Source organism: Dermacentor silvarum, chromosome 11 (genome assembly GCF_013339745.2).
Source record: "Dermacentor silvarum isolate Dsil-2018 chromosome 11, BIME_Dsil_1.4, whole genome shotgun sequence".
NCBI classification, from domain to species: Eukaryota; Metazoa; Arthropoda; class Arachnida; order Ixodida; family Ixodidae; genus Dermacentor; species Dermacentor silvarum.
The window spans coordinates 104,366,193-104,631,366 of record NC_051164.1 but is presented as its reverse complement, the minus strand read 5'-3'; the positions used below and the strand labels follow the sequence as shown (position 1 = coordinate 104,631,366).

The following is a 265,174-nucleotide window of genomic DNA, read 5'->3' as shown; positions in this document are numbered from 1 at the left end:
TTGTGCATCGCGAGCGTACGTGTGTGTGTGTGCCGCTGTAGTCATGACTACAGCAGCAAGACGACAAGGACGTTGTAGACGATTGTATGACGGAAATAGCATGATTTCTATACCGGCCGTTCCACGCCAGCCTACGACATGGCAGTTGTTGTGTTATACATAGGCAGTGGACGAGCTTAGGCGAGAGCAACACGGATTGTGACGCCTACCGCGGTTACGTGCTACACAATCGTACTCGAACCTGGATATTGCATGTATTACATGTTAGAACGACGATGGAATTTGTGCTTCTGCGAGAAATGTTAAACGTTTATTGACTTATTCGGCAATCATGAAGAATGTACAATTCGCAGAGTTACTACGTAGCGTAACACGGCGCCTCAAAGCGCGAGCTGTCGCAAAGAAAGAAGACGACCAAAATGCTTCGCATTAGAAAGGTAATATATGCATTTCTAGACGATTTATTGAAACTCTTTTTTTGATGTGACAGTTTGGTATGTGACAAACTCTGAGGAAAGTAAGAGGAGGTTAGAGACTCTTGGCAAGAACGCTATCTTTTCTGAGAGAGGCGCAAACAGACCGCGAGTAGGCGCCAGAAATGCCGCATCATGTGCGTCACAATCGTCTAGTTCGCTTACTATACCCTTCCAGGCAGTGACCCCTTTATCAATTCTGTTATGCAGAGAATATGAGTTCGTGCCAAATCTCAAACCCGTTAACCGTTGCTTTGGCGGCGCCAGAAATAGCGGAGTTTATCTCTCCACACAAACACCCCTCAATGAATGAATTCCTAAAAAGTCGAGTGAAACGCAATTTCGCTTGGGCAGACTTTGATCAAAAACACTAAGTTTACGCGAAAGCGATCTAATCAAGTTAGTCAGAGACCCGGTTACTGCGGAGCTGTCTTAATCACCAATCTTGAAACATATACCTGTAGGAGACGCACAAGCTGTTCATATGAAAATACATTTTGTGGTACAAGTAACACAAAAATGCAACCTTCACGCTTCTGCGGTAAAACTGCTGTGTGTAGGGAGTTTTAGTATTGCAACTGACAGAGGGGAGACGTAGAGAGCTCGATGCTGCATTAGTGGTACATAGAAGTAGGAATTTTCCCGGGAACAAAATGTTGAAGATAGCCTATTGTGATGCCCACGTCTACCCTCCGTCGTTTTTCGCCAGCGCTAAAATATTATAGAAATAATATTTCACGTTCATCCAGAATACCAAGTTGCGAGCTGGCTCGCCCATCTCGCTTCGATACTACATTAGTCACATCTGTGCTATCAGGACAAGGCACCTACAAAGGCCGGCTAGGCAGGCAGCGGGACAGTTTGCCAAATGACCCCCAATCGTTCACGTGGGTAGCGGAGTGCTAAAAAAGTACAGCGAAAAAAAAAATCACTGCTCAAGCCAACCGTACAGATGGTTAACCAGCGAAGCTGAAACGTGTGGCCCCGGTGTTTATGACAGGGTTAATGCGGACGGTTCATTAGAGTATTTCTGAGTTATTGGTTACGTCTTTGTATTTCTTAATGAGTTTACACACTTGTTTGGCTGTGACGGAGAGAACGACATCACTGACGGTATGCCCGCAGTCAGCCGTTGTCGCTTGCATTCGATGTCTCGAGTTTGCTCGGCGGCGTGGTTAACAGCATTCGCCCGCCATTGCCGCTTGCGGTTCTTCGAAATTAAATTGCTTCAAAATTAAATCTGTCTGCTACGTAAGATAATGAATGCTTCATACCCCCTTCAGCATTGGCTCACGTCCCCGTAAACGCGGCCTGCCCATTACGACGACAGAAGAGGAGTGAAATTCTACGCTGGAATGATGAATGGCAACGCAGCCAGCTGTGGAAGACGACGACGACCCACGCCAGAGCAGTGGCACGAGCGCGTGCCGAGCACGAGCACGAGTGCGAGCGCAACCCGAGGGGTGCCAACGAGCCAGCTGCGGAAGAAGGCGACGACGCTTGAGCCAATGCTGATGATAGTTTTTTGTACACAGGCGACGGACAGACGCTTTTTCGTTTCGCCAAGCCATATAAAGCTTCGCTTAAAAAAAAAAAACAAGCAAACAAAGAAACCAAACGAACAATTATAAATAAATAAATAAATAAATAAATAAATAAATAAATAAATGAATAATAAATAAATAAATAAATAAATAAATAAATAAATAAATAAATAAATAAATAAATAAATAAATAAATAAATAAACATACCTGTCCATCTGACAAAAGATGCAACAAAGACAGATAAAGTGTATAAGCAAGTACTCTCAGGTTTGTCGGGAGTACTAGAGGTGTATTTACTGGCTCATCGCCTCGCTGGAACGCAGCTGTGGTCGTTGCTGGCGGTTCTTAATGCCGGCCCCAACTGCAGGCTGTGTTGCAGCAACACACCGTAAATTTTTACCGCCGTGCTTGTAAAAAGTTGGCGCAGTTTCACCTTAAAGGCGAAGCATCAATTGCGATAGCAAATTTGTAGAGAGCTATACGGAGTAATGATAGTAGCTTAATCAGCTGTGTAAACTTGGACATGCAGCAGCACCGGCAACACGCAGAACTGTTGTCGACGCCGTCGGCGTTTTGCCCGCGTTCGCATGAAACGCGTGCGGCGTCGGTGACTGTTGCCGGAGCCTCTGATATAAATAGGCACTTGGTGCCGCAGCAAAACGTCGCCTCCATCCCCTCCCCCCCTCCCCCACGGCCTTTCGCGCGTCGGAAGAAGGCGCGTTTGCTCTACATATATGGTGATTGTAAAGGAGGAAAGAGACGCCTACTTCTGCAGCCCTTAAGGGAGCACAGCGCAGAACGCGCGTTTGTTCTCCGCCGTGCGTTCACTCCCCGTGAAAGCGCGCGTCCCTCGCGCCCTTTCACTCGCACATACAGCGTTCGGCGCGCGGCGGCGATTTCATCTCCATTGACGTCATACGGAACCTCACGGCGACGGCGACGCCGACGGCAGAAATCTGCTTTTGAGTGTCCATATATCGCAATAAAACTTCTAGCTGACCTCCACAACGCGAGGTCGGTTATAACGCAACGTGACAAAAAAAAAAAATTATGCGTGGCTCTGCTAGCGTAAACACCAGAGACCAGCGGAGCTGGGCATAGCCTGGTAATCTAGTGGCAAACCACACACTTAGTCTAACTTTCGCTGGGCTTCCCCCATCTCCTCTGGTCTCTGGCGTTTGCGCTAGCAAAGCCATGCATAATTTTTTTTTTTTGCATGCCAGTGCAGATTGAGAATGCTAAGATTAGCAATCTCTCGCTTTAGTCTTTCGAAAGCGACGAGTGTCCAGTTCTCTGATCAAAACCTGCCGAGCCGCCGTCAGAGGCATCGGCTGCAGTCACGGACACCGGGCGCGTTCGGCGCGTTCGGCGCGAACGCGGGGAAACGCGGTCGGCGTAAATCAATCAAATCAAATCTATCTATCCCGAAGAAGAATAGGCGCGGCGTCAACGGCGTCGTGTTGCTACTCGGGAATGGCGTCAACGACTGCGCGCACATCCGGAATTCAGAGCAAGGGCTGCTGAAGCTAAGCGACGGAGGATGGGTGGAGATCCAGAGTTTACAGAGAGAAGCTGCGTCTCGGCAACGCTACGAAGAAGCTGACTGTGAAGATAGACAAATCGATGTTAAAGCAAAGGTAAAGCTAAGAAAAAGCAAAAGTTAAAGCTAACTAAAGGTTAAGTAAAAGCATAAGTTAAAGCTAAGTAAAAATTCAAGTTAATTCTTAGTATTAGCAAAGTTAAAGCTACGTAATAGCTAGTATAAGCCACCAGCTCCACTGTTTCATCAGTCTTCGCGACGTTTAATCTGTAAAGCTGGCTAATTTTGTTTTTTTTTTTTTTGTTTAGCTGCGCCACATTTTTATAATGGGCTCTGGCCGATAGCACAATTCTAACCCCTGATCCAACTTACTCGATGAGGCGGCCATCACTTCTACGAGAAATCAAAATGCTTAATAGAAAGCTAACGTAATCATGGTAATTAACTGTTTAAATAATTACTTTACGGCACATATTTCAACCTACGAATTATAGCCGGTGAGTTCATAAGGCGCATCCACTTGGAACCAGCTCAGAGGACCGCACCAGTTTCGAAATATTAGTTTTCAAATTTTTCGGGCGAAATGCCTTGGCGTCCCAGTTCCCTTTTATAAGAAAACGCTGTTGCATGCGCATTGAAGCACGGAGCGGTCTTGGCGCGTATAAGGGCCCTCCTTACTCCAGTGCGATTAGCGCTTCACAGAAGCATGTCAGCTGGTGTTCATGACGATTACCACGCGGAGACATGTTAGAGCAAAGTGAGGGACGCGCTGCGAAGCACCGCAATAAATTTCGGTTAGGGCTAGTTGGTACATAGTTGGTACATAGTCGTTGCCTCCCTAGGAAGGGAGGCGACGTTTAGCTACGGCACGCAGTGCTTATTTATATCAGAGGCTCCGGCAACAGTCACCAACGCCGCACGCATTTTGAGCGAACGCGGGCAAAACGCCGATGGCGTCGACAACAGTTCTGCGTGTTGCCGATGCTGCTGCATGTCCAAGTTTATACAGCTGATAAAGCTAATATCATCACTCCGTATAGCTCTCTACAAGTTTGCTATCGCAATTGATGCTTCGCCTTTCAGGTGAAACTGCGACAACTTTTTTCTTCATAAAACGTAATGAAACTTAAGAAATCGGTATTTTAATTTGTAATTATCGACTATGGAGGGCTCGTATGATTGATATTGCAATAAAATGTGCCAAGTGTCTCAACGTGTTGACTTGCACGCGGGAAATGCTTCAGCATGTTCTATTCCGCCTGTTGGTGTAAGCGCCCGTGGTCCTCTGTTCGGATCCTGGCGACGAAACATTATTTATGTTTATTTAATACATATACCGTCTAGATATACAAATATTATACTCGTAACAACAGAACGACCAGTGGTCCCAGTAACACATAGATACCAACAATTTTAGGCTACATACACTATCTTCGACATAGGCCATGGGTCTCTAAAGGCTAGAGACATTCCCGGACGGCTAAAAGTGGTGGAAAACTTTGCCGTAAAAAATGAACCTGTTTATGCATCGATGAGGGTACCCAACGTTTAGCCTGATTGCCGTGACCGTTTTACAGGCATCATACCTTAAACACCTAAGCACTTCCATGCTTCCCTGGTTATCACTCCCACTCCGACCTCAGCATTTAAGCAACTTGACACCTATAACAATGAAAGGTGAAGAAATACTGCGTCATCACCGTCCTTTCATAACATTTATATATCTAACATAGGTGGTCTCACCTCCGGAGAGAATATTTTCGTCAATGTCTCCAACTTATGCCAGGAGTTGGTAATGAACCACGGATATCGTTACCGAGTAAGCCGACAGCCAAGATGGCGGATAATGGCGGCCGTGCAGCCGCCATGCGTGTCCAGAAGCTCTATTCTGCACACGCATGGCGGCTGCACGGCCGCCATCATGCTAGGGTGGCTAGAAGGGGAGGTGTGAATACCGGCGGCGCAAGCGTGACTCCCCAGCGCACCGATGCCGCATGGCGGCGCTGCTGACCGAGGCGCGGGAAGGCGCGCAGCCGAAATGAGCGCATCGCCAGCCTCGGGTATCGCGCGCTTTCTGCGAGCGTCATGGAATACGTCTTTATAATGAAATCAACGTTTTATCAGCACACATCATTACTCCTGCGAGATTTTACGGGCCCAGTCCGCATTGCGTCGATAGATTCAAACGCGTTTTTTTTTTTTTTTTTTTTTTTTTTTTTTTTTTTTTTTTTTTCCCTCCGGATCAGGATCATAGGGGCTGGGGGCTCTGGAATAATTTCGACCACTTCGGGTTCTTTAACGCGCACTGACACCTTATGGCACACGGGTGCCTTGCACTTCGACTCCCTCAAAATGCGACCGTCGTCCTCGAGGTCAGCAGTAATCACCCTATGCGTGCCGTACATACGACCTGTAAACTGCAGTCATTACCCGATTACTTCTCGACGTACAAACCACTTTATGCCAGCGCTTGCTGACCTGTAGCATGTCCTTTCGACGCTCAAATAAGCAATTTCCTATGATTGCAGACAGCAACAGATCTGGTCATAAAATCGTATATTTAAGTGAGGAAAAAAACTATGGGAAAATTTGATCTACGACACGCAAGATTTCAGTGCTTTTAGTTTATTCTCAATGCCCTGCTGAATGACACCTTTAAGCAAAAAATGAATCCTTGTTACACAATAAAAACGTACAACTGACGCTGTCAGGGCAGCAGAATGCTCTAGGCAACCAATTTTTAGCACATCACGACTGCAAAGCACACCACCATGATCGACTGCATAAACTCTGCTACAGCTTTGGCATGCAAACGAGTGAGCTTGTTTTCAAGGGCATCGACCAGCTTGTAGAATGGTTCTGATGGATATAAAAGGCCCCCAAGGTCCCTTCTGTTTGTTCTTTAGATTCCACAACGGTTTCGTTGTGAAGCTGCCCAGCCAAGTAGATGCTACAGCTGGCAAGTCCTTCTCCAATGAAGAACACTACCATTTTGATTAACACAACAGCCGCGGCATTTCGTTCATTGTAAACTCTGCAGTCTGGTAACGAGCAATGTTTTGTTTAAACTTTTGCAGTGACCACAGTTTCAAAGGTCGCTTAAACTCGAAAATTAACAATTCTTCTGCGACTGGATTGGGCATTCCGTCCCGCTGTATATTTGCAGCCTCCCCGTCTGCCGGTGGGCACGTATTCCCCCGTCTTGTCAATAGACAAGCGCCGCTTCTCTTGTAAGATAATAATAATAATAATAATAATAATAATAATAATAATAATAATAATAATAATAATAATAATAATAATAATAATACTTTATTCGTACTCAGGGAGTCGAATATGTAGTCCAGGCATACAGGGTCACAGAAGGCGGAACTTGCGACACCGAAGTGGTTTGCGTGCCGAACCTGGGACCCGTGGAGCTCGTGAGACATCTCTTCTTTTTCTTTCTTTCGTCAGAGTCCTACTAATGTACTTTGGCAAGTTCGGAAGTACTGTGGGCATGGCATCTTCTGAGAGGGCAAGAATGCGACGTGGTATCAAGACTGCAGTTCCATTAATAAAGTCGCGAACGATAAACCTAAGGAAAAAAAAAAAAAAACAGACGGTGGTGATCAGATTGAGCTAGCGTGAAAGTCCTCGTGAATAATACTAGGATGGCAATTGGCAATGCCACGACGATGCTGTGCAACACGCTGTGTATCGCGAGAAACACCCCAAAACTGGCGACGAGACCAAAACTGTCGGCGAAGGCACGGAGGCGAGGCCGGCAGGCCGGCGCGGCTATGCTTCCCGCGCCGCGAGCGGTAGCGCCATATTTCCCCTGGTGGCATCGGTGCGCAAGGGGGTCACGCGCGCCTCAAGGAAAGCGCCGCCGGTATTCACACCTCCCCTTCCAGCCACCCTAATTATGCGCCATCTTGGCTGTCTCATTGACTGTCCAAAGGTCACGTGTTTTGAAATTTGTGCCGGGAAACGGAAGTTTTGCAAAATGCAATTTTGCGTTTTCGTCAGAATGACGAAGCGTGACGTGGAGCTGCCAGTTTTATCGACTAAAACTTTTTTGTGGTCCTTGGCACCTATATGGCGACTTTAGCGCTTTAAAAAGAAAGTGGATGGTAGCGTGCAGAAGCTCGTACAATGCATCTGCAATTTCGCGAATATGTGGTGGCGTTCCAAGATAGCCGGCATGTCAGCTTGTTCATTGGCTGAAGGAATATCCCATGAGGAGCGTCACAGGAAGGGCCGTTTCGTAAACGTCAATTTGACGTTGCGTGACGTTGCGCTGGGCCGCCATTGCAGAGATTTTCCGCCATAATTTGTGGTGCGACGAGCCGCGCGAATTATGGTAATGAGCGGCCACATGCAATGGCAGTCGAGAAGCATGCGTATCGCCGCATTTTCCCTGTCATTTGGGACCATGAAAATCTTTTGTTCACAACGCGTACTCGTAGCATTTGCATCGCTCTCGGGTGGTGTTGGCATTTGTGTTTTGAACCATCATTTTTATTAAACACACGTTTATTTGAAATAATATTGGTTGAAAGTAGCAAACTGTCTGCGACTTTTTGTACTTTTCACTACTGCATTTGTATCGTAATCAATATTAATGACTGTTCGCGTCATCAAAAGCTATGACAACGGTGACTTATGACAACGGTGAAGGAAGCAGTGGGAGCGGCACTTGCACCGTGCGGATAAAGTTTTGGATGCGACATGTGCGGTCTGCGAGCTACACTTCGAGCAACGATATATTATCAGAGATAATATGAAGAATGTATGAAGAATGTACCAACTAGCCCAACAACAAGTTTTATTATCAGAGACTATGTGCACTTAGTGGACGGCAAGGAAGTACGCATCCCACGCGGAAGGCCATTGTTATCGGAAGACGCCGTCCCCACAATTCTGCCGAACTTGCCTGCGTACCTATCCAAAACGACCCCAAAACCAAGAAGCAAGAGGAAACGACTTGATAGTGATGCTACGGCCAGGAAAAAAAGCAGGGATGACCTCGTGCTTGACACACCTGAGCCGTCATCGGTGAGTGTCGACGTTCCCAGCACTGAAGCAGCAACACCGACGGCAGCAGGACCAGCGGAAACGGATCACCGTTTCGCATTCCTATTTCTTCTGAAGACTCCGTCTAAGTACTGGAGCACGCACTATTTCCCAGAACTTGATGGGGTGCTGTACTGCACGTCGGTTTTGTGCGATGGTGCTGTAACATCCGAAAAAGTTGTGATGTTTGTTTTCGACCAGCAGACAGATGCCCATTGCAAAGTCTATCTGAGGGGAAGACTGGCTCAGGAGCATCGCGTAATGTCCCAGGCAGAAGCAGAGAACCTTCTGGAGAAAGTAGACGCTTTCAATCTCTGTGTTGGAGCCCTGAATGCCCAAGAGTACAATTCAGGCTTTTTGACAGCGGGAATCAGAGAGAATCTGACGTTAAGACAGGGGACATACTTCAACAACAATTGTCATGGCAAAGTGACAACCAAAGGTAGGCACCATGCTCAGCATATCTTTTTCTCGACATGTATTCTAATGACATTGTCAGAATGAATACGGGAAATATTAGAAATTAGATATATGGCTAAGAGCGCTAGAAGAGATGTTTATAATGAAGTGCGCCATGTGTTAATACTTCTGCAGGGCTTTATAGAGCGTCAGTGACTGTTAGTTTCTTTATTTTAGTGATTTGTAAGTTCATTCTTTACATTTATTTTTTCTGCCCTGACTTGATCAAAGCATTCCTTTTTGTGTGCAGGAGGGCAATGCATCGGATGCAAGTATCTACGCAAGGTCCTCTTGAACAGGCAGTCGAGGGTTCAGCGTGCACCTGCCAAAAAGTTGCAAAGTGTTTCGCACAAATTAAGGTGTTTGGCACAACGAAACAAGCGCCTTGTCTCCCGAATTTCATCATTACACGCCGACATCCAGAAAATGCAGACATTTAATGCTACTCTCTCAGAAGAAGTGATTAATGAGCGTGTTTCCAAACTTCCACAGAAACAGCAAGAATGTGTCAAGCAATGTCTTGCCGCCGCGCAGGTGAAGGAGAAAGGCATCCGCTACACCAAGATGTGGATTTTAGAGTGTATAATGATGAAAATGAAAAGCTCTCGCTTGTATGATCATATACGAGATAACAAAATACTTGCCCTTCCTAGCAAAACCACCCTGAAGCGCTACATGTCTGTCTACCGATCTGCTTTTGGGTTCAGTAAGAAAGTTCTTGAAGAACTTAAGCTCAAGACACAAACAATGGATCACTTTAAGAAGCATGGTGGGCTACTCGTGGATGAACTGAAGCTCTCCGAGCACTTGTGCGTGAAAAGTACTGGGCACATCGAAGGGTTTGTTGACCTGGGTGACTACACAACCAAGGCAGACAAAGGAGTACAGTCCGACCATGGGATGGTGATCCTCTTTGTTCCATTTGTTGGCAAATGGAGCCAAGTGATAGGTACATTTGCCACCAGAGGAAATATGAAAGGGGACTTGCTGGCCCGTGTTCTAATTGAAGCTACAATCCTTGCTGAGAGCAGTGGCCTGTTCGTAGATTTCTTGACATGTGATGGTGCAACGTGGAATAGGAGCATGTGGAAGGTATTGGGAATTAGTGGCAAAGCAGGCCATGTCAAGTGCAAAGTGGAACATCCTGTTGATGGCAGCCGCTCGCTCCACTTCGTGTCAGACTTTCCCCACCTGATAAAGTGTGTGAGAAATGGAGTTGTGAAGTGTCCCTTCAACACTCCAGACGGACACGTGAGTTTTTTTTTTATTCAGTAGCCATAAAACTGCTGTTTCAAGTATGTGAGTGTTCTTTAACATTACGAAACAATTTCTAATGCAGGTAACAATGTGGCATGTCAAAGAGGCCTTCAAGAAAGACTGCAGCAGTGTCACGCTAAAGGTGATGCCAGGCATTACAAGATCACACTTGCAGCCTGGTCCTTTTGAGAAAATGAGAGTTGGCTTGGCATTTCAGCTATTTGGTGACAGTGTCCTCCAGGGTCTTCGGATTTACAAAAATGACATTGAGGCAACTACAGGGAGCATCAGTGGAACGCAAGAATTTTTCAGGTAGCGACATTAATAACTAATGTGACCTGCTCATCAAAGAGTCAAATGCATGCTTAAATAATGTAGTGTAGCCAAAAGATGCTCATTTCTTCATAAACATGCATAAATGATGTATGAATTGTCGATAAAACTAGAAATGCTTTGAAAAATTATTGCAGCACTTCGGGTATCCCGAATTTTGAAGCAATCTCCCAATTTTTTTTTTACAGGAAGATGAACCGCCTCATATCAGTCATGACATCCAGGCATCCAGCTGAAGCTTTGCGGCCAAATTCTCCTTCAGCTAGAGTGCTGTCAGACTTTCTCGAGTACCTTGGGGCTTGGGAACAGCATGCAGGTGGTGCTGGAGGATTCCTCAGTGAATCGACAGCTGGGGGTCTTCGGGTTACCCTAACGAGCACACTTGAGCTCCTTTCGTACCTTAGCACAATAGGTTACAGGTATTTAATGACATCAAGGTTGAGCCAAGACCCTCTAGAAAATATATTTGGTATCGTCAGACAATCTTCTGGGTGCAACGACCACCCGACCCCGGTCCAGTTCCTTGTAACCATGAACTGCCTGTCTTTCTACAGCCTTATAAAAACTGTAAGGTATGGCAATTCTGACTCATGTGCAGTGAGCGCTTTGTTAGATGCCACAGCAAGTGATAGCACAAGCGCACCAAGCAACAGCCTGTGGGAAAGGGTCGATGCATTCATTGAGTCTGGAAACCTGCAAGCCGCAGAGAGGGCTCTGACCGTTTCCCATGACCACAGCCAGCACATAGAGAAGAGTGACTCTAGGTTAACATATTATGTCGCTGGCTACGTCGCACGAAAATGTGTGTTGAAGACAAAGTGTGAAGCTTGTAAACAGACTTTGACAGTTCCAGCCAGTGAGGAGGACTCTGAAATCGCTGAGCTCACGCGGCTCAGGGATAAGGGGGGGCTGTTGTATCCACGTGGGGCGCTGTTTAACTTTGTGGAAACTCTAGAAAACTTGTTTACGGAATCCTTCAGCAAGAGTAAGTTGCACTGTGAAAGCATTCTGGATGTGCTGAGTTTGGCAAAGGAGAAATGCACTAGCACGATCGGATGCAGTGAACATGCCACTGAGCTGACCTTGAAAGTAGTCAGCTTCTATATAACTACCCGCCTGCATTTCTTCGTGAAAGGGGTTAATGCGGAGAAGCGAAACAAGAGGCAAACAATGAAGCTTCGTAAGATGAGCAAGTGCACCTAAGCAAGTAATAGTAAATATACAAGTAATAGCACGCTTTTCGAGGGAAAATATCAGATCAAGTAAACTGAATATGAACCACGAAAAAAAAAATAGTCCAATCACGAACTACGGCTTGTTAAAATTGGCAACATTAATACTAGACATTTTAAACAAATACCCAGGTAATATACCGACTGCAAAATACAATCTCCCAACCCAATTTAAAAAGCAAGCAAAAGAAATATTTCCTGAGTTCTAGGTTTTTATGCTAATTCATGCATTGATGTGTTGTTAAATGCTGTGTAATGCATATTGTACAATCATTTTAAACAGATTCCCCCACATGGGTACATCGGTTTGTCGCTTTTCATTTCTCTGTTCTTTTTCCCTCTCAAAGCAAAAAAAGTTTTTCTTAATTGTTGTTGTATTATACCATACATAAGTGTTTGCAGTTATGTGAATTGTGAATGACAGATCACACTGCTGCAGCTGCTGTCTGATGGTAGCCAGATGGTTGCTTGGACTCCTGCTTAGCTTCTTCATGCAGATATGCACAATTTTTGCAATGTGCACCTGACCACAGTTTTATATTTCTGTAAATAATATGTCTGTACATGCTCTAAATTATGCCTGTTTGTGTCGGCTTAAAATACGCTGAGCTGACAACATCGTCGGAGCGCGTGCAATCCCCATGCCATTTCCAGTGGGCTGGAAACTCATGGCTTAGCAGGACGTGTGTTTGGGCAAGTTGGCTCATAATTTATGTGAAACAAACTAGCGCTGAGAAACTGGTAAATTAAGAAGGGGCACCTGTCCGCGTGCTTCTTGTTTATGTCCGCGTTTCTTAGTGCTCCTTTGTTGGCCTTAGTGGAGAGTTTAGTTATTAGCAAAGCGTGCTTGTATCCTACGGCGATCTTCTGGTCGGAACGTGCAGAAACGTTGAACGTAGGGAGCCTACATGCCTAGTTGAACGGTAAAAGCAACGCCGCCTGCCCGGTCGCCGCCGGGACTCGGAGCGAAGCTTCAGGAGGAACGTATTGCCGCGCCACCTCTCGGCCGCAACATGGCGCGCTTCAGACCACGCCCCCCAGTGAGCCCACTAGAAAACCTTCTAGAACACTGTAGCCGCGCAAAGCTCAAGACACAGCTAACCTGGCCGATTGATATCGAGCGGCTAGCCTCCAACGCGTTCGGCGTCGGCAAGCAGCAGCATTCTTGGCACTGTGCCAACCTTGGTTAGCCTGCCTGCGTTTGTGGCATGCCAGGAACGCTGTCGCTCGTAGGTGCCCACGCGTCCAGCGGTAGTCACGCGAAATGTCGCGAAATGGAAGGTACCTCCGAAAATGATCGCTCGAGAATAGCTTCCTGCATGCGTAGTTAAGTTAAACCTAGTTAAGACCTAGCAGCAAAAAAGTTCATACCTAGCAGTAGCATACAGTAAGCTTCGCTGTGCAAGCTTTGCGCGACCGGGTGCAAACTTCTGTGATTTTTAAAGACGATAGTCTTTCTTGGGGAACTTAAACGCTGAAAATTTGGTCTGTCTGTCTGTCTGTCTGTTTGTCTGTCTGTCACCCGATTCAGCCACCCGGCCAAAGTTGGACCACTTGCTTACCGCCCACACTACTTAAACTGGTACGGCTGTTCATACTTGTGAACGTTATCGATCACAAAGTAAATATTACGCATATCTGAGGCGCACCATCACTAGGTAAGTATTAGGAGGTGTGTTCCTTTAATAGAAAATACATAGATACGTAACTCTAAAGACCCTAGTTTCTTGAGCTGCGCTGAAAATGCCATGCTATGCAAGCCGACGAACGACGTTCCCTGACTGCGCGCCGACGAGCGCCCTCTGCCATGGAGGAAGGAAACCCTCTGCACAAGCTCATGTTTCCCGATGTATTGCCAGATGGCGTCCATGTCTCACGCAGCGCCTCCTCAATTTTATCAATGCCAGCCAGATGCGGCCGATTCAACATAAAGGAAGCGCTGTCTGAGGCAGGGCAAAACATAAATGGCCGCTTGATGAAATAATGCGGTAAAATGAAATCTGTTCAAACAAACCTTCATGCCAGGACGGAAATGGTACGAGAACAGCATCACGGGTGGCCGCGGATCAGACCAGCACTCATGTAGTACGGCCGGCAGAAGACTATCGTCTTTCGACGACATTTGCAGCGAAGCACGCAGATACGCGGCAAATTTTTTTATCGAGTTGCTGTGCCAATTGTGAGATGACCAACGGTAAGCAAAGTAAGACTGGATTGTCCGCAATCCAGAAATACTTATGCATTCAGCCACGAGACGCGTCCCTACACTAGTCAATTTGGAAGAGCAGCCGGATTTGGCTATGGTCGTACCGAACTAACCATGAGATGGAACGTTGATGCTGTTTGCGTTGAATGGTTTGCAGCAGGGTACCTTAGACACCCAAACACTTCCACGCTTCCCTGGTTATCGTTGCCTCTCCGACCTCCCCATTTACTGAGTTTGTAATCCCTTAACGATCACAAATGACAAAGTATTACACCCGCGCCTTGCGCCCATAAGCTTTATATATCTAACGCAGGCAGTGGTTAACATGATATACTTATAGTCACCAAATTGTGCTTGGAGTTTTTAATGAACAACGGAAATCGTTACCGAGTAAGAAACATGGGTACGGAATCGTTCCCGCTGAGCAGCTGTGCGCACACCACATCGTGATACGTACAACGACACGAGTGGAACAGACATTTCAATCTACAAACGCTGATAGTTTTCCTTGCGTTTCATTGAGGTGCGACGAATGCAATGGCGACGGCCATTGCTCCTCTAGCGAGAGCGTTTTGAGACGCTTGTTAGCTGCCAAGGCGTTGTTTCTGCTGCGCAGCGGAAGTTTCCTCGCATGCTAAGTCGACAATGTCGGCCCTTCACCATATGATCACTCCCGCAGGGTCTTCTTAAACAACACATAACTGCTGAGCTCCGCCAGACATAATCGCCCTACAGGAAACCGGCTGCTCACCCACTCTTGCGGGCTACTCAGTCTATGAGGGGCTCGGGCAAAGTACGGTCGCGACGCTGGTTGCCAAAGCGGTCACCGCAATCAGACACGACATCGACGCAACGGACATTGACCACGTCTTTATTGAAATAATTACCACAAAAAGGAGCCAAGAAAGCATCTTTCTCCTCAACATTTACAGCCCGCCCAGCCAGAGGAAAGCAAGCTTCGGCTACCTGCTACGCAAGGCAGAACAAGCAGCAAACAAAAAGGGTCTCGCCATCCTGGGGAATTTTAATGCCTGGCACAAAAGCTGGGGCTACGTTAAGGAAACTCAAAAAGGCAGGGATCTAGCCAGAGAAGCGGATCGCAGAAGGCTCAGTCTCATCACAGAGCACACCCAACCCACGCGGGTGGGGAACAGTACCAACCGAGATACGCGACCTTCGACAATGTAAGCCATAGAGCTGTGCTGGAGGGGCTCAGCAACATTGGTTGCGGGCAGAGAATACACAACTACGTAAAAGCTTTCCTCACTAACAGAACCGCCACCATTAGTATAGGAGGCATCAGGACTGGCACCTTCAACGTGCCCCCGAAGGGAACACCGCAAGGTTCTGTGATATGCCCCATGTTTTTTAACATTTTATTGCGATAGCAATTATATGGACACTTCAACCGGATTTCTGCCGTCGGCTTCGCCGTCGCCGTGAGGTTCCCTACAGATAAAATCTTCGCCGCGCGCCGTATGCCCGAGCGGAAGGGTGCGGGGACGCGCGCTATCACGGAGAGCGAACGCACTCAATCTCCCACGCGCAAGCAAGGCAGCGGGAAGCCAGCGCCGGAGGGACCGGGGGGGGGGGGGGGGGGAGGCGCACTGCTACTCTGCCAACAACCGCGCTCGTCGCTCGCTCGCACCGTCGCTTATCTCCACACGGCTCTGACCTTTATGCGCCGCGCATTCGCCGCTCAGTTTCCGTTGAAGCGATAGACCGCACGTACCTTCGCCCGTTGCTGCGGCGTATGCGCTTGCTGCCAGCGTTTTGACAGTCGTTGTCTGCAGTCATTCAGTGTGATCTATTCATGTTTGTTTGTGCGCGCTCACACCACGCTTGTTCAATCAGTTAGTAATAGTCGGGCCACATTTTCCAACGCACGCTACACATGCAATGCTGCCCGGGTCGGCAGTGCAGCGCTACAGGTGTGTCCCTTCGCACGCGCTGCCCACGGGAAGCGCTTCTCATCAACACCACCGTTTCACACGCACCTTCTCGTGGTCATCGAGTCTCTCTTCATGTCGGTCTACTTACGCCGCAGCACACCTGCTTACTTAATCAGCTCATTTCATATTGCTACAATTCATATTGCTACTAAAGCCGCTCACCTTACTTCGTATGACATTGCTGTGTTGCTATCGCATTCATTGCTTCGCCCTTAGGGCGGGACTGTGACATTTTTTTTCTCTCTCTTAATAAATGTTTTTCCTCCTCCTGCTCCTCCTAGAGGCAATCCTTAGGAAAGCTTATAAATGCGCTCTCGGACTGCCGGTCAACACCTCGACTTAGAAATTCGTTAAATTGGGCATAAACAACACAGTGCCAGAACACATCGAAGCTCACCTTCTCGCGCAGAAAATGAGACTCATGCAGACCCCAACGGGCAGGAACACGCTGAAGATACCGGGCATAAGGGATGCTTGCAGAGAAATTAACAGCACGGAAAGCATACCTAAAGATATTCGAGAGATCATTGAGATCAGGCCGATACCGACAAACAGGCATCCTAAAATACACAAGGCCAGAAGAAAGGCACGATCGGAAGCACACGAAATATATTTCGCGGGGAGAAAAGACGTGTTATACGTCGACATTACCACATACAAAGAACACGCCGGGGCAATAGTCAGCGTTGTTGATCACCAGCTTAGGGAAATCAATTGCGCTTCGATCAAAGGCGACCACACCCTCGAGGCTGAGGAAGCGGCAATCGCACTCGCCATCACCCACCAGGGCGAAGAGGCCACTACAGAAATACCCACGGACTCGCAAGAAGCGTGCAGAAGGTACAGCAGTGGACGCATATCCACTGTGGCCACCCGCATACTCGACGAGAAAAGTCACCTTCTCGAGATGCTTCATAACGTGGACACCAGGCCATGAGACTGTGACAGGGAACCAGCGTGCCAATGCCAACGGCCGAGCATACGCCAACCGGGGGGGCACACTACGACGGGGAACCCGACACAGTCACCAGACGCTATGGAGCAATTTTAGAAAACCAAAGAGCCCTAAGGAGGATCTACCCCCCTCCCCACAAGGACCTTAGTAGAGAGCAGTCGGTTACCTGGAGACAAGTGCAGACTAATACATACCCCAATCTAAATTTACTCAGAAAAATCTATCCGGCAACATACGACAATAAATGCCTGCTATGCGGGGAACACGCGACGCTTTACCACGTTACATGGGCTTGCCAAAATCCAAAGGTAGCGCCAGTACACAAAACACCAACACCGGAGCAGTGGGAGGCTGCGCTATACTGCTGGAAGCCTGAAGAACAGCTCCACTTGATCGACAGAGCTCGCAAGATGGCAAAGGCCACAGGGGCCCTGGACTGAGGGCTCCACCTACGCCGGGAAACCTCCTTTGTGAAAATAAAGTTTTTCATTTTCCCGTATTCCAGAACATGCTTCGTCAGAACACTTGATCTCGACAAAAGAAATTTGATGGCAGCATCGGCCTTTGACATCAATGGTTAATGCGCTTCATTGACACTTTGCGTCAATTCTTGAGCAGCGTAGCATCTTCTGCCGTCGAGGTGCGGCGCTGTGCTAAGCTCGGGGGTAGGGAGCCTACATGCAACGCCGTTTTGCATGAAGGCTCCCTACTCGGGGGTAGAGTTACTGTATATGCTACCAAAGGCATATGCTACCTTTGGTAGCATATACAGTAACTTTACTCGATGGAGTGGATGAGGAACTTTGAGTCGAGAAAGGTTTGAGAATGTGGGAGTTAGAACACCGCCTGAAGAGTTCCAGCGCAACGCTACTCACCTTTGCAACGAGAGCTCAATGACATGGCTATATTGCTATCTGGGCTGCTGTGATTACGCTTGAGCATTATGAAATAGAATTGCTGAAACTGCAGCACGTGCTTTGTACTCCCGTGTAACCGTCGGGACAGGAAGCATCATAAAATTAAAAATAAAGTTACGGGGTTTTTACGTGTCAAATACCAGGATATGATTACCAGGGATGTCGTAGTGGGGGACTCGGGAATAATTCTGGTCAGTTTGGGCGGTTTAAACTTCACCTAAATTTAACTGCGCGACTATTTTATTTCAACACGGAAGTGTTCTCTGCCATCCTCCAGTGAAACAATGTACTCATGCAAATTCTGAGGCATTCCAGTTGCAAGTGCGACGCCCGGCAAATAATTGCGTGTTGCCTTCTGTGTATTTCTACACCGCCACGGGAATCAGTATAATAAAAGGCACACACTGTAGACGATGTGTGTTATCACTGTTGTCACACACCTAGTGAAAAGGTTAAAAGAACATTAAATATGTAAAGTAAAACGACAAAACTGGCCGGAATAACTTTGAGGGTTATGTTTGCTGCTGTGCATAAAGGCAATTGCCATTAGATTTGGCTCCATGGTGACATGCAGTGTAGTATTCCTTCATTGGTTGCTGCGATGTTATAAAAGACTGCATGTGTATATTTATGAAGTTGTATTTTTTGACATGCAACAAAGCTGCCACGGATTCTGAAGTCGACGTCTCACTTTCATGTTATGACCAGTCACTCCTAAAGAGGGAGCAGCCAGTATTTCTTTTTATTTTTTTAATTTTTTTTTTTCAAATCAAAATGCAGCTGCCGAGCTTGAACCCCTGTCCTCGAGATCATCAGAGGAGGTGTTCCCTCCTCCCAAATTCTTATATGATGAATAGATTCCATGATGTTGAAGCACGAGACCAAAACCAGGCCCGAAGGCCAATATTTCAACCTGATCTGAAGGCGCTCACGCCACCACGCGAGTCTTCCAGTGAGAATTCCCCTAGCACCTGCGTCGCTATACGTCAGACCTCATCAATTCACAAGTAACTGTAGCCGGTTTATGCTATCGCACGCCCACAGTGAAGCTGCAATTTTGTTTTTGCTGAATTACTTATGCGATTCACATATCATATAGATACTGCGGTGTTATATTGCACGGAACTCCTATGTCTTTGTTTTACTTTCTGAGAAAGGCGGGAAAAGGATGCAGAGGAACCACGCGAGCAGATAGGCGTTCTGCGATAAGTTCGAAACGGGCATGGTGGGCATTTGATTATCTCGACAGACAGTGTTGCGTACGAGGTTCCACGCAAGCGCTGAGAACCCTCGACTGCTTAGGTTTCTCTCCCGTCTAACATTTCACATAGCAACACGCTCTACGATATGAACGGCTTGTAATTGACACTGCTACAAACCTCTGAGTATGACAAAAATTCTTAGCGCTACAGTGTGCAGAAACATAGAGTGATTTTGCAGCTCTCATCCAACACACTGTTGACTTACCCTACACCTTATCCTATAAGGTTTCCGAATAGTACTTTGTCCTCCTTTTTTTGACAGTGCCTCGTACTTCATAAATGCTTTTCGTTCTATTCCGTTAAATCGACAGTTTGAAATTTTTTTTACGTTTAATCTTACTTTTTTTCAAGTATTGTATACCGCGTGTTCCTGGAGAATGGTGTCAGAAAAAAAATATATGTGCGATTTGAAATAAACTTAGTTTCCACATTCTACACTTCTATCACTTCTAGTCCTACATTTTTTTTAACAGTGCGCAAAGATTACCTAGAATAGCGACGCGTTTTGCTAAAGATTTTGCGCACTTATTAGAGTGAATAATAAAACGCTGCTAGCAGAATGCTTAATAATAATCGTATAGATAATTATCGTTCACATGCTAATATACGCTGTAAGTCTGAAGTTCAGCGGGTGAAAATCATAATTTTGTGTCGAATAGCCTACTTTTATTATTATGAGCCAGTACCCGCCGAAACTCGCAGTATTACTTTTGGAATTCAAATGCAGAAATGTAAACCGAGCGAGTTCTTAGGAATATATTACCTTTTTTTAATCGTCTGTGGCATACAGCCCAATTCTTGTTCTTGAGCTGGGTTATATACCAAAGGGATAGAGAGAGAGAACAAATTAAGAGGTGGAAGACAGAGAGGTTAAACAGGTTAAGAGTCTGGAGGTGGACGTTACCTCCACAAGAAATCTAAATGCATATTGAACTAGTTAAAAAACGTTCACTAATGAAGTTTTTAACTAAAGATCACTTTACAGCATGTGGTGCAATTGACAAATTGTAGCTGCCAAACTGGCTAGGCGTATCCACTGGGAAATAATAATCTGGATGACACCAGTTTCGAGCTATTCATTCGAAAAATGTGCTACGAAATGCATTCCAGTTATTTTTGTGGTTCATTATATTAGGCGGTATTTTGTTACAGTGGAACAAAAATGCATTTTTACCATAAGTTTGAAGGAACATATCTTGAAACCGGTGCTATCCTAAGTATTCGTTCCAAGTGCACGTGCCTTGCAAACACAATTTTAAATTGCGATATGTGTTGCAAGGTAATTAGTTACAAGCCTAATAAATGTTTGTTAATGAATAAAATATTCATTCTGATTTATTGTGCAAGTAATGTCTGCCTCTGCAAGCAATAAAGTTGAAAGATTAGAATTGTGCTATCTGTCACAGGCATTACAAATTGTGTATTGCTAAATTAAACACCTCCTATTATCCTAATTTCCTCCAGCTACTATGCTCTGAATCACTGGCTTTAGAACGCATTTTCGAATGTGCACTACAGCTGAGCAAGGAAGAGCCGAATGGACACGCGAAATCCCTTGAAAGAAGAGATTTGACTGGACAAGCTTTACATAAACGTGAACGCCACTACACAAGCAAGGAAAACAGCTCGAACTTTCGCATAATTCCTCGCTTCATTTTAGCGCATTAGTCTATTTACTAGAAGTAAGAAAATTCCATCCGTCGTCATGACCACCTTGCTCCCTCGCCAGGTTTGGAGAGAAAATTATAAATACTATAAGGCGCTTCCAAGGTCATGTCTCGATAATTTTTAGGGAGGATTATTTGTTCATAGAATGTGATCGCTCATCTAAAATGATCTATAACCGGTTTGACGCCAGTCTGTCATTTCGCCTAATGCGACATCCAGCAATTCTACTTTTCTTATCCAGAATAATAATAAGCATTAGCTTGTGATAATACATTAGCTCATTAATACTTCATAAACATATCCTGAAACATAATCGTTGTTAGAATTCGTGACACAGAGCCGACATTTGGCGTCATATGAAATACAAGGCGTTTAATATAATCAGCAGGAAATATGCAGCTATCGTGGCCACTAACTTTCCATGAAAGAGAGGTTGGTTTCGATTCCCAACCCACAAGCATTATTTTGCATTTACATAAAAAACAATGTCTTATCTGCACTTATCGAATCGTCCAACGTTGTTTTCTGCTTTGAAATGCTTCTACTTTCTAACTCCATTGACCAACCTGCACCGACTTCGTTCGCCTGCCGTCTAAAACAGTGAAGCATGTTGAATTATCGTGTTCGCGAGCTGTTTGAGATGGTGACTACATCGTGACACCCTTTACAGGCATTTTGCTCCTTCACGGCGTCACTGGTCTATATACAGTGCTGACCTTAACGTAAAATAGAACTTGTATTACGCCTGTCTACATTGGTATCAACAAGCAAGTGCTACCACTGGGGATTTCCGTAGCCTACCTATACGTGTTGCAAGACCACAAGGTAAGCTTTCGCAATGGTTACTGACTGCCCTCAGTATGTTACTCCGAAGTCTGAAATTGTGACAGCCACGAAATTCGGAGTGTAATCGCCTCTGACATTCCGCCTCAGCAGACTAAATCCTTCCGGCCCCTTCTTGTGTCCTATCGAGACATTTTTTATTCTGATAATCAACTTTGAGACTGATTACTCGTGTTATCCATATAGAGAGGTTGATTGTACTTCGCAGATTTCTCAATTACCTGATTGATGACATTGATATGATCCATCGTCGAATATTCCTTCCTGAAGCCAGCCTGTTCTCTTGGTTGACTGAAGTCAAGTGTTGCCCTGATTCTATTGGAAATTAGCTTGGTGAATATTTTATATAAGACTGAAAGCAAGCTAATAGCAAGCAATAGCCGGGCAAGGCAACAAGAATTCAGGATCGCCAGTCAGCCTCTAGAGTCTACAAAGGAGTGCGTTTATCTAGGCCAATTACTCACAGGGAACCCGGATCAAGAGAAGGACATTTACAGAAGAATAAAATTGTGTTGGAGTGGATGCGGCGGCCATTACCAAATTATGACGGGGCGCTAACCACTGTCGTTAAAAAGAAAAGTGTACAATCATTGCATTCTACCGGTGCTAACATATGGGCAGAAACTTGGAGGTTAACAAAGAAGCTCGAGAACAAGTTAAGGACCGCACAAAGAGCGATGGAACGAAAAATGCTAGGCCTAAAGTTAAGAGACAGGAAGAGAGCGATGTGGATCAGAGAGCAAGCGGAGAAAGCCGATATTCTAGTTGACATTAGGAGGAAAAAATGGAGCTGGGCAGGCCATGTAATGCATCGGATGGGTAACCGGTGGACCAATAGGGTTACAGAGTGGATACCAAGAGAAGGAAAGTGCAGTCGAGGACGGCAGAAAACTAGGTGGGGTGATGAAGTTAGGAAATTTGCAGGCGCAAGTTGGAATGAACTAGCGCAAGACAGGGGTAATTGGAGATCGCAGGGAGAGGCCTTCGTCCTGCAGTGGACATAAATATAGGCTGATGATGATGATGACTAGTGTTATGTGTGTGTGAATACACCATGGCGAAGTCGACCCTGTTCACTGACGGACCTATCGGCCACGCGTCTGAGCGACACGTGGTCGGCGTAATTCAACAAGCTGCTTGCGATGGCAATTGTCATGCCATTCTCCAGTCCATGGGCGTCGCTTATCGTGTTAGTTAAAAAAAGATGAATTGTGGCGCTTTTAAGTCGACTACCGCCGCCTCATTAGATTACGAGGACCCCTACCCTTTACTACGATTATACGATGCCCTTAATAGCCTGTATGATGCTGCCTACTTCTCTCCTCTCGACCTTCACTCTGAATTGACAGATTACTTTGGACACCATCGACCAAGATAAAACAGAACAGCCCCTGTCAATCCTGATAAGTTCAAGGTCATGCCTTTCCCTCTCTGTAATAATGCCCCAGCCACCTTCTAGAGAACAATACCTTCTCGAGTTCACGTGATCCAAATTCCTGTGTTGGACGATGGGACTGTTTTTATGAACGTTCTAAACGCACCTTGAACTATCGGCGATTACTGACGTGTTCCGCCGGGCTGGGTTGCAGCTGAATTCATCAAAGTGCCATTTTGGTCATCGCCGCAATACCGTCCTTTGGCAATATGTATCACCAAGAGAAAATCTCTGGAGACCGCAAGTGACATGGGAAGAAGACGAACTTTTTCAATGAAGCTGTTAGCCTGTCGTTGGTCGGCATTTTTCGTGTCCGCGCGCGGGAACAAAAATGTGGGCCGATCCCGGAGGTAGTAAAATCGCGGTCCGATCCGCGGCGGAGGTGAACCAGGCCTCAAGCACTCAGCAAAGTGAAGCAAAAAGTGCGCGTATTCTTTGGAATCACGCATACAACATACAGAACGGCGTTCATTTCAATAAAGAACAAGCACAAAACAAGCATCTGAATCACATAATTGATGATAATGCGCTTCTGATAACAATGCGAAGCACGCAGCACTCTCCGCATTCGTTTCCCGGCAAATATTGCTATTACGCAAGCTGCCGCGGCGACGGCAGCTTGCGACTTGGGGAGCGACGTTACTAGCCTTTCGTATATAAAAGAACCAGTCCAGAAGCTGGTTTCATTTTTGTTGCAGCACCGCTATCATAGTTAGGACTTTCGAAGAGCAGCGTGAATTCGAGCAGCGGCAAAGGGAAAAACAAACGGCAATACGACCAGCGGCAGCGTGCTACCAAGAAAGCGAGAGAGGAAAGGCAGGGGGGCTAACCAGACGCACGTCTGGTTTGCTACCCTGCACTAAGGGAACGCGGTATAGCAATGAAAAGAGAGAGAGGAAAGAAAGAAAGCACAGATGCGCGCACATTTGAAGGTTGACACCAAAATTACCATTACTCCCATGAATATATACCATTACTCTAAATTGTCATTACTACCATTACTCTAAAGCAATAAAGCATTGCAAACCCCCCTGAGCAGTTGTAGTGGTGGTTTTCAACAGCTTCGCTGGACATACGCTTTTGCCAGGCAGGGATCGCGTGTCAATGTTTTTTGTGCTCATTCCGCAGCTCAGGCATTAAGCCTGAAATTCAGTGAAGGAAAAGACGTGTGCGTGTTCGAGAAATATAGTCTATGTCCAATTTGACAAATCCGCGGCCTACGAAAAGAAATCTCAACAGCTTATTGCTGGCACGGTTTGTCAACATCTCTAAAACCGAAATGGTGTGTCTGTCTCATCGCCATGATGTCGCCCAGATTTTTTAATCGCATCTGCAGACTGTGGTGTGAAAAGTCCACAATGTGCTTTAACAGGCTGACTGCGCCAAGATTAAATTAGTGCGCAGTGCCTTATTACTAATGCGGCTTCGTTCGGCCTTCATCTTAGCGCCAATGCCGCATCTGAATAATACTCATTATGCGCTAAAATCATGTAGTATTGCGGGTGCCGACAACAGCAGGCAATGAAATTTCAAAACGTTGGTGCTATGTCAGATGTCAGATCTCGCAGTGTTTTTTTTTTTTTTTTCAGCTCGCATATATTTAATTTGCCTTGGTTTTTATTTGTCGATACTCGTCAGGGTCGAATCATTTTGCGTTTGTTATTCCTCGTATGTAGTAGGTCCTGCTTACAGTTTGCTTTTTTTGCCTTCGGACCTCTTCCTGCATGATTACGTTTCTATGTATTTCCATACGTTTTACCAATAACAACGAATTGAATCGAGGCACCCCGAACCCATCACTTTGACGTTGTGCGTCGCCAGCTGTCGTGACAAGACGAATTTGCGTCACGTTCGCTTTCTTGCTGTTTGCAAAATGTATCAGTTGTTGGCGCAAGTCCTGCCCAGTGTTCAAGTGCGTTCACGTCCGCTATCCGCGTGCCCTTTGTGCGGGGCTGCGATGCGGCGCACGCAGCCGGCACCAGTGAAAGTCGCCGGCCGTCTCGAGGAGGGTGTATATTTTGCTCGCTTAGCGTCTTTCTCTCCCACTCGTCGTCTTTAACTCGGTCTATCAGCAGTACCAGCTGCAAAACAGCACGGGAGCCTGGGAAGGAGAGTGCGCACTGGCATGTCCACACTCGCGGAAACCCCCACGGATACCGGCTATCTCCGCGACGGGCCAGTGTAAGCTTACAGAATGTGGCGTGTCGGCGGTCTGGGTGACCGTTTTTCACGCTTCCCTGAGTGGCCTTGGCTCCACGGCGCGTCGGCTGGACATAACGCGAGAGTGTCTCGGGCGCCGTAATCTCGAAGACGCGGGCCGCGGAACGTACTAGGAGCCCTGCGGATTGGGCAGAAAACGAGGCAAAAACGACGTTGTGAGAGGAGGCCGAAGGGCTGGCGGGTTCCAGTGGCCTGCTCCAGAGGTGACACCTCGCTTCAAGGGCGCACGAAACGGCCCAGTCCACTTCTTGAAGTGCAGGCGATCCGTTCATGCTGGCCTACGCTCTTTTGTTTATTATCAGCATTCGAGATGTTGGTACTCATAGGTGGCGCCGGCTAACCGTGGCTTATTATTTCACAGGTGTGCCGCAAACGATGAAACAGTTTCGGACAATGATAGACAAAAGAATATTGGGACAGCAGTTCGAAAGGTAACACACGCACAACATAACTACATGATAAAATCCGGCAGAACCCATTTCACAATGAATGTCGGCGTCAATGCGATTAGCATTGAATGCATGTAGCACCACACCATAATGCCAATGACGAAACGTGCACGCAGTCGGCCTTCTCTCTCGCGCTTCTTACTGTGCATGCAGCGCCATCCGGCGGCGGCGCCATAAAGTACGCGCGTGGCGTGGGCTCGACTCCGCCGAGCATCAGAGAAATTTAAAGCACCTTTTTTTTGTCATTGTACAGAGGCACGTACCTAGTGGCACATACCTGGTTTCACAGGTTAACTTCAAAGAGGTTCTTTGAAGAGCGGCACTCAGCAACTTTCACTTACACAGCGAGCCATATTCGGCTTGAGCAGAGCAGTGGAAACGAGCGGTATATAGAGAGAAATACACAGTATGTAGTCCTCTTTCTTAAGCTGCTCAAGTCAAAGATGAATCTGCGGAACCTTGCAAGGGCAGCCAGGTGGTTAATGTGGCTGTACTAATTATGGTCTCTGGTACAAGGGATGTGACCGGGACGATCGCTCTGTTAACGTTGCACTCCAACGTTTTAATGTGACTCAACTGGTCGGGCGTTATAATACTAGAAAGACGAAATAACGCATCCAGCGAAAATGTTTTGTGATATTTATTCAAAACCGGATATTTATCAGCAGTCTTGTTTAAAAGTTCATTGTAGTCAGCACACTAAGCAAAAAGAATGCGGAAACCGCTAAAACATGAAGTGTAGTTAAAGGGAGTGAAGAAAAGGACAGGAAAATGAGTAACAATTAGCTAAGAACCCGCTTCGTGTGCCGAACTTTACTTGGCCAAATGATGACGCTTGTAGATTCCGAAAAAAAAAGAAAACATGCTAAACAGCCACATTCTATTTTCAAAACGTTATTAACCTGTCTTTAAACAAACCCTGCTGTCTTGTTTTTTTTTTGCTCTTCCATATTTATAAATATCATATCAATGCCCTAGCACTGTTCCAATACTAGAATACTTATTCAATCAATCAATCAATCAATCAATCAATGTTTTTATTTCAGTTCTTTTACACTGTAAACTGAGGTTGGGGAGATAAAAATCAGTCTTAAGATGAAGCTTTCGCTCGGGGCTCCTTACTAAATACGTAGGAAAAGAGATCTTTTTCTCGGTAACAGCACCGATTTTCAAAGGGTTTGTTTCATTTAAAGAGAAAGTCAGAACGTAGTGATTTTTGGAAGCCGAGTCTTTATTTAGGCCGTCAATTCGTTTATAAGAATTGTTGAAAATCTCAAATTTTCAGGAAACGCGGCAATCAAATTTACAAATCTGTAACCGAGTAATGAAAACTTATATCAAGGTTATGTAAATTTTATATGATAGTACACCCTAAGCGGACAAAATTGATAGATTGTCCATGACTTTTAAATTTAGTACTAATATGTGAGTAGAACTATTTCAAATCCTTGTGATCATAGTAAAAAATTCATTAATATATAAATTAATACGCCAAACTTGACCGCTTTCGATGTTCTAACAGATGCAGCTTATAGAACTGCGATATCTGTTCTTGATGCGTAGTTACGGACTTGTAAAATTCGTGCCTTTCTGTCTCTCTTTTTTTTTAAGACAACAATTTTTGAAAATTTTTGTAGAAACGATTTAGGGCCTAATGAAAATTCCACTTCCAACAGTCACTAGAATTCAATTTTGTCTCTCAAGAGCAACAAATTTCATTAAAACCAGCCTAGGGGTTATTTAAGAAACGCAGTTCTGCATTTTACATGTATTTGAATAGGCGGCATCGGAGTAGGGCACTTGCAAAAGCTTCCGCTTAAGGATTGCTTGAGAAGCCTCAGCGATCCTAACAAAAAGACAAGGAAAAACCATTCTTGACGTTATCTAAACGACGTATCAAAACACATTCAAAAAACTTCGTAGCATGATGCATAGGTTTCAGATTAGTATTTGTATCATAAAACAGCTTGCATACCATAAACACAATAAACAAGTGAGATTAGTATAACAGACACCAGATAGCTTAACATATCGGCATAACAGTAGGACACAGCTTACATGTTTCTACATGAATAGCAGGACTACAACCAGTTCACGGTTTTGAGTGCATTTAGGTGGCAAGATATACCGCGAGAAGCTATAACACAATTTAATGCTAGGTTATATTAATGTTGGTATAGAAGTGAGTAGATGTCAACGTACATATAATATGGACATATTTAATAATATATACAATAATATATACACTAGTGAAACAAAAGAAAATTAACATTGTAGTCGCTTACACTTCTCTGCAAATAATCCACGCAGGGAAGAAAAAGACATTGATGTCAATTTTTGATACAGGACAGTATTGAGAAATTTAGGTAAAATATATTTAGGCCCCTGGGAATCATCATTTGTTATGCAATGAGGCAATATAGTATAAACGTTTCTTTGTCGCATTTGATATCGCGTTCGGTGTAATGACAGTTTCCCTAGTTTAAAAAAAATATGGGTAATTCCGTGCTATTTTGTTTCTATAAAAGCACGTGAATTTTTATTGAAACATTTTGTGTGAAGTTATATTTATGTACTGTAAGCGTATGGGACGAGTTGGGGCACTACTGCAACAGCACGAAACCGTTTCTTTTAGTGCGGGAGTAGATTTTAGGAGGTAGATGCTGTGCTTGCTTCCTAGAATAATGAGCAGTAATTTAAAATAGACTAAAAAAATGGCATAATAAACATTCAAGTTAGATTTGGTAGGAGAATAGATCTCGCGATTTGTCATGCCGACGATTCTGGAGAAGGTAGCGTTTACAGAGTTCACTTACATGATCGCCTCGAGGCATTGTAGCAATAAAGGTTATCCTAAGGGACGTAAATGTTCTAACACATTTTATATTAGTTCGAGCCAGAAACTGAGGCATGGATTAAGTACACGTTTTCCTTTCGGGTGAAAAATCGTTGCTTTGGTCATTTCTTCGTTTATTTTTTTACGAATTTGTTGACAAGCATGCTCCTAATAAAATCATTACATTGCTATATGTATCAGTCGTTTCTTTATTATTATTTGGAGATAATAACAGAGTAGTGTTACCAGCGTAAATGATGGAGTTAATATGATTGTGTATGCTTACGATATAGTTGACCTATACAGGATGTCCCGGTGAACTTAAGCCAAGCTACGACCGACGGTGTGCGGTTGACAGGGATCTAACGACCGAACACCACGTCTTAACATCGGGTCTTGCACCGCGTTCTTTGCAATTTTTTTTTCGGTCAACAGCTAGGTTTACTAGGACATCCTGTATATTGAGAAGGAGAGGCCCCAGGGCACTGCCTTTTGGCACCTCATTTGTAATTTGCATCGACACAGAGCAACAGTGGTTAACTAAACTGTACCGAGATATATGGAATGAAGATGATTTTACGAGATAACGGGCAGGCCCGCGATTGCCGTAATGTTCAAGTTTAGCAAAAATGTTGCTGTGGTTGAGCGGTGTCAAAGGCCTTACTGAAGTCTACCAGTACGCCTAGAGTGAAAAGCTGTGGTTTAACATTTTGCGTTATGCATTCCTTTTAAAAAAGCAAGGCGTGTTCGGTGGGTGTATTTTTAGTCAAGCCGTAGAGGGAGTAAGTTATAACTGAATGTTTCAGAAGAAATTTAGAACGACGACTATGAATTGAATTGCTCGCTCCAGATCTTAAAAAAAAAGGGGGGGGGGGAGCGTAATGACAGGCCTTTAACTTCCCAGACGTTTCTATCCCCTTTCTTATAAATGAACATGGCCCTTGTCTGCTGCATATGAGTAAAATACTTTGCTGTGGTCAGTGCCACGTTACAGATATAGACAAGACACGGAGCAATTAATGGCAGTACGTATTTTACGGACCGGCATTGGATGTTTAGCGGATCAAAGCATGATGTATATACTGTAGCATAAAGCATGATGTATATTCTATAGTGTGTAGTATGATGTATAATACTGGTTGTGTAAAACTTTGTTACCTCTAAGGCTATCGTCAAACAGAAATTTAACGTCTATAAATCCAAGATAATCGCTATTTCATAAAATGAGAATATACATTTCAGCAAACAGGGCCTTCACACAGAGCAGTAAGGAATATGAATGGTATGGCAATTCCCAGGGCAGTTTCGGTCTAATATGCATAACAATATATTTAAATGCACAGCAACTAAGATTACTAAACTGCAAGGTAATAAACTGGTTACGACTCTGTATCTCTGTCATAGGGAGAGACTGATTTGTAAAGGATTACCACGGTTGCTTCAGTGCACGGGATTAGCAAACCCTGGGTTTTAACTCGTTTTTAGGCGAACGTACGACAGAATCCTAAGCATGAGTGGAAGGTCTCTATTTTATCTCAGTATCTCGACGATGTCAATAGCAAACACAAAACATCATAACCGCTTTAGAACACAATAATGTCAAACGCCTTGCGCATAGTGTCAAGATAAAAAAAAATGGTGTCGAAAGAGGAGATATGACCTTCCATTCAGTCAAAAGGTATCACATGAAATCACATGAAGTCACACGGAATTACTTATAAAATATCTTCTACGCTTTTCCGAAGTTGACAAAATTGCACGTATTTTCCTTTGATAATATGTATATCTCCTAATTGAGATACTTTGTTTTTCATTTGTGTAATATGCTACAAAATAATAGAAAGTTTCTCCGAGGGAATAAAATACAAGTGCGGAAAGAGAGCTATGTGACGTATATAACCATCGAATATTTTTTGTAAAATCGGCAATATCTAAAAGTTGCTAAAAGTTATTATTGTAACTTTGATAACGACGCTGTATTTGTTGAAGTGATTCATTTTTTTTCAACATTTTCACGTATGCGTGTTTCCCATACTCTTACCGTATTCCTGAGGTTGTTGAGTGTGTTTGTGTGCGATGTGAGAAACAATTGTTTTGGTGTGTGTATCTGAATTTTGAAAGTGTTACCAGTATAGCCGTATCTTTATTCTTTCTTTGACACTTCGTTTGAGCTCATCTGGGATTCAAAAGAACAGCAGCAGCTGGCGCTCTCGAACAAGCACCAGCATCTTCTTGCATAGAGCTAATAAAAAAAAAGTGACAGTTCGGTACGAAGCGCGAAGCATTGACAAGCATACTAAGGTCTAGTGTTGCACTTCGATCCTTTCGTTTGAAGCCTCTACTCTGGGATTCAGCGAAACGGATGTTTGCTCCACACTCCTGGAATTACTTATTGAGTCAACCCTTATGTCCTGTTGACTTTTCTTTCTGTTCCGTTTTTGTGCGCTTTTGAATGAATAATAATTGATTTGTGCTACTCTTACTGCTTTCATTTAGCATGTAATTTAACCTTCGAAGATCACATACTCTACAGTAGCCCTGCAGGTTTACTTGTCATTTACAGCTCTGAATAGACGTGGTTATAGCTTTGGGGGGTGGGGGAGGGGGCAGCCACTGCTCTAGCTCAACTGGTAGAGTATCCCATGCGTAATGCGGGAGATGTGGGCTCGGCTTCCACCGGTGGCAAGTAACGCTGCGGTATTTCTTTTTATTCTTTTGATAGTTTAAGTAAAAACGGTCAAATTCACTTGCCCTTCCCTTCGCTTCGATATCTGTTGTGATGCGATTGTCCTTAAAAAAAGTTGAGTCCGTAAGTTCTCAATATTATCACTAACGGCGAAGTAACTTGTTACCAGACAATTGGAATTGTTTTTAGGATTTTCAAATCAAATGCTCAAAATTTGGACAAAACGATAGCTGCAAGACAAACGTTAAACAGTTGCACAACTTCTCGGTTGTGTACCTGTCTGTGTGTTTTCGTGGAAAGGGTTCACGTAGAAAGCTTTGTGAAATTTCCAGTGCGACATTCCAGTTTTTATTTTTGTTTGCTAGAGCTCCTGACAGTGGCTGATTTTCATTTGAAACAAATTTACCGCCAATATAAATTTAGCTTTTTCTTCTAGGTGGCTTTTGCAGGAAATTCAACATTTCAATCGACTTTAAAGAGATATTGTAAATGCCATGTGCATTAGTCTTCATGATGTGAGACAACGTCTTATAGGAAAGGTCGAACACGACCGAAAGGGCGAGCTCGTTTGCAGAAAGAAAAATGCAGGCAGACCAATCAATTTCACCAGCGTGCGCCGTGGAAAAATACTTGGAAGTACTTCTATAGTACATATCCTCGAAATGTACTAATAGTGTTAAGATTCATGAACCTTTGTTCCGCAATAACTTCGAATATAATAGATAAATACGCGTTTCGGTTACAACAAAAGGTGTACAAAAAGCAACAGGCTGTAAATTGGGAGCAAGTCACTAAGGGAACAATCCTTGCCACTGATGATAGATCGTGCTCTAAATGATAACTGAATGCGTGTGCGTGGTTACTGTTCAATCATCACAGGCTTGCATGCCACATGAATATGATTGCATTATGCCTGCAATGTATAGCAAAAGCATGACCAGCGCATGGCCGCTAAAAGAAGTATAGAGGACTTTAGCCTTCAATGTGGAAAGCGATACGCGAAGACGAGGACGTCAATTGCAGCGCCGATGCCCAATCTTGAGAGTGACGATTTGCGAAACCCTTGTTTTGGAAGATGCACCCTGTTACCAGGTCCGCATGCAGATCTGTCCCGAACAAGCAACATTTTAGCGACAGCAGAGCGCTATCGTTAGAGCTTCCTCGGGCGCGCCAAAACAGCCGTCAGGAGAAGCATCAGCAGCCGTTGCAAAATCGAGTGAACTGTCCATCACCGAGACATCACTCCTGTCTTCAAGGGCAGCTTCCTAGTTGCCCTCTCGCTCGCGATATCAGCGCACATAAGCGCGCCTGCTGTGGACACTCAAGAAGACCTGCGGGTTTACACAATCGTGTAACCGGAACCACGACCAACGTCCGAGTGCGAGGCAGTGCTCGAAAGAAAAGTTCCGCTCGGCCATCTACATAGGGCTTTCTAGGAATCGGCACCCCCAAAAAGGCATCTCCTCTTTCTCCCGCCTCGACGTCACGTGACCCGGCTGGGACCCCTATCGTCTGAATCGCAGTGAAACGCAATGCTCGCTTGCTTGCACCCGCCGAGCCTCCTCTCCCCATTGCACGGTAGCGCCACTGTACCGGACGAGGCGCGGTACTTAAAGGCGGCCCCGAGGGTTCCCGGACTAGAGCTCCGCTTGGAATGGAAGCGAGTTCTTGAAGGACCACCATGAGGGTTCTGTGGCTATCGTTGCTCGTCGCGGCCGCCTCCGGTAAGTGGACATCTGCTTCCCTTGCACGTAACTCTCGAGTGTGTCTACACGAGACTATCTGAGGTTAAAGCGTACAGTGCAAAGAGGGTACCCGAGTGACACATGCGTGTACGACTTTGAACGCTTCGAGTATTCTGGCACGGGGCATGTTTCAGTCATGTGCGCGCTGTCTAGTCATTCCTGCCGAAAAAACCGATGTTAAAGTGTAATTAAGTTATCTGGGTAACATTAATGGTGGCTTGAAAAAAAAAAAAGGGGGGGGGGGGGGTGTTCGCTTGCGTAGGAGGCACCTTTGTAATAGGGAAAGTAGGACGTAGGGAGCTACTCCTCAGGACACCATTGTAAGTTGCACTGCCTTGAAGTAGTAAGTAGGATGAAATAGAGTGATACGGTTGAATAGCAAGATAATCTTAGTAGTTAATGTATTTATATAGACACTCCAGTGTCTCTCTGTTATTCAAAAGTGGTCACTGAGGACGCGTGAATGTAAAGAACCACTAGGAAACTCCTTGTGACTTTTAAATTCATCGATGCATAAGACCACGCACTGGATATGATCCATGGCAAATTGGCAAGTTGACAAATCTTAAGTAACACATGGCACCTTGTGCGCGGAGCAATCTGTTATAACCTTGGAATTATAGTGAGAATTTAACATATAGTATCATAGCATTTACAGATCAGGTGATACAAAGCGGGCATGGTCATATCTATAGATACACATCAATGAATTAGGCAGTCCATGATAGAAAACTACAACTACCGAGGAAGGAAATTTTTAATTTGTTTCGTCGCATGCATCGCATGCACTTCTCCAAGTACAGCGTAGCGTGCACTTACAGAGAAACCTACTGTGCAACGTCACACAACGAATATATGGAGGGGAACAGGTACCCAGACAACGACATAAATATCAGTTCGGAGCTTCGTCTTCAAGCAAGCATTCAATAGTTTTTTTTTTGTTTTTTTTTTTGTTTAAGTAGCGTGCACCCTACATTCGGGCCTAATCTAGACGCCAAGTTCTTAGAATTTGGCTCCAGCTAAGCTACCACTTCCAATTCATAGCTTTCAGAAATGCATTGTACGTGTCGTCTCAGGTACAAAACCTTAGCAACGATGGAGTTAGGCGGCGACTCAATGATGGTAGCATTGTTCGATAAAACTAATGCCGAACCTCAGCGGTAGGACGCTGTCGTATTTATCCTTTAGTATACAGACGCAGACGAATCCAAATTGTTCCAAGGCACTTAGCGAGCACGGCTTTTGTTTCTTTCTCAATCTATTGTCAATATATGCACTGCTAAGTGAAGGCATAATCCCAGTGGAAAACACCAAGTCTGATTCTCTCGTACGTCGAGCCTCTAGTAATCATATGAATTCTGTACTTCGCCATGGCCTATACGTTCAAATATTTTAAACCGACATCGTACTCGGTACCCTGAACTCTGCAAAGAAATGGCTGCTGTCCGGGAAAAAAAAACTGATCGTTTGGTTGTTTCTTCACTTCAAATCAACTTCTCCTTCAGTCGAACAAAAAATGATTGACGCATATCGTTTTGTTTTTTGCCAGGCTTCGAGGTCGGAAAGGAGTATGTATACAAGTACAAAGGAACACTGCACGTGGCCAATCCCGAGCAGCCGCTGCAGTCATCAGGAATCGCCTTCCGAACCAAGCTTGTTCTGCAACCGAAGCCTGATGGAACCCACTTCAAGGTAAGACACTTAATGTAATTAACGTGACATATGCATGTATGGCGGCCGTATGGAAAGAAGACAGGAAGTGTAAATCGCATAGAGTCATTGAGTTATGAAACAGGGACGTGAAGTAACCAGCAGGCGTATGGAGGAAACAAGTTTTAGGTGAGGAGAATCTTCGCCAGGGGGCGGCAAAAGCCGCGGTGTCCCTTGTGTAACAAGTCAAAGAGACTGCAAAACAAGATTTCTTTTTTCTTGAGAACGAGGCATTTATCGGAATGTGGGATAGCGTAGCAACAGAACGTGCCAGTTCTACCTCGCAATTAGAAGATCTTCGTTGGTCAGACACACAGTTCGGCCTTTGAGAATTACTTCCCTGCATGTTTTTTTTTCGAGTAATTGCTTAGTAGTGCAGTAAATGAAAGCAATAACAATACGAATATGCGGAAAAGCAGCTACTTCATTCACAATATGGTTGCCTGAGTTTGGAGCCCAGTAGTAACTAAAATAAAATGTTTGCAAGATTTTAAAGTGTCTACAGCCAAATTAAGTTGGATTGAGTATAACCGACTCAGTAACGTTCGAGTGAAGCGGCCCTCTGTCAGCTCGAGGTTCCTAAATTCGCTAGTAAACTGCAGGGAGGCAGAGTTGCAGCACCGGGAGGCCTTTAAACATGCACTTTAACCAACGGTAACATTCGACGAGAACATTCAAAAGCCTCTTCACTAGGACTGTAGCAGGGTAACTCAAGCGATGCCTTCCTGCGGGTGGACAAACGCGTAGTTCCTTCAAACCAATGATTATCTAAATGAGCACCCGCGTGGTGGCTTAGTGAATTTGGCGTTGCGCTGCTAAAAACGATGTCGCGGGTTCCATTCCCGGACAAAGGTGCCGCATTTCGAAGGGGGCGAAGTGCAAAAACACTTCTGTACCATGCGTCGGCTGCACTTCTGTACCATGCGTCGGCAAGGCGGCCAGAAACACTTTTTGAACGTAGAAATAAAACGGTGACAATCTGTCAAAAAAAAAATTAAATTATGGGGTTTTACGTGCCAAAACCAGTTCTGATTATGAGGCACGCCGTAGTGGGGGACTCCGGAAATTTGGACCACCTGGGGTTCTTTAACGTGCACCTAAATCTAAGTACACGGGTGTTTTCGCATTTCGCCCCCATCGAAATGCGGCCGCCGTGGCCGGGATTCGATCCCGCAACCTCATGCTCAGCAGCCCAACACCATAGCCACTGAGCAACCACGGCGGGTGGTGACAATCTGTCGTAGAGGCTGCTGTGAACATGTGAGTCAAATATTACGTTACCGAATGCAGCAGGCACTTTACATTCTGCAGTTAAAAACAGCGAATAATCGCTTGTTCTCGCTTCCGCAATGCCGCCATGGCCCTCCATCGAAAGTAGCTAAACCGGCTAATGTAATTTGCTGGTTTAGTGATCACGAGAACATTCTCGATAATACATGATTGCAAATTTTTAGTTAAATGAAGGGAAAATATCTATGTCGGCGATTTTAAAAAGACAGAAAAATCGTTTCATCTTTGCACCGCGCATAGCTGCGTCAGCTGCGCGTGTCGGCCGAGATGACAGAGGCATGCTACGTAGCGTAGTCTACCACGGCCGCCACGGGGAAGCGCGACGAGGCCCTTCGCCGCCGCGACACTCAACTTCTGGCTGGGGCTTTGCCCTCTTGGTCGCCCCTACTCTGTAGCTTCCAGCGCGTTAGCGGAAGACGAGAATACAGATAAAGGCGGCTATGGGTGTGATAACTCCACTTATATAATAGTTCAACGATTCGAAAAATGTTTGCGGCATGAGATTCGTGAGAAGACGTACTTTAATAGTGATGCCATCCTATGATTAGTTAGAAAAGTGCATCAAGGTCATTGCAATGCAATCCAGGTGGTAAAAAATTACTCCGGAGTCACCCATTACGGTGTCCTTCATAATCAGATCACCGTTTTGGCGCGTAAAACCACAGAACCTTTATTTAGGCCTAATAATCTGCTAAGCCTAAATGCTCTGCCCGATTTCAAAGGGCTTACCATCTTTTGCCACAACCAAGAAAGCGACCACAATTTAATTCACGTGCTCTGGTTGTTTCAGATCGTGAACTTCGAAGCAGACTCCTTCAACTCGGAGCAGATCGACGTTGCTCATCACGAGTTCAACTACGCGGCGAACGAAAACGTCGCTGGGGTCCTGGAGCGCCCATTCGCCGGAAAGTTCGACGAAGGAAAGGTACGGCAACGCAGAAAATCTCTTTCCGATGGAAGGGATCAATTGTCTTGGCCTGTTTGCGTTGTTCGCACACAAGCAGATGCATTCTGTACAAAGGCAGCATGCATGAAGATTAATTGCTTGGGGCTTACAATTTTCACGTGTTTCGTTTAATCCATTCCAGCTCGAAGAGTTCTCCATCGGCAAGAACGAGCCGCTGTGGGTGAAGAACCTCAAGAAGGGCATCCTGTCCCTTTTCCAACTGGACCTAGTCAAGGGTCGCCATGACCACCACGACAACAAGGAGTACCACGTCAAGGAGGTGAGCCGGAACACGTAACATGAAAATAAGTTATGAAAACATGCTTGCGGTGAACAGCGTCCCGGAAGCCGTTCGTCCATAAGACGCGCGGAGACGCGCGAAGAGAGAGAGAGAAGCGAAGAGGGAAAGATAGGGAGGGTAACCAAGGACATGTCCGGTTGGCTACCCTACACTTGGGGAGGTGGAAAAAGGAAGAATAGATAAGAAGTGAAAGGAAATACAGTAGAGTCAGTCAGCTGTAGAGGAATCTCCGCTGTCACAAGCGTTCGTACAATCCAGTATCCTTCACGAAGTGCAAAAGGCGTTTGTGGCCTTTTGCACGCAAGAATAGACATGGACCAAGGATCTTTTTTTTTCGATTGTGCTCCATTATCAAACCGGTTGAGTTTAGCTTGCAGAGTACGTCATTTAGTGTCAAAGTAGGCAAACCACCTCATCTACCCAACACGATTTTCACTTTCTGTTAGGCAATTTTTATAGTTTCGTACCCGAGCTAATCACGCAAGAGTGTTGTGTGCCTCCTTTGAAAAAGTTGTGATGAAGGAAAGGAGCCCATGTTCCGTGGTGCAGTGAAATTGACAGCTAACGAATCGAAATAAAAAATCGCTGACAACGTTAATAGAGCTGCACCGTAACAGAAGGTCCGCTAATTCACAGTCTGAAAACATTGAGATAGCGAAGGTGAGAAAGGAAGTTCGGGATGGCTTCAGAATGCAGAGAAAGAGTATGAACTCTCATGTAACAAATGTGCGTATGCATTAATCTCAACGCTACTGACACAGATGAGCACACTGCAGCTATGCATGTACATGTAAACATGGAAAAGAAACATTAGAAATGCTAAAAAATAAAGTGAAGCTTACTGTAATAGAGGACACAACATATTTAAGACCGAATCAGACAATATGCGAGGAAAGAACAATTTGTTTTAACGTTTTGACTAAATTATTGCAAATATATATTATCGTGCATCAAAATATTTAAGATTTTGCTGCACAGTCCGCATGAGCAACCCTTGCAAGGTGTGTGTACGGGCAGGATGCTTACGCAACGTAGAGGCTCCGTCATACTTAACTGAAACAGATCGTAAGCGCCTTTCTGTTTCTTCTGAGGATTCCGCAGGAGATTTCAGGTTGGCGTGCTTTGAAACTGTTAGCATATTTTGCGGCTTCCTTCCAAGGCTTTCGGTATTTGTTCCTTACAAAGCCGGCGTTTCTTAGAACTGAGCAGCTCGTTTTGCTTCTTGATTGTTCGGCCGAAGTCTGACTACAGATGTATGTGGCCATCTTTTTTTAACAAACATTATCGCAAGGAAACACGACGTGCAGCACTCGAAACTGAAACAAACGACCGGCTTACACCGCCACTTTTTGCCGCTGCGACGTCGAACCCTTCCTACTTTCGATGAGGAAAGTACCACTCGCAGCATAATATGCACTGACGCAAGTGTTACTTCGTGGGTACAATTTACGGCGCTTTATTATACGAAACATTACAAAGGCAATACAGAACACTTAAATTACCATCCCCTATCGGCCTAACTGTATAGTTCATCATTCCTGGCACATCGTTTCGTAGCTCACCGATGTTGCTGAGCCCACGATAAGAATCTGACTGCGAGAACTATCATGCACGAGTTACACCATGAAAGCAGCTGTCCTTCCGTCAACTTTTTTTTTGTGTGTGTGGGCCAATAATGGCGGATCTGACAATTGGAACCAATAAGGCAAAACACGATGCCTACTTCAATAGCGCCCAGGTCGAAGCGTAAAATATGAACAAGTAGAATTAGGTCATTAGCGACAGTTTAGCTAGTCGCATCCTGAAACTTGAAATAAAAACACTTGCACTTTGTTCACCCCAGGACGGTCTGCACGGTCCCTGCGACACCCTGTACATCGTGCACGAAGAGGAACACGATTATATCGAGGTGACCAAGGTCAAGAACCTCGACAAGTGCGACCACGAGCATTACAGCTTCTTGGGACACCAAAAGGAAACCCAATGCGTGAAATGCGAAGCTCTGGCGACGGTGAGTGTTTTCCTGCCTTCGGCGTCCAGCTGAACCAACGGCCTTACTGCAATAGATGTCTGATTCTTCGGTATATTCTACGATTTGATTTGTCATTTTCTTATTAACATTTAGGCTTATATGAAGTCGATTATCTTATAGCATATTTTCACTTTTGTCTAAGCCAATGTCGTGCCTAAGTAAGATCTAAACCTAACCAAGTCTAATCCAAACGAGCTTTCGTCACTTTTGTGGACTTGCACAAATTCCGCTATGATTTGCATTCATCATAAAAGTGTGTGATTGCCTTAGGTATTTGGTTCCGTAATTATGCAGTCAAATACTGAAAAGATCGCGCTGACGTCCCGACTGTAGTAAAAAGGAAATCATCAATGATAATTTTTGAGTACTTTCGGGACGATGTCAGTGCTCTTCAGGCCACGCGATTCCCTTGAAGCGGGAATCACACGTCATAACAATTTTGCCTTGATTTTAGCCTGAGAGCCGCGGTTCGTTAAATAAACGTGTGATCAATTTTAAAAGCTCAATCGATATCATGCTTCATTTCCTCGCTTTAGTACCCCCACACTGCAACCTCCGAGGTGTACTATGAGCTCAAGGGAACCGCCCAACACTACGTCATCGGTCATGCGTGGGCCGAGTCGGTCCAGCTGTTCAAGCCTCACGGCGAAGGAAAGCAGTTCCATGTCCTGCTGAAGTGAGCATTCCATACAATTTTTCCTATTTTCCACACTAAATGACATGAAGCAACGAATTCATGCATTGTAAATTGACTGCTCTAATTAGGACTGCCGGAGTGCCTTAGCATCTAGTAGACCTGTCACACAGGCACCCACGAACTGTCCGTCTTTATAACCAGGGAGATGCACTCAGTTTCATATGGCCGCCTCTCCGTTAAGAAAATAAGAAACAAAAGTTGAAACGAAATTAGAAACATAAGTTGAAACGTAAGCGCAGACACGCCTAATGGGCCCTTCGTGGCTTCATTACAAGGCTAGTTAACAACCGCGCAACATGGCCCCAACTCCGTCGCCATAACTATTTTAAAGAGTTTTATATTTATGGAGCTCAAAGTTGTCCGCGGTTGCCCGCGTCATAGGGGTTTAATTTTCAGGCAGATTGCGATAAACCGCGAGAACTACCTATGAAAACTACTGCCTCTGTGCATAAACACATGAAATAGACATCTCTTCACTATTCGAAAATCTTTTATCAGGATATTGTCAATTATTCGCAATAAACGTTACTTTGCGAGTTTTAATGGCTGAATGCATGTATTGCATCGATCCACTTTAATGCCTTTTCGTGTTTTGGAGCTGTGGAAGAAAAAAAAAATGCAGGCTCTCCCGTAATTATGAGTATATGTAAGCAAGAAATGACCACCATATGACATCTTTAGCTGCCTGTGGTGCCGCCTTCAACCGCTTTTCTTCTTCCAACAGTGCAGTGCGCTCTACGTCTGTCGCTATTTTTTCTTCTTGTCGCGGACCGCTCACGCCTCACGGACCACTGGCGTTCAATAGAGCACAGGCAACCTCTCTATCTGCATTCCGAAAGTCGCTATTGAAAATGACAAATAAAACTTTAGCGTACTAGAATTTGCAGCTTGAGTGATATTGTGAACAAACATTAGGAAGAAATCAGAAGCAATGGTTTTTGTAACTTGTTTGGGAAGTACGAGTACCTAGCGTATGTAATGCGGTCCTGTACAAAGGGTTGGGGGCCAGAGACCGCATTTTCTTAACTTTTGACTGGTTGCCCGGATGATCTCGTTTTGCTCTCGCAACGATGCGCGGATGTTCTCGTTGGAGTGCCCGGATAACGGCTCTGGCTTTTCGCTCAAAGTCACTTGAAGGTCGCCAACAACGGGAGCTAAAAACATTTTATGCCTAATACAGCCCTGAATGACAATACATACACGAATAATTGAAACGAGCCATTAGGGGTCATGTTGCTACTTCTATGTATATATTTTCTTTTTGGAGTCGGTGGCATGGTGAAAACAAGCAATGGTAGCGATTATACAATTGTGCCCATGGCTGGGCCTTCAGTCTCGTTCACAACGGCCGTTCTCCCTCTGATAAAACGCAGATAGGGGTGCGTACTCACACCTGGATTCGGTGCGCCCACAAGCAAGCGCGAAACTCATATATTGGTAGCGTGCAGTAAAAAAAACTGAAATCATATTTTGCATTCCTACCTTTCTCCCCCCACAGCCGCACCCTTGACCTCGAAGAGGAACATGATGCCGCGACCACTGACACCACTCTGGTTGAGGCCGGCGAGAAGGAACATTCACTCGCCCAGGAATTCCCCGAGACCCACGACTTGCAAAACCCGGAGGAGCTCAAGCACCCGAACCGCATTGTGGCCCACTTCGGCCTCACACCTAACAAGGAGAACGTAAGTGTGCCCATAGTAACTCATTATACGTTGAATTAAAGCAACAATGACACGTTAACCTATGTTAGAGTGATAAGCTTCCCCTTCAAAGCATCATCGTCACATTCATTTAATGCCAAAGATGGCTTAGTAAGAGAGGCAATTGTAACTGGAGATCCCGAAAAGTTTTCCCCCCGTACAAATCCTCAGCGACGAACGAATTTACATAAAGTTTCCTGTGCGGTGCTGATGATCTCGAAATGTGCAATTTCCGAAACATAAACGCCTGCTTGGAATTCGAATTCTGCACGGACATAGCAGAAAAATTGCACTAATGGGTAAGCAGGAAGATCTGAACAGGTAGCTTGAGTAGGGTTTCTTGAGCAAAAATTGATCAATATTAGCCAAACGGCGCTTCCTTACATATTCGAACGAAAGAAAATCAACTTTCCATAAAGTTTTTGACAGTAGTGGCGCCAATCCTTTTCCCAGTTTGCGACAGTTTCTCGGTTTACGGAAGCAGTATTCTCAGTAGAAGTGAAATTCTCAAATTACTCAATCGTATTAGTTAATTTCACTAAATTCGACATCGGTCTCACAAAAATAAGTCTCTTTGTCGAAGCGTTGGCACCCGCCTCAGACATATTATTTAATTGCTCTTGATCACATGAGTAATTAACTGCTCTTCATCACAATCGTTTCTTACCTCCCGCAGTTCGTGGAAGGCCTGAAGAAGCTGGCGCACATCGAGTATGGTGATGAGGACATCAAGGAGGTCGAAAATAAGGAGAGCGGAGGCCTGCTCTTCCTGATGCTCTTCCACAACTTCCTGACGTTCAGCTACGATGATATACACGACGTCTACCAGAACCACGTGCTCACGGCACCAGAGGACCTCAAGGACAGCCTCCGGTAAGACATTGAACAGCGAAAATGATTGACCCGTCGTGGCTGAATGGCTGTGACGTTCTAGCACTAAGCATGAGGTCACGTGTTCTGTAAGTGACCTTCACGGCAGGATTTCGATGGGGCTGAATTGCAACAATCTTCGTGTACTTAGATTAACGTGCAAATTTAAGTACGTAAGGAAGTCTACTTAATCCAGACTGGTGGAAGTAAAGTAATGAGGCTGCAAAAATTTGACCAGAGCAATTACATCGGAAAGTGCTTCTTTGGTTCGGTCGTCGACGGCTGAAATGAGCGCATTCTGATCGACGATGGCTTGATGCACCTTTCGCAGACACGTCTTCCTGGACCTTCTGGCGGCCGCCGGCTTGAACCCACAGATCACCTACGGACTCAACCTGATCAAGCACAACGAACTGAGCGTCGATGATGCTGACCGCTTCTACAACAAGCTTCACCTCAACTTGAAGGAAATCAGCCCTGCCCTGCTCCACGAAATTGCCGTAAGTGTAATTGCTGCATAAGGAGGCAGTTGAAAGCACAAGTGAGCGTAAATTATGCGAGTGTCTTTCAACTTGTACAATTACTCTTGCACAATTAATGTGGCATTGTTGATTGGCTCGCTGAAACTTGTCAGGCATAGTGAAAAGAACACGGTAGCAGCAACAGAAATAAATATTTCCAGGTTGATATGTGTTTCCCTAATGATGCAGAAACCGGGAGATAACGCTTTGTAGGTTAACATACTTCAAAGTTGTATATTCGTGCTACAAAGTAACTCATATTGACGTTCCGGAGCACATCTTGACTACTACCGCTGCCTCCATATCTCTTCCTTTCCCATTTGCTACTGTGAAAATGTGTCACTGCCAGGGTTTCACTTTGCAAGAAATGTGGTCGTACCGAAGCTCCAGTAACATCTCTCTCGCGGCACTAGAATCACAGCTGATGCTTCCCCAACAACGATGGTAAGTAGCGCAATTAAAATAGAGAGAGGTGGGGGGGGGGGGGGGGGGTATGCTCGTAACACTCGCCTAACTTACACTGTAATGAGACATCATTGTCCTGTTTGATTTTACCACGATGCTCCAGTAAACGTGCTTTGGTCCCAGCCTGCCCATAGAACCTTTAAGCTTGAATCCTAAATTTTTGCGCATCCTGCCATGTATTTGTCTAGAAAAGTAGACAAGAGACCGAAACTAAAAAAAAATTCTGAACGAAATCACTTCAGCTTACTCGTATTGGTACGCAGAAAAGGCGCTATGGTCGACGGAATACCAGTTGTTGGACGGTGATAGACCAACCGCATGGTGAAACCCCTGTTTTATTAATACAATTGCTGATTCTGGTTGCTTCGCGCAGGACTCTTGCAAGTCTGAGGCCGTCAAGAGCCACCGCGAGATCTGGACCTCTTGCAAGCTGGCTGCCAGCGCTATCGCCGGCGGTAAGGGATGCAAATACGCTCACGACAACCACGAGGACGACAAGGGCACCTGCAGCCCTGAGATTGTGTCGCACATCTTCAACGTAAGTGTCTCATTGAAAACTTCACAATACAAACTTAATTCAACCGTCTGGTACGGCATTCAGCAGTTTATTCTTTGCGCAGCTATGATTCTGAAAAAAATAGTCATTTGTTAGCTTAAAAGAAGCCAAAACACGAATAAAAGATTTAGTTCATTCCTTTTCACATGCGTGTCTTATTTTTACAGAAAATGTTTTGCACGAACACTTTTATGCTTCGGTGGACCAGTTTACCCGTGGGTTTACGATCTCTCTCACAGGTTTTCCCAACTTAATTTTTTTCACACACAAAGCATCCCTTTGGCATAAAGTTACATCCTGCTTGCCCTGCACTGCACTTTAAGTGACAGTACCGGAGTCAAACAAATGTTAGTACAGAGGAGCCTGTCATGACAGCGCCCAAATTATTAAACGTCAATGCATAATGCACATCCTTGAATTGTCTAGTAATGAAGCACAATCCCACTGTGCAATCCCTGTAAAGTGTGCAAGATCAGAAGCGTGAAAGTCTTAGAAAGTCAGGAACAATTTGTCTCACGCGCCCTACTTTGCTATTCTGTAGTACTCGGTGACACCGGAGGACGTCGCGCACGAACCCGAGTACGAAAGCACGGTCTTCCTTCGCGCGGCCGGTAACCTGGGCACCCACAAGGCCTTGTACTACCTGAAACGCTTCATCTACCCCGAGTGGCACGCGAATGAACACAAGAGAATGGCCGCCCTGTGGGCCCTGAAGCAGGCCGCCAAGCACCACCCTGAACTGGTAAGCTGCTCAGTCGGAATAAACTTAGCCTTTCTGTAACATTCATGCATATGTACAAAATACCAACACGCAAATTTAGCTTTCAGAAGCACCTTTCATAGTTTTGTTGTTGCTCTTGCGCCCACTTCATTCAAAATTTTCTGCAAACGAGAACACTCTGTACGACGATTACGTCTATAGTTTTCGGATCATAACTTGCGGACATTTTATGTCGACATTTAAAGACAGACGCTCCCTAAAATCTGAGACTATGTTCGCCACGTCACTTACGTCAAGTGATTGATGCTCAATGGCCTTCGATGTCATCTTTTGAATTGTTTCTTTTTTGGCAAGCCTAACTTGGATTTTCTTCAAGTGCTTCGATTTGTTCTCACGTTAGTCTACAATCATTAGCGTCGATGTTTCACTTCCTCGGAACATCTGAGCCTCTGGAGAGATTTCAATGGCCATGTCTGCACGTCGCTTACAGGCTCGCTCAATCGCCCTGCCCGTGTTTCACAACACAAGCGAGCCCAGCGAGGTCCGTATCGCCGCCTTCCTCGTCGTTGTGGTGACCAACCCGGACTTGTACATTCTGCGCCATATCGGCCTCGAAGTCCTTTCTGACCCCAGTGACCAGGTCGTGGCTTTCGTCATCAGCGCCTTCCGCGCCTTGGCCAACTCCAAATACCCTTGCCACAAAGAAATGTGAGTATATTCGCGAAAGAGCAAATGACATTACTGTCCGTTTGCGATCATTTCGCAAAACAAAGACAAACCTTGTTGAAACAACTTGGTGAACAGTTCAAATCTATGTTCCTATTGGTGTAGATTTCTATTTCTCTCTGTTCAGACTCTACAGAAGGCTAGTGAGCCGGACGCTGCCCTGATTATCTTAGCCGCATTTCTTCGTTTTTACGCTCGCCAATAACTGCGTGACCTAATATACAGAGCTTTTGGGATATGGCACAACTTGCCGGACTGAGCTAGGGACCCACTAATTATTATCTCGCACAATATTCAAACATGCTGTGAATCGGAGTGTTTTGTTTATGCCTGACCTACGAAAAAATTAGGTTTTAACTGACATCGTTATTTCACATAGGTATATGATGCAAATTTGCACCAAACACCAATACGCGGAAGATTTTCATAAATTATGTGCCGCTTTTCTCTTGCAGCGCTCAGCACCTGCGCTACGTGCTGCCTCTTTGGGAGACCAACCCGAGATTCAGGAAGCCTCTTGACAAGGCCTCGTCTCACCTGCTCATCTCTTCCGGATACAACCGTAAGGACGACTTTCACAGCATGAAACGACATGCACTGTAATACAGAAAGAAACTTTCTAGAACGCCACAAACTTTGCAACTACTTGCTGAGTTCAAGCGAAGTTCCCGACCTCCAACTAAAAGGTTATAGATATAAGCTGTCGTTTTGGGATCACGGATGCTTAACATTTCAATTAGGTTGCTCGCTTCATTTATGCTTGTCCTAAGGTCCTTACTGTCAGAGAAATCGGGCACATATTTGCCTTTAGGTGATTTGCTGACTATTATAGGCATAACACCAACGTGGCAGCATCTTTCCTTTTTGTTTGGCCAGGGCCTCTAAAACATTTTCATAAATAGGGTATAATGGAGGCAGCCTCGAAGGAATTTCATTGGTTGCGGCAGTTGTGCTATAAAAAATAAAAATCACTGGATTGGCATCCACCTTTCGTCATCAGCCTGCATCAAGCTTTTCAGATCAGCTATTCAAGTCGATGTTTGTTTCGTGTAACTTTTACAAACCAATCTTGAAATACTTTTCTATGCTAATAACTGCGGTCTGGAGCACGACATAAGCCCGGAACCATTCATCTGCGCTGGCGATGCTTGCTTGTTGGTTTATATTTTAGGAATACTAGTGCAACTTGAACAAGATGACGACAAGAGAACAGCAAATAAACAGATACGCACTGCGCTATCTTTCAACTTTAGCGCATAATTTTTGAGTAATAACGCTGGATGTAGGACATGGCACAACGTGGAACTACCACGCAGTACTCAAGTACACCAAGTACAAATACGACAGAGGGTGTAAGTGCGGCAAGATACCCAGAAAACAAGATTGGTAGTGAAAATTGGTGCTGTGTCTGTGTATTCTTTTCTTCTCAAGTTCTCTTCGTGCTTGCGCTAGACTAATACTCCAAAATGTGCCACAGCTGAGCGTTAACGAAACACAAAGAGGGTGAAAACGACGCAGCGAAATAGGTCCGAAGGTCTCGAATAGATCGTCGTTAGCGAGTACAAAAAAAATTGTTTTGTTCCCATTGCAACGCAATCTTTCTCGTCGTTTTGTGCAGCCAAGTACGACTACGGTGGCGCGACCTTGGTCGAGATGATCAAATCTCACGACAGCTACTTGCCTCGCAACCTTTACATCAACATGAAGGACTACGTCGCTGGACATTCCACCGACAGCGTCGCCTTCTCGTTCGAAAGCTGGGGCCTGGACAAGGTGCTCAACCGCCTCGTCGGACCGCAGCCCGGATCCACCAAGAACCTTTGGAACTTCATGGGCCGCCGCCGTTTCCCGCGTGATGCTTCGGCTAAGGAGCGAAAGGAGATCGAGGACGCCGTAAGTCTGGCCTAGAACTTGTCCATCACCCCTACCATATAAATGTTTAGCAATAGGCTAGGGTTTGTATGGTTGTATAAAAGATTTCGAGTAGGCAATCAAATATTCTATTTTTTCTACCTCGAACATAAAAGCCGACGTTCGCAATTTCTATATATATTCAAAATGTTTTCAGGTATTTCACACCAGCAAATAATCTTTATGTCCCTGCAGTGTTGCCATATCATGGATCACAGGGTCACAAATATCAAGCCAGCGCGCGTAATTTTCAAGTTATTCATGATTGGCATTGTATATAGAAACTGTTCCAAAGCTGTCAAAAACAACTCGACTCGACGCCATCATTGGCCCGTTTAGTATTCAACTCGGTGTCACAATCACTCCGTCCGCATTCGATGACGAGCGTCACAATTCCACTTATATTCCGCTCAGCAACAACAATTCATTGCGCCCCGTACAATACGCGTTTCACGATGCTTACGCTTCCGACTTCTGTTTGTATTCGGTAGTGACTTTGATCGTATGGGCAGCAACACGTAGCAACTGTCATTGCACTTATTATTCACAATATATCAATACAGTGCATTTATTTCAGACATCATCAGCGTTCTGTTCGACGGTGCTGCTAAATGCGCAACGTACGTGTTTAATGCAAAACTCAAGAAAGAGCGCAAGTTCTTACCCAATTACATTATTTCGCTCAGGCATATGGCGTTCCAGACAAAGCAGAAGATAGGTTTCGTCTCCGAAAGGCTGAATCCCGTGATTAGGCCTGGCTACAATAACAAAGGATATCAGTGGCTTGTGACGGCTCCTGCAAACTTTATCGTGTTCCTTTCACGTAAGCGCCAACCGAGGTATACCGAATGTAAAAGGTTGTACCTGAAGCTTTTTCGCCTTTACGTAGCACAGCCCGCGATGCCAAACATGGCAGAAAGCTATATTATGCAATTAAATGCGAATCCTGACTTTAATTTGCACCGCTCCCAAAATCCTCTTTCTTTCTTTTTTCTTTCTTTCTTTTTGTGGCGCAGCTTCACATTCACGAGCGCGAGTACGACCCCGTGTATGCCCGCATGAGCCTGTCGCTGTTCGGAAAGGCCGTCGACAGCTGGGACTTTGACGAGAGCATCCTTGAAGCCATCAAGTCAAAAGGTGGGCATCAAAACATGCACGGAATTTCAAGTTGACCGGCCTCTAAGCAGCTTTCTACACCTCGTGCGTTCTATATGAAATGTTACTGCATTAGGATAAACAGTTATGTAGGCCAGCGTTTTTCCTTAACCATGTCTTAAGCAGTTTTCAAAAACCAAAATAGGCCAATGGAGTGTTTGAATGTCACAAAACTGCCATCGGCCAGGTGAGTCAGCTTGCACTCGGCAAAACAGTGATTAGGGTCAAGACTGCCAAACTTACTTGGATGTAACGTGAAGCGGGGTCATAGAAATGTGCATTAATATGAGAATTCTGATTTTATATATTGTTCTCCGAGTGCAGCGACATTGTCGTGGGCGGGCGGGGTATCTCAGTGTTTTGGGTGGCCGATGTCGGCGACAGTGCTAACTAAAATTATGTGCCACAAGGGCGACTGTTCATGTTCCACTTAGCCAAATGGGTAGGTGCACTGAGAATGTGTCCTTAGGGCCACTGGGTATGTATGTGCCACTGGGTTTTAGTTCACTCTCAATCTTATATTTTGCCATTACAAACATTCTGTCATACTTATTATCAATATAAACACTATATCATGTAATTTTTACATAACCATTCACTACACTACAGTTGCACATTAATAATACAATCATTCCCTACAAGTCACGAATGCTTCGCTTTAGGTAGGCGTAAACTAGTTGTGTCCATCATACTTTTGTCTCACCATATTGATAGCAATCGTTAACGTTTGTGAGGCTGCGTGAAATCGCTGTGGTCACTGTCATAGCTGCCAAATAAGACGTAGGCCTCAAATTCAAACACGAGCCGTAAAATTCCTGAATATGTGATTCATCAACAGTCATGAAGTGGCTGTGGCAATTTCTGCGATAACACTGTATACGAGACTGTTAATGTATTCTAAAGAACCCACAAAATCAACAAAGAACGCTTTCTATTTGATTTGATGCGTCTAGGTACTATTTCTGAATTCTTTCATGGCAGCTGACAGCGGCTGTCTAAACCTAATTCAATCGTTCATTGTGTACAGATGCACCTGAGAAAACGGCTGAGAAGCTTTTGGGCAAGGAGCTTCGCAAGAAGACCTTCTACCTCAGCCACGACATGACGTACCTCAACCCCACTGAGCTTGGCGTGCCGGTGTTCTTTGACTTCAAGCAGGCAGAGTTCATCTACGCGCACCGTCAGAAGATCGACCTCACCCACGGCGACAACGCAGAGATCCACTTGGGCGTCAAGCGACACTACGTGTGAGTGGAACCTGCCTTTTAAACCTCCTGTTACGTCAGTGGCGGCAGACATAAGGAAGCAGGAGCGGTAGCCTTATACTTCATGAATTAGCTCTCAGATGCTAATTAGCGCATTGACGTGCTGTAACAATAAGAACTTGAGATGAAAGTTACCGAATCATTCATTCTGACCACTAAGAGGTTGCAGATTCATGAAGCGGATCCCTTGTTGACTGCAATATGTGACCATTAAGCAGCGCTGACAAAACGGGAGGCAATGTGAGATTGACAAACATGCTGGGTTACCGTAGCTGTGGCCGGCCTTAACAAGGCTGGTAGCGGCATCTTGTGGTGCTTCGTTCAACTACAATGCATTTGAATGCCTTTTGCGTTTCCTGAGTGTCCTAGTCGAAGGAAAACTGTAAAATGACTGTATGTTAAGAATTATATCGCTATAAACGCCTTCCAGCAGCAGTTCATTAGAATTCAAATAATTAGAATAAGTCGCGGCAGTGTTACCCTTTGTGTGCTCTCTGGATGAACTCCGGTAATGCACCATTCCCCAAATGGTAATAGGTTTACCGGCGCGCGAAAACTCTCCATTACATATACCACGACGGAAGCATGGCAAACAACCTGAACTGCTTCCCCATGTTGCTTCTTCATTTAAACAGGTACGAGAGCCGCACACAGCAGATGCTTGGCTTCGCATGGAGCTTCACCCGCTCATCCCTGGGCTCTGGATACGATGCCAGGACCCTGATCTCTTGGCCGCTTGACCTCAAGGTTACCATCGCACCACTGGAAGGCAAGCTCAGCCTGAGCCGTCCTCTGCACCTTCCCTGGAACGCGGCTAACCACCACTTCCACCCCTTCACCTTTAACATGCCCTACGACACCACCCAGGACCATGCCAATGCCATCGCTGAGATCACCGCGAACCAGAAGCCCCTGTACCGCCAGGATGAACTTCTTCAAGTGAGCGCAATAGGGAATTTCGCTTAGAAATCGAATGTTTGTTGAAATAGCGAAATAAGATGCAGCGGGACACTTCAATTTAAGACTAGCAAAGCTGCAGGTGCTCGGAGCTCATTCAAAAAATGTATTCGTCTGATATTCCTATCGAGAGATGCTGTGCACATTCTCAGAATTCCACATGCCTTGCATGTCGTACACGATGGTACGACTCTTGAGTGGCACAAAGTGCCGTACTAAAAATGCTTGCATCGAAGCAAATCTTCAATGGCGTAAACATTATTGCTAAAGGCAAAAAGAAAATAAGATTTAAAAGGAAATGAAGGTTATACCGTGAACAGCTAGAGACATATACTGCCAACTACGGTTGAGGCTATGTTAATGCGCAATGCTGTAAGCAGCTGCTTGCTAAAAGTAATGGCCGAACACATTTCGAGAACACAAATGTCCCAGATGTGATTCGTGATCTCTTCGTGCCCTGCGCAGTTTGACCGCCACTACTTTGGTGACATCTTCGGCGTCAGCATGAACGTCAAGGGCCACCTCATCAAGAGGGGATTGCACAGCGCACTTGACGAGTTCTTCCACCACATGACGTGGCGCGAACGCTTATACTACATCACCATCAACCCCCACTGGCACCCGCGGAACGTCAAGATCTACTTCGAGCCTGCCGGTGATGCCCCGACCAAGGAAGTAAGTTCTCAGTTTCCTTCTTTCCTACAAGCTGAGCACCCAGAATAGGAAGCTGTTAAAACAAGAACGCTTACAATATTCGCCAACGACAGCCTGACTGGTACTCGACGTGTATACTGTCAGGCATCCTCCTTTTAGTGTACGTTTCTACGAAATGCCCTACTGTTCACCGAAATAAATACATTTAATGTGTATCATGCGCTTTTCTATTTTCTCGACAATATCTTGGCGGGTTTTTTACATGCACGTGAGTTATCCATCAAACATTTTCGTAGACGCTACTATGGGGCTCAAGTGACGCATTTCTTACCTAATAATACTTGTCGAAGCGTCGATGGATTAAAACCGATGCGTTTATCTATAGTTCAAATTAGTTTAGTCAACTTTCAAAGAAAGTGAGTGCCAGGTATCGTGACACGGAAGAGTGTCCTAGTGTTTCAACATACTATAAATTAAAATTGAGAGTGTACGTTAACTGTATGCAATACGACAGGAACCAAACGTAAACAACTTGACTCGTTAAAACCTTGCTTGATCACGCTATGGTCCCACGGGACTACATGTGAAAATCCTAGCAATATTCCACCGTTCTTGCGTTGAACTGAGTTGGCAGAAGCTTAAGTTTAAACACGATGAGCGACAGCTCTAATGGCTGGCCTGATTCCGATGTGCAGCTGGACATCGACATCGCATACAAGTTCTTGGAGCCTGAGGACGAGCGTCACAGCCACTTCAAGGTTCATGACCAAATCGGTGACGATACCGAGGTGCCCTCTACCCACGTGCTGAACCTCGACGTGAACTTCAAGGGTGAAACCAAGGAGCGCAAGGTCGCCGCAGAGCTCAGATACTCGTTCAACCACGATCTGTTCAACCACAAGTTGCAGTTCTTCTACGATCGAACGCCCTTCAGGAGCGATGACCACGAAGGAACGAAGGTGAGTTTTGTACCGCATTTCATGCTAAATTCCAGGAACATTGAAGTTGATAATTTTTCTACTTTAAGGCGGAGGGTTGAAAATGTCGAGTCGATTTTGACGTGTACATAATTTATTGATGATGATGATGTATGGGGTGTTATGGTGCAAGGGCCAGGGATGGCCAAAGAGCGCCAAGAAATGGTGTCGGGAAGTCGATGATGCGGTTGATGAGAGGTGTAAGATGTAGCGGGCTGTATAGAGGGCTAAAATATTCTCTGTAATGTGCGTAAAATATATAAGTATGAAAATAATGTCAAGAGCAAGTGGTGTGAGCGATGACCATGAAATATATAGATAAATAGTAAATAGAAATACATAAATAAATAGAAATAAAACGATAAAAATGCGTCGATTCCAGTAGCCAAAATATTGGTGGACACGCAGTCTCCTAATCAATTTTTCCGCTACAGATTCCTTTTAAATGGCGATGTGTGTCGAAAACTGCCGGTTTTATGAAGATTTCGGGCTTCATAGTATTCGAGCGCTGGTTGCTGCGATGCGACGCGTTGTGTGTTCAACATGCTCGTTTCTAGAGTACGCATTTCACAGTAAATGTCATAGTTCATAGGCGTTTTTAATGACGATTAAAACTAGACATATTATTTACTTTCGTTTTGTTTGCATATTTTCTAAATGCCAGCATTTGATTCTCATCGAGAATGTACCGATTGCACTAGTGTCCTGGCCCATCCTGCGGCGTAATTAGGAAATCGTGTGGAGTCCCCACGATGTAGTGATAACCATTCTTTCTTCCTCCAAGCTGCCGTTAATCCAGAAAAGAACAGAAACCAATCAACAACAAAACAAAACATAGAGAACCGCACTAATCTGCACATTTTTTCACTCCTTTACGCAGATCTGCCTGGACGCTTCAGCGAAGTTCCCCAAGCCTGACTGGTCACGTGCCAACAACCTGGCCACCTTCTACCAGGGCAAACACATTGACGCCAAACTTGACATCCACTATGGAAGCAGTTGCGAGGGCCAGTCTAGCGTAAGAAGAAATTGTGTTGTCTGTTAACAACATTTATAGTAGCGACTCTCTATTATGCAATCGACTGCAGCCACTTCAGTCACATCCTTTGTTTCCAGACTATCCATCGATGGCGCTAGATGAATGTACTGGGCTTCTGAATGTACTGAACCAAACTACACACCCGAAAGCGGCGCACAACGGCACATTAAATACATAAAGGACCTCATAAAAGTAGAAACCTCATAGGAAACCACACAATATTGTAATATCATTAATGGCGATATAAATAATTGATCAATGATGTTCAGCGAAGGACACACGCAACTGATGAGTCCCACGTTCGTTAACTTTTTTAGCAAATGCGTGAGCAAAAACTGTAGGATGCAAAAACGCGGACCGGTTGGTTGCGCAGAATAGGCCCGTACAAAAATCTAAGTTTCAAATGAGAGATATGAACGACAATTGAAAGTGTGATGTTTGTACTTTTTTACCGAAGGTACTTCCAAAAAGGTAAAGCCAGCCCCATAAAGCACTCGCTCTCTTTATTCTCATTAAAAAAAAACAGATCAGCATCCACGGCCAGTACACGCACACCGACAAGGACGAAGAGCAGCTGGTGAACGCAGCCGCCGGCAAGCCCATCACCGGAAACCTACGCTACAACGGACTCCACAGAATGGCCCTCAAGTGCAACGCTGACCGCGAGCACGGCATCCCCTTCAACTACTACTGCATGAAGTTCCTGCGACACTCCAGCCGCCTGGCCAAGCTGACCGCTGACGTCGAGTGGAAGAACTACAAGCCGGTAAGGGCGACTCCTGTCACCAACTTCTATTCCTGCGTCAATCCACAGAGAACCGCCACTAGTTCGTTGAGCACTTCTTTGACGATATAGAAATGAACAGTGTGGTTCAAAGAAAGAGTTGAAAAACAGAAGGAAGGCACGGAAGTCAGTCGGCACAGAACATTTGGTTTGATACCCTGAAATGGGAACAGTGGGAAAAGATAATAGAAAATTAGTTCTAACGTTCTTTTTATTTTGTTTCTTCCCAACAGCTTCTCAACAAGCTCTTCCCCCTGCACGCCAAGTACCAGGCCTTGAGGCCAGAGCACGGTGGCTTCTTCGGCATCATCCGCTCACACTTCACTGGCGAGAACGGCAAACTGCACCTGGTCTCTCAAGTTCCCTGGTGGGACCTGAAGGACAAGCCACACACCGACCTTGTCATCACCACCGAGGACGGCCAGCGCTTCCAGCACTGGAACGTACCCACGTTCAGCCATATGCTCGAACCCAGGGTTTTCTCATCGCTCGGATACTCCAACATGGCAGAGTACGCCAAGCAGTACAGGCACAGTGAGTACTCCTCTCGAATAATTCCCCGACACTAAAACAACCCTCGTGCTTGTTTATATTATAAAGGCTAATGCGTAATCCAGTTCTTTTACGAAAGACATGGTCCTTACTCTCTCCATCTTAAAACTTTTATGCAGTTAGCCCCCCCCCCCCTCCCATTTTTGGCAAATTGTCACAAGTAACTTTACAATAAAGCTCCGCATTTCGATACAGCTATTGTAAAGCTGATTGCCCAAGGAAATATTGTGATCACTCCACAATGACAAGTAGCATGGCACCTAGACTCTGATCACGAGTGAAACGAAACAAGTTCTGATGCATGGCGTAGTTCAGAAAACGCCAAACAAAAGTTTTTTTTTTTTAAATTTGATGTGAGAAAGTGTGTAGCGCTTCAGTACATTTTGGCATTCCACAGGGCACTGCGACCTTCAGTCACTCAGCGTGCGCACCTTCGATGGCACCCTCGTCCAACTTCCGGAGACCGATTGCTACAAAGTGATCACTCGTGACTGCTCTCCCAACAAGAGGTTCCTGGTCCTGGCCCGTTCCACCAACAATCCTTCGCTCACTAAGGTCAGGGCAACCCTCTCGTATTACCTGAAACTCCAATTTGAAATCATAGAATCTTATGTTAGACATGCACGGGATAGTAATGAGCCTGCACCGTCAATGCTAGTTGCTAATGAAATAAGTGATAAATGACGGAAGTTTTCATTACGCGGCGAAAGAATACAGCGAAAGAATTAGAATTTCATAACAGAGACAGGCGCAAAGATACCGCCTAAAAGTGCACTGCGCAGCTTCTCGTGCTGCCTGAATGGCTAGGCAGGCTAGCACAATAAGAAGAAATAACTAAAGGTCGGCAACGCCCTCGTTAAAAAAAAATACTATCTGAAAGCTGTAGTAGCTTTGCTGTCTGCAGCATGCATTACGCTCTGTGAGAAATATATGCGCTTTTTAGTGGCTGCGATCTCAGGCGGCTTCATAACTTTCTGAACACTTACAGGCTTTGAAGGTGTTCATCCACACGACCAAACTTGAAATCCTGCCTGTGACCGAAGACTCCGGCCTCATCGTACGCGTCGACGGCAACAAGGTCGACGTTGTGCCTGAGCGGCCCTACAGCCACACCGACCACGACGTCGAGCTCTTCGAAGTCAGGACTCGCGAGAAGTGGTTCGAGGTTATTTCCAAGTCCTACGGCCTCTACCTGAACTTCAATGGAAACCTGCTCTTCCTTCAGGTTAGTAGCTTTTTCAAGCTCACTTCGCTGCTTCGAGTAGACACAGAAGAAACAAGCGAAGAAGCTTTTGAGTGAGAAACCTTGAACGCTATCCAAGACAGCAACCAGTTTGCTTCATATGTGTGCACCTAATAAGTAACAGTATTTTGAAGAAGCTTACAAAATACAACTTCAAGGGCAAACTTATTTTGCTCGTAATATTAAGCGAGACCGGACACGGCTGCAGGCTGTAAACATAAGAAATGTGCCTGATTCTAGGCATGCTTTTTGACTGCCATTTGACATGGCTGCCGCTGGCACTGCCTCAATGAGTTCAACACGCTCATTACAGACGTCAGTCCCGTTATCCGGACCGGTTTGGTGTTACGACGTGCAAGGTCGTGCTTGTTTATGGGAGAGTTGTTTCAGTGTCTTGTAGCCGATAACAAGGCATATGGCTCAGAGTCTGAGTACATCATCGCGCAGCAGATGCTAGTTCAGAAAGTATCCTGAAAAAGGCAGAGGAACAGCGCACGTATGTTGCACTGCTTCCTCACTCAATTTGGGGTTGTCTTTAAGCTGTTCGTAACATGTTTCTCTTCTGAGAAGTACTCTTGGGTGACTAAGTTGTCAGGGCTGTTTCGACACCAATGTTACCCCAATCTTTCCGCCCTTCCCCGCATTCCTTGTTTAGGCTACTGTTCTGATTTAAGAAAATGCCGCTTGAATGATCCCATAGTGCGCCCTGATATGCGATTCGTGCACTCACGGCTCTTCGCGTGCTTGTTACACATTCTCTGAGGCACATTACTTTTTCTCTGTTATAATAGCAGTTTAGGAGTGTAAGCACTAACTTTGTGGGAAACGCCGGGTCTTTCATTTCTCTCTCAGTAAGCGATAGTAGTGACTTGCGCTTGAGTTCAAACCTCCGTTTCTTGCAGACCGCTCCATTCTACCGCGGCAAGCTGTGTGGCCTGTGCGGTGACTACAACCTTGACAGGAACCACGAGCTGTCCGGACCCGATGGTCACCTGTACAACAGCACTCTGGAGTTTGCCAAGAGTTACGTGGTGCCCAGCCCCGACTGCCACCCGCCCACCCACTAAGAGGGCCCTTCCTAGCTCACTCGCGGCGTAACCATCAGCCCCGAGCCTACCCCGCGTGCGCGGCCGCATTTCAAGAGGAGGAGAAGAAAAGGAAAACAGCTTCCTGTCATCAGCATTTTTGGAGATGATCAAGAGCCGCAGCAGGCGTCGGGGAGCTCGCAGTAACTCACGTATTCTTCAAAGCCCACTGCCATGAACCGACTGTATATTTTTTAAGATGTAAAAATAAACAAGTATGAAGCGTGAGATTTGATGCATCTGGAATTTCGCTCTGCACACAAATTTACAACACTGGTGGCTACCCTATTTAGCGAAAATGGTTTTTTAGGAATGCGATCTACATTGCAACAACTCAGCTATATTCAGGTTCAGATTACCTTTTTTATTCATTTGTTTCATTGATGGTACATATAGGAGATGGTACACAGAAGGAGTTCCCGCAGATAGAAGCTGTGACGGCACCTATCGTTCATAGTTGCATTATACTACATTAATAAAAGGACGTCGATTAGAAATAATACATTCCGGCAGAACTCATCTCATGGTGGCTGTCGACGGTTATGCGATTAGCATTCGAGCAATGCAGCGGCGCACCGTACTTCTGGAGTCACGTTTATATGCCACCTGTAGAGTTCATTCTGAGACCTCCGTTGCCCTGGCTATATGCGACATACTTCCGTATCATACCACTTTGCCGTGGCACTCGTTTGCATGAGCGTAGCGGCACGACTACTGTATAACGTCGACGTAGCGATGTCGATGGATTGACAAAGGTGGTATGACGACGTCGGCATGAGGAGATGACGTTTCCTAAATGATGACGATGGGGTGACGACGAGTGTATGACGACAATGGCCTAATGACGGAAATGACACGACGACCGAATGACCAATCTGGAATGACGATGATGGTATGCCAACGACGGTCACTCTTATCGTGTTCGTGGGGCTCTTGTCTGTGTGTTTGTCATCGCTGTGTTTTCCACGAACGAGGACCGTCATGTGTGTACGTCAACGTGAACACTCGGACGCTTGTGAACTGCCCAGAAACAATTGTTCTTGTTGTGTGTATGTGAACTTTAGAACTGTCATCAGTATAGTTGTTTCTCTATTCTTTGTTTGGCACTTCGAGCTCATCTGTGAATTAAAAGAGCGGCACCTGGCGGTGTCTAACAAGCACCAATATCTCCTAGCATATATACAGGTAGAGTTAATAAACACTCCGCCTCCATTACACCCTGTGAAAGAAGATGTACGCTGTGGCCGACGTTAGAAAAGCACAACCGATGTTAGACGACGTTAGATAAGCACCACCACCACCGCAAGCGACGTACGTTACGCACGCGCTCACACGTGCGGAAGTGCAGCATACATCACCATTCTTCTAGGCTCTCTGTCAAGCGCAAGTGCTTAATTGAACTAATTGAATATTTCAAAGTAAATTGCGTCAGACAATTCGTAACATACGACGTACACCTTGCACACAAGCTGTAGACATGATTGGTACGGATTGTAATGCGAATATACGGAAAAACATTATTCTTTTACGCGGAAACACAAAGACAAAGCCCTTTTATAGCTGCCGTTTCATGTCTCTCTAAGTGACCGCCGCCGCTAAGGGGTGATACTGTTTTTGAGTGAGTACTGAACGAGCCCACAAAAAATGCCGACCAACTAGACGCTAACAGCTTCGCAGTAAAAATTCAGGAGCGATTCTACTCTGTGAAGGTAGATGACTAGCGAAGCCATAGCACATCACACTGGGTTAGACAAGGGTGCGTGTATTTTTTTATTATTGCGATAGCAATTATATGGACACTCAAAAGCAGATTTCTGCCGTCGGCGTCGCCGTCGTCGTCGCCGTCGTCGTCGCCGTCGCCGTTGCCGTGAGGTTCCGTATGACGTCATTTGGAGATGAAATCGTCGCCGCGCGCCGCCGAACGCTGTATGTGCGAGTGAAAGGGCGCGAGGGACGCGTCTTTCACGGGGAGTGAACGCACGGCGAAGAACAAACGCGCGTTCTGCGCCGTGCTCGCTTAAGGGCTGCAGAAGTAGGCCTCTCTTTTCTCCTTTACAATCACCATATATGTAGAGCAAACGCGCCTTCTTCCGACGCGCGAGAGGCCGTGGGGGAGGGGGAGGGAAGGGAGGCGACGTTTAGCTGCGGCACGCAGTGCCTATTTATATCAGAGGCTCCGGCAACAGTCACCAACGCCGCACGCTGTTTTGAGCGAACGCGGGCAAAACGCCGATGGCATCGACAACAGTTCTGCGTGTTGCCGATGCTGCTGCATGTCCAAGTTTATACAGCTGATAAAGCTAATATTATTACTCCGTATAGCTCTCTACAAGTTTGCTATCGCAATTGATGCTTCGTATTTCAGGTGAAACTGCGACAACTTTTTAACACGAAAGTGTTTTATGCCGGGGACCACCAAGACTTCACTGACGTATTTCCGTCACGGAAATACGTCAGCTTACAATGTACACGAACATAATACAAAGAAAGAAACCAGAAGAAAAAGTTCCGCAAACATGCAAAATCTGGAAATCGAACCCACGACCTCTCGGTCCGCGACGATAGATCGCCGAGCGTTTAACCCATTGCGCCACAAATGCATTTGCAGAGAGCTACACAGACGCGCCTTATATATCTAACACTCCTCCGTGTACCCGCGCTCTTGCTCGGGGCGGTGCCGCCGCCTACGAGCAGAAAAGAGAAGTACTGCATTATGACACTAACGCGCACCGACAGTGAACGCTTCGGTGGTCTCAGCACTACGACGCCTCGATGCCAGCATTCGAAGGGACGCTGGCATCAAGAAGCACTACCAACGCCAGGTGGCGTTCACCGTACTCAGCACAGCGGAGCGTGGCCTCCGCAATTAGCTCTGAAAATGTTCTGAAGTTGATCGCGGAGGCTGCAATTACGACGCGCTGTACGCGCTGATTTGACTCGGTGACGATTCAGTTACGTGCTTTGTCTTGCGCGTTGTATTAGTGTGTCAGTTACGTGCTTCGTCTTTCGCGTTGTGCTAGCGTGTGCAGCGTAGTGCAGCTTCCATATGCACGACGGTTGCTCATGGTCATCGACGTTGGTAGTCGTGATGGAGGAGACGTGCCACCAGGCGTCAGCGTGGGTGCATCAACGCCTAAGGGCGCTTTAGCCACAAAACACCAATAGACATTATATATCAATGTGCAATAAACATTACACTACTTCTGTGAAGACACGTTTCACTTTCGTGTTCTATACCGATTCCTATATAAGAGGGATCAACCACATTTTTTTAACCATTTGGTAATTGTAGTGACCACAGGTTTGTGATTACTGTGATGTGCACTCATTGGTTCGGCTACGACCTTAGACAGAGTCTTGGCCAAAGTTAAATCTATAAACGACCATTGTTGAGTAGTTGAGTGAATTGGATTGGTGTAGCACTTCAAACCAAACTCTTCTAGCACAAACTGAGTCTCCAACGATGACCACAGGATTAGCGTCATCACGGCTAACCCATGCAAAGTGCCTGGTCATGAACTTCTCGATATCACACTTGGGTGGGCCTGGAGGTATATACCCAGTGGATATCAAAATTCTGTCTTTCGTTTGTACGGCACAGATATCCCCACAGTCGGTGGCACTGTCCTTTGCGAGTCAAGGATGTATGATTGTACATTGACATACATGCTGTCCTTTGCGTATATGGCAACACCTTCAGCTCGGCAGTCCATGTGCTGTGCACAGCGATTCCAGTATGCCCATCGACTTGAAACAATGCACCTTCATTTATTTATTTCATTTATTATTATTATTATTATTATTATTATTATTATTATTATTATTATTATTATTATTATTATTATTATTATTATTATTATTATTATTATTATTATTAGGGGTGGAGGGCTTCAAGCCTATACATGGAACGCTAGCCATTTACAGCTTCGCTGTAAATAAGTGACAGTTTCTACCGAAGGCTGAAGCATTTAAGCGATAAAAAGGTTTACTGTCGTGATTCGACTGTCGTTTGGGGCCTCTCCTCTGGGATTCAGCGAAACGGATGTTTGCTCCACAGTCCAGCAATTTCTCATTGAGTCAAACCGAATGCATTGTTAAATTTGTTTTCTTGACATTTTTGTGAGCTGTTGAATGAATAATTTCGCACGGTTGCATCGAGGGGCGCCAACGAGCCAGCTGCAGAAGAAGACGACGACGCTGGAGGCATTGCTGATGATGATAGTTCTTCCGCACGGCCGCCATGCCCTAGCGATTGACAGCTTCGCTGTGAGAACGGCTAGTTTCCCTTGCACTTCTCTTGGCTTTGATGTTCGTTACCTTCATGCGATTGTTATTAAAAAGAAGTAGAGCCCGTAAGTTTTCCATATTTTCATTAACTACAATATGAATTAATTATGGTTTCACGTGCCAGAACTACGGTTTGATTATATGAGGCACGCTAAATGCACTATAAGTTGTTGGAGGACAATTGGGATTATTTTTAAGATTTCAAGGTAAATGTTCAAAATTACCGAGAAAACAGTAGTTGTAAGCTGTTGCACAACTTCTCGGTTGTGTACCTGCCTGTGTTTTAATCTCAAGGTTTCACGTAAAAAGCTTCGCGAAATTTCAAATGCCCAATTTGATTTTCTCTTGGAGCTTCTGACGGTTGTCGTTTTTCCTTTGAAACGTCTTTCCCGCAAATATAATTTTAGCTTTTTCTTGTAGGTGGCCCTATGCAAGAAATTCACCATTTCAATTGATCATAAAGAGATGTAGTAAACGTGGTGCGCAATCTTGCATGTATCATTATACCCGGCGGCAAAAGCACCGTCCCGGTGCGTCTAAATATGGGTAATAACAGTAGAGTAATATGGTTTGAGGAGTGCGACATGCACAACGTCAGTGTAATTTGGGGCAGATGAGGCACTGGTACTGACTGGGGCGATTTCATAAGTAACTGGAGTCACGGCACGCAGCACTCGATATGGACCTGTGTACCGAGACAGGAGTTTTTCTGACAGACCAACGTGACGAGTCGGGGACCACAGGAGTACCAGGAGATCCAGGCGAAAAGTGGACGCCTCTGTGTTGACGATCGTACGAACGCCGTTGGTTCTCTTGGGAGGTCAGGGGGCGAGCGCGGGCAATTTCACGTGCTTGGGCTGCCCTGGTGATGGCGTCAAGTGCATATTCGCTAGTCTCTGCTGCGCAGGATGGAATGGATGCGTCCAGTGGCAATGCGAGTTCTCAGCCGAACAACAGAAAGAACGGGGGAAAACCAGCAGTGTCGTGACGCGAAGAGTTATATGCAAAAGTGAGATAGGGTAGGGCAAGGTCCCAATCAGTATGCTCGGACGAGACATACTTTGCAAGCATGTCTTTTAGGGTTCGATTCAGACGCTCCGTGAGACTAGTCTGTGGATGTTAAGAAGCAGTCAGCTTGCGCTTGGTTGAACAGGACGCCAGATATGTCGGCGATGACATTATAAAGGAATGTCCGACCACGGTCAGTGAGCAGTTGGTGTGGAGCTCCATGCTGGTAATCACGTCGCGTAAGAGAAAATCGGCGACATCTGTGGCGCAGCTTGTTGGAAGCGCACTGGTGATGGTGTAGCGCATGGCGTAATCTGTCGCCACAGCGACCCACTTGTTGCAAGACATTGATGGGGGGAAAGGGACAAGTAAGTCCAAGCCAACGCGAGAGAACGACTCCGAAGGAATGTCGATCGGTTGATGGCATTCGGCAGGGAGCGTTGATGGTGTTTTTCGGCGCTGGCATTTCTCACACGCGCAACGTATTTCCGGACGGAGTGGGCAGGGCCTGGCCAAAAGAAGCGTCGGCAAATCCGATCGTAGGTGCAGGAGACGTCGAGGTGAGCTGCCGTTGGTAAGTCGTGAAGTTCTTGGAGAACAACTGAGCGGAGGTGCTTAGGAATGACGAGGAGTAATGCAGGACCATCGGGGCGTACGTTGTGGCGGTATAATACGCCATCCCGGAGAACAAATAAGTGAAGGGACGAATCAGAAGGCGAAGATTCCAAGCGATAAATGATGTCGCGCAAGGTGGCATCCAGGCGTTGCTCGTCGGCGACGTGTAGCAGCTGAGAAACGGAGAAAACGCAAGCGTCGGCATCGGTGCCAGGGCCGGCGGGTGGTTCGTATACTGGGTAGCGTGATAAACAGTCTGTGTGTTGATGTAATCGGCCCGACTTGTACACTACTGCATGGGAATATTCTTGCAGCCGCAGAGACCAACGACCAAGCCGGCCGGTAGGATCCTTGAGTGAGGAAAGCCAGCAGAGTGCGTGGCGGTCTCTGATTACAGAGAAGTGCGTGCCATACAAGTACGGCCGGAATTTGGAAACCGCCCAGGCGAGAGCCAGGCATTCACGATCTGTAATCGAATAGTTGCACTCCGCTGCTGTAAGGCGGCGGCTAGCGTAGGCGATAACATGATCTTGACGCTGTTGGCGTTGGGCTAAGACTGCTCCGATTCCGATACCGTGACCACTGGCATCGATACGGATCTCTGTAGGAGAGCACGGGTCAAAGTGGGCTAGTATGGGTGGCGTGGTGAGAATGTTGGTCAGGTGGGCAAACGCGGCAGTTTGAGCGGGACCCCATGTGAACGGCTCGTCCTATTTCAGAAGATGAGTAAGTGGTCGGGCAAAAGCTGCGAAGTCTTTAACGAACGGTCGGAAGTAGGAGCAGAGTCCCACAAAACTTCGGACGTCTTTGACAGACTGAGGTACAGGAAAAGACGTGACAGCACCAATTTTCTCCGGGTCTGTTTGAATACCGGAACCGTCGACGAGGTGGCCCAGCACTGTAATCTGTCGACGACCGAAGTGACACTTCGATGAATTTAGTTGAAGCCCAGCCTCGGGGAAGACTAGAAGAACAGCTTGAACAGCTGATAAGCGCTCAAGGTGTGTCTCATATGTACGTGAAAATACGAGAACGTGGTCTAGGTAGCAGAGGCATGTTGAGCGTTTGAACGCTTGAAACAAAGAGTCCATCAGACTTTCGAACGTTCCTGGAGCGTTGCATAGACTGAATGGCATAACTTTGAATTGATACAGACCATCAGGGGTGACGAACGCGGTCTTCTCTTGGTCCTTTTATTCCACAGAAATTTGCCAATAACCAGACCAAAGGTCTATTAATGGAAAGTAGGACAATCGAGGGCGTCGTCAATGCGAGGCAAGGGGTAGAAATCTTTCTTGGTAATTCGGTTTAGATGACGATAATCTACGCAGAAAGGCCATGTGCCATCTGTCTATTTAACAAGCACAACGGACGACGCCCAAGGGCTCGACGAGGATTCAACAATGCCTTTGGCAAGGATCTTGTTTGCTTCATCATGAATAACCTTACGCTCTGAAGCAGAAATTCAATATGGCCGGTGATGTATAGGACTAGCATCACCAGTATTTATGCTTAATAATTGAAGTGTGGCTCAATTGTCGATTGTTGAGGTCGAAGATGTCGTGGTAGGAAACCAAAAGGCGACACAGAGCTGCTGCTTGTTCAGGCAATAGGTCCGCAGCAATCATGGGACGAACTATTGCGTCAGAGCAAATAGCATCCTGTGGACTTGATGAAGAACCGGAGCAGACGTCGACTGAAAACGTCGTGACGTGGTCATCTCCTATGGCACGCAGCGTTGCAACCCATATGCCTTGGGGTATAACTTCCTTTGTCAGGCCAAAATTGAAGACGGGGAGGCATGTCCGGTTATCGACGACGGTGACGACGGAGTGGGGCCCCGTGATCTTGCGCATCAAAAGGACATCAGGAACAGGTGTGGAGAAGTAATCACCATCAGGCAAAGAAAAAGATGATAGCAAATCGACAAAAGTCAAGACTTTAGGTGGCAGGCGGACGAAGGTGATCGTACTAAAGTTGTTCGGCAGTTCGGCACGAATATGCGCGAGTAGAGGAAGTTCGAGGCAAAGGGTACCGGCAGAACAGTCGATCAAAGCTGAATGCGCTATACGAAAGTGGAGTCCGAGGATTAGGTCATGGAGACAATTGGTCAGTACTGTAAAAAAAAACTGAAACGGTGCGGTCGGCGATACTTATACGCCGCTGTGAGCTCGCCAAAAGTCGCCGCGTCATTCCACCGTTCTCCCGGGTCCCTAACACAGTTGCGACGTCGTCTTGCGTCGACCTTACCGCGTCACCACCCTTAAAAGAGAACGTCACGCGCATTGTTCGCCGTGAGTTCGAGGCTACAAGTCTTACCCCGTTCCATCCACGCCCACTTGACCCCACCATTGACCAATCAGCCCCAGCGACCTCTCTTATTCAGGCAGTTGTGTGGCGAACTCAAACATGACGGAAATCGTGAGTTCTTCAGCAGAAAGCGAAAATACAGGCAGACCAGTCATTCTCAAAAGCATGTGCTGTGGAAAAACACTTGGAAATACTTCTCTAATATATATCTTCGAAAAGTAATAACAGTGTGTTTTACTTTCAGAGCACGCACGGTTCACTCATGTAGCATTTAGGGAAACTTTGCTCGAATAAGACCAGGCCTGACAGCGTTCTTTTTTTTTATGTTCAATGCCGGAATACAGGAAAAGATAACTATGCGTCTTTATTACAACATAAACTGCAGAAAAAAACGACAGGCTTTAAATTGTGAAGCAACTGACATACGCCAAGAAGCCTTGCCATTGATGATAGAACATACTCTACGTGATAACTTAATACGAATGTGTGGTCACTGTGCAGCCATCACATGCTTGTAATGCCAAAATGAATATAATCGCATTTTGCCTACAGCGTACAGCAAAACTACGTCCAGCGCATGGCCCCTAAAAAAGTGAGAAGGAGGACTTTCGCCCGCAATGTGGAACGTGAGACGTGAACACAACGACGTCCGTAGCAGCACTGATGCTCTATCTTGCAGGTGACGATTTGCGAAACCCTTGTTTTGGAAAGTGCAACCTGATGCCAGATCTCCATGCATATGCATCCTGAGCAAGCAAAATTTTAGCAACAGCAGAGTGCTATCGCAGGGGCTGGCTCGAGCACGCCAAAACAGGTGTCAGGAGACGCAGCAACAGCAGCTCCAAAATAGAGTGAACTGTCCATCTCCGTGACGTCATCCCGGTCTTCAAGGGCAGCTTCCTAGTCGGCCCCTCGCTCCCGAAATCAGCACGTACAAGCGCGCTTGCTGTGGACATTCAAGAAGACCTGCGCCGACTTCACAATCATGTAACCGGAACCACAATCAACGTCCAAGCACGAGGCAGTGCTAGAAAAAAACGTTGCCCTCGGCCATCGCCATGGGCCTGTCATGAATCGGTGCCCCCAAAAGGACAACTCTCCTCTTTCTCCCGTCTCAACGTCAAGTGACCCGTCTGGGGCCTCTATCGTCTGAATCGCAGTGAAACGCAATGCTCGCTTCTTTGCAACCGCGGAACCTGCTTTTTCCATTGCAGGGTAGCGCCGCTGTACCGTACGAGCCGCAGTACTTAAACGCGCCCCCGAGGGTTCGCGGACTAGAGCTCTGCTTGGAATGGAAGCGAGTTCTTGAAGGACCACCATGAGGGTTCTGTGGCTATCGTTGCTCGTCGCGGCCGCCTCCGGTAAGTGGACATCTGCCTTCCTTGCGCGTAACTCTCGAGTGTGTCTGCACGAGACTATCTGTGGTTAAAGCGTAAAGGGCAAATAGGAGGCCTGAGTGGCCAAAGTGTGCAAGACTTCCAACGCTTTGAGTATTCTGACACGGGGCATGTTTCAGTCATGTGCTTGCTGTCTAGGGATTCCTGCAAAGAAAACCGAAGTTATTGTATAATGAAATGTGGTGGTTTACGTTGACGTTAAGCTTGAAAAAAGAAAGGATGTGTTCGCCAACGTGGGAGGCAAGGAAAGAAATACGTAGGGAGCTACTCCTTAGGATACCATTGTAGGTTGAAGTGCATTGAATTAGTAAGTAGAAAAAGAATGAGTGATAAGGTTGAAAGGCAAGATAATCCGAGTATTTAATGGACGCACGAACACAATCCGTTTTCTCTCGATTATTCACATGTGGTCGTTAAAGACGGGTGAATGTAAAGAACCACGAAGGAACTTCTTTTGGTTTTCTCATTCATCGGTGCACTCGATAGCATGCTCCATGGAAATTATCTATAGCCCAAGAGATTTGACAAATCTTAAGTGGCACATGATACGTTGAGCTCGGCGAAATGTATTATAATCTTGGAATTATAGCGACAATTTAAGATCTTGTATCATAGCTAGAGACCGGATTTTACGCAAATGCCTTTTTTGTTCCTTGCGCTCCTTCGCCCCACTTTGATATATGAGCATGAATTAAAGGTTAAGAAGGGCTTTTATAGTGGTTTCATAGTGCCTATAAATGCCTATTTTGGCGTTGGTGCCTAAATGTCTATAAATGCCTATAAATGCCTATTTTCAATATCGGCGCCTATATGAACACTATTTAGCCTCAAGTTTCGCTTTCGAGTGCAGTTAGAGGCCGTTATTCATGTTACCGGGCAACATTGACTGTTCTTAGCGAGTATACGACTTTTGATTCTTTCTCAATCTATTGTCATTATATGCACTTTAACCGAAGTCATTAGCCCAGTGGGAAAGTCAAAGTCTGATTCTCTCTTGCATCCAGTCTGTATAATCATACGAACTCTGTACTTCGTCGTGGTCTAAAGGTACGAATATTTTGAACCGACTTCCCGCTCAAGACCATGACTTGTGCAATCAAATGGCTGCTGTTTGAAGAAAAAAGAAAACATTGCTTGGATGTTTCTTCACCTGTAACGAACTTCTGCTTCAGGCGAAAAAAAAATAATTGACGCATATCGCTCTGTTCCTTGCCAGGCTTCGATGTTGGCAAGGAGTATGTATACAAGTACAAAGGAACACTGCACGTGGCCAATCCCGAGCAGCCCCTGCAGTCATCAGGAATCGCCTTTCGAACCAAGCTTGTTCTGCAGCCGAAGCCTGATGGAACCCACTTCAAGGTAACAAACTCAACAAAATTACCGTGGTATATGCATGTAAATTGGCCGTACGGAAAGAAAACAGACAAATTCAAATAGGAAAGGGGCACTGATTTACGAACCATGAGGCGAAATAACCAGCACGCGTGAAAAAGAAACAAGTTAAACGTCTGGATTTTGTGGCCAGGTGGCAGTAAATTCAGCGGTGTACCATGTTCAACAGAGTAAAAATAGACCGCAAAGGTTGTATTTATTTTATTCCTGAGCACAAGACACTGATCAGGATATTGGATAGTATTGTAAAAGAACGTGGTAGTACGTACTACTTCAACACTAAAACCTCTTAGTTGGTCAGACACATGGGACGATCTTTTAATATTTCAGTATCGAGGGCGAAAAAAAGAAACCTTGACAAGCAAGACGTCGATTAGAGTATTATTCTAAATGTTCGTTTCCTGCGATTGCTTATCGGTGCAGTAAATGACAGCAATAATAATTAGGCAAACGGTAGTAGTATATTCACGAAATGTTTGCATACGAGTGGAATCCCAATAGAGTCCAAAACAAGAGCGCAAATTTGAAAGCGTCTACAGCCAAAGTAAGTTGGCTTGACAGGAACCGACGCAGTTGCAGTCGAGGGAGGCGCCCTTCCGTCAGTGCGAGCTCCCGTTATTCGCCAGCGAACGATACACAGGCTGGGTTGCAGAATTTGAAGGCTCACATGGATATTCTTCGACAAACGTGAATATGCGGGAACATTCAAAAGCATTTCCTCTGACGCTGTAGCTGGGTCACTCAAGCGATGCGTTCATGCGGGTGCATAAACATGAAGTTGGTTCCAACCTGTGACTACCTATAAGCACCCGCCATGGTGGCTTAGTGCATTCGGTGGTGCGCTGCAATGTACGATGTCGCGGGTTTGATGTGCGGACACGGCGGCCGCGTTTCGATGGGCGCGAAATGCAAAAACCCACATGTACCGTACACTGTGTGCACGCTGAAGAAACCCAGGTGGTCAAAATGAAACTACGACGTGCTTCATGACATCATGAGTCTGACACGTAAAACACTAGAATTTTTCATTTGTACCTAGATAAGCATGCATTATCTGATAGATTTGGAAGGCTCGGCATCTTTGCGAACCACCCAGGAAGCGACAACTCAATTAATTCACGCGCTCTGGTTGTTTCAGATTGTGAACTTCGAAGCGGACTCCTTCAACTCGGAGCAGATCGACGTTGCCCACCACGAGTTCAACTACGCGGCGAACGAGAACGCCGCTGGGGTCCTGGAGCGCCCATTCGCCGGAAATTTCGACGAAGGAAAGGTACGGCAACGCAGAAACTTTCTTTCCAATGGAAGTGATCAATTGTATTGGCCTGTTTGCGTTGTTCGTACACAAGCAGAGGCATTCTGTACACAGGGAGCATGCATGAAGATTAGTTGCTTGGAGCTTACGATTTTCACGTGTTCCGTTTAATCCATTCCAGCTCGAAGAGTTCTCCATCGGCAAGAACGAGCCGCTGTGGGTGAAGAACCTCAAGAAGGGCATCCTGTCCCTTTTCCAACTGGACCTGGTCAAGGGTCGCCAGGAGCACCACGACGACAAGGAGTACCACGTCAAGGAGGTGAGCCGGAACATGTAACATGAAAAGAAGTTATGAAAACATGCTTGCGGTGAACAGCGTCCCGGAAGCTGTTCTTCCATAAGACGTGCGGAGAGTTGAACAGAGAGAGAGAGAGAGAGAAGCGAAGACGGAAAGGTAGGGAGGTTAACCAAGGACGTGCCCGGTTGGCTACCCCACAATTGGGGATGGGGAAAGGGGAAGAAAAATAAGGAGAGAAAAGAAAAATAATAGAATCAGTCAGGCGCAGACGAATCTCCACTGTCACAAGCGTTCATACAATCCAGTATCCTTCACGAAGTGCAAAAGGCTTTTGTGGCCTTTTGCACGCAAGAATGGACATGGACCAAGGATCTTTCGATTGCGCTCTGTTATCTAACCGGTTGAGTTTAGCTTGTAGAGTACGTCGTTTAGTGTCAAAGAAGGCCAACCACCTCATCTATCCGACACGAGTTTCCCTGATTGTTAGGTAATCGTTATATTTTCGCACACGAGCTAATGAAGCGAGAGTGTCGCGCGCTTCTTTTGAAATAGTTGGGACGAAGGAAAGGAACCGATGTTCCAGGGTGAAAAGAAGTTGACTGTTAATTAATATAAAAATAAAAATCGCTGACAACGTCAATAGAGCTGCACCTTGACACTGCGCAACAGAAGGTCGCGAATTCATAGTATGAAATCTTTGAGATAGCTAAGGTGAGAAAGTAAGTTCACGGTGGCTTCAGAACAAAAAATGAGAAACAAGTATGAATTGCCATGTAACAAATCTGAGTACATAATCATCCCAACACTACTGACACAGATGAACACACTGCGGCTATGTATGTACAGGTAAACATGGAAAAGAAACATTACAAATGCTCAAAACACAAGGAAGTAAAGCTCACTGTAATAGAGGACACAAGAAATTTAAGACCGAATCAGACAATATGGGAGGAAAGAACAATTTACGTTAACGCTGTGCTTAAGTTATTGCAAATATATACACTTCTGCATCAAAATATTTAAGATTAATGGTGCACAGCCCGCATGAGAAACCCTTGCAAGGTGTGTGCGCGGGCAGGATGCTTACGCAATGTAGAGGCTCCGTCATACTTAACTGAAACAGACCGTAAGCGCCTTTTTGTTTGTTCAGAGCATTGTGCAGGAGATTTCTGGTTGGCATGCTTTAAAACTGTTAGTCTATTTTGTAGCTGCCTTCCAAGGTTTTCGCTGTTTGTTCCTTACAAAGCCGGCGTTTCTTAGAACTAAGCCGCTGGTTTTGCTTCTTGATTGTTCGGCCGAAGTCTGACTGCAGATGTATGTGTCATCATTTTGAGACAAAAAAAAATCGTAAGGACACCCGATGTACAGCATTTGAAAAATTCAAGCAAGCGCCCAGCTTACACCGCTACTAACCTTTCGCACTCTCGATGAGGAAAGTACCAGCCGCTGTAGAGTATGCACGGACTCAGCTGTTGCTTCGTGGGTACAATATACGGTACTTTATTATGCGAAACATTACAAATGCCATACCAAACTCTGAAATTACCATCCCACATTGGCCTAACTGTATAGTCTATCACTAATCGCACATCGCTTCGCAGCTTGATGGTCGTGCTGAGCACACGATAGGAATCTGACTGAGTGAAGTTTTATGTCGTGCGTGTTACACCGTGAAAACAAGTGCTTTCTCTCGAACTTCGTTTTTTTGTGCCAATAAGAATTGATTTGACAACTGGAACCAATCAGACAAAAGAACTTTGCCTACTAAAATAGTGTCCATAATAACACACCAAGTAGACAAACACATTAATGTAGAAGCGAATTTCTCAAACTTTTTAGCAGCAATGGTAAGCCATTACGACAGTATACCGGTCTCCTACTTATGTTGCTACTTCTCTCCTACTTATCTGCACAATCCGGCATCTGTAGCTTCGATAATTGCTATTTGTTTGTTCCGAGCTAGGACGATGGCATGGTTTACCTGGAATTGTGTCGTCCCGTTCAAAGTTCAGGTTATGTGAGGCTTTCTGCTTTCTGCTTTCTACAGTTTACAAAAGAATTGCCTCAGAGTAGCACAATTCAATTTCTAGACATATCCTTGACGTTACCGAAGATCCGCGTGTGCTGGCAGTGATCCCATAGATCTTCAAAACCGTTGCTAAACTTTTCATCCAAGGATTCTAAAGGTGTAAAAAATGAAATTGCCATGTCATGCTTTGAGTTCCCTGTCGCCAAGTCGTGTGTGCACAAAATGAGCGCCAGCTTTAATGCGGAGTTTACGCGTCTATTAGAAGTAGGCTATCCACGCGTTGCAGTAGCCACTGTCGTTTAACGCTTAAAAAAGTCCATAATTTCCTCAAGTTTGAACATGACTGCAGAAAGCAATAGTAACAGGAAAAAGAGCCGTATAAATATTCCATACATCCATTTATTAATAAATAAAAATGATTAAAATCCTTATCGCACAGGCTAAAGAAAGTGGGAAGTAGATAGGGTGTTAACGTTGTCGTTACGGCTGCCAATAAGCTAGGTAAGATCTGCATCACCATGCGGACGTCATCATGCAGAATGAGCAGGTAAAAGACAAAAGGCGGACAGGCATTAGCTTCGTAAACAGACGGACTGTCGTACTTGTGTGATATACAGCGTTCCTTCGAGCTGCGGCCGCTAGTACGTAGGGCACACAGGCTGTTGTGTTAATCAGAGATTAATGAAGCGTAAAAGGTCGTTAACTGGGAGGATCTCCATCTAATCTTTTATTGCACTGCGGAGACTGCAAATGCACGCCAAAATTCGATGAATGCGCTGTTTTATACAGGCACAAGAACGAAGAACGGCGTCTAATGGATCAATTGTAGCGGAAGTGCATGCGTGAGTCAGCCTTCGATTTAAATTGCATAAAGAAGCTATGAAATGTTTAAACAGTTACATCTCGCGTATAGGCCCGCACATGTGCCTGATTGACAGGTAACGCTACCATACTTGAGCATGCGCAGATAAGTTTTGTGTCTACTTTCTTTTCTACCAGAGTGCGCCGTTCAGTTGGCAGACGGCGTTTGTGTTGTCTGGTTGTCATCTGTTGTATCCCTGTCTGCAGGCCTTACCTTCTTTCACGATTAATCCCTACCAACTAGCTGAACTTTCTGTAGTTCTATATATACCTAGTCGAAAATTGATGTTAAACTGACAATCCCTTGCATTTCCTCTGTATTAGGATGGTCTACATGGTCCCTGCGACACCCTGTACATTGTGCACGAGGAAGAGCACGATCATATCGAGGTGACCAAGATCAAGAACCTCGACAAGTGCGACCACAAGCATTACAGCTTCTACGGGCACCAAAAGGAATACCGATGCCTGAATTGCAAAGAACAGGCGACGGTGAGTGTTTTCCTGCTTCAGAGTCAAGCTGAACGAAAAGACCTTACTGCAATGCATCTACGATTCCTCTGTCGAGGTATATTTTACAATTTGTTCTGTCATTTTCTCTTTAGGTTTTAGACTTTCAAAAAATCATAATATTATAGCATATTCTCACTTTTATTTATACTAATCTCGTAGCTAAGTAAGATCTAAACCTAACCTAGCCTAATCCAAAAGAGCTTTCCTCACTTTTAAGGACTTGCAGAAAAGTCTACATTAATCTACATTCATCATTAATGGTATGTGATTACTTGTAGTAAGAACGAAACCCTAAATTATAATTTTTGCGTACTTTCTGGATTATGTAGGGGGTCCTCAGGGCATGCGATGCCCACACCGAAATCGCTGCCGTAAGGCATTCCACTTGGCTGTCCCTTGAAGCGGAAGTCACACGTCATACCACTTTTGCCTTGATTTTGGCCTGGGAGCCGCGCTTAGTGGAATAGAGGTGTGATAAATTCTGCTCAATCGATACCACGCTTCATTTCTTCTCTTTAGTACCCGCGCACTGCCACGTCCGAGGTGTACTATGAGGTCAAGGGAACCGCCCAACACTACGTCATCGGGCATGCGTGGGCCGAGTCGGTCCAGCTGTTCAAGGCTCACGGCGAAGGAAAGCAGTTCCATGTCCTGCTCAAGTGAGCATTTCATACAATTTGTTTTTAATTTTTTGCGCTCAAAGACATGCAGTACTCATGCATTGTGAAGTGATTGCTGGAATCAGGAGTGCAGGGGTGCCTTAGCATCTTATGCCCTGTCACAGTGGCATCCGCGAACTCCCTTTATTTCCTTCGTCTTCATCCAGAGGGAATTGGGGTCAATGTCACATGGTCGACTCTCTGCTAAGAAAGTATCATAGAGTTTCTGGCGAAGGGAATTCGGCGATCTTAATTGATAGTGATGGGAGTACTCTCATCTCCAGTAAGCTGAAGTAAAGAAAGAAACCGAAGGCGGAATCACGGCGCAGTCAACACAGTGATGAAATTTTGCAACACTAAAGGTTGGCCAGTTGATTAATACACTATTATGCTACAACTTTACAAGAATTTATACTCTGAGTGATATCGACGCTGCGTCATTCCGACCTGTCGCGCCGGCAGCACAAGCGAACGGTAGTGGGACCTCCGAGGACTCGCCTGCTCCTCTATTAAATCCGAACTCCTCCTCTACCGGCAGGGAACCTCGGGCGCGATGTGATCCTCATATTCAACTATTTTCCCGATGCCACCGCATTCCCGAAGTAGACAGCATCCGTATCCTCGGCTCATGCCTGCAAAAGAACGGGCGTGACACCGAAGTGCTGCAACAACTAGTCCAGCATGCCCAACCAACAGCCCGCCTGATTGCACGCATCGCCAGTCGCCAGCACAGAATGAAGGAGCCCAACACGGTCAAGCTAGAGCAGGCCTTCACCATCAGCCGCATTGCCTACATTGCACCCTATCTCCGTCTAAATGTAATAGACGAGAACAAATTCAGTACAATAACCAAGAGAGCGCACAAGGCGGTTCTCCATCTCCCCGTTTCCATGGTCAACGCCCGCCTCGCTGCGCTCGGCCAAAATAACTCCGTCGACGATATCGTTGAAGCTCAACGCATATCGCAATACGAACGTCTTGCGCAGTCACCTTCGGGTCGCTCTCTCCTCGGTAACTGCCACTCTGCGCGAACCGGTAATAGAAACATAGCTTTACCAATATTCGGAAATGTTTCATCTGGATAATCTCTAACACCCGTAGTAAGCGATGCTTCTTTGCGCGCTTTTAACGACATGATGCATGTATTGCAAAACAACGTTGTTACATATCGGCTGAAATGCCTTTACTTGTTTTGGAGCGGTAAAATAAATATACACAGCACTGGTAGACAATCAATAGACGAATAAATGAAACGAGCCAATACTGCTCATTCTTCTACCGCCGTATATTCTTCGGAGTCAGTGGCTCATTGCGAAATCGACAGCATGATGTGGAAGCTGTGATAAATCTATGTTTCAGGCTGTGTGTTCTGTTTTTGCCACATGATCAGTTATCCCTCTGATAAAATGGCGACGCTCTCACGTACCGACCCCTAGATTTGGTCCGTCCATAAGCAGTGGTTGTGGTGGCACGCAGTACAAAAAAAAAAACTGAAATCATATTTTGCATTCCTACCTTTCTCCCCCCACAGCCGCACCCTTGACCTCGAAGAGGAGCATGACGCCACGACGACCGACACCACTCTGCTTGAGGCCGGCGAGAAGGAGCATTCACTCGCCCAGGAATTCCCCGAGACCCACGACTTGGAAAACCCGGAGGAGCTCAAGCACCCGAACCACCTTGTGGCCCACTTCGACCTCACCCCGAACAAGGAGAACGTAAGCGTGCCCACAGTAACTCAATATACGTTGACTTAAAGGGACAGTGAAACGTTGCGCTATAGTAGAATGATAGGCTACCCTCTCAAAACCATCGCAACGATTACTTCGTGCGAACAGTTAACTCAGTTGTACAGGCAATTGTAACTGGAGAGGCCGAAAATGTTTTCCGCGGTACAAATCCTCAGCAACGAACGGAGTGATATAAAGGTTTTCTGCGCGGCGCTGACTATCTCGGAAGTTTTGATTTCCTAACCGCAAACGCCAGCTTGGAATTCGAACTCTTCATGGACGTAGCGGAGAAGTCGCACAATTGGGTAGACAACAATTTCAACCGGTAGCGTGAGTAAGTTTTCTTGAGGAAAAAAATTATTCAAAATATAGGCAAACCACGATTCTATTCATATTCGAACGAAAGAAAATCAACTTTCCTTTAAGCTTGTCTCACAGTTGTGACGCCTATACCAACGCTGTTCACTTTGGTTCCTCGGTTTACAGAAGCAGTATTCTCAGTGGAAGTGGTGCTTTGGACATCCATCCTGCAAAGTTTTTCATCGTATCCGTTTTTCTTAGTTGGACATCGGTCTCACAAAAACAAGTCTATTTGTAGAAACGTTGGCACCGGCCTCAGACATTTTATTCTTTAATTGTTCTTCATCACTCATGCCTTTCATGTTTTATCTCCGTTTATCATCTCTAATTTTCACAAAGTGAGGCCCATTCCGATCATTTCTTACCCCCCGCAGTTCGTGGAAGGCCTTAGGAAGTTGGCTCACATCGAGTATGGTGATGAGGACATCAAGGAGATCGACAATAAGGAGAGTGGAAGCCTGATCTTCCTTATGCTCTTCCACAACTTCCTGACGTTCAGCTACGATGATATCAACGACGTTTATCGGAACCACGTGATGACTGCACCAGAAGACCTCAAGGACAGCCTACGGTAAGACATTCAACAGCGAAAATTATTGACCTCTCGGTGCTCAATGGCTGTGACATTCCACAGCTAAGTACGAGGTCGCGTGTTCTGTAATCGACCTTTCCGGCAGGATTTCGATAGGGGTGAATTGCAAAAATCTTTATGTACTTACTACAACGTGCAAATTTAAGTACTTAAAGAAGTTTAATTATTCCAGGCAGATGGAAATAAGGTAATGAAGCTGCAAGAATTTGGCCCGTACAATTACATCGCAAAATCCTTCTTTGGTTCGATCGTGGACGGCTGAAATGAGCGCATTCTGATCGACGTTGGCTTGGTGCACCTTTCGCAGACACGTCTTCCTGGACCTTCTGGCGGCCGCCGGCTGGAACCCACACATCACCTACGGACTCAACCTGATCAAGCATAACAAACTGAGCGTCGATGATGCTGATCGCTTCTACAACAAGCTTCACCTCAACTTGAAGGAAGTCAACCCTGCCCTGCTCCATGAAATCGCCGTAAGTGTAATTGCTGCATGAGGAGGCAGTTCTAAGCACAAGTGACCGTAAATATATTTGAGTGTCCTTCAACTTGTACAATTACCCTTGCACAATTAATGTGGCGTTGTAGGTTAACACTCTGCAACTTATCGGCCATGGTGAAGACAACATGGTAGCAGCAACAGAAATAAATATTTTCAGGTCGATATGTGTTTCACTAACCGTGCATAAACCGGGAGATAGCGCTTTGTAGGTTATCACGCTTCAAGGTTGGATATTGCTCCAAAAGAGTGACTGATATTTACGTTCCGGAGCACATCTTGACTTCTACCGCTGCCTCCGTATCCTTCGTTTTCCATTTACTATTGTGAACAATCGCCAGGGGCAGACTTCCGCATTTGAAGAACCCAGTAACATCACTCTGGCATCACTAGAATCCCAGCTCATGCTTCGCCAACAATGATTTTGCGTAGCAAAATTATAACAGAGAGAGAAAGGGGGGGAGGGAGGCATGCTCGTAAGCACTCGCCTGACTTACTATGTAAGGAGGCATCAGTGCTTTGTTAGGTTTCCCCACGATGCCTCCGTGAACGTGCTGTGGCCCCAGCTTGCCAATGAAGCCTTTAGGCTTCAATCATAAAATTGTGGGCATCCTGATTTGTCTAGAAAAGGCTACAAGAGACAGAAAAAAAAGTGATGAAAAGCCTTCAGCATGCCCTTAGTTGTACGCAGCAAAAGACGCTATGTTCAATGGACTACCAGTGGTGGGACGGTGAAGCATACGTTTTAATAATAGAATTGCTTATTCTGGTTGCTTCGCCCAGGACTCTTGCAAGTCTGAGGCTGTCAAGAGCCACCGCGAGATATGGACCTCTTGCAAGCTGGCTGCCAGCGCTATCGCCGGCGGTAAGGGATGCAAATACACTCACGACAACCAGGAGGAGGACAAGGGCACCTGCAGCCCTAAAATTGTCTCGCACATCTTCAATGTAAGTGTCTCATCGAAAAATTCACAATACGAACTTCGTAATCAACCATCTGGTTCGGCATTCAGCAATTTATTCCTGTGCGGCTGTGACTGTGGACAAAATCGTCATTTATTGACTTGAAAGACGATAAAATATGCATAAGCAATTTCGTTCAATGCTTTTGACAAATCTGTCGTATTTTTAAAGAAAATGTGTTCCAGGAGCACTTTTCTGCTTCGGTGAACTAGTTTTCCCCTAGGTTTCCTGCCTTTCTCGCAGTGTTTTCCGAAATTCGAAACACACAAAGCATCCCTTTGATATAAAGTTACATCCTTTTTATCTCCTTGCCCTGCACTTAATTCTATTGGCAGTACATAAGTCAATTGAATATTAGTACGCAGAAGCCGGTCATGACAGTGTACAAATTATTAATTGTCAATACATAAAGCACTTCCTTGAATTGCTCTTGTAATGAAGCACGATCCCACAGTGCCATCCTCCCTGTAAAGTGTGCCAGATAAGAAGCGCTGAAAGTCTTAGAAAGTCTGTAACAATTTGTCTCACGCACTATACTTTGCTGTTCTGTAGTACTCGGTGACACCGGAGGATGTCGAGCACGAACCCGAGTACGAAAGCACGGTCTTCCTTCGCGCCGCCGGTAACCTGGGCACCCACAAGGCCATGTACTACCTGAAACGCTTCATCTACCCCAAGTGGCACGCGAATGAACACAAGAGAATGGCCGCCCTGTGGGCCCTGAAGCAGGCCGCCAAGCACCACCCTGAACTGGTAAGCTGCTCAGTCGGAATGCCTGTGACATTCATGCATATGTACAAAATTCTAACAACACGCAAATTTAGCTGTGAAAAACAGCTGTCATCGTGGCTTAGTTCTTGCTCTTCTTGCACCCACTTCGTTTAAAAATTTTCAGCAATCGAGGACACTTTGTACGCTGGTCACGTCTTAGTTTTGGGATCATAACTGACGGACATTTTATGCTGAAACTTAAGTGTAGAAACCCAAAAAAATCTGAGAGCACGTTCACCACGGCATTTACATCCAGTACTTGATACGCAATGGATTCCGATACCATCTTTTCAAATGATTCTTCTGTGTATGCCTAACAAGAATTTGCTTCAAGTACTTCGGTCTGTTCTGAGCTTAGTCTATAATCACTAGCATCGATATTTCACTTCCTCGGAAAATCTGAGCCTTTCGACATATTCCAATGACCGTGTCTTCACGTTGCCTTCAGGCTCGGTCCATCGCCCTGCCCGTGTTCCACAACACGAGCGAGCCCAGCGAGGTCCGTATCGCCGCCTTCCTCGTCGTCGTGGTGACCAACCCGGACCTGTACATTCTGCGCCACATCGGCCTCGAAGTCATCTCCGACCCCAGCGACCAGGTCGTGGCTTTCGTCACCAGCGCTTTCCGATCCCTGGCCAACTCTAAATACCCCTGCCACAAAGAAATGTGAGTGTACCTTCGGGAAAACCAAAGGGCATTACTGTATGTTTGCGATCAATTGACAGAGCAAGGACGAACCTTGTTGAAGCAATTGGTGAATCGGTAAAATTGATGCGCGTATTGGTGCTGATTTCTATTTCTCTCTCTCCAGACTCCAGAGCCGGCTAGTGAGCCGGACGCTCAGCTGCTGACGTTAGCTGTATTTCTTCGTTTGCACTAATCTCTTAACTCTGCGTCTTAATATTCAGCGCTGGAGAGATCGTATACCTTCCTGGACTCAACTATGAGCCCACTAGTTCTTGGCTAGCAGAATATTCAAACATGCCGTAAAACGAAGTGATCTCTTTTTATCTCACCTACGAGGAAACAAGCATTTAACTCACATCTCTATCCCAGATAGGTATATGGTGTAAATTTCCCCTGAAGGTAACTGCGCAGATGATGTTTTAAAAATTCTGTGCCGCATTTCTCATGCAGCGCTCAGCACCTGAGGTACGTGCTGCCATTGTGGGACGCCAACCCGAGATTCAGGAAGCCTGTTGACAAGGGCTCATCCCACATGCTCATCTCTTCCGGATACAACCGTAAGTATAACTCTAACAGCATGAAACTATGGCCACTGGAATTGAAAAAGAAACTTTTCTATGACACCACACTGTGTGCCCAGTTGCTATGTTAATGCGAAGTTCCCGAGCTTTAATCAAAAGCTAGTAGAGATATGAAGAGGTTTTGCAAGCACGGCAGCTTAACAACGGAATTAGGTTGATCACCTTATATACGCTAGTCCTAAGTTTCTTTCTCTGACTGAAATCAGGCAAAGATTTGCCATATAGGTGAGCTCTTTTCTGTTATAGGAACATGGCAGTATCTGTCTTTTTTGTTCTACCAAGACTTCTAAAATATTTTCATGAATAAGAAACGAAGGATACAGCTCCGACCGAATTTCAGTAGTAGCAGCAACTGTGCTATAGGAAAACGAAATCACTATGTTGAAGCATTACCTTCCGTCATCAGTCTTCCCGAAGCCCTTCATATCAGGTATGAATTCAATTTCATTTCCTTTTTATTTTTTAAGCAATCATGGAACGAATGGCTTTCTGGGCTAGAAGCTGCAGTGTGCAGCATGACATAGGTCGGGAATCATTCGATATCTACGGCAGCAGTGCTTTGCTTGATAGTATGCCTTTTTTCCATCGAAGCGTAGCTCAAATAAAGCGATACCACGAGTACAGCTAATGAACAAATAGGCACTGCGCTATCTTTTAACGTGAGTCCCTATTTCGAGAAATGACGCTGCGTATAAATACGGCACAGCATGGAAGTACCACGGGATACTCAAGTACGCCGGGTATGAGTATACGACAGAGAATATAACTGAGCAACGATACTTCAAAACAAAGACTGTTTTCTTGGAAATTAGGGACGTGTCTATGTGTTCGTTGGCTCTTCTCTCGTTATCGTCTTGTTAGCGCTACACAAATACTCCTAATTCTGTCACTGCCGCCTGGTCACGAAACCCAAATGGGCGAAAAAGCCTCAAACGAATAGGTGCAAATGTCTCGAATTTTCTTCCTGCTGCAACGCAATTTTTCTCTTCGTTCTACGTAGCCAAGTACGACTACGGCGGCTTGACGCTGTTGGAGATGATCAGATCTCACGACAGCTACTTGCCTCGCAACCTTTACATCAGCATGAAGGACTACGTCGCTGGACATTCCACCGACACGGTCGCCTTCTCGTTCGAAAGCTGGGGCCTAGACAAGGTGCTCAACCGTCTCGTCGGACCGGAGCCCGGATCCACCAAGAACCTTTGGAACTTCATGGGCCGCCGCCGTTTCCCGCGTGATCACTCGGAGTTGGAGCGAAAGGATATCGAGGACGCCGTAAGCATGGGCTAGAACTTGTCCATCACCCCTACCACATAAATGTTTAGCAGTAGGCTGGGGTTTGCATGGTTGTGTAGATTTCGAGTAGGGAATTAAATATTCTATTAAGCTTTTATTTATCGAATCTAAAATCCAACATTTGCCGATACCTTGTACCAACAAATTAGCGTTATGTCCCTGTAGCGTTGCCAAATTAGGATCATAAATATCAAGGCAGCCCACGTAATTTTCATGTTATTCGTAAGGTTGGCATAATATATGGAAACTATTACAAAGCGTATGAAAAACAACTGGACTCAACGCCATCACTAGTCCGTTTAGTAATCGGCTGGTTGTCAGTCTGAATGTCCGCATTCAATGACGGGCGTCAACATTCCACTTATATTCAGGTCAGCAAAACACAGTTCATTGCGCCCCGTACAGATTACGTGTTTTCTCGGTTTCTTTCGCGTAATCGCTAGCCTAAATGCCCCGAATGTGTAAGATTGCATCTGAAGTGATTTCAGCTTTAGTAGCACAGCGCACGGTGTGAAACGTGGCAGAAGGCTATATTATGCGAGTCAATGCGAATTGGTGTAAGGACATTTATTTTTAACGCGATAGCGTTTAGGTCTTCATGTCGCAGAAAATCCGGCATCGGCAACCGGCATGTGATCGCGGTTGGGGGAGAAAATCATCCAACCACATCGACCCCGCAGGCCCTCCACGTGGTGCAAGGTTTTGGTGAACAAAAATTATATTTCTCACAGTGATATCTGTCAGAAAAATGGTAAAGTACAACTTTACCATTAGCCGTCGCACTCGCCGTCGGATTGTTTACCAATCGGTGTCGGATTGTAATTTGAATGTACGAGAAAACCTTAATCTACTACGAGGAAACTCAAACACGAACCCCTTTTCCAGCATTTCTACCAGACCTGCGCGCGTCGGGGCAATAACAAATAATTATTAAAATAATAAAAAAAGGTGCTAGGGCCTTCACATTTTAATATAAGACCACTTATATTGCCCCTAGGAAGACGTCTTTCCAGCAATGCATTTTTGTTTAAACGTGAAGCCGACTTTAAGGCGATCGGTGTAAGCTTGGTCTTTGTAGGCTGGCTTTCCAGCGTTCAGGTGTTGCAGTGAATGAAGCCTACTTGCCGTATGCGAACGATGCGATGCGAACGGGTGCCGATAACGCTATCGCGTTCTACTCTTAAAGGCGAAGCTTAAGCGTCCTCCAACTTTTTTTCCTTTTCCTAAAAGCCTTTTTTTGTGCAGCTTCCCATTCACGATCGTGAATATGACCCTGTGTATGCCCGCATGAGCCTCTCACTGTTCGGAAAGGCTGTCGACACCTGGGACTTTGACGAGAGCATCCTTGAAAACATCAAGTCAAAAGGTGGGCATCAAAATGCGCACAGGCCTCTAAGCACCTTTCTAGACCTCGTTTGTTCTAATAAAACGTTTATGCATAAGGATAAACAGTTATGTAGGCCAGCATTTTCTTTACCATGCCCTAATTAGTTTTCAGAAAACTACAATCGTCTAACGAAGTGCTTGAATGTCTCGAAATTGCCAGTTGTCAGGTGAGATTCAGCCTGTACTCGTCGAGACAGTGATTAGCGGTGCAGACTCTAAAATACTTAGATGTGACGTTATACACTATCGTAGAACTGTGTAGAAATCTGAAACTTCTAGTTTATAAATAATGTTGCCTGGGTGCACCTCTCTTCTCATGGGGAGGGCTGCGTGGGTCATCTTGCCTTTTTGGTGGGCTAATCTGGGTGACAGTGCTGACCAAAATTATGTGTCACGAGGACGAATGGGCATGATCCACCAGGACCACTGTGTATGTGCGGGACAGCTGTGTGTTTTATTTTGCTTTCATTTTTATATCTTGCCATTATAAGTATTCTGTCTCCCTTATTATAAGCACGAACACTACGGCATATAATATTTATATAATCGTTCGCTGCACAACAGTTACATTATTAATAGAACCATTCCCCACAAACCAGGAACATTTCGCTTTAGGTAGACGTAAGCTAGTTGTGTCTACCATTTTTTTTTTTTTTGTCTCAGCATATTTATAGCAATCGTTAACGGTTTCTGAGGCTGCGTGAAGTCGCTGTGGCCAGTGTCATCGCGGCCAAATAAGACGCATGAATCAAATTCAAACGCGAATCGTAAAATATCCAGAAGCTATGATTAATGAGGAAATCATTAGGTGGCTGCACCCATTTCTGCGATAACTCTGAATATGAGACTGCTATTGTAGTCCAAAGCATCCACAAACTGAATAACGAACGCTTTCTATTTGATTTAACACGTCTAGGTACTCTTTGGGAACTCTTACATGGCAGCTGACAGCAGTTATTTAAACCTAATTCAATCGTTCATTCTGTAAAGATGCACCTGAGAAAACGGCCAAGAAGCTTTTGGGCAAAGAGCTTCGCAAGAAGACCTTCTACCTGAGCCACGACATGATGTACCTCAACCCCACTGAGCTTGGCGTGCCAGTGTTCTTTGACTTCAAGCAGGCAGAGTTCATCTACGCGCACGTTCAGAAGATCGACGTCACCCACGGCGACAACGCAGAGCTCCACTTGGACATCAAGCGACATTACGTGTGAGTGGAACCTGCCTTTCAAACCTCTTCTGTTAATCGCAGCACACAAATAGAAGCAGTAGCAGTAGCCTTTCCAAAATTTATTTAATGCTCAGAGATCACAGTCTTGCACGTGCTGCAGCAAGAACTCGAGATTGCGGTTGAGTAGTCCTTCATTCCGAAAAACAAGAGCTGGCAGCTTTGCCAAGCGGATTCTTTGTCCCCTGTAATATGTGGCCCTTGAGCAGCGCAGACAGAACGGGGGCTAATTTGAGAGGGACAAGCCTGCCGGATTACTGGAGTAGTGGCTTGGAGTAGCAAAGCTGATAGCAGCATCTGGTGATGCTTTCTGCAACTACAATCATAGGCAGAACGTTGTCATTTTTAGAGGGTGGGGGGGGGGGGGGGGGGGGGCGACAAGCTTCCCGAAACCTACCCATGCGTATATATATATATATATATATATATATATATATATATATATATACCCGTTGCTAACAATTTTCTATTTCTCGCTTTCTGGCAAAAGCCATTGTGTCGACACTCCAGGCACATTTTCACTGTTGTCGTCGCCGCGTTGTTCCGTATTAAATCTAAAAGCCATATAAATGAGCGACCCATACACTGGGTGCTGGAGCAAGAACGTAACAGCGAGCCGAAAAGGATGGCGGCTTGATGGGCATTACCTTTCCACGCGCTCAATATTCGGGTTAGTTGTAGGTCACGTAATCAAATGCGGATGGAAGGAGAGCACGCGTCTTCTCCTCTAGCCCTGCCGTAGCAGTGAATGATTGTGCGCGGCGGACGCTTATGCGGCCCGCGTGCCATATCTAATTGTTGGTAATCATTGGTGGGTTCAATGATAAAGGGCGAGAAGGGATGGCTGCTAACTTCATGCGAGATGTCTTCCTTGCCGGGCTGTCTTTCCGCGCTCCTAGGGTTGTAGAGTTAAGAGACAGAGGTCATTGCAGATCACTGTCAGAGGCCGTCTGTAGTGAACATAAAAATAGACAGATAATGAGGATGAATCTAATTTTCGAAGTTGCGGTGAATCGCGCGGCTGTACGAACCGTCCGCCTCCACTGCCGGCGTTCTTCATAAAGCTTGCGTTGTGAAAGCGAGGGCTCGAGGTCATCCAGTGAGGTATTTACAGGTTTACATGGTCCGTGCATTACACTATGCTTGCTATTTTAATTTTAAATGAATGTTTACTACAATTTATATGGCCACTATAACTAACGTTTAGACTCGTGTAAGGGCCGCACTTTTCTAGTCGCGATTTTGACGGGACCCTTCATGGGACCGGGCCATTTGACCTAATTTTTCCAACTATGAGTATGAAATCCACCGTAAATCCTCCGCGATCGCCTCCTCTCGACATCCAGTAGCGACGCGCGAAAGTACGCTGCGCGCGACAATTCGCTGTTGAGCCCGATCAGAATCAGCGCACGGAACGCGATTGTTCCTCGGTTGGATGTCATTTTTTTTTTTATATTGGCTGTCAAGTTGGGGGTGCGGCCCTTACACGGGTGCGATCCTTATACGGATTTGCACGGTAAGAATGTTCCTTCGTGTAATTGTCTTCTACTTCGCTATCACTAATACTGCTTCGCCTTCCCGGCCAAACTGCACTGCTGCGCATGACTTCTAGACTTCAATTTAATATGATTTCGAGTGAATCCGGCTTGGCATCATTTCGGTTACTGAGTGAATTCTATATACAATGTGTTTCAGCGAACACTTTCAAAAATTTTGAAAGGTTGTCTGTGGCAGCTAGCAGAATTCTAGTTCATGAGCTTGTCTACTCGAAGAGGCAGACATTACTTGCAGAAAAAAATGAAATGAGTAATCGACTAATGAACAAATTTAACCAATTATGTTTTTAGCTAATTACCTTATGACCCATGTTGCAATTTACAAATTCTTGCCGTGGAGTTCGAATCCACTTGGAACTAATTCTGAGGCTGACACCAGTGTCGAGATATTAATTCTATAACTTTGCGGAGGAATGCATTGGCGTGCCAGTCGGTTTCTAAGAAAACGTCGTTTTATGCATCGAAGCACAAAAGTATGAATACATATATAAATTATGGGGTTTTACGTGCCAAAACCACGATCTGATTATGTGGCATGCCGTAGTGGAGGACTCAGGAATAATTTAGACCACCTGGGGTTCTTTAACATGCACCTAAGTCTAAGTACACGGGTGTTCTAGCATTTCGTCCCGATCGAAATGCAACCGCCGTGGCCGTGATTTGATCCCGCGACCTCATACTTAGCAGTACAACATCGTAGCCACTAAGCAAACACGGCGGGTAAGCACAAAAGTAACTGGAACGCCAATGCATTTCTCCGCAATGCTCGGGAATTAATATCTCGGAACTGGTGCCATCCTGAGATTTACTTCCTAGTGCATCCGCCTTGCGAACTCCACAGCTATAATTTGTAAATTGCAACACGGGCGATAATTTAATGTGTTAAAAACCTAATTGGCGAATTTTTGTGTTTTAGTCGATTATGCAGTTTTAATTTTTGGGCAAGTAATGTCCACCTCTTCGAGTAGACCAGCTCATGAACTAGAATTGTGCTATCTGCCACAGGCAACCTTTAAAACTTTTTGAAAGTGTTTGCTGAAACACCCAGTGTTTATGGCCTCTGCATGCAAGAGGTGATGTTTCCATCCTTAATGCGTAAAGGTTGTAAATAATTAAAAGAGTTTTTTTTTTTTTTGTCACCAGTTAGCATTGCCTACTGGAAAGAGAATCAATATTGAGACACATATCACTCACGTGCTTTTCACACACCGTTGATAGAAGACTCGTCCGACGGGGTGACTAAAGTCTGCAGGTTTTTTTTTTTTTTTTTCAGGGTCAAAAAAGCACGCAAGGTAATTTGAAGTGAGGTGAACATTTATTAACATATTCATTCTCTAGGCATATGCCATCTATTTAGTTGGCTACCTCCTTCCCTTTAAAAAATATAATAAACTTTGTCCTGTGTATATATTTAAACATATGGTGTCTGTACATGGTGTTCTCAGCGGAAATGAAAAAAAAAATGTTGAAGTGAGGAAACATGCATGAGGAAGCCTCCGTTGGTGCTTCTAATGTGCTTGTCCTCCTATTGTCAGGATTTGCCGAAATAAAGCGAAAGTATAAATTAAAAGCTGTGCACGTCCGTGCCAGCAATGCTGCATGCCGTAAGCTAATAGCCAAAACAAAAGTGAAAAGGTAGAAGCAACGCAAAAAAAATCCTCAAATTGTGTGGGTAACAGAACTCCGGTAATGACACTTTAGAGGCGGGGCGGGGGGCTCTGCCCCCGCGGGAGAACTCCGGAGGGGGTTCGAGCCCCGGATCCTCCCCGTAGTCGGCGCCTATGACTAAAACCCATTTGAATCACTATTGTGTGGCGTACGAAAATGATAACAGGACTACATAGTACCGATTATGCAGCCATCAACACTTTACACCAGCAGCTAATAAAATAAATTAAATAGAATAAGTTCCTGCAGCCTTAGCTTTGTATGCTCTCTGGTTGAACTCTGCATCACAGGATGTCGCTGGCAGCTTTGTAACTACCGCATAACTCACCGGTAATATGGCATTCCGCAAACGGCAATTTGTTTGCGCACACGCCGTAACTCTTTATTACCTATACGACCACGCTAACTTGGAACACAATCTGAACTGCTTCGCCGTTATTCATTCTCCATTTAAACAGGTACGAAAGCCGTACGCAGCAGATGCTAGGCTTCGCATGGAGCTTCGCCAGATCATCCCTGGGCTCTGGATACGATGCTAGGACCGTGATCTCTTGGCCGCTTGACCTCAAGGTCACCATCGCACCACTGCAAGGCAAGCTCAGCCTGAACCGTCCTCTGCACCTTCCCTGGAATGCGGCCAACCACCACTTCCACCCCTTCACCTTCAACATGCCCTACGACCTCACCCGAGACCACGCCAATGCTATCACTGAGATCACCACGAACCAGAAGCCCCTGTACCGCCAAGATGAACTTCTTCAAGTGAGCGCACTAGGCAACCTCTCTTATAAGTTGAATGCTTGTCGAAATAACCATTAACATGCAGCCGGATACTTCAATTTAGGACTACCATACCTGCAGGAGCTCGGAGCTCATTGAAAACTGTATTCATCTGACATCCGCATGTCTTGCGTGTCATTCATATATATATATATATATATATATATATATATATATATATATATATATATATGAGCACGTTGGTACAACTCTTGAGAAGCACTAAGTACAGTGCTAAAGCTGCTTGCATCGCAACAAATCTTCAATGGCGTAAACAGTATCGCTAAATGCAAATAAAAAGGAAGAGGGAAATGAAGGTTATACCGTGAACAGCTAGACACATATACTGCCAACTACGGTTGATGCTATGTTAATGCGCAATGCTGTAAGCAGCTGCTTGCTAAAAGTAATGGCCGAACACATTTCCAGCGCACAAATGTCCCAGATTTGATTCGTGATCTCTTCGTGCCCTGCGCAGTTTGACCGCCGCTACTTTGGTGACATCTTCGGCGTCGGCATGAACGTCAAGGGCCACCTCATCAAGAGGGGACTGCACAGCGCGCTTGACGAGTTCCTCCACCAGATGACGTGGCGCGAGCGCTTCTACTACATTACCATCAACCCCCACTGGCACCCACGAAACGTTAAGATCTACTTCGAGCCTGCCGGTGATGCACCGACTAAGGAAGTAAGTTCTCAGTTTCCATCTTTCCTACAGCACATATTCGGCAGACTGAGCACCTAGAGGAGTAAACTGTTACAACAGGAGTGCATAAAACATCCCTAAACAACACCATGACGCATACTCGACATGCAGAATGTGTCAGGCAGCCTCGTTATAACTGGCCTACAGTTCTACGAAAGAATTACCTATAATTACCTATCATCCACCTTTCGCTCTTTCTCGACAATATTTCGGCATGCTTTTTTTTTTAATGCGCGTTAGTTATCCATCAAATATTTTCGTAGACGCTACAGATTGGGTTCGAGTGACACACTTCTTACGTAATAATACTTGTCACAACCACGATGGACGAAAACCTAAGCATTTACCTCTAGTTCAGTTTAGTTTAGCTTGTATTCAAAGAAAGCGAATGACAAGTATCGTGACACGGACGAGTGCCCTAGAGTTTCAGCGTGCCGTAAATTGAAATTGAGAGTGTGCGTTAACTGTAAACAATACGTAATGATTCAAACGTAAGAAATTTGACTCATTAAAGCGTTGCTCACACAGCTGTCCCGCAGGATTACATGTGAAAAATCTCACAGTATTTCACCGTTATTGCGTTGAGCTGAGTTGGCAAAAGCGCAAGTTGAAACCGGATGGCCGAAAGTTCTCATGGGTGGCCCGGTTCCCATCCGCAGGTGGACATCGACATCGCATACAAGTTCTTGGAGCCTGAGGACGAGCGTCGCAGCCACTTCAAGGTTCACGACCAGATCGGCGACGATCCCGAGGTGCCCTCTACCCACGTGCTGAGCCTCGACGTGAACTTCAAGGGTGACGCCAAGGAGCGCAAGATCGCCGCAGAACTCAGATACTCGTTCAACCACGATCTGTTCAACCACAAGTTGCAGTTCTTCTACGATCGAACGCCCTTCAGGAGCGATGATCACGCAGGAATGAAGTAAGTTTTGTACCGAATGTCCTGGTAAATTCTAGAAACATTGAAGTTAATATTTGCTCTACTTCTAATGGGGTAGGGGGGGGGGGGGGCAGTGTGTAAGGTTTTGTGTCGATTATGAAGTTCATACAACAATATATGGGTGGGTGCGCAGTCTTCAATTCAACTAGTCTGGAACATATTCCTTTTTAAACTGAGATAAGTGTCGATGATTGCAGCTTTAAAGAAGATTTCGGACTTCACGGTAGTCGAGCGATGGTTGCTGCCATGTCCCGCTCTTATTCCTCAATATGCTTGATCTTTGAGTACGCTGTTTACAGGTGCATTTTATCGTTCACGTGGCTTTCGTATAGTTGCTGCCGTGCTTTGTAAGCGCTGTGGACACAAGTCGCTTAGGGATCACGAAATGTCTTAGACAGTTGATGGGAATCCAGATATTTACTTTCGTTTCGTTTGCCTATTTTCTAAAATATCAGGATTTAATTCCCACCGCGAATGTGCCGATCGACCTCTTGCCCTGGTTCTTTACGCGGCCTAATCTGGAAAGCGTGTGGAGTAGCTTCAATTTAGTGACAACCGTGCTCTCTTCCTTCAAGTTGCCGCTAATCCAGGAGAAAAAAAAAACAATCAACAGCAAAACAAAACAACAAATTCAAGAACAGGGCCCTAACCTCCCCATTTTCTCACTACTTTACGCAGATCTGCCTGGACGCCTCAGCGAAGTTTCCCAAACCTGACTGGTCACGGGCCAAGAAATTGGCCACCTTCTACCAGGGCAAACACATTGACGCCAACCTTGAGATTCACTATGGAAGCAGCTGCGAGGGCCAGTCTAGCGTGAGTAGAAAATTGCCTTGTCTGTTAACAGCTTTATAGGTGAAGACTCTCTATTACGAACTCAACTGCTGCCACTTCATTGATATCCTTAGTTTCCCAGACTTCACATCCATGCCGTTCCGATGAATGTCCTGTGCTTCTGAATGCACTGTGCCAAACCACGCACCCAAAAACTGCGCACTACGCGACATAAAATACATAAAGGCCCTCATAAATATAGAAAATTCATAGGAAATCACATATTGTAATAGCACTATTGATGATATAAATAATTGATCAATGATAATCAGAGAAAGAGACACGCAACAGATAAGACATACGTTCATTAACGCTTTTTTTTCCGGATGTCGGAGCAAGAACTATGCGATGCAATATCGGTGACCAGGTGGGGGCGCAGAATATGCCCATACTAAAATCTATTTTCAAAACGGGGGATATGAGCCGCAATTCAAAGTGTGATGCTTGTGAAGGTACTTCCAAAAAGGTAAAGCCAGTCCCATAAAGCACTCGCTCTCTTCATTGTCATAAAAAAGCAGATCACCCTCCAGCGGCCAGTACACGCACACTGACATGGACGAAGAGCAGCTGATGAACGCAGCCAGCCGGCAAGCCCATCACCGGAAACCTGCGCTACAACGGACTTCACAGGATGGCCCTCAATTGCAAAGCTGGCCGCAAGCACGGCATCCCCTTCAACTACCACTGCATAAAGTTCCTGCGACACTCCAGCCGCCTGGCCAAGCTGACCGCTGACGTCGAGTGGAAGAACTACAAGCCGGTAAGGGCGACTCCTATCACCGACTTCCATTGCTGCCTCAATCCACAGGGAGCCGCAACTAATTCGTTGCTTTATCGGCGATATTGTACTGAACAATGAGGTTTAAAACAAGAGTTGAAAAAGAAGAGAAAGGTACGGACGCCAGTCAGTGCAGAAAGTTTCCTTTGATACCTTAGAAGGGGAACAGGAGTGAAAGATAAGAGAAAAATAAGAAGAGGGTTAGGCATAGTCGGCAGGAACACTGACTGGTAGGCATCATTGACACGAGTTAACATCCGACAGCACCGACCAGTTTAAGTAAGTCTGTTGCCCTTGAAAATTCCAAAAGTATGCTTCAACTTCCCGTAGCAGGCAAGGGCAATGCGATGCGTCGCAGTGTACGGATAAGTTGCTAGCACCCGGTATTCTTTAGCCTGCACCCAAAATCCGTACCGGAGCGTTCGCATTCGGACGCCTTCAAACAGTGCCTGACATGACCAAGGACCGCATCTCAGACCAGGTGCTCAGCAGCCAAGCGGCTTAGCCACTGGGCCACCGTGGTGTGTAAAACTAATTCACTGAATATAGAAAATCTGAGAAAACGAGGTCAGAAGTGTGGGACAGAAGTTGTATAAAAAAGGGATAAGAAGATAAATTATACGTGAATGGCAGGGTAGTTGTCCGGAAGATAAATATACCGTTTTATAGCCTGCACTGGGGAAAGGGTAAGTGGAGACAGAAAAGTAAGGACGAAAAACACAAAGTACAGAAAAAAAGGAATAAAGTGCCTCAGGCCAGCTGTCCGATGTTTTCATAGGTGTGCTTATCCTTGTCGAATTAAAAATCATAGTGAACTCCGTCTGATGCTCCTGTATGTGAGTTATTTCTGTGCAACCATTCAGAGATGCGAAATGTTCGAACCATCTTTTCGTTTCATTTCCTCCGACAAGCTGCTCAACAAGCTGTTGCCCCTGCACACTAAGTACCAGGCCTACGGTCTAGAGCACGGTGGATTCCTCGACATAATCCGCTCGCACTTCACTGGCGAGAACGGCAAACTTCACCTTGTCTCTCAAGTTCCCTGGTGGGACTTGAAGGAGAAGCCACACACTGACCTTCTCATCACCACCCAAGACGGCCAGCGCTACGAGCACTGGAACGTACCCACGTTCAGCCACATGCTTGAACCCAGGGTTTTCTCATCGCTCGGGTACTCCAACATGGCAGAGTACGCCACGCAGTACAGGCATAGTGAGTACTCATTTTCAATCATTCTCTGACGCTCCAAATTGGTGGTGCCTGTTTATAAAGAATAACAGGCGCCTTGCAGGAACACTCTGCACCTTGCAGCTTTTGTGCATTTGGCACATTCAGCAAATTTTGAGAAGTAACTGCAGAATGAAGCGTCGTATTTCGGTACACCTTTTTTTAAAGCTGAAAACCTAAGGTGAAACTCATCGATAAAGTCTACCGATGACTCCCAAATACAGCCACAACAAATTGTCTATTCCTATGACAAGACCGACGCGATCAAAACTCTGACCACAAGTGAAACGAAACAAGTTGTGATGTATGGTGCAGTTCCAAAAACCACAAACAATTTCTTTTCAAATTTCCTTGCAGAAACTGTGCAGTGTTGCTGAAGTACATTCTTGCATTCCACAGGGCACTGCGACCTTCAGTCAAACAGCGTGCGTACCTTCGATGGCTCTTTCATTCAACTCCCGGAGACCAATTGCTACACGCTAATCACCCGTGACTGCTCTCCCAACAAGAGGTTCATGGTTTTGGCCCGTTCCACCTACAACCCTTCATTCACCAAGGTCAGCGCAACCCTCTAGTATTTTATTCTGAACATTCATATCATGGAATCTTACGTTACCCGTAGACAAACACGCGATAGCAATGTGCCTACACAGTCAACGCTAACTGACTATGAAGGGAGTAATAAATTACAAAAGTTCCCATTATCGTGATTTAAAAGAAAAAAAAAAACGTCACACTTTCGCCGGAAATGCGAAGCATCGATTGCGTTAGCAAATTAGTGAACAGCTATACAAAGCAAGGATAGCAGTTTCATCGGCCGTATAAACCTGTAAACATAAACACACTAACTCAGTTAACAAGCATGGTGTCACGCGCGCTCAAGCAAACACGAATGCATCTCACTCGAACGACCGCGGAAAGTCGACGTCAAAACGCTGGAGGGAGTCAGCGCACCAGCAGCAGCGAGCGAATTGAGCTTCGTGCCGGCGCTCGCATCAACGCGATCTTAGCCACGAAAACACAGGGAGGGCGGATTGCGCCGCCGTCGCAGATAGCTTTCAAGATACAGCCGCGCGGGTTGTTGTAGCTGTACCTTTCGGCCCGGCGGGAGCGCGCGGCCGCAGCAAAGCGTGGCGCTTCCACCTCCGTACCCTCCCTCTGGAGCGTTGTGCGCGACTGGAAGAGCGCACCCTTCCCTCCCGCTTCCAGCCCTTGTGTACGCAAGCCGCGATTGCCGGCTCACCATCGCATGTTGTCACTCGCACATACAGCGTACGGCGCGCGGCGACGACCTTAACGACCTTAGACTTTATAGGGAACCTCACGGCGGCGACTACGGCGACGGCAGACATGCGCCTGGAGTGTCCATATAATTGCTATCGCAATAGAATATGGCTAATTGATTTGAATTTCTTCAAGGAGACAGGCGCCGAAAGAAAGCATAAAATTGAAATACGCAACCTTCTCGTGCTACCTGAATGGCTAGGCAGGTTAGCGTGATATAAAGAACTAAGTCAAGGTTCGCAACTCTCTCGTTCAATAAAAACAGTATAACAACCTGAAAGCCGTAGAAGCTCTGATATGTGTAGCATGCACTACGCTCGGTGAGAAATATATGCACTTTGTACTGGCCGCGATCTCGAGCGGCTTCATAACTTCCTGAACACTTACAGGCTTTGAAGGTGGTGCTCCACAAAACCATACTCGAGATCCTGCCCGTGCACGAAAAATCCGGCCTCATCGTACGCGTCAACGGCAAGGTGATGGCTAAGCCAAAGCGGCCCTACAGCCATACTGACCACGATGTCGAGCTGTTCGAACTTAGGACTCGCGAGAAGTGGTTCGAGGTGACTTCCAAGTCCTACGGCCTCTACCTAACCTTCAATGGAAATCTGCTCTTCATACAGGTTAGTACCTTTCTCAATGTCATTTTCTCTGCCTGAAGTAGACACAGAAGCTGCATACGAAGAAGCCTTCGAGTGAGAAACCTTGAAAGCCAACCAAAACTGCAACTGCGTTACTTCATATGTGTGCACCTAATCAGAAACAGCATTGTGAGGAAGTAACTTAACTAGAGAACCCTTCACTACTAGTAGCTAAAAAGAAAAGAAATTTCAAGAGAAAGTTTGATTATGCTCTTAATATTAAGCAAGACCGGACATGGCTGATGGCTGTAGACCTAATAAGAGTGCCTGCTTCCACGTATGCTTTTCGACTGCCATGTGACATGACCGCTGGCACTGCCTCACTGAATTCAAGACGCTCATTACAGAGATCATTCCCGCTATGCGGACCGGTTTGGGGTTACGACGGGCAAGGCCGTGGCTGTTTATAGGGGAGTTGTTTCAAAGCTATGTAGCTGATAACAAGGCATATGGTTCAAAGTCTGAATACATCATCACGCAGCAGATGCTATTTCAGAAAGGATCCTGAAAAAGGCAGAGGAACACCACACGTATGTTGCACTGTTTCCTCACTTCTCGTTATCTGCGGCTTGACTTAATTTGTGGTTGCCATTACATGTTGCGTAACGTGTTTCTCTTCTGAGAAGTACTCTTGGGTGACTAAGATTTCAGGGCTGTTTCGACAGCAACATTACGCCAACCATTCTGCGCCTGCGTCTTGTTTAGGCTTCTGTTCTAGGTTAGGAAAATGCGGCTTGAATGATCCTATAGTGCGCCCTGATATGCGATAAGTGCACTCACGGCTCTTCGCGTGCTTGTTACACATTTCCTGAGACACATTACTTTTTCTCTGTTATATTAGCAGTTTAGGCCTGTAAGCACTAGCTTTGTGGGAAACTCTGGGTCTTTCATTTCTCTCTGAGAAAACAATGGCTGTGACTTGTGGTGGAACTTCCCCTTCGTTTCTTGCAGACCGCTCCATTCTACCGCGGCAAGCTGTGCGGCCTGTGCGGTGACTACAACCTTGACAGGAACCACGAGCTGTCGGGACCCGACGGTCACCTGTACAACAACACTCTGGAGTTTGCCCAGAGCTACGTGTTGCAGGGACACGAATGCCGCTTTCCCACTCGCTAAGAGGACCCTTCCTCGTGTACTCGCTGCGTAACCATCAGCCTCTAGCCTGCCTCCGGCGTGCAGCCAAAGTTACAGAGGAGAAGAAGGAAAACACCTTTCTGTCATCAACATTTCTGAATATGATCAAGGACCGCAGCAGGCCTCGGGGAGCTCGCAGTACCTTACACATTCTTTAGAGCACACTGCCATGAGCCGACTGTATTTTTATAGATATAAAAATAAACCAGTGTGAAGAATGACAGTTGATGCATATGGTGTTTCACTCTGCACTGAAATTCACAACAGTGGCGGTCATCATATTTAGCAAAAATGATTGCTACGAACGCAATCCTGATTGAAACAACTCACCTATACTCGGGTTCAGAATAGTTTTTTTTTTCATTTTGATTCATTCGTGATACACATAGGAGGTGATATACAGAAAGAGTTACCACAGACAGAAGCTGTAACGGGACCGTGATCTGTTGGCCATTTGCCCTCAAGGACATCATCGCACCATTGGAAGGCAAGCTCAGCCTGAACCGTCCTCTGCAACTGCCCTGGAACGCGGCCAACAGCCACTTCCGCCCCTTTGCTTTCAACAAACTCTACGACCTCACGCGACACCATGCCACGTTCAGCTAACCGCGAGCCTGAATTCTTGTTCCGCCAAGATGAACTTCTTGAAGGGCGCGCAATAGGTATCCCGGCTTAAAAGTTGAATGCGTGTGAAAATCGCGATTAACATGGAGCGTGAAACTTCAATTTAAGACTAGCAAACCTGCAGCAGCACGGTGTCCCCCCCCCCCTCCCCCCCCCCTCCAAAAAAAAAGCCTCTTTCTTGAAGAAAGATGATTGAACGCGAAGCTTTCGCCCATGCAAACTGAATCAAAGTCGAAGTCCAAAGCCTCCAAAGCCAACGACCACACAACAGACCCAAGAAACGCTGAGTAACCCGATGCGATGCATATGTAATTTGATTGCTTGTTTAGGATTGTATTTTTTGAACGTTGAGGTTGAATAAGACACATTTCGTTAAGTTGCATAGCCCTTATTTTAGATAACGTAGCCGTTGATTACACGCCCACTCTCACACTTTCACGAACTGCATGCCGTTGCTGATACACCGGATCGGCCTTACGGGCACGATCAGGCTCGCGCTTACATGCGCGTACGGCAGCCTCTTCTGCATGCCTTGCGATTCAGCCGTGGCCTGCTCATGCTGACGGCCCGGAACGAAGTGTGTGACGCTCGTAATGCAATGCAGATATGTACAGTTCGTCTGGCTAGAGTGGCGTTGCAGTTCCCATTGTTTTTATCGGTACCACAGCGAATGTAAACTTCAGTGTTCTAGGATTGTGTGCGCAGATGCACAGATTGTTCTGTTGTGTGCCCAGATGCGCAGATAGTTATATTGTGTAAGTTGGTTTTCCTGCAGTGTGTTTTCGCCGCTCACGAACGAATCAGTGAGACATAGAACGCTTCGTTTTAAAAAAAAGAAGATGTATTCGTCGGATATCCGCATGTCTTACGTGTCATTCGTACAAAAAATAAAGTATGGGTGCACGAAGGCACAACTCTCAGAACCAAAAAGTGCTCTAATAAATTAGCTTGCATCGACCTAAATCTTCAAGGGCGTGAACAATACTGCTAACTTGAAAAAAAAAAACAAGAAGGAAATGAAGGTTGTCTTGCCTGCCTTGCGCGGAAGGCAGCGCAGTCACGTGCAGTTGCAGGGAACCGAGCTTTGTGTCACCTGAAGAAACTCCCCTCACTCGTTATCGGACGCTCACGTAGTATAGCGTGTGCTTCCATCAATGGAAGCACCTTCTGGCGCGCGTCCAATGTCTGCGCTGTGGACGGCCACGTCAGAGCCGACAACATGAAACGCTTTGGGACGTTTGTCACAAATATATCCGCATTGAAATCATTCACTTCAACTCACAGCATAATGAAACTATTGAAACCGAGTGATGTACCTTCCTTATCAGATGTGGGAAGAAGGCATGGGAATTTTCCTATCTTTAACGCTTTTTTCCAGCCTAAAAGCTCAAGAATGGTTCGGAGTGCTCGAAAACGCTTTCTTTGGTCCACCTTCTGGCAAGGGGTACCAAGGTCTCTGGACGCAGATTACCTACCAACCCTTGTTTCTTGTGAAACTTTGACTGACTGTAGCAGTGGTAAACAGGGTGGCCGTTTTCCGTGAACCTTGCCGCATTATATGCAAGTAGGATGCACGGAACGAGCATGCAACTTTGTCTTCAGAAAGAAGGTATTTTTATGTACAAAGGTTCCGACATAATTGAACAGCTTGGAAGGATTCCGATTTTCCTGCGCCGCAGCTAACAAATACTCCAGCCGCCTCTCGGCTTGTAGTGCAGGGCTGCTATAAATTAAATTGATAAACTCATCGCGATTTTTAGCAATGGTAGTAGCAGTACTCATAGTAAAGATTTCTGCAATAAGTTCTTCATGAGCAAAATGCAAATTCAAGCAAAGGTAAAAGAGAGAGAGACGGAAGAAAGAGGAAAGGCAGGGAGGTTAACCAGATTGGAAGAAGCACAAGATAAAGAAATCGAAAGACAAGGAGGTGGGTAAAGAGTGCATTCTATGTGACCACAGTTTCCAGCTCGCTAGCTATGCAGTATGCCGGTGGATTATGAGTGGAACTGTGGTCACTAGATTCGTAAAACAAGCTGCGATGTTTAGTGGGGGGATGAGTGCTACGATGAATGCGGAGCATCCACCGCTTCCTCAGGTAAGTAAGGCCTAGATATTTCAGCCGAAATACCTGACACATGGTCAGGATGTCTGATTGGACGGTACATACAAAAGATTCCGGCATCGAATACAGCATTTCTGGATTGGTCCAACACGATCAGACGCACGCCAAATGGGACATAACCTCTGGAATGCCCTAATATAGTGCACGTAAGAAAATAGACGCTTCTAGTACACATGTGGCGAAAATTGAGTTCATACGTAATGTACACTGTCAACTGATTTACGTCCTTAAGGACCTTTTAAGGGTGCAAATCGGTTTATAAGTCACAACCTTACATCCGTAAAATAGTGTAACGGTGCTAGTTATAAACAGAAAGCACCGTTATTGTTGCAAATCGGTTTGCATTGTAATACCATGTTCATTCCATAATACCATAAACATATTCATTACGTCACAGCTAATGCTTACAGGAAGTTATTCTTTTTAAGAAGAACGTTAACTCTGGCTACCGCTGCTGTAAGAACATTAGCCTACAAATCCATTGTCCTCCCAGTCTTAGACTATGCTGCTATAATATGTGGGACCCCGATACAAAAGGTAATATTCTGAAACTAGAGAATGTCCAAAAAAGAGCCGTACAGTTCATTTATAACAATTTTCGACGCAGCTCAGTGACTGAACTACAAGCTCGCGCTAACTTAACCCCGTTATCCTATAAAAACCGCTCATCACGTGTAAAAGTTTTATATCAATTAGTTAAGGGGCAATATAACCTTGACGTTAGCGAATGAACTGTATTTTCTTCCGGTTATTCAACGCGCCAAAGACATGAACTAACAATAACACCTTTTCCTTCTCATAATGATTCTTTCAAGTATTCATTTTTTGCACGAACAGTCAGAGACTGGAATAACCTCAGCAGCTGCATCGTTCAAGCAGACTCTTTGTCAGCTTTTGCATCCCTTCATGATGGCTGAAACATAATTGGTTATGTTTATAGTAACTGTCTATAAGCTAACTGCGTTGATTGTTCCTGTTTCATTTGTACATTTGATAAAGGCTGTGTTTAATTTTTTTTCTGTTTTTCTCTTGTTCTTTTATGATTGTGACCTATGCATGTACATGTATTTTGTTTCCCATTTGTTTCCCACACGGCTCGCATTTCAAAGCTCGAACGCTGCGCGATATGCCGTGTTAATTAGCGCGTCTGCTATTAATTACTATTATTTCTTCTGTCGTGTTGTCAGAAAAAGAATGCACACTAAAGATGAACTTGAAGATGAACTTGAACTAGAGATGAGAAAGTGGCCAAACAGGTCTGTGTTACATGGTCTGGCCCAGCTGTATTTCTGTTGGGGGAAAGAAAATGATGCCTTCAAACTGACTGACAAAGAAAAAAGACAGTTTCAACCGAAGGGCAAAGCATTTACAGCCGATAGCAAGGTTTACCGTTGCGCTTGAACTGATCGGACGGTGATCAAACCATAGTCGTGTGCTACATGTTAACACGACGCCGCATGCAACGCCACTCCTGCTGACCGAAAAAAAAAAAAAAAAAAAAAAAACAACGCCCTGGCGTCCCAGCCCGGTAGAGTTACTGTATATGCTCCCCTTGGGGAGCAGAGTTGCGCATCTGATTAAACGCGTCGCTCGCGCCCCTATTCGCCAAATCTGGTCGCATGCGCAAAGACCACACTTTTGAGTGAAAGCCAACTTCACGGCTGCGCCCGCACCATCGAGTTCCACGGCCTCCACTGCGGCCCGCCGCGCGACCGCCTTCGCGGAATGAAGGAGCAAGCACACTCGGCAGCAGAGCCGTGCCGTATCCTGCATTCAAGAGGAGTGGCATTTCTGCTTAACACGGATGCGTTGGCGGGCAAGATGGTGGACCTATGCTCAACTCTGCTCCCGCAGGGAACCTATAGAGTAATTCTACAACCCTGCAGCGTGATGAACCCTGGTGTATACCTGTGTTAACTTTGTGTTTTTCTTGTGTTAACTTGTGTTAACTTTGTGTTATTAAAGTGAAGTGTGACCCAGACACAGAGACTGCTGGTGAATTTTTGATGTAAACGATGTAAACTACACTACGCTAGGCCCGGTATCCTCGTCGTCTGAAAAACTTGGCCCGGCGTCCCCGTTGTCTACTTCCATGGCGAACAGAACGGACGGGAAACCGCCGCACATGGAGCCAAACGACCAAACCACCAAGCTTTGGTGTACGGCAATTTGTAATTTCTAATTATTTTCTAATCATTCCTGGCACTTAACTAACTCAATTTGTAACTAAACTTAAGCTCTGATGTCATCTCTATAATCAACATTAAGTAGAACCATCGATTTCGTACAGTTTTTATTTTTAATGATTTATTTTGAATTTAGAAACATTTTTCTTGAATTTCGAACAAACCGGAAGTCGGTGGTCGACCGGAAGTCGCTGCTTAAGAAACAAGAGTGTCACTCGCTGCTCGTGCCACTAAAAAATCTAACGCCATGAAGCACTCACTGTGGTTCTTGAACTGAAAGTTCATGTTACAATGCAGCACCGCCTACTTTAAGATGTCTCAAACAATAAGCCAGATAAGCTAGGAAAAAACGTATTTACTGAAACGCGAGAAACAATTTATTTTATTCAATGCAACCAAGAAAGCACGTACATTCGAACGCCTGTGCAACGAACGCCGCTAGAGCGGAATCACCGGAATAACGAACGGTTAATTACGTCCCTACTGAGTTCATATATCTTTCATTTTTATTGTGAGCACCTCTATACAACCAAGACGATTACAAGTTTGCCTGTATACAACGAAGAAATTTAGGCATCGGCGATGGCTTAATAATTCATTTACAATGAACGCCATGAAGAGGTGCCACCACTGTCCTCCGCACACTCGTGGAAGCCACTGAGCTGTGCTCTGCGCTAACAGTAACAGCAGCGCCAGCGACGCAATTGAAAAGCGTGCCTATGTCGGCGAGTGTTAAGTTTTATTGTAACACAGCAACAAGCTGACGAATACGTCGAAATTGATGATGATGATTGCATAATCCAATTGTAACCGACCACTGCCGACGTCTTCAATCCCGGAAAGGTCAACGAAGGCAACAGTGATAAATGGTCTGTAAAAAAAAAAAAAAAAAAAAAAAAAAAAAAAAAAAGAAAAAAAAAAAAAAACCGCTTAACCTTGCACCACGCAACGCTTGAAACAGCAAAGCTGGGCGATCGTAGCCCAGCATTTTCCGGAAGTGCGCGCGAATTTTTCACCTTATTACTCATGATGATGATAATTTTATTTCGCGCGTTTCGGACTTACGGCCGTCACTGCGCGTTGCATTGCGCAGCTTGCAACACCGACACCGCGTTGCAATGCCGACACCGCCTTCCACCGCGTTGTAACGTGGACAACGCGTTCCAGCATACCCGCGCCGTGAATGCGTCTCTCTCTCTCTCGCTCGCATTTTCTTTATCTCTCTCCCGAGCATAGCGCGCAAAACCTCTTCTTCACCTCGCAGAGCACGAGCGTGCGAACGGGTCAGCTGTGGACGAAGACGACGACGCTCGAAAGCAATCATATGGTTCGCCTAAATGCATGTTATGCAAGCGTAGCTGTATAGCCTAGTGGTCAATAAAGAAGAAAAAAAAAAGCTGTATAGCCTAGTGGTTCGACGCTCGCCTTGGGACTGCGGGTACGCGGGCTCGAATCCCGCCTCGGTAAGAAATTTTATTTCTTGATAGTTTCTTGATACGAACCACAAATCACAAATTACGGCTGGCTTAAACAGCTTCGCTGTTAAAAAAAAATGAGAGTCGGAAAAGCCGCTAGCGGCATTCGACGAACCGCAGCCTTACCTTGCGTTAGAACTCGCGTTTAGCCGGGTAGTGGACCCTGAACCTGAGCGCAATAACTTCGACTGCAGTCGCACATCCCGTCTGGTAAAGCTTTGCACAACATAAAAAGTTGGCTGCTTATTTCACAAAGTATCCCCTTGAATTGATGCCAAATAAAGGTTTTCTCTTGTTGACAATTATTGCAGTGCTTCACGGCGAGTGGTGCGGTGCGTGATCTTTGCAACGACCTGACCTGCATAACGAATTATTTCGGAGGTCCCGAGCGCTTCGTTATAAAGGCTTTCGACATTATATTGTACGGCTGCTCACTGGCACAAATGTCAGCAAGCTGTTAAATGCGCAAGTGCGAACGGAAGCAAGTCTGCAGGACAAACGTCCATGTTTCTCCCAATAGTTCCTGCAGTAAACTGCAGTGGGAGACTCAAAAAAAAAATTTCTTCCTTCTGTTTCGGAGGTCGAGTATACACGCTGGAAACACGAGCAGTTACACAGTTCGAAAAACAACTCGGATTTCGAGATATACGTTGAAGGCCGACACTGAAGTAACCTAAGGCCCACCGCTATCTCGGAGTCGCGCTCGGACGGCGACCGCTCGTTATGCATATAACCAAGGCGAGCAATGTTACACAGAAGCGCTGCACTATCTTCGAGTGTCCTATGCAAAAAATGAGGACAGCAGACATGTGCGAACGTTCCAACTGACAATCCAGTTTCCAGTGAAGCTGTTTTTTTTTTCGAGCATTTGCAATAAGAACTCTAGTTGCGTATAATTAAATTACAGGGTCATTCCATACCATCTGTCCGAACCATGGCGCTCGACCAATATCCATTTCTATCAAAAAATTACAAAAAATATCCACAAGCCTTACTTGCACAGTATTTCCTAATATATTTTGAGCGCAAATGTTTTTTGCACCAGTGAGGACCATTTGAGTTTCACGAAACAGGTGCGAAACAAGAATTTGCCAAAAATTGAACCTTTTGGGCCTTATTTTAAAGTTTTACGTTCGTTAACACTTAACGCCGAAGTAAAAATACGCAAATTATCACGTTGTTGGGAAACTTTTCACACGCACAAACACAAAAAAAAATGGTCACGGAAGAAAATCGGGAACAATTTTCATAGAACTGTCCCTAAAGCGTACTATCTTCTAACATTTTATTTTCTTTTCGGTGCTGCGCGCAGGATCTAAATAAAAAGTTTAACTTGGCACAAATACTATTTTGGCCTTTGTTTCGATGTTTGTGAACACACTAAGGTGGTCCATGAAAAAATACGTAGAAACACGGATACGACTGAGAAGCATAGCTACTTACGTAGAGTTTACGCATGACATTTTTCTTAACATTGATGTTGGCAACCAGGTTGACACTATTTCTATATATTTTACGAAAGCATTTGACAAAGCATTAAATTCTAAACTCCTTGCTAAACTTGACGCTTTACTAAGTAATACTCAATTAGTTAAATGTCGTTCAACCTTTCTTTCACCTCGCTCCTAGTTCGTTTCTTCTGGCTCGACTCCCTCGACTGCTATTGATGTGACATCTTGAGTGTTCCAAAGCCTCTTCAACATTCATCGCTTTGGTCACTCGACGAGTGTCAAGCTTCTCTTCGAGGGAGACACGCTACCTGAGCATGTCAAGGTGGGCTACATGAGACACCCGGTGCGTCCGTATGTGCCCCGACCAATGCAATGTCACAAGTGCCTAAAGGTAGGCCATGTCAGCGCTGTCTGCCCAGGCCAGACAGGCATGCCTCCGCTGTGGCGGCAGCCATATGGCACATCTTCACGCACAGTAAAAGAAATGAAGTGCTTGAATTGCGGTGGACCCCACGAGGCCAGTTCGAAGGATTGTCCTAAACAGAAAAAGGAGATAAAAATACTGAACCAAATGAGCAAGACAAGTATGTCCCACAAAGAGGCAGCAGCGTCAGTGCAACACCGGAGGAGACGATCGCGTCGTCGACGTGGACAAGTTGTAGGTGTAAACGAGAGCTCTCTGGCTCCAATTCCGCTGCTCCAGCAGAAGGTAGTTCAATCGGCATCGATAAATCTCTCCAATCCATTGCTTCAAGCGAGCCTCGGAGGCCAGGAATCGAATGTATGGCGCGCACACGGGCCTTAGACTGTCCGCGCGAACAAGGACAGTGCACAGAAAAATCGCCGTTGGACTCTGTCATCAAAGCAATGCTGCAACAAATAATGGACGCCCTGCAGCTGCTACTGTGTGGTTTAAATACGCCAGTGGCGCTAACAGCTGCAAAAGTTATGCAAGTTATAGACAGCCTTCTAGCTACACTGCAGTATACCCTCTCCCTCCGCCCGCGAAGATGACTGTGCTGTTCTGTGAAGTGTGCACTTACGCGATGCACAGAAACAGTATGCAGTGCAGCTCGCACCATCGTCTTCCCCGTACCACCACCCTCCTTCCTCTTCACATCGTATCCCTGTTATTCCCCCAAAACCCTTTCCCAGTGTGGAGTCGCAGGCTAGAGGCACTTTACTCAGGCCGACCTCTCCACCTTTCTGCCATTAAAAAGTCTCCCTCTCTCTCTCTCCAAAGCCGTTGCTTTTTTTCAACAGCCTGGTGCCATTATCAGTTTTATGCCACTTGATCCGGCCAGTACAAACGACAGCGCTGCGGCGACACGAAGTGGTGCGGACGGCGGCGCGAAATGCATTGATAGCGCAAGTAAAGTACTGCAGGTGGCGCTGCCAGGTGCGCTGATGACGTTCCGATCGTCATAAGCCGTTATTGCTCTTTAGCGACTTGTCCATCCTTGTCGAACCATTATGAGCCGCGATCAAAGGACTCCGGCCGCGGCACGGACCGATCAAACATACTATGTTATGGCCGCGTGGACCGTATCTTGAAAGTGATCTGCGAAGCGGACAGAGTGTGCGGAATGCTGATAACTCCGCGCGCTGTGTTTTTGCGGCTCCGCGTTGAAGAGATAAAAGCTGGCGCATCTCTTCAAAGCGATCGTCTTACGGGGAGGACAGACGGACGGAAGGACGGACGCACGGACAGTTTTCTCGTTGGGTAAGCATAGAAATGCTTACGCATTAAAAAAAAAAGCTCAAAGATATATATGTCACCGTCAAGATCATAATTTTCCACCCACTTCTACACTTCGTTCCTTCAATCAATTTCGCTCTAATCATGTCGCCACATGGAATTATTATATTTCTTGCGCAGTACCGCCAACTCTTCGGTTAGGCTTTCAAAAAAGTCGCAGTAATTGCCTGAAAAGCGTAGCATCGATCGCGACAGCAAATTAGTAGACAGTTATACGAAGTAACGATAGTAGTTTTATCGGCCATGTAAAGTTGTAAATATTTGCTTACTAATTAAATAAACAAGCACGGTGTCACGCGCGCAAAGGTAAACATGAACACATCTCGCTCGATGAACGCGGGAGCTCGTCAAAACGCTGGAGTGAGAAAGCGCGCAAGCGGCAGCGAACAAATTGACCTTCGCGCTGGCTCTCGCTTCAACACTAACGAAACGTCGAAAACACAGTGCATACGAAGCTACTGGTACTCGGCGAATGCACTTTGGCCCATCGCAGATCGCTTTGAAAATGAGGCCTCCGCGGCCGCACACTTCAGCCGCGTCGCAGATCGCTTTCAAAATAGCTCCGTGTGAAGCACCGCGGAAACAGAAAGCACCCCTCCCCCCCTCCCGTCTCCGTCGCCTCCACCCCGTGCCTCGCGCGTGAACGAAGACCGCGCGCTTCCGGCCGCCTTCCTCTCTCGCGTGTGCGATAAAGCTGTGGTTGTCGGCTCACCCTCGCACGCTTTCGCTCACACACACAACGCATGTCGCGCGGCGACGATTTTATCGCCATTGGACTTTATACGGAACATCACGGCGACGACGACGGCGATGGCAATAATGCACTTGGAATGTCCATATAATTGCTATCGCAATAAAAGCAACTGCACTAACCCCACGCCAGAGTCATCGAAGAGACGAAATCACAACTTAAACTTGATGCCCCTACTTTGCACACACTAACATGTTTAAATTCAGCTTACTCCCTCGTTGCATAGAAGGCTGGAATTCTCTGCCTGAGTCTATTCGCTCATGCCCATCCCGGAGTTTCGTATCCGCCATCCAAGATGTATGGTCTCAGTACATCATCCTCTCCAGTTATGGTAATTTTTTTCCTCTGTTATACCCTCCTGCCATAGCATTTATTCTGCTGTAGTATGTACAAATAAATGAATAAACATGGAGAAATATAAGTTTCAATGCCGATCAGTTACAGATTATGCAAGTTCCTATAAGTTGTGTTTGTATCACCTCGGAACATTAGTTTTTACACGCAAGATGAAACCCTAGCCGAAGACAGTGAAAAAAGCGCATGAAATAGCTGTGCTTTTGTTGCCGTCAATGTAGTGTCGAATAAAGTCTGTCTAACATCCAGTTTCGTTGCAGTCGCCGTTATATCGAGCACGTTCGATAGCACTTCTATGGTCACACAATCACACGGGCGCATTCTCGACTCCGTGCCGTTCCGCTATCGACGGTGAAAGAGCGGCTCGCGCACGGAGGTCTATATATAAGGTGCCCGGAGACGCGAGAGACGCACCGTGCGGTTAAATTCGACGAATACCACTGGGCGGTGCTCGATGAGCTTTGCAGTGAAGCCCCTTTTCCAGGGCTTTTACATTGCAGTGGAGCCACTGCAGCGCTCTGCGCCCGCAGCATGAGCACTGTGCGCACACACATTCTTATTCCTGTCGAGCAGCATACCATGTGCATAACACACGTGAACACACTGGCCTGAGTTCGAACGGATAGTAAACGTCCAGTTGAATATGTACTCAACTCCTCGTTTTATTGTGAGAAACTCCTTTCCCTCCATGTCATCTCGAGCAGCGTCGCAGTGTTACATCAAACGCCGTTGTCAGCGCTCCTCTTTAGGCTATCGTTCTGAGACGGCCTGAAAGCGCCACGCTCAACTTGGCCACCGCATTCAATACTTCGCCTTCGGACGAAACTGCCTTCTTTAACGAGTTAGCTTTATGAGTGTCAAAGCAGAAAAATGTGTGTGTGTCACTGTGTGTGAAGTGTTGGAAGCCTGTCATGAGCACGAGTTAGAAAGGGGATGGGAGAGCTTAGATAAGCGTATGTGTGTATGTGTATATGCATATGTATAAATAGTGCAACTCACGGTGGTCTGCTTCGGACTGCCATCAGGTGCACTTCGTTCCTCGCAGACGCAGGGCATGTATCGAGTGAGCTCTTGAACGGCACTTTGCAATGTGGTGAACGCGGGTTAAATCGTGGATGCGGGACCTCGTAGAGGTGGTACATAATGCTAACGAATTTCTCTCACGTTTACCGATAAATCGCCACACATTTATTTTTCGGTTACATCAATCATGACTAGTGAGACTCCCCCCACCCCAACCGAAAAGTGTACTGCAAGGAGAAACAAGAAACAGAAACTACAAATAGAGCCACGGTAGCACTCGAGCACGCACTCGCGTACTGACTGATGTCGTTCCTTCAATACTTCACTGTATTCCTCGCCAGCCCACTGACTGGCGCGCACGCAACTTTTTCACGGCAGGCCTCCAAATTCGCGTTCAGCATACCTCTACACCCTATGCTTGAAAACATTCCGGATTCCACTTGTATGCGGAAGCGTTCCAAATAAAGCCACAGCTTTGCATCGGCCAGCTATCGCGCCAACCAGACACAGGCGCTATAACCAGCCAGCAGGGCAGACAGCCTGCGCCATTGCCGGTGTCATATTAGTTTCAAGGGTGACTTCCTGGTCGCCCGATACGTGATACCCAAGCGGCTACTACTGTCACCGACGACGCTCGATAAGACCGCGTGCTTTGCAAACGAGAAATGCGAGCCCCGACCAAGATTTAGAAAGGGTTGGCATGCTCAAGTGAGGTTTCGCTGGACGGATGTTGTTTTGACTGCTGGAAATCAGAGTCCGAGGAGCCAACTGCTTTCTCTCTCCCTTACGCACCCTGAAGCCTGCAGGAGCCTTCTCTCCTCTCCATATCAGCGAATCCTTCTGCCAAAGTACAGCAACCCTCCTTCTCATTCGCTCTAAGCGCAGCACAGCAGCGCCACTGTTGCGAAGGCTGTTCGGTACTTAAGGCTTCCAAAGAGCGAGCGGAGGCTCAGAGCTCCGCTTGGAATGAGCGTGAGCTGGTGAACTGCCACCATGAGAGTGCTATGGTTATTGCTGCTGGCTGCCGCGGCCTCCGGTGAGTTGGTGTTGTTTGAATTGCGTGTGGTGCCTAGGAAGTCTTATGGAACACCACGTCTTGCCAGTATGTCGGGCATTTAACAAGTGGTACGATGTGGCTGCGTAAACTGCATGCGAAGTTCGTCTGCGCGCTCACAAGGCTAAGTGCCGTCTGAATACAATTCGTCAAAGTTGGTTGGGCGTTGCTGGGGTAAAGCCAGAGCTCTACAACAGCCACCGTAATCGCGGTTATAGTTGCTCGTAGAAACATTGTTCCCGAAAAGCTAATCCCACGAACTGTGGGAATCGCACGAGGCGAAGCGTGTTTCGTGTATATGCTTCCTTTAATGCCAAGTGTGCTGACGTCATGCTATCAAAAATAAAGTAGATACTTTGCAGCGCTCTGTGCTTGTATCAATGCTAAATGTGTGGACGCTATGCTACAATAAGTTCACGTAGATACTATGTAACACTCTGAAAATATCATACTTAAGTTATGCAGATGCATGTGATGACTTTGCTTGTGGCGAAGCAATACTCCATAAATAAAGACAGCAGGCTCATACGACCTTGCAAAAGCACAACCCGAATTCTAGCAAAGCTGTTTCTTTGGAGCAAGTGAAATAAGATTTTCAGCTGCCCGGGCGCAATTAAATCACATACTTTAGAAGCGTTCCGCTTATATGACTGGTCCGTTTGAAAGCTTGTCGGCATATACCGCTTTCGAGCACTTTTTAAGGAATTTTTACTAAGGTATTCATTCATCCACACAAATTTTACTATGCTAGATCATTGGCCATAATGTTGCCAGTCTCTCTGTTCTACCTAAATTTCATCTCTATGGCGTTGGCAGTTGTCAGCTGGATAAATTCTTTGTAGTTCTGGTTAACATCCCTACCTTCCCTTTCTCTCCACCTCCTGCTTTGTAGTTGTAAAGGTCTTTATTTGGATGAGCTCGGAGCAGCGCAGTCAACGGTCAGGGCAGTCACTACTTCCAAGCACGAGTGCCGTTGCCGAGCAAGAGCGCTCGAACCACTAGCGTTTTGAACCAGTAGAACTGAACCCACTAGCGTTTCTCTTCTTCGCTACAATCGCCAGCGGGCATGTAGGCTCCCTCCTCCGGGAGCGACAAGGGAGCCGTCCGGCGACCTAAAAGCTCTTCAGGATTAGCGGGTCGTAGTAAGGCTTTAGATGGTCGACATGGACAATGTCTCGTCCACGGTGGCGCATGTCTGAAGATGGCTCAACTGGTTCTATTACATAGTTCACAGGAGACGCGCGCTCGAGAACACGATAAGGGCCTTCATTCTTCGGAACTAGTTTTGATGTGAGGCCAGGGGCAGTGAAAGGGACTGAGAGCCACACGAGAGCTCCCGAATAGAAGGTAACCATGGAAGTGGCGTCACCGCGAGTGCTCCTCTGGCGCTCTTGATCATCGGAAGTAAACGCCCGTGCGAGGACGCGGCCCTCTTTTGCATGTCTGACCATGGCAGAAATAGGCACGCACTCGAATGCATCCGGCCGGTACGGTAGAATTGTGTCGATGGTGTGCGAAGGGTGAGTGAGTGAGTGAAATAACCTTATTGAGGTCCAGAGAAGACGCAGGGGACACCCCGCGCCACCCGGCTAGTCCCGCATAGGGCCCGGCAAGCCGAGCTTGACGGCCCGATCGCGGGCACTCTGGACGGCCAGGGTTTGGTCGTTGAGTTCGGGGCTGCCCAAAAGCGCAGCCCACCTATCCTCGCTGAAGGCGGAGCCGATGGCTTCACACTCCCACAACACGTGGTTAAATGTTGCCGTTAGTCCACAGGCAGGGCAGTCCACACTGGGATACCTTTCAGGGTATATAGCGTGAAGAACCGCAAGGTTAGGATACGCACGAGCTTGTAAATGTCGAAGGGTCACCGCCCGCGAAGGGTGCCGACGAAGGGTGCCCACGAAGGGTGCCCACGAAGGGTGTGCGCGAAGGGTGCCCACGAAGGGTGCCCACGAAGGGTGCCCACGAAGGGTGCCCACGAAGGGTGCCCACGAAGGGTGCCCACGAAGGGTGCCGACCATACAGTAAGAAATGAGTGAAAATTCAGTGGAGCTCTGCGTAGCGCTGTTATACGCGTGGGCTACGAAGGGTAGGATGACCTTCCAGTTCGTGTGGTCGGAGGCGACGTACATTAATTACATGTCGCCGAGAGTACGGTTGAAGCGTTCTGTGAGGCCATTCATTTGAGGGTGGTACGCCGTGTTTCTGCGATGAACAGCGTGACACTCTTTGAGAATGGCTTCAATTACTTCAGACAGGAAGACGCGTCCGCGATCACTGAGCAGTTCTTGACGTGGACTATGCCGCAGAATGAATCGGCGAAGCATGAATGTGGCAACGTCGCGCGCTGTGGCTGCCGGGAGGATGGTCGTTGTGGCATATCGTGTGAGGTGATCAACGGCAACAATGGCCCAGCCGTTACCAGATGATGTCAAAGGAAGTGGTCCGTACAGATCGATTCCAACGCGGCTGCACGGCCGGTTAGGGCAGGGTAGAGGTTGCAGGGTATAGGCTGCAGACCAGCTGGCGAGAGCTCAGGTGAAGGTTTCCGGCGCTGGCAGTCGGATCATGAGCGAACGAACTTTTGTACGTAGTTGTACATTCCCCACCGGAAGCAGTACCAGCGCCAAAACTAGCGCTGGTAGGTTTTGAAAAGTCCCGAGTGTGCACACTGTGGACCAGAGTGGAATGATGCGCAGATTTCAGAACGCAGGCTTCGAGGTACAACTAATAACCACTGGTGGCCGTTAGAAGTGTAATTGCGTTGATGAAGCAGATCGTCGCGAATGGCGAAATGGCGAGCTTGACGGCGCAACGCACTAGTGGTTGGCTGCGATGACGGATCAACAAGGAAATCTATGATGGCGGCAATCCAGGGGTCCTTGCACTGATCGGAAACGATGGTCCCAATGCCGATGGAAGAAACGTCAAGCTGGAATAGTGAGCTGCAGGCATTGTCGTCAGGCAAGGGGGAACGTGAGAGGGCGTCAGCATCAGCATGCTGGCGTCCGTTGTGGTACAGTACGCGGATATTGTAACCCTGCAAGCGAAGGGCCCAGCGGGCGAGACGGCCTGAGGGATCCTTCAATGACGACAGCCAGCATAGTGCATGGTGGTCCGTGACGACATCGAATTGGCGCCCATACAAATAGGGCAGGAACTTAGTAAGCGCCCAGATGATGGCCAGATATTCTTTTTCCTTGACGGTGTAATTGGTCTCGGCTTTATTAAGCGCACGGCTTGCGTATGCCACAACATATTCAGGAAACCTTTGTTTGCGCTGTGCCAGGACAGCGCCGAGGCCAGCACCGCTGGGATCTGCGTGTACCTCAATAGGTGCCCTTGGGTCGTAGTGGCGCAAAATGGGAGGAGACGTCAGCAAATGCCGGAGCTTTGCGAACGCGTTGTCGCACTCGGACGACCATGAATGGAGGGATCCATTGCTTCCAATGAGCTTCGTCAGGGGCGATATAATGGTGGCGAAATTTCGAATTGGTGGAGCGTGCTGGGTACCTCAGTCAATCATCCTGGAACTCCGGTCCCATACCCTACCTTCTACCATGCCCCAAGACGCCTCCCAGCTAACGCCTCGTCCCGCACCCACTACGTTTCCCGGGGTGCCTCGTCATCGCCACCCTATCTACACTGGAGTGGACGACACTGACGTGGATGAATGGCTCTCTGCGTACGACAAGGTAAGCGCCCATAACAAGTGGGACGAAGCGACCAAACTGAGCCATGTTCTGCTCCACCTCGCAGATGTGGCCAGCCTCTGGTATAACAACCATGAATCACAGTTCCAGACATGGTCGGAAATTAGGACTTCCCTCGCCGATGTATTTCGTCGCCCTACTGTTCGCAACCTGCGTGCCGAGCAGCGTTTGCGAGAACGAGCTCAACAGCCAGCTGAAACCTTCACCAATTATATTGAAGATGTCCTGGACCTATGCCGGAAGGTCGATTCGACCATGACGGAACCTGATCGAATCCGAAACATCCTTAAGGGCATATAGGACGGCGCCTTTAACATGTTGCTGGCCAAAACTCCTCGCTCTGTGGCCGAAATTATCACACTGGGCCAGAGCTATGAAGAACTCCGCAGGCAGCGGCCACTGACCCGTTGATCTGTAGCGCGCGGCGAACACCTCACTGGTTTGGCTGCCATGTCCGACCAGGCAGCGTTGCTCGTAGAAATGAAGGCGTTCGTCCGCGAGGAAGTTGCCCAGCAACTCTCATTGATGGATTGCGCACAGCCGCGGCCGGTACACGCGCCAACGCCGAGTTTTGCACCTCCGCTTCGCCGCGCCATAGCGCAAGAAATCATTGACGTTTTGCCTAAGCACCACGAGCACGTTCCTGCGGCTGCGCCTCACAGCTACGCCGAAGTCACGGTTTCTTGCTCCATGGCCGAAGTCATGGCCAGGCCCCGACAGATCCCGACGTCTTCGCTACTCAGCTACGCGGAAGTCCTTATCCAGCACCTTCACCTATTCTGAAGGTGTTTATTTGGCCGAGCTCGGAGCAGCGCAACGTCAACGGTCAGGGCAGTCACAGCTTCCAAGCACGAGAGCCGTTGCCAAGCAAGAGCGCTCGACCGACTAGCGTGTTGATACAGTAGCACTGAACCCACTAGCGTCTCTCTTCTTCGCTACACTGTTCATAAGACACTCTTATAACGCTTCGCACCGTCTTGCATACCTTTTTACTGCAAAGGCAGTAATTAGTCCTCACACTTTGAGTTCTGCGTACACATTATCCATAATGTCCTCCTTTTCACCAAATATAAACAAGGTGCCTTGTTCAACGAATACGCCGGCGAAAGTGGCTACGAACATAGTATGACGTATGTAAATATAAAAACAATGTATGGCTGAGCAAATTATTTGCAACGCTTCTAATTAGGTAATGAACATGAAACTTGCTGTCACACATTGCACTTGCCATGAGCACCCTTTTCACTAAATGTAGACTATGTGTGTTCTACAGTTAGGCCGGGACATTAGGAAGCATTGCTGATAGCGTCCACAAAGCAATTTCTAACACTTGATTAAAAACAATTTCTTACGAAGGCTGTATTTAAATCCGCAAGCAGTAAACTTCGCACCCACATTTTTCATACAGTTTACCCATTCTCGGTAAATTTTATTTTGGTGGCATTTGTAGTTCTTTCAGGGTAGCTGGCTGTATTCTATGCCAATTGTAAGACATACCCATAACGCTGCAGATCGCTGCAGATGATTGCCAAGAGACCAATTAAGCCTCCCACTTGGAACTTTGTCTATACATCACCCATTACTTGGCCCTTTCTGTAAGTAAGCATAAACAAGACACCTCATTTAGTTCATCGAAGACAGCAGGCGAACCTTTTATCATGAATGAAAAAAAACTAGTGTTTATAATTATTTGTGACGCTCCTAATTAAGCCAGAAACATTAAAATTTCACGACGCATCGCACTTGACATACCCTCCCCCATTTCTTTAAATAAACAGTTTATGTAACGCATCGCTCTCTAGGAACATTGAGGAACTTATCCGTTAACGGCAGCGTGACACTTTCTAACGTTGCTTAACACATTTTTTGCGAAAGTTGTATATTATTAACAAAGCATTGTACTTTGGACACAAACTTGCCGTATGGTTCACCGTATGTTCGCTAAATTTTACCTCGGTGGTCGTTGTTGTTAGGCCAGAGCAGCGGTATAAATTTTGCGCCACTTGTAAAACACACTGACAACGCTCCGGTGCACTTGCATACGTAAGTCATTGCAAAAAGTGCATTTAGCCCACCCCAATCAAAGTTCCGCCTAAACTTCACCCACAACGTTCCCCTTAGTTTCCACAAAAATTTCAAAAAACTGCCTTGTATAGTTCACTGAAGACACCGGATAAACCGTTATAAACCTCGTATCACGCATAGAAATACCAAAAAAGCCAGGGTTCAATAATTATTTACAGCGTTTATTGCTTAACCCCGGAAAGTTAAACATTTGTGACACATTGCAGTTACCATGACCGCTTTTCCCGCAAGATATACCCTTTGTAGATTACAGAGTTCTCTCTGGACATTGGGGAACGTAACCAAAAACGGCAACATGGCACTTTCGAGCCCATGCTAATTTATTATTTTTTTTACAAAGATAGTATTCGATCTGAATGCATTTACCTTGGAGCACAAATTTTCGGTAGTGTTCCTCCCAAGTTCTCTGACTTTCATCATGGTGGAAATTGTAGTTACACCAGGGGACCTGGCTAAATATCATTCCACTCGTAAAACACACTCATAAAACTCCAAAGCACTTGTATACCTAATTTGTTCCAAAGGCCGTAATTTACTCAAACCCTTTCAACCTTCCTTAATCATTATCCTAAACTCTCGTTACCATGCCTATATAAACTGATCGATTTGATGAACAGTTTTTCTACGCGTTGTTAAACATTTCCATTGCAATTATTCTACTAGACACAGCACGCAGCGTCTGAAATGACGACTGAACTCTAATATTTTGTAATATTTGACAATTTTTGGCAGATTGGGAAGTCTGGAAAAATAAAACTTTGACTGTAGGTACCGTCGAAACTAGTCTCCAGTGATCCTAGTACCTCTTCAATAAAAAGGCTAAAAATTGGCTCTTTGTTAGGTTTAAAACATAATTTTAAATAACAGTAGTAGTGAAGACGCAGAAGCTCCTCTCGGGTTCTTAATCTTCGGATTGGCTGCTTTAACGATGTCTCAAACAAAGATGCGCATGAGTGTGTGTTACTTTGATAATTGAGTTCGACTAAAATCAAGTTATTACTGCTGTAAATCCATACGAAACACCACATACCTGCTTAAGAGCAGGCTTCAACTTTAGCTATGGAGGCCAGCTCACATGTCCTTTTTCATGCAAACAACAACAACAACAACAACAACAACAACAACAACAACAACAACAACAACAACAACAACAACAACAATAATAATAATAATAATAATAATAATAATAATAATAGTGCTTATTGCATATATACTACGTACATCAACTTAATTGGTTAAATTTCTTACCTTTGAGAGACGAAAGAAGAATGGGAACCGAGGGGCTCGATTTTATTAGTCATAACCACATAAAGCCAATAGACAACGAAGCCAAGGAAAGCATCGGGGAAATTAAGTGTAGTTGAAATTGAAATGTAGAAAATAATGAAGAAAAGGGAAATGAAAGTGGACGAAAAGATAACTTGTCGCCGGCGGGAGCCGAACCCGCAACCTCCGCATTACGCGTGAGTTGCACTACTTTCGTATTTCATTACGAGGGTCTCTTCTTTCGTATTTCATTACGAGGGTATCGAATCTGGCAGCCTTGATGTCATTAGGTAGCATGCGAGGGTTTATTAGCCACGTGCCTGCTCTCCCAAGATCACGTGTATCATGACGCCATCGGGCTAAAAAGGATGTTACACATCCGCCCACCATGGTTCTGAGTGGCGCTGGCTAACACTCCTAGGGCTATATCTAGTAAACATAAATACCCAAGTTAGTGGACGAATTGATGGCTGTCGCTGTAGCACAATTGGTAGTGCAACGCACGCGTAATGCGGAGGTTGCGGGTTCGGCTCCCGCCGGCGACAAGTTATCTTTTCGTCCACTTTCATTTCCCTTTTCTTCATTATTTTCTACATTTCAATTTCAACTACACTTAATTTGATGAGAGGCACAGCTTCACGTTACACAAGCGCGTGCAGAAGTTTGAAGCGCAGTGATAGTCTAGCACTCGCGGTTCTTCTGCCCTCCGTAAAGGAGTTGTGCTAAAGACATTGCTCGCGTTTACTTAAGAGAGCTGCTGAAAGTGAGACACTTTCCACAATAGTCTTCTGGAATCGGTTTCATCGAACTTGTATGCTCCGACGGCTATTGCTGCAGCTTACGTAAATAATGTTTGATATGACTAAAGATGAAATGCAAGTACTTAAAGCAATACCTTTTTCGAACTATCAGCGGTAAATGTTTTAGTTCTTCTTTTTGACCATCGTGATTACGCTGAGTTTAAAAATCCCTCAACTGAGGGACAGCAACCAACGCATAACTTGGTGGCAGAGCTGCCTAGTTGCATTGGCATGCGCCAATATTTAGTAAAGGCAGCGCATTGAGGAGGTTTGTTTGTAACTTTTCCTTTCTCACGGTACACACTCTTTTCGCGCTTAGATAATAAAGATATCTGCCATTAATTTCGTTTATTTTATGGTTCTTTCTTCGGTTACTAGGTTTCGAAGTCGGCAAGGAGTATGTGTACGAGTACAAGGGAACGATGTACGTTCTAAACCCTGAGCATCGGCATCAATTGGCTGGCCTTGGATTCCGAAGCAAAGTCATCATGCAGCCCAAGCCAGATCACACGCACTTCAAGGTAACGTCAAGGAAACTACTATTAGACTGGTGGAATAATTAGCACAACACTTCCCGATGCCCGAATGCCACAGCAGCTCAAAGCAGGTTGCACTGACAAAAGTACAGTTCATCTGAATTTCCTAGAAATTTGTGGTAAATTACACTTTTCGCTGCTTCCAATCAGAGATTTTTGTTTTAGCTGTTACGCAATTACAGTCTGACTACTTCTCATTCTTTAAACACCACCGATAATTTTTGTACATCTGCGTCTTCGAAACAGAACCTTCGAGGATAATTCAAATGCGAGGGTCATGCAATGCTTTATGGCGACCGGGTGTTTCAAAAGCAATGAACTTCATATTACTTAATTAGCCTGGGCAGACATGTCTACACTGGCTCTTCTTAGCAAGCCATAATTCTCTCTTTTGATATTGCTCCGGTTCAAAGTTCTTGTTCTTGAGTTTAATTCGAAAACTTAAAACTAAGGAACTGACCTACTTGAAGACACAAGCACTAAAAAAAGCCGCTGGGAAAGTAAGCTCGACAGAGATTTAACTTTGAGACATTAATACAACAGTAGAGTCCTCGTTCTCTCTGCTTCATTGTGTATCAATTTCGTTTTATATCGCACTGAAGCATTACGAAAATCGGAGGCCGTTATCCCTCATTCTTCCAGATCATGAACTTCGAGACGGACTCGTTCAACTCGGAGGAGATCCACCTATCTCATCACGAGTTCCACTACGCATCGAACGATCACCTCGTCGGCGCTCTTGAAAAACCTTTCGCCGGCAAGTTCGACCAGGGAAAGGTACAGTGCTATTGCTTTACAAGATTGTAATTATTGAAACAGCGGCGTCGTTAGTGTCATTCATGACTGCTACATACACGTAATTACAAAGGCAAAAGAAGAAGAAGACTGAACAACAACAACAGACGCGACCACGCAAGTAATTGCCCAAAAACGCTCCATAATATTTTGAGCACATTCAAGTCCGTACAAGTTCTTCAAGACAATGACATATTTTCTTGCAAGGCCGTCAACCCTGTAATGTCCAAACACAGTTGCACGTCAAGGAAAATAAGAACTAGGTTACACTTTTCCTGGCCACGGGGAACACATTTGTACAAAAAATTTGGAAGTTTTATGTGGCCTAAAATTTAATTATTGTAGTGTTTATTGAATGAATGGTTGATGCAGCTATTAGGCGATCGCTCATTCCTGTATTGATGAAGGAAAATAAACTTGATTTCAATAGACTTCACTGGTTTGCTGAACTAGCCACCACTGAAAATTCACTCCAACGTCTCAACAGTGCATCTTTAGGCTGCGCGTTATGTTTGCCGTGCGTAAATCAGCATTTCAGATATCAAAAACTCAGCGTTGCATATACGATACGTTCGGCATTACATGGTTAAGAAGACATGGTGCACGTAATACAATTCTTGTTTATTAAACCATGCCTAGTCCTGAGCAGACGCCGTGCAAATTTAATGAAATGGGGATGAGCTGGATCGTCAACTTCAGCTAGACTTTCGCGACGTCAGTTTGCCAAACAACTCAATATTGCTCTTTCCAGCCACTTAACAGGAAGCTTTAGGTCGGGGGCTATTATCTAACTGCATGAGATTGGAGAACTTGTTTTTCTCGGGACCCACTGCACCACATTTTGTGAGGTTTGTTGCACTGAAATTTAAGCCCAGTAAATTTATGAAGCAGATTTTCTTATTTAGACCATCAATGTATTACAAAAAATTGCTGAAATAAGCATACTGAAAGAAGTTTAAATACAAAGCTTCTCACTCTTTAACTTCGAAATAAATAATGATATCACAATTTTATAAACTGAATCAAAAATACACCTAAAGAAGACAAACCCGATAATCTTGAGAAATTTAAACCAGTCAAAAGGCGAAGGAAAGAGAAAAGACGTGGCACACAGTCTTGTGTGCCACGTCTTTTCTCTTTCCTTCGCCTTTTGACTGGTTTAAATTCTCAAAAATATGTACCAACTGGCCCAGATTGCAACTCTACTACAAACCTGATGTTTATTACACACCGCTCTGAAACATACCACCAGTTTGTGAATACGACATTTACAAAATTCTAGTAAGCATTATAACATTTTTACGTAAGCTATATAAATCTTGTCCGCTTTGGATGCTCTAGAACATACAGTTTACATAAATGCAATATTTGGGTTTGGTGGCAGAGTTAAAAATTTGTAAACTCCGTATTTCAAGTATTTTTTAAAACTTACCACCTTAGGAAATTTTTTTGTAAAAAGTTCCGTCCTTAATCAAAATTCTGCTTCTTAGAGCCTCTAGAATTTAACTCTCTCTAGAATAGAGCTAATTTCATTCAAATCGGTGATCCAGAACTTGTCTGATATAAAACATCTTTTTTGCGTTTTACATATATTTGAATGGGAAAATCGTAGTTGGCTTCAGAGCTGGAGCTTCATCTAAAAGACAAAGAGCCGCGGCTTTACCAGCGCCTATGAACCGCCAACCAGAGATAGCACTTTGTAATTGTTCGCGCTACCCGACGTCCTGTACCACTTTCCGCAGATCGAGGAGATCGAGATCGGCAAGAGCGAACCCGTGTGGGTGAGGAACGTGAAGAAGGGCGTGCTGTCCCTCTTCCAACTGGACCTCGTCAAGGGACGTCACGAGCACCACGATGACAAGGAGTACCACGTCAAAGAGGTAGGCTGGCACAAGATGGTAATACTAAAAAAAAAATGTGCAGACAGTGCTCCAGCACTGTCCGACGTGCGAGACAAAGTATGGAGATATCTACACGTTTTGGGCGGGGCAATCCTCCTAAAACCATGATGTACTTTATAGATGAGCCCCGAGACCACTTCTAAGCCCTATCGTCCTATTGGCACTGATAGTACAGCACCGCAGAAAAGCCGAGGTCCAAGGCCCTCAAGAATAAAGTTGTAATGACAGTTAAAAGAAGGATACACTGAGTGCGAGTTAGAATGCATTCATGCTGAAATTTCAGCGGCAAAGACAAACACGAACAGAAGGAAGACTACGCTACACAAGCGCGCTAGTGTCACATGATCTTACTTCCGTTCTTGTTCGTTTTTCTCCGGACGTTTCACCATGTAATCACATCATGAGCGTAGAATCATGTTGATTCATACGCCAACACATTGCTAATCTAGCAGGTAACGTTATTAAGCCATACACGCCTCTGGTGCTGTCTTTTCTACTACACTGAGAATGCTGCCTCACGATGTTTCTATTCAAGTCGTCGATCGAGCGCGTCATTTTGCGTGTATAAGGGAGGACGGCAATGACGTAACGAAAAGGATGTCCTCGTTCTATGCAAATTTTAGTAGCTGCCTGTTAGCCTTGCGAGGCTAAGGAGCTTGCGTATGAAGAGCGTAAAGGTTTATTCTAGATACAGAAATAGTCATGCATTTGTCGCGTTGGAACTTCTTTTCCTACCCGATTTTGAGAATCTTTGCCATAGGTCCGTAGTCTAGTGCGTTGGAACACGCTAAACGCTTCAATCGAATCAAATCCGTGCAATTTATGCACGTCGACAGCTTCGTTATAATCTCTAAAGGCACATAAGGCTGTTAACAACACGTTTGATAGCTGCGAAACACTCCCGTTTTTTTTTTTTTTTTTTTTTTTGGCGCTGAGTAGTTTCAATGAAAAATCGTCGTCTTTGATAAATCAATCAATCAGTGAGCTCTTATGGCAGCGTGATAGACCTTTATGGTGTGCGCATTTGATCAGAAAGTTTTGCTTTATAAACTGCGAAAAATGCGTATTTGCACCTTTTTGATGGCACTGTCACGGCGGCCGTAACAATGTGTTTTCTTTTTCCTCGCCCCCAGTTCCTTTAATCATATTCAGTGAAGTACTACAGAATGGCATATAAGAGATGAAGATTTCAGTCTATATGGAACATAAATTACAAGAGTACAATACCGAATTAGCGGTGTAATTTGACCTTAACTCACCCTCCCACGATGGTAACTTACTGATATGTTTCTAATTAAAAGGGCATCATGCAGCCCAAGCACACGACCAAAATGGGAGCCACAGAAACACGTCACTGATGCGTATGTCTTTTATCGTGTTTATTTCGTTGCACTGCATTATGTCCTTAAACAAGCAGAGACTAGCCGAAAATGTCCTGTTCCTATTACAAGGTCGAGCTTCAAGAGCGTTGACACCTGTTAGCTGTTATATATCGGAGAGTTCGAAAGAATGGGAAAAGGCAAGAAATCAAACGACAAAGCGTTTTGTCTCTTCAAGAGAAGATAACTGATGATGATGACGATGAAGATGATGATGATTAAATATATGGCGCGTGCTGACAACACAGGACACGTCATCAAATGTTGTAGAAAACATAAATTTTAATAGCTGTAAGAGTGCAATGAAGTGGTCGTAGAACAGGTAAAGCTGGGAACAAAAACAAAACAGTGTGTAATTAATATATACTGCAAAGAAATGGACAGTTACATATAAAACAAATCTAAAATAATTTGGGAGATAGCAGGGGGCAGTCAAAAAAGAAATGAAAAGTGTAAACGTTTTGTACCTTGAATAAAACCGCACAGAGCGTCGAACACATCCCTGTGGCTAAATTGCTGGACTGCTTATCCTTCTGCTTATCTGCACCCATATGTTGTCTCCTTTGTCCCTTCGTTTTGTGCGGTTCCAAAGTTACCAACAAGCTCAATTTTGTGCCTTTCTGCAATTTATCTTTCTCTTTTTGGGTAAGGCCTATATTTTCGCGCAATATTCCTGCAGGATGGTCTGCACGGCCCTTGCGAGACGATGTACGTCGTGGACGAAGAAGAGCATGACCACATTGAGGTCCACAAGGTTAAGAACCTGGAGAAGTGCGACCATCCCAAGTTCGCCATCATAGGCCGGGAGGCTGCCAAAAAATGCGTCAAGTGCGAGGCGGAGGAAACGGTGAGAAACACGTGATCTACGCGTAGAAGCGCAGTTCGTCTTGAAACGTGCGTGTTGACAGTAGAGACACACAAGGTACGGGGAAACCCAGAGCTGATTTGCAAAAACATGCTAATACAGGGGTGTTCACTTTTAAGTTTTACGGAGTTTTCAGAAGTCACCTGTGACAGCGTAGCATAATTCTTATCACTGAGCTGGGTTATTCGATGAGCGGACATTAGTAACACGAGAAATAGAAACACATGTTCAACTAATTAACAAACATTCACTAATTAACTCGTTAATTAATTGCTTTACGACACATCTTGCAATTTACGAATTGTAGGCGGTGACCTTATCAGGCGTACCCACTTGAAAATAATTTCCAGAATGACGCCAGTTTGGAGACATGCGCCATCAAACTCGCCGTAAAAATACACTGTTGTTCCACTTGCTTTTTTACCAAAATGCTGTTTTATGCATTGAAGCACAAAAGTAACGGGAACGCCCATGTATTTCGTCCCACACTTTGGGAAATAATATCTCGAAACTGGTGTCATCGTAGAAATTCATTTCAAGCGGATGCGTCTTGCAAGCTCACCGGCTAAAATTCGTAAATTGGAATACGTGTCGTGAAGTAATTAACTAAAAAGTTTATTAGTGAACTTTTCGTAATTAGTTGAATATGTGTTTCGATTTCTCGTGCAACCAATGTCCTCCTCTTTGAATAACCCGGTTCAACGATAAGAGTTATGCTACCTGCCGCAGGCTATTTTTAAATATTCTGTAAAGCTTAATTTTGAACCTCCGGTATATAAAGCAATGATGAACTGTCTTAGGTCGGCAAATTGTTCTTGAGAACAAACGTCTGGGATTTTACACGCCAAAACCCCAGTCCGCTTATGGGGTACCCCATAGTGGGACACTCCAAAATAATTTTGACAACGTGGGATTCTTTAAAAGTACGTGAGCGTTCTTGCATTTCTCGCCCATCGGGACCGAACCCGTAACCTCGAGCTGAGCCATGCGACGCAGTAGAAACTCGGCAACCACGGCGAGTGGCAAATTATTTTTCGAAAACCCCTTTATTCATGTGGCTGAAAAAAAATGGATTATTATTGCCAAAGAAACTTCGTTTATATATGATTCGCAGCAACATTTGAGCACTGGAACGTCAGCAGGAGAGTTCTCAGGAACATTTCGTGCCACATATGGTTGTGCTTCCCTTCATCAGTGATATCACGTCAGTGATGGCTATAGATTGGCCAATATGGAAATATTTACGTTTCTCTCCTTTTTTTTTCCAGCACCCATCCTCCTCCACATCTGAGGTGTATTACGAACTTAGGGGAACCGCACAGCATTACGTGATTGCGCATGCCTGGGCGGAGTCTGATTACCTGTTCAAGCCTCACGGCGAGGGCAAGAAGATTCACGTGGAACTGAAGTAAGCATAGCATAGTAGTGGTTTATTAAGGAAAATGATAAACCACTACTACTACTACATAATTTGTTTTCTCTGTTGCTAGGGACAGCTCACGCTTTTGAGGTACCGTGTTACACTGCACTATTTTAGCTTTTCAAACGTAAGTATTAATCCTAAAATAGAGGTTACCTTGCATGTTATCTCTTTATTGCGCATACAGCTAGCTAAAATCAACGCACCGCCCAACATTTAAGTCGTTCCTCCTTGTGACTATTGCGTTAGGATGCTTTGTTTCCTGAGGCTTAATGGTTTCGGTGCATGTTTGTGACTAAGCAAGACACTTTTCATATTCCTTCTATAGCAAAAGCACTTATGTAACTCTGCTATTACCTCTGCTTATTTCCTTTACCATGCCCCTCCTTCCTGGAGTGATTCGCTTCACTCGGGTTCGGCGGATAAACAACGGGTCTTAACGGAGCACGAGCTCTTCTTTACTGGGCCTTAGTGCTGGCCTTGAATAAAGTTTTTTTTCTTTCTCCTCCCAAGGAAAGGAGACGAATGGCAGATGAGCGCACGCGCCGAGAGTTTCAAAAGACCTTGTTGGCTTTTCACCGAGAATACGCGTGCGTTCGTGGTCTAATGCCACAGTGAAGAACACAAGCGTAAAGGAAAAAAAAAAGCCATCGTCGCCTAATGGTTAAAGCACTGGCTTGATGTACTCGATTGTAGTAGCGGCTTCGATTCAACCAATGGTCACACATTATATTGTTTCTATTAAAGCGAAGGCGATACAGCTAGGACCCTACCTACACAGTAGGATACCGCAAAGTACCAAGAATTAGGAAAATAATTCTTCGCATTTAAAGCAGTTTGCGTTGCTGATCGACAGTGAGCACGCCGCAGCATAAAAACAGCTACGAAACTCACTGTCCCCTTAACACCTTCCGAGAAAAACAAGTCAGCATGGGTTCTGTTACACGCATCGGACGCTTTCTTTAATTAAACTGACAAGTCACTGTTTCAAATAGAGGCTTATTCTTTCATTCAAGAACGTAATATAGAAACCGGCATTACAACAGGGAGCCTAATTCTTAGTGCATGCTAGGTCTTTTGCGGCATCCTGCGTGACATCACCCCAGGGTAAGTATTCTTGTAAGTCTTCACCAGGCGTAAGTGACCAGACGACGTAACTCTTCAATCAGCGTATCTTTTCAACCAGCGTAACACTTTCAGCAAGCGTGAGGTACCCGCCGTGGTGTCCTAGTGGATACGGAACAGACGCGGTGGCTTAGCGGCTATAATGTAGCGTTGCTGAGCGCGATGTCGCATAATCAAATCCCTGCCGCAGCGACCGCATTTCGATGGAGGGGGAACGCAAAAGCGCCCATGTCCCGTACATTCGGGGGCACGTTAAAGATCCCCTGGGGGTCAAAATTAATCCGGTGTCCCCAACTACGGTGTGCCTCGTAATCAAGTCGTGGGTTTGGCCCGTAAAACCCCAGAATGCGATTCAATTAGTGGGCATATGCTGGTGCGCAGCTAGGCACGTGCAAGGTAGCAGATTTGATAACGGGCGGCGTCATGTACATAGATTCCTGTGTACATAGATTTAGTTGCACGTTCAAGAACCTGAGGTGGCCAAAGTTATACCGGTGTCCCCCACTACGGCGTGCCTCATAACCATATCGCGGTTTTGGTATGTAAAACCCCAGAATTTTCTCGCGTAATATCAGGGAAAACAGCAAGTAAACACTGGTATGAGTTAACTGAAGCTCATCGTATGTGGGCTCAATGCCCGAGCTTTCAGCCAATTGCTGCTGGCACAGACACGTATTTTAGTGCAGCAACTACAAATAGAGAATGTATATGTAGCCATAAATACGCAAGAGAGCGCGTTACTTACAAGTTACAAGGAACCAGCAACTGCGGCTTTACACATGCGCACAGCACAAGTGTTACTGTGTCATCGTTATCGATACATAACCTTGCGAACAGGTAAATGTGTTATGTTTAACTTCAAGCGATGTTAATGACGGAGTGCGACGGCAAAATAAATATTATATTTGTGCGTGCATTAAGCCCACAGTTAGTTTATTAAAACCCCACCTGTAAGCAACATGCCTTGCCGCGTTTTTCGAGGTGGCGTGGATTTGCCCCTGTCGTTCGTGCCTTTACATTAAACATACATGTATTTCGTCAGGTGGGAGGGAGGGTGGTATTCCGTAAGTGTCCACCTTGTGGACATGTCCAGTTGGTCTGCTGCTGAAGTGCTGATTGGCTAGGAGCACCTGTCTCCTTCTGACGCGTGCCCCAAGCCAGCCAATCAGAACTTAAGCAGCAGACGAAATGAACATGTCCACTATAGTAGACACTAAGCATACGCCCCCCCCCCCTCCCCCCTTTCCCCTGACCATGAAGAGCTAGGGTTCAGTATTGTTTTGTGTATTTCTCACTCCACTGTGGAACGCCCTGACTGACCACACACATTTGCAGTCGCACCCTGGACCTGCTGGAGGAGCACGCATCCACCACAGAGACCCCGCTCCCCGAGGACGTCGTGAAGGAGCACTCGCTGGCCCAGGAGATGCACACACCTGAGGACCTGAAGACTCACGATGAGCTCAAGCACGCTAACCCTGTTTACAAGGAGTTCGAGGTGCACCCCAACAAGGAAAAAGTAAGCTGGCTTTTAACTTACAATGCAAAATAATTTATTTATACCCTCAAAAGTCATTAAGGGAGTAAAAATGTCTATAACTCACATTCTTATACTCTTTTTGGGTGTAAAGATGGGAATTATGGATCACTAGTTTTTTTCCCCCGTGTATGGGGAATTAGTGGTCGGACGACTCTTTTATTTCGCACATTCATTCCTGCAAGTGTAACGCAGTTACGCAGTAGAGCGAAAACTTCCGCGCTTTAATGTATGAATTAAGTGGTTCCTTCAAGCTGGAGAGAGTGCTTGACCACATAGTGACCCCTGAAAAACAGCACTCCAGTGCTAATCGACCATTTTGAACGTAATATTCACCTCTCAGATAAAAAACAACCTGCTTCAGGTCCACCAGTTGAGTTGCACCCTCTAATCACTCGATGTGCATTTTGCCATGACAAGGCAACCGCCTGATTGTTTATGTACGTGTAGATTAGCCCTGAGTCTTCAGGCTTGGTTTTAGGGTTGAATCCTTCGATATCCTCTTGCTTAAGCTTCGGCTTTCTAGAACATAGTCTGGACAGCGTACGTGACAATGCGGTTATGAATCCGTCTTTCGTTTGGGCCCATAAGTGGAATACTCCAATTTCAAATAGGCAGTCAGTTAAGCCCTTAAATAAAAGTCAGTTTACTTTTCAAAAAAGTAAAAGACCCCGGACTTAGTTAAGTAATTGGTGAACTTGCAACCACCTAGTCCACGGAGCTGTCTCTTCCTATATAATAAAACAAGGCTTCAAATTGTGTTGAACAACTGGTGACCTTACAATGACTTTATGAATAACTTTCGAATGCTCTCTGTATTTCTGTATTCATATTGTGAAGCGCTTGAAATCCCATGTGGTTATAAGTCAGAAATTGTGACCTTTGTGCGCGATTGTGAGTGTCTGAGTTCTGCGTCTTAAACAAACATGCGTGCGCCAGACATTCATGGACTTTGTTTGAACGGAAACCTCTCGAGGGAAGCTTTTACTCTTCCTGTCGATACATGCACTTTTCTTTTATTGGAGCATTACCTAATGCAAGAATTTAGACCTTCATTTATCTTTTATCCAAGTGACCGAGGTAGCCGTAACCAGCAAACTACGACTATCTTTACGCTAAAAAACAGCTTAACAACTATTTCATTCTCAAAGAAAGGAATCATGCGAAATTAGGAACTGACAACTTGAGCAGGAATCTAAATCGTTCTAAGGCGTTATGGTATGAGCAGTGCTGCTTAACCGGTAAATTGTGTAAATGTTTTTGAGATGAAAAGTGCTCAAAATAATGATTATCGACTAACATAAAGCCCTGGATTGGCGACCTCAATTGCGCAGTTCGCAGAAGGCCTGCACAAGCTGGCAGAATTGGAGTACACGGACGATGACATCAAGGAGATCGACAACAAGGCAAGCGGAAGCCAGTTATTCATCCTCCTGTTCCACTCTTTCGCGAGCTTCGACTACGATGAAATCGACGAAGTATACAAGAACCACGTGCTTTCAGCACCGGAGGAACTCAAGGACCGCATCCTGTGAGTGACCCTGTCTAATCCTCCTGTACAACACACGGAATGGTTATAAAAAATTGGGGGACGCTTAAGCTTCGACTTTAAGAGTGGAACGCGAAACTGCATAGGTCGGCGCACTCACTCGATGAGTGCACTCACTCACACTCACTCGCACTCATTTCAAAGGCGTGAGTGCGAGTGCGAGTGAGTGCCACTGAGTGTGAGTGCAGGTGAGTGCGAGTGCGAGTGAGTGCGAGTGCGAGTGAGTGCCAGTGAGTGTGAGTGGAAGTGAGTGCGAGTGCGAGTGAGTGCTGTGAGTGTGAGTGGAGGTGAGTGTCAACGTGAGTGAGTGCGGGGCCTGGAAAAAGTTATGGTGAGTGAGTGTGAGTGAGCGTTCTCCCACACTGCGGACCTATGCGCGAAAGTATTCAGAGATCCTTGACTGCTTCTCAAGCTTCCCAGCAACTGCAGCTTACGTAACAGTGATGTTTACAGGGAAACGCTGGCGGTGAACGATATATGCACGAAGGCGCGCTTTCTGCTAGAAACCCGGCCTCTTGCGTAGGCCGATCTTCTGTTATTGTTTCGCACTTTTAATATTTCAGTCTGACAAGATTTGACATATGCATGCGCTGTCTGTGTTTGTTTTTTTTTTTTTTCATGACATTTGTTTGTGGGCTGTCATTTTCAAAATTCCGAGGGATAACTTTGTAATGAATGTAAGACAAAGTGTGAGCAAGTTTAGTGGTAAAATAAGTATTTAGTATCCACGGATGGCCTGCGTGGTTGTGGTTCGGAGTGATTTTTCGCTAAACGACGGTCGGCGCTTCTACTAATCTTTGCGACACGGGGCCCTTAACGTTAGCTGTTAAAACGCGCTTCAGTGACGACGGTCTAATTAATAAATATAGTGGACTAGAGACACGATTTGCACTAAGAGCGAACAAAAAAAAAAGAAAGCTCTTCGATTATTTATCCCACGCGCGGGCGTGTGCAAGCTTTGGCCTAAGGAGGTAGTCTTCTTTTTTTTGTTAATTTGCGTTAATTGTTAGTCGCGCACAAACATGATTTGAGTAAAGATGATGATGCGATCCTATTCTGCTTCCATCGTGACTCGTAGCCACGCATTCTTGGATCTCCTCGCCGCCGTCGGTATGAACCCTCACGTGACCTTTGGACTGAATCTGATCAAGAAGAACGAGCTAACCCCGCTGGACGCCCATCGCTTCTACGGGAAACTCCATCTGAACCTGAAGAAAGTCAGCACTGCCATGATCCTCGAAATTGCCGTGAGTGTCTTTTCCTACCAAACGCCGTCATATAAAAAGCATTGCATGCAACTGAACTGTATTTTCGCGATTGAAAATACGTTGTATACTTGCGTCTGAATCAAAAGTCAAGAATGAGTCATCGGAAGAGGGAAGTCATCGGAAGGTCACTGGTGTATTTGTGTATCCGACACTTTTTTACTGCTGAATTATAACGGCTGGTGCCCGAAACCTAGGGTTTTTTTTTTATTTTTGAGCGAAGCTTTATAGGCTCCACCACCACCACGTGTCGGTGGTGGTGGTGGTGGTGGTGGTGGTGGTGTCACGCTGAAAAGTGGGCCGATCCTGACGATAGTGCAGAAGTGGTCCAAGCTCAATGACCCATGCCCCTGTCATGTGGGCCGATCCTGGTGGTAATGGCACGTACCCCTGTGCGCTCGGGGACTTGTAACGCGCCCTTGAACTACCCTTGTCACACGTGGGACACAAAGAGACAAAAATCACCAGCCCTTCCCCTGTCGGAAGCCCTCACGCTAGAATTGGACGACAAGCGAAGCTTGTGGTCCGATTCTAGCGTGAGGGCTTTCGAAGCCCAGGCGAAACGTCAGCGAGGAGCCGCCGACCCTGAGTTTAGGTTAAACGAAGCGGAACGCCTGTCACATTGTCGTCTAGCCACAAGCTTCGCGTACTCCCATTTTCTGGACAGGAGAAGGGCTCGTTTTTTTTTTTAAGCATTCCTGTTCATGTGCATATAGTATATGTTGCTGCATGCGACGATATGCGTTTGATTTATAGCCACAGTGCCGGCGTTTCTTTGGGAAAATGGTACAAATCAGCGACTAAACTGAAATATTAGTTCTATTTGAAACCCAAGTGGTAAAAAAATCTGGTGTCCGTTCACTATGAACTCTCTTATATAACTAAACTGGCTTTCCAAAATAGAAATTTCATTAGTTACTAATATTTACATCACACTTTACTTTCAACAAAGGAGTAACGGCTTCTAGAAGTACCCAAATTAGCGAGCAGCATTACATGCCCGTGGAGATATATGCGAAGATTCCCTTTACTTCTTGAACACCTGTGCCCCAAATGCAGCAATTGAATCAACGATACGAAGAGAGTTTGAGGATAAGCTTCATTATTAGCTTAAGGCTGACAAGGTATTTCGAAATACGCAGACTTTCGTCTCCTCAGGACTTTCTACGCAGACGCAAGTTATACCAAAGCATTGGTATAAGCGTGGTCAGCATTGGTTCTTAGCGTGGTCTACAGCTTAAGCACAACCTCTAGAACATAATTCCGCAAAGCACTGCAAAGCAAAATAGCATGATGTGTTTGTTTCTTCTCGCAGAACTACGTTAATCCCCATTCCGTACCGCGTTCGTTGAAGTTAGTCTGCTCGTTCTCTATCTGCCCCGCCTGCGCAGAGTTACATCTGCTAGTGCTCAGAGTTTGCCTACGTGTTCAGGTTTGTCGGAGTAACTCGCGCAGAGCGAATGCGGGCAGGAACACTTTGGAGCTAACAAAAACCTGAAACATTAACGCAACAAACCCCACCGCCGTCGTGCAGGACTCGTGCAAATCGGACGCCGTCAAGATACACCGAGGAACTTGGAGTGCCTGCAAATTCGCTGCCAGCACGGTGGCAAGCGGCAGTGGATGCAAGCACGCACACGATGACCACGAGGAGGACCATGGGACCTGCAGCCCCGAGATCGTCTCGCACATATTTAACGTGAGCGACTACATATCTGCACGCTTTATGGCCATCACAGGTAGTTAATATAGTACGCTTCAGCTTGTCGTTTCCACGTCTGTCCCAATTTTCGCCCATATAGGTATAGACGGCACAATATGATTTAACTTACAGGTCTTTGTCGGACTGCTTGTCATGATTCCATTCCAGACATAGATGCTTCGTTTGTGTAGCCACTCCGAAAGGGTGGATGGATGGATATTACTTCCGGGATTCTCGAGTTTTGTGGGCAAGCTTAGGAGTGAGGCTGTATGCTAGACTGTTTAATGAAGCAGGCCGAATTTATATTTAAAGACAATGAAGTGCTGACGATAATGGCATGTATTCGGCAGTGCATTTTGACAGTGGCGGGCAAAAGACAATGTGTATTATTCAATAAGAAATATTGACGTAACGTTTCGCTAAACCTCTATTAGTTCATTCAAGATGCTGCAATAGCACGAATAAAGCCGCTCCGCGCTTAATAAAACATGCGTGACTGTATGCGAAATCTAGGGAAAAGCTAAATATTTCCCGAGCCAGTGACCGGAACCTGTATTTCACATGTGTTACGCGTACAGGTGTACGCGACGAAGATGTTTTTTTTTTTTTTTTTTTTTTAATGGATGCAAGCTAAAGCTGTGCTCATAATCGACCTTCTTGCGCCACACACATCTCGTAAACATTAGGGCCAGCTTATAACCTAGTGGTAGAACTAAAGAATGGCACCACGTGCTAGATATCCCTCGACAAACGTGCGGGTAATAGCATTGGTATTTTGTGCATAACTTTGCTACAACTTGGCCTTGCTCGTGCATTGCCGTTCACGGCTATGTGAACCGCAATGCATTACCTTTGTATTTTTAATGTTATACTTTTGGCACAACAGGTACAGAGGCCTCTGTCAGGCGCGCTGCTGTACCCTTAGCACCCGTATTTTTCGCAATTAATTTGTGCAACGGTTAGTTGTTCGGTACCTTTCTTGGTGTGAATCAAGAAAAATAAATACCTCATCTGAAGTTCGGTGTAATTGGGGAAGTTTAACGCATTTTTCCAATAGTTTCTGCAACTTGGTTGATTGTCCTGGGCCCTTCATGTTGCTAACAGTCAATTTGGTTCATGCCGCGCAGTACTCCGTGACGCCAGCAGACACGCACAATGAGCCAAGTTTCGAGAGCACCGTCTATCTGCGTGTGGCTGGTAACCTGGGCACACGGAAAGCGATGCACTACTTGGAGCGCTTCATCTGCCCCAAGTGGCATGCGAGTGAACCCAACAGGATGGCTGCCCTGTGGGCACTGAAGCAGGCCTCCAAGTACCACCATGAACTGGTGAGCATTTGCCCTACTACCTCTGTTGCAAGCTTTTCATGTCATACGCACACACCACAGGACAATTCAAAGTCAGTACAGACGAGAAAGATTCTTCTTTAAAAACTTAGCGCTAGCAGTATTTAGCAAAGAATGTGAAGGCAGTACTATATTACGATACCAAATATGACTAAACCACTGGGCTTAGGTGGCCGCATATATTTCTCCGTATTTCCGCATATTGGGGAATTTTCCTGAAGCTAAGTCAACACCAGCTACTGCATACTCTTTTAACGTCACTTACACAGTCAGAGTCCCGTTTTGTACCGCATATGGCGTTGTAGGTTCATTTGCTGCAGTCGGAAGGCTGGTAGCGAGAGGAGTACTTTGAGAAACCAATGACATCTACGTTGATCCCCAAAACTGTGGCATTTACCGAGAAAGGTTGCTGATAAGTTGCAAATAACAAGCAGACAAAAAAAACTATTACAACCTGACCAAATGAGATGTCTTGTGGAGGGCAACCTTCCACCACTTAAGGAGCCATAGGTACAACTTGATTTGAATGTGTTATTGATCTTTGTATCACAATGCCGTACCCGAAGCTCACGACTACTTAGCTTCTTTTTTAGTTGGCAAATACTTCAAGATATTTCTTGGTAAATACGCCAGCTCCGACACTGTTGTTTTGCTAACAAAGATAATAAATAAGCAAGGAATTTCAAAGACTATAGGCAGCATTGATTTTATGCTTGCATTGATTTGTTCGAAGTTCAAATTGAAGCCGGAACATCAGTAGATTTTTTTTGCAGGCCTAAGTAACATATGCCCAGAGTCTATGCGGAATAGATCCAACTGCTCTCAGAATTCGTGATTGTTGATTTCCGTGTCTCAATTTACGATACACCTATTGTCACTTTATTGAACTTTCTGTGACCCACGGCGACCGTAAAAAATCTTTTTCTCGCAAACACCTTTTCCTTGCTTCTACGCAGGCTCGATCCATCGCCTTGCCCGTGTTCTACAACACGACTGAACCAAGCGAGATCCGTATCGCCTCTTTCCTCGTCATCTTGTTCAGTCACCCTGAGCTCTACCTACTGCGTCACATCGCTCGCGAAATGGTGACGGAGCCCAGCGACCAGGTGGTGGCGTTCGTGTCGAGCGCATTCCGCTCCCTGGCCAAGTCTAAGTACCCCTGCCATCGCGAACTGTGAGTCACTCGGAGAATGCAGTAGAATTTTCTCTCTGTACAATCCTCAAGCTTAAAAGACATTCAAAAAGTATCAAGACAACGCGACTAAAGTTGAGAGACAAGCCAAACGAGATTGTTTTCTTACTACGCTTGATCATATTCTACAGGCGAAAGAAATATGAAGCAAGCTTAATGCTGTTTTATCTGCAAGGCAACCTACTTATGACATTGATAGACATTGAGAGCTTGTAATAGGCAATGAAGAGTACAAAGGAAGAGAGTTAGCTGACACATTTATTGAACATTTTATCACACTAGTTGAAAGCATATGTGATCGTGATGCTTTAGGCTGCCTCCTCTTTCCCACAAAGAATTCCCGGTTCGTTTCTTTCTCTGGCCAAGTGTAAGTACCCCTATCATCGAGAACTTTTAGCCACTAAGTGAATAGTAGGTAATCCTTGTGTTTAGAACGACTGAAAGTCGAGCAAATCAGTAGAAATTCATGGTGTGGTAAGGCAGCCTTGTAAACATGGACGCAAGTAGAACAAGACGGAAAACAGCAGGTCTTGTTCTCGTTCTACTTGTCTATTTACATGCCTGCTTTTGCCTACCATTAATTCGTGGATCTAGGCTAGCCGATAAGTAGAAATGCCGATGGTTGTTTTATTTTTTATGTCACAATACCCATCAAGGCCCTCATAGGGATATTACATAGGGGGAGGGGGCGAAGCAGCAAAAATTATCTGGCCCCGAATTTACAACTTCTTAGGCTAGAATTTTTCGTAAGGCAGCATTTTAGCCAATCCGGATGCCAGACATGTCATTAGCGAATGCGGCCATCCGCTTGCAAAGCGAACTTACGAAAAAAAAAAAGCTTTGTGAATCTGGCCCCTGAACTTTATGGTACATATAAATTACGCGATCAAACCAAATACGCAAATAAAACAAATTGACAAGCGAAGGTATGTAATTAGAAGTAGAAATGCGCAAAACTGCAGCACATTAAAAACATATAAAAGAAATTGATTACAAAATAGCAAATATAGAAATCAGAGGCAAGTGAAGTCTACCACTAATTGACATACGGTATATTAAAGGCCAAAGAACACACACACGATAAAAAATGCAAGAAAAAGTATTATAAGTGCAGTTACTCGTAATTTAGTGTATAGCTTTGAAGATAACAATAAAGCAAGTAATATGTGCGCATTCGGCTGAGCGTCTTAAGTAATATAACGAAAGCGTATTTCAAGTAATATAGCGCATTTTGCTGACACTCTCAAGTCGGGAACGTCAGCTCACAGATACCTTCGTGAAGGTAACTATCCTGTCAGTACTCATCTATGGGACTGAAAGATGAAGGACCACAAGCTTTCGAACAAGTCAAACACCACGCATCGAGTGATGAACCACAACATGATACATATAATTCCTCTCTTTCTTTTCTTCCTCCTCCCCTCCTTTCAAATAACCCGGCCATCGAGCCATCCTTGTTACTATAAACGGCTTCAGTCAACCAACGTTAACAGAGAGAAAGACACAGCTCGTATTCGAGACAAAGGCTCGAATGGTCCGTCTAGTTGACATTACAGTCAAGAGTAGCACTCGAAGGCAGATGTATAGGTTGCGTGCAGTTAGATGGGCGTCTGACACAATAGTGGGGTTATGGAAGATCTGAGGTCCTTCGCCTGCAGTGGACTTAAAGCCAGTTTATGAAGAATGTGATGACGATGATGGATTAAGTAGTCGTTAACTCTCTACCCAATGTGCTTCAAGTATTGGGTAGCTTGCAATAAATGTTTCTAGCAGAAAACACTGAGATGGACTTCACGAAAGAAAACACACGACTGGTATATTCGATAATTTCGAATATTAATCGAATATTGCACACTTGATAGTCATGTTACACACGAAAACCAAATATTCCAAATTTCTAAACAAATTAGATATACTGTGAATATTCAAACCAGTAGCCTATATTGCTAGCCGCACCGGATAACCCGAATCATTACGCATGTTTCAATCTAACGTACAAATCTGGAGCCTAATTCAGAAAGCTTTTTTGTGCAAGTGCTCATCGCTATTGGCTGGGCGCTTTCGCTGAAGATATTCCCCTCACAAGGATTGGCTGAAGTTTTCCCTTATATACGAACAATTGTAGCGTAAGAACTTTTGGTGAATACGAGTCATGCGTCCTATTTTGTGCGGCCTTACACGCTCCTATCAAGGCAAAATTTAGCGCGTAGGGTAAGCGAAGCTCCCGGACGACAAAGCTATGCGAAAAATCCGGCAACCTTGTCGGAGGGGGAATGGGTCCCTATTGAGCAAAAAGTCCAAATGCTATAAGAATGCTTTTCAAGGTAGTCTAGCTACAATGAGCTAATCCACTACAGGGACGTCCTTCCACGCGGCCCCTCTTGCAAGCATGCCAGCCGCGCACCACGCACCCATCTGGACCCTCAAAGCAGCCGATCGCGCTCCCATTTGTAGCCTTTTACAGCACCAGAGTGGTGGGCAATCTCTTACTGGGACACGCACCTCAACAAGACCACGGAGTTTTGCTATCCGCATGTTAGGGTGCATCGCAGAAGAACCGCAACGCTTGCCTCTCGCATTTGTCGTTATTTTTTCAGTGCTACCAACACTCCCAATTTTATTGCTTGACAACAAATTTGCCGCTTGATAACTCACACAGGACCAAATACTTTTGAGTTAATCGGCTTTGGACTTTTGGCACAGGTCTGAAAGAGAACAGAAGGCGCATTTTTCAAGTTAAATAATTTAAAAGGATTGAGGAGTAAAGTACCAGTGTAGTTTTTCGGTTGGACATATTTGCAAGGTTCCAACATGTATTAGTCATTAAACTTACTCTAAACATATCTGCATACTATTATTCAATATGGAATTCAATATTTGAAGCTAGGTGTTCATATTGTTACGGGGAGAAAATATATGTATTTACAATATATACAGAGGGTTGTAGCTCTGTGGCCAGGGTGACACCATCTACCGAGCTCCGAGACACTTCAGCCTCTTCTTCCCCAACCAACGTCATTTTGTCCACAGCGGTACAAACTCGTACGTGACAATATTAGATTCCTGTTCAAACATGTTGATATTCGCACAAGTCCTGTCAAATGACAACACTGGGAATGTTGTACTTGTTCTAGTTTCCCTTGAACACTGCGTACATAGCCTGGGGTGGTTTAATTTCATGTTAATTTATTGGCACTTCATTCCTTATCTAGCAGCTTTAGCTGCATAAGCGAAAGCGGTGGTACTCTAGTTTTACGATCACGTTCTGGCAGGAGACCGTAAAGCAAACGTCGGCGCATACCTGTGTTTCAGAACCATTTACGATCAGAACACTTCCAAATAATGAGCTTATAGATCAGAGCACACACTCATACCTTGCATTTATAAAGCCATTGATGACTCCCCAGACGAAAGAAGACATGTTCAATTCAATATTCGTGGTTATTTCTTTTGCGCAGTGCCCAGCAGATGCGCTACGTGCTGCCAGAATGGGACCACGACACGAGGTTCAGGAGGCCCATAGACAAGGCTTCGTCTCACCTTATCATCTCTTCGACGTACAGCCGTAAGTTTGTTTGCATATGTCTAAACGCTGTTGCCTTCTAAAAAAGCCGCTGACAATTTTGACATACAATTTCCTGCTGCTATTCTACAAATGGTGCTACTGCGCTGTAGTTGAAAGACGGCTGTTAACGCTACTACACCTACCCTACTTAGTCTCGGCGTCGACAGCTCTCGCGTGAGCATGGTCCGCGCACGTTCTACGTGGGGTGAGGCGTGCGCCTATTCGTAAGGCAGCCGTAACCACGGTCAGAAAAGACTTCGCCAAGAAAGAATTGTTTTGTAACATTAAATTCTACTATGTAGCACGAGTTCTTAATAATAGCTTTATGTCTAAGAACCTGAGCATGGTGAACCACTCTCTTGTTTGTTTGTTTTTGCACTCAGCTTTAAGAAGCATTCCTTGTATTTCCGTTGAATAACCAGCAGCGTACTAACCAACAAAATAACAAGTGAGGACTGGACGGACGTCTTTCTGTGTTACGGGTTAGTCGTCTACAAGACCAAAAGGTATGTGTAGCGACGCTACCATATTGCCTTTCTTCGATGCAGCCAAATACGACTACGGTAGCACGACGGCCACGGAGATGATCCGCTCGCACGACAGCTACCTGCCCCGGAACATGTACATCAGGCTCATGGACTACAGGGCCGGCCACTCGTACGACACACTCTCCGTTGCGTTCGAGAGCTGGGGCATGGACAAGGTTCTTAGTCACCTCATGGGTCCACAGCCGGGATCCACGAAGAACCTTTGGAACTTTATGAGCCGTCGTCGCATCCCGCGCGATGCGTCGGCCAAAGAACGAAAGGAGATCGAGGATTCCGTGAGTGTTTTAAACCACCGGCTAAGTGAATATGAGCAGGAAAAAAAACTATTTGCATCTCTGAGGTGTTCCAGCAAAAAGTCGCAGTTCTGCCCACAAGATGAAGCATTGATTGCCATAGCAAACTGTTAGACAGCTATACGAAGTATGGTTAGTCGTTTTATTGACCGTATCAATTGCTGTAAACTTACGCTTAGTAGCTAAATTACCAAAATGGTGTCACGCGCGCACAGGCAAGCATGAGCACATCTTACTCGATAACCGCGCACAATCGCTGATTCCCCGTCATCCTGCCTCTCGCTTCAACGCGAGCAAGGCGTGCGAGAACACAGCGTTCGCGAAGCCAACAGGCTTCTCGGGCTGCCTGGTCTTTGTACACAAGTAGGTTACCTCCAAGATAGAGGGCGCGCTCAGCCGCTGCAGGAGTACAAAAGGAGATGTGCGCTAACCTTCATCTCTTCCCTTTCCCCTTCCTGGCGCACGCACATCACCCCGCTCTCCCCCTTGCACGCGCGAGAAGACGCCGCCGCATCAAGGCAGTATCCTTCTTGGCTCACCCTCACACGATTTCCCTCGCACCTGCAGCGTAGGAACTGCACTACAGCTTATGGATTGCACTTGGACTTTATACGAAACCTCACGGCGACGCCGACGGTGGAAATTCACCTGGAGTGTTCATATAATTGTTATTGCTATAAAACTAACGCGATATCCTGTTGGTAGTTTCATAGTGATCTGGAAGTGCTGCAAAAGTCCTGATCGACAGCTGTAACGCTGTATGACTAGAATAAGCGTGTCTTTTACCTACAATTTGGCTTCATGATCGCCACTGGAGCTTCTTCGAGTCAGTAGTAATACTTAATTACCTAGTTGCTGTGTTACACGATATGTTAGCGGCATTAGGGCGTTCTGGAAAAACCAAATCAAAATATTATTTAACTGAACATTAAAAAAAACGAAATAGGAATTTTAGTGGCAGACAAGTTTCGGGGTGTGATCTGTGTGTTTATTTCGTCAAAACAATAAGCACTCTGTCGTAGCGACACGAATTTACGTCGTAACGTCCACCTGTTGTTACAAGAAAGCCCGTCTTGTCATGACAAGTTAGAAGTTTGGCGTATTTTGGGACTTGCTGCTTTCGTCTCGGCAAAATTTTGGGCCGCACAAGACATTTTCATACCGCAGTCTGTCGTTACAACAGACGTTATTTTGATGTACAAGAGCAATTTCTGTCTGTATGCGCACACTTCTATGTGTCTTTGCAGTGCCTCTTTCGTTGTCACTGCCGAAAATTTCTTCGCTCCGACAACCCGAAAAAGAATACAACTTATTTGTGCGACGCAATCGTCAGATGTGGTGTTATCACTTTTTCTCTCTAACCAAAACACAAATATGAACACAGTCGCCGCTCATGGTATGTTTCCTTGCGCATACTATGAAACTGGCACCAGCTTTTGTATATGGGCCTATAGAATTGTTCTGAAATGCATTAGGTTTCCACTTACTATCATATTCAAATCATATTCTGTTTTTATGCAATTTAGACAAGTAAAATTCTCGAGAAATAACAACGTTGTTGCATTAAGTGGCTGATCGAGACACGGTATAGGTGTTTTCGGTCTGTTCTGTTTACGCCCAGGAACGGAAACAACTGCATGAGAAGTTTAAAGTACTGGGCAGCCACCTTTCGTCCATTCAGGCTTCACTGGGAGAGTTTCCTGTTTCAGGTTTCTAGCTAACATGTTCAAATCGTTCGCGCACATTACCGGCATTAGCATTGTCAATCGCGTTTATTTGCCCATTTATTCGTTCACTTCTGTAGATATTGCATGCGTTAATGCCGGTGTCAACATTTTTCTTTGGAAAATGTATGCAATTGTTGACCACGTTGACTATCGTGACTGTTGACTCCCGCACTTCCCGTGTCATCCCCTGCCCACAACGCCCAGTGAAACGTGCTTTTTTTAATAATTTTCAATGCACAGCTGCACATCGCCGACCGAGAGTACGACCCGATGTTCGCACGTCTTACCCTGTCCATCTTTGGAAAGACCGTCGACAGTTTTAGCCTCGACGAGAGCATCTTGGCCACTTTCCAGCCGAAAGGTTGGTCGTTTCGCCTATATATCAAGATGCAATATGTGCCGGTGTATGCCTAAAACCTGAATTGGCTGGTATAATTAGCTAATCATAGCAATCCGCGAGACCGCAGTAAGCACAAAATATTTAGGCAATATAGTGTACATTGGCGAATACTTCCAGAAGCTTGGTTTCAACGGCTTTGAAAAGCGATGTTTAACCCCACGCTACTTTACATAATTGCAGGGGTATCCGCTTGAATAAATGTTTGGCCAACTATAACATGTAATCTGACAACGCTGCCAGACAGCTTCATTTGAAATGTCCGTCGTTCAGACTAATGTGGATCATACTGACAATTGAGAGTGTGAAATGCACGCCAAACCACTATCTTTAGTGCGATATTTGGCGACCAGCCATGATACATGTGAATCGCTATTGAGGCTCGACTGAGCAGATATGGCAGTCGCGTTAAAGCACAGTGTATATTAGACGGTTAGATAGATTGATGAGATCGAAAACTTCGCGAGGATATGGGTTGTTTGATTGACACTGATCGGTTATGATTGGAGATCCTTCGGAGAAATTCGATCAGTACACCTAATTAGGCTGCTACTATCTATGAATATCAAAATAAAACATGCCTTCTGAAGTTACAATTACTTTCATCATTCGAACGTAGTAACTCATGTCATCGTATATTTTGTTCGCTTATTTGGCTGCACTGCGCAAGACTACTGTGTCTCGCCAATGTGATCACAGCTGTAGTTACATGACTAGGTATATCGCCGAGATATAAGCATGTGAGAATGGTTGAACGGACACCGGAAACCACGCACTGGGACACTCAATACTACTACGTCTACGCACACATAGCATTATTACGAGTACGTGTATGAGTTAAGACCCTCCGCGGCGACACTGCGGAATGATGAAATACTCCCTTTATTTTTGCCACTATTGTAAGCACCACATTTTCCAGGCTATAATATACACCACGTGCAAATGTGCCGAAAAACGAATTCTGGCTGGGAAAAAACTATATCTATAGACTGCCCTCTTCCGGAAGGAGCCAAATCGTCCTGTTCCCGAAGTCCAAGCGGCAAAGCATCTAACAACCTGTTGTAACTGCCATTGGCATTTTGATCTTAGCGTCTAGCAAGTGTGAGTCAACATTAATTATTAATTTTACAGATCTTCAAAAAAAAGTAATCTTCGCAAGCAACGTTCTTGGAAATCGCTAAAGCAGCCAGTGCCAGTCCCAAAGTCAAACCAAACGAGAGCAAAGCAACGTGCGCGTATCATGTCAAGCATGCCAAGATCGTGAAACATGCTCCAAACCTGCCATGTTCGAATGAGAAATGTTCATAATGAGAATTTTTTTTGAAGTCTAAACCTGTATACAGCCTACAGCACATGAATTCGGCACTTAAACAACGTCTGTATGGCGACCGTAGTCCAGCAACTGAAGTACGCGCATAGCATACTTTGAAATAGTAATTTCACGATACCACACCGGTTGAATCTAATACGTACCATGTCATTTCCCGCTGTGCGCTCCCGCAGATAAACCAGAGGAGGCAATCCAGAAGTTGTTGGGCCCTGAGGTACACAAGAAATACTTTTACATGACCAAAGACATAGCTCTGATGATGCCAAGCGAATTGGGCGTGCCAGTCTTCTTCGACTACAAGCAGGCTGAGTTTATCTACGCAAAGCGAGAAAAGATGGCTCTCACCCACGGCGACAAAGCAGAGCTCAACTTGGACATCAAGCGCCACTACCTGTGAGTACTTCTACTGCTAAGTGGAAGGTTACGCGGGTTTGATTCCGCGTCACGATGGGTGCGGAATGCGTGAACGTTTGTGGCCCTGAAACGCACTTTAAGTAATTAGACATCCGCACTAAGTGTGGTGTAATATTGTAGGACGGCAATATGATAAAGGCGCTGAAGAATGCGCTCGTCCGCGCAAGGCTACGTTTGTGTTCATTATAATCTTTTGTCGGCAATGTTGCGTACAGGTACAAAATTATGTCACCGAGCATGAGTGCCACCATTGGCCGGATTTTTTTTCTAGGAAATGCAATGTATATGTGGGAGCCATGAGCCAAGCTTGACAGGTTTTAAATGAATGTTGTGCATCTACAAAAATAGGAGTTATACAAGGTGTCCCAGGTGATGGTAGCCAAGCTCTTAAAAATAAATTACAGAATATACGAGAACGCAACCAATGGTATTCTGTCAACAGTGACGTACCGCACGAGGAGGATTTTTTTTTCATAATATAACTATTGATAATTATATGCGAATAATTAGAGAACTCTTTCATTACTGAATTGAGGGTCGCGCATTTTGATAAAAAAATTCACGCGAAAAAGACAGCTCGCAGTTTGCGGTACCGAGCGTTGCCTTGCCATTACAATCCGATTCAATGCCGATCCAGGCGTTGAGCAGAGTTAGTTATTCGCAATAACGCCTGGGACCGCTGGCGTCACTGCACGCCTGGGACCGCTGGTGTCACTGCGCGCGGACGCGTGGTCATACTGCTATTTGCATCACTTCGCGCGTTTGCTTTGTAACGCGGAACAGATAATTACATGTGGTCTGAATTATTCCGGAGTCCCCCAATACGGCGTGCCTCATAATCAGATCGCGGTTTTGGCATATAAAATCTCATAATTATTAATACAAGAAAAAACGCCAAATTCATTGCAGAGCAGCGATTACTCGTGACGTGAAACTCGAATGATTAAACTTGAATATGTACCAAGCGGCTTTCGCGCTGAATGTTTAGTAAGGTAGAAAGCTCGTTTGTTCGGCATAACTGTTCAAGGGGTAATAACATCTTATTTGAAAAGATCACTGGTAGCGTTACCTCTTATAATGTTAGGGCGCTAAAGAGACGCACCAAAGGACAAAAACACAGACACACAAAGCGTCATTGTGTCAGTGTGTTTCACCCTTGCGTGTGTCGATTTAGCGCCCTAAAATCATGTTTTCCAAATCGCACCAACATGAACGTGAAAAAGTTTCATTAAGATATATTTCCTCTTACATTCGGGTTGCAGTGGCTCACGAGTTGCGTCTGAAACTAAACAAGTCATAAAAAAATTGTCTTTTTCACGAAACGCGCTTTATTAGTTTTAAGCAGCTACACCAAACATTTTTCCCGTTTTGCTCGAATTCCCTCACCACTCGAACAGATACGAGGTCGCATCGTACCAGATGATCGGCTTCGCGTCGCAGTTCACCAAGCAGGCGCTTGGAACTGGTTACGGGGCGAGGACCGTCATCTCCTGGCCGCTCGATCTCAAGGTGACCCTGGCACCGCTCGAGGGCAAGCTGAGTCTGCACCGTCCCCTGCACCTGCCCTGGAACATCATCAACCACAGCTTCCGGCCCTTCACATTCGCCATGCCCTTCGACATCAACGTGGACCCGGCGCACGCGCTGGCTGAGTTTCCCAACCTGGTGAAGCCTCTCTACCGACCGGAAGAAATGACCGAGGTAAATAAGCAATGTGTATAAGTTTAAAACGTTATATTTTTCTGAGGTCGTTCCTCAGTTTTATGTCGTCCGTCACCATCCTAAGCTCAGACGTTGGTAGTGCAGCAGAAGATAGTTCCAATAGGTGCAAGCGCAGGCGATGCCGCGTGCGCTTCCACCAATGAAAGAGAAGAGTTCTTTCTGTTGAAGACAAATGTCTCCTTAGCTGACTTAACACGTTGTCGGTATATATCGGACCTAGCTATCTTGTAACTACTTCAAAAAAAAAAGTAATGGTCAGTTGGCGACCTGTAGATGTCGTGTTCACGTAAATATGGAAGCTCTCCATGCAGAGAACGCGTATCAATAGTCAACAACTAACACTTTCAATAAGAAGTAGCATAATTAGCCATAAACATGGCAGAGATGGGGTGGGATGTAAGCACCTGTGTGACTGCCACCCTCTGTCATGTCACTGCCAAGTGCCACCTAACTGCCGCGCATTACTACATTTGGCGCGAAGTGCCCGAGTTCGGGACTGAGCAGAGCTGGGTCGAAAAAGCAGGTAGAGCCACGGGCGGCATGACGGCGTCGCCCCAGACTTGGGCGTGTGTTTTGAAGAAGCAGTAAACACTCGGGGCTAATAGGCCCTGTGGCACACGGTAGCGTGAAAGAGAAAAAACAAGCAAGGGGCGCATTCCAGTGTCAAACGCTTAAAAAATGAGAGGGTCGACCAAGTGTAGACCTTAAACGCGACAACGTCGACCTAATTGCGTGCGAAATACGATACGAATATCATACGAAATGAGTGAATATTGAACATGATAAAACAAGACAGAAAGAGACAAAATAAAGGGATATGATCAACAGTTATATATCGAATCATTTGAACCACCAAGTACGTCCACTTTGTCTTCTTTAGCGTCGAGACTTGGTTGATCCTTTCCCTAAATTTTCGTGACGCAAAGCTCGCTTTCCTGCAACACAACCACATGGTGTAGCCTTCCGCGCCGGTGGGACCCGCCGATTGCGTCAGCCGCATTGTATAATGTCTTGCCGTCGAACGGTCACATCTCACCTCTGCGTTTGTGAGTCGTCACGTCAACCGGTTGGTGTTTACAGGGAAGGCTGCGCCGGTAGCTTTCTCAGCACGTTGCCACGAGCCCGGCTGAGCCAATGCATGTTTAAAAAATTGCTGGGTCTCCCGTAATCAGGAGTAGATGTAAGCATTAAATGGCTACCGACAAAGCAGATTGGTGGATATGATATTGGCCACAATCTTAAAATGGGTGTAGTGCATGTGCGCAACGGCACAACCAACCACACCACACCGCAGCACGCCATACGGCGCACTGGTCCATATGGACGCTGTCTAGCTAGAAGAAAACCGGCTGAAGGCGGCACGACAGGCAGCGAAGCACGCCAGGGAGACAGAGCGCACTGCCCAGCTAGAAGCAGCGCCTGAAGGAGGCGCCATGCCGCGTGCCTCTGTGGCTTCATGAAGTTGGCAACCAAGTACAGGATAATCGAAACTGTAAATAGACAACCAGGAGTCATCAGAAAGAAAGTGAGAGAAATATAGACCGTAAATTGGATGCAAAGAATGGAAACAAAAAGGACAATGGAGGTTTACAAAAATGAGAACAAAGAAATTAGAAGGCAAAATCTGTAGGATAACACAAAGGGCAGTGCCTTGCTATTTGAGGCTCAAACCGGTTGCCTAAGGACCAAAACATAGCGGAGCAAATATTCGGAACTAGATGAGGCATGTGTACGCTGCAGTAAAGATCCAGAGACCACTCAGCACATCCTAATGGAATGCCACGGGATCCACCAAGCGAGAACCGTAGGTAACGTGCAACTCCCAGAAGCGCTTGGATTTAAGGTGGAGGGAAACATCAACAGATCAGCCGTAGAGATAAGCAAGAGACGTTTACAGTACTGGTGAAAAAAAAGCAGGGAAAATATGGATATGACATGATCTCTTAAAATCATAGGTAGTGGTACAAGGTAAATTCTTGAAAAAGAAAAAGAATAATGAGAGGTATACTTTTAAAAATGCTAGATAAAGAACATGTATAGTATATCTGATTAAATCAAGCAGGCTAGGTGACTATTTGTCACCGCACCGTTTAAAAGAGAATGCCAAATAATCACCGTCGTCATCATCATCATCATCATCATCATCATCGTCATCATCCATCTCACAAGGCGACGCAAAGCCTGCGCAGAGAAATTATGGCCTCCGAGATTTGCGCGCGTCCGCTACCCAGCCGGGCGCGTGCAAATCGCGAAGGCCACGGCCACTCACGGACCGCTGACGTTGAAAAGAGCACAGGGAACCCTGTCTCAGCTCCAAAAGATGAAAATCATGTGTATGGTGCCCTGTATGTGCCTTTTGAACGTCGCTATCAGAAATGACAAATAAAACATCAGCAACATCAGCGTACTAGAAGTTACAGCTTGAGTGTACGGGGAACCAACATTAGAAAGAACTCGGAAGCAATATTTTTTGTAACTTGTTTGGTCAGTAACTAGCGTATGTAATGCGGTCCTGTACAAAAGGTTTAGCGCCAGAGACCAAATGTTTTAACTTTTCACTGGTTGTCCGGATGATCTCGTTTTGATCTCGCAACGCTGCCCGGATGTTCTCGTTTGAGTGCCCGGACAACGGGTCTGGTTTTTGGCTCAAGGTCACTTGAGGGTCGCCGACAAACGGAGCTAAAAGCATTTCATATTTAAAATTCGGCGAGCACTCGAGCGTCGCAGAGGAGCGTAGTAGTTCGAAGCAGAACACTATAAAACACCATGTACAGCTAATTGCCTTGGAAGAAGTAAAACCTTCAACCGCCAAGTGATTCGGCGAGCTCGAGGTCATGAGCGAAAACGCCCACCCCGCCTCGCAGCTAACGCCTGAACTCTCGCGTTACAAACATGTAAGCGTCGAGTGATTTGTTCTTGTAAAAAGCGCGCCAGCCTTGTCAACAGAGCGCCATCGTTGTGCCTCAAAGCTGTTCGATCGTGGCTACTGCGTCGTGCCTCACAGCATCCACGTGCTGTGATGAAAGTGATAGAGGGATAATAAGTACAGCGCGCCAGCAGCCCCATCCTCATAATCTGTCATTATTATCTCGACGTGTCTTTTTTTGTTTTTTTTTATTGCATATCCTTAGTATCTTTCTTTCAGTCTTCTAGTTGTTTCACCGCATCAATTTTGTCCTGAGTGTAAATGTTTTCTGACTCATTTCAAGGAAGTTTCAGGTTTGTCAAGTCTCTGCGCGCTGTGAGCTACAGAAACAGACAAAATAAAATATAGAAACACACCCTATCCGTTTAAGGTCCGGCATAAGCAAAACAAAGCCCTTAGTAGAATGAATAGAAAGAAAGAAGTTGTAGGCGAAGTGAGGAGGGAGAAGTTCATAGAAAAAACGGACGTAAGGGAAGAGTAAAGTTTACACGAACCTATAGGTATGACGAGCAGATTTATAATGCAGACGTCACAGGACCGTCATTGAAAAGTAAGGAGGCTCAAATGCTAACAATCGTAGTCGCTCAAGTGTACCGTAAGGGTCGTTAAGCCTTTAAGCGTGTAAACAATTGCGGAAAGCGAACAAGAGTTAACTGACAGCTTTTCCAGAGATTTCAAGAAGTCGTTCAACATTAACACCGTGTACTGCCGGGAAAATGGCGAGTACTTAGATGAAGGTTTCAAGAAGAACCACGCGTAACGCTTAGGATCCTGTGACCTCTAGATATGGGCGGAACGCAGCCGGAGAGTACTAGGAGAGGCAGTGCTTACCTGATGCCACGTCATAGTGTGCCGGAGCAGTTCAGGTGCCAGACATGTCCGCGCTGTAGGGTCTTCATTGCAGTGAGCAGTTTGGCAGCAAAGAACTCTGCGAGAATAAGTGGACCGTGCGACTCACTCACCAGTGATGGAAAATTACATCGAGCTGCCCAAGTTAGAATGCTAGGGAAAATAAATCAATTGGAAGGTTTATGCTAAGTTTAGTAAGCATTTGCTATACAAAAGGTGCAGATGCTTTCAAACAACGCATTTATGGTTTTACTGTCACTGTGAATTGACTGTAACATTAGCAGAGGTTATAGGAGATAGGAGAAAATTGCGCCGACTTGCGGGTGGTTTGGGTGAATTTCGGTTAAGGGCTGACAATGCTAAGGTGGCACTATGCTAACTATAGGTTGCGTAAATCTGCTAACGGTACGTTGTTTGGAGGTCACCGCAGTTTTATTAAATGAGCAAAAGAGACTACGTCGGGCACATTTTATATGATGACAGTAAAACACCCTATGAAAGTGCTGAATAAGAAACGTCGTAGCCATACGACTAGCAGTTTTCTAAATGCAGTCACTGCATTGCCAGCAGGCACGCTCTTACCTCTACCTGAATACCTCCAACAGTGTTGAATTGAAAACTAACAGTTCAATGATGCATCGGAACAAGTACCTACACCGACGAATTTTCCCGTGTTTTTAAGGTCCGCAGCACCGCGAAATCAATATTTCGAGCCGTTAACAGTTTTTATTCTACAGCAACCTGAAATATTCTAGAAACAGATTTCTATCACAGAAGTACTCCTTCTCTGAGACCATTTACTCGGCTTCATGCGCAGTTCGACCGCCACTACTTCGACGACACATTTGGAGTCGGCCTGAACGTCAAGGGCCACTTGATCAGCAAGGGCCTGCACCGGGCTGTGCGCGAGGTCTACCACGAGATGTCGTGCCGGGAGCGATTCTACTACATGGCCGTCAATCCTCACTGGCACCCACGTGACATCAAGATCTACGCCCTCCCCGCTGCCAAAGATCCCACCAAGGAAGTGAGTCACACACCCTCACTCTGGCACTGAAACACTTTTTTGAACATAGTAAGAAAACGTTGCCGATATGTCGTAGAGGCTGCAGTGAACACGTCAGCCAATTATTATTGCACTGCATGGAGTAGAAAATGTACAATCTTGTTTCTAAAACGGCGAGAAATTGCCAGCTACGGGAATGACCCAGAGTGGAAGTAAAAACAGAGGTCACCCCTGCTTTTGAATACGAAACAGAGCTGCATGAGCATTTGCGTGACCATTGTAGCTTATCCTAACAACCAGAAAACTGTATCTGCTTATGACAGCATAAATTAAGCGAACGCCTTTTTTACTGCTATATTTTTGAGCCATACTTTTTTCTTCCTCTTCTTGCTTTGATTTAAATTATGATTATGAGATGTCGTAACTGTAGATAGGGAATGATGGTCCTTCGTTAGCTGCGTGGCGGGGTCAATAAACGATTCCGAATGCGATGGACAGATGTTATACCTAGAGGTGCATGTGCAGAAGCCGCAATGCAAGATACACGAGCAGCAGCGATCCTTGGTATCAGGGGATCTAGCATAGGTGCATTGAGTAAACTGTGCCTAAATCCTGAACGCTACGTCATGTTACGCACAAGCGTCTTCAACGCAGAAAGCATCTGAGGCCGAATTCACAAAGTCTTTTCATTCCTGAGTACTATTTTCCTATAGCCTTCGTTATTAACATGTGCAGCCTAAAGCTTGGCTGGAATTCTGTTACGAACAATTCAAGCCTATAGAAGAGCGTTTTGTAAATACGTTTCCTGGATTTCACGAAATCTTGTACAGCCAGAGACATCTTGAACTCGATGAAAAATTTGGTTCACAAATGAAGAGGCGGCTCTGCGCTGGAAATTATTTTTGCTGCAGCAAACACGCAAAACGATAATCAGATCCAGAAAAGCATGAACAAGACTTCAGAAAGCTTTATCAAATTCAACGCTCAATAGATGTTACATAAATATACGACTATATCAGGCAGACGGATCATCCGTTTAGAACGAAACCTTCGGGTAAGCATACACAGTACAAAAGGAGGAAACTGTGATAAGTGAACCACCGCACAGTACAATTTGTGAAAGATAAAAAAGATGCATAACTGTCGAACTATTCTACATCGTAGATGAGGTATCTGATTTACTTATAATTGTTATTTCTTGGCATGTCCATGCAGAAATTTCAAGGACATAAAATTACTAATGCTTTACTTATGCAATGCCCCGTTTAATTCAACCCACAATCCTTCGAAACATTTGTTATGCGTGTACTTGCTTTCTAAGGTGCGTTTTCAGCTTTGTCCTTCTGTTGCAATTTTAAGGGGGCTCTACCGGTTCACGCAATCGTAAGGCTATATACGAATCACATAAACGAAATTTTCAATGAGTCTTGAAGAAATGAACGCAGAACAATAAAAGGAAAGAAAATCGGGGCCGCATTTAGCGCCAGCTTGCCTAGCTCGGTCCGCCTAATGCGCCGTGTGCCCCGTGTAAAGGCTGGTCTTCTCGAATGTCTCGTTTAGCTGGACATCGACATTTCGTACAAGTTCATGGAGCCCGACGACGAACGGCACAGCCACTTCAACGTCCACGACCAAATCGGCGACGATCCCGAGGTGCCTTCTACCCACGTCCTGAAACTCGACGTCAACTTCAAGGGTGAGACCAAGGAGCGAAAGGTGGCCGCCGAGTTGCGCTACTCTTTCAACCACGACCTCTTCAACCACAAGCTGCAGTTCTTCTACGAAAGGACACCGTTCAGCCACGCCGACACCGAAGGACTGAAGGTAAGCCCTGCAAGGCGATGGGTATCGCGGCTTTCCTTGCTCGCACTGAACGGTGCGCAACCACTAGTAAAAGGAATAAGTAGCACAAATGAACTCACGCTCATTTACAGCACACACGATAAAAATGTTGAACGAATACAAGCGCTTAGCTTTCAAGGTCCCTGTTTATTTCCACTCAGTTTTTATTGTCGCCTTGGTATTTTACGTCATGAAATGTGGTATTCAAGCACCTGCCCATGTGTGACTAACAGTGTAGACAATGCTCTGTACTCCTTTTACTGGTCGAGGCAGTTACTGCAATTTGAGACTGTTAGACTAACCTACAGTCACCGACTGTTGTCGGTGACAGTCATATGTGTACAGTCACCGACTGTGATGATGCGTAAACAAAATGGAAAATGCGGATGTGTTTCTGTCACTACGAGATCTAAAGAATTTTTTGCATGCACCACAAACGCGACGCATGAAGATCGTCAAACCCGTAATCGAAGTAATAAGTTTGAGCAGAACCATACGAATAAAATCTGGACAAACAACGCAGCTGTTTTGGTTCTTTTTCTGAGCCAAGGTATTTTCCGATACAACCTCAATTTGCTTTTGGAGTGAAGTTTAAAAAAACGCATAGTCCATCCAATATTACTGCTTTACGACTATGCATCCGTATGGAACTTCTGAGTCTTCACCACAGAACTTGCGAACTAAGTTTGGGTCATTTGCCGTATCATTCGCCTCAGTAAAACAATAAAGACAACGAATAAGCTGGAAGACGACTAATCCTCCAGGCATTACGTAGAGGCCATTATTTGCTGCGTAGATTTTTTTCTTTTTTCGTGTAGCTTGCCTCAATGTGCTAATAATAAATATTGCAGGGAGAGGCCTGCGTACTGCCGTGGACATAAAAATAGGCTGATGATAATAAAGATGACGATGATGCATTAAATTTTTTTTGCAGCGTCGTACTTATGTTTCCTTGATGACGTCATCCATCAGTTTTTTTTTAGTTGTTTTCTATGTTATTCAGTATTTCTTACATCAATCATAACACCTTATCACATATTTAAGTGAAACGGTGTAGCAAGAAGCACGTTCTTCTAACCTTTCTAACCAATCCTTCGGCGAAATCTTTCTATTTATGCCTGTAGGGGGCGGTATCGTGAAGGAATTGTTGAAGCTGAGTGAAGAAAAACATTGTGTGTTTTCTTTCACCATAATTTCTCCAGATCTGCCTAGATGCATCGGCGAAGTTCCCTAAGCCCGACTGGAGCGTAACTAATATGGCTACGTTCTACACGGGGCACCACATCGACGCCCACCTTGACGTCCACTACGGAAGCACTTGCGAAGCAGGATCCAGCGTAAGTTTGCTGATTCATGCCGATCAGGATAAAGCCTGAACACCGGTTCAGGCCGAGGTCATTGGGCCACTGTCTGCATAATCGCATGACTACATACAAAGGCCGCTGTATCTACGCTAAATATCAGACCGCAGCTACACGATACTGTAGTGCGCATGCGCAGCGTTGGCGTTCTGCATGACAGGGCTTGAGTGCGCGCTCGCGCTCATATGCTCCAGTCTGGCCATGCTACGTGGTGCGGACCGGCTTTGTGCTGCACCAACTTGACCGAGGGATAGTAGCCATGCCCGAATTGCGCATTTTGAAGCGTTCTCAATAGCTCAACACGAAGTGAAGTCTGCCAAGGCGTCTAGCCAGGAGTCGCCAGGAGTGATCGCACGTTGGCAACCTTGCGTGTGGTCCGACCTGAAGTTTCGCGTGGTTCGAGGCTAGTTCAGTGTTCAAAACTAATCGAAATTAGCGAGAACCGACGGCTATGACACCAGTAAGCAGTCTGGCCAAAGTTTATTACTTATACACGCGGCTGCGGCCGAGCGTGAGCTGACGATAGTCGGCTTCTTCCGGAAGTACGTAATTCTTATCAAAATTCTAAAGCAACTTTTTGCTTACTTCAGCCTGTTCATTAAACTGCGTCACTAATTCTACACAGTACCAGTAGGAAGAAGCGCACTGATCCAAACACCCTTCTTGATTCATGCCAGCCATTGGCCAGTTGCAGCTGCGTGTGGGGATATGCTATATGACGAAATATAGCGCCCGAAAAGATTGAGGAGAACGCTTTCTTTTAAAAGAGAGCCGCGTACGACTGCAAAATTTGGCTGCGATGTTCAGAGCAGCGTTTGATATCCGCGGACTGCGTTTTTTCACCAGGCCCGTGTTGTGGTACAGGACCATGTAAAATTTGTTTCTCGCCGCAACGGCGTAATTTGTGTGACTAAGTGTAGTCCAACATGTACATATATGTGACTGAATGAAGCCGCTGTTGAAAATGCAGGTCAACCTGGAAATGACAATGCATTGCAGTAGTTTCGGTTTTGTTCGCGTTTCAATAGTTTTTTTTTTTTTTGCACTGAACATATGCACCTGTGCTAAGTTTAAAAAAAAAGTAAAGATTTCGGCTTTCATTCTGTCTGCTAATAATCAAACTCTCTTTATTCTACGACTCCCCCCCCCCCCCCCCCCAAAAAAAAGAAAGAAACTAGAGCTCCGGATGATCATCCGGTATAAATTAATTTGGCGACATCGCCGTTGTTGAGACAAAAATTCAACTTCAAGCAATCTTTAATCCTGTTAAGCTACATAGCAGTCAACACGTCGAACCTACTACCCGCGACATTACTTTTTTTCTGTAAGTCGCATAGGCGCTTACAAATTCTGTACTCCTTTCTTCAAACAGATCACAATGAACGGCAAGTTCACGCACACCGACGAGGACGAACAGCAGTTGGCTGCCGCGGCAGAAGGCAAGTCGGTCGGCAGGAATAGGTTCAGCCCCACATTCCTCCACTGGCTCGCTAACAAATGCCACGAAAAGCAAGAGAAAGGCATCCAGTTCAGCCACTACTGCTACAGACTGCTCCGTTACTCCAGCCGGCTCGGCAAATTCACCGCTGACGTAGAATGGAAGAACCACAAGTCCGTAAGTATATCCAACCGCAGGGTATTTTCTAAGCGTTAGCCTCTTTCAGACGGTCTAATCATTCAAAGCATCAGTGCGTTATCTTTCAATGCATGGTCCGTTGCTGTTGTACCCCTATATAATTGGGCAGGGTGTGGTGCGGATGAGTGCAACGAGGAATGCAATGGGGGGAGGTCTTAGAAGGAATTTGCGGCGCCAACTCAGTTTCCTCTCGCGTATCACGCCACCATCTTCCCGGATGTGTCGATCGCTTGTCTTTGCTTCGTCCTTTAGGTGATTTATGTAATGGCGAAATGCCACAAACAATAACGGAATTTCAGCGCATTTCACGGAAGCTAATTGTTTATTCAAGGATGACAATCGATGGTTTCTGCCGCAGTTATTTCCTCCTGAATACGCAATACGAAGTGTTAGAGTGCACATGCGAGCACGAGCTGCACAAGGTTAGTGCAGCGTCAAAGCGTGCTTGTTCTCAGCAAATCGGCATAGGACTAAACGCAGTCTGCAGCTTTCTGGTTACATTTGTCTGCCAGATATGTTTTCTCTCAGTCCTAACTTTGACAAGGAGAGAATTTATGGATGGGCAGATGGAGTTTATGATAGTCTCATGTAAAACAAGGTGGTAGTTGGCGCCAACAAGCGATATATAGTTCTCTTTATCTCTCCTGCGTCTATTTTCGTTCATTAAGGCCCTGGATCGAGCAAACAAGCCATTGAGCTCTAACGCATTTTTATATCTACAAAAGGTGATGACGCTCGTGTACTCTATTTCTCTACTTTACGTTAACCATCTTTCCAGGTCGTTTACTGGTCTTCGACGACCAGCTTCATTCACATTACCTCTACCCTTTAAAGCATGCGGCATCCGGCACGGCAACTGCGTCCTCATTTACGTTTTGATAGATGTTCTGACATACTTTATATCATTGACTACCAGCGTCTCTAGCAGCCCTAGCAGGACGCAGTCATTGAAATTCCGCTTTCGAAAATGTTTAACAAAAGTGCAAACAAAGGCACAGCTCATGCACAGTTGAAGCTCGTCCTTCAATCGCTGGTGCATTTAAAACTACATTTTAGTTAAGTTTCTAGTCAAAATCTGCATTTGTGTACGCAAATAAAGTTAAAAGAGCTGGTCTTACTTTTTCCCTGCTTTGTTCCGCAGCTGCTGAACCGCTTGTCACCGTACTACGCGAAGCGCTACACGTACAAACCCTGGAAAGCCGGCTTCCTGGGTGTGCTTGGCTCGTACATCACGGGTGACCACGGCAAGCTCCACGTCGTATCGCAAGTGCCCCTGGTGGGATGTCGACGACAAACCACACACCAACATGATCGTCACAACCGAGGACGGTCACCAGCACGAACACTGGGAGGTGCCCATGTTTAGCAAGATGCTCGAGCCAAAGATCCTCTCGGTAGCCGGTTACTCGCATGCCGCGGAGTACTCCCCGCTCTACAGACACAGTAAGTGTGCCGTCGGAGGCCTACACCATGAGGCCTGCTATATATTGAGCATTTGTTCCCCCAGGCTCGTAAGGAAGCCCTCTTGAAAAAAAAAAAAAAAAAAAGGTCGATGCGCAGGGTTATAAACCAGAGATTTTTATATTACGTACAAAAAATAATGAAAAATCAATAATGAGGAAGCACACAAGCGGGCTAAGAGTTCCTTAAAGAGGAAAGTGACATCCATCCGTCTCGAGTGCGAAGCAGGAAAGGAAACCCATACAGATTGCTCATAAAGATTTCTGAGATTAATATGGGTGTGATTTGTAGCTTGGTTCTAGTCGGGTGAATGACAATTTTTCGTACCCTTGTCAATGTTCACTTAACGTAATCTTTGTAGCGCAAAAACGTTCGAGTTGTCGCGCTACAATGAAGATCATGTTAAGCAAACACCAATTCGCCCGTGAAGAAGTTCATCCGATGTTCGTTTGCTTCTAGTTGTCGACTAATTTGGCATCTCGCTGCGATATCGTAGCGTTATCGAAAATGATGGAAAAAACTATACTAGGCAGGCTGAAGTATATAAGTAGGGCGTCGCAACATCTCCTGGCTTTCCGTCTGGAACCTTGAAGTAGACCTAGTTGGTGTAAACGTTGAAAAGTATGTCTTTTATACTGCACATGGTTCTACAGACATCAGAAAGGAAGAAGATAGTATGAAGACGTTTGCGTCTCACTAACTAGTGTTTTTTTCAGCCGCGTTATCCGTACATAATTCGCTATGCTTTTTCAGCATAACCAATAAACACCGTGACGTCATGAAGCTGCAGCGGCCTTCTGTAACATTTCAAGCAGGAAAAAAAAAGAAGAAAAAAGTCAGCAATATCTACTAGCTTGAACTTCCTCGGAACGCAATATTACTAGCTAAGTTCTCAAACGTTAACTGGCAAATAGTGCCTCTCAAAGTGGCATACACCGAAGAGCCACCTACGCAGTCAATTCGCATCTTTTCATTTTGCGTTCAGTTTTCCTTTGGGCACAAACACGCAGAGGGTTCATTTAATGTTTATTCCTATGTTTCTAGTTTCGTTGTATTTGTCTTCATCTTTATGTGTGCTACAACATCATCAAAACTTCCTTTTTTTTTTGCTACAGAGTACTGCGACCTGCAGTCTAACGGCGTGCGCACTTTCGACGGCACCTTAGTCCACCTGCCCGAGACGGACTGCTACAAGGTGGTCGCCCGCGACTGCTCGCCTAACAAGAGGTTCTTGGTTCTGGCTCGTGCCACGAACAACCCTTCGCTCACCAAGGTGAGGATTCGTCCCGATCGGTTCATCTAAATGAGCACCCAGTCCATTTGAAGTGCCAGTTGCTCATTGACAAGCCGTCTCCTGAAGCAAGATTCCGCAGTGAATATAATATATTGTTAAATACGCAATTCGATTACTCCGCGTCACGATTACGTCGCGTGCCGACACAAACGTGCGCGTCAGGTTTGTGTCTTCGACGATGAAGCCTCCACCAGCCAAATGGGTCACAGGAAGGATGGAGATTTGAAGTTGTTGAGTGCAGAAGAACAAGGGAAATCAGGCGCCAAAATTTCGCAAGCGACTTGTCCTCGTCTGGCGAAAGGAATAAAAAGGCAAGTCAGCTTGTGGCAATGTCGCTCAGGTTTCCTTTGTTCCCATACTGTTCATCAATATGACGATAATAATGCTAAATTCGTGTCGATGTAAGCGAAGCTTTGTATGCTCTTTGCTTTGATTGACGATAACTAGCGGTAACATTGACCGCGAATGACTCAATTCTACAGCATTTAGTCCAACACGAGAGTAGTGAGCTGATGTTAAACGTTACCTTGCGTGCACCACTGCTGTTTGTCTGCGTACTACAACAGAACACACGGGGAGATGTGTTTACTTGAGGCGCTGTTGTGCGTCATTGTACATAGGGTTGAGCATTACCATTGCTTCACACGGCACATCGCGTCGTGGCAGAAGTGTTAAACTTTAATTGAATTACGGGGCTGTACCGTAATTCACTTAATTATTATAATTCTATTTATACTCGCAGTCTGCACCACGTTTTGCTGCGTAGCGAAGACGCTCCTGTTCCTCGCGACGCTGCTTTCAGGGCCAGGGTGTCCTCGACGCTGAGTGCACGCTTTGGAGCCATTTTGCTGACGCGTGTTTTGGTGCTCCTTCTGCATGCGTGGCCAGCACGCTGTTGAGACGCCAGCTCCAAGCGCTCTTTTCAGGCTAAGGGCGATTGTAATGTTTACACTATCTCAGCCCAGCACGCGACCTCCCCAGCACCTGAATTTTTGTGGCGTATAGGAAAGCAAGCACAGCACATGTAATTCGCACAAACTGTGAAACGCTGCCACGGTGGCGCGATTAGTTGGCAGCGTTTAGTAATCGGGGCGATTACTTGGCACCAAAATCATATTAACGTGTAGCCGGCCGTGGTGGCCTAGCGGTTATGTTGTTGGGCTGCAAAGCACGAGATCTAGGGATCTAATCCCGGCCGCGGCAGCCTCATTTCGATGGGGGCGAAATGCAAGAACGCCCGGCCCGTGTACCGTGCATTGGGTTCAGATGAAATAACCTCAGGTGGGAAAAATTATTCCAGAGTCTCGCACTATACTTGCCGGTGCGTTTTTTTTTCGCCCAGTCATTTTTTTTATCAGCGAATAAATGGCTAATTTAATTAATTCCATCTTCGAGGAGCATCGAAAAGAATAACCGTTATTCTCTTGAGGAGCATCGGAAAAGAGCAACTGTTAGTCCTCCGCATGGGGAGTAACAGTTCATCCCCTCTCATTTACCCCCTAAAGGGAGGAATGGTTGTGGCAGATCAGTTCCTCCCCTAAAGGAGTAACCTCAATACCCCATTTCCTCCTTTTCTTCTTAGAGTGCACGGCGTGCCTCATAATCGTATCGTAGTTCTGGCACGTAAAACTCCAGAATTTAATTTTTTAAATCTTGGTGGTTGATCGGTGGCTCAGACATGACTACACAACTTGAAAATTTCCGAGTGAACCATTGGTACGTTGTTCTAAAACCAATAACGTATAGTTCCTTGGCCTCCAATAACATGAAAACATCGGGATGTTATCGTAAACAGACTAATGGAGTCCACTGCAGGAGAACGGCCTATTCTCCCGAATGCCATAACTCGAATTGCTTCCATCTTTCTGCAATCTTACGCAGGCGCTGAAGATGTTCATCGACACGACCATGATCGAGATCCTACCACTGGACGGCGAATCCGGTCTGGTGGTGCGCGTTGACGGAACCAAAGTAGACGTCACGCCCGAGCATCCCTACAGCCACACATCCCACGACGCTGAGCTGTTCAGGATCAAGAAGGAGAGCACCAAGTGGTACAAGCTTGACTCCGAGTCATACGGAATCCATCTGGGATTCGGCGGAAACATGCTCGTGGTCGAGGTTAGTACGGCAACGGTTTTTTTTTTTTAGCTATCCGGAAAATATAACTTGAGAAAGCACTCAGAGTTTTAGTCGTCTTTCAATCAATAGACCTTGTGCAAAGAACTAGCAAAACTTCGAGTGTCAATTGCTTCAGTTAAGCCGACGCTGAAGAGCCGCAGCTTGCCGACAATTTTCAATTTTCCTAATTTAAACTTGAGGCGCAGTTGAAACGGTCTTGTACTTCGATTTTACGTTTTCCAACACTCAGGTCTCCTCCTTTTTAGTGTTGTGGAAGAACTACTTTCTAATGGCGCTTTGAAATTCTGTCCTTCTTTGCGTATAGGTGTTTCTAAGGAATATTGCATTCTCACACTGTCACCATTACATCAGTTGGCCTAATCATAGAGTTATTCGCGGCTTTTGCCAACTTACTGACGTGGTCTAGGGGTTCTGCTATTTACTAGCCGATCATCCGAACTCACGCTGCAATCGGGTAGTTGACACGAACGTTTGAGTGGTATAGTTAAAGCAGGTCATATTACCATTCGCGTTACACGCAGCCTATAGACATCATCATCGACAGAGTGAAGTGTCCTTTATAAGTCTACCGGAGCCAATAGTCTACCCGACCACGTCTCTGCTACGGCCAAGTCCATAAACATGCCGAGTGGTAGGAATCGCCTGGTCTTATTCGCGAAATGTATACCGAAATGTCCCGTGAACAATTGATGAATATGACAGGGCCTGCTCAGCCTGTTATAAGTGAACCTGGCTGATGCTAAGGACATACCAAGGTTAACTAAAGTCAGGGGGCTCGAGCATATTTTTCGGACCATGCACATAGAGTAAAAGAGCGTTCACCAAAAGCGCGATGCGCGACCATTTCTCAATTGCGGGCCCATCGGAATACGGTTGCCGTTGCAGGGATTCGAACCTGCGCCTTCATGCTCAACAGTACAATGCCATAGATTGTAACCGCGGTCCGTATATACTCGAAATCTTACAGTTCACGTCGGCCCCGATCGCACGCTGCTCACTCATGACGAGAATCGAATCATGAGTGGTATTCACAGAAGATACATTTTTTGAATGCTGAACGTGATTCTGGAAAAATGTTTGGGGAAATTATTTCAGTAAATTGAACTTAGAGCGTACGAACAATCTTATATGCTTTCACTGGTATATTCTTATTCTGTAACGTCTGCTTCGACATGGCCTTTCATCGGAGGCTATGAAGACCGATGGACGGTGGTGAACGTTATCTGACGTTCTCATTTTTTTTTAGGTGGCTCCGTTCTACCGTGGAAAGCTGTGCGGTCTGTGTGGTGACTACAATCTGGATAAGGACCACGACTTGACCGGTCCCGACGGCCACCTGTACAACAACACGCTCGATTTCGCCAAGAGCTACGTTGTGCCCAGCGCGGACTGCCACCCACCAGCTCACTAACTGTCATTGGCGGCGAATGCTCTAATCGATCATCACATCACAACAACGAGCATATGATTCCAAACGCCTATGACTAAAAAGCAGATAGCAGAACTGGAAGGAAGTGACGGCTTATAGCTTTCTGTAATGGCTACCTCCGGGGAGAGCTCTGAAGTATTAACCTTTCACCGAAATGCAAGATCACTATTCCTTCATCAATGTATATTGTAAAAAAAAAGGCAATAAAGGACGAAGTGATAAACTGGTCATCCAAGTGTTCATATTTACATAGCTCGTGGAACCTGGCCAGCACAGGCTAAATCTTGTGCAACTCGCAAAACTGTCTTATAACGATCCGGAGTGCTTGGATACTTGATTTTTTTTTTTTTTTTGCAAACGCCGCATTTACGCAAACACTTTTAACTTAGTGTATGCATAATCCATAACCTGTCCCTTATTTTCACCAAATACAAACTTGGTTAAACACAATTTTCGCTCGCAAACCTGCAAAACACAACGTAAAATGGTCATTACCTGCTTTCGACAACATGCTGAAGAAATGTCTTACGAAGACTGCATATCATGCACACGCATCAAACTTCGCACACAAATTTTCCATTGGATTGTCCCCATGTTAGGTGCATTCAATTTTAAGCGCATTTGTATTTCTACATGTGCAGTGGGCTCAATTTTTGCAGCTCTTATAACACGCTGATAACGCATCGGAGCTCTTGCTTACGTAAATTATTCCAAAAGCCATAATAAAACGATACATGTTGAACTTTGCCTGTACACTACCCATATTGTGTCTCTTGTTTCGGCAAATATTATCACGGTGCTTAGTTTAGTTCACCGACGACGCCGGGAAACAAACTATATGAATGTCGTATGACGCATTAAAATGGAGACAGAACAAGAGTTCGGCAAACATTTGCAACGTTTATAACTAAGCCAGCAACGTTAAAGTACCTAGATAAGGCGTAATTAACTCAAGGGGAAAGCACTTATAGATAATTACTCAGAACATGCTTTCTACTTCGGCAAAATATTACCAACGACCCTCGTATAGTTCACCGAGAATACCGGGAAAACCAACTACACACCTCGCATAGTGCATAGAAATTGGAGGAATAGGAGTATTCAGTAATTATTATTGCAATTCCTTGGCGGCCGCATTTCGATGGGGGCTGAATAAGAAACGCCCGTGTACTTGGATTTAGGTGCACGTCAAAGAGCCCCATGTGGTCCAAAATATTCCGGAGTCCCCCACTATGGCGTTCCTCATAATCAGATCGCGGTTTTGGCATGTGAAACCCCATAATCTTTATTATTGCAGCTAGCATTCTTTCGGAGTCCTCGCACCTTGCGCTAGGTGCATAGGTATGTAATCTCATTCACGCCAACTTGTTTCATTGGGTACGTGCACGAATAAACGACATGAGCCACTGTATATGTGCAACTGGACCTGTGGCTCTTAGTATGTGCCCCCGAATAGACAACTTGGTGATTGGGTATCTGCAACTGGGAATGTGACACAAGGTATGTGAACACTGATGGCCAATCGCCCATAATCAGTATGGCCCACTCGGTAGGTGCACGAATGGACGAGCAGAACATGAAACGAAAAGTGAATAAGTCGGCAACAGCAAATTGAAGAACTTGACTGCAGATAAGTAAAAAAAGCCGACACCAAAAGCAGCCGAGTGTGGAGAAAGAAGTTAAAGGGACCCTGAAACGATTCTGACGATTTTGTACCAACGTGCTGAGTCGTAGTGAGTACTTGGTTACAGCAGCATAAGCTCAAAGTTTGGCTGATTAAGCTCTGCGTCAACAGGCGACTGGCACCATGCAGTCCACCAACATTTACACTAAAGCCTCTTCATCACAGCGGTAGTCGGATGCAGGGGCTTTAGTTTACGCCTTCGCACATCAGTCGAAACGTCCAGCTGGCCTGCGTTTATCTGAATATCAGACACGCTCGGCGCTGCGACATAGCGCTCGCAACGCACGCTGCTTGATCGTTCTCGCTGGGGTAGGACGGCCAGGTGGCTAGTGGAGTGGTTGAAGAGGCCTCGAGCCCTGATTATAAGACAGCGAAAGTAGACGACAGGACGTCACATCATGACGCAGAGCCAGTGAAGGCGGAGCTTAGCCCCGATTGCTCGGTAAACGAGCTGAGAAGTAAAAACATGGCTAGGGAGTAGGGTAACTTGCAATCGACGCTTCACTAAATGTCGCACAAATGCTTCACTCTAGCTGTAACCTGCGCGTCTACAAAAATGATCCGAACCGTTTCAGGGACTCTTTAAGTGAACGGATTTGGACCAGAGCATGTGGTTTAAGTTTCATTTCAAATTTCATTTATGTTTCTTATTTAATTAACCTCATCTATTCTCTCATTTGTGCCTACATTTCCCCTCCTGGGTATATTGCCATGTTGAAAAGCTATCAACATCAACAGCGTGCATTGATCAGGGAGGGTTGTGCTACAGAAAAGATATCAGTAACAAAAACTGCAGAAGTCGGCTACACTGAATTGAATATTATGTAATACGGTTTGCCGTTACATTGTTTCAATGTCAATCGCATTAAAACGTCGACATTCATTGTGGCACGGATTCTACCAGGATTACTTTATTGCAATAATATGGACACTCCTGGTGAACTTGCGATCGTCGTCGCCATCGGTGACGGTGTCGCCGTGATGCACCAGTTACTTCCTTAACAGAAAGTCATTTTACGCATTGAAGCGTAAAGGTAACTGGAATGCCAATGCATTCCTCAGCAAAGTTCTGGAAATATTATCTTGAAACTGGTGTCCTCCTGAGAATTCGTTCCAAGTGCAACTGCCTTGCGAACTCCACGGCTCGAATTTGTAAATTGCAATATGGGCCCTAAGGTAAGAAGTTAATTACTGAATTTCTGTTAATTATTGGATTATATATTTCAATTTTTTGTGCAAGTAATGTCCGGCTCTTCGAGTAGACCAACTCGTGAACTATAATTGTGCTACTTGCCACAGGCAACCTTTATATATCTTGGAAAGTGTCCGCCGAAACATCCGGTACAAAAGAACCCGCCTAGCAAATGATTCCAATGTTGTTGCAGCACCGCTATGGGCGGCGGCGAGCTATCAAAATTACCATTGCTCCCATTACTGCCATTACTGGAAATTATCATTACTACCAATATTATAAAGCAATAAAGCATTGCATACCCCCATCAGCATTAGTAGTGGTGGTTTTCAACAGCTTCGCCGGACATTCACTTTCGCACGGCCAGGATGGCGAGTCAATTTTTTTTTTTCTGCTAACGCCGACGAATTTGCTTCGGACTCGTCACAGGCACGTCACGCACCATTGGAAGTGCGATGTCTGCAACGCTGTTGGCGACGCTCCTCATGACGCCAGTGTCATGAGACGCCTTCAGCGAAACGTCATACCTTGCTATCGCTTCCAATGCCTTTAGTCAAAACTGGTTTATTTTTCGCTTCGTTCTTACTTTTTTTTTTTCATCGGTCGCGACTACTGAGCCTCACCCGCCCCAAACCAAAAAAAAAAAAAAAGATTCCTACAAGGAAAAGCAATAAACCTACAAACTCGAAAAAGAGACACGGTAGCACATGCGCACGCTCACGCTTACTCAATGCGGTCACTCGTTCATTATCTCACTGTATTCCTCGCTCACCCACTGACTGGCACACTCGCAACTTTCTCACCGCAGGCCTGCAAACTCGCGTTCAGCGTATTTCGACACCGCGGTTGTTTGAAAACCCTCCGGATTCCACTTATCTGCCGACGCGTCTGAAATACAGTTACATTTTTTGCACCGGCCAGCTATCTTGCGTCCCCAGCCAAACGCACCAAAAACAGCCAGCTGGGCAGACAGCCATCGCTATGTTCGGTATGATACGAGTTCCAAGGGCGACTTCCTAGTCGCCCCATGCGTGAAACCGAAGAGGATACTGCTATGACTGAAGACACTCGAGAAGACAGCGCGGTGTTTAATCGAGAAATCGGAGCCCCGACCGAGATTTAGGAAAAGTGACCGGCTCAAGTGAGGTTTCGCCGGACGGATGTTATTTTGACGGCTGGAAATCAGATTGCGACGAGCCAACCGCGTTCTCTTTCCCTTACGCATTCCGAAGCCTCCAGGAGCCTCCTCCCCTCCTCTCCATATCGGCGAAACCATGCGCCAAAGTACAGCTAACCTCCCTCTCACTCGCCCTGGCTAATGCAACCCGGTATTTAAGACCTCCAAAGTGCGAGCGGAGGCTCACAGCTCCGCTTGGAATGGGCGTGAGCTCGCGAACTGCCAACATGAGAGTGCTATGGTTACTGCTGCTGGCTGCTGCCGCCTCCGGTGAGTTGATGTTTCTTGATTTGATCGTGGCGCCTAGGAAGAGTCCTCATAAGAGCACTGCGCCTTGCCAGTATTTTAAGTATTTGCCATTTCTTACGATGTGGTTAAGTAAACAGCACAAGAAATTCTGCTAGCTGAGTATTTCATTTATAAAGACTGGTTTCACGTTCCTGGCCTAAAATGCCAGGTCTACAGCGGCCACCAAAACCGCTGCCATCGTTGTGCGTGTGGTAATATTTCTAGAACGTTTATGCGGATGCTGCCCATTGTAGGAATCGATAGGTGCAAACCTTCTTTTATGTAGTAAATACTTCTATTAACAATGACTGGTGAACGTTGCATTGAAATAACCCTAATGCTATATAACGCTTTGTAATTTCACATTTACGTTATGTAGATGCGATGTCGATGTAGTACGTATGATAATATTCCTTGTGCTAAAGCAATACGAGAGAAAAATCAAGTCGACTAAGTGATTCTTTGAAAAAATTGGACGATTTTCACACAGCACCTGGTGTATAGCATGCCAGGCGATTTTATTAAGGCTTGTATCTCTGTCTCTCTCTCCCTATCGTCACCGCTTCACCATCACCATCCTGCCCTCAACAAATTCCACCAGTCTCTCAATACAGAGACGCTATTGTTTAGAAAGAAATGCATGTAGGGGTGTGGGCACTGAGAGATACAAAAGGGTAACGCTAGACGTTTAACACAACTACATTATTCTCAAACACAGAAGAGATGCTACCTCAAAATAAGGACGTCGGTAAATGCTGCTGGGCTCGCAGTGAACTATACTAACATAATTTATGACGTATATAAGAAAGTAGGTCTACACGCAAGTGCTTCCTCTCCAAGTTCATCCACGTTAACATCATACCTGTTGTTCGCTCTTTGTGTGCAGCTGTGTGAGAGACCCCCCGCTATGTCTACTCGACCAGACACTGACGCCAAACCCGGCGTAACAGGCAAAGCTAGGTCCACATGATACACTTGAGTGACTGGAACTGAACAGCATTACCAGAATAGGCCCGACGATGCCTTTGGTCTTTGGTTACATGGCCTCCAGGATCGGCCCATGTTGCAACACCTCTAGCGCGGAGACATAACGTGCACCGGTATCGGATCCGCTCACCAAATCCCCCCCTTCGATTAGACAGTCTACGGGATTGGCCTATTCATTAATTCACGGTCTGCACGAACGTCCCAGTGTACACAACGAGGAATCCTGCCGCGCAATACCACCAGGAGCTAGACAAACGAAGCGTCGGCTTAATAGCACAGCTGTACATAACACAAAGAGTGCAGAATTTTGAAGCAAGTCCAACAGACCGACAGCCAATGCATTCCCAGTTTGTTTATGCTCCGGGAAGAAATTGTTAATGCATTGCTCGCGTTTACTTAAGCTATGGGCTGGAAATGACACACTGTCAACAATAAACTTCCGGTATCGCGTGGATTACAATCACGCATGTTTTGATGGCTCAGCCGCAGCTTACGTAGATAAGGTTTGATATTTTGGAAGAATAAATGTGCCTCGATAAATCAATTGCCTTTATTTAACTTGCTGTAGAATAATGCTTAATTTTACAGCGAAGCTGTTAAGGGCTAGGTTACCCAGGATGATGTACGCGTGTAGACAAAAACTTTTATCATCAGCATTGGCTCGAGCGTCATTGTCTTTTTGATCGCACGGACCCTCCTCCCTCCCGGCCGGCTGAGCACCGGCTATCTCTCTTCTGTTCAGCCAGTCGACCTTCTTTTTTGCCGCGTTTCCCCCTAAGTAGAGTTGCGCCCGGCTGCGAGGCTAGCGCGGCAAGCCTGCTGGAAGCAGCGCCCGACTAGAGCTGAGCCCTGCTGGGAGGCAAGCGAGGCTAGGCCGGCGGCGCTCCTTCTTTGCTGGATGGATGCTATGAGCGTCCCCTTTGAAACGGGATGGTGGGTTGCGCCTCCAAGCGTTTCTCCCCCTCGGCGCCACCTCATGGTGTCGTGTGAAAATGCCCGGTTGACGGCGTTTTAGAACTTAGGATTGTAAAAAAAAAAAAAAAAAGTGTGCGTTATAGCGCAGTTTTCGCCGGATCTTACGTTTGTTTCATCATTACGTGACGTAGGTCACCCCGGCGAACACGTGAGCGCGTGAGCGCTTGTGTGCGCGCCGCGATCCGCGTAGCCGACTTTAATAAAACGCTTTGACGGTATGGTGATCGCGACTGTGTACGTTCCTCCAGCAACGCCTACGAAAGACATCGAAACGTTCATGATAGACATATTCGGTTGGGTGATGCCCAACGACAATGCGCCCATAGTCATCGTGGGGCAGTATTGACTACAACAGACCCACGATAGTCAAAGCTTCGCTGGCTTCCTTCTTCACAGTAGTGGAAGGGCTCTGAATTGTTCTTTTTTTTTTCTTTTCCACATCATGATTAAGCTGTGTTCAGAACGCCTCAAGTGCGGGACTTAACCAATGCAGGACTTATCGGCACAGCAGTCTAGATGCATTGACACGCGCCTACACTGAATAAAGGGAGTGCATTGAAGACGCTTCTTTATAACATTTTACTCCTCAAGGTACACGCTATTTTCTAGTTGAGATAACAAATGTAATAAATAATAATACATTTGTTCTTTCTCTCTGTGGTTACCAGGCTTCGAGGTCGGCAAGGAGTATGTGTACGAGTACAAGGGAACGATGCATGTTCTAAACCCTGAGCAGCGGCATCAATTGACTGGTCTTGGGTTCCGAAGCAAGGTCATCGTGCAGCCTAAGCCCGATCACACCCACTTTAAGGTAACATCAAAGAAACTATCTCAACACAAACTACTGCGATAATTGCAACAAAATGGCCCGACGCCCCACTGCCACCACTGCTCAAAGCCGGTTGCGTCGACAAAAGTGCAATTCATCTGATTTCCTTAGAGCGTTGTGCGAAATTGCTTTTTTTCATCACTTCCACTCAAAGTTTTTCAATTTCGCTTGTTGCACAATTAGGGCTTGACCGCTTCTCTTTCTTTGCAATGCCAAAGATTGCTTCTCTATCTCCATCTCTTCAAAACGGAACCTTACAGAGGCTGAGACAAATATATGAATGATAAACTGATTTGCTGCTTCAGGGTGTCTCAGAGCACATGAACCTCATAATACTTGAATAGAATTAGACACGTCTATATTGGACCTTCTCGCCAAACTTTCACTGTCGCTCCTGTTAAGGCAAGAGTTCGAAGTCCCCACTTTTTTTTTTTTTTGTACTTCAAGAACTTGGAAACTGCCGAATTCACATAGTTGGAAACGCAAGCACATACGAAGTCGTCGAGAGGGAAAGTTCGACAGACATTTTACTTTAAGAGGATACTGCTATTTACATTAGCGTTCTTGCTTTCTCTGCTTTATAATAGGTCATGTTCCTATTTCTGCTTCACTGAAGCAATGCAAATAAGCGGCCATTACTGCTCATTTTTCCAGATCGTGAACTTCGAAGCGGACACGTTCAACTCGGACGAGATCGACCTGACTCATCACGAGTTCAACTACGCGTCGAATGATCATCTCCACGGCGCTCTCGAACAACCTTTTGCGGCCAAGTTCGACGAAGGAAAGGTATAGTGCTTTTTTTTCGACAAGATTATAACCATTAAAATAAGGGCGCCGTTAGTGCCCCTTGCGAGTGTAACATACACATGATTACAAAAGCAAAAGGAAAAGAAAAAGAACAAGAGCAACAGACACGAACACGCAACGCATTGCACATGAATGCATCCACAACATTTCGACCACAGACTCGTCTGCACAAATAAGTCATTGAAGGCAAGGAAAATTTTGATTTCAAGGCCGTTAACCATGCGATACCGAAACACATTTCAACTAACACCATTATAAAACCACGTTCACCTTTCTTTTCTGGCCATGGAGATCACATTTATACAAAAAAATAATGAAGTTTTATTTCACTTGAAACTTTATTAGTATAATAATGAAATAATTTGGTATTTGGTTTGCCGACCTAACCATCACAGAACACTCCGTGTCTATGTGTTTCTGTGGTTTCTATTCTCCTTGTCTGAGACTTAAATATTAAAAGTGAAAAACAATAACAGATACCTGAAAATTATGTAATTTCTTGGTGTGGCTGTGCACTGCCTCCGGGATCGGCCCACGCAAGAGGCCGCATTTTATTTATTTTGTTCGCACTAACCCATGTCTTGTATACCACTTTCTGCAGATCGAGGAGATCGAGATCGGCAAGAGCGAACCCTTGTGGGTGAGGAACGTGAAGAAGGGCGTGCTGTCCCTCTTCCAACTGGACCTCGTCAAGGGACGTCACGAGCACCACGATGACAAGGAGTACCACGTCAAAGAGGTAGGCTGGCACAAGAGGCAGTACAGAGAAGACGTTGAAAATCTCGAGCAAGGTCCCCTATGTGCGACAAAGTGTACATTTTCGTTTCACCGTGCAGAATACCCACATAAAACAAAGATCTAGTTTATACTTGAGCCCTGAGGCAACTTATTACCTCTATTGTTCTCTTGGCTCTTATAGTACTGCAACGCAAGAAAGTCGAGGAACAAAAACCTCAAGGTTCAACTTGTCTAATGAAACTTGCAAGAATGGTTAACTAAGCGAGTTGACAGGTATTCATGTTTTAAACGTGAAAGAAGAAATGGAGACGGCGCGACCCGAGCGGTAGTGCGATGTGATCGTACTTTCGTCCTTGCTTGTGTCGCGCTGAAATTTCAACACAAAATGACACCGTGAGCGTAGAATCACGTTACTTCATAAGCAGATACCTTTGCCAGACTAGCAGGACGGGAGCAAGACGTGCACGCTTCTGCTGCCATCTTTTCTACTACAATAGATATATGCTGCCTCAGGATGTTCTTGAAGTCCTTGATTATTGGCATCGTCTTAAGTGTATGACCAAAGAACGCGATAAAGCAACAAGAAAGGGCGTTCTCGTTCGTTGCAAATTTCAGTAGCAGCCTGGTAACTTTTCAAGCTTAAGGAGCTTGGGAAAGAGTGTAACTGTTTATGGGCACACAAAGACTGATATATTTGTTACAGTGTTGGAACTTGTTTTTGGACCTGAACGCAAGAAATCTTGCCGTAGTTCCCAAGTTTTGTGCGTTGTAACACACTTATCACCTTAAACAAGCCGAATAGCTGCAATTTTCTTAGTGCACAGATTCACTCGTATGGCGAAATGCGCAAATTAGCAAGAGGTTTGGTTAAAATGAACTGTCACGTTTTTTATTTTTTTGCACAGGGGAAATTCAGTAGAAACCTGCCTTTTTTGGTGACGCAATGAATTAGTGAGTTTCGTTGCAGCCTTAAAGACGCTTACGGTGTGCACATTTCGTGCTAATCGTAAAGGGTCAGTTAAAAAGTGCGCAACAGGCATATGCACGCCTTTTTATCCCATTCATTATCCTGACGGCCGTAACACATCGTTTCTTTTTTCTCCTCTCCCCAATTGGCTTTAATTATCCTCAGTGAAGATCAAAACCTCAGATATGGGATGAAGATTTCAGTATCCACATGTAGCGCGATTTACAAGGGTGAAATACACAACCAGTGGCGTACATTCACCTTGGCTCGCACTCCCACGATGTTGACTCGCTGATCTATTTCTAAATAAAAGCACATAACCAAGCCCAGTGACACGACCACAATGCGAGACACAGACACATGTCACTGTATGTGTATGTGCCATTCATCGTGTTTGTGTTGCTACTCGGCTTGATGTTCTTGAACAAGCACCGACTTGCCGAACATGTCCTACTAAAATTAAAATGTATGACTTCAAGAGCGTTGACGTGGGCCTATTGCGAAAGAACGCGACAAAGCAAGAACACAAACGCCAAAGTGTTTTGTAGTTCGAGTTGTTGCTTTGTCCCCTTCCTTCGCACTGCTATGAAACCAAATTAAAATAAATTAAATTATAGGGTTTTACTTGCTAAAACCACGAACTAATTATCAAGCACGCCGTAGTGGGGGACTCCGGAAATTTGGACCACCTGGGGTTCTATAACGTAAACCCGCTGTTGTGGTTGTTGTTGTTGTTGTTGTTGTGCCTTCAAAACAGGCCATGCAGCTACATGAGGGATGTGCGAGAATAGCGTAGTTGTACTTTCAGTTAATAGCTTTAAAAAAAGAAAATAAGAAGGTGTCACGGGAAATGAAAGAGTGTTGCGTAATTTAGCAGCGCCGACAAACGGACAGTTAAATTTAAAGGAACGAATAAGAAGGTTGAGTGCAAATATTTGAATGAGAGGAATTTAGAATCATTAGAGTAAGAATGGTAAGGAAAGCGGGAATTCGCAGAGTATAGGTTTTGTTGCTTGAATGAAATCCCTCACTCCGTCAACACAACTCTGTGACAGAAACCGAGTACCGAGACACCGAAAAAGAGTAATACTTCAATACTGCAATTTAGACCAAGTTTCTCAAGCAGGGCTTCATGAAGCCTTTTCCTCTGTGATAAAGAATGGCAACGGAATAAGAAATAATTATCAATAGTTTATATTTCCCGGATAGGTTTAGATAGCGCTGGGTTCCTCGCCTTTCGCCTCCTATTTTCGTCATCTTCAAGGGAAGACCATTGATGAGGATGATCTTAAATGTGGCACATATACTCACAACGAGGGATGCGCCATCAGTGGTTATAGAAAAAACCCAAATAATATTACCTACACTAGTGAAATGAAGAGGTAGTTCACTACGCTAGAACTTGCAGTAGAAGAAAAAATTGTCTGTATTGTAAAAGAAAAAAATGTATTGTATGTAAACTAAATATGTGCTAATAATTATTGTTATATTGTAAGACAACTATGTAGATGCCCTTCTGTTATGATCCCTGATGGGATCGACAGGATAAATAAATCAAAAAATAAAATTTCGAACAAAAGAACAGCCCATAAGAGTGATTAGACCAAACAAATCGACACATACATTTACAAGAGAAACAGAGAAAATGCATTCAGCAACTGCGACGAAACTGGTTTGGATGAATAATAGCAGGGACTGTAAAAAAAGAAATATAACATTAAAAACGTTATCCAGTTTGAATGATATCGCGCTGAGCGTCCAGCACATTTCATTGGTTAAATTGCTAGCCTGTTTATGCTTTTTTCTAATGCCTTATGTTTTCCTTCAATATTAATTCCTACAGGATGGTCTGCACGGTCCTTGCGAGACGATGTACGTCGTGCATGAAGAAGAACATGACTACATTGAGGTGACCAAGGTTAAGAACCTGGAGAAGTGCGACCGCCACCACATTGCGAAGTTAGGCGTGAAGGGGGCCAAGAATTGCCTCAAGTGCAAGTCGGAAGAACCGGTGAGTAAAACGTCAACCATGCGTAGACGCGGATTTCTTGAGCGAGTGTGTTGCAAGTGATGAATAAACCGCCAAACGGATTTTCAAATAAAACAAGCGTTATATAGAGCAACGATAAATTGATTTATGGCTGCCGAGTTATTCCTTAGAATTAAATTCTGGGCATTTATCTACCAAATCTGCAATCTGAATATGAGGCACAACGAAGTGGTGTGTGTACTCCAGGGTAATTTTGATCACCTAGAGTTTTCTCAACGTTCACTAAGTCTAATTACACGCCTGTTTTTGTCAAAAAGAAAGTTTAGCAGTTATGTTCAGAACGAACACAACTTGAGGCTCAGATATCACCACTTTTTGCCAAATTCGATCAGGTTGCTCTGCAAAATTTGTTAAAAGTAGGGACAAGTCAGATAAGTTCGTGTAATTTAAAAGCTTAAAATTAAAGTGATTTCCGAGGTTTGTATACTCTCTACTCAAACTACGAGTTTAGCAGGTCCTACAAATAATTGAATGCGTGAAAACATAATCTTACGTAATACTGGAGAGTATTTTATTAAACCCAGTGGGCCCTACACCCACAACAGCTTTCAACTTTTCTTTCGCTGGGAAACGACACGTCACTGACGGCTAAACTTGCAATATTGCAATATTTGCGTTTCTCTTTCTCTCTTTTCAGCACCCCTACTCCTCTACATCTGAGGTGTATTACGAACTCAAAGGAACCGCGCAGCATTACGTGATTGCGCATGCCTGGGCCGAGTCTGGATACCTGTTCAAGCCTCACGGCGAGGGCAAGAAGATTCACGTGAAACTGAAGTAAGCAGAGCTCGAGAGAAACAAGATCCTTCGCAAACGTATGCAAATCTGAGCAACCTGATACATCAAAGGCAGCGAAGACGTACAATCGACTTCTAAAACTGCTCGGAAAGTACTAGGGATCTGTTTGATCACTGTATTTTGTGATGATTCATCACCGACGTAGGAGGCCTTCGTACGCGTGACTATGAAGGCTCTCTACGCCAACGCCGCTTGTGCGTTCTCATTGACGCCCTGGGCGTACGGCCAGTTCCGAGCTCCAACGCTGATTAGGCTGCTGGCTGCCTCTTTACCAATAGAGCCGTACGAACTCCTTGCTGGTCCACAACTGGAACGGGCATAATGCAACATTTCCTATTTGCTAAATAGAGGGCGTCATGTTTTCGTGTGAGCTGTGCGCAAGGTAATTTTTTTGTGTGTGTGATGATTGATACTTACGTTTCAAAAGGGAAAAAAAGGAAGGTTGCGTTGCTGTATGAGAGCAAGGGCACCACCACATGAAAAAAAAAAAAAAACAGAAGCTGCGAAACTAAGAAAAAGTGGTCGCCAAGGATTCTATTATGTGCGGCGGGTGCTTTTTCAATTAAGATCTTAAAGATATTAAGCGGCTTTATAATAGCGGACCTAATTCTTAGTGCATGCTAAGTTTTTTTTACGACATCCTGCTTGTCATCAACAAGAGTGACTTTTCTAACGCAATACTTCGCCCAGCGTAAGTAGTCAAAGGCGTAAGTCTTCTACCAACTAAACTCTTCATTCAACGCACCTCTTCAACCGGTTTAACCCTCTAACTTGCTTGAATTTTCAACCATGGTAAGGTAAAGCAGAAAGTGAGCATTGCTGTAAGTGAGCTTTCCAGCCAGATGATCGCATGTGGGCACAATGCTTGACTTTTCAACCTCCGCTTGGGCCCATTATAGCAGACAGGAAACACGTGTTTTAGTGCAGAAACGACCTATATTGAAGACGCACATAGCCAGAAACACGAAAGACAGGGCTTTACTTGCAACTGTATTTACTAAACATCAAACCGATCTTCACGTACGCACATCGTAAGCCTCATATTGTTGTCAGTTATCAATACCAAACTTTGCGAAGAGGCAAATATGTTATGTAAAGCACACTTTTTAGCGATGTTAATAAAGGACTGAGACGGCAAACTAAAGGGTTTTACTTGCGCGTGCATTAAAGTTACTAATTGCTGTTTAATGAAACCGCAGCTGTAAGAACTGCGCCCTGTCACCTGTTGGTAGTCACCTATGCCTGCCAAGTTCTTGGCTTTACATTAAATATGATTCTTTCGCAAGCTGGACAGTGCAAAGCAAGTGTTTCGAGTAAGTCTCGGTCAACCGCGCAACGCTCTGACTGGTCACGCACATCTGCAGTAACACCCTGGACCTTCTGGAGGAGCACGACCCCACCACGGAAACCGCGCTTGCCGAGGACGCCGTAAAGGAGCACTCTCTGGCACAGGAGCTCTACACGACTGGTGACCTGCAGACTCACGACGAGCTCAAGCACCCCAATGCTGGTTACAAGCACTTCGAGGTTCACGCCAACAAGGAAAAAGTGAGCTCGCCTTTGACCTACGCGAATTGCTGCTGAGATCACGCTCGCATTTCGACAATTTAATCCCGCGAGAGCAAAAGAAAATGCTCCGCGTAGAATCAAAGCGACAACCACCGCGTTATAAAGTATACTGATGATGCCTTCCATCTAAAGTGGAGAAAGAGAGAGGGTGCTCGCCCGCAAAGCGACTTGATGGGTAACGACCGCGGGAAATCACCAATCCTCTTCGAATAGCACAGTTGGAGGCGTATTATTTGCCCTCGAGTTGAAAGAGAAATCTTGCATCAGGTCGACTGGTTCAGTTCCTTTGACTAATGGATATGGCATTTGGCCAGGACGAGGCAACTGTCTGTTTTTCTATGTATGTGTAGGTTAGCCATGCGTCTTTACGCTTGCATTAAGATTGGTTTTTCTTTACGTTTCCTTGCTTTAGCACCTGATTTCTAGCACGTATTCTTTCCAGTGTGCGTTTCCATGCGATTACGAATCCGTCGTTCACTTGGACCTATAAGTGAAATATTAACATTTCATCCAAACAGCCCGTTAAGCCCACTACCTTGTAAAGAAGGAAATGGCCTCAAACTTAGTTTTGCAATGTGTGAGTTTGCAAATATCTCGTGCTCGGAGCTGTCTATACACATGGCTTCTTGAAACAGGGCTTCCAATTTAGTTACACAATAATTTGGCTCAAAAACAGCCTGCTCTTTGTATTCGTATCTTGAAGCGTTTAAAATCGCCAGTGGTTGTGAATTAGAAACGGTGACTTTTACGCGCAAATGCGAGTGCATCAGTCGTGCCTCTGAAACAAATGTGTGTACACGAGACATTCACGTAATTTATTAAAACCAAAATCTGTCGAAAGAAACTGTTACCCTTAGCGTCGACAGATCGCCTTGTTTTATTTGGGTATTACCTAATTCAAGAAAAAACACACTGGTATTTATATTGCATACTGTACTATTACCCAGACAAAAAGAGTAGGCCTCGTCAGCAAACAATGACTAATTTAACCTCAATAAAGAGCAATTCATGACCTGCCAGCATGACCAGGAGTCAGAATCGGCTAAAAGGCATTTACGGCTTCATGGGGCCTGCCTAACCGTTAAATTGTCTCTCCCCGTTACATTGTAAGTTTGCTGATTTCTCAAAAAATACTCAATTTAAAGATTAGACTAACACAAATCCCTCGAATGACTACCCCAATTTCACAGTTCGCGGAAGGCCTGCACCAGCTGGCGCAATTGGAGTACACGGACGATGACATCAAGGAGATCGACAACAAGGCGAGCGGAAGCCAGTTATTCATCATCCTGTTCCGCTCTTTCGGTAGCTTCGACTACGACGAGATCAACGAAATATACCAGAACCACGTGCTTTCTGCCCCGGCGGAACTCAAGGACAGCATCCTGTAAGTGACCATGTCTAATCCTGCTCCTGTACAACACGCCCAAACCTTATGAAGCACGTTTCAGGGACGACTGTCTAATCATTAAATATGGTGGATTCGAGAGAACATAACGCTTTTGCAGGAGAAGATTCGCACAAGGGCACGCAAAATGCATTCCATGTGCGTGCTTGTAGAAAGTTAATGTTATTGTTAATGTCGCGAAAACATTTGAGTAAACTTGATTGCACGAGCCTTTCGTGTCTCCATCCTGTTCCGTAGTCACGCGTTCCTGGACCTCCTCGCCGCGGCCGGCATGAACCCTCACGTCACCTTTGGCCTGAACCTGATCAAGAATAACGAGCTGAAACCAGTGGACGCCCGCCGCTTCTACGGGCAACTCCACCTGAACCTGAAGGAAGTCAGCACTGCCATGATTCACCAAATTGCCGTAAGTGTAAATTGAGTACCAGTCGCCGTCACACAGATATCATTGCATGCAGCTGAAGTGCATGACGCCCTTCGAAAATAAGTTTTCGATTCACGTATGAAGCCAAAGTCAAGAGTAAATTCAGCGGAACGTTTACTAGATTAGATCTCATCGCCTCTACGTAGCACGTACTCATGTGCTAAATTATATCAGCTAGATAGTGGCGCCTTTAACTTCACTTCCTTTTTTTTCCCCATTGGTGCCTATGTGCCTATGACATTCTGTTGCTGCATGTAAAAGCAGGTGTTCTATTTCTGGCCAATGAGCCGGCGTTAGATTGGGACCATGCACTCTAAAAGTTTTGCACCCTTTCGGGCTTGTCTTGTCCCGATGCTATGATCCATCTTGCGCTGCCTTCCTTTCTTTAACGCCGTGCACCCGGCACTTCCAAGTAACGAAATGCATGCTTGTTTTCAGCGTGGAACAGTATTCTCGACAGGAAAGCAGCGAGTGCATAATTTTCACAAAAGGAAACGTAAGAAATACTAATGACGATTATGGTTTGGGGACAATTAAGATACGCCCCAAACGGTGCAAACTACTTCTATAGTGCGGTGCAAATGGGCAGTTGTAATGATGATGATGTGTAGTGTTTAAAGGCGCAAGGGCCAGCTATGGCCAAAGAGCGCCATGACATATGGTTATGAATTGTCTAGGTAATATGTATGAAGTGTTAAAATGCAGATGTACTACGGCTGTAAAGAGGCCTAAAAACGGGTCGCCCAAAACAATGAAAATGAGTCATGATAAAAAAGGATAAAAGTTTCGCAACGATGAAGTGATATAAAAATATACACAAGCACTGCTGCCTCCACAGGGCTCTTGAAGTGAAGGGCTGAGAGGCACGTGCTGTAATAACCTATGTCATTGCGGCTATAGCCTCGAGGCAAGGTTATGCTACACATGACCCGGCCAAATTATTTCTAATATGTTAACTTAATCTAAAAAGTTAAAAAGTGTTTTCATGGTAAAAAGCGGTTCCTTACTAAGAAAGAAGTCTGGATGGAGTGGAGTATGCTGACGATAGGCAGAATGAAAGTGCTTTTTACGCTCCCTTTCCATTTCCCTGCACTGAATGAGGACATGGAGCACTGTTAGGGTGTCGCCACACCTAAAATTCCACCTAAAATTCGAGAAACTGGTGCAGGTCAAAACTAATCTGCGGCGCGTTCCCGAAAGACTTTCCTCGTACATAATCAAACTGGCTTTAGAAAGCGAAAGCTTACGAATCATCGAAGGAATAATATATAATTACCTTAATTAGTTACAAATAAGTACATTCACTTGACGTGCAAAACGTGCATGCACCATTTTTTTTTTCAGTACGCAAATCTGAGGCACGATACTTACCCGCTAGGATTAATACACAGACTCCCGTTTTCTATAGAACCATGGTGCGCCAAATGGCGCAATTGGACAAAAATAAGGAGAAAATTTCATCATTACATTAAGGTTTAAAGGCGTTTTGTCTCCACAGTAGTTCCTGCATAGGCTGACGCTACGTAGAAGCATTATTTGGCATTTTCTTAGTACGATTATTACCTAGCCATTACCAACAGAACGCGACGCAGAAAATAACTGCAAAGCAAAAGAACATGACGCCCTCGCTCCTTCGTACAGTATCATGTTGACGTTTCGTCCGTGTTCTGCACGTTGTTCGTTGTAGTGTCTGCTTGCACGCCCTCTCTCTGCCTGTCTCGTTAGGGAGGCATTTGATAGTGCTCGGAGTTTTTTTTTTTTTTTTTTCTTGAGTTGTTCAGGTTTGTCGGAGTAACTCAGGCGAAGCGACTGCCGGTACAAACACTTTCAAGCTAACACAATACCTGAAACAGCAACAACAGCAAACGCCACCGCCATTGTGCAGGACTCGTGCAAATCCGAGGCCGTCAAGAGCAACCGAGAAACTTGGAGTACCTGCAAATTCGCTGCCAGCACGGTCGCAAGCAGCAGGGGATGCAAGCACGCCCACAATGACCACGAGGAGGACCATGGCTACTGCAGCCCCGAGATCGTCTCGCACATCTTCAACGTGAGTGTCTACATAGGCCGATCTGCATGCTTTGTCCAATTCTGGGTGGTCAGTGTAGTATCCCTCAGCTCCCGACTTTCATGCATAGGATAGGCGGCACAAGGTGACTTACCTTACGCATCTTTATTGTGCCCCTTGTTGAGTTCCATTCTAGCAAAGGGTGGTTGATTCATAGCCACTCGATACGTTTGAGCCGACGTTCTATCGAGAACAAAAAAGATTACAGACCACGGGGTCTCAGAAAACGCTAAATATCCGAGGAGTCTTTAAAAGTAGCCAGTAAAACCGTACATCACAATGTTGTTCGCATAAACCTGTAGAGGCTGGAAATAGGAATACCAGGCTGCGTTTTGAGGCTGCGGAGATATTCAGCTTTTTGTCAGATCCTTGGGTCCGTAAACTTTTTTGGTCGATAGTGCATTACTGACAAAGTTCGTAAGTATTTTGGGTGAGCGTAGTAGTGAGGCAGTATGCGAGTCAGTTTAACGAAGCATGCCGAATGTTTTTTTTTTTTATGTCGGTGAATTGCATAGGATAATGGCGTGCATTGAGCAAAGCATTACGGAGAGCTGAGAACAACAGTAAATGTTTAATACGCACTGAGAAATGGTGACGTAGCGTGTCGATTAAGGTTTTTTTAATTCATTTCATAGCATGTGTCGCTATAGCAAGATTAAAGCCGTCCCTGCTAGTAAGACATGCTCGACGGTGCGCAGGATCTGATAAAACATTTTCGGACCCTGGGCAAGCAACCTCGATTTCGAATGTGCAACATGTACTTGGGTACTCAACCAACATACTGCTTTAATTACGGCAAGAAAAAAACGGAGCAGATATTCAGCTTTCTCACAACACCGCTACACCCACATCTCGCAAACGTTGTGGCCGTCATGTACACCTAGTGCCTACCATAAGGCTGGCATCACATGCTCTATATCTCTCGACAAACAAGCAGAGAACTCCATCGGTATTTTGCGCATAGCTTTGCCACATGGCTTTGCGTGTGCATTGAGGCTCACGTAGCCGTAAGCCGCATTGCGTTTTCTAAGCATCCAAAATTTTATATATTGCGTACAACAGGTAATGAGGCCTCTATCCCGTATTGCTACATCTTTGGTTCCCGTATATCAAGAAAAATTACACATCTGAGTCGGAATATTTGTCCCAGCTTTCAGCTAGTTTCTCCCACTTGGCGGATCGTTCTGAAACCTCCATTTTCCTAACCATCATCCCGCTCGTTCCACGCAGTACTCAGTCACGCCGGCAGACACACACGCCGAGTCCGAGTTCGAGAGCAACGTCTACCTGCGTGTGGCTGGCAACCTGGGCACACGGAAAGCGATGCACTACCTGGAGCGCTTCATCTGCCCCAAGTGGCACGCGAGCGAACCCAAGAGGATGGCCGCCCTCTGGGCGCTGAAGCAGGCCTCCAAGCACCACCCTGATCTGGTGAGTATTTACTCTACTACACTAGTGCATGCGCTGCGCCGAAGATGCAAGCTGCGCATGCTTCGAGCGCTCCGATTCCACAAACTGTGACCTCGTCGGAACTGCAATGGAAGTCATCTTCGTCGGATGCTTCGCAGGCGTTCTCGGCACCCCAAACACCATCGTCCGCGGTGCCGTCTAGCGCTTTGCATATGCAGCACTTTCTAAAGTCAGTCTGAATAATCTCCAGACGGACATTACGGTGTGCTCGATGAAGGAACTCTATTAGCTTGATACTATTACCAGCTTTGTTCACGAACATAAGTCGATAGCTCATTCTCGGTAACTATTTCAAAGAAAAAAAAAAGATCGGCCTATATCTAATAAATACGATATGTCGCTAAACCACAGCGCTGATATCACCACATACGTTTCACGGTATTTCCGCATACTTCGGTGATTTTTCTGCAGCCAAGTCAGCGCCAGCTGTTGCCGACTCCCTTAAGATCACTTAGACAAGCAGCATGTCGTTTTCTCGAGTGCTTGGCATTGTAGGGTTATTTTTACATTGCGCAAGGCGTGTAGCGAGACGTATACATTGAGAAGCCAACAACGTAGACTTTCAAGCATAATAATGTAACACCAGAACATCATCATTATAACAATTTAAAGGGTAAGGTTGTTATTACGTTGCAACTAACACGCAGAAAGAAACGACTACAACCTGACCAAATCAAATCTGTATCAAGTCCCTAGGCCCTTCACCACTTGAGGAGCCAAAGGGGCCACCTGAGTTTGGTGTTCTTATAGCTGTTCTATCATGATGCCTTATCGGAAACTCATGACTACATTGCCTATCGTTTTACAAAGTGGCAACTGTTTCAAGATATTTCTTGGTCTGTAGACGTGCCACGAAATTGTTGTTCTGATAGCAGCGGTCCATAAAACAGCACCTAATTTCACACGACACTACAGACAGCGGTAGTTTTATGTTTGCTTTATGGTAGCAGATGTTCCAAGTGCAAATTAAAGCCTGAACATCAATTTGTTTTCAGTACAAGCCTTGGCATCATATATCCAGAGTGTCTGTAGTACAGGCCCCATTGTTCTGACTTTTCTGATTCTTGACTTTCGAGCCTCAACTTAGGAGGACTATTACAAGCTTTTTAAAGCTAACTCGAACCTATGCCTATCACTGAAAAACTTTTTCGTAATCCCCTTTCTCTTGCCTTCCTCGTAGGCACACTCTATCGCCCTGCCCGTCTTCTACAACACGAGCGAACCGAGCGAGATCCGTATCGCTTCTTTCCTCGTCGTCTTGTTCAGCCACCCCGAGCTCTACCTACTGCGTCACATCGCTCGCGAGATGGTCACCGAGCCCAGCGACCAGGTGGTGGCGTTCGTGTCAAGCGCATTCCGCTCCTTGGCCAAGTCTAAATACCCCTGCCATCGAGAACTGTGAGTCATTGGGCGAATAGAAGATAGTTCCTGTGTTTAGAACGAATGGAAGCTGAACAAGTTGTTAGCGACTCATAATGCGTTAAGGCCGGTGTGCAAGTGCGGACACGATAAGTAGAACAGGGACAAGAGAACGAAATGTTGTTCGCATTCTACCAATTGATTTGCACGATGACGTTTCCGTATCACTAATTCGTGCATCTGGGCTAGCCACCAAGTAAAAATTGTACTGGTGTAACGTATTTGGGTGACACTTTGTTGTCACGAATGACAGCTCACAGATACCTTTTGAAAAGTAACTATCCTGCCATTACGAATTCATGCGACCGAGACTTGAAGGACCACGAAGAAACTATACAACACGTCGAGGAGCACGCAACGAGCGACGAACTGGGATGTGATACATATAACGTCAGGATTTCGAGACGCGGTGTGGATTTGAGAAAAAGAGGGAATAATCAGTCTAGTTGACATTACTGTCAAGAGTAGCACTTCAAGAGGGCAGAGACAAAGGTGGTGTGCTGCTGGATAGGTAACTAACATTGAACTTTGGTAATAAGGGAGCTCTATACCTTCACCCAGCAGTGGAATAAGACCATTTTATAATGAATATGATGACTATGAATTAAGTAGCCGTCAATTTCTCAGTGGTTGTGTATAAAATTCTTGGTTACTGCATGAAACGTTTCTAGGTAGGAAACACCAATGTAGATTGCAGCGAAGAAAACAGACGACTAGGCGCGCGTGAATATTTGAAAATTTTGGAGTAGCAATAGAATATCGTACAATTAATATTCGTATTCGCTGTAACTATTCAAAATGTTTCCACAATTTTATATAACACGAATATCCAGAATAATATTTCAACTGAATAGTACCGTGATTGTACGGTCAAGTTTAGACAGGTGACCTTAGAGGGCAAACGTCGATGCAAACCTGTGCTCCAGAACCTTTCACGATCAGGACACTTCCAAATAATGAGCTTATAGATAAGAGCACACACTCATGCCTTGTATTTATAAGCCTACAAATGACTCTTCACGCGAAAAAGCCACGTTCAATTAAATGTTCGCTCTAACCTCTCTTCCGCAGTGCCCAGCAGATGCGCTACGTGCTGCCAGAATGGGACCACGACACGAGGTTCAGGAGGCCCGTAGACAAGGCTTCGTCTCACCTACTCATCTCTTCCACATACAGCCGTAAGCTTACTTCAGCATGTCAAAAAGCTGTTCTTTCCTGAAAAACCTCTGATAATTTCGATAGATAACTTTATGCTACTATTCTACTATTTGTGCTACTGTGCTACACTTGAAAGACTGCTCATAAGCTTCTACACGTACGCACATAGAACGAGTTCTTTACAATCGATTAAACATTTCGCAGTAGCCTGAGGGCAAATACAATTTCCGCATGGGCCACCACTTTTTTTTAAGAAGCATTACTTTTTTGCCCATTGAATAAGCATAAGCGTACTGGCGAAATAAGGAACAAGTAACCGCTGGGCAGACGTCTTTCTGTGCTACGCTTTAGTCGCCTGCAAGACCGAAAGATCGGGGCTGCGACGCTTCCATAACGGAATTTTTCGATGCAGCCAAATACGACTACGGTGGCATGACGTCATCGGTGTTGCTCCGCTCGCACGACAGCTACCTGCCCCGGAACATGTATATTATGCTGAGAGACTACAAGGCTGGCCACAACTTTGACACGCTCACCCTCGAGTTCGAGAGCTGGGGCCTCGACAAGTTCCTCAATCACATGCTGGGCCCACAGCCCGGATCCACGAAGAACCTTTGGAATTTCATGGGCCGTCGCCGCATCCCGCGTGATGCATCGGCTAAGGAGCGAAAGGAGATCGATGAAGCCGTGAGTGCTTTAAGCCACTAACTGATTATCAACGGGACAAATCTTGTATATATGAGGTGCCTAATCAAAAACGGATGGAATATTGTGTTGCTAGTTTCGTATAGGGCTGTGGCAGTGCTAGGGTTGTATTACTGTAATACGCGTGTCTTGTAGTGACAATCTGGCATCGTGATCGTCATTGGAGCCTGTTCGGGTTTGTAGCAACGCTGAATTGATGTCTCGCACAGCATTTGAGGTCTGCCAGGATGCGCTGAAGCGACGAAGCCAAAGTTTTAGGGGCGAAGCTCCTTAGGGTGTAGGTCTGTCCCTCCTCTGTAGTATGTAGTAGTAGTAGTAGTAGTAGAAGTCGTCGTCGTCGCAGTAGGTAGCCACGTCTACTTTTATGAAAAAAAAAATTCCGAAAGTTGTGTCCGTAGCGCGGAATCGAACCAGGGACCCCTCGCTTCCGAACGCGCGGCGCTAACCACTATGCCACGAAGCGCACATGGACACACGCACCACGATGACAATAAATACCCAACATTAACGAAAGACTGCGCGTTTCTAACGCGTTTGTGCTACCGCGTTACGGCCCGTGTAAGAAGCTGGTGTAAGACGCTGTGGCCTCTCCGCCTTACCCCCATATTCATAAACGCTCCTCGACTTGACTTGCCACCGCCTTGGGTAGCGCGTTCGAAACGCGTTGAAGGCGGTGGCAAGTTCAAGTCGAGGAGCGTTTATGAATACGGGGGTTATACTCTCTCAGCAGTCATGTGATGGCGTCGGCAAACGCGGTGCACGTTCCGGCATGTGTAAACGGCTGCGTAAGACGCTGTGGCCTCTCCCCCTTACTAGAGAGTACTGCACGTTTCTAACGCGTTTGTGCTAGCGTCCCCTTAAGCGGGAGATGGTGCAATTATAATGAAGGGCGCTGTTATAAAATAGGAATGACGTCACATATGGCGCGTGTCATTGGTGGAAGTCAATCGTTCTATTTAGTGCGGCGAGACTGGGCGAATTACACGGATGATTCACGGTTTACCGATGATTCCCTCCGGAGCTTCGCCCACTCATCATCATTCACCCCGTGGATATGCGGTGTTTTTTTTTAAGTAAACATTCACACATCAACAGATAAATTAAAGGAGCCGATTAGTTTTTGGATGTGATATGTCTCACTGTCGCCAAAGCAAGCACGACTGTGTCATAGTGGCACTAATGTCTATGGTAGCGCCGACGGGTGTCACCAGAAAGCCAGTCCTACCGGGACGAGTGAATCATTTGTTGCGTTTCGGGACCTGCAGCTGTCGTCACGCATTTCATTTGTGCCGTACGAAACGCATTCCCGCATCGCCACCTGCCATCATGTTGTCACAAAATAAGTGATTTCCTACCAGCGTGTGCAATTTCTGTCTTTAATAGCATAATTCTAGGTGTTGCAACAAGGCCAATTTTGTTGAGACAACGCAAAATTTCTTCGTTTCGTAAACTTCCAACTTTTTTTGACGCGAACAATGTATGACGGAACTGTTATTAAATTTAGCCCACACCCACACATGAAGACAGTCAGTGGTCATTATACCATATACCAATCGGCAATCAGGCTTGATATCTGTCTGTAACATTGCACTGAAATGCACTATGTTTTCACTTATAATTTTCCCCAGAAGCCCTTACTTTCAGCAGTGCGGGTTAAAATCCCATTTTTAATGCAGTTAACACAAATTATATTCTTGATAAACAGCTTCTATTGTGAATTCACTGTCTTGTGTTTATGACTGGGCAGACCAAGATATGGTACATGTATTGTTGGTCTGTTCAGTTGCGCCCAGACATTTCAACACCTGCATTACAAATTGAAAGTGTTGGGTAGCCACATTTTGTCCCTTCAGACCTCAATTGGAGGATGGCTCGTTTCAGGCTTCTCGCAGATGTGTCGAAATCACTAGAGCAAATATCTGCGGACATTACCGCTGTCATTCCGTTTATTTACCTACTTATTCATTAACTTCTGAAAGATATTTCAGAAGTGAATTATTTCAGAAGTTTCAGATATAACAGCGTGCGATAACACTTTTTCTTCTCGACTTTGATAGCATATTTAGTACCAGTGGACGAGGACAGACGTTGATTATACTCGAGTATATGCATGAAACAGCAGGAAATGTGCGAACTCTCAATTCTCTCCGTGTCATCACATTCTCAACTTCGCCCAGTTAAACGTGAGTTTTATCATCTTCTTTGTAATGCGCAGCTGCACATCACCGACCGAGAGTACGACCCGATGTACGCACGTCTAAGCCTGTCCATCTTTGGAAAGACCGTCGATACTTACAGCATCGACGAGAACTTCTTGGCCACACTGCAGCAGAAAAAAGGTTGGCAGTTTCACTATCAATTTGCAATATGTGACAGTATGCAATTGAGGCATGAGTAGGTTTGTATTATGCACTAAAAGAAAAGTTAGCACTCTTATGGGCTGTTCTTGTCCGAAAACAAATATTGTTATTTATCTTGCATGCATTTCTTGTTTTTAATGCTGGACACTCGGTAATTACAGGTCGCGAACGGCATGTGAATTTTCAGCGTGACGTAGCACTACTGACAGCAAGATCAGCAAGCGGAAAGCTTTCACGAAAGGATACGTAACCAAGACAGACAACGATTACTATTTGGGAAAATGATATGCTCCAAAGATACCCATGATACGCCCTGATATTCAGAATTGCCCCAGACCAGTCAGGTTAGAATGTGCGGTCTTCGAAAGCCTAGTTTGCTTAAGTATGCCCATATAAACGACCTAGAGCACATAAATCAGCACCTAAACACCTGCAGTACGCCCACCATAGTCCGGGAGATACGTTACTCATATATCATCAGAATTGGAAGTTGTTGGGCTGGTTCGTTCGCCATATCTGGCGAAGGGGGGCGTCTTTCCTGTGCAGTCTCTTTCTTTCCGTACCTCTTCTGCGCTCTCCTTTGCAAGACATACTTGAAAATGGAAATTTCACAGTGCTACACCAGTTGAATCTAATATCTACCATGTTAATTCCCACTGCACGCTCCTTCAGACAAACCAGAGGAGACCGTTCAGAAGTTGTTGGGCGCTGAAGTCCGCAAGAAGTATTTCTACTTGACTAAGGACGTAACTGTGTTGATGCCAAGCGAGTTGGGCTTGCCAGTCATCTTCGACTTCAAGCAGGCTGAGTTTATCTACGGAAAGCGAGAGAAGATGGCTCTCACCCACGGCGACAACGCAGAGCTCAACTTGGACATCAAGCGCCACTACCTGTGAGTACTTCTGCTGCTAAGCCAAAGGTCACGCGGGCTTGATTCCGCCCCCTGACGAGTGTGTAATGCGTAAACGTTTGTGGCCCTGCAACCCACTTTCTGTCACAATACGCCCGTAAATAACTGTGGCATTCCATTGTAAGGAAGCCACAATGAAGGCGCTGAAGAATGCGCCCGTCCGCACTCATGGCTGCGTTTCTGTCAATTATAATCTTTATAGTCGGCCAATGTAGCCTAAAGATACAAAATAACACCATTCTGCATCAGCGCCACTATTGGCAGGCTTTAATGCGATTAGCCATTCTTCAATTACTTCACAGACTTTCCGGGGCCTACCAGCCTGTCGGTCAGTCCATCTAACCGTTGTCCCGCCAGCCTGGGTCCCTGGATAGTGAATAGTCTGATGGGTATGGAACTAGGCTGCTGTGCTGAAGGAACCGGGTTCGAAAATAACTGTCCAACAAACTTGGGTACCGGGTAGGTGCCATCGGGTATGGGCAACTTCAATGACAAAAAAAAATGATTGAGAAGTTTTGCGGTACGTGGCGGAATCGAAACCGCAATTTTTCAGATTTTATATGCACATACGCGAACCACGCGGACTTTGCGGTGGGGCCGCTAGAGGGCGCACCATGTCCAGAGAGAGAGAGAGAGTAGGCGGACAAATACAGAGTTCCCAGTAAAGGTTAAAAAGTTTGATGCTGGGAATTCTTTGTATCTGTGTGTTTTCTTAAAAATATAGGCAGCACATTAGGCAAAATAATAACAAGAGCTTGGTGGCGCAATCCACCCCCCTTTTCCAAGGAGACGCTCATAGTATCCATCCATTCATCCATCCTGAAGCGCGAAAGAGGAACCCTGCTGGATACACACTTTTGCATAACACGTGTCTGCGGTGGCAATATTCTGTGTCACTGCATTGCTTCAATTATAATCGATTTACCGTCAGCATCCATCGTGAGATGAATGCCGCTGCCACAGTTTTGATTAAAAGGCCTAGCATATATGCGAGCCATGATCCGAGTTTGACCGGTCTTAGTCGAATGTTGCGCCCAAAGATTGCGAATATATACCGGTCTGCAATATAACTGGGAAAACACCGAATGTTTCTCAGAGCAGCTACTACTCGTAACATAACTGCTGATTACTCGTAATTACCCATGACTCGAACTTGAGCATGGGTCAAGTGGCTTTCGTGTAGAATTCTCTCATGTTCGGCATAGCTGCCGAATAGCTAATGACACCTTAACTAAAGAGTTCCGCGGCGTTGCCTTCCATATTGCACGGGGTATATCTAAAACGAAACCAGCGGAGAACCTGCATGGGCACATAAAATTATTAATTCCGTGAAATTTGTTGTACATAATTTTTCGTAACCGCACCAAACATTAATCTCGTTTCTTCTTTTTTTTTTTCATTTCCCTCGCCACTCGAACAGATACGACGTCGCGTCTTACCAGATGTTTGGCTTCACGGCGGAGTTCACCAAGCTGGGGCTCGGAACGGGCTATGGTGCCAGGACAGTCGTCTCCTGGCCGCTCGACCTCAAGGTGACCCTGGCACCACTCGAGGGCAAGCTGAGCCTGCACCGGCCTGTGCACCTGCCCTGGAACGTTGTCAACCACAACTTCCAGCCATTACATTCGCCATGCCCTTCGACACTCACGCGGACCCATCACACGCACAGACTGAGTTCCACAAGCTGGTGAAACCTCTCTACCGACCTGAAGAACTGACCGAGGTAAAGCATGCATTGAAAAAATGTCGCAGTTTCGCCCGATAGGCGAAGCATCAATTCCGATAGCAAGTTAGTAGAGAGCTATAAGGAGTAGGGATAGTAGTTTTATCGGCTACATAAACTTGACACATCCGCTTACTAACTGAATTAACAAGCATGGTTTCAGTGCGCACAAACAAACATGAATAGATCACATTCGATGACCGCAGACAACCACTGTCAGAACGCTGGCGTAGGGGCACCGCGGCAGCTGCAGCGAGCGAAGGTTCGCGCGGTCTATCGCTTCAATGTAAACTGAGCGGCGAAATTACAGCGCATTCAAAGCTCAGAGCCATGTGGAGATCGCTTTCAAGATACGGTGCGCGCGACAACACCGACAGCCCGTACCGACGCAAAGTACAAGAACTCATTTATTGGCAGAGTAGAAGCCCCCCACTCCTCCCCCCCCTCCTCCCTTCCGTGCTGCCTTCTCGCTTTGGTCCTTTCGCGTGGGAGATTGCGTCGCCAGTTCCCCTTGCGCCCGGTTGCAAGATCCACATTTGGAGCCAGCAGCACAGCGTGGCCCCCTTCCCTCCCTCCCTCCCTCCCTCCCATACCCCCAACGCCTCTCACGCGCCGGAAGTCGCGTTAACTCTCCGCCGTGCGTTCGCTCTCCGTGAAAGCACGATTTTATCACCCTTGGATTTTATACAGAACCTCACAGCGACGGCGACGCCGACGGCAGAAATCCGCTTAAGTTTCCATATAATTGCTATCGCAATAATAGTTTTAAGCGTTGGCCTTCCTTGGCTCATCCGTCAGTCTTGCGTCGTCCGTCGCCATCCGCTGCACAGATTTTCGCAAGCGCACACGCTGCCGCATGCGCTTCCACCAATCAATGAGGGGAGTTCTGACCCCTGATGCAAAGCTTGGTTCCTTTGATACCGCCACCAGGTGCTGTCCTCCGTGCATCACGGGCGGCAGAACCCAACTATTGCGCCCGCAGTATTGTGGAAGCCTTGCCGCGGCGCGGTCAGGCCTTTCCCTTCGTGAGTCGGTGGCGGCACGAGCGTTTGCCCCCCGCGTCCCTGGCTGTCACAGCGCGCCACTGCGCTCACGTTTGCGTCAGCGTATGCTTAGCACTCTGTGAGCACTCGAGCGTCGAAGAGAAGCGTAGCAGTTTAAACTACTACGCTGGAGAACATCATGTACAGTATATTATCATGGAGGAATCAGTACCTTCAGACCTCCAAGCGATTCGGCGAACTAAACACCGGTTGCGAAAACGGCTAGCCCGCACCACAGCTAAGGCTTAAACATAGGGGTTGCACACTCGTAACCATCGTGTGATCATTTTTTTTTCTCGCAAGGAGCGCACGCAGCAGCAATGTCCACAGAGCTCGATCCTCGCACCTCAAAGATACGGTGCGAGGATCGAACATCCTTCAATCGCGGTTACTGCAATACCATGACTGCACTTCATGGCTGTGAAGTAACAGAAAACATCGCCAGCATGACCCTCATAATCTTTCATCGTTATCTGGGGCGTTTCTTTAAAGCAGCTCCTCGCTTTCTTGCTGTCATTTTTTTTAGTTGGGCAACGCATAAGAACGTTTGTCCTCAGTGTAGATGGCGTGCGACTTTCTGTTCAAGAATTTGTATCGCAGGATCGTCCTGTTTTCGTGAGCTGTAAGTTCGTGATTATAAACCAACTAGTCTCCAGTTCAAGAAATGCAGAAGTATTGAAAGTAGGGCGAATTGGCATTGATCCATATTGCGAACTGCGCGTAAGAACTAGATAGACCAAGGCAGCTTAGGACAGCGTTGGCTTTTAAGTTGCACATTCTTAAGCCACTTGTGAAGATTTCGCTCGAGGCTATTCTGTCCAGTTGTCTCCTGCATGTCACATTCTAAACGAGATAACTGGTGGCCAAATCCTTGCTACAGAACCTTCCCCCCTCTTCAAAACATATCAAGCTTAAAATTGCTTGAGTTGGAGTAACGTTTCTTTGGAGGCCAGTGGTGTTCACACAAAAATTTTTATTTAAAATTAAAAGACCACTATCAATTATGACAGCAACAGAAACAGCACAGAGCACTGCAGTGTCAAAGTGAATGTTTTTATACTTTAGCTTTGTACAGCTCACTTGATGGGTCACAATTTCAAGTCATCGACACATTAGGAAACTTGTCTTATGCCAGAGGCAGTGTAACGGCCTAGCCAGGACGAAACTGGCACCAGTAGATGGTGTGTGTCCTCTCCATGGTTTTAATGCGGTTCGTAACAATGGCGGTGCATATCTAGAATCACATAAGAGAATAGAGAATAGAGCATATTCGCTCACGGTCAGGCATGGGCAAAAAAGAAATCTAGACCAGAACTTAGCCTTGCTCAGTCGCTAAGTGTGCGATATCATACTTAGATTGTCATTATTGTGACATCCAACCAGCACTACACGCCTGCGTCACGGGCTACCGTGTGCACTCCAATTTATCTAAGGGACGTTTCCTATACCTCTTATCTCTTACAGACTTCAGATTTATAGCACCCTGTGAGACGCTCACGGGATCGCTCAACACACCCTGAGTCCTCTGTCCGAAACCTCCAAAGTGGAAAATAATGCACTATAAAGAAATGTGCAACCGACTGTGGCATCGAACCTCTGTCTTGCACCAAGGCAGCCTAATGCTCTAACCATTAGGCCACGATCGCACGCATGATTCTCTCGCACTAAACTCTCTCTGAAAAGTTTGGCGCATAAGTCACGTGCCATTTTTTTTTTCGTGACAGCTAGCGCGTAGAGACGCTGTATTGGAGTGCACTGCCTTCAGGGTAGGCCCACATTTTCTGTCAGATACCGGATACTTAGAAGTGTGTGAGTTTCGCCTATAATGACATCGCAATAAAAATATCATCGTAGAATGGATAGATATAAGAGATAGAAGAAGGAAGGAGAAATTATAAGTTGATAGGAAGTAGGAAGAGAAGGATAAACTTCGCGTGAACTCACAGATGTGAGGAGCAGTTTAACGCAGACATCTCGGGATGATCAGCGAATGATAGAGAGGCTCAATGCTAACGCATTACAGTCGCTCAAGTGTACCGGGACGGCCTTCAAGCACTTCTTGCGTCTGAACGATCGCTGAGAGAAAAGAAGAGCTAGCATGGCTCAAATGTGAAAGGGAGTTCAGGAATTGGTTTAAGATAAACACCACAGTGCACGGAAAATTACTTCGATAACGGTTTAGAGAAAAGCCGGGTAACGCTTCGGATCCTGCGATCAACAGGTGACGGCATGGCGGAGTCAGAGAGCGCTTGGACAGGCAGTGCTTGCCTGCTTTAATGCCATAGCATTCCGGCGCAGGTCAGGCACTAGACAAATGTGCGACGGTAGGTGTTAATGGCAGCGAGTAGTATGCTAGAAAGAGAGAGAGAAAGAATGCGTAGAAAGGCAAGGCAGTTAACGCGGCAGGCCTAAGTTTTGGTTAGCTACCCTGCAATTAGGAAGGGGCCACGGGGATTAAAAGTAAATAAGAGCGTGGGGAAACAAATACATATATGAATGGGTCCGTGCGATCGAGGCAAATGCTAGGCTTTGTAACTATAAAAAAAGCCGGGACTTAAACAGTGCCTTCGAATGTTTGCTAAGTCCTTGCGTTCTAGCAGGATATTGCCTGGGATTCGGGGCGGCAGCATTAAAGATCTGCCACTGACTGGTATATGCTGAATCATAGGACGCATAAATCTGCTAGATGTCCGATATTCTTAATATGGTGGCCATAATTGTATGCTCAAAAAAGCGCGCAGGTACAGACGTTATAAGCAGATGACCACAATTTTTCTGCATGCCGTAGTGTTAGCTTATAGCTTGCAAGCTTTTACCTACTTCTGTCTGCCTAGTTCTCTCACGCTGTTTCAAATGAGAAAAGTATGGCATGATCTCCAAAAGGGTTCCATTGAAAACGATCGAGTAAACTATGTATAAACGAAAACATCCTCGCGGGTGAATGTTCAGGTGCCTTTAAGGGCGGCAACTTCTCGAGATTCATATTTGCAGCCTTTAACACTAGTAATTTTACAGCAGCCAGAAATCTCCACGTAATATTTCCCACTACTAAGGTATCGCTTATTTAATAACAATTATTTGGCTTCATGCGCAGTTCGACCGCCACTACTTCGACGACACCTTTGGCGTAAACCTGAACGTCAAGGGCCACTTGATCAGCAAGGGCCTGCACCGGGCTGTGCGCGAGGTCTACCACGAGATGTCGTGCCGGGAGCGATTCTACTACATGGCCGTCAATCCTCGCTGGCACCCACGTGACATCAAGATCTACGCCCTCCCCGCTACCCAAGATGCCACCAAGGAAGTGAGTTTATACAAAGCCACCCTTAAATGCAGAGGGGACATGTTAGGCATGAGAAAGACCAAAACAGAAATCACTAGCCCTTTTCAACACAAAACGCACCTTGATTTTACTCATTATTCTGCAGCCCAAGAGGTCTTAAAATTCATTTTAAAAAACTGGCCCAATAAGGAACAGAAACTTCATGGGAAATATTTTCTGCTGCGTAAACATGCAAAGCCTCCATCAGATCCCGAACACAACAAACACGACGACGATTTTATCAAATTGAGTGCCAAATATATGTTATGTGGGCATTTCCTAGGCACTTCTCCATCGGCTGCACCTGATCCTCACATCGGGTTCTTCGTATTCATCGCTTGTGGGGACTCATCTTCAGATTGATCTTTGCCTTGAGTGTGATCTGTTCGCCACGTGATTGGAGCGTACTAAAAGGTCATGAGAGTTAGAAGACCATACGACAACATCAAACAAGCGGATCACCCTTTTAAATTTAAGCGTTCATATAAGACTACTCAATATAAAATGAGGAGAACCTTCATAAGTAAACAACGTTACAGCAACACGCAGGGAGATCAAAAGAACGCTTTTCAAGTACGCTGCCTCAAAGATCGCATGTTTTTCTTTTGTAACTGTTATTTTCTAGAATGCAAAATCAGAGATTCTAAAACGGACCTAAAATGACTACTTACTGTTTTATTAATGTGAGATGCCCATTGTAACATAAAATGCTTCAAAACATTTGTTAGCGTGTCAGTGTGTAGTCTATATAAGGCGCCTTTTTCTGCTTTGTTCTATTGCAGCTGTAAGAGTGTGCCTGCCTGGTCAGAGAAATGTAAGCCTTAAGCTGAGTGCCTTCAGGATAATTTTGCAAATGGGTCTTCGGCAAATTAACACATAACCGAAACAAAGAAAGAAAATCGGGGCTAGATTTAGCGCCAACTTGCCTAGCCTAATCAGCACGCACTCATGTCCAGCTCACCCACGGTAAACCACGTTTAAAGGCAGCTCTTCTTGAATCTCTCGTTTAGCTGGACATCGACATTTCGTACAAGTTCTTGGAGCCCGACGACGAACGGCACAGCCACTTCAACGTCCACGACCAAATCGGCCGACGATCCCGAGGTGCCTTCCACCCACGTGCTCAGACTCGACGTCAACTTCAAGGGTGAGACCAAGGAGCGAAAGGTGGCCGCCGAGTTGCGCTACTCTTTCAACCATGACCTCTTCAACCACAAGTTGCAGTTCTTCTACGAAAGGACACCGTTCAGCCACGCTGACACCGAAGGACTGAAGGTAAGCCCTGCAAGGCTATGGGTATCGCGGCTTTCCTTACGCGCACTGAACGGTACACTTTTCCAGCAGACACTAGTAAAACTAAGAAGTACCATAAATGAGCTCACGCTCTGTTACAGCGCACTCGATAAAAATGTAGAAAAGAATACAAGCGCTTAGTTTTCATGGACCCTGTTTATTTCTACTCAGTTTTCATTGTCGCCTTAGTATTTTACATCATGAATTGTGGTATTCAAGACCCTGTCCAAGTGTGACTGGCAGTTTACAAAACAATCTGTTTTGAATCTACTAATCGAAGCAGTTGCTGAAGTTACTAACTGTTAGATTAACGCAGCGCCAGTGAGTTCTATATAGCAAACGCTGATGATGTGTAAACGAAATGAAAAATCTGACAAGTGCTGACACTTTTTCTGTCACTGCGGCATTCCACGGTTTCTGAAGAAAACGTCGCTTTATGCATTGAAGCACAAAATTAACTGGAACGCCAATGCATTTCTCCGCAAAGTTCGGGAATTGTCATCCAGAAACTGGTGTCATCCCGACAATTCGGTCCAAGTGGATCCGTCTTGTGATCTCCACGGCTACAATTTGTAGGTTGCAATATGGGCCATCAGGTAATTAGTTAAAAATTAATTAGTGACTTTTTAATAATTATTCAATCATGCATTTCAACTTTTTTGCGCAAGTAATGTCCGCCGCTTCGAGTAGACCGGCTCATTAACTAGAATTGGGCTATCTGCCACAGGTAAACTTTAAGAATTTTTGAAAGTGTTCGCTGAAACACCCTGTATATTAAGTTTGCTTCTGCTATGAATTTACTGCATCACGACTATGTCGTCATGTAGAATTCTCAAAGAGGTCCTCGCCGAAGAATGTTTGGGCCGTTTGCCGTAGCATTTCTCTCAGCAAAAAAATATTTAAACAATAAATAAGCGGGACGACGAGTTAGTCTCCAGGCATGGCAAAGAGTGCATTATGTGCTGTGCGGAATTTTTTCTTGTTCTTTATGGTCATGCCTTCAAAATACTCATATTGTACAAACGTTTGAACTTTAGAGTATTTTATTATTTATTTTTACGTTTCACTTAGTGTACATGCATTCTAACTTTGATTTCATTCGTTTTGATCGTCCACTTCGCACATTAGTGGAACATCACGTCATTCAACATTTTTTTTCATTTAATTTTTTCATGTTATTCAGTATTCTTTACATAACTCATAGCGCTCTATTCTATACATAACTGAAATGTTGCTGCGGAAGGAACGTGTTCCTAACCTCATACACCGATCGCCGTATTAAACCTAATTATCTAAGCCCGGAGTATGTGGAGAAGGGGGAGGGGTGGAGGGGATCTGAGTGGAGAAACAAATTATGTTTGTTTTCTTTCCCCCTAACTTCTTTAGATCTGTCTGGACGCATCGGCGAAGTTCCCCAAGCCCGACTGGAGCGTAACTAATTTCGCTACGTTCTACGCGGGGCAACACGTCGACGCCCACCTTGACGTCCACTACGGAAGCACCTGCGAAGCCGGGTCGAGTGTAAGTTTACTGATTCACCCCGACCAGGATAAAACCTGAACCGGTGGCTGAGGTCACTGGGCCACTGTGAGCGTGATCGAAATACGACAAAAAAAAAGCTACCGCTGCACTCAACGCGCTTGACCGATTAGTCTAGCCATGAGCCACTTCCCGTCCTTGATGGAGAATGGCCGCAGTTGTCAGCTCCGTTTGCCCGTGACAACGGCGAGACGAGATACAAGGAAACTGGCTTCACTCGGAGAAGAATGCTTCGAATTTGAAACAATAAATAACATCCCTGGAGACGACCAGTCAGTGTTCGTCGAATTGAATCACTAAGTTGTAACTGCCAAAGAACCAGCACCACGCCACTAAACTTGACAAACGCAGCTATATAACCGGACAAACATTTTTTACCAATAACATCCTGCCTTTATTCCGCCTTGAAAAACCAAATAGAGCTCTAAAAGAGCACCATTTTAAACTACGACATCGATGTTGCTGAGAAGAAAAAGTCAGATTGAAACATTGCTTAATCTTGTGTGAAACAATCGTAGCTCACTGCAGTCCACTCATCGAAACAACTATCCGCGACTTCACTTTCTATGTAAGTCGCAGAGATGCTTCGTAACTTTGTACTCCTTTCTCCGAACAGATCACAATTAACGGCAAGTTCACGCACACCGACGAGGACGAACAGCAGTTGGCTGCCGCGGCAGAAGGCAAGGCAGTCGGCAGGAACAGGTTCAGCCCCACATTCCTCCACTGGCTCGCTAACAAGTGCCACCATACGCAAAAGAACGGTCTCCCGTTCAGCCACTACTGCTACAGACTGCTCCGTTACTCCAGTCGCATGGGCAAGTTCACCGCAGACGTAGAGTGGAAGAACTACAAGTCCGTGAGTATACATTTCTAAGCGTTAGATTCTCTCAGGCAATGCAAACCTTCAACGAATCAACTCGTTATCCTTTAACGCATGGTTGGTCGCAGTTTTAACCGTAGATAGCTAGAAAGGGTGCAAAGCGGAAGAGTGTGGGGTGTAATGTGGTGAAGCGTACTCTAGGCTGGCACCATGTGTGAAACAAGGTGCCAGTCGGGGCCAACAAGCAATATGTAGTTCTCTTTATCTTTCTGCTGGGTCTATTCTCTGGTACTAAGCCCCGTGGTTCGTGATAACAAACCGTTGAACCCTACCGCATTGTTGTATCTTGAAGAGGTAATGAGCATATGTTCTCTATCACTATATGTCACCCATCTTCGTCCGGTCGTTTACTGGTCTTCGACCAGAAACTTCATTAAACTTTCATCTGCCCTCAAAAACAGATGACTTCGAGCAGGGCAAATGCGTCCACATTTACGTGCAGATAGATGCTCCGACATGCTTCATATCATGAACTACCAGCGTTCCTAGCAGCCCTACTATGAAATGCCGTTTCCCATAGCCGTACAACAAAAGAGGCAACAAACTGGCACTTTCAGTAGGTGTACCTGAAGCAGTTCCACTTCCCGCTTATGTCGCTCGTAGTCTAGAAAAGATAGTTTTTTCTTATTTTTTTTACGTTTGTCCTCGAAATTGTTATTTCGAAGGTGCAAGTCACGCTGACAAACACATCTATTGTTTTTCACTGCTTTTGTTCCGCAGCTGCTCAACCGCTTGGCACCATACTACGCGAAACGCTACGCGTACAAACCCTGGAAAGCCGGCTTCCTTGGTGTGCTTCGCTCATACTTCACGGGTGACCATGGCAAGCTCCACGTCGTCTCTCAAGTTCCCTGGTGGCGTGCCTGCGAGAAGCCGCACACCAACATGATCGTCACAACCGAGGACGGCCACCAGCACGAACACTGGGAGGTGCCCACGTTTAGCAAGATCCTCGAGCCAAGGGTCTTCGCGATAACCGGTTACTCGAACGCCGCGGAGTACTCTAAGCTCTACAGACACAGTAAGTGTTCCGTCGGAGGCCTATACCATCAGTTGCGGTAAATCTCGAGGCTTAGGCACTGGCCCTGTGGAGCGCGAAGAAGTCGGTGCAAAGGCTCAATCAGACGAATTTGGCAATGCGTACAATAAATCATGGAAATTGAGTTTTGTGGGAGCCCCCAAGCTGCTGGAAGGTTCCTGAAAAAAAATGATCATCCACCTTACTATCGCACGAGGGTACAAAGGGAACCGACACAGATATTTCAGAAAAAAAATGTTTAAATCTCTTTGGTTTTCCTTTGTAACTACAGCCCGGTGGATGGCAATTTTCTCTTCCACATTCAGTGTCCATCTACTTCGAGTTATCGAATTATTAGGTCTCGCACTGCGATTTCCCAACCTGGCCAGGAAATAATTCAACATGACAGCTATACCAGGAAGGCTGAAGTATTTAGGAAAAACGTGGCAACACATCTTGGCTTTCCGTCAGGAACCTTCAAGTAGATAGTTGATGCATCATACCAAAAATGCATCCCTCTTCATGCTGAACATGATGCTACACACTACGCAAAAGGACGGAGAACGCACGAGAACTCATATCGTTTGCATTTCACTGGCATATGCCGTTTGCAGGCGTGATTTCAATACTAAAAATTGCTATACTCTTTCAACGTAAAGAAGAAACGGTTGGTGAGGTCAAGAAGTTGCGGTGGTGCTTCTGCAACATGTATAGCAGGCAAAAAAAGCCAATACCGTAAATGATAGTTAGCAAACATTGCTGCTCAAAGCAGCAAGCAGTGATGAAGCGCCAAGGTGCAGGAGATTGCACCTACTTTTTTGCGTGAAGTTTTCATGGCAAGGTCTTCTGAGCTGTCTTCATACGGGTTCGGCGTATCTGTAATCTGGCGATGTATATATGTCAGCTCTTACCAAAAGGAACAATTTGGTTACATTGTGGTGCCGTAGCGAGTCCCAAATGGTTCCAAAGTGTAGGTTTTAACGAGACCAATAGGAGGAATTAGTCTCAGAGTAGGTAAAATCAACAATACGGGCGGAATTACTGTCAATACGGTAAAAAAGTTAACCACATTACACCATGGACTTCACTATCTCCCGGATTGGCCCAATTGGCCTCTTGATCAAAAAAGCAAAGGCGTGTCAACCAATGTCGACGCCAAAGAAGAGAACGTCGACGTACACCCTCGACCAATATGAAAGGGGACACCTCAGCTGTGTTCAAACTGCTATTCCTGCTAAAGTGCAACTCAGAAACTGACTACTGCTATTTCTTATGTCTTTCTCCTCTTGGGGAAGCTGCTGATGGAACTTTACTTGTTTAAAAGCAACCACTGGGAAATTTACCGGCTTTGAACACTATAATCTGCGTTCCCTTTCATATTGGATGACCCTGTACAAGCGCGTAAGCAAAACTAATGAACAAATTGGAGTGAATAAAAGAAATCGAAGGCTCAGAAACAAACATGATCTGACCATGAAACGAAAGTATTAATGCAAGTATTGCAATATTACCACGCAATTATGCAACATTCGATCGTATATATTGCTCAACTTTTAGTACATATCAATACATATACCATGTAGGTCGATCTTTCGCGTCGACATTGGTCGACACGCCTATGTTTTCTTATGCTGAGCACAAACACGCACCGTGCTTAGTCACTCTGTATTCCCTTGTTTCTAGTTTCGTGGCATTTGGGTCAATCATTATATACCCCACAACACTGTAAAATGTTTTCTTTTCGCTTCAGAGTACTGCGACCTGCAGTCTCACAGCGTGCGTACTTTCGACGGCACCGTGGTCCAGCTGCCCGAGACAGACTGCTACAAAGTGGTCGCCCGCGACTGCTCGCCTAACAAGAGGTTCGTGGTCCTGGCTCGTGCCACGAACAACCCGTCGCACACCAAGGTGAGGAGTCGGCCCGAGCGGCCAATTTTAACGAGAGCGTCAGCTGCTCAATCATAAGCCATCTCTCGAAGTTAGGTTCAGCAGGGAATACCATATATTCTTAATTAGACAGTATTTTCCACCGTCCACGGTACATTCGTGTTTTTGACCGTCAAGTTCAAAATGCCACGTGGAGACGAAGACTTAAACTGGTTGCACCAGCCGAACAAAAGAAGCCTAAGTCAGGGAGCTAACGTTTCGACAACGGACCTGTCTTCGTCAGTGAAAGACAAGAAGGCAATTTTCTTTGTGGAAACTTGATTTTCGATTCCCTTGAGCGGCTAGTTTTAATCACTCTGTCGATGAGGTTGCTAGATCGGCCTATTTCCCGGCCTGAGAGGCTGGCCCATTAAGGAATGATAAGCATCGATGAGTCTCCGCGCAGATGTATAGTTGTGTCTCCTTGAGAGCTAGATTTTCTGGTGAGCAGCTTATTATTAAATAAGTTTTGGATGTCACTAATATTTAATCAATGCAGTGCACTTTCAGAGCATGCTGAATCGTTTTGTACTAAACTTTTCATGTCGTCAATGCACGCTATATGCAATCAACGCGAAAAGCAATCTGTATCGATTAAAACATGAGATGTGGCTGCATGAACTATCAGTCCGCGTCGCACAACAGACACAGTTTGTTACCTCCAGAGTCATATTAGCTTGCATGCTTCACGGTTGTCCTGCATGAGTGTTATATGAGTTGATTGTCTAGGCTTCCTGGGTAGCTGCTCGATCGGTATTGAAACATAACCCTGCTAAATGTAAGCACTACTGTGTAAACAATGATCTTTCAGTCGCCTACGACTAATAAAAAGTTCAAAGCTTCGCCTTATGCATCAAATAGTGGGATCCTAATGGTATAGTGGTTGATAAAAGATCACCGAACAATCTTCAAATTTCTGAAATATGGCAACTATTGACATGTCATATCGTAACCATCAACCCACGTATAGTGTACTTGGCCGGTAATATTATAAAAAAACATTGAAATGCTATCGTCAACAGCATAATTACGTATACTGCAGATCAACGGTGTATCCTCCGAGATGTCATCAATTGAATCTTTTCCTTCTTTCCACAATCGAACACAGGCACTCAAGGTGTTCATCCACACGACGATGATTGACATCTTGCCATTGGACGACGACTCCGGTCTGGTGGTGCGCGTAGACGGAACCAAAGTAGACATCGCGCCTGAGCATCCCTACAGCCACACCGCTCACGACGCTGAGCTGTTCAGGATCAAGAAGGAGGCCACCAAGTGGTACAAGCTGGACTCCGAGTCATATGGCCTCCACTTGGGATTCGGCGGAAACATGCTCGTGGTCGAGGTTAGTAAGGCAATTGTCTTTCTCTTAACAACTAGGAAATTATAATGTGAGAAAGCTCTCAGAGATTTAGTTTTGCTTCAATAACTGGAACCTGGCGAAGTGCCCATGGCGAAAGCTGATAAGACGGTGGAGAACCACCGCTTGCCGACAATCTCTTGTCTTCCTATGTTTAACTTCTTGCATTGAGAGGCACAGTTGAAACGGTACTCTTCACAAGAGTTACGTCTTCTTTCAATTTCAGGTTTTTCAACAGTCTGGGGTTCTGCTCTCTTAGTATTCTTGAAGTACTCATGACACGTTGAAATGCAGTACCTGTTTGCGCATAAGTCTGTGAAAAGAATAATGCTTTCTTACACTGCCACCTTAACATCATTTGGCTTAATAATACAGTATTTTCGGCATGAGCCACCCCACTGACGTGGTCTAGCGGTTGTAGGGTATCTATTACTATTCCAACTTCCGAATCTACGCGGGAATGGAGTAGTTGCCATAAACGTTTGGTTCGTATATTTAAAGCAGGTCATATGACCATTTACGGTACACTCGCCCTATAGACATCGTCGTGGACAGAGCTAATCAGCTAGACTATTGATTGCGGTAGCCATATCAAGGGCACTTAAGTGCCCTTGATAAGGCTACCGCAATCAATAGTCTAGCTGACCACGTCACTGCTACTCGTATAAGTATACGGATACGTCCCTAAAGACACCGCGTGGCAGCAGTTGTCTTAGACATGAACTGGATAACGAAATGCGCCGTGGAACAACCGAGGAATAGGACAAGGCATGATGTATTTGCTATAAGTGGATGTACTCGATGTTAAAGACGCACCAAGGGTAAATAAGGCTACTAAAGGTGCAGATTTTTGATGAAAAGCATATGATAATCAAAGAGTTCACGAACGTGCGAACATTTCCTTCGCGAATGGCAGATAAAAGGGTAAAAGGGTGCCTGATGTTGATCGATACGGTTTTACGCACCATAGGAACACAGTAACTATGACAGACGCCCTAGTCGAATGGGCTTCAGAATGCTTTTGTCGACCATGCACTCAGGGTAAATGAGCATGCACCAAAAGCTCGTGCCCGAACATTTCTCAATTTCGGAGCCATCTGAATACGGCTGCCGCTGGCGGGATTCGAACCTGCGTGTTTATGCTCAACAGCACAATGCCATATATGTCAGCAACCGCGGCGCGTACGCGGGATGTTACAGTACCCGTCGACCTCCGACCGCACGCTGCTTACTCATGACGAGATTATAATCATGAGAGAGGCATTTACAGAAGATACAGTTTGTGAATACTGAACGTGGTTCAGGAGAAACGTTTGGGAAATAATTCAGTAAATTAAAGATAAAGCACACAAACAATTTTATATGTCCTCGCTGATAGATTCCTATTGTATAATGTCTGCTTCGACTTGACCTTTGATCTGAGGATATGAAAAGCGATGGGCGGTGGTCAACGTTATCCGCCGTTCTTATTTTTTAGGTGGCTCCGTTCTACCGAGGAAAGCTGTGCGGTCTGTGTGGTGACTACAATCTGGATAAGGACCACGAGCTGACCGGTCCCGACGGCCACCTGTACAACAACACGCTCGAGTTCGCCAAGAGCTACGTTGTGCCCAGCGCGGACTGCCACGCACCAGCCCACTAATTGTCCTTGGCGGCGCACGCTCTAATCGACCATCACATCATTAAAACGAGCATACCTCCTGCAAACTCCTATGAATAAAAAGCAGAGAGTCGAACCGGAAGGAAGAGACGACTTCTAGCTTTCTCTAACGGCTACCTCCGGGGACAGCTCTGAAGTATTAACCCTTCAACAAAATGCAATGTCACTATTCCTTCATGATGTATATTGTAAAAAAGGCAATAAAGAACGAAGTGATCATCTGGTCGTCCAAGTGTTCATATTTACATAGCTCGTGGAACCTAGCCAGCACAGGCTAAACCTTGCGCCACTCGCAAAACTCTCTTACAACGATCCAGAGCGCTTGGATACTTTATTTTGTTGCAAACCCCGCATTTAATCAAAAGACTTTTGAGTTAGCGTAAGCATAACCCATAACGTGCCCCTAATTTTAACCAAATATAAACTTGGTTAAACATAATTTTCGCTCGCAGAAATGCAAAACACAGCGTAAAATGGCCATAGACTGCTTTCGAGCACATGCTGAAGAATTCTTTTACGAAGACTGCATATCATGCCCACTCATCAAACTTCGCAAACCAGTTTTCCATGGCATTGCCCCATGTTAGGTACATTCAATTTTCGGCGGCATTTGTATTTCTACATGTGCCGTGGGCTCAATATTCGCCGCTCTTACAAGACGCTCCTAATGCATTTGAGCCCTTGCATGCGTAAATTATTCCGAAAGCCGTAATGAAACGACACATTTTGTACTTTGTCTGTACACTACCCATATTGTGTTCCTTGTTTTCGGCAAATATTATCACGGTGCTTAGTTTAGTTCACCGATGACGCCGGGGAAACAAACTATATGAATCTCGTATAACGCATGAAAATGGAGAAAGAACAAGAGTTCGGCAATTATTAGCAACGTTTATAACTAAGCCAGCAACGTGAAAGTACCTAGATAAGGCGTAATTAACTCAAGCGGAAAACACTTACGGATAATTACTCAGAACATGCTTTCTACTTCGAGTAAATATTAACGACGACCCTCGTATAGTTCACCGAGAATACCGAGAAAACCAACGATACACCTCGTATAACGTCTAAAAATTGGGGAAATAGGAGTATCATTGTAAATATTCAGTAATTATTATTGCAATTCCACGGCGGCCGCATTTCGATGGGGGCGAAATGAGAAAACACCCGTGTACTTGGATTTAGGTGCACATCAAAAAGCCCCATGAGGAGGAATAAACTTTATTTAGAGAAATGAGCAGACGGTAAAATCGTCCGAGGTGGGCGGCGTCCCTAGTCCAGGATGCCGTGGGCCTGAGCCGATAGCTTGGCCCTGCTCACCAGGCGATGCTGGTCTTCAGGGCTCGGGCTTGTGAGCTGGGGCTCCCAGTGCTCGACGGTTCGTCCGGTGATGCGTGTTGTCGATGGGTTTTGTTGACATTCCCATACCATGTGGTAGAGGGTATTGGGCGCAGAGCAGAAGGCGCATTTGTGAGTATAGCTCGTAGGATACATGGCGTGTAGCAGGGTGCCGTGCGGGAATGTGCCGGCCTGTAGTTTGCGGAAGATCACCGCCTCTTCACTTGTCAGCTTAGAATTCGGGGGTGGGTAGATCCTCCTACCCAGTCTGTAATGACTCAGGATATCGGCGTATCTTTTCGGGACGCTATCATGTCGGTATACCAGTGCTCGTGAACCCGGTGTGATAGCCCGGAGAATGTGATCTCGGGCAGCGGCGTTAGCCGCTACATTACCCGCCAGGGACTCGTGTCCCGGGGTCCAGACAATGTACAGTTCTTGAAAATTGTCTAGTTTTTCGAGGATTCTCAGGGCTTGTTTGGAAATGCGGCCCTTTAGGCAATCTCTGCATGCTGTTTGTGAGTCCGTGATGGCTGTGATGTGATCTTCCTCTCGCTTGCCCGTAGTGGCCGCCAGGGCTATTGCCGTTTCTTCCGGGCATTCGATATCTGGAGTGCTCACCGAGGCCGCTGCTACCTCTTGTCCTTGGCCGTTGATCACGCTGATAGCGTGGGCCGCTCTGTTCTTGTACTTTGCCGCGTCGGTGTATCTGACTTAGAGCACTGCACGGACTCGGGCTTACCCGAAAGCCCGGGCCCGGCCCGGCCCGTGGGCCGGGCCGGGCCGGGTAGAGCAGTTTTTTCACGGTCTCGGGCCGGGCTCGGGCACGGCTTGTGCTTTTTGACCCGGGCCCGGGCCGGGCTCGGGGTTTTTGACGCGGGCCCGGGCCGGGCTCGGGCTTTCTGCGAGTTATTCTCGCCTTAAAGTTTTGATCGGGCTCGGGCGGGCCCGCCAATGTAAAAACGGGCCGGGCCAGGCCGGGCCGCAAAATCGGCCCGTGCAGTTGCTCTAATCTGACTTCTCCTTGTTTTGGTGATTCGTAGGCCTTACGTAGAGCTTGCACTCTCGCTCGCCTCCTTTCTCTGTTGTATTCAGGGTGCATGTTTCTCGGGATACTGGCCACCGTGATCTTCTCCCTGAGGGATAGAGGAACCCGCTGTTTTCTGGACTCATATTCCACTGGGTAACGCAGTCTTATTAGGGTGTCCCTGCCCGTGCTGGTGAGCTTGAGTCGCTCTATATGGCTCGTCTTGTGGGCCTCTGCTAGTTCCTCCCAAGTATTGTGAATGCCCAAGCTGAGTAGCTTCTCCGTCGACGTCGTCGGTGGAAGCCCCACTGCCAGCATTGTAGGTCTTTCGTATTAGGGTGTTCAGTTTGTCTCTCCCGCTGTTCTTGAGACCCAGGTACGGGGTGCCGTAAGTGACTCTGCTGATTATCAGGGCTTGTATTAATCTGCTGTGTCCTGCTCTTTCAGGCCATGCTTTTTGTTAGTCCCTCTTTACACCAAGTGCGCGACTTGGGTAGCTGTCGCTTGCAGCTTTTTAATGGTGGCGAGACCGGCACCGTCCTTCTGGAAAGTGAGGCCCAGAATACGGAGTACGTCCACCTTGGGTATGTTGACTCCATGTAGGGTCAACGTTGGGTCCGGTGTCTCCTGCGGAGGCCGCCCACTTGTCCTCCTTTTCAGGATCAGGAGCTCCGACTTTTCCGGCGCGCATGAAAGACCGCAACGGTGTAGATAATGTTCGGTCCTGTCGATGGCTTCCTGCAGGGCGTCTTGTTGTTCGCCCACCGATCCCGTGCACGTCCATATGGTCAGGTCGTCTGCATATATTGCGTGACGGATACCCCTGATGTTCTCCAAGAGTTTCGGCAATCCCCTCATCGCTATATTGAACAGCAACGGGGAAATCACCGACCCCTGGGGGGTTCCTTTCTGCGGTATTTGGAACTTCTTGGTCCTGAGGTTCCCCAGGCCTATGGTCGTAGCTCTACCCGTCAGGAAGTCCCGGACGTAGTTGTATGTCCGCCGTCCGCAGTTGGTATGCTGTAGGCTGCTTAGCACTGCTTCGTGTGAGACGTTGTCGAAGGCTCCCTTCACGTCGAGTGCCAGGATGGCACTCTTGTGGCGTGTGCTGAGGCCGTCGACGACTACTTCTTTTAGCTGAAGTAGAATGTCCTGGGTGGAGAGGTTAGGCCGGAAACTGAACATAGTGTTCGGCAGGCGCCTTCCTTCTTCCAGGTAGCTATAGGGCGAGAGTCGATTGCGGACCATGTGCTCGAAGAGTTTTCCCGCGCACGACGTGAGAGAGATCGGGCGCAGGTTCTGTAGCTTGATAGGCTTGCCAGGTTTCGGGATCATCGTTACGTCCGCGTGCTTCCAGGAAGCCGGTATACTGCCGGTCTCCCAGTTTTCATTGATATATTGCTACGAGAGAGACATGCTACGAGAGAGAGCAATATTTTAGTAAACTCTCCGTCGCCCCATCGTCCAGGTTACGGAGGGTCTTGTTGTTAATTTTATCCCTGCCGGGCGTCGTGTTTCTCGTGAGATTTCTTAAGGTTGCCATGATCTCCAACTTGGTGAAAGGTTGGTCTAGATCCGGATTGGGTTCCCCCTCGTAATCCGGGTGAATGACTGGCTGCGCCTTCCGTTGTTGTTCGTCTCCGAGGTATTTCCCGGTGATGACTTCGAGCACTTCTTCCTCGGCGCCCTGGAAGTTGTGTATAAGTCTTTGTATGTGTTGCCCCGTGACAGTTTTTGATTCCGCCTTCGCCAGAAGAGTCTTTAGAATGGCCCAGGTCTTTCGGTGGCTGAGGGTTCCCTGTAATTGGTCGCACACTTGATTCCAGTTCTGACGTCCGAGTTTTTCAGCATACTCCTACGCCTGCCGCGAGACTGCGGCAATGCGGATCTTGAGTTTGCGGTTTGCGGTTTCTCGAGTTTCTCGAGTTCTCGGTTCTTGAGTTTGCGGTTGCTCTTCTGCTTCTTCCATCTCTTCAAAAGTCCTCGCCTGGCCTCCCAGAGGTGAAGTAGGTGTGGGTCGACTTCTGGATTGTCCGCAGTGAGTTGGATGGTCTTTCTATACTTGGTAACCAAGTCCATCACGTTCTTGGTCCACTCCTCGATGTCCTCTAGGCTTCTAAGGTGTTCATATTTCCTGAAAGCGGGCCAGTCCGTAATTTTGGCCTGACCTAATCTGACGGGGTTTTGTGGTGCGTGATTTCGGTCTGGATGATGTGATGGTCGCTGCCCAGAGTCTCGTCCAGTCTCGACCACTCAACTTGCCTTAATCCAGTGGAGGTCAGGTCAGGTCTGGGTTGGTGTCTCTGGAGACACTGTTGCCGATTCTAGTTGGTATTTGAGGATCGGTCCACAACGTCAGCTGGTGGTGTTGTGCCGCGTTGTGCGCGTCCATACCCTTCTTGTTGGTTGATCGGTAGCCCCAAGCCACGTGTGGAGCGTTAAAGTCGCCCACCACAAGGAGTTTTTGACCCTTCGTGACTTTCTTCACTTCTCTCAGGAACTTGTCCAAGTCCTTGAGGGTGTCGCGCGGAGGACTGTATACATTCAGGATGTAGAGGCTCTGCAAGGTTTTCTTGTGAGGAACCAGCTCAATCAGAGTGTGTTTGATTCTGTGGTTGATTTGGTGCTGCTGCGTCGTGCGAAGTTTCTTGATCAGGACGGTGGTCCGGGTCCTTCCTGGGGCAATGTGCGTTTCGTAGCCGCGCGCATCGTAATATTGTTGGTTTCTGTTTCCTGTAACGCGACGACGTCAGGTTGGTGTAGGGTGCATAGGTGAAGTAAATTTTGCCGTTTCCGATTTATTCCTCTGCAATTCCACTGCCAAATTTTGAGGGTTTGGGTCGCTTCTTTCTTCTTTGCTATCTTACTCGCCATCTTGGCTTCCCAGAGTCTCGTTCATCTGGGCTTCTCTGATGGGGTATTTTGGCTTTTTTCTTGTCTGCTCTTTGTCCTTTTCTAGGAGGGAGATGCGTTGGCTAAGCTCGTTGCCCTTCTGGGTGATCTCCTGGCGGAGCGTTTGTACGGGCTTGGACGGTGGCTGCCACAGATTTGCTTATGGTGTCGACGGCCTGAGCCAGTCCGGCTCGGAACTGCTTTCTCGGTTTGGCCTTGTCTTCGGTTCGGGCCTTGTTCATCTTGTACTCTATTCCCGATTCTAGGTCCTCTATCGGGGGAGTATGTTCCCTCGGCGGCGTTGGTGTTGTGATCGGTTCCTGCTGTTTCTGCAATTGGTCAATGAGATGTTGGAGCTTCATCTCTAGGGCTTGTTCCCTTGCCTGAGCTCTTCTGTCCCGTTCCTCCTGACGTCTTTCTTGCTCTTCTAGACGCTTCATGAGCCCTTCATTCCGCTTCATCAGGTCGGCGTTTTGCCTTCTGAGGGAGGAAATGGTTTCCTCGTATCTTGAATTTCGCTCTTGTGTCGGCAGTGAGGGAAACGGGTCGGTTGTCGACTTAGAACTGGCTATCACTTCCGCCCAGCTGATCTTCTGCTGTTCTTGCTGTGGCTTATTTGTTCCATACTCCGAGGAGCTTGAACTTGTCTCCCTTATAGATGGCTGTCGGCTCTTGATTTACTTCTCACCCTCACGTACAGGGGTGGGGGTCTTGGCTTGAGCCTTTTCTAGCACTCCTTGCTTGCCGTCTCGTGAGGTGCCCGCATAGTTTGCGCTGCAACTGGCAATGATGGTCTGCTTGTGGCTTCTATTCCCCGCACCGGTTTCAGATATTTTTGTCTGGGTTGGGGCATATACGTCCTGCCGATGGCCGATTTCTCCGCAGGCCTTGCAATACTGTATCGATCTGCGGTATGGGCGGCAACGTGTGTACGAGCTGGCCACCTTCACATAGAAAGGGACGTGCGGACCTTCGAAGGTGATAACTGCTGAGGTGGATTTGCCGAGCATCCTCGCATGCAGGATGCCACAGTTGTTGGCTGCCAGAAGTTCCACAAGTCGTTTCTCCGTCGTACACGCAGTGATACCATGCACGACTCCACGTACTGTTCCTGGGAGCGGTTTGATGTACGGCGTCATTTCGTATGCAGCCGCCCCTAGTTCGATGCCGTTGATGGAACTGAGCTTGAGTGCGCAGTCCTCGTCTGCGGTGCTGGCTACTACGGTGCTGCTTCCACTGCGTTTGGATGGTTACGTTCGCGCAAAATTCTTTGAAAGGGGAACCACTTGCCCTTGCAAGTCCCTCGGTGATCTTCTCGTCGGCCAGCTGGACAGCTTCATGCCGGCGGTTCTTACTCGGTACACCACCTTGTAATCATTATCTGGCAGCAGCAGCGTCGCGCGTCGCGGCGGTGGCTTGCCGTTGGTTCGGCTTCCCTGATCTTGCTGCCATTGCTGGTTGCTTTTGGCTTGCATGCTTGCTTCCACTCTCGGGTTGCTCCTCGCGTTCAGTCCTCCTTGCTGGTTCTGGGGGTTTCCTTGCTTTCCTCCATCTTGTATGCGGTCCTCGATCGTTTGGCGCCTTCTTGTTTTTCCCTGCGTTGATTGCTTGGGACCATGCGCCAGCTTGACTCAGCGTCCTGCCGCTGTTCTCATCGAATTCCATGTTGCTCTGGTCCAATGTCGAGTCTTGACTATTGTTCTCTATTTCCATTTCGTGAGTATTGCCGTTCGTTGCCGTGAGCATTGCCGTGAGCCCCATGAGGTCCAAAATATTCCGGAGTTCCCCACTACGGCGTGCCCCATAGTGAGATCGTCGTTTTGGCATGTAAAACCCCATAATCTTTATTATTGCAATTACGATTCTTTTGGAATCCTCACAGCTTGCAATAGGTGCATAGGTATGTAATCTCTTTCACGCCAACTTGGTTCATTGGGTACGTACAAGAATAAACAACATGAGCCACTGTATATGTGCAACTGCACATGTGCCTCTGGGTAGGTGCCCGCGAATAGACAACTTGGTCATTGGGTATCTGCAACTGGGAATGTGATACAAGGTATGTGAACATTGTTGGCCAATCGTCCAGAATCAGTATGGCCCACTCAGTAGGTGCACGAATGGACGAGCAGAACATGAAACAAAAAGTGAATAAGTCGGCAACAGCAAATTGAAGAACTTCACATCAGAGAAATAAAAAAGCCGACACCAAAAGCAGCCGAGTGTGGAGAAAGAACTTAAAGGGACTCTGAAACGATTCTGACGATTTTGTACCAATGTACTGAGTCGTGGTGAGTACTTGGTTTGGCTGTGTTTGGCTGGTTAAGCTCTGCAACAACAGGTGGGCACCATGCAGGCCACTAACATTTGCCCTAAAGGCTCTTCATCACAGCGGTAGTCGGATGGAAGGGATTTAGTTTACGCCTCCGCCCATCAGTCGAAACGTCCAGCTCACCTGCGTTTATCGGAATATCAGACACGCTCGGTGCTGCGGCAGAAAGCTCGCAACGCACGCTGCTTGATCGTTCTCGCTGGGGATCGACGGCCGGACGGCTAGCGGAGTGTTCGAAGAGGCCTCGCGCGCTGATTCCAAGACACCGAAAGTAGACGACAGGACGTCACATCATGACACGAAGCCAGTGAAGGCGGAGCTTAGCCCCGATTGCTCGATGAACGAGCTGAGGAGAAAAAAAACATGGCTAGGGAGTGGGGTAACTTGCAAACGACGCTCCACTTAAATTGTCGCACAAATGCTTCACTGTAGCTGTAACCTGTACGCCTACAAAAATAGTCCGAACCACTTCAGGGACCCTTTAAGGAAACGGAATTGGACCAGAGGATGCGGTTTAACTTCCATTTCAAATTTTACTTATTTTTCTTATTTATTTAACCTCATCTATTCTCTCATTTGTGCGGCCATTTACCCTCGTGGGTATGTTGCCATGTTGAAAAGGCATCAACATCAACAGCGTGCATTTATCAGGGAGGGTTGAGCTACACAAAAGAGATCGGTAACAAAAACTCGAGAAGTCGACTACAATGAATTCAATATTATGTCAAAACGGTTTGTCGTGACATTGTTTCAATGCCAATCGCATTAACGTCGACATTCATTGTGGCATGGATTCTACCAAAATTACTTTATTGCAATAATACGGGCACTCCTGGCGAGCTTGAGATCGTCGTAGCCATCGGTGACGGTGTCGCCGTGATGCGCCGGTTACTTTCTCAACAAAACGTCGTTTTTCGCATTGAAGCGCAAAAGTAACTGGAACGCCCAATGCACTTCTCCGCTATGTTATGGGATTAATATCTTGAAACTGGTGTCCTCCTGAGAATTCGTTCCAAGTGGATCTACCTTGCGAATTCCACGGCTAGAATTTGTAAATTGCAATATGGGCGGGAACGCGGCAGCCACGATGACATCCTCCAAGTTTGGGCTGGTCAAGCAGTGAAGCCGGCGGTGGGGTGCGTCGGCGCCGACAGCAACATCGAATCCGACACGCGCTGATGCTGCGACCGTGGTGACAAGCCCGCGACGACGGGACCCGGTTCACTCTATTGAAGTTAGCGTGGTGCCAACGTGTGAATGTAAGTCGGACCCGTGAACATAGGCTTGGTGTTGAGGGCGGGCGCTTTCGAAGTGCGCTGTAGCAGCGTCCGGCCTGGCACCTGTGTAAAATCGGGTGGACGCAGCGACGAAAACCAGCGAAGCAGCGGGGCTGCCGGCTGCGCTGGGCACGGGTTCTCCGACGCCGAGCACCGCAAGCCGAGGAGGCATCCATGTGGCCAAACGTCAAGGCAGTGTCGTTGGGGCGTTGAAGCCGAGACACTGAACGTGTGTTGCGAGAGGGGGCAGGCGACAAGGGCTCCACGGGAAAGACGCTGGCGTAGCTAGGAAGTGCAGTGCACGTGATAGCTGCCGGACTAGTCTCACCGCAGTGTTGCCGCAGGATTTCACTCGGAACAGGTGGACTGATATGCGTCCCGAGAGCCGTCAAGGCACGGCTCGCTGCTGAGTAATCTCCACGGCTTGGACTGGGGACGTCATGTAACTCGGGTGGGGGTGGAGTGCATGCCGACTCTTTGGTAAGCTCGGGCGTGGAGGCAAGGTGGTCGTTGCTGAGGACTAGCGGGCTCACCAGTTGTGTAGTTGATGGTGCGGGCAGTGTGGCGGGAGGTTGTTCGTCGTCGGGGAACGAACGAGACGCCGGAGGCGCAGTTGTCTTGTTGTCTCCGAACAGTGGCTCCTGTGGTGTAGGTGCGGCGCAAGATTCGCGAGCAGTGGCGCAGCGTTCACCCGGCGCCGATGGTGAAGAGGACCACGTAGTTTGAGCCATTCCTTCAGAAGCGTCAGCTGTTGAAGGAAACTGTGTCGTGCTGCGTAAGTGATCGGGAACTGGTACGCCAAAGTGACGAAAGAAGGCGGTCTTGAGGCCCTCGTACATGTTCTGGTCTGATGACGGAAGGTCAAGACGAGAGAAGACGTCGGTGGGAATTTCTCGCTTGAGGAGTAGGTACCGCCAGAGCTGTGACGACACGCCATTTACGTATAGCTGTGCGTCTACCTGCGCGAACCACACGATAGGGCTGTGCGGACGGTAGGGCCACAGTTGCAAACGCCAAGGGTCGTCGAGCGTCGGTGGGCGCCACTCTTCTTCCAGCTGGTCCATGGCCGCGGGCAGGGCTCGGTAGCAGGCGATGCTGAATCGGTCTTTGTTGATACTCTGGGGATCACGTCCGGGTCACCAATGTAAGAAACCGAGGGGTCGCCGCGGAGCGCACGACCAAGAGGACCAGCTCAGCAGACTTTTAGAACAGACTGGCGCGTGCCGTGCTTGCGCCTGTAGCACGCGCTGCCCAACTTTATTCTCCTCGCCATCCGCGGCCGGCCCCAAAGCGCCGGCCGAGAACGCCGACCTTAGCGTCCCCGCATAGCAGCGTCGGTGGGCGCTACAAATTCAATATTATGTCAGAACGGTTTGTTGTGACATTGTTTCAATGCCAATCGCATTAACGTCGACATTCATTGTGGCATGGATTCTACCAAAATTACTTTATTGCAATAATATGGGCACTCCTGGCGAATTTGAGATCGTCGTGCCATCGGTGATGGTGTCGCCGTGATGCGCCGGTTACTTTCTCAACAAAACGTCGTTTTTCACATTGAAGCGCAAAAGTAACTGGAACGCCCAATGCACTTCTCCGCTATATTATGGAATTAATATCTTGAAACTGGTGTCCTCCTGAGAATTCGTTCCAAGTGGATCTACCTTGCGAATTCCACGGCGAGAATTTGTAAATTGCAATATGGGCCCTAATGTAAAAACTTAATTACAACATTCCTGTTACAATAGTGGAATATATATTTCAATTTTTTTCGTGCAAGTAATGTCCCCCTTTTCGAGTAGACCAACTCGTGAACTAGAATTGTGCTACTTGCCACAGGCAACCTTTAAATATTTTGTCATGCGTTCGCTCAAACATCCGTACAAAAGCAACAGCCTAGTAGCCGATTTCGATGTTGTTCCAGCACCACTATGGGCGGCGGCGTGCTATCAAAATTACGATTACTCCCATTACTGCCATCACTGGAAATTACCATTACTACCAATATTCTAGAGCAATAAAGCATTGCATAGCCCCCTCAGCATTTGTAGTGGTGGTTTTCAACAGCTTCGCTGGACATCCACTTTCGCAGGGCCGAGATGGCGAGTCAATGTTTTTCTGCGAACGGCGATGAACTTGCTTCGATCTCGTCACAGGCCCCTCAGGCACCATTAAAAGTGCGATGTCTGCAACGCTGTTGGCGACGCTCCTCATGACGCCAGTGTCATGAGACGCCTTCCGCGAAACGTCATACCTTGTTATCGCTTTCAATGCCTTTGGTCAAAACTGATTTATTTTTCGCTTCGTTCTTACTTTTTATTGCGATAGAAATAATATGGACACTCCAAGCGCATTCCTTCCGTAGCCGTCGTCGTCATCGTCGCCGTGAGGTTCCGTATAAAGTCCAATGGCGATAAAATCGTCACCGCACGCCGTATGCTGCATGTGCGAGTGCAAAGCGCGCGAGAGACACGCGCTTTCACGGAGAGCGAACGCACGGCGGAGGGCAAACGCGACGATCTCCGATCGTGCGAAAGGCCATGGGGGGATGGGAGGGAGATAGGGAGGGAGGGGAGGCGACGTTTAGCTGCGGCACTAAGTGCGTATCTTGCGACCGGGCGCAAGGGGAACATGGCGACTCAATCTCCCACATGAAAGGAGGAAAGCGGGAAGGCTGTGCGGGAGGGAGGGTGCGCGGCTTCTACTCTGCCAGGAACTGCGTACTTTTCGCGGATGAGGGCTGTCGCGCGCACCGTATCTTGAAAGCGATCTCCACACGGCTCTGACCTTTGTATGCGCTGTGCTTTCGTCGCTCAGTTTCCTTTGAAGCGACAGACCACACGAACCTTCGGTCACTGCTCCTGCCGTGCTTACACGCCTGCGTTTTGAGAGTGCTTGTCTGCGGTCATCGAGTGTGATGTATTCACGTTTGCTTGAGCGCCCTGACACCATGCTTGTTGATTCAGTTAGTAAGCTAATGTGTCCAAGTTTATGCAGCCCATAAAACTACTATCCTCACTCCGTGTACTCTACTAGTAAATTTGCTATCGCAATTGATGGCTCGCCTTTCGGGCGAAACTGCGACTTTTTTTCTCATCGGTCGCAACAACAGAGCCTCACCCACCCCAACCCCTAAAATTCCTACAAGGACGAACAATAAACCTACAAACTCAAAAAAGAGACACGGTAGCACATGCGCACGCACACGCTTACTCAATGCGGTCACTCGTTCAGTATCTCACTGTATTCCTCGCTCACCCACTGACTGGCGCACTCGCAACTTTCTCACCGCCGGCCTGCAAACTCCCGTTCAGCGTATTTCGACACCGCGGTTGTTTGAAAACCCTCCAAATTCCAGCTATCCGCCGACGCGTCTGAAATACAGTTACATTTTTTGCACCGGCCTGCTATCTTGCGACCCCAGCCAAACGCACCAAAAACAGCCAGCTGGGCAGACAGCCATCGCTATGTTCGGTATGATACGAGTTCCAAGGGCGACTTCCTAGTCGCCCCATGCGTGAAACCGAAGAGGATACTGCTATGACTGAAGACACTCGAGAAGACAGCGCGGTGTTTAATCGAGAAATCAGAGCCCCGACCGAGATTTAGGAAAAGTGACCGGCTCAAGTGAGGTTTCGCCGGACGGATGTTATTTTGACGGCTGGAAATCAGATTGCGACGAGCCAACCGCGTTCTCTTTCCCTTACGCATCCCGAAGCCTCCAGGAGCCTCCTCCCCTCCTCTCCATATCAGCGAATCCATGCGCCAAAGCACAGCTAACCTCCCTCTCACTCGCCCTGGCGAATGCAACCCGGTATTTAAGACCTCCAAAGTGCGAGCGGAGGCTCACAGCTCCGCTTGGAATGGGCGTGAGCTCGCGAACTGCCAACATGAGAGTGCTATGGTTACTGCTGCTGGCTGCTGCCGCCTCCGGTGAGTTGATGTTTCTTGATTTGATCGTGGCACCTAGGAAGAGTCCTCATAAGAGCACTGCGCCTTGCCAGTATTTTAGGTATTTCCCGTATCTTACGATGTGGTTAAGTAAACAGCGCAAGAAATCTGAGTATTTCATTTATAAAAGCTGGTTTCACGTTCCGCGCCTAAAATGCCAGGTCTAGAGCGACCACCAAAACCGTGGCTATCGTTGTGCGTGTGGTAATAATTCTAGAACGTTTATGCGGATGCCGCCCATTGCAGGTATCGATAGATGCAAACCTTCTTTTATGTAGTAAATACTTCTATTAATGATGACTTGTTAACGTTACATTGAAATAAATAACCCTAATGCTATATAACGCTTTGTAATTTCACGTTTACGTTATGTATGTGCGATGTCGATGTAGTACATATGATAATATTCCTTGTGTTAAAGCAATACGAGAGAAAAATCAAGTCGACTAAGTGATTTTTTGAAAAAAATTGGACGATTTCCAACCAGCACCTTGTGTATAGCATGCCAGGCAAGCAGCCAGGCTAACATCTCCGGTATTTTATTAAGGCTTGTATCTCTGTCTCTCTCTCTCCGTCATTGCTTCACCATCCTGCCCTCAACAATTTCCACCAGTCTCTCAATACAGAGACGCTGTTGTTCAGACAGAAATGGAAGTAGGGGTGTAGGCCCTGAGAGATACAAAAGGGTAAGGCTAGACGTTTAACACAACTACATTATTCTCAAACACTGAAGAGATGCTAACTCAAAATAAGGACGTTGGTAAATGCTTCTGAGCTCGCAGTGAACTATACTAACATAACCTGTGACGTATATAAGAAAGTAGGTCTACACGCAAATGCTTCCTGTCCAAGTTCATCCACGTTATCATCGTACCTGTTGTTCGCTCTTTGTGCGCAGCTGTGTGAGAGACCCCCCGCTATGTCTACTCGACCAGACACTGACGCCAAACACGGCGTAACAGGCAAAGCTAGGTCCACATGATACACTTGAGTGACAGGAACTGAACAGCATTACCAGAATAGGCTCGACGATGCCTTTGGTCTGTGGTTACATGGCCTCCAGGATCGGCCCATGTTGAAACACCTCTAGCGCGGAGACATAACGTGCACCGGTATGGGATCGGCTCACCAAATCCCTACCTTTGATTAGACAGTCTGCGGGATTGGCCTGTTCATTAATTCACGGTCTGCACGAACGTCCCAGTGTACACAACGAGAATTCCTGCCACGCATTACCACCGGGAGCTGGACAAATGAAGCGTCGGCTTAATAGCACAGCTGTACATTACACAAACGAGTGAGGAATTTTGAAGCAAGTCCAACAGACCGATAGCCAATGCATTCCCGGTTTGTTTATGCTCCGGGAAAGAATTTTGCTTAATGCATTGCTCGCATTTACTTAAGATGGCGGCTGGAAATGACACACTGTCAACAATAAACTTCCAGTATCGCTTGGAATACAATCACGCATGTTCCGATGGTTTAGCTGCAGCTTACGTAGATAAGGTTTGATATTTTGTAAGAATAAATGTGCCTAGATAAATCAATTGCCCTTATTTAACTTGCTGTGGTAAAATGCTTCATTTTACAGCAAAGCTGTTAAGGGCTAGGTTACCCAGGATCGTGTCCGCTTGTAGATAAAAAGTTTTATTGTCAGAATTGGCTCGAGCGTCATCGTCTTTTTGAGCGCACGCCCCTCCTCCCTTCCGGCCGGCTGAGCCCCGGCTATCTCTGTTCGACATTTTTTTGCCGCGTTGCCCCCTAAGTAGAGTTTCGCCCGGATGCGAGGCTAGCGCGGCAAGCCTGCTGGAAGCTGCGCCCGACTAGAGCTGAGCCCTGCTTGGAGGCTAGCGAGCCAAGGCTGGCGGCGCTCCTTCTTTGCTGGATGGATGCTATGAGCGTCCCCTTGGAAACGAGGTGGTGGGTGGCGCCTCCAAGCGTTCCTCCGACTCGGCGCCACCTCGTGGAGTCGTATAAAAAGGCCCGGTTGGCGGCGTTTTCAAACTTAGGATTATAAAAAAAAAAGTGTGCGTTATACCGCAGTTTTCGCCGGAATCTTACGTTTGTTTCATCATTACGTGACGTAGGTCACCACGGCGACCACCTGAGCGCGTGAACGCTTGTGTGCGCGCCGCGATTGGCGTAGCCGTCTTTAATAAAACGCTTTGATGGTACGATGATCGCGACTGTCTACGTTCCCCCTGTAACGCCTACGAAAGAAATCGAAACGTTCATGATAGACAGGTTCGATTGGGTGATGCCAAACGACGATACGCCCATTCTCATCCTGGGGGCAGTATTGACTACAACAGACCCACGATAGTCACAGCTTCGCTGGCTTCCTTCTTCACAGTAGTGGAAGGGCTCCGAATTATTTTTTTTTCTTTTCCACATCATGATTACGCTGTGTTCAAAACGCCTCAATTGTGGGACTTAACCAATGCAGGACTTAGCGGCACAGCAGTCTATATGCATTGACACGCGCCTACATTGAATAAAGGGAGTGCATTGAAGACGTTTCTTTATAACATTTTACTCCTCACGGTACACGCTGTTTTCCTAGTTGAGATAATTAAATACATTTGTTCTTTCTCTCTGGGGTTACCAGGCTTCGAGGTCGGCAAGGAGTATGTGTACGAGTACAAGGGAACAATGCATGTTCTAAACCCTGAGCAGCGGCATCAATTGACTGGTCTTGGGTTCCGAAGCAAGGTCATCATGCAGCCTAAGCCCGATCACACGCACTTCAAGGTAACCTCAAGGAAACTATCTCAACATGAACTACTGCAATAATTACCACAAAATGGCCCGACGCCCGTCTGCCACCACTGCTCAAAGCCGGTTAATTGCGTCGACAAAAGTGCAATTCATCTGATTTCCTTAGAGCATCGAGCGAAATTGCATTTTTCACCGCTTCCAGTGAAAGTTTTTCAGTATCGCTTGTTGCACAATTAGGGCAATTGACCACTTCTCTTTCTTTGCAATGCCCAAGATTACTTTTCTATCGCCATCTCTTCAAAGCAGAACCTTACAGAGGTTGAGACAAATATAAAACTTTGCTGAAATAAACTGCTTTGCCGCTTCAGGGTAATTAAGAGCACATGAACGTCATACTACTTGAAGAGCATTAGACATGTATATATTGACCTTCTCGCCAAACTGTTACTGTCGCTCTCGGCAAGGCAAAAGCTTGAAGTCCCTTTTTTTTCCGAGGACTTAGAAACTGCAGAATTCACATAGGTGGAGACGCAAGCACATACGCAGTCGTCAAGAAGGAAAGTTCGACAGACATTTTACTTTGCGAGAATAGTGCTATGTACACTAGCGTTCTTGCTTTCTCTGCTTTATAATAAGTCCTGTTCCTTTTTCTGCTGCACTGAAGCAATGCAAATCAGCGGCCGTTACTGCTCTTTTTTCCAGATCGTGAACTTCGAAGCGGACACGTTCAACTCGGACGAGATCGACCTAACTCATCACGAGTTCAACTACGCGTCGAATTATCATCTCCATGGCGCTCTCGAACAACCTTTTGCCGCCAAGTTCGACGAAGGAAAGGTACAGCGTTTTTTTTTTTTCGACAAATTTATAATCATTAGCATAAGATCAACAGACGCGAACACGCTAGGCATTGCACATGAATGCATCCATAACATTTCGACCACAGACTCGTCTGCACAAATAAGTCTTTCAAGGCAAGGAAAATTTTGGTTTCAAGGCTCAAGGCCGTTAACCATGCGATACCCAAACACATTTCCACTATCTAAGACCATTATAAAACCACGTTCACCTTTGTTTTCTGGCCATGGAGATCATATTTATGCAAAAAAAATACTGAAGTTTTACTTCACTTGAAACTTTATTAGCATAATAATGAAATAATTTGGTATTTGGTTTGCCGACCTAACCATCACAGAACACTCCGTGTCTATGTGTTTCTGTGGCGTCTATTCTCCTTGTCTGTATGTCCTACATTATGATTTCCAAGACAGCACTCAGACATTGGCTCGCGTTTTAATGCGATAGCGTTAAGGACCCCCTGTCGCAGAAAATCCAGTGTTGGTGTCGGCAAAGTTGTCCGTAGGTGAAAGCTTCCGTTTATATATAATTATATGTGTATGCCACGCCTTCCTATATGACATGCGGTATATGAGGGTTATATTGCCACACCATCCTATCAGTAAAGTTGCTCATACCTTGTCTTACATTCTTGACAAAGTTATTCCTCAGAATTTTGAGAATGACAGCTCCTAAACAAATTTCATCAAGCAAAACACCGACAGCGCACGCCTTTTATGTTTCATCTTCTGAGACTTAAATATTAAAAGTGCAAAACAATAACAGAAACCTGAAAATTATGTAATTTCTTGGTGCGGCTGTGCACGCCCTCCGGGACCGGCCCACGCAAGAGCCCGCGTTTCTTTTGTTCGCGCTAATCCACGTCCTGTATACCACTTTCTGCAGATCGAGGAGATCGAGATCGGCAAGAGCGAACCCTTGTGGGTGAGGAACGTGAAGAAGGGCGTGCTGTCCCTCTTCCAACTGGACCTCGTCAAGGGACGCCACGAGCACCACGATGACAAGAGTACCACGTCAAAGAGGTAGGCTGGCACAAGAGGCAGTATATAGACAAAACGTAGAAATTCTCGAGCAAGGTCCCCTATGTGCGACAAAGTATACATTTTCGTTTCACCGCGCAGAATACCCGCTTAAAACAAAGATCTAGTTTATACTTGAGCCCTGAGGCCACTTAATACCTCTATCGTTCTCTTGGCTCTCATAGTACTGCAACGCCAGAAAGTCGGGGTCCAAAAACCTCAAGGTTCAACTTGTCTAATGAAACTTACAAAAATGGTTAACTAAGCGAGTTGGGAGGTATTCATATTTTAAGCGTGAAAGAAGAAATGGAGACTGCGCGACCCGAGCGGTAGTGTCATGTGACCGTACTTTCGTCCTTCCTTGTTTCGCGCTGAAATTTCAACACAAAATGACACCGTGAGCGTAGAATCACGTTACTCCATATGCCAATACCTTTGCCAGCCTAGCAGGACGGGAGCAAGACGTGCCCGCTTCTGGTGCCATCTTTTCTACTACAATAGATATAGGCTTCCTCAGGATGTCATTGAAGTCCTTGATTATTGGCATCGTCTTAAGTGTATGACCAAAAACGCGTAAAGAAACAAGAAAGGGCGTTCTCATTCGTTGCAAATTTCAGTAGCAGCCTGTTAGCTTTCAAGCTTAAGGAGCTTGGAAAGAGTGTAACTGTTTATGGGCACACAAAGACTGATATATTTGTCACAGTGTTGGAACTTGTTTTTGGACCTGAACGCAAGAAATCTTGCCGTAGTTCCAAGTTGTGTGCGTTGTAACACACTTATCACCTTAACCAAGCCGAATTGCTGCATGTTTCTGAGTGCACAGATTCACTCGTATGGCTAAATGCGCAAATTAGCAACAGGTTTGGCTAAAATAAACAGTCACGTTTTTTTTTTTTTTTTGGCGCACAGGAAATTCAGTAGAAAACTGCCTTCTTTGATGACTCAATGAATCAGTGAACTTCATTGCAGCCTTAAAGACGCTTACGGTGTGCACTATTCATGCTAATCGTAAAGGGTCAGTTAAAAACTGCGCAACGTGCATATGCGCGCATTTTTTATCCATTCATTATCCTGGCGGCCGTAACACAGCGTTTTTTTTTTCTCCTCTCCTCAATTTGCTTTAATTATCCTCAGTGAAGATCGAAACCGGAGATATGGGATGAAGATTTCAGTATCCACATGTAGCAGCGATTTACAAGGGTGAAATACACAACCAGTGGTGTAATTCACCTTGGCTCGCACTCCCACAATGTTGACTCACTGATCTATTTCTAAATGAAAGGACATAACCAATGACACGACCACAATGCGAGACACAGACACTCGTCACTGTAGGTGTATGTGCCATTCATCGTGTTTGTGTCGTTACTCTGCTTTATGTTCTCGAACAAGCACCAACTTGCCGAACAACATGTCCTACTAAAATTAAAGTGCATGACTTCAAGAGCGTTGATTTGGGCCTATTGCGAAAGAACGCGACAAAGCAAGAACACAATCACCAAAGTGCTTTGTAGTTCGAGTTCTTGCTTTGGCCCCTCCTTTCGCACTGTTTTGAAACCCGCTGTTGTGGTTGTTGTTGTTGTTGTGCTTTCAAAATATGGCATGAAGCTACATGGGGGATGTGCGAGAATGGCGTAGTTGTACTTTCAGTTAATAGCTGTAAAAAAGAAAACAAGAAGGTGTCACGAGAAATGAAAAAGTATTGCGTCATTTAGCAGCGAGGACAGACAAACGGACAGTTAAATTTAAAAGAACGAATACGAAGGTTGGCTGCAAATATTTGAATGAGAGGAATTAGAGAATAATTAGAGAGAATAATTAGAGTAAGAATGGCAAGGAAAGCAGGAATTAGCACAGTATAGGTTTTGTTGCTTGGATGAAATCAATGACTCCGTCAACACATCCCTGTGAAAGAAACCGAGTACCGAGACACCGAAAAAGAATGATACTTCAGTACTGAAATTCAGACCAAGTTTCTCAAGCAGGGCTTCATGAAGTCTTTTCCTCTGTGATACAAAACTGCAACGGCGTAAGAAATAATTATCAATAGTTTATATTTCTCGGCAGAATTGGCAGAGGCGCGATATCGCCAGACGAGACTTGTGTAAATATAGGTTTAGATAGCGCTGGGTTCCTCTCGTTTCGCCTTCTATTTTCGTCATCTTCAAAGGAAGACCATTGATGAGGATGATCTTAAATGTGGCACATACTGACAATGAGGGATGCGCCATCAGTGGTTATAGAAAATAGCCAAATAATATTAGCTACACTAGTGAAATGAAGAGGTAGGTGAATACGAAAGAACTTGCAGTAAGAGAAAAAAAATTGTCAAAAGAAGTCCTGAAACTTTAAGCTGTAGGTGTCGAACGTGTTCATAGATTAGTAAGGCGGGATACCACTAAAACAAGACCAATAATTCTGAAACTTCTCGATTTTAGGGACAAAACTAAAATCTTGAGAGGTTTTAAACTAAAGGGATCAGGTTTTTCGATTTCCGACGATTTTTCACCTTTGCGTAAGAGATTTAAGAAGACAATTATGGAATTCTGCCAAATAAAGAAAAGAATCCGGTGACAAGGTGAATGTAATTTATCATATACTGCAAATAAATGGCGATATGCTCTACTGGGACGGGGAAAATAATAGTACAGCCCCTCTGAAATCTGGTCCCGTCAATCCTTATCCAAAAAAAAAAACAGCAACGCGGCCCTCGAAGCCTGCGTTCCCGCCGAACTTGATATCGATATCCCACTTATCCTTCTTGAACATAAATGCCCGTAGCATGTTGAAAAAAAACTGATTCCCTTGAAGCCTTCCTTCTTACATATGAAACAAACTTTCGAACACTAACAAAAAATTGGCTAACAGCTGGTATTAAATATCTTGAGATAGTCCCTGCCACTACACCATCATCCGGCAAGACCAGACGACACGAGGCGGAGGCGTGACTATTCTAGTAAAGAAGGGAATCCCGTTTTCAGTGTTACCCGATGTAGCAGACGTTGAGGCTATCTTTTGTAAGCTGTGTTTCGCATCTCACACTGTAGTCGTGGGCTGCTTTTATCATAGTCCTTCCGGCTTCGACACACTGTGCCGGTTGCATGAATACACGGAGCAATATGCATCAAAGTCCCGATTAGTAATCGCAGGTAATTTTAATGTTCCTGAAGTGAACTGGCAGACTATTCAGCATTATTCACCCTGCTCGGATGTGTTATTTGATTTTATGTTATCGTTCAAACTCCCTCAAATTGTAACTGAACCTACACGTGTACGGAGATCGAGCTGTTCCATACTAGATTTAATATTCCTCAGCAATCACTTTATAAATGAAGAAACTAAATTAGGTTACTAGATCGCATTTCTGATCACAAGATCACCTTTTGCACTATACCCCTTCATAGCACCGTTGCTCCTCAGCAAATCATCGCTTACCCTGACTACAGTAAAGCTAACCGACACTAGTATACTTCATTACCCGATTAATGAGTACGACTCTTTCCTGCAACTTCCGCATAATAGCAGTACGAACATCGATACCTTGTGGCCCGCGTTTAAAGTGATTTTATCCCACTGTATAATCAATTACATATGAACTAGAAGAAAGAAACTTGGTAAGCGTAATCTATGGATAACTCGTGACGTTATTCATGCCAAACGTCAAGTAAACCGAATGAGAAAATTGCTGAAAACTAACCCATTCAAATTTATGCATCACGATCTCAGCGCAGCTATCCAATGTATGAAATCAAAAATTAAGACAGCCAAACAGTTCTACTTCACTAATACACTGACAAACTTTTTGAAAACTGCTCCAATTAAGTTTTCGAACTACATTAACCCAAAGAATCGTAACGACAACGGAGCCTCAAACGAAGAAAATATAAAATCTGCGAACTTGCTTAACGACTACTTCTGCTCCGTTTTCACAGAGGACGACGCCACACTACCACAAGCAGGCTCCACTAGCAATGAACCACTAGAGCCGCTTACACTAACCAAAACAGGCATACTTTACCTACTACTGAACTTTGACCCAAAGAAATCACCTGGACCTGATGGTATACCAAATACGCTAGCTGGATGGCCAAGTACTTATAATATTTTTTTACAAATCAATGTCCTCAGGCGCCCTCCCCAAGGATTGAAAAAGAGCTAAAGTAAAACCAATTCATAAATCAGGAAGCAAAACAGAACCCACTTACTACAGGCAAATATCACTAACATGTACAGTCTGTAAACTACTAGAACACATTATCTTAAAGCACATTTTTCGACTTTTTGCTGACGATTGTGTTCTGTATCAGATAATCAATTTGTCTAATAAGCATCTAGCTTTGAACGACGCTTTATCATTAGTATACAAATGGTGTAACGAATGGCAAATGACACTTGAACATAAAAAATTGGCTACATTATCGATTACGAGGAAAAAACGCAGATCAGAATTCAACTGCACTATAAATACCACCACAATTAACCCAGTGATGGAGTTCAAGTACCTTGGCTTAATATTAACACACGACTTTAGATGGGAACGCCATGTTAACAACGTTACCTCGACCGCATCTAAACAGGACGTTTCAGACTAGCACCCCCAAACACAAGACTACTAGCATATAACAGGTTTGTCAGGACCAGTATTAGAATATGCAAATGTCGTTTGGTTTCCTTTCACCAAAGAACTCATTAACAAACTGGAAGCAGTTCAAAGGAAGGCACTAAGATGTATTTACAATAAATATAGGTTAACAGACTCACCCACGGAATTGCTAAAACAGGTCGGTATCCTTACCTTACGAAACCGAGCCAAGCTTACACGGTTTAAGATGCTGTACCAACTTATTCACAACGAAAAAAAAATAGACAGCTCAAAATACTTATCTATAACACAAGCACCACCTACCCGATATAAACACACTCTAAACACACGAACACCCAGTTCATACGGAAAGTCATAAGCCTTCCATTTTTTTCCCTTTAACGACGCGTGAATGGAACAAGCTGGACCCAATCATTACAAACAGTCCAACCATATCAATTTTTTTTAACATTAGTCGAAAACAAATTACATGCTTCACAATTCTGACCTACATGTGTTACCATTTTTTTCTGTGCCATTTTATTTTATTTTATTGCAAACGTAATTCCTATTTATATATAGATTATCACCTCCTTTGTAACTCTAAGTTTATTACCTTGTAGTACTTTGTCATTGTTAAGTTCCATTGTTTATTTATGCTATCTTTTTACCTTTTTAACAGGTGTTTATTAAAATATTATTAATAATATTTATTTAGCATCAATACAGGGGTTGATAAAGATTATTGCCTTGTATTATTCTGTTGTTACTGCCTATCACTCTTTACCACTTCTAATTGTTAGCTTAATTCATTACCTCTTGTTATTCCTAAGCATACGGCAGTGTATACCTTGTAATTAATGCTACGATTTCGTTCACCTTTGTCAATTGTCTACCTTTTTGATTACTCTCGTTCGTTTTTTTATTACCATGTATTGCTTTATTATTTATGCCAACCGTATTGTTTGTCTTTGCTAATTGTCAATGTATTGTATGTAAACTAAATATTGTACTAATTATTATTGTTATATTGTAAAACAACTATGTACATGCCCTTCTGTTATGATCCCTGATGGGATCGACAGTATAAATAAATAAAATTGAAACTGCGAACAAAAGAACAGCCCATAAGGGTGATTAGACCAAACAAATCGATACATACATTAAAAGAAACACAGAAGATGCATTCAACTACTGCGACCAAACTGCTTTGGATGAACAATAGCAGGGACTGTAAAAAAAGAAATATTACAAACGTTATCCAGTTTGAATGATATAACGCTGAGCGTCCAGCACATTTCATTGGTTAAATTGCTAGCCTGTTTATGTTTTTCCTAATGCCTTATGTTTTCCTTCAATATTAATTCCTACAGGATGGTCTGCACGGCCCTTGCGAGACGATGTACGTCGTGCATGAAGAAGAACATGACTACATTGAGGTGACCAAGGTTAAGAACCTGGAGAAGTGCGACCGCCACCACATTGCGAAGTTAGGCGTGAAGGTGGCCAAGAATTGCCTCAAGTGCAAGGCGGAAGAACCGGTGAGTAAAACGTCAGCTGTGCGTAGACGCGGAGTTCTTGAGCGAGTGTGTTGAAAGGGATGAAGAAACCCCAAAACGGATTTGCAAATAAAACAAGCGTTATATAGAGCAACGACAAATTGGTTTAGGCTGCAGAGCTATTCTTTAGAATTAAATTCTGAGGATTTACCTCCCAAATCTGTGATCTGAATATGAGGCACACCACAGTGGTGTACTCCAGGGTAATATTGACGACTTGGAGTTTTTTTAACGTTCACTAAATCCAATTACGCGAATGTTTTTGTCAAAATGAAAGTTCGCAGTTATGTTCAGAACACACACAACTTGAGGCTCAGATATTACCTCTCTTTGCCGAATTTGATCGGGTTACTCTGCAAAATTTGTTAAAAGTTGGGACACGTCAGATAAGTTCGTGTAATGAAAATACTTAAAATTAAAGGGATTTCCACGGTTTGTATACTCTCTAGTCAAACTACAAGTTTAGCAGGTTCTACAAATAATTTAATGCCCTGAAAACATAACCGTACGTAATACTGGAGAGTATTTTATTAAACCCAGTGCACTCAACCAAGACAGCTTTCTTCTTTTCTTTAGCTGGGAAACGACACGTCACTGATGGCTAAACTGCCCAATATGGCAATATTTACGTTGCTCTTTCTCTCTTTTCAGCACCCGTACTCCTCGACATCTGAGGTGTACTACGAACTCAAGGGAACCGCGCAGCATTACGTGATTGCGCATGCCTGGGCCGAGTCTGGATACCTGTTCAAGCCTCACGGCGAGGGCAAGAAGATTCACGTGAAACTGAAGTAAGCAGAGCTCGAGAGAAACAAGATCCTTCGCAAACGTATGCAAATCTGAGCAACCGATACATCAAAGGCAGCGAAGACGTACAATCGACTTCTAAAACTGCTCGGAAATTGCTGGGGATCTTTTGCTGACTCCTGCGTCGGTTATGATTCATCACCGACGTAGGAGGCATTCGTACGCGCGACTATGAAGGCTCTCTACGCCAACGCCCCTTGTGCGTTCTCATTGACATCCTGGGCCTACGGCCAGGTCCGAGCTCCAACGCTGATTATGCCTGCTGGCTGCCTCTTTACCAATAGAGCCGTACAATCTCCTTGCTGGTCCCCAACTGGAACGGGTATAATGCGACATTTCCTATTGGCTAATAGAGAGCGTCATTGTTTTCGTACGAGTTGTACGCAAGGTAATCTTTATGTTATGATGATTGATACTTACGTTTCAAAAGGGAAAAAAAAGGCAAGTTCCGTTGCTGTATAAGAGCAAGGGCACGGCTACATGGAAAAACACAAACTGCGAAACTAAGAAAAAGTAGTCGCCAAGGGTTCTTGCGTCGGGGGCTTTTTGAATAAAGAGCCTAAAGATATTAAGCGGCTTTATAATAGTGGACCTAAATCTTAATGCATGCTAAGTTTTTTTTTATGACATCCTGCTTGTCATCAACAAGAGTGAGTTTTCTAACGTAATACTTCCCCCAGCGTAAGTCGTCAAAGGCGTAATTCTTCTACCAACCAAACTATTCATTGAACGCACCTCTTCAACCTGTTTAGCCGTCTAACTTGCTTGAATTTTCAACCAGCGTAAGGTAAAGCAGGAAGTGAGCATTGCTGTAAGTGAGCTTTTCAGCCAACTAATCGCATGTGGGCACAATGCTTGAGTTTTCAGCCTCCGCTTCAGCCAATTGTAGCAGGCAGAAACACGTGTTTTAGTACAGAAACGACCTATGCTGAAGACGCACATAGCAATACACACGAAAGACAGGTTACTTGCGACTGTATTTTCTAAACATCAAATGCGTATACACGTGCGCATATAATAAGCCTCATATTGCTGTCGTTATCAATAAATAACCTTGCGAAGAGAAAAATATGTAATGTAAAGGACACTTTTTAGCCAGGTTAATGATGGACTGCGACGGCAAACTAATGGGTTTTACTTGTGCGTGCATTGAAGTTACGAATTGCTGTTTAATGAAACCACAGCTGTAAGCACCACGCCCTGTCGCGTGTTGGCTGTCAGGTATGCCTGCCAAGTTCATGGCTTTACAGTAAATATGATGCTTTAGCCAACTGGCAGCGAAAAGCAAGTGTTTCGTGTAAGTCTCGGTCCCCCACGCAACGCTCTGACTGGCCACGCACATCTGCAGTCGCACCCTGGACCTTCTGGAGCAGCACGAAGCCACCACAGAGACCGCGCTTGCCGAGGACGCCGTGAAGGAGCACTCTCTGGCCCAGGAGTTCTTCACGACTGGCGACCTGCAGACTCAGGACGAGCTCAAGTACCCCAACGCTGCTTTCAAGCACTTCCAGGTTAACGCCAACATCAAAAAAGTGAGCTCACCCTTAACTTAGGTGAATTAGTGCTCGGATCACGCTCGCATTTCGCCAATTTAACCCCGCGAGAGCAAAAGAAAATGGTCCGTGTAGAATCAAAGCGGCAACAACCGCGTTATAAAGTATATGGATGACGCCCTCCATCTAAAGTGGAGAAAGAGAGAGGGTGCTCGCCCGCAAAGCGACTTGATGGGTAACGAAGGCGGAGAAACACCAATCCTCTTCGAATAGTGCAGTTTAAGGCGCATTATTCACCTTCGAGTTGAAAGCGAAATCTTGCATCAGATCGACTGGTCAGTTCCTTTGACTAATGTATATGGCATTTGGCCAGGACAAGGCAACCGTCTGTTTTTCTATGTATGTGGAGGTTAGCCATGCGTCTTTACGCTTGCATTAGGCTTTGTTTTTCTTTACGTTTCCTTGCTTTAGCACCTGATTTCTAGCACGTATTCTTTCCAGTGTGCGTTTCCATGCGGTTACGAATCCATCGTTCACTTGGGCCTATAAGTGAAATATTGAAATTTCATCGAAACAGTCCTCAAACTTAGTTTTGCAATTGGTGAGGTTGCAAACATCTCTTGCTCGGAGCTGTCTGTAAACATGGCTTCTTGAAACAGGGCTTCCAATTTAGTGACACAATCGTTTGGCTGAAAAAACAGCCTGCTCTTTGTATTCGTATCTTGAAGCGTTTGAGATTGCTAGTGGTTATGAATTAGCAAGGGTGACCTTTACGCGTAAATGCGAGTGCCTCAGTCATGCCTCTGAAACAAATGTGTGTACGCCAGACATTCACGGAATTTATTAAAACCGAAATCTGTCGAGCGAAATTGTTACCTTTAGCATAGACAGATCACCTTCTTTTATTTGGGTATTACCTAATTCAAGAAAAAAACAGTGGTATTTATATTGCATACTGTACTACTACCCAAACAAAAAGGGTAGGTCTCGTCAGCAAACAATGACTAATTTAACCTCAATAAAAAGCAATTCATGACCTGCTAGCGTGACCAGGTGTCAAAATGGTTAAAAGGCGTTTATGGCTTCATGGGGCCTGCCTGACCGTTCAATTGTGCATCCCTGTTATATTGTAAGTTTCCTGATTTCTCAAAAAATACTCAATTTAAAGATTAAACCAACACAAATCCCTCGAATGACTACCCCAATTTCACAGTTCGCGGAAGGCCTCCACCAGCTGGCGCAATTGGAGTACACGGACGATGACATCAAGGAGATCGACAACAAGGCGAGCGGAAGCCAGTTATTCATCGCCCTGTTCCGCTCTTTCAGCAGCTTCGACTTAGATGAGATCGACGCAACATACCACAACCACGTGCTCTCTGCACCGGAGGAACTCAAGGATAGCGTCCTGTAAGTGACCATGTCTAATCCTGCTTCTGTACAACACACCCAGCGCTTATGAAGCACGTTTCAGGGAGGGCTGTCTAATCCTTAAATATGGTGGATTCGAGACAACATAAAGCTTTTGCAGGAGAATATTCGCATAAGGGCACGCAAAATGCATTCCATGTGGGTTCTTGTAGAAAGTTAATGTTATTGTTAATGCCGCGAAAATATTTGAGTAAACTTGATTGCACGAGCCTTTCGTGTCTCCATCCTGTTCTGCAGACACGCGTTCCTGGACCTCCTCGCCGCGGCCGGCATGAACCCTCACGTCACCTTTGGCCTGAACCTGATCAAGAATAACGCGCTGAAACCAGTGGATGCCCGCCGCTTCTACGGGCAACTCCACCTGAACCTGAAGGAAGTCAGCACTGCCATGATTCACCAAATTGCCGTAAGTAGAAACTGAGTACTAAGTGTCGTCATATAGACAGCATTGCATGCAGTTGAACAGCATGTCGCCCTTCGAAAATAAGTTTTAGATTCACGTATGAAGCACAAATCAAGAGTAAATTAAGAGGAACGTTTACTAGATTCGATCTCATCGCCTCTACGTAGCACGTACTCATGTGCTAAATTATATCAGCTAGATATTGGCGCCTGTAACGTCGCTTCCTTTTTTTCACATTGGTGCCTATGTGGTAATGACATTCTGTTGCTGCATGCAAAGACACGTGTTCTATTTCTGGCCAAGGAGCTGGCGTTACATTGGGAACATGCACTCTAAAGAAGGTTTGCACCGCTTCGCGCTTGTCTTGTCCCGATGCTATATTCGTGCGTGTCTTTTCTTTCTTTAACGCTGCGCACCCGGTACTTCAAAGTCACAAAATGCATACTTGTTTTCAGCGTGGAGCAGTATTCTCGACAGGAAAGTAGCGAGCGCCGAGTTTTCATGAAAGGAAAAGCAAGCCACACAGATGACGATTATGGTTTCGGGACAATTAGGATACGCCCCAAACGGTGCAAACTACTTTTATAGTGCGGTGCAAATGGGCAGTTCTCCTGAAATTCCATCTAAAATTAGAGAAATTGGTGCAGGTCAAAACTAATTTGCTGCCTGTTCCCGAAGGACTTCCCTCGTGTATATTCAAACTGGGTTTAGAAAGCGGAAGCTTACGAATCATAGTAGGAATGATATATAATTACCTTAATTAGTTACAAATATGCACATTCTCACTTCACGTGCAAAACGTGCATGCACCAATTTTTTTTTTCAATAGGCAAATCTGAGGCACGATACTTACCCGTTCGGATTACTACACAGACTCCCGTTTTCTATAGAACCATGGTGCGCCAAATGGCGCAATTTGATTTTAAAAAAAACGGAGAAAATTTCATCATTACATTAAGGTTTAAAGGCCTGTTGCCTCGCCAGTAGTTTCTGCGTAGGCTGGCGCTACGTAGAAGCATTATTTGGCATTTTCTTAGTACGATTCATACCTAGCCGTTACCAGCAGAACGCGACGCAGAAGATAACTGCAAAGCAAAAGAACATGACGCCCTCGCTCCTTCGTACAGTATCATGTTGACGTTTGTTCCGTGTTCTGTACGTTGTTCGTTGAAGTGTCTGCTTGGCCTCTCTCTGCCCGTCTCGTCAGGGTGGCATTTTCTAGTGCTCCAAATTTATTTTTATTTTTAGTTCAGGTTTGTCGGAGTAACTCAGGCGAAACGAATGCTGGCAGAAACACTTCCAAGCTAACGCAATACCTGAAAGAGTAACAACAATCGCAAACGCCACCGCCCTTGTGCAGGACTCGTGCAAATGGGAGGCCGTCAAGAGCAACAAAGAAACTTGGAGTGCCTGCAAATTCGCTGCCAGCACGGTCGCAAGCAGCAGGGGATGCAAGCACGCCCACAATGACCACGAGGAGGACCATGGCTACTGCAGCCCCGAGATCGTCTCGCACATCTTCAACGTGAGTGTCTACATAGGCCGGTCTGCATGCTTTGTCCAATTCTGGGTGGTCAGTGTAGTATCCCTCAGCTCCCGACTTTCATGCATAGGATAGGCGGCACAAGGTGACTTACCTTACACATCTTTATTGTGCCCCTTGCCGAGTTCCATTCTAGCAAAGGGTGGTTGATTTGTAACCACTTCAAACGTTTGAGACGATGTTCTATCGAACAAAAAAGATTACGGAACACGGGATCTCAGAAAACACTAAATATCCGAGGGGTCTTTAAAAGTAGCCAGTAAAACCGTACATCACAATGTTGTCCGCTTATACCAGTAGAGGCTGGAAATAGTAATACCAGGCTGCGTTTTGAGGCTGCGGAGATATTCAGCTTTTTGTCAGATCCCTTGGTCCGTAAACTTTTTGGTAGATAGCACATTACTGACAAAGTTCGTAAGTATTTCGAGTGAGCTTAGTAGTGAGGCAATATGCGAGTCAGTTTAACGAAGCAGGCCGAATGTTTTTTTTTTTTAATATCGGTGAATTGCACAGGATAATGACGTGCATTATGCAAAGCATTATTGGGAGCTGAGAACAATAGTAAATGTGTAATACGCACTAACAAATGGTGACGTAGCGTGTCCGATTAAGGTTTTTTAATTCATTTCATAGCATGTGTCGCAATAGCAAGATTAAAGCCGTCCCTGCTTGTAAGACATGCTCGACGGTGCGCAGGATCTGATAAAACATTTTCGGACCCTGGGCAAGCAACCTCGATTTCGAATGTGCAACATGTACTTGTACGGCAAGAAAAAAACGGAGCAGATATTCCGCTTTCTCGCAACACCCACATCTCGCAAACGTCATGGCCGTCCTGTACACCTAGTGCCTACCAGTAAGGCTGGCATCACATGCTCTATATCTCTCGACAAACAAGCAGAGAACTCCATCGGTATTTTGCGCATAGCTTTGCCACATGGCTTTGCGTGTGCATTGAGGCTCACGTAGGCGTGAGCCGCAATGCGTTTTCTATGCATTTGACATTTTATATTTTGTGTATAACAGGTAATCAGGCCTCTATCATGTATTGCTTCATCTTTAGCTCCCGTATATCAAGAAAAATTACACATCTGAGTCGGAATACTTGCCCCGGCTTTCAGATAGTTTCTCCCACTTGGCGGATCGTTCTGAACCCTCCGTTTTCCAATAACGATCATCCGGGTTCGTGCCACGCAGTACTCAGTCACGCCGGCAGACACACACGACGAGTCCGAGTTCGAGAGCAACGTCTATCTGCGTGTGGCTGGCAACCTGGGCACACGGAAAGCGATGCACTACCTGGAGCGCTTCATCTGCCCCAAGTGGCACGCGAGCGAACCCAAGAGGATGGCCGCCCTGTGGGCGCTGAAGCAGGCCTCCAAGCACCACCCTGATCTGGTGAGCATTTACTCTATACTACATAAATTCATGCGCTGCACCGAAGATGCAAGTCCTGCTTGCATCCAGCGCACAGCAAAGTGCAACGCAAGATTACCGTTGATTAGGTAGATTGTTGTTTAACAACTAAGCACTACCTAGATAAAAAAAAGAGTTGTTTTAGCCCACAATGCGAAGGCTAAACTTTAGTATACGAAATGCTGTATTTACTCGAAAATAGGTTGAACAAAAATATGCGTCGACCCCTGTACTATATTGAACACGCCTAGAAATAAGAAAATAGTGATGACGTGTAGTGTTTAATGGTGCAAAAACCAGCTATACCCAAAGAGCGCCATGACATATGGTGATGGGCTCTCAAATTATTATGAATGGAGTGGACAGTGGGTAGCAAATTGTTGATAAAAGGTGGCTGTAAAGAGGCCTAAAACATGTCGCTGTGAATTGCGTAAAATATAGGAGTATTAAAATAATGACAAAGGCTAATGATGTGAGCTATGAGCATAAAATATCCGTTACGAAGCGGTGACATAATAAAATATATGCAATAGCACTATTGCCTCAAGATGTCCCTGAAATCAAGGGCTGAGAGACACGTGCTTTGAAGACATCTTGCACTGCAGCTGCAGCCTGTAGGGCGAGACGGCGCTACAGATATCTTGACCAGATTATTTATCAATTGTTTACGTCTGCTAAATACTGTAAAAATAGAAAAATAATAATTCTCCTAAACGGGGTGGGGTGGTAATTTTTAAGGTTATATAGATTTTTTTTATTTAACCACTCGTGACTGATAGCAAATTTGTAGTCCTTGAGCTTGAATATTTAAAAAAGTGGGCATTACTTGCAGGAGAAATGAAAGCCAATAATCAATTATTTGACAAAAATTCACTAATTAAGTTCTTAATTACTTTACGGCTCATACTGACATTTACTCATTGTAGCCGGTGAGTTAGCAAGGCATATCCACTTAGAACGAATTTATTGGATGTTGTAGGTTTCGAGGTATGCACTGTTGTTCCACCTAATTTTTATTGAGACTGCTGTTTTATGCACTGAAGCACAAATGTGACTCAAACACCCATGTACTTCATCGCACACTTTGGCGATAAATATCTAGAAAATGGTGTCATGCTGAAAATAAATCTTAAACTGAAAGGATACGCCTTGCGAATTCACTGGCTACGATTCGTAAATTGCCATACGTCCAGTAAAGCAAATATTTAGGAAGCTAATAAGGAAATTCTTGTTAATTTGTTGAATATGTGTTTTGTTTTCTCGTGCAAGTAATGTCCGCTTGTTTTAATAATTCAGATCAATGACTATAATTATGCTATCTGCCACATATGTTTTTTTAGTTATGTATAACTTAGACATGATCACCTGGTAGGTCAACCGATATCTTTCCTTAGAAAAAGAAAACCTTGGAGCATGACACACCTTCATTTATCGTAAGCACGGCTATTACATCTCGTTAGTCCATGCCACAAACTGCGTCCTCCTCGGAACTGCAATGGAAGTCATCTTCGTCGGATGCTTCGCACGCGTTCTCGGCAGCTCAAACAACGTCGTCCGTGGTTTCGTCGAGCGCGTTGCGTATGCAGCCCTTCCTAAAGCTAGTCTGAATAATCTCCATACTGGCATCACGGTGTACTCGATGAAGTAACTTCGTGAGGTTCATACTATTACTATAGCTTTGCTCACGAACATCAGTCGATAGCTCGTTCTCGGTAACTATTTAAAAAAAACCATCGGCCTATATTCTAATAAATGCAGTATGTCCCGCCGATGTATGCCCGCCGATGTCGCCGCATACGTTTAGAGGTACTTCCGCATATTTCGGTGATTTTTCTGCACCTAACTATGCGCCAGATGTTGCCGACTCCCTTAAGATCACTTAGACAAGCAGCATGTCATTTTGTCAAGCGCTTGGCATTGTAGATTTATTTTTACATTGCCAGAAGACTTGTAGCGAGACGAATACTTTGAGAAGCCTACAACGTAGACGTTGAAGCACAATAATATCACACCATAACAGCAACATTGCAACAATATAAAGGGTAAGGTTGCTATTACGTTGCAACTAACACGCAGAAGAAAACGACTACAACCTGCCCAATTGAGACCTGTCTCAAGTCCTTAGACCCTTCACCACTTGAGGAGCCAAACGGGCCACCTGAGTTTGGTGTTTTATAAACTGTTCTATCATGATGCCTTATCGGAAACTCACGACTACATTGCCCATCGTATTTCAAAGTGGCAACTGCTTCAAGATATTTCTTGTTCAGTACACATGCCACCAAATTGTTGTACTGATAGCAACGGTTCATAAAGCAGCATCTAATTTCACATGACACTAGAGACAGCCGTAATTTTATGCTTGATTTATGGCGGCAGATGTCGCAAGTGCGAATTAAAGCCTGAGCATAAATTTGTTCTTAGTTCAAGCCTTGACATCATATTTCCAGAGTGTATATAGTGCAGGCTCCATTGTTCTGACATTTTCTGATTCTTGCCTTTCGTGTCTCAACTTACGAGGCGCCTATTACAAGTTTTTCAAACATTCTCTGACGTACGGAAAACCGAAAAGCTATTTCGCAATCCCCTTTCTCTTGCTTCCTCGCAGGCACACTCTATCGCCCTGCCCGTCTTCTACAACACGAGCGAACCGAGCGAGATCCGTATCGCCTCTTTCCTCGTCGTCTTATTCAGCCACCCCGAGCTCTACCTACTGCGTCACATCGCTCGCGAGATGGTCACCGAGCCCAGCGACCAGGTGGTGGCGTTCGTGTCAAGCGCATTCCGTTCCTTGGCCAAGTCCAAGTACCCCTGTCATCGAGAACTGTGAGTTACTCGGCGAACAGAAGATAGTTCCTGTGTTTAGAACGAATGAAAGTTGAACAAGTTGTTAGCGATTCATAATGTGTTAAGGCCGGCGTGCAAGCGCGGACACGATAAGTAGAACAAGGACAAGAGAAGGAGGTGTTGTTCTCATCTGTGCCAGCCGACAAGTATAAATTCCACTGGTGTAACTCATTTGCATGACACTTTCATGTCACGAATGCCAGCTGACAGATACCTTTTTGAAAAGTAACTATGCTGCCAGTACAAATTCATGCGCCCGAGACTTGATGGACCACGAAGAAACTTCAAGACACGTCAAGGACCACGCATCGAGGGAGGAACTGGGAAATGATACATATAACGTTAGAATTTCGAGACGTGGTGTGGATTTGGGACAAAACAGGAATAATCAGTCTAGTTCACATTACTGTCAAGAGTATCACTTGAAGAGGGCACATACAAAATATAGTGTGCTGCTGGATAGGCAACTAACGTTGAACTTGGATATAAGGGAGCTCTAAACCTTTACCCAGCAGTGGAATAAGACCATTTTATAATCAATATGATGACGATGAATTAAGTAGCCGTTAACTTCTCAATGGTTATGCCTAAAATTACTGGCTACTGCAAGAAACGTTTCTAGTAGAACACACTAAAATGGATTGCAGCAAAGAAAACAGACAACTGGGCGCGCCTGAATATGTGATAATTTTGGATTAGCAATAGAATATTGTACATTTATTATTCGTATTCGCACTAAATATTCAAAATGTCTCCACAATTTTATATAATACAAATATCCGGAATAATATTTGGACGCGACAGTACCGTGATTGTACGGTCAAGAAGTAGTTTATTGATGTGAAAAAGTAGAGAGGTCGGCCGGAATATGGAGCATCTGGCCTGCTACTCTACGTAAAGGAAGGGGAGGAGGGGAAGAAAGAGGGTCACAATGGGGGATGATAATGGGAGGAACTAGGTGAAAGAACACATTGCACAGATGATTATCACAAGCGTGAGTCCAGGCCCGTGTCGCCTAAGAAGCGTGAAAAAGCACGCATTGCCTCTGTTGTCTGACAACTCTGTGGCCCTGCGCCTAGCAAGAGGTCCTCCGACAGTGGTCTATTGTATAAATGCCTCAAGGTGGCTGCCAGTGTGAGTCTTTCGCGTGCATACTCCGGGCACACCACGAGCACATGGTCTATAGTCTCTATAACACCACACACTGAACATTCCGGGGAGTCTGTCCGTCCAATGATGTGCAAATATTTGCGCGTGAAAGCGACGCCTAGTCGCAGTCTGTGTATCAAGCATGTATGAGGGCATGGAATTCCACGCAGAACAGGAAATTGCATATCGGGATCCAGCCTTTTAAGGCGAACGTGACGAGCGTCTGGCTGGGCCCAGTATGTTTTCGTCGCACTCCTCACGGTCAAGTTTTTACAGGTGACCTTTGAGGGCAAACGTCGATGCATACCTGTGTTCAAGAACCTTTCACGATCAGGACATTTCCAAATAATGAGCTTTGACATAAGATCACATAGTCATGCGCTGCATTTATAAGCACACTAATGGCTCATCTCACAAAAAAGACACGTTAATTAAATGTTTGCTCTAAATTCTCTTGCGCAGTGCCCAGCAGATGCGCTACGTGCTGCCAGAATGGGACCACGACACGAGGTTCAGGAGGCCCGTAGACAAGGCTTCGTCTCACCTACTCATCTCTTCCACATACAGCCGTAAGCTTACTTCATCATGTCATAAAGCTGTTCTTTTCTACAGAACCCCTGACCATTTCCACAGATGACTTTCTGCTACTATTCTACTATTTGCTCTACTGTGCTGCACTTGAAAGACTCCTGTTAAGCTTCTACACTTAACCTCCTCAGGCACAGCATCCACAGCTCCCGCGCAAACGTGGTCTCGCTCACATTGGGCAAGAAAGTAGCAACCACGGTCAAAAGTCTGGGAGAGTTCGCAAATAAAGATTCGCTTGAATCATCATCATCAGCCTATATTTGTGTCCACTGCAGGACGGAGGCCTCTCCCTGTGATCTCAATTTACCCCTGTCTTGCGCTAGCTCTAACAATACATACGTAGACCGAGTCCTTTGTAATCGATTAAACATTTCACAGTGTCCTCACGGCAAATCCAATTTCCGTATTGGCAATCAGTTTCTTATTTTGCCTTCAGCATTAATTTTTTGTCCATTGAATAAGCAAAAGCGTACAGGCCAAATAAGAAAAAAAGTAACCGCTGGGAAGACGTCTTTCTGTGTTACGCTTTAGTCGCCTACATGACCGAAAGATCCAGGCTGCGACGCTTCCATAACGGTATATTTCGATGCAGCCAAATACGACTACGGTGGCATGACGTCCTCGGTGATGCTCCGCTCGCACGACAGCTACCTGCCCCGGAACATGTATATTATGCTGAGAGACTACAAGGCCGGCCACAACTTCGACACCCTCACCCTTGAGTTCGAGAGCTGGGGCCTCGACAAGTTCCTCAATCACCTCCTGGGCCCACAGCCCGGATCCACGAAGAACCTTTGGAATTTCATGGGCCGTCGCCGCATACCGCGTGATGCATCGGCTAAGGAGCGAAAGGAGATCGATGAAGCCGTGAGTGTTTCAAGCCATTGACTGACTGATTATCAACGGCACAGATCTTGCTGTATACGTGAGGTGCCTTATCAAAAGATGATGGAATATTGTGTTGTTAGTTCCGTATAGTGCTCTGGCAGTGCTAGGGTTGTATTACTATAATACGCGTGTCTTGTAGTGACAATCTGGCGTCGTGATCGTCATTGGAGCCTATTCGGGTTCGTAGTAACGCGGAATTGATGTCTCGCACAGCATTTGAGTTCTGCCAGGATGCGCTGAAACGACGAAGGCAACGTTTTCGGTTTTAAGTAAACATTCCCACATCAACAGATAAATTATAGCAGCCGATTAGTTTTTGGATGTGATATGTCTCACTGTCGCTAAAGCAATCACGACTGTGTCGTAGGGGCACTAATGTCTATCGTAGCGCCGACGGTTGTCACCAGAAAGCCAGTCCTGTCGGGACAAGTTCAACATTTGTTGAGTTTTGGAACCTACAGCTGTCGTCACGCCTTTCATTTGTGCCGTACGAAAGGCATTCCCGTATCGCAATCTTCCATCGTGTTGTCACAAAAGAAGTGATTTCCTACCAGCGTGCACAATTTCTGTCTTTAAAGTAGCATAATTCTAGGTGTTGCAACAAGGCCAATTTCGTTGAGACAACGCAAAATTTCTTCGTTTCGTAAACTTCCAATTTTTTTGACGCTAACAATGAATGACGGCACCGTTATTAAATCTAACCAACACCCACACATCAAGGCAGTCAGGGGTCAATATACTATATACCAATCAGCAATCAGGCTTGATATCTGTCTGTAACATTGCACAGAAATGCAATAAGTTTTCACTCATAATTTTCCCCAGAAACATTTAGTTTAAACAGTGGGGGTAAACATCCTATTTTTATTTGATGCAGTTAACACAAATTATGTTCTTGATAAACAGCCACTATTGTAAATTCACTATCTTGTGTTTATGACTGGGCAGACCAAGATATGGTGCATGTATTCTTGGTCTCTTCAGTTTGCGCCCAGACATTTCAACAGCTGCATTACAAATTGAAAGTGTTGGGCAGCCACATTTTGTCCCTTCAGACCTCAATTGGAGGATGGCTTGTTTTAGGCTTCTCGCAGATGTGTCGAAATCACTAGAGCAAATATCTGCGGACATTAACACTGTCATTCCGTTTATTTACCTATTTATTTCAGAAGTGAATTATTTCAGAAGTTTAAGATATAGCAGTGTGCGAAAACACTTTTTCTTCTCGACTTGGATAGGCTATTTAGTACCACTGCACGAGGACAGAAGAGAGGCATTTATTATGCTCGAGTAAATGCATGAAACAGCCAGAAATGTGCGAACTGTCACTCTCTCCGTGTCATCACACTCTCAACTTCGCCCAGTTAAACGTGGGTTTTATCGTCTTCTTTGAAATGCGCAGCTGCACATCACCGACCGAGAGTACGACCCGATGTACGCACGTCTTAGCCTGTCCATCTTTGGAAAGACCGTCGATACTTACAGCATCGACGAGAACTTCTTGGCCACATTGCAGCAGAAGAAAGGTTGGCAGTTTCGCTATCGATTTGCAATATGTTACACTGTGCAATTGAGACATCAGTAGGTTTGTATTATGCACTCAAAGAAAAGATAGCACCACTATGGGCTGTTCTTGTCCGAAAACGAATATTGTTTTTTATCTTGCATGCATTTCTAGTTTTTAATGCTGGGCACTCGGTAATTCCGGCGAACGGGAACGTAACCAAGACAGACAACGATTACAATTTGGGAACATGATGTGCTCCAAAGATACGCCATGATACGGCCTGATATTCAGAATTGCACCAGACCAGCCAGGTTAGAATGTGCGGTCTTCGAAAGCAGAATTTGCTTAAGTCTGCCCATATAAACGACCTAGAGCACATAAATCAGCACTTAAACACCTGCAGTACGCCGACAATAGTCCGGGAAATGCGTTACTCATGTAGCATCAAGATAGTAAGTTGTTGGGCTGGTTCGTTCGCCATATCTGGCGAAGGGGGGCGTCTTTCCTGTGCAGTCTCTTTCTTTCCGTACCTCTTCTGCGCTTTTCTTTTATAAGACATATGGTACAGCATAGTTGAAAATGGAAATTTCACGGTGCTACACCGGTTGAACCTAATACCTACCATGTTACTTCCCTCTGCACGCGCCTTCAGACAAACCAGAGGAGACAGTTCAGAAGTTGTTGGGCGCTGAAGTCCGCAAGAAGTACTTCTACTTGACTAAGGACGTAACTGTGATAATGCCAAGCGAGTTGGGCGTGCCAGTCATCTTCGACTTCAAGCAGGCTGAGTTTATCTACGGAAAGCGAGAGAAGATGGCTCTCACCCACGGCGACAGCGCGGAGCTCAACTTGGACATCAAGCGCCACTACCTGTGAGTACTTCTGCTGCTAAGCCAAAGGATACGCTGGCTTGATTCCGCCCCAGCACGAGTGTGTAATGCGTAAACGTTTGTGGCCCTGCAACGCACTTTCTGTCTTCAACACACCCGTAAATAAGTGTGGCATTCCATTGCAAGAAAACCACAATAAAGACGCTGAAGAATGAACCCGCCCACACTCATGGCTACGTTTCTGCCCATTATAATCTTCATAGTCGGCCAATGTAGCGTAAAAATGCAAAATAACATCATTCAGCACCAACGCCATCATTGGCATGTTTTAACGCGATTGGCTTTCTTCAATTACTTCACAGACTTTCCGGTGCCTACCAGCCTGTCGCTCACATTATCTAACAGTTTTCCCTCCAACCTGGGTCCCTGCCTAGTGCTTGGTCTGATGGGTAGGGAACTAAGCTGCTGTACTGAAGGAACCTGGTTCGAAACCAACTGTCGAACCAACTCGGGTACCGAGTATGCGCCATAGGATATGCGCAACTTCAATGACAAAAAAAATGATTGAAAATTTTGTGGTGCGTTGCGAAATCGAACCCGCACCTTGTCTGATTTTATATTCACATACGCGCACCACGCGGACTTTGCGGTGGGGCCGCTAGAAGGCGCACCATGTCTAGAGAGAGTAGACGGACCTAGAGTAGAGGCAGGACATTAGGCAAAATAATAACAAGAGCTTGGTGGCGCAACCCACCACGCCATTTCAAAGGGGACGCTCATATCATCCGTCAGTCCATCCAGAAGCGCGAGAGAGGAACCCTGCTGGATACACACTTTTACATAACACGTCTCTGCGGCGGCAATATTGTGTGTCGCTGCATTGCTTCAATGATAATTAATTAACGTCAACATACATCGTGAGATGAATGTCGCTGCCATAATTTTCATTAAAAAATGCCTAGCATATATGCGAGCCATGTGTCGAGTTTAACCGGTCTTAGTTGAATGTTCTGCCCAAAGATTGCGAATATATACCGGTCTGCAATAAAACTGGGAAAACGCCGAATGTCGTTCAGAGCAGTTATTACTCGTAACGTACCTCGTGATTACGCATGACTCGAACCCTAAACATGAACAAACTGATCTCTACTATGTTTTGCTAGATGCCGCTTCCACCGATCCAGGTGCAGGTGAAGCCAGTGGAAAGGCGGTGCCGTGCAGCGTCTTGTCCCGGAAGTAGGGCGTATGCTCCACTTACTAGTTCGTGCGGTCACTTAATATTCCTGCCGTAAAAAATATTTCTTTGTGGTTTTCCGCAATTTAGGAGATGTCTCCACATGTCTGGTAAGAGCTTTTACGATGATCTGAACTCGTATGCGATAGTTTTCTTTTTTCTTTTAACAGAAAGCGCTTTCTCATTCATCAGTGCTTTCAGCACGTGCCACTTATGTTAGCGATGCTGTCTGTGCTGTGATGAAAATTCAGGAGGTCTTCTCGAAATACTTCTCTGGGCTGCTTCGGTAGTTCACGGCACAAAAGACAAGTATATTAGCGGAAGAAATGCCGCGCTCTCGTGCAGGCTCAATGCCACTGTAAAGTCGTGAAGTACCAACTTCCGGGACAAGGTTGGCTTCAGTAGAGGGCACTCGATGCGTTGTCCAGCCCCCTATAGTAGAGATCTGTGCTTGAACATGTGTCAAGTGGCTCTCGCGGTAAACCTTTCGTCCTGTAGAATTCTCCCGCGTTCGGCATAGCTGCCAATTAACTAATGACACTTTAATTGAGAAGTAGCGCGGCGTTGCCTCCCGTATGGCTCACGGGGTTTATCTAAAACGATACCAGCGGAGAATCTGCATGGGCACACAAAGTTATTAATTCCGTGAAATTCGTTGGCCATTATTTTGCGACGCCACACCAAACATTACCCTGGTTTCCTTTTTCTTTCTTTCAATTCCATCGCCACTCGAACAACAGATACGACGTCGCGTCTTACCAGATGTTCGGCTTCGCGCCGGAGTTCACCAAGCTGGGGCTCGGAACGGGCTATAGTGCCAGGACAGTCGTCTCCTGGCCGCTCGACCTCAAGGTGACCCTGGCACCGCTCGAGGGCAAGCTGAGCCTGCGTCGGCCCCTGCAGCTGCCCTGGAACGTTGTTAACCACAACTTCCAGCCATTCACATTCGCCATGCCCTTCGACACTCAGACGGATCCATCACACGCACTCGCCGAGTTCCACAATCTGGCGAAGCCTCTCTACCGACCTGAAGAACTGACCGAGGTAAACCATGCATGGAAATAGCTTTGAGCGTTATCATTCCTTAGCTCATCCGTCAGCCTAGCATCATCCGTCGCAGTCCGCTGCGCAGACCTTCGCAACGAGCCAGAAGGTGCTTCCATTGGTGCAAGCGCGCGATGCCGCGTGCGCTTCCACCAATGAAAGAGGCGAGTTCTATCACGTGATGCAAAGCTTGGTACCCTGTATGCCACCACCAGGGCCTTCCGCGCATCATGGGTGGCGGAACCTAGCGATTGCGCTCGAAGGAGTATGGAAGTGTCGCCTTGGAGCGGTCATGCCTCACCTTTCATTTCGTGAGTCGGTAGCTGCACGAGCGTTTGCCGCCGCGTCACGTTAACCTGATGGCGTCTACGGGGGCGATGTCCAGTATTCTTAAGATGGTGGCGATGACTACAAGCTCAAAAAAGCGCGCGGGAACAGATGTTTAGGGCAGATGACAGGGACTTTTCTACATGCAGCAGTGTTAGGTCCGCTTCCACGCTTTTACCTACTTGCATCCGTCTAGTTATCTCACGCTGTTTCAAACGAGAACTTATGGCATGATCTCCAAAAGGGCATAACTGAAAACTATCGAGTAAACGATGTATAAGAAGAAACGTACTCGCGGGTGAATTTTTAGGTGTCTTTAAGGTCGGCATGCAACTTCCTGAGATTCAGATCGGCAGCGTTTAACACTACTTATACTACAGTAGCCTCAAATGCCAATATCAGAATATTTACCACTACTAATGTATAGCCTTCCTAATATCAATTATTTGGCTTCATGCGCAGTTTGACCGCCACTACTTCGACGACACCTTTGGCGTAAGCCTGAACGTCAAGGGCCATTTGATCAGCAAGGGCCTGCACCGGGCTGTGCGCGAGGTCTACCACGAGATGTCGTGCCGGGAGCGATTCTACTACATGGCCGTCAATCCTCGCTGGCACCCACGTGACATCAAGATCTACGCCCTCCCCGCTGCCCAAGATCCCACCAAGGAAGTGAGTCAAGAAGGCCGTCCTTGAATGCAGACGTGACACGTTAGATATGAGAAAGACCAAGACAGAACAGGGGCCACCATTTCTGAACACAAGGGCACCGCTGTTTCCGATTTGAAAATAGAGCGGGATGGCCATTCGCGTAGTAATTGCAGGTTATCATTACAATCGGGGGACGTTTAACTGCTTTTTCGCGTCAAATTCACGTCTTTTTAGCCTACTACTTTCACGTTCGAATTTGTGTTCGTGCTTTGCTGTGCATGACAATTCTGAGATTTGGTGACTGCAGGAACAAGACAAAAGTTGCCTGCGTGGCCTGGTCGCTGAACACATCTAAATGCGATGAACAGAGAAACCCAAATACAAAATACACGAGCAGCAATGATTTCGGCATCAGGGGATCTATCACAGGTGCATGGAATAAATATATAGTGCCTGAAAAACCAAATGCTACCTGATGTTGCATCACTAGCCTTTTCAACTCAGAAAGCACCTTGATTTTACTAATTCTTCTGAATTCTTCTGAATGAAAAAAACTGGCCCAATAATGAACAGAAACTTCTTCACGGGAAATATTTCCTGCAGCTTTAACATGCAAAGCCTTCATCAGATCCAGAACACCACAAATACGACGACAGTTTTATGAAATTGAATGCTAAATAATTGTTATGTGGACATTTCTTAGGCACTTCTTCATCGTCTTCACCTGAGCATCACATCGGGTTCTTCATCTTCATCGCTTGTGGGGACTCACCTTGAGATTGATCTTTGCCATGAGTGTGATCAGTCCGCCACGTCATCGGGGCGTACTAAAGGTCGTGCTAACTGCTACGTGACAGAAGATCTTACGACTACATCAAACAGGCGGATCCCCCTTTTAAATATAAGCGTTCATATAAGACTACTCAATGTGAAAAGAGGAGAACCTTCATAACTAAACAACGTTACAGCAAGACATAGGGAGATCAAAAGAACAATTTTCAAGTACACTGCCTCGAAGGTCGCATGTTTTTCTTTTGTAACTGTTATTTTCGCGAATTCCAAAGCAGAAATTCTAAAACGGACCTAAAATCACTACTGTTTCGTTAGTATCAGATGACAATTTTAACATAAAATGCTTCAAAACGTTTGTTAGCGTGTCAGTGCAGTCTGAGGCGGCTTTTTCTGCTTTGTTCTATTGCAGCTGTGAGAGTGTGATTGCCTGGTCAGGGAACTGTAAGCCTTAATCTGAGTACCTTCAGGCTAATTTTGCAAATGGGTCTTCAGCAAATTAATATATAACATTCTTAAGGAAACAAAATCGGTGCTAAATTTAGTGCCAACTTGTCTAGCCTAATCAGCACGCACGTGTCCAGCTCACCCCCGGTAAACCACGTTTAAAGGCAGCTCTTCTTTAATCTCTCGTTTAGCTGGACATCGACATTTCGTACAAGTTCTTGGAGCCCGACGACGAACGGCACAGCCACTTCAATGTCCACGACCAAATCGGCGACGATCCCGAGGTTCCTTCCACCCACGTCCTGAAACTCGACGTCAACTTCAAGGGTGAGACCAAGGAGCGAAAGGTGGCCGCCGAGTTGCGCTACTCTTTCAACCACGACCTCTTCAACCACAAGCTGCAGTTCTTCTACGAAAGGACACCGTTCAGCCACGCTGACACCGAAGGACTCAAGGTAAGCCGTGCAAGGCCGGAAGCATCGCGGCTTCCTTACGCACACTGAACGGTGCGGCTTTCCAGCAGACACTAGTAAAAGTAAAGAGTACCATAAATGAGCTCACGCTCTTTTACAGCACAGTTGATAAAATTGTAGAAAATAATGGCCCCTGTTTATTTCTAATCAGTTTTCTTTCTCGCATTCAGTTTTTTTACAGCGTGAAAAAAGGTTATTCAAGCCCCTGTCCAAGTGTGACTGGTAGCTTACAAAACGATCTGTTTTCAATCTACTGGTCGAAGCAGTTACTGAAGTTAGTAACTGTTAGATTAACGCAGCGCCAGTGACTTCTATAAAGTAAACGCAGATGATGCGTAAACAAAATGCAAAATCTGACAAGTGCTGACACTTTTTCTGTCACTGCGGCATGCAAATAATTCCTTGCGTGCACCGCGAATTGCGTAGCTTGACAATTGTTAAAACCCGTAGGCGATGTACAGGGAAGGTTTGATCAGAACTACGCGAATAAAATTTGGGTCCCTCTCGGGTTTTTGTTTTTCTTGAACAAGGCATCTTCAAATATATCTTCAGTTTGCTTCTGCTATGAAGTTACTGCATCATAACTATGTCGTCTTGTATAATTCTCAAAGAGGTCATCACCGAAGAACGTGCCACTAAGTTTGAGTCGTTTGCCGTAGAATTTCTCTCAGCAAAAAAAATAATAAAAACGACAATAAATAAACGGCACGACGAGTTAGTCTCCAGCCATGACAAAGAGCGCATTATGTGCTGTGCGGAATTTTTTCTGGTTCCTTGAGGTCATGCCTTCAAAATACTAATAATGTACAAACGTTTCAACTTTATAGTATTTTTATTATTTACTTTTAAGTTTCATTTAGTGTGCAGGCATTACAACTTTGATTTCATTTGTTTTTAGCGTCAACTTCGCACTTAAGTGGAACATCACATCATTCACCATTTCGTTCATTTAATTTTTTTCATAGCATTCAGTATTCTTTACATCACTCATAGCACTCTATTCTGTAGATAACTGAAATGTTGTAGCGGAAGGTACGTGCTTCTAACCTAACTTACCGATCCCCGTACTAAACCTAATTATCTAAGCCTGGAATATGTAGAGAAGGGGGGTTGGTGGAGGGGAGCTGAGTGGAGAAAAAAATTGTTTTTTTTTTTTTTCACCCAAATTTCTGAAGATCTGCCTGGACGCATCGGCGAAGTTCCCCAAGCCCGACTGGAGTGTAACTAATTTTGCAACGTTCTACGCGGGGCAACACGTCGACGCCCACCTTGACGTCCACTACGGAAGCAGCTGCGAAGCAGGGTCAAGTGTAAGTTTGCTGATTCACCCCAACCAGGATAAAACCGGAACCGGTGGCCGAGGTCACTTGGCCATTGTCATCGTGAGACGACGAAAAAAATACGACAAACAAAGCTACCACCGCTTTGTTGTCAACTTGTAAAACTGATATGTACGACCTCGAGCATCATCAAAGGGAATACCCGGAGCGCGTTAAAGAGGCAATTGAGGCTAAACACGCCAGTCCACTGTAAAAGTGTTCAATGGCACTAAATTTTAAAGTGAAATACAGCTGGTTACATATTAACATGGTAAGTTATAATTCGCACACCGCGGGAAATCTTCACTGAGAAACCAATTCGGTGTTTTATTTCAGTGCTAAAGGCTCGTTCGTTCATGGTCGTTCATTCTGAAGGAAAGAACTCGTTAATAATTAGCATGTCAAAAAGCCACGTTATTGAGAGCGGCAACCTTTATGGGTCCTTTCAGTTAGGCAGCAAAAGACGTTGAAAATAAAACTGGCACACTCCGCCGTAGTTGAGATCTACGTAATGCGAAATATTGCACGAATTGTTGAAGCACGAGTTACCAATGGGCGTCAGGCTGGTGGGGCCCTAGCGGCTCGAGAAACGCTTTGTCATCTAACTATTGTTGAGTGCTTTAAGCAGGCGAATGAGCGAGTGATCGAACGAACGAACGAACGAACGAACGAACGAACGAACGAACGAACGAACGAACGAACGAACGAACGAATGAATACATGAATGAAAGAATGAACGATTGAAAGAGCGAACGAACGAACGTTTTTCCTTGCGAAGCGCTCTGCTACCGCATTTAACCTTTCAGACACATCAAAATTTTCGCACAAGAGCACGCGACGCAGGAATATGGTGCAGCCTGAGTGAAGTATTAAATTTGGCGCCACGCATTAAAGACCCGCTTCTAAACCGCTCACACTCAACGCGCTTGACCAATTAGTCTAACCATCAGATACTCCCCATCCTTGATTGAGGATGGCCGCACTTGGCAGCTCCGTTTGCCCATGACAACGGCGAGACGAGATACAAAGAAACTCGCTTGACTTCGAGAACAGTGCTTCGGATTAGAAACAATAAACATCCCTGGAGACGACCAGTGAGTGTTCGTCGAACAGAATCACAAAGTTCTAACTGCCAAAGAACCAGCATCATGTCACCGAACTTGATAAACGCAGTAAAATAACTGGCAACACTGCAAACCCATTTAATCTGCCACAGAACGGGGACGTCACTACCATATAGCGCGAAATATTTAAAGGAAACACGGTTTCACTCGACAATCCTACTATTTCGCTTGTGAAGACGCCGTAGTGAGAGCCCCGGGCTTTTATGGTCTGTTTAGCAGCGAACATTGTATTCTAGGTACAGTGTTCAAAATTGAAAAAGCGAAAAGCAACGAGCGACTTCTGCATACAATTACATGGAAATACCACATGCAATCATGCTGTAGCCGGTTTCTAAGCAAGGAGTATATCGTCCCATGTGCACGTTTTGAAGTGTGAATTGAGAGGCTGTTACAAATGCAGGTAAATCTGGAAATTACAGTAATTTCGGAACCGCTCGTGTTTTATGTTTGAGCAAAATTCAGAAAAAAAAATTGCCAATAGCAACTTGCCTTTATTCCGCCTTGAAAAACCAAATAGAGCTCTAAAAGAGCACCATTTTAAACTACGACATCGATGTTGCTGAGAAGAAAAAGTCAGATTGAAGCATTGCTTAATCTTGTGTGAAACAATCGTAGCTCACTGCAGTCCACTCATCGAAACAACTATCCGCGACTTCACTTTCTATGTAAGTCGCAGAGATGCTTCGTAACTTTGTACTTCTTTCTCCGAACAGATCACAATTAACGGCAAGTTCACGCACACCGACGAGGACGAACAGCAGTTGGCTGCCGCAGCAGAAGGCAAGGCAGTCGGCAGGAACAGGTTCAGCCCCACATTCCTCCACTGGCTCGCTAACAAGTGCCACCATACGCAAAAGAACGGTCTCCCGTTCAGCCACTACTGCTACAGACTGCTCCGTTACTCCAGTCGCCTGGGCAAGTTCACCGCAGACGTAGAGTGGAAGAACTACAAGTCCGTGAGTATACATTTCTAAGCGTCAGATTCTCTCAGGCAATGCAATCCTTCGACGAATCAACGCGTTATCCTTCAATGCTTGGTTGGTTGCAGTTTTAACCGTATATAGATAGAAAGGGTGTGAAGCGGGAGAGTGCGAGGAGTAATGTGGTGAAGCGTATTCTAGGCGGGGATCTGTGGCGCCAGCTCGCTTTCTGTTGCGTCGGCGCGTGATCCGCAGTGTATCATACCACTATCTTCGTGGATGAGTTGGTTGCTTGTCCTTGCTTCGGCGTTTACATTGCGTATATATATATATGGAAACTTTATTTGGCTGGAAAATATTTTAAGTATAGCGGTGGTCTTGAGCCCCTCAGTCCAGGGCCCCACTGGCCTCTGCCGCCTGCCTGACCTGGGTAATAAAGGACTTGCGTAAGTAATTGCGAAATACTATCCGAAATTTTAGCGCATTTCAGTGAAGCTAGCGGTTTATTTGACCATTTTGTAGTTGGACGGACAGATGGTATGACAATTCGGTGTGAAACAAGGTGCCAGTCGGGCCCACCAAGCAATATATAGTCCTCTATCTTTCTGGTGCGTCTATTCTCTGGTACTATGCTCCGTGGTTCGTGCTAACAAACAATTGAACCCTAAGGCATTTTTGTATCTTTAAGAGGTAATGAGCATATATTCTCTATTACCATACCATACGTCACCCATCTTCGCGTGGTCGTTTACTGGTCTTCGACCAGAAACTTCAGTAAACTTTCATCTGCCCTAAAAACACACGGCTTCGAGCAGGGCAACTGCGTCCACATTTACGTGCAGATAGATGTTCCGACATGGTTCCATATCAAGAACTACCAACGTTTCTAGCAGCCCTATTATCACACAGTGGTTGAAATGCCGTTTCCCAAAGCCGTACAATAAAAGAGGCAACAAACCGGCACTTTAAGTAGATCCACCTAGAGCTAGTTACAACTCCCGCTTACGTCACTCGTAGTCTAGGAAAGATCGTTTTTATTATTACTTTTTACGTTTGTCCTCGAAATTGCCTTTAGAACGTGCAATTCGCGCTGGCAAACACGTCTACTGTTTTTCACTGCTTTGTTCCGCAGTTGTTGAACCGCTTGGCACCATACTACGCGAAACGCTATGCGTACAAACCCTGGAAAGCCGGCTTCCTGGGTGTGCTTCGCTCATACTTCACGGGTGACCATGGCAAGCTCCACGTCGTCTCGCAAGTTCCCTGGTGGCGTGCCTGTGAGAAGCCACACACCAACATGATCGTCACAACCGAGGACGGCCAACAGCACGAACACTGGGAGGTGCCCACGTTTAGCAAGATCCTCGAGCCAAGGGTCTTCGCGATAACCGGTTACTCGAATGCCGCGGAGTACTCCAAGCTCTACAGACACAGTAAGTGTTCCGTCGGAGACCTATACTATGAGTTGCGGTAAATCTCGAGGCTTAGGCACTGGCCCTGTGGAGCGCGAACAAGTCGGTGCAAATGTTTAATCAGACGAATTTCGCAATACGTACAATAAATCATGGACATTCAGCTTTGTGGAAGGCCCCAAGCTGGCGGAAGGTTCCTGAAAAAAAATTATCATCCACCTGACTGTAGCACGAATGTACAAAGGGAACCGATACGGATATTTCCGATAGATTTCTTAGAACCCTTTGGGTTTCCTTTGTAACTACAGCCCGGTGGATGACAATTTTCTCCCTACATTTCTCCCTAATTCAAGTTCTCGAATTATTTGGTCTCGCACTGCGATTTCCTAACCTGGCCAGGAAACAATTCAAAATGACAACTATACCGGGAAGGCTGAAGTACTTAGGCAAAACGTGGCAACATCTCTTGACTTTCCTCAGGGACCTTCAAGTAGATAGTTGAAGCATCATGCCAAACATGGAGCCCTCCTTATGCTGAACGTAGTGCTACACACTACGCTAAAGTACGGAGAACGCACGACCACTCATATCGTTTGCGTTTCACTGGGCTATGTTGTTTGCAGCTGTGTTTTTAACACTGAAAATGCTATTCTCTTTCAACGTAAAGAAGAAACAGTTGGTAAACATTTATAGCAGGCAAAAAAAGCCAACAATACCTTAAATCATAGTTGGCAAGTATTGCTGCTTAAAGCAGCAAGCAGTGACGAAGCGCCAAGGTGCGGGAGATTGCACCTACTTTTTTTAGGTGAAGTTTTCATGACAAGGCCTTCTGATCTGACTACATACTCGTTTGGCGTATCTGGAATCTGGCTATGTATATATGTCACCTCTTATCAAAAGGAAAAATTTGTTTACATTGCGGTGTCGTAGCGAATCCCAGACGGTACCAAAGTGTAGGTCTCAAAAAGACCAAAAGCGAGAATTTGTCTCAGAGTAGGTAAAGTCAACGATACGGGCCTAATTACTCTCAATATAGTAAAACATTAATCACATTACACCATGGACTTCACAATCTCAAGGATTGGCCCAACTGGCCTCTTCGTCAAAAAAGGAAAGGCGTGTCAACCAAAGTCGACGCCAAAGAAGAGAACGTCCACGTACACCCTCGACCAATATGAAAGGGGACACCTCAGCTGTGTTCAAACTGCTATTCCTGCTGAAGTGCAACTCAGAAACTGACTACTGTTATTTCTTATGTCTTTCTCCTCTTGGGGAAGCTGCTGATGGAACTTTACTTGTTTAAAAGCAACCACTGGGAAATTTACCGGCTTTGAACACTATAATTCTGCGTTCCCTTTCATATTGGATGACCCTGTATAAACGCGTAAGCAAAACTAATGAACAAAATCGAAATGAATAACAGAAATTGAAGGTTCAGAAATAAATACAATCTGACCATGAAACAAAAAGAATAATGCAAATATTGCAATATTATCATGCAATTATGCAACATTTCATCATATTTATTGCTCAAATTTTACTACATATCAATACATATACCATGTAGGTCGATCTATCACGTCGACTTTGGTCGACACGCCTTTGTTTGCTTCTGCAGAGCACAAACATGCACCATGTTTAGTCACTTTGTGTTTCCTTGTTTCTAGTACCCGTATATATCTCACAACATCGTAAAACGTTTTTCCGCTGCAGAGTACTGCGACCTGCAGTCTAGCAGCGTGCGCACTTTCGATGGCACCGTGGTCCAGCTGCCCGAGACAGACTGCTACAAAGTGGTCGCCCGCGATTGCTCGCCTAACAAGAGGTTCGTGGTCCTGGCTCGTGCCACGAACAACCCGTCGCACACCAAGGTGAGCAGTCGGCCCGAGTGGCCAACTTAAACGAGAGCGTCAGCTGCTCGTTGACCTCGAAGATTCTCTCGAAGTAAGATTCAGCAGGAAATACCATATAGCCTTAATTACAAAGTTTTCTCCACCGTCCACGTTACATTCGTGTCTTTGACGTTCAAGTCCAAAATGCCACTTGCAGATGAAGACTTAAACTGGTTACACCAGACGAACAAAAGTAGCCTAAGTCAGGAGCTAACGTTTCGACAACGGACCTGTCTTCGTCAGTCGAATACAAGAAGAAAACAATTTTCTATGTGAAAACTTGACTTTGGATTCCCTTGTGCGGCTAGTTTTATTCACTATGACGATGAGGTTGCTAGATCGGCCTATTTACCAGCCTGAGAGGCTGGCCAATTAAGGAATGATAAGCATCGACGAGTCTCCACGCAGATGTATAGTTGTGTCTCCTTGAGAGCTAGTTTTCCTGGTGAGCAGCTTACTTTTAAGTAAGTTTTGGACGTCAGTAATATTTATTCAATGCAATGCTCTGTCAGAGCATGCTTAATCGTTTTGTGCTAAACGTTTCAGGACGTCAATGCACGCTATCTGCAATCAACACGAAAAGCAACCTGTATGGATTAAAACATGAGATGCGGCTGCATGAACTATCAGTCCGCGTCACACAACAGACGCAATTTGTTACCTCCAGAGTCATATTAGCTTGTATGCTTCACGGTTGTCCTGCATGAGTGTTATTTGAGTTGCTTTTTTGTAAACTTGGCTATTGTCTAGGCTTCCTCGATTGGTATTGAAACATGACCCTGCTAAATGTAAGCACTGGTGTGTAAACAATGATCTTTCAGTCGCCTACGACTAGTAAGAAGTTCAAATCTTCGCGTTAGGCATCACATACTGGAGTGCTAATGGTTTAGTGGTTGATCAAAGATCACCGAACAATCTTCAAAGTTCTGAATTATAGCAACTATTGACATGTCATTTTGAAACCATCAACCCACGTACAGTGTACTTGGCCGGTAATATTATAAAAACATTGAAATGCTATCGTCAACAGCCTAATTACGTATACTTCAGATCAAATGTGTATCCTCCAAAATGTCATACATTGAATCTTTTCCTTCTTTCCATAATCGAACGCAGGCACTCAAGGTGTTCATCCACACGACAATGATTGACATCTTGCCATTGGAAGATGACTCCGGTCTGGTGGTGCACGTAGACGGAACCAAAGTAGACATCGCGCCCGAGCATCCCTACAGTCACACCTCTCACGACGCTGAGCTGTTCAGGATCAAGAAGGAGGCCACCAAGTGGTACAAGCTGGACTCCGAGTCATACGGCCTCCACTTGGGATTCGGCGGAAACATGCTCGTGGTCGAGGTTAGCAAGGCAATTCTTTTTCTCCTAACAACTAGGAAATTATAATTTGAGAAAGCCCTCAGAGATTTAGTTGTCCTTCAATAACTGGAACTTATACAAAAAATACCAACACATTGAGTGCCCATGGCAACAGCTAATAAGACGCCGGAGAACCACCGCTTGCCGACTATCTCTTATATTCCTATGTTTAACTTCTTGCATTGAGAGGCATAGTTGAAACGGTACTCTACACAAGAGTTATGTCTTCTTTCAATTTCAGGTTTTTCAGCGGTCTGGGGTTCTGCTCTCTTAGTATTCTTGAAGTACTCATGACACGTTGAAATGCAGTAGTTGTTTGCGCATAAGTCTCTAAAAAGAATAATGCTTTCTTACACTGTCACCTTAACATCATTTTCGGCATGAGCCACCCTGCTGCCGGGGTCTAGGGGTTGTATCTATTACTATTCGAACTTGCGAATCTACGCGGGAATGGAGTAGTTGCCATAAACGTTTGCTTCGTATATTTAAAGCAGGTCATATGACCATTTAAGGTACACTGGGCCTATAGACATCGTCGTAGACAGAGCTAAGTGCCCTTGATAAGGCTATCCCAATCAATAGTCTAGTTGACCACGTCACTGCTATAAATATACGGATACGTCCCTAAAGACGCCGCGTGGCAGCAATTGTCTTAGACATGAACTGGATACCAAAATGTGCCGTGGAACAACCGATGAATAGGACAAGCCGTGATGTCTTTGCTGTGAGTGGATGTTCTCGATGTTACAGACGCACCAAGGGTAAAATAGGCTAATAGAGGTGTATATTTTTGATGAAAATCATATGATAATCGAAGAGTTTTTGAACGTCAGAGCATTTCCCTCGCTAATAGAAAATAAAAGGGTAAAAGCAAGCCTCACGTTGATCGATATGGTTTAACGCACCATAGGAATATAGTAGCTATGACAGACGCCCTACTCGAATGGGCTTCAGAATACTTTCGCCGGCCATGCACTCAGGGTAAATGAGCATGCACCAAAAGCGCGTGCCTGAACATATCTCAATCTCGGGGCCATTTGAATATGGCCGCCGTTGGCGGGATTCGAACCTGCATGTTTATGCTCAACAGCACAATGCCATAGATGTCAGAAACCGCGGCGCGTACACTGGATGATACAGTTCCATCGGCCTCCGATCACACGCTGCTAACACATGAGGAGATTAGAATCATGAGAGGCATTTAAAGAAGATACAGTTTGGGAATGCTGAACGTGGTTCAGGAGAAACTTTTCGCAAATTAAGTCAGTAAATTAAACTTATTGCACACGAACAATTTTATATGCCTTCGCTGGTAGATTCCTTTTGTGTAATGTCTGCTTCGACTTGACCCTTCATCGGAGGCTAGGAAAAGCGAAGGACGGTGGTCAACGTTATCTACGTTCTTATTTTTTAGGTGGCTCCGTTCTACCGTGGAAAGCTGTGTGGTCTGTGTGGTGATTACAATCTGGACAAGGACCACGAGCTGACAGGTCCCGACGGCCACCTGTACAACAACACGCTCGAGTTCGCCAAGAGCTACGTTGTGCCCAACGCGGACTGCCACGCACCAGCCCACTAATTGTCCTTGGCGGCGCACGCTTTAATAGACCATCACATCGCAAACTTCTATGATTAAAAAGCAGAGAGTCGAACTGGGAAGAAGAGAAGGCTTCCAGCTTTCTCTAACGGCTTCCTCCGGGGACTGCTCTCAAGTATTACTGTTTCAGCAAAATGCAATGTCATTAGTGCTTCATCTATGTATATTGTAAAAAAAAAAGCAATAAAGAACGAAGTGATAAACTGGTCGTCCAAGTGTTCATATTTACATAGCTCGTGGAACCTGGCGGGCACAGGCTAAACCTTGCGCAACTCGCAAAACTCTCTTACAACCATCCGGAGCGCTTGGATACTTGATTTTGTTGCAAACGCAGCATGTAACCAAAACGCTTTTGAGTTAGCGTATGCATAACCCATAAAGTTCCCCTTATTTTCACCAAATATAAACTTTTTAAACATAATTTTCGCTCGCAAAAATGCAAAACAGCGTAAAATGACCATAGACTGCTTTCGAGCACATGCTGAAGAATTCTTTTACGAAGACTGCATATCATGCACACGCATAAAACATCGCACACAAATTTTCAAGGAAGGTACATTCAATTTTCGGTGGCATTTGTATTTCTACATGTGCAGTGGGCTCAATCTTGCGCCGCTCTTACAACACGCTCCTAACGCATTGGAGCCCTTGCATGCGTAAATTAATAAAAAAGCCGCCATAACACGGCACATTTTGTACTTTCTTTGTTCACTACCACTGTTGCGTCCCTTGTTTCCGGCAAATATTATCACGGTGCTTAGTTGAGTTCACCGATGACGCCAGGGAAACAAACTATATGAATGTCGTATAACCCATGAAAATGGAGAAAGAACAGGAGTTCGGCAATTATTTGCAACGTTTATAACTAAACCAGCAACGTGAAAGTACCTAGATAAGGCGTAATTAGCTCAAGGGCAAAACACTTACAGATAATTACTCAGAACATGCTTTCTACTTCGACAAAATATTAACAACGACCCTCGTATAGTTCACCGAGAATACCGGGAAAACCAACTACACACCTCGTATAACGCCTTAAAATTGTGGAAATGGAGTATCATTGTGATTATTCAGTAATTATTATTGCAACTCCACAGCTGCGGCTGCATGAACATGAGATGCGGCTGCATGAACTATCAGTCCGCGTCACCCAACAGATGCAATTTGTTACTTCCAGAGTCATGTTAGCTTGTATGCTTCACGGTTGTCCTGCATGAGTGTTATTTGAGTTGATTTTTTGTAAACTCAGCTATTGTCTAGGCTTCCTGGGTAGCTACTCGATCAGTATTGAAACATTACCCTGTTAAATGTAAGCACTACTGTGTAAACAATGATCTTTCAGTCGTCTACGACTAATAATAAGTTGAAAGCTCCGCGTTAGGCATCAAATTCTGGAATCCTAATGGTTTAGTGGTAAATCAAAGATCACCGAACAATCTTCAAATTTCTGAATTCTGGCAACCATTGACATGTCGTTTTGAAAACATCAACCCGCCTATAGTGTACTGGGCTGGCAATATCATGAAAACATTGAAATACTGTCTGTCGTGATCAGCCTACTTAATGTATATGCTGTGTATCCACCCAAATGTCCTCAATTTAATCTGTTCATTCCTTCCACAATCGAACGCAAGCACTGAAGGTGTTCATCCATACGACGATGATTGATATCTTGCCATTTGATGACGCACCCGGTCTGGTGGCGTGTGTAGACGGAACCAAAGTAGACATCACGCCCGAGCATCCCTACAGCCACACATCTCACGACGCCGAGCTGTTCAGGATCAAGGAGGTCACCAAGTGGTACAAGCTGGACTCCGAGGCTTACAGCCTCCACTTGGGATTCGGCTGGAACATGCTCGCGGTCGAGGTTAGTAAGGCCATTGTTTTTCTCTTAACAACCAGGAAATTACAATTTCAGAAAGCCCTCAGAGATTTAGCGGTCCTTCAATAACTAGGACTTGTACAAAAACGAGCAACCTTCCGAGCGCCCATTGCGACAGCTAAATCGACGCCGGAGAACCACCACCGGCCGACTATCTTTGGTCTTCCTATTTTAACAGCGAAGCTGTTTAAGTCAGCCGTCATTTGTGATGCGTAGCAAGAAACTACAAAGAACGAAAAGAATAAACTTTCTTGCCGAGGCGGGATCAGAACCCGCGTACCCTCGGTCCCAAAGAGAGCGTCGTAACCACTAGGCTATACAGCCACACCTGCAGAACATGCATTTATGCGAACCATATGATTGTGTTCGAGCGTCGTCGTCTTCGTCCACAGCTGGCGCGTTCATACGCTCTTTCTCTGAGAGGTGAAGAGGTTTTGTGGGCTATGAGAGAGCGAGAGAGAGAGACGCATTCACGTAGCGGGTCTCCTGGAACGCTGGCGCTGAGCCGTGCTCCCTCAAGGGCTGCAGAAGATAGCGCCAACCTTTCCCTTTCCCTCAAGAACCACTTATCATCCTGGAACGCGGTGTCGGTGTTGCAAGCTGCGCTATAGAACGCGCAGTGACGGCCGTAAGTCCGAGACGCGCGAAAAGAAATTATCATCATTTATGAGTAATAAGATGAAAAGTTCGTGCGCACTTCCCGAAAATGCTGGGCTACGATCGCCCAGCTTCGCTGTTTCAAGCGCTGCGCGGCCACGTGGAAGGTTAAGCGTTTTTCGTTTTCTTTTTTTAGACGCAATAGAACGCTTTGAACGTGAACCAGGGGTGCGATCGCGCAAACAGCTCGCTTTTCCGTTCCTTCGCTTGCCCTCTCTGAATTGATCAGAATTGTGATTGCGTCAGCGGCCGTCAGACAGTGGAGCGGTACCGCAGAATTCCCACATTTGTGACGTAGCAGTCAAACCGAACGTGCAGAAAGCGAGCTGTTTGCGCGATCGCAGCCCATATTGCTGCCTGCATTTAGCGGGTGTTCTGCTAAATTTGGCTGCTCGTATCGCGGGTTAGTTGCTTATTGGCAACACTGGTTCATATAAGTTTGCTATAATTCCTGCACTTACGCAAACACTGGTGGCCGCCGAACTTCCAGTTTCTTGATTCACTGCAGTTATCAAATCACCATTCGCACCTCACCGTCTTTCCTACTGCTAATGGAGCCAACCGTTTGCAGACGTTGTCAGTATACGCCACCTTGAAAAGCCTCCGTTCTTGCTCTGGTTAGTCTGGAAATTTTGTCTGTATATTCAGTTAGCATTGCGAGCGAACTATCACATGAACACATGTAGAGAAAACTATTTTTCCTTCAATCACGTCATTTAAGCAAAGGGTTCCAGCTCGCGACAAATGCGCCCCATACGCGCCCCGCCAAAGGCACGTGCCAGGTCCATGGGTGGTAAAAGTCCGATTCGAAAACGGGCGAAAGAGCCAAAGAAAGCTATTCGCTTATATGCTTTAGAAATACGTTGACTTCTAAACTATGAGCAATGTCGCGGTGATGTCGACTGACATTCCTCAAGTGCAACGTTATAATAAAAAGTTGTCGCAGTTTCACCTGAAAGGCGAAGCATCAATTGCGATAGCAAATTTGTAGAGAGCTATACGGAGTAATTATAGTAGCTTTATCAGCTGTATAAACTTGGGCATGGAGCAGCACCGGCAACACGCAGAACTGTTGTCGACGCCGTCGGCGTTTTGCCCGCGTTCGCACAAAATGCGTGCGGCGTTCGTGAGTGTTGCCGGAGCCTCTGATATAAATAGGCACTTGGTGCCGCAGCTAAACGTCGCCTCCCTTCCCTCCCCCTCCCCCCCACGGCCTTTCGTGCGTCAGAAGAAGGCGCGTTTGCTCTACATATATGGTGATTGTAAAGGAGAAAAGAGACGCCTACTTCTGCAGCCCTTAAGGGAGCACGGCACAGAACGCCCGTTTTTCTCCGCCATGCGTTCACTCCCCGTGAAAGCGCGCGTCCCTCGCGCCCTTTCACTCGCACATACAGCGTTCGGCGGCGCGCGGCGACGATTTCATCTCCATTGACGTCATACGGAACCTCACGGCGACGGCGACGGCGACAGCGACGGCGACAGCGACGGCGACAGCGACGGCGACAGCGACGGCGACGGCGACGCCGACGGCAGAAATCTGCTTTGGAGTGTCCATATAATTGCTATCGCAATAATAGCAGGTGTAGGGAAAACGATTGTTTTTCTTTTAATTCGTTAGCATTTTTGCTAGGGCTTCTTGACGCAAGACTCGAATTTCACATGTAACATATTGCACGAAGGCTGCATTATATCTATACGCTATTTGAAACTAGGCATTTTTTCTGCTGAAGTAGGTTTAGTTGCAGTTGGCCTTTGATTCTAAAGTGTTGCGTTGACTAGGTGTGTGTGTGTGCGTGTGCGTGTGCGTGTGCGTGCGTGTGCGCGTGTGCGCGTGTGCGTGCGTGTGTGTGTGTGTGTGTGTGTGTGTGTGCGCGTGTGCGCGTGTGCGCGTGTGCGCGTGTGCGCGTGTGCGCGTGTGCGCGTGTGCGCGTGTGCGCGTGTGCGCGTGTGCGCGTGTGCGTGCGTGCGTGCGTGTGTGTGTGTGTGTGTGTGTGTGTGTGTGTGTGTGTGTGTGTGTGTGTGTGTGTGTGTGTGTGTGTGTGTGTGTGTGTGTGTGTGTGTGTGTGTGTGTGTGTGTGTGTGTGTGTGTGTGTGTGTGTGTGTGTGTGTGTGTGTGTGTGTGTGTGTGTGTGTGTGTGTGTGTGTGTGTGTGTGTGTGTGTGTGTGTGTGGTGTGTGTGTGTGTGTGTGTGTGTGTGTGTGTGTGTGTGTGTGTGTGTGTGTGTGTGTGTGTGTGTGTGTGTGTGTGTGTGTGTGTACACGGACGGATCCTGTGTATGTTGTGCTTGTGTGCTCTGTAACACTTTCTAGGAACTACGTTATATATGTCATGGTATTAAAGAAGGTCACCTCACAAATCTCTTGCAGCAACATTTAATAATTCACACTTTCGAACTCTCAGCTCATACTTCTATTCTTGCAGGCTGGAGACTTTTCAACTAGAAAACATTGCCACATACGTTTGGCATTCCCAAATCTCTGACCCCTGATGATGATCATTCCACTCTGACAAGGTGGATTACCAGTGAAGCTGTGTAGTGTTAATTTACCCCGTACACAGTTTTACTGGTCATCCACCTTAACAGAGTATAATGGCACTGAAGTTTCTTTTTTTTTTAATTTCGTGCTGTTGAAACAGTACTCTGCACAAGAGTTACGCCTTCCTTCAATTTTAGGCTTTTCAACGGTCGGGTGTTCTGCTCTATTAGTAAACTTGAAGTACTCTTATCGCATGACACGTTGAAATACAGTCCTTGTTTGCGTAGCAGTGTGTGAAAAGAGTAATGTTTTCGTACGCTGTCACCAGTACATCATTTGGCTTGATAATACAGTATTTCCGACATGTGCCACACCACTTACGTGTTCTAGTAGTTGCCATAAACGTTTGCTTCTTATATTTAAAGCAGGCCGTATGACCATTTACGGTGCACTCGACTACAGACATCGCCGTCGACCGAGCGAAGCGTCTTTTATAAGGCTATTGCAGCCAATAGTCTAACTGGCCACGTCTCTGCTACGGCAACGTCCCTAAACATGCCGCGTGGCAGGAATTGTCTTAGACGTGAACTGTGTACCAAAATGCATCGTGGAACAACCAAGGAATAGGACAAGACGTGATGCCTTTGCTATAAGTGGATGTGCTCCATGTTAAATAGGTAGCAATGGTAACTAAGGCTTCTAAAGGTGCATATGTTTGAGGAAAAGCGTATGAGATTCGAAGAGTTCATGAACGTGAGAACATTTCTTTCGCGAATAGCAGATAAAGGGGTGCCTGATGTCGATCTACATGGTTTTACGCACCAGAGGAACACAGTAGCTATGAAAGGCACCCTAGTCGAGTGGGCTTTAGAATACTTTTGACGACCTTGCACAAAGGGTAAATGGGCGTGCACCAAAAGCGCGTGCGCGAACATTTCTCAATTGCGGGCCCATCTGAATACGGCTGCCATTGGCGGGATTCGAACCTGCACCTTTATGCTCAACAGAACAATGCCATAGATGTCAGCAACCGCGGCGCGTACGCGGGATGTTACAGTACCCGTCAACCTCCGATCACACGCTGCTTACTCATGACGAAATTAGAATCACGAGCGACATTTACAGAAGATACAGTTTGTTAATACTGAACGTGGTTCAGGAGAAACGTTTCGGAAATGAAGTCAGTAAATAAAACTTATAGCACACGAACAATTTTATATGTCCTCGCTGGTAGATTCCTATTGTATAATGTCTGCTTCCACTTGACCTTTGATCAGAGGCTAGGAAAAGCGATGGACGGTGGTCAACGTTATCTACCATTCTTATTTTTTTAGGTGGCTCCATTCTACCGTGGAAAGCTGTGCGGTCTGTGTGGTGACTACAATTTGGACAAGGACCACGAGCTGACCGGCCCCAACGGCCACCTGTACAACAACACGCTCGAGTTCGCCAAGAGCTACGTTGTGCCCAGCGCAGACTGCCACGCACCAGCCCACTAATTGTCCTTGGCGTCGCACGCTCTAATCGACCATCACATCATTGAAACGAGCATACCTCCTGCAAACTCCTATGATTAAAAAGCAGAGATTCGAACTGGAAGGAAGAGACGGCTTCTAGCTTTCTCTAACGGCTACCTCCGGGGACAGCTCTGAAGTATTAACCCTTCAACAGAATGCAACGTCACTAGTGCTTCATCTATGTATATTGTCAAAAAAGCAATAAAGAAAAAAGTGATGCACTACCAAATAATATGCTCTTTTTTTACAAAGCACGTGGAATCCTGCCAGCGCTTTCTATCAACGCTGCGTTGAAGCTTGGCCTAACATCCACATTATTAGTTATCGTACTTCCATGACGAGAAAAGGCCGACAGAAAGAGCAGCTCCTGCGAAAACATCTGCGACTACAGTGTGTCAAATATGGTAAGTTGTGGCGGTTTGAAAAATCGACAACAAAAGAAAGAAATATATATTCCCTGCCTTCTCAAAGCATGCCGGCGTCCTCCCCTTGAGGGGTTGCCCTCCAACCTCTTAGAACACATGCCATCACTGTGAATAATGGTTTTCATGAGTGACTTAATGAATGAATGATTCAATCAATTAATAAATCAAACAATCAATCAACCAAAAATACATCAGACTTGTGTGACCTTGCGGAATCCCTACACAATTTCTAGCGAAGCTGTTTCTTTCGAGCAGTTGCAATAATACTTTCAGGCATCTGTCAATAAATCACATACTTTAAAAGGTTTCCCGTACATGACCGGCCCGTTAGAAACATTGACCGCATAGAACATTTTCAAGCAGCTGTTCACGAACTTTTACCAAGGCGCGCTAATTCATCGACCCAAATTTTACTCCGCCAGAGCGATGGCCATTATATATCCCCCGTCCCTTTTTTTTTTTTTTTTTTTTTTTTTTTTTTTTTGCTATGACCTCGGTTGCGTTTATAGTTCTCCCAGGAACCACACGAGGAATTCTGCTTTGTTCGTGAAACACACTTATAGCGTTCCAGATCACTTGCATGCGTACTTTACTATACTAACGGCGTAATTGGAGCACACAATTTGAAATCTGCCTTAGTGGGACGTTGACACTGTGTAATATTATGGAAAGCCTTCGCAGACTGTTACAGCGCGAACAGAAACAGTTCTTTTTTGTGTGTGGGCATTTTCTTTAACAGCGAAGCTGTTTAAGATGTCCGCAATACTGTGCTCGTCGATCTAAAAAAGCATCGTTGAGCGATGACATCACTGCGCGTTGCTTAGCAGCCACCTCGCGGAGCGGCGTGTGCTTCACCTCCTCTCCGTGCCGTGCACATGTTGCCTTGACAAGGGACGTTAAGGAGAGGGAAGGAAAGCATGCGCGCTGCGCGCGCTATGCTCCGGAGAGAGAAAGAGAAAATGAGAACGAGAGAGAGAAAGAAAGAAACTGTAGCAGCACCAATGAGGCAACGCGCAGAGCTGCTGCCGACGCCATCCGCGTTTCCCCGTTTCCCCGCGTTCGCGCCGAACGCGTGCGGTGCCCGTGGCTACAGCAGCCGCCTCTGGCGGCGGCTCGGCAGGTTTCGACCAGCCACGCCCCGGCAAGTGTAGAGGCGCAGCTTGGCCGTGACGTCACCGGGGAGATAAAACTCGCAGCCGCCGCGACGGTGGCAGAACTCTCGTTAACTCTGTGGCGAGTACATGTACCCTTGACGTGGGACGACCAAAGAAGATCCGGACACCCGAAGCAGAAGCCGCTCATCTTGAAGCGCGTCGCGTGGCCAAGCGAGAAACCACACGTCGGCGGCGAGCCGATTCGGAGTACCATACCTAGCAACACTTAGCCAACCCTAGTAAAACCTTGAAGAAGCTAGGTCGATCACCAGCTCCACTGTTAACTTCAGCCTTGCACCACAAGGGCAAGCTGCCCTCTTCTTTTCTTTTCATATTCTGTTTCTTTCATCTATCGCATCCCTTTCCCCCTTCCCCGGTACAGGGTAGCCAACCGGAGGTATCCTTTGGTTTACCTCTCTGTCTTTCCTTTGCCTTTCTCTCTCTCTCTCGCTCTCTTGAACTCTGCATACATATTACCAAAATCCAGCCCCTCATTTCAAACAAGTAGAGACAAGGCACTCTGTGTTGTTCACCGAGGACACCGGCGAAGCTAACTTTACGAACTTCCCATATTGCAATAAAGAAAGCAGCAAATCTGAGGTTTCAATCACTATTTATAATGCTTTCAACTGAGCGAGTAACGTGAATATTTCTTCAACCATTGTACTTAAGATGACTCCGATATCCGACAAGAATAAATTCGGGTAATGTAGAGTTATATCGAATAACAAGGAAGCATAGCTGACAATGATCATACAACACTTTCTATCACTTGCATTTTTTTGCAAACGCTGTATTTTATCCACACACATTTGCAGTTGCGTTCCCCCCATTCCCGCTAATTTTTACTTCGGTGGCATTCGCAGTACTGCCAGGGCAGTGGGCCAAATTTTGGGCCTCTCATAAAACTCCCGTATAGCGCTACGGAGCGCTTGAATACGCGTTATTTCGAAATAGCCCCAACAGACCGAAACACTTTGAACATCGCGTATACATAACCCATAACGCTTCCCTTATTTTCACGAAATATAATCTAGGTTAAAGGTAAAGTTCCCTCAGGACGCTGGAAAACACAGCCTGAATTGGCGATCAAGCGCTTTTGCGCACTTGTTAAAAATTTTTTTACAAAGACTGTATTTGATCCCCACGCTTTAAGCTTGGGACACAAATTTGCCATAGCGGTTACTTATGTTCGCTAAATTAAATTTTATTCGCATCTATTGCTCTGCTTGGGAAACGGGCTAAATACTGCGCAGCTCCTAAAACCAACTCATAACTGTCCAGAACACTTGCATACGTAGTTTATTGCAAAAGCCGCAATAAACCGACTCAGTTTGAACTTTGTCTACACATTACTCGTTATGTTCCCCTTATTTTCGCCAAATAAAGATGAGCCACCTAGTTTAGTTCGCCGAGGACACCGAGAAAACCAACTGCGAACCTCATATAAAACATGAAAATGGGGGGGGGGGGGGGGGGTAGGGTAGGGGGTAGTAATTATTTGCGACGCTCTTCATTAAGCAATGAAAGGTAACGTTTCGGGATGCATGGCGCTTAACATTCTCCGAATGTTCTCTAAGTTTGAACATGGTGTCCTGTATAGTTGTTTTAGGACTGTGGAAAGCATTGCGGGCAACAGAGCTATAGCGCAGCATTCAGTCCTCCGCTGCCCTAGCACGCGCTCCTAGCACACACACATTATCGTTCCTGCCAAGCAACCGTGTACTGGTGTGAGCAGACCGGACATTAAGCGTCCAGGTAACTATGTCTAATGTTTGTATTTATTGTGACATATCAATAACTTGGGAGACGCTTAAGCTTCGCCTTTAAAAGCAGAACGCGTTAGCATTACAGGTCCACGCTACGACGCTATTCTGAAAGTGTTTGCAAACACCGTATGCGGAAACATACGGAAGCATGCGAGCACAGAGGCTTTCTGTGCGACCGAACGTACATGATAGAGCTGGAAGCCACTGCCTTGGGCATGACAAAGCACCCGCAAAGAGGCAACCCTCAGGGCTCAGTGCTCTCGCCCACGCTGTTTAATCTTACCATGCTGCCTATCCGCCTGTAACGTGCCGTAGGTGGCGTAATAAGACTGATTACGACCGATTGTGTCGGAAACGCGCACCGGTTTATTTGTGCTACATCGCAGCCATCTTGGAAGCTCCCCTTGCTCTCTACCAGGGTTGCCTTCCTACATTACAAAAGGTGCTATGCATGGACACTACATCATCCCCTCAGGGAAGGAAAATTCAGTTTTGTTCAAACACACAGTAGAAAAAGAAAAATGCACTTTTGTTCACACATAGTCTTTCAGGCGCTCAGGTCGTTGCCTTGTTCGTTGGGGGTAACGCTGTGAGGCGGTCTTGGTAGTTACTGGTGGAGCTTCACCAGGAGTAGCTGTGCTGTGGCTTGGAAGGTCGCTGTTACTTGGCACAGCTGCATCGTCCAGATCTGGCATGTCGGGCTGGTCGTGGTGTCGTTCCATTTGAACTGTGCTCGCATCTTTGAAGAAGCTAGAGTTGCGACAAATCGACACTCCATCTCTGGACGCTGTGATTTTGGAGCCAGTGACTTTGGTGATTGTGTATGGGTGGGGGTCATAGTAAGACGAGAACTTGTTGACCTGTCTTGTTTGCAGAGGACTTGTTGTCCAACATGCAGCTGGTTGTGACTGGTGTGTCTCCGAGAATCGACGTACTGCTTGTTGTATGCTTTTCTTTGGGTGTCATTCTGTCTCGCCTCAGAGTGAGCTGAGTTCTGAGTATCAGCAGCAAGTGTCGGTAGAAGATTCCTCATGGGTCTCCCAAATAGAAGTTCAAACGGAGACTTTCCTGTGGAACCGTGGGGTGTGGACCTGTAAGCCAGGAGGAATGACTGAAGCTCATTGGTCCAATCCAAGTGGCTGACACGACTTGCGAGTATCGACTTCTTGAGGGTGCGCATGAATCGATCGACTTCCCCGTTAGCCTCTGGCCACCGTGGAGTGATGCGGTGATGCTTGAATCCAAGCTCGCTAGCAAACTCTGCAAAACCCTCACTCTGAAAGGGTGGGCCCATTGTCTGACTTTACAATTTCCGGGCAGCCGAACTGAGCGAATATAGTGCGCAGTTGCTTGATGACTGTAGGTGCTGCAAGAGTGTGTAAGATGCGAACGACTGCGTACTTGGAGAAATCATCCACAACTACCATGGCATACTTGCCATCAGGGAAAGGGCCAGCAAAATCTAACAACAGTTCTGTCCACGGGCCTTGAGGAAGCTCCTGAATTGGCAAAGGGTCTCGATGGTGTACTGGTGTGTTAGCTTGGCATGCCAGGCAGCTCTTAACTGTCTGGTCCACTAGAGAGTCTATCCCTGAGAACCACACCTTCTCACGCAACAGCTGTTTTGTCTTGACAATGCCTTGGTGGCCTCGATGTGCAAGGTGCACCGCCTTTGTGTGAAGTTGTGCTGGCAGTACTATCCGCGTGCCTCTTAACACAAGGCCTTCTTTGGAGACTGACAGTTCTGTCGCAACGCGAGAGAA

The 265,174-nt window shown here is 45.7% G+C and overlaps 6 protein-coding genes across 6 annotated transcripts in view; all 6 read left to right on the top strand.

Annotated features, from left to right (window-relative positions):
* Window positions 1-32,965: 32,965 nt before the first annotated feature.
* On the top strand, window positions 32,966-57,459 carry LOC119432342 (vitellogenin-2). The gene is given in 25 exon segments (XM_037699508.2): window positions 32,966-33,050; window positions 34,621-34,763; window positions 36,862-36,996; window positions 37,160-37,297; window positions 39,162-39,329; window positions 39,887-40,026; window positions 41,546-41,732; window positions 42,427-42,623; window positions 42,952-43,120; window positions 43,980-44,144; window positions 44,704-44,904; window positions 45,374-45,591; window positions 46,065-46,171; window positions 47,228-47,502; window positions 48,537-48,657; window positions 49,703-49,922; window positions 50,576-50,879; window positions 51,363-51,572; window positions 52,247-52,510; window positions 53,409-53,546; window positions 54,094-54,333; window positions 54,585-54,885; window positions 55,301-55,458; window positions 55,892-56,128; window positions 57,049-57,459. Coding segments are annotated over 25 exon segments (4,671 nt in total). The 5' UTR covers window positions 32,966-32,980; the 3' UTR covers window positions 57,214-57,459.
* A 9,283-nt stretch (window positions 57,460-66,742) lies between these two features.
* On the top strand, window positions 66,743-95,718 carry LOC119432345 (vitellogenin-5-like). The gene is given in 26 exon segments (XM_049659429.1): window positions 66,743-66,812; window positions 68,065-68,207; window positions 69,379-69,513; window positions 69,677-69,814; window positions 73,008-73,175; window positions 73,716-73,855; window positions 75,387-75,573; window positions 76,320-76,516; window positions 76,845-77,013; window positions 77,820-77,984; window positions 78,552-78,752; window positions 79,219-79,436; window positions 79,908-80,014; window positions 81,039-81,313; window positions 82,580-82,700; window positions 83,711-83,930; window positions 87,631-87,934; window positions 88,431-88,640; window positions 89,318-89,581; window positions 90,277-90,418; window positions 90,956-91,014; window positions 91,016-91,192; window positions 92,122-92,422; window positions 92,837-92,994; window positions 94,111-94,344; window positions 95,314-95,718. Coding segments are annotated over 26 exon segments (4,668 nt in total). The 3' UTR covers window positions 95,479-95,718.
* A 12,405-nt stretch (window positions 95,719-108,123) lies between these two features.
* On the top strand, window positions 108,124-158,943 carry LOC119432343 (vitellogenin-6-like). Its single transcript, XM_037699509.2, is given in 26 exon segments — window positions 108,124-108,277; window positions 116,538-116,680; window positions 117,338-117,472; window positions 119,233-119,370; window positions 121,450-121,617; window positions 122,904-123,043; window positions 125,516-125,699; window positions 127,052-127,248; window positions 128,345-128,513; window positions 130,066-130,230; window positions 131,361-131,561; window positions 132,536-132,753; window positions 136,230-136,336; window positions 136,885-137,159; window positions 139,145-139,265; window positions 140,805-141,024; window positions 142,443-142,746; window positions 147,360-147,569; window positions 149,109-149,372; window positions 150,593-150,727; window positions 152,124-152,366; window positions 153,529-153,657; window positions 153,659-153,830; window positions 154,964-155,121; window positions 157,024-157,263; window positions 158,531-158,943. Coding segments are annotated over 26 exon segments (4,644 nt in total). The 5' UTR covers window positions 108,124-108,234; the 3' UTR covers window positions 158,696-158,943.
* A 3,946-nt stretch (window positions 158,944-162,889) lies between these two features.
* Window positions 162,890-200,687, top strand: LOC119432340 (vitellogenin-6-like). The gene is given in 27 exon segments (XM_037699506.2): window positions 162,890-163,036; window positions 165,685-165,827; window positions 166,500-166,634; window positions 167,257-167,394; window positions 170,204-170,371; window positions 171,048-171,187; window positions 172,573-172,756; window positions 173,968-174,164; window positions 174,423-174,591; window positions 176,495-176,659; window positions 177,908-178,108; window positions 179,328-179,545; window positions 180,638-180,744; window positions 181,137-181,411; window positions 183,645-183,768; window positions 184,462-184,681; window positions 186,120-186,316; window positions 186,319-186,422; window positions 190,560-190,769; window positions 191,798-191,875; window positions 191,877-192,062; window positions 193,467-193,601; window positions 194,236-194,478; window positions 195,223-195,523; window positions 197,271-197,428; window positions 198,555-198,794; window positions 200,287-200,687. Coding segments are annotated over 27 exon segments (4,671 nt in total). The 5' UTR covers window positions 162,890-162,966; the 3' UTR covers window positions 200,452-200,687.
* Window positions 200,688-213,125: 12,438 nt separating this feature from the next.
* On the top strand, window positions 213,126-253,543 carry LOC119432341 (vitellogenin-6-like). The gene is given in 26 exon segments (XM_049659422.1): window positions 213,126-213,268; window positions 215,895-216,037; window positions 216,707-216,841; window positions 217,748-217,865; window positions 217,868-217,884; window positions 223,837-224,004; window positions 224,674-224,813; window positions 226,178-226,361; window positions 227,536-227,732; window positions 227,991-228,159; window positions 229,517-229,681; window positions 230,897-231,097; window positions 233,724-233,941; window positions 235,574-235,680; window positions 236,292-236,566; window positions 237,990-238,113; window positions 238,747-238,966; window positions 240,899-241,202; window positions 241,992-242,201; window positions 243,608-243,871; window positions 245,065-245,199; window positions 247,046-247,288; window positions 248,385-248,685; window positions 250,378-250,535; window positions 251,673-251,912; window positions 253,345-253,543. Coding segments are annotated over 26 exon segments (4,671 nt in total). The 5' UTR covers window positions 213,126-213,198; the 3' UTR covers window positions 253,510-253,543.
* A 1,629-nt stretch (window positions 253,544-255,172) lies between these two features.
* Window positions 255,173-265,174, top strand: part of LOC119432810 (BMP-binding endothelial regulator protein-like) — a 19,612-nt gene continuing 9,610 nt past the window's right edge. The window contains exon 1 of the mRNA XM_049659428.1: window positions 255,173-255,397. Within this exon, the coding sequence (XP_049515385.1) occupies window positions 255,188-255,397 (210 nt within the window). The 5' untranslated portion in view covers window positions 255,173-255,187. The remainder of the gene's footprint in view (window positions 255,398-265,174) is intronic.